The 288,358-nt window shown below is 41.2% G+C and overlaps 1 protein-coding gene across 12 annotated transcripts; it reads right to left on the reverse strand.

The window, feature by feature from the left end:
- Nucleotides 1–1,918: 1,918 nt before the first annotated feature.
- On the reverse strand, nt 1,919–191,605 carry PRLR (prolactin receptor). 12 transcript variants are annotated; one of them, XM_086361383.1, is made up of 11 exons: nt 191,341–191,588; nt 64,837–64,897; nt 44,827–44,864; nt 24,512–24,628; nt 21,666–21,798; nt 19,594–19,763; nt 9,272–9,441; nt 7,468–7,609; nt 5,739–5,838; nt 4,974–5,043; nt 1,919–3,894 (listed from the first exon to the last, which is right to left on the reverse strand). In XM_086361383.1, exons 4-11 carry the CDS (start codon nt 24,579–24,581, stop codon nt 3,004–3,006), a joined length of 1,746 nt encoding a protein of 581 aa, XP_086217509.1. In that variant the 5' UTR covers nt 24,582–24,628; nt 44,827–44,864; nt 64,837–64,897; nt 191,341–191,588; the 3' UTR covers nt 1,919–3,003. The 12 variants fall into 12 exon arrangements, with proteins under 12 accessions (XP_086217509.1, XP_086217506.1, XP_086217514.1 ...); XM_086361380.1 differs by lacking the exon at nt 44,827–44,864 and having other exon boundaries at nt 191,341–191,605; XM_086361388.1 differs by lacking the exon at nt 44,827–44,864 and having other exon boundaries at nt 1,919–3,933; nt 191,341–191,605.
- Nucleotides 191,606–288,358: the final 96,753 nt, after the last annotated feature.

Raw genomic sequence — 288,358 nt, forward strand, 5'->3', positions numbered from 1 at the left:
TTTGCACATCACTTTAGACTATGATTCTATACCTATGTAATTTGTAAAATGCATGTACAATATGTTAAGATTAGTTGGCATTGATTTAAACCTGTGGCCGACTCATGTTGATGTGTGGCAGAGGCCAACACAATATTGTAGAGCAACTGTCCTCCAACTAAAAAAAAAGAAAAAGTGAAACAAAATGAGCACATCACTGAAGAGGACGTGTGTCTATGATGAAGGGCAATTATTTGTTAGCTTAATTATGATACAAGGCATCGGTTAATCATCTTTGCTGGACACTATTGAGTGAATCATGGAATTAAGGATTCACAGTTTAAAAGGACATTATAGATTATTTGGCCTAGCATTTCATTCAGAGCAAACTGAGACCCAGAGAAGGCAGTTGAGCTAAGCTAACATAATTAGCACTAGAAGCTGGGTCTCCTGACCCTTAATCTGCATACTTCCACTTGACTCGAGGACTTCTTGATAGAAAATAGACTAGACTATGAAAAAAAAACCCCGCAATTCATTAAAGAGTGCTAAGTGACCAAGAATTATAGCCCTGGCTTTAGTTAGTGATTGACAGTAATCTACTTACTAATTGATGTTTTTTTAAGAATTCAGTTTGAGTCTTCAGCCATGAAAGTTTTTTTTATACATGCCAAATCATACATCAAAATACTATTTTTGAATCCTCATACTATCAGAGTGGTTCATACACACCTTGGAGGAGATGGGACTATTCTGAGAAAGATTTGGTCTGTGCTGGCTTTGAAGGGCCGAGTCTTTGGTCAGTGCTTCTCAAGGTGGGGTATATTCCTTGACCCTCTTAGAAGTTGTATGTGCTTTTGCAGATCATTCTCTTCCATTATGTGAATCCCAAACCACTAATAGATTTTAAAAGTGATACCTTTTTATGACAGTACTGTTCACTGCAAGTCAAACAGACTCAACCTGTACTTTCCAGGAAAGAACTACTCCAGGCACTACAATCAGCTTTAGTGGAAATGATCTGCTAGGGCAATGCTTCTCAAACTTCACTGTGAACTTGAATCATCTGGGGATCTTAGCAAAATGCAGATTCAGGTGGATGGGGGTGGCGAGGGCAGAGATTCTGCATTTCCAAGCAGCGCCCATAGATGCAGGTGTGGCTGGTCCTCAGACTGTATTTTGAGTAGCAAGGATCTAGGGGACTGAATAAACTTGGACAATCTTCCCCAACAGCTCCCTCACTCTTAACCAGTTGTGTGTGTATTGGGTGAACAGAGCCTCAGATATGTTACCTTTGCATTTCTGGGAGCTCTGGCAGTGTGTTCACTTTCACACATCAGCCAACCTCTGAGTCCCGTTCCTGTCAACATGGACTTATTGGGCTGGAATATTTAACTCACAGAGGGAGCTCAGATTCTTTGTGTTCCAGCTGAAGAAGTGAGCACACAAGTGGATTTGCCCAAGATTGCTCAGAAAAACAAAACAAAAACCCTCTCTCTAAGGCAGTATGTTAAATGTTTCCACTCTCCTTCTTCATCTGTATAAATTTTCACCCAGAGAAGTGAAAATTTCATCTTTATGAATTTTTACCCAGAGAAGTGAAAATTTCACAGAGAAGTGAAAATTTTCACCCCAAGAGCAGAACCCCCAGAGTGGCCCTAAATTACAAAAGAAGTAATTTTCAGTTTGTGGAGAGTCCTAAAACTCTAGTTTCTTGATTGCTATTTAAAGTATCCGGGAGATAAAAAGAATCAGAAAAACTGTACTACACTGTGCTGGAAATTGAATTTTGTCATCCACTTCCTATTCCTCAGTGGGCTTTGGCTTGGTATGGCATTTTATTCCACAAACAGGGACTGTATATATCGCCGAGTACTGAAAATACTCATTATAACCTCATATAAACACTGTACCTGCTGAATACGTAAACAAGCTGTACTGGGAAGATAGAAAATAGTCTTTTATTTTACTTAAGTGATAGAAAAATAGTCTTCAAAAATACATTGTTAAACTTATGGGTTTATATTAAAGTAGAATTTGTATATACAGTAAGGCAGTACTTCCGTGAGCATCCTGCTATGATTATATTTTAAATTAAAGTTAATCTTTTGGGACTTTTTTTTTCACTAACAGAAGACAAGGGTGTGTAATAAATTATCTATCATGCTCAAATGAAAGAGGAAAACATTTTAGAAGGATTCACCACATGAAACTCATTTGCCTCCTGTGTAAGAAAATTTCACTTTCTAAAACCCTATTTTCTAGAAGTTTCAGAATGAAATACAATTTAGGGGTAAAATCCATGCTTAATAAACTCAAACTACTAAAAAAAAATGGAGGCATCCTGTTTACTTGCATATTGGCCATGTGTCATTTTAAGGTAATAGGAACGGATGGAAACAATTTGTCAGGTGTTCTAGAATGAATCTTTTTAAGTGCATTGTATTTGGTTAATCCTAATAAAATGAAAGAGGAGTGCAAAGGTTAAGCAACTGGTCTTCAAAGTGGTTTTCATGGCATTTCTCTCCTATCTACCATCTTCCCATGGTAAACAATTTTGACTGACTTATACCCCTCTGTCACATACGAAACCATGAAGGCCTTTTCCAGATTATATACCTATTGGCACTGTCTCTTAAGAATACTAGGCAATGTGCTTTTATATCTTTGAACATATAATCTGACAACTAATAGCAAAAAAGTAAATCTACAAATCACACAAGATGGAACGATTTGTTCTGGAATCAGCTGTTGGACAGAGAGGCAACTGGTTGAAAATAGAGAATTAAGAGTGAACTGGGAGTTGGGTAGTGTCATTCTAACCCTGTTCTTGAGCCCTCTCTGGTAGAGTGCATTTCACGTACTCTGTAGTGTTCCCTGAAGGAAAATCACAATTGAACCCATCCTTCCATAACTCTCACTGCAAGAGTGCATAAAACCTGGGGGACCCAGTCCCCAGCCCAACTGGAGTCTGCAGTTGCCTGGGGGTGTGGGGGAGATAGCCAGGTCGGCCTTGGCTGGATTCTATGGCAGGGCTGGCGGGGCCTTCTTGGCTGGTTCTTCTAACAGAGTCAGGTTTTGCGCTTGCGGATCCGGCACCAACACCAGGATGTTGCTATCTGTCACCCGGGACACCTTTGAGTACTCCTTGCTGGCTTCAGGGGCGCCAAACTTCTCGTTTTGTTTTGGGAACAGAGCCAGCACTCCATCTTGGCTGACCTTGTGGATCTCCACATATTCCAAGGGTTTAGCAGAGATCAAGGGGGTTTTGTCTTGGGGTAGTGGCCACACCGTGTCTTGGTCAGGCTTGGAACTGCAGCCTTCTGACTCCCTCTGCTTGGTTGCCTTTCCTTCCCTGCCAGTTTCAATGGTTTTTGAGGCTTTTAAAGCATGTTGGTCTGTTTGGTCCAGCGAAGTGGCTGTGGTGCCTGCCATGCCCAGGGCCAGCTCACACACGTCAGCAATGTTGTGGTAAGAATATCTGGGGCTGTGTAGGCTGGGGGGCTGCGGGAAAGGCCATGTGGAAGATTTGGGTCCATTGGCCAGAAAATAGGGGATTTTGCCTTCCCCGCTTGTGCTCTGAGGGGCCTGGAGACATGTAAGGTTTGTTTCGGGATTCTCCAGCTTCTCAGGGCCCTCGGGAGTATGGAACTTGGAGGGATGGGCCTGAGGTTCATCACACTTTTCAGACAAGAGCGAAGGGCTGTCGAAGCTGCCCCGGCCAGAGTCACTGTCAAGATCCAGGTGCATGGGCTTCACGCCTTGCTCCGTGTGTTCTTTGGAGGGGCGTGGCATCAGCTGCTGGTCCTCACAGTCATCTACCTCTATGAACTCCATCAGCAAGTCCTCGCAGTCAGAAGTCGGGGGGAAGTCTTGGCTTTCCAGAGCTCTCAGAAGTTCTTCGGACTTGCCCTTCTATTAAAACATAGACACAAGGCGAGAAGGCTGTGATATCTGCAATCAAAGTGAACGCCATCAGAATAAATTCCCTGGGGCTGACTTTTCACAATCTTGTGCTTTTGGCCTCACAGTGGCTGATGTCAAGTGACATAATGAGTAGGTAACTGCTTTTATATACCTCCATGTTAAGCTGAAGGTCAAATCGAAACTATTAATATGTACTTCAACCTGCAGAGAAATGTAAAATGTTCTAACCCCTCTTTTCATTCAGAACACTTAAATTTAATTCCCACTTGAATCTGTCTAAATGGGCTCTGGCAAATACCAGCTCCCTTGTACTGAGCCAGTGTTAGCTGAGCACTCAAACTGAGCAAAAATTGCAGTAAGATATTCTGTTACTATGGCCTTATGTAGAGAATATTCAAGTGAGAGCTTACAAAGTCTGATGGAGGAGGGGCTGGTGGAAGGTCACGCTTTTGTATTCATCAAATATTCACCCACTTTCTCAACTGATTATTTGTATAAAATGTTTATGACAGGGCTTATGAACAGATTTGATAAACCTAACAAGCATTGCTGGAGAAGGCAATGGCACTCCACTCCAGTACTCTTGCCTGGAGAATCCCATAGATGGAGGAGCCTGGTAGGCTTCAGTCCATGGGGTCGCTAAGAGTCGGACACAACTAAGCGACTTCACTTTCACTTTTCACTTTCATGCATTGGAGAAGGCAATGGCAACCCACTCCAGTGTTCTTGCCTGGAGAATCCCAGGGACGGGGGAGCCTGGTGGGCTGCCGTCTATGGGGTAGCACAGAGTCGGACACGACTGAAGCGACTTAGCAGCAGCAGCAACAAGCATTGCTATGTGTGCTGATGTTTTCTTGGCTTTCTTTCATTGCCCTCTGACACTTCCTGACAGTAATTACCCTCATGCCTCTCACATCTTTCTGTGAGCACCCCTGCTGAAGGGGAGGGACAACAAGCCATGGATGGCCAAGCTAGCCAGACTGCACTAATGGGGATGGTGTGCGCATGTGTAAAGATGACAGTTACACAGGGGCAAGTCACAATACAGTTTCCACCCTGGCACTTACCTCCAGCAGATGAACATCAAATCCTTTTATTTTTGGCCCTGGAACTGGTGGGAGGATGCAGGTCACCATGCTATAAAATGATTCGTGAGATAAGATAAATGGTACATGTTATCACTTTGTAACTTTTGAAAGATTAGCCTTATCTCCAAATGGCTGCTACATGGACTATGGTAGGTAGAAGTTAGGAGTTCTGAGGCTACTAAATGAAACCACTAAATCAGTGGTGACAACAATGAATAAACTATAGAGTGTTAAGTGTTCAACAAAGAGTAGTGTCTGACTCTTTGCGACCCTATGGACTGTAGCCTGCCAGGCTCTTCTGTTCATGGAATTCTCCAGGGAAGAAGACTGGAATGGGTAGCCACTTCCTTCTCCAGGGGATCTTCCCAATTGTGGGACTGAAGCTGGGTCTCCTGTATTGCAGGCAGATTCTTTACCATCTGAGCCATAAAGGCCAACGTTAAAATGAACTCTGGCTAGTTAACTCTGACTGATTCTGAAATGACTAGTGGATTGTTTGCTACTCTTGCCAGATTTTTACTATTTCACAACTGTCAGCCTCCATTTGATGGAAAGAACATCAGCTTAAAATGAGTCTATTCTACTTTTGCTAGCACTGATAAAAGCTTTTTCATGGTGAACACACTGCCACTAATGGCTAAAACGAGGTGCTTGAATTATCTGTAGGTTTTCATCATTTCTGTATTGTCTTTTTTGGCCATTATCCCTGACAACCATGACTGAGAGAAGGGTAGAGTGAAATACCTATAGCCCTTCAAAGCCACTGCCCAGACCATAATCAAACAGATGACAGCAGAAAGGATGGCCACAAAGATCCACATGCTTGTGTCCTTCACTGGGAAGTCTAAAAACAAACAGCCAGAAAGCTTTGATCACACACAGCATTGTTTAAAACAAACAAAGAAATGAGACTTTTGAACATAAGTCCCCTGCCCCTCTATACCTTTTTTGATTTGAACAGCAATCCAAACAGAGTAGCGTTAATGATGGATTTACTTTTTTCCCAATATTATTAAATTTTAATATGCAGCATATGTTTTACAGTACTCTAAACATTTCAAAGTGCTTTAAAATATCATTTTAGGTGATACTTACAGAGGAAATCCATGAGGACATGGTCAGTTACAGTAAAAATAACAACAAGCTAACGTTTATTAAGTTCCTAGTAAAAGCCATATGATGTTAAGCTCTTTACATACATTGCTTTACATACATTGCTGTATGTAAAGATGAGGAACTGAGACTCAAGGAGTGGTGTATTCAGAGGCAGGTAGCCATAAAGTTGCCATCTGGGATTTGAACCCAGGCCGTCTGCTTCTAGACCCTGTGCTTTTATTTAGTAAGAGCTAGGACTGGATGCACAGTCTTATGGCCTGTAGTTTAGTGCTATGTTCCCTATGCCAGCGCAAACCCTGATATTTTGGTCAGGCCAGTAGTCACAAGAGCTAGGCTTTGCCATGTGGTTCTGGGCAAGACTTCTAATTCCACTGAGCTCCAGTTTCCTCTCTTTCAGTTGCTAATGGAAATTCTATTCTTTCTGAATACCTGAGATGGTTGGGAGGACCAAACAAGGTAAAGACTTTGTAAAGTACTGTAGAAATGCAAGATGAATCATTCCTTTGTAGAAAACCAGCCACTATGTTTAATGGCACTTGAAGAACTGGATGCCTTCTACATACTGTTCCTTGAATGAGATCAACATGTAATTGTCATCAAGGACTGAAAATCAGTACATGCCTTTCAGGTGGGATCAGTTCAGTTCAGTTCAGTCCAGTCACTCAGTCGTGTCCAACTCTTTGCGACCCCATGAATTGCAGCACGCCAGGCTCCCTGTCCATCACCAATTCCCGGAGTTCAGTCAAACTCAAGTCCATCGAGTCAGTGATGCCATCCAGCCATCTCATCCTCTGTCGTCCCCTTCTCCTCCTGCCCCCAATCCCTCCCAGCATCAGAGTCTTTTCCAGTAAGTCAACTCTTCGCATGAGGTGGCCAAAGTACTGGAGTTTCAGCTTTAGCATCATTCCTTCCAAAGAACACCCAGGGCTGATCTCCTTCAGAATGGACTGGTTGGATCTCCTTGCAGTCAGGTGGGATAGCACCTTGCAAATTCTAGGTGATAACCTTGAATGATAGGGATTGGGCAGATGTGGAGGGCAGAATAATTGACCATCAAGCCCTTGGAGACGCTCCAAGCTCATGTCTGCAGATATATCCTATCCTATTAATAGAAACTGATCCTCACTCACAGTGGCCTAGGGAAAGATGCTATACTTTCAGACGTCTCTGTATTGAGTGGAGAGATGATAAATCCACCTCCACTCATTCTTCTGCTTAAGACTCAAAATAGTTTTTCTGTTAGTAGTTACAACATACAAGTTTACTAAACCCATTCTGTTTAAAAATATTTAGCAATAAAACAATGGCAGATTTCAGGCAGAATCCCCTCTTCCTTGGGGAATTTCAAGACACTTACCATTAGGTATCTGGATGGAGCTCTCTGGGCTCCACTCACTCCAGTATCCATGGTCTGGCTTGCAGCGAATCTGCACAAGGTATTTTTGTCCTGGATATAAGTTGAAAATCTTAAGCTGAGTCTGCTTCGGAGTAAAATGAGTCTAGGGAGGGCCAAGGAAAACAGAAGTCACTCTGACTTGTGTTATAAGGAAACTTTTCCTTTAGGAGATACACTAGCAGAGAAGCCAGTATGTAGGTCACACTACATACCCTGTTCACACCATTTCACCCTCTCCGCCCATCCCTTCCTCCTGTTAAACACTGCTCACACAAAAAACAACAGGTTTTCTACTTCTCCATTTGGAACACTATTTCAGAAAGACAAATATACTGCTCCCTACATCTTACCTTCTGAATTCTACATTATAGAAGGTGACTACTTAACAAAATTGGAAATTTGTTATTTTCCAAACCTAATAAAATAAGTGACTTAAGGATTATTCATGGGTGTGAAGCCCCTAGGTGAAAGAGAACTGGGTATTTACGAACACTGAAGCAGTTGTGCATAAATCAAACATGACTTTACAATCAAGGGATCAGGATGTGATCTCCCCAGTCCAGCAGCCAGTTTTAGCATCATTTATGGTAGGTTGACCAGAATGGGTTTGTCTCCTGATACGATGCAATATGAAACATATAACATCACCTCTGAAATCTCCTCGCCAAAAATTGTTCAACTGGAATCTAATCAAGTCTTTTAATGTCTGGTTACAGGAAATGTGGGGACAGAGAAACTGGCTAAATGACCTTGACCTTATAAAGAACTAATCAGACAGATGCAGAAGGTGGGACATTCTTTGAGACAAGTGGCTTGGTCTCCTTAGCACGTTGAGATTGAAGGGGTACATGAGTCAGCCAGTATGTGATCTTGAAGTGGATTCTGGTTAAGACAAACTAGCTACTGAAATATTTTTGAAGCAGTTGGGGGAATTAAAATATGGACTAGCCATTAAATGATATTAAAGAATTACAAAAGATGCTATTAAGGAATTTCAATTAATTTTCTACATGTGATCATATTATTTTGGCTATACTTTGGAAATATATATTTGGAAATACTCCTTCTTTAAAAGAGACATATAATAAAGTCTTTAGGGCTTCACTGGTGGCTTAGTGGTAAAGAATCTGCCTGCCAATGCAGGAGATGTGGGTTCAATCCCTAGGTTGGGAAGATCTCCTGGAGAAAGAAATGGCAACACACTCCAGTATTCTTGCCTGGAAAATACCATGGACAGAGGAGCCTGGTAGGTTACAGTCCATGGGGTTGCAAAAGAGTCAGACACAACTTAGTGACTAAATAACAACAACAACTAAAATATTTAAGAATAGATTATTATAATGTCTATAATTTATTGTACTATTTCTTTACAATGAAGAATTTAAAAGTAAATAAAAAAGCCATTAACCATGGACTGATTACATTGAGATTTTTTTCCTCCAACTTAGTGCCACTTAAGAACTCTCATAGACATTTCGATCTAAGATATCCTGAGGGGGGTGGGTTGGAAACCTGGCAGAAAAGGCTGTTCAGTTGCAAGGATCTAGTCCTGGGAGAGCTGTGATGATGAGTCCCCATCCATCCCAGGAGATGCAGGGAGATGGATGGATGTAGGGAGAAAGCCTTTCCACATGTGCGAGGGTTACATCAGTATCAGGAAGAAAACATGGCGGCCTAATAATTAGGAGGCACGACCGATTCTCAGTTGGGGTCTTCATCTTTGCCAAAGGACACAGTTCCTTCCAAAAGTTTCCAACTGACTCACCTCCCAATCAGTTGCTTTCTCAGGTTTTAATCGAATTTCATACTGGATAATGAACCAACCAGATTTTACATCAGTCATGGTGGGTGGAGACCATTTTATCCATAGATATGGTTTTCTATCTTCTGGATGTTTTAATTCCAAAGTCAGGTTTGCAGGAGGCTCTGGTTCAACTGCAGATATGAAAGAAACTCCATCTTTAGTCAAATAGAGATGTTTGAATGCAGAATTCTAAGACTTAGAGGCAGATCTCGCCAGCTTTCCCTCCATGTTTAGGGGCCACTTTGTATTGATGTCAGGCACTGATCAGCAGAGTTGGGACTAGGCTGAAGCAAGTGGGTCACATGAGGTGCAACGTTTAAGGTGGCAAAAACAGCCAAGAAGCCCCTGTTGGTGCTCAAAGTCATTAGTCATTCAGGAAATGCAAATCGAAACCACAGTGGCATATCACTTCGTACCCACTAGAATGGCTAGGATTGAAAAAATGAAAATTAACAAGTGTTGGCAAGAATGTTGGAGACTTTGGAACCTTCATGCATAGCTGGTGGGAATGTACCATGGCGTAGCCACTGTGGAAAAGTCTGACAGGTGCTCAAAAAGTTAAACATGAAATTATCATGTCACCCAGCAATGTCACTCCTAAATACATACCCAGAAAAACTGATAGCAGGTGTTAGAACAAGAACTCATTTATGAATGTTCATAACAGCACTATTCACAAGAGCCAATAGGTGAAACAACCCAAATGTCCATCAACTGATGAATGGACAAATGATATCCTTATAATGGAACATTATTCAGCTGAAAGGAGACAGTCTTGATACAGCTACAACACAGATGAACCTTGAGAACATAATGCTTAGTGAAAGACGCCAGACACGAAGGGCCAAATAGTATATGATTCCAGGTATATGAAGCATTCAGAAGAGACAAATCGACAGAGACATAACGCAGATTAGTAGTTGCTCTGGAGCTGGGGCCATGGAGGGGAATCCAGAAAAACTGCTGAATGGGTAGGAAGCTTTTACTTTGAGTGACGAAAGAGTTCTGGAACTAGACTGTGGGGATTGTTGCATAACATTGTGAATGAACTAATACCACTGAATGGCAGCCTTTAAAATGGTTAAAATACGGAGTCCTATGTTATAGGTATTTTACCACAATAAAATAAAAAATGAAGGAGGCACTTACTCTCCGGTTTCTTCAAGTAAAGGTCTGTGAGTTCCTCCTTAAGAGTGCGGTACCTAGGCCATACTACCCAAAGCAATCTACAGATTTAATGTCATCCCTATCAAATTACCCATGAGACTTTTCACATAAGTAGAACAAATACTCCTAAAATTTATATAGAACTATAAAAGCCCAAAGAACTATAAAATTGCTCAAGCAATTCTGAGGAAAAGGAAAAAAGGTGGAGGCGTGACCCTCCCGGACTTCAGACAATACTACAGAGCTACAGTAATCAAACCAGCATTGTCTTGGCACAAAAACAGACATATGTATCAATGAAACAGAAGAGAGAGCCCAGAAATAAATCCACACACCCATGATCAATTAATATCTGACAAGGGAGGGAGGCAAGAATGAACAATGGAGAAAAAACAATTTTTGCAGCAAGTGGTGTTGGAAAAGCTGGACAGCTGCGTGTAAATCAATGAAGTTAGAACACTCCCTTGCACCATACACAAAAATAAACTCAAAATGGCTTAAAGACTTAAATATAAGACAGACACTATAAAACTCTTAGAAGAGAACATAGGCAAAACATTCTCTGATGTAAATCATATCAATGTTTTCTTAGGTCAGTCTACATGCATGCATGCTAAGTTGCTTTAGTTGTGTCCAACTCTGTGAGACCCTATGGACTACAGCCCTCCAGGCTTCTCTGTCCATTGAATTCTTCTGGTATGAATACTGGAGTGGGTTGCCATGCCCTCCTTTACGGGATCTTCCTGACCCAGGGATTGAACCCGAGTCTCTTACGTCTAAGCTGCATTGGCAGGAGGGTTCTTTACCACTAGTGTGTACCAAGAAAATAAAAATAAAAGCAAAACTAAACACATGGGGCCTAATCAAACTTACAAGCTTTTGCACAGCAAAGGGAACCATAAACAAAATGAAAAGACAACCTACAGAATGGGAGAAAATATTTGTAAATGGTGTAACCAACAAGGGCTTAATTTCTATAATATACAAACAACTAATACAACTTAATAAGAAAACACAAAAACAACCAATTGAAAAATGGGCAAAAGAGCTAAATAGACATTTCTCCAAAGAAGACATACAGGTGACCAAGAGGCACATGAAAAGATGCTCAACATCACTAACTATTAGAGAAATGCAAATCAAACTACAGTGAGGTATCACCTCACACTAGTCAGAATGGCTGTAATTAAAAAAATCTATAAATAACAAATGCTGGAGAGAGTGTGGAAAAAAGGGAACCCTCCTACACTGTTGGTGGGAACGTAAGTTGGTGCAAGTCACCATTGAAAACAGCATGGAGGTACCTCAAAAATCTAAAAACAGAATTGTCATATGATTCAGCAATTCCACTCTGGGCATATATCCAGATAAAACTATAATTCAAAAAGACACATACACTTCTGTGTTCATAGCAGCAGTATTCACAATAGCCAAGACATAAAAACAACCTAAATGTCCATTGACAGATAAATGGGTAAAGAAGATGTGATTCTATACATATAAATTTATATACATATATATTAAAGATATGAAATTATATAAAATATAAACACAAAATAAATATGTATAAATTTATATAAATATATATATATATATAGAGAGAGAGAGAGAGAGAGAGACAGAGAGAGAGAGAGAAGGAAATGGTAACTCACTCCAGCATCCTTGCCTGGAGAATCCCATGGACAGAGGAGCTGGTGGGTACAGTCCATGGGGTCACAAAGAGTTGGACATGACTGAGCAACTAAGCACAGCATACACACACACACACACACACACACACATATTCAATGGAATACTGCTCACCCATTAAAAAGAATGAAATAATGCCATTTGTAGCAACATGAATGGACCTAAAGATAACGCATATATATGGAATTTAGAAAGATGGTAACGACAACCCTGTATGCGAGACAGCAAAAGAGACACAGATGTATAGAACAGTCTTTTGGACTCTGTGGGAGAGGGAGGGGGGGATGATTTGGGAGAATGGCATTAAAAAATGTATAATATCATATAAGAAATGAATCGCCAGTCCAGTTCGATGCAGGATACATGAAGCTTGGGGCTGGTGCACTGGGATAACCCAGAGGGATGGTATGGGGAGGGAGGTGGGAGGGGGGTTCAGGATGGGGAACACATGTACACCCGTGGCGAATGCATGTTGATGTATGACAAAACCAATACGATATTGTAAAGTAAAAAAAAAATAATAATAATAATTAAAAAAAGAAAAAAAAAAGATTATCATACTAACTGAAGTAAGTTAGAAAGAAAAAGACAAACACCATTCGGTATCACTTGTATGTGGAATCTAAAATATGACACAGGTGAACTTATCTACGAAACAGAATCATAGACATGAGAACAGACTTGTGGTTGGCAAGGTGAAAGGAGAATGAGGGATGGATGCACTGGGAGTTTGGGGTGAGCAGATGCAAATTCATATTGAATGGATAGGCAGCAAGGTCCTAGCATATAGCACAGGGAACTACATTCAATATCCTGTGACAAACTATAATGGAAAAGAATATTAGAAAACAGTGTGTGTGTGTGTGTGTGTGTATAATGGAATTGCTTTGCTGTACAGCAGAAATGAATACAACACTCTAAATCAACTATACTTGACCAAGATTAATTTAAAAGAGTGACGGGCCTAGGGTGCTGGTTTGCCTTACCCTAATTTCAGTCTTGCTGGCTAGTCACATTTTCTCCATTCATTTCTTACCTCCTCAAATCAATCTCAATTCCAGGTGAGAGAAGAGTGAGTGTAACTCTAGTGGACTTGGCATTATAACCTGTCTAAAAAATGAACTTGAGGAAATTTGCCACTAATCCTAATCCTTGTAGATTACTAGGTAAATACCTAAGAAAGATGGTTTTATATGGATTTACTAAATAAACATCAGTTATCAGTTATTATAAGTTTTAAGCTGAACACAAGACTGAGAAATGCCTCTGATCAAAACATCTTTGTATAAAAGTGTAAGTAAAAAGTTCAAGATGAATCCTTGAAAGCAAACTTTCTCAACCTCAGCATTATGTGTATTTTGGACAAGAAAATTCTTTGTCGTGGGGGCTGTTCTGAACACTGTAGGATGTTAGCATCATCCCTGGGTTCTCCCTCATTAGATATCTTCCCTCTCTGTGTTGCAACAATCAAAAATATTTCCTGCCATTGCCAAAAATCCTGTGGGAGGCAAAAGAGCACCCAGTTGAGAATCATTGCTTTCAAGTGTTTTCAGCAGACTTAAATATTTCTGGGATATGTACCAATATTATGTACTGCAGGTTATCACTTGATGAGGTTCAAGCTTATAGACTTTACTGTGGTTAAACGTAAGTTGTCAATGAACTTCTGTGGCCCCTCACCAATACTGTAACCTGCAGGGTTAATGAGAATTCTAAGAACACTTCTTTAATGATTTTGAAAAGATCTACTTCTGCTTCACTGACTATGCTAAAGCCTTTGACCATGTGAATTGCAACAAATTGTGGAAAATTCTTAAAGAAATGGGAATACGAGAAAACTTTATCTGCCTCCTGAGAAACCTGTATGCAGGTCAAGAAGCAACAGTTAGAACTAGACATGGAACAACATACTGGTTCCAAATTAGGAAAGGAGTACGTCAAGGCTGTATATTGTCACCCTGCTTATTTAACTTAAATGTAGAGTTCAGTTCAGTTCAGTCACTCAGTTGTGTCTGACTCTTTGCAACCCCATGAGCAGCAGCATGCCAGGCCTCCCTGTCCATCACCAATTCCCAGAGTTTACCCAAACTCATGTCCATTGAGTCAGTGATGCCATCCAACCATCTCATCCTCTGTCGTCCCCTTCTCCTCCTGCCCTCAATCTTTCCCAGCATCAGGGTCTTTTCAAATGAACACATTATGTGAAATGCTGGGCTGGATCAAGCTTAAGCTGGAATCAAGATTGCTGGGAGAAATATCAATAACCTCAAATATGTAGATGACACTATCCTAATGGCAGAAAGTGAAGAGGAACTACAGAGCCTCTTGATGAAGGTGAAAGAGGAGAGTAAAAAAGCTAGCTTAAAACTCAACATTCAAAAAACAAAGATCAAGGCATCTGGTCCCATCACTTCATGGCAAGTAGATGGGGAACAATGGAAACAGTGAGAGACTTTATTTTCTTGGGCTCCAAAATCACTGCAGATGGTGACTTCAGCCATGAAATTAAAAGACACTTGCTCCTTGGAAGACAAGCTATGCCAAATTAGACAGCATATTTAAAAGCAGAGGCATTACTTTACCAACAAAGGTCCTTACAGTCAAAGCTATGGTTTTTCTTGTAGTCATGTGTGGATGTGAGAAGAAGGCTGAGTGCTGAAGAATTGATGCTTTTGAACTGTGGTTCTGAAGAAGACTCTTGAGATTCCCTTGGATAGTACAGAGATCAAGTCAGTCAATCCTAAGGGAAATCAACCCTTACTATTCCCATGAACAGTGTGACAAGGCAAAAAGACATGACACTGAAAGACAAACTCCCCAGGTTGGCAGGTGCCTAATATGCTACTGGAGAAGAGCAGAGAAATAGCTCCAGAAGGAATGAAAAGGCTGAGCCAAAGTGGAAACAATGACTAGATGTGGATGTGTCTGGTGATGAAAGTAAAGTTTGATGCTGTGAAGAGCAATATTGCATAGGAACCTGGAATGTTAGGTCCATGAATCAAAGTAAATTGGAACTGGTCAAACAGAAGATGGCAAGCGTGAACATCAACATTTTAAGAATCAGTGAACTAAAATGGATTGGAATGGGTGAATTTAACTCAGATGACCATTATATCTACTACTGTGGGTAAGAATCTCTTAGAAGAAATGGAGTAACCCTCATAGTCAACAAAAGAGTCTGAAATGCAGTACTTGGGTGCAATCTCAAAAATGACAGAATGATCTCTGTTTGTTTCTGAGGCAAACCATTCAATATCACAGTAATCCAAGTCTATGCCCCCAATACTAATACCAAAGAAGTTGAAGTTGAATGGCTCTATGAAGACCTACAAGAGCTTCCAGAACTAATATCCCCAAAAGATGTCCTTTTCATCATAGGAGCTTGGAATGCAAAAGTAGGAAGTCAAGAAATACCTGGAATAACAGGCAAGTTTGGCCTTGGAGTACAAAATGAAGCAGGGCAAAGGCTAACAGAGTTTTGTCAAGAGAACACACTCATCATAGCAAACATCCTCTTCCAACAACACAGGAGAAGACTCTACACATGGACATCACCAGATGGTCAACACCAAAATCAGATTGATTATATTCTTTGCAGCTGAAGATGGATGAGCTCTATACAGTCAGCAAAAACAAGACTGGGAGCTGACTGTGGCTCAGATCATGAACTCCTTATTATAAAATTCAGACTTAAATTGAAGAAAGTGGGGAAAACCACTAGGCCATTCAGGTATGTCCTAAATAAAATCCTTTACAATTTAACAGTGGAAGTGAGAAATAGATTCAAGGATTAGCTCTGATAGACGAAGAGCCTGAAGAACTATGGACAGAGATTTGTAACACTGTACAGGAGGCAGTGATCAAAACCATCCCCAAGAAAAAGAAAGGTAAAAAGGCAAAATGATTGTCTGAGGAGGCCTTACAAATAGTTGAGAAAAGAAGAGAAGAGAAGTGAAAGGCAAAGGAGAAAAGGAAAGATATACCCATCTGACCCTGATGCTGGGAAAGACTGAAGGCAGGAGGAGAAGGGGACAACAGAGGATGAGATGGTTGGATGGCATCACGGACTCAACGGACATGAGTTTGAGTAAACTTTGGGAGTTGGTGATGGACAGGGAGGTCTGGCGTGTTGCAGTCCATGGGGTCACAAAGAATCAGACACAACTGAGTGACTGAACTGAACTGAACCCATCTGAATACAGAGTTCCAAAGAATATCAAGGAGAGATGTGAAAGATCTTAATGACCCAGATAACCATGATGGTGTGAACATTCACCTAGAGCCAGACATCATGGAATGTGAGGTCATTAAAAGTGGGCCTTAGGAAGCATCCCTACAAACAAAGTTAGTGGAGGTGATGGAATTCCAGCTGAGCTATTTCAAATCCTAAAAAAATGATACTGTGAAAGTGCTTCACTCAATATGCCAGCAAATTGGGAAAACTCAGCAGAGGCCACAGCACTGGAAAAAGTTTTTCTAGTAGTCATGTGTGGATGTGAGTGCTGGTCCATAAAAAGGCTGAGTGCCTAAGAACTGATGCTTTTGAACTGTGGTGTTGGAGAAGATTATTGAGAGTCCCTTGGACTGCAAGGAGATCAAACCAGTCAATTCTAAAGGAAATCAATCCTGACTATTCATTGGGAGGATGATGTTGAAGCTGAAGCTCTAATTCTTTGGCTATGTGATGAGAAGAACTGACTCACTGGAAAAGACTCTAATGCTGGGAAAGATTGAAGGCAGGAGGAGAAGGGGATGACAGAGGATGAGATGGTTAGATAGCATCATGGACTCAATGGAGAAGAGTTTGATCAAGCTCCAGCAGATGGTGAAGGACAGAGAAGCCAGGCAGGCTACAGTTCATGGGGTTGCAAAGAGTTGGACACTACTGAGCAACTGAACAACAACAGATTTATTGGAAGACTGATGCTAAGCTGAATCTCCAATACTGTAGCCACCTGATATGAAGAGCAGACTAATTGGAAGACCTTGATGCTGGGAAAGATTGAGGACAGGAGGAGAAGCAGGTAACAGAGAATGAGATGGTTGAATGGCATCACCTACTCAATGGATATGAGTTTGAGCAAACTCTGGGAGATAGTGAAGGGAGATAGTGAAGGAAACCTGATGTTTTGCAGTTCACGGAGTCACAAAGAGTCAGACATGACTGAGCATGCACGCAAATTTCCTTATAGCAGTTGCCTCAGTACATTACAGAACTTCTCTTGCTCACTGTTTTGACCTCAAATATTAAATATTTTAGGGCAGATTATTTGGTGGTAAGGCAATTTTAAAAAGAGCCTGTGAAAAAAAAACAAAAATAGAGCTAGTGTATGACTGAGCAATTCCACTACCAGTCATATACCCTGAGAAAACCATAATTCAAAAAGGTACATGTGCCCCAAGTTTCACTGCAGCCAGGACATGGAAGCAACATAAATGTTCATCAACAGATGAATGGATAAAGAGGTTATACATATTTACAATGGGATATTACTCAGCCATGAAAATGAATGCAATTGCATCATTCGTAGTGATGTGGGTGAATCTAGAATCTGTAGAGAAAAGAAAAGCAAATACTGAACATTAATGCAAATATATGGAATCTAGAAAAATGGTGCTGGTGAACCTCTTTTCAGGGCAGGAATAGGGATGCAGACATAGAGAATGGACTTGTGAACACAGTGGGGTAAGGAGAGGGTGGAACAAACTGAGGGAGTTGCACTGACATACACACCACCCTGTGTAAAACAGCCAGTGGGAGAGCTCGGCTCGGTGATGATGCAGAGAGGTGGGGTGGGGTGGGAGGAGGCTCAAGATGCGGGAGATACATGTATAATTATTGCTGATTCACTCTGTAGTACAGCAGAAGCTAGCACACCACTGTAAAGCAATTATACTCCAGTAAAAAATAAGAAAGAGCCTATGAAAATGGAATTATTTGGTGTTTAGCATTTTAAAGGCTTCATGTCTTAAGTCTATTTATATGAATGGAATTAAATTTATTCCTATTTGTAAGTGGTGTTACTTTTTGATTTTCTTAAGCTGAGATTAAATTCTATTTCCACCCCCAGGCTCACTGTAATCACTTGCTGGGTGGGGGGAAGAGATAGTATTGAAATGCATACTAGCTGATGTTAGAAGCTTTTCTAGTTTTTAAGGATCAACCACTGGTAATATGCCAATGGGATGATATATAGCCCAATACTTGAGAGCCTTTTCCGTTGGTGCTAGGTAAGTCAGGAAGACTTTGGTAACCTTGAACCTAATTAGCTACTCCTTAGGCAACCTAATAGGAAGGCTGAATCCAGTCCTGGCCAAGCCATCTCTTGTCCTAAGATTCCCTTTGTCATCGCTACTCAACCAAAAGCCGAAGAATTGATGCCTTTGAACTTTGGTGCTAGAGAAGACTGTTGAGAGTCCCTTGGACTGCCAGGAGATCAAATCAGTCAATCCTAAAGGAAATCAACCCTGAATATTCACTGGAAGGACTGATGCTGAAGCTGAAGCTCCAGTGCTTTGGCCACCTGATGTGAAGAGCCAACTCATTGGAAAAGATCCCGATGTGGGAAAGACTGAGGGCAGGAGCAGAAGCGGGCGACAGATGATGAGATGATTGGATGGCATCACCGACTCAATGGACATGAGTTTGAGCAAACTCCAGGAGATAGTAAAGGACAGGGAAGCCTGGTGTGATACAGTCCATGGGGTCACAAAGAGTCGGACATGACTGAGAGACTCAACAACAACAACCAAACCACAGAGGCCACTGCAGTTATGCCTCATCGCCCTGAAGCTCAGTGTTGATCATGCAAAGCAAGAAGCAGCTCTTAGACAGATTTTTGTTTTAATTCACTCATGAGTTTTCCAAACCTCATGGTTGTGATCTTGCACTTCAGCCTTCTGTTCAAGTAGCACTATTTACTCCCCAAGTAGTTTATTTTGAGAAGAATAGCTCCAGTTGCTGAGGAACATAAGCATATTGAGAACTGAATTTGGGGCAAAGCAGCTGGAGAAATTCCTGTGGGTGGAGAAGCAGATGAGTGTCTTCTAAGAGTTGCTACTCCACGAAGCAGCGTGTTTCAGGGAAAGAAATCTCAGAAAGGAAACCCCAGCTTGCCAAGGGGGAAGGGGACATTGGTTGCAGGGGATGGGCTGGAGAGAAGGACTGACAAGGGAAGCTAAATAGAGCATTGCTTCTGGGTGCAAGGGAGTGGGAAGAAGGGTCAAGGGAAGGCACAATGATCTTTACTGTCTTACTGTCAGGAATACAAATGGGTTTAAAACACTCAGTTGGTGAGGATATTGTGAATTTTTTCATCTTTCCTTTCGGGGATCTATCCCTAAGACAAGGAGATTCAAACTGAGTTTAACTCTCGGTAGATTCATATCAAATTAACACATTCTTCACCTGTCACGCTTCCCCTTACCTATGTAAGTCACGTCCACATAAAGTGGATCCGAGGAACTGATTCCCATCTGGTTGATGGCGTTTACTGTGATGACGTACATCTTCCATATGGAGGTGTGCTTCTTGCTAAAGTAGCAGGAGTTGGGGCCCCCGGTTTTGTAGTCTGGACATTCATGGATGAGTGTTTCTCTGCAACAAGTAACATATTAGGAGTCAGTAAGAAAGTGGTATGGAGCTTCCTTGCTGGCTCAATGGTAAAGAATCTGCCTGCAATACAGGAGACATGGGTTTGATCCCTGGGTCAGGAAGATCCCCTGGAAAAGGAAATGGCAACCCACTCCAGTAGTCTTGCCTGGAGAATCCCATGGACAGAGGAGCCTGAAGGGTTATAGTCTATGGGGTCGCAAGAGTCGGACATGACTTAGCAACTAAACTACCACCACCAAGAAGGTGGTATAAAGAGTCTAGTTTTTTTTAAGTGGTATAAAGAGCCCCACTCCAGTACTCTTGCCTGGAAAATCCCATGGACGGAGGAGCCTGGTAGGCTCCAGTCCATGGGGTTGCTAAGAGTCGGGAACGACTAAGCGACTTCACTTTGACTTTTCACTTTCATGCACTGGAGAAGGAAATGGCAACCCGCTCCTGTGTTCTTGCCTGGAGAATCCCAGGGATGGTGGAGCCTCATGGGCTGCCGTCTGTGGGGTTGCACAGAGTCGGACACGACTGAAGCGACTTAGCAGCAGCAGCAGCAGCAAAGAGCCTAGTACGTCAGTATCACTGAATTTGGAGGGACAAGAAAAAACAGAGCTGGAGAAGGGCTCCCAAAGCTTCTCGACCCTGTCCATGTCAGCGAGGGGTGACTCAGGGAAGAAGTGCTGGAGAAGCAGTGGAGGAGTCACGTCAGAGCCCCAGTGACTGTGTTTCTCACCAACCCTTCCTGTCTACAGGTTGTTGTGGACTTTGTGCTATACGCCCCCTGCCAACATACACTTGAGTTTTCCATGGCCAAGGCACCGCCATCCTCAGCAAATTACCATTGGGTCATCTCAGGAGTTTCTCTTGCATCATACAAACCAGGGTGGGGTGGAGGCGGGCATGCCCAAGGCAGCAGTTATTGCACAAATGTGTTGAATTACATGTCACTAAAAAAGCTGAAAGGGGATACAAACTGCAGTATATTTCCAATTACACTCAGGTAGCCACAGAGGAGAGTGACTCTGAAAGGAGGTACTTCAGGTCCCAGAGGCTCCTCAGGCTGCTCACATGTAGACACGGGGGCTCCACGCAAGACTTGTCACACAGGTGAGCAGGCTTGTTTCACCATGCTGCTGCTTTGAGCTCCTGAGGGCTGTGTGTCTGACACCCCTTTGGGTCTCACAGGGGATGTCAGCTTTGTGTACCACTAAGTGCAGTCACTGGGAGGCAGGCCAGCTGTTCCTCCAGTAAATGTTTTCTTCACTGGGAAGGATATACAGCCATCCCTGGATTTCCAGGAGGGTCTCACTGTAACTGTGATGAACTCCTTGCCCAGAGATGGCCCTGTTGAGTTTGCACTGCAATTTTTTAGCTCCCAATACCCAATCTGGGAGATCATGGGTCCATGGATTTCCTAAGGAAAAACCTCATCTTCCTTTCCTTCTAGGGCTTGTTATTTTCTTGCATGTGAAACAAGTTCAAACAGCTAATGTACCAGAGTTGTCAAGGATTACATAATAATACTCTTAGATTGAAAAAGCAATGATTATTAAAAAAATGACAATTGGCAGAAGCTTGATAGATAAGCATCCAAAATTAACTTTGGAAACACTTATACATGACTTTGGGGTACAACTCAAGCTTATGACAGGCAACGGTAACACGGATGGATTGGTGTCACCTCATTGGTGGTGGAGTTTATGGACACGTGGGAGCTTGGCTGGGACATTAGGAGGAGGATGTGGACCTGGGCATTAGAGTCCCTTCCCCCAGTAGTGGGAGGTTATCAGTGTCCATTCAGGGAAGCACAGAAATTAACGCAGGGTCAGTGGTCCTATGGTCTGGAGGGCAAGGACACCCATGTGGAATTTGCTAGGACAGAAGAGAACATTTTACCCTTCCTTGTGGTAAGTCAGCGTGTAATTGGTAGGAAGTCCTCCATCTGCCCCAGGCTCCCACCAGCAGGTGAATGTTTCCTTTCCAGGAGACCGACATTTAACGAGCTTGGGTTTTTCAGGAGGTGACTGTCCTAGAAAAAGAAGGCACCGGAGTCTATATTAAGGTCCGTTCAACTCTTTGGCCATTCTATTGGTGACAGAAGCAGGTAGATGGGGCCAGGCCAGTGATGAGGTCTCAGGGAGAGTAGGCCTAGGGGTGGGAGGTGGGACTCAGAAGTGCCAAGATGTCAGCATCCTGCAGCATTCTTCTGTGGGCTGCCCTGAAGTTGGCAGGATTCAGAGAGAGAGAGCTTTGTGATGGGGTGTGTGTGTATGTGAGTGTGTGTGCGTGTACTGTGAGATGGAGATACCAGCAACCTAGGATCAGTGACTAACTGTAACATTTCACCAATGGTGAGCAGCAAGGGTGCGAGGGGTACACGTGGATTGAGCAGGATCTGGCCCTTCCAGAATCCCACGGTGTCTGTGGAGCGGATATGTGCCCACAGCACCAGGGTGATCATTTAAAAAGAGATTGCCTTCAGACACAAGCATCCTGTGATCATTTGCTGATCCAATGCTCATTGGACCTCTCCCCTCTGCTCACTGACCCCCATCTTTCTGCCACTCCCACATAATGAATCCAATTCTCTGCTCTTTTGCTCTTTCACTATGTTACCCGGGCTGCCCCTCTAGCTGCTTCTCCCCCCATCGTCTCCATCCCGTCCTTTCCTGCTTCACTCTTCCTTGATTCTGTTCAGCTTTGACCTATGATTCAGTCTCACAGTGTGGCTCCCATCCTCCCTGTCTCCACTTCTGAAGCTGGGTTTTCAGTCCCCTTTTTGTATGTGCTTTCCCCTCTCTCCCTGGGTCTTTATGTGGTGAGATGGCAAAGGGTTCTTTTGTAATTCTTGGCTCTTTTGGTGGGTAGGAGGCATGGGGGCTCCTAGAGGCGGCTGAGTGGGTAGCTGTTCTCCCGGTTAGGAGCTACCATCTTTATCTAGTCCCAGCTGGAAGCTAGTGGGGCTGAAAGAGGTGATGTGGAAAACCCAATGTGGATGAAGTTTTCGAGTTGCCTAGCCCCTGAAGCTTTTGGTGAGCTGGCACCCTCTTCTGTTCCTTATCTGTCAGGTCCGGGGAGGGAAAGAGTCCCTCTATCCCCAGCCATGTAACTGCAGGTGGTGTTTCGTTCAGGAAATCGGGAGCAGAGAGGGGCGCTTCCAGGAGGCGATCCTTGAACCTTGGGGGCTTGTCTGTTTTCTGCCACCCTTGTCCTTCATCCCTCAGGCTGGCTCCTGAGCTAGAACTGCTAGCAAAGCAGCATCAGGACGAACAAGTTCAGAGGAGGACACCGGTGGGAAGGAGGGCACTAGGCAAAACCGGCCAGAAAGAAGAACTGACTGGAATGGGATGATGGGATACAAGGCTGGGCCAAGGTCCCCAGGCTGAGTCAGCTGGAGCCCAGCCAGCTCTTAGATCCCCTGAACACCGTCCACGCCAGCCAGTCTGGGCTTAACTCTGCCCATTTTGGAATGTTGCTTGACCTCTAGGGAATATTTCTTCAGGACAGTTTCACAGGGTGAAGTGATTTTTTGTTTTTTTTTTTCTTGTGGCTAGGGAGGAGTGTGTGAGGTGGAAGGAAAAGCTTATATTTTAAAAAACACACAAGTTTACAGCTCAATAATGAGCGTATTTAGAAGCCAATTAAGGCAACCGTTGATTATTTGGGGCTTATTTGAATACTCAAAGTTTCCATATGGATTGTACCAATCTCCACGTTCCTTTTTCTCTTCCTGAAAGCTTCTCTCTCTCACATTTCACTGGTTATTAACAGTACCTCAAGAAAACTCGAGAGGAGGGTAAAGCTGTGAAACTGTAATTAGTCAAATGTTTCTTTCACCCACTTTAGAAGAGATGGTTACAATGAACGGATGGTCTCACTTTCCCTGTAAAATGCACACAAACACAGGGACAACCACAGAAGTACTCCCCACCCCCAACACACACATGCTCAAACAGAAGAGCTCATATCAGAAACACACCCACAGATCACAGAGGAACAATATACATAGCTGCATGCTTATAGAAGTAGATACTGGTCCGCACATAGGTACATATGCAGAAATATGCACCCACAAATGGGTATGCATATAGGTACACACAGAGAAGCATTTTCAATCAGGTATGTACAGGGAAGCTAATAGATACAGAGATATACACAAGTATTCACACTTACAAATAGACATGGGTAGACACACTGAAATGTACACACACAGGCTCACACATGCTAGTCTAGTTGTAAATTTCATTTCCTGCATAACAGAGTTGGGTGTTCCTGTTTTCCACCATGTAACAGCAATCCCCTTAGATCTCTTAACTGGTTTTCAAAGATTTTTCTCACACAACTTTTCATCTGAGGTGGAGGAAACATCATTATCCTCACTTTGAAAGTGTCTAAATCCAGAGAACTAAGTTAACTGGCTCAAGGCTGCACAGCCAATAAGGGACAGAACCTGGACTGAAATTGTGATATGTCCCTGGCAGAATTGTTTCTCTGCACTCCCAGAATGAGGATGGAAGTCAGAGCATGGTGACAGGATGCGGCATTAACTGCATTCAGTCTTTTGCATTAATTTTTGCCTTCATTTTAATCCCTATAATATTGTAAATAATTGAAGAGAAGCAAATGCCATGGACATTTTCATTTCCTGTAACTGTGCTGCAAAAGGGACTGTGATGGATTCTCCCCTCCTCTCGTACAAATACCCCAGGGAGTGAAAAAGAACAGGACAGTCTCTTACTTACCATTCAGAAGGCTGACGTTGAGAAAAAGTAGCAAAATGAAAACCACTCTAGATGCTGCATTTTCCTTCATGTTGGCTCCTTCCTCTTTCCACAGGAAATAAATATATCAGAGGTTCACTGAAAGAGAAGGCACAGGCAACTTTTTGAAATGGCAAAAGTCTGATGAGGCACATGCACCACTTTATTCTGAGTGTTTGCAACTGATTCTTGCTCCTTGCTGAATGTGAATAACAAAACAGGAGAAAAGGAATGTAGGAAAATGTACCAAGGATAGCTTGGCTCAGAAGCATCGCTGTGCATACGCTGGGAAAAATTCCACCACCAGAGGTCATCCGAAGACAATGCTCAAGGTTAGCTGAGCACAAAGGGCTCCTTTGCACACACCCTAAGGAAAAATTGTTCTCTTTGCACCTCACAGTGTGAGTTGCTCAGTCGTATCTGACTCTTTGAAACCCCATGGACTGTAGCTTGCCAGGCTCCTCTGTTCACGGGATTTCTCAGGCAAGAATACTGGAGTGGGTAGCCATTCCCTTCTCCAGGGGATTTTCCTGACCCACGGTTGGAACTTGGTCTCCTGCATTGCAGGTAGATTTTTTACTGTCTGAGCCACCAGTGAAGCCACCCAATAATAGATCACCGGTTTTATGTGATACAGATTGTATGCCCTACAATAGAATTGTTCTGGGAGGGCTCTGATCTACTAGCCAAAAATAAGGCAGGCTGAAAAGTCGATGCTTTCAGTTTAACTCCCACCTGGCCCCATGGATGCCACCAAGAAAGAGGGGGAAGGCTGTCTTGAAGGTTCTGCTTCGGAAGACTCTGGAAGTGTCCTGGGTCATGGGCAAGGCTGTGAGCCATGTAGTGAACTCTAGTGGACTCCACGTGATGACTCTTACCCCTTTGGAAAAGCCTCATAAGCAAGAAATGACAAATCCCAGCAATAATTCAAAGTCCCTTGCATTTGAAGAATTAAGCAAATTTTGAACCTGCAGGGGTTGAGAGTTTTGAGAAATTTATTATTAATATTATTTTTACCCCTGGAACAATTTTCAAAGCCTCTAAATGTCCTTCTTAGAAGAAAGGATTTTGAAAGACATTTGGAAAAGACTAATTAGCCTTTTTGCACTCCAAACAACTCTTGGAAAATAATAGATTTGATGAAGTAAGTATAAACTCTTGGAAGCCCATGACTTACATTTTCCCTTTAAATTTTACATTTTTTTTTTTTTTAAATCGGGGGAAGGGCATGCAGGAGCAAGGCTGCCCATCCAGGGATGTTGGAAAATACTGAATGCTGTTTGATGAGCCCTGAAAAGACCAGGCTTTGCCAACTCCTCCTGGTCGGAGGGTGGATCTCCATCTGCCAGCCAGACACCACCTAACAAACAACTTCTTGAAGTTCTTTCCACCTGCTATCATGCCCCTTGAGACATACTCAGAAATAGAATTCTCAGTGACAATACAGGTTCAGGGTTTTACGTTGGGGATTGGAACTGGAAAATGGAACAGGAAAAAGAAAGCAGCAGAAAGGGTAGAAGTTGAGAAATTATGAAGCAGAGAGACAGCAGAGTGGCCATGCCTGCCCCCGAGGATCTTAAACACTGTTGTTCTCCTAATCCAGCTTCACTGGGTCCACTGAGACCTGGAAGAGTTCTTTGTCCTGCATATCTGGTGATCTCAGCTTGGCTTGGGGATGGGTGTGCTACCCACTGACTGAAAAAGTTCTAAAATAAACTTGAAACTCTCCTAAATAACATTTTCCAATAAAAGTGCTTTCAGGAAGCATTTTATTCCGACGATATCCTGGAATCTGGTGAGTAGCCATGTGCACTTTCTGCTTTCTTGAAACCCCTGTGTCTGGGAACTGGACGCTCTCATTGTGGTCCCATTACTGTGTTTCAATAATGATTCCCAATTTACTCTGCATCTTACTCTCCAGCAGGGCAAACACAGTGCTGGGGTAAGTAAACCTTCAGAGAGAAAATAATCCCAACTGCCCACTTCTAAGGGTGCTGTGCTGAATGTTAACCTGATGACCTCCTGTGGTCTCTTCCTGCACTAGGCACATCTCCCACTGTGCACGGACCATTTTTTTATGACTGGTGAACACCAGGCTGGGGATAAATTTTGTCTCATACTAAAAATAGAGTTACCATATGATTCAGCAATCTCACTCCTTGGCATTTATCTAAGATACATATACCCGAATGTCACTGTAACACTATATTCAATAGACAAGACATGCAAGCAATCTAAGTGTCCATGGACAGATGAATAGATAAAGAAGATCTGGTATGTATACACAATGGAATATTACTCAGCCATAAAAATGACTGAAATAATGCCATTTGCAATAACATGGATGGACCTAGAGATTATCATACTAAGTGAAGTAAGTTAGAGAAAGAAAATCAAATAGTATATGATATCATTTACATGTGGAATCAAAAAACGGACACAAATGAACATATTTACAGAACAGAAATAGGCTCACAGACATAGAAAACAAACTTACGGTTACCGAAGGGGAAAGTGAGTGGGGAAGGGATAAATTAGCAGTTTGGGATAAACAGATATACACTCCTATATGTAAAATAAACAACAAGGTCCTATTATACAGTACAGGGAACTATATTCAATATCTTATAATAACCTATAATGGAAGAGAACCCCCCCCCCCCCAAATATTTGAATGTTTGGATCAGATATTATATTCGGATCTAAAATCTGGATCACTTTGCTGTACACCAGAAACTAACACATTTGTAAACCAACTATACTTCAATGAAAAAGTGTAGGTAACTTAAAACTTTTTTGTTTGAGTTCACTTCCCCATTGCAAGCAGGATCTTGATCAAGATTATTCATTCCAACTTGGGCTGGAACATCCAGAGTGTCCACAGACTGCTTGCTGTGATGGTTATAGTGGTAAATGGCTCCAAATGTTGGCAGTTCAACTAGGAAAAAGTGAACCTCACACCGCCACCAGAGGACAACGATCTTGGCTTCATTCCTCAATAGCTCTCTGAGTCTGACTGTGGTTTAAAAATTCAAGAATGAAAACTGAAAAGCAGGTCTGTAGCAAGTCAGCACCCTCATGCCTTGCCCATGACAAACTGCTTTGGCTTCCTTGCTTCCAAATCCTCAAAGATTCTACTATCTTTATGTTCCACCCATTATCTAATATCCCTTGTCACAGTGCTATGTCCCACTGTGGTAGAACCTCACCCTCCCCCTTCTTCCTCATTCTGTGCATCAATGCTAAGCCTGGAAAACTTCCCTTCTTCACCTTTCCCATTAAGCCAAGTCTCATCTACACAGGGCAAAACTTGAGAAAGCAGTCTGGCAGTTTTTTGTTCCTTAATGTTTATTTATTTGGGTGCATGGGCCTAGTTGCCCTGCAGCACAGGGGATCTTAGTTATCTACCCAGGGATGGAAACTTCATCCTCTGCACTGGAAGGCAGATTCTTAACCACTGGACCAACTGGGAAGTTCCGAGTCTGGCAATTTTTGCCCTGGCCACTTGCTCTTCTAAGAAACAAGACCTACTCTCCCTCATGCAAAATCAGAGCCACAGTCCCATAGCCTGGGCAGATTCCACTGTCCACAGCAGGGAGAGCATGTTGTAGGAGAGAAGGCTGGGGGAGGAGGGTCTCCTGAGAGTTAAAAATAACAGACCTGAGCTTTCACTCTCTACCCTAGGTAGACTCTATCTGCATATTCTAGCTCATCCAGCCCCTGAACCAACCCAAACACCAGAAATCTCAGTGCTACACTTTTGTGGGACTTGTTCCCAAGACCTGGAGTCAGGTGGTTCCGAGGCAAACACAATTCTCACCTTGTCTTGCCTCATTTGTCACTGTTGTTCTGATGTTCTACTCAGATTTTTGGCTGAGCTCCCCTGACTCTAGAAATGGGCCTAGCATGGAGGGCAGGGGTTCGGAGGACCTCTTGCAAGCCTAATTACCACAGACAAGCAGGGCCCCATCCAAGATTTGAATTTCTTGAAGGACTGTCACAAATGTGAAATGCACAAATCACAAGTATTCTGCTCGATGAATTATCACAAGACGGACACGTCTATGTTACAACCGGTCAAGAAACAGATCACTAATAGCATCTTAGAAATTCCCCCAGTGCCTCCTCCCCATCTCTACCCAGCCCTTTCCAAGAGCAGCCAGTTTTCTGACTTCTAACACTGAAGATTAGTTCTGCTTACTTTTGGACTTCATAGAAACATAATCATACAACATGCGTATTTTGACTGTGCGTGTCTGGCTTCTTTCATTTCACATTGTTGTATGATTCATCCTTGTTGTTACATGCAGTTTTACTAAAAATTCATTTTTAGTTCACATCATTCATCTTCACATTACACTGGAAAAAAGACCATAGTTTATTTCCTCATTCTACTCCTGATGGATATTTGAGGTTTCCAGTTTTTGATAAACTTTAAATTTTGCTAAGACTTACCAAGATTCTGATGGCAGAGGAGACCCACATACCTTATACCTGCTTTATGTTCCTTCCCAACTTTCTGTTCTCTGCCTTTAATGGTTAGGATACAAGATTTATAATCAAGATGCCATACATCTTGATTATAAATGCAAATTAAGTTTCAAATGCCTGTCTTGTCCTAAAAAAGCAAATCATCTCATTTCTTGCAACAAATTTTAAATACATCCATTCATGGTCTGAAATGTTAGGAACTGTGTTTGTTGCTTCCTTTGGGGTCTGCTGGGTCAGGTCCTTTACACTCTGGGTCTCCTTACCTGCCTGCAGCTCTACCTGTTTGATGGCCTGAGGCTAACAGAACATGGTGAGAACCCCACAGTACTTTTTGATTTCTAGAAATCTGGCTTTTGTTTCTAATACAGAATGCCAACATTTAGTTTGGAAAACAGAGGAGATAATCTGCTCAGGGTTGGGGGAGCAAGCAGCAGGAGGGATTGATTAGCTATTTCACACCAGGCTCAAGATTAGGGCCATTATACAAGCTCTGTTGTTGCTGCTGTTGTTGCTAAGTTGTATCCAACTCTTTGCAATCCCATGGATTGACAGCAGTACACCAGGCTACCCTGTCCTTCACTATCTCCCAGACTTTGTTCCAATTCATATCCATTGAGTCAGTGATGCTATCTAACCATCTCATTCTCTGTTGCCCCCTTCTCCTCCTGCCTTCAATCTTTCCCAGCATCAGGGTTTTTTCCAATGAGTCATCTCTTTGCATCAGGCAGCCAAAATATTGGAGCTTCAGCTTCAAAAACAGTCCTTCTAATGAATATACAGGGTTGATTTTCTTTAGGATTGACAGGTTTGATCTCCTTGCTGTCCAAGGGACTCTCAAGAGTCTTCTCCAGTCCTACAACTTGAAAGCATCAATTTTTTGGTGCTAAGACCATGCCAAAGCCTTTGACTGTATAGATCACAATAAACTGTGGAAAAACCTGAAAGAGATGGGAATACCAGAGCACCTGACCTGCCTCTTGAGAAACCTATATGCAGGTCAGGAAGCAACAGTTAGAAATGGACATGGAACAACAGACTGGTTCCAAATAGGAAAAGGAGTATGTCAAGGCTGTATATTATCACCCTGCTTATTTAACTTATATGCGAGTACATCATGAGAAACGCTGGGCTGGAAGAAGCACAAGCTGGAATCAAGATTGCTGGGAGAAATATCAATAACCTCAGATATGCAGATGACACCACCCTGATAAAAGCCTCTTGAGGAAAGTGAAAGAAGAGAGTGAAAAAGTTGGCTTAAAGCTCAACATTCAGAAAATGAAGATCATGGCATCCGGTCCCACCACTCCATGGGAAATAGATGGGGAAACAGTGAAAACAGTGTCAGACTTTATTTTTTTGGGCTCCAAAATCACTGCAGATGGTGACTGCAGCCATGAAATTAAAAGACGCTTACTCCTTGGAAGGAAAGTTATGACCAACCTAGATAGCATATTCAAAAGCAGAGACATTACTTTGCCAACAAAGGTCCATCTAGTCAAGGCTATGGTTTTTCCAGTGGTCAGGTGTGGATGTGAGAGTTGGACTGTGAAGAAAGCTGAGCACCAAAGAATTGTTGCTTTTGAACTGTGGTGTTGGAGAAGACTCTTGCGAGTCCCTTGGACTGCAAGGAGATCCAATCAGTCCATCCTAAAGGAGATCAGTCCTGGGTGTTCATTGAAAGGACTGATGATAAAGCTGAAACTCCAATACTTTGTCCACCTCATGCGAAGAGTTGACTCATTGGAAAAGACCCTGATGCTGGGAGGGATTGGGGGCAGGAGGAAAAGGGGACAACAGAGGATGAGATGGCTGGATGGCATCACCAACTCAATGGACATGATTTTGAGTAGACTCTGGGAATTGGTGATGGACAGGGAGGCCTGGTGTGCTGCGATTCATGGGGTCGCAAAGAGTCGGACATGACTGAGTGACTGAACTGAACTGAAGCCTTTTTTATGGTCCAACTCTCACATCCATACATGACTACTGGAAAAACCATAGCTTTGGCTATATGGACCTTCATCAGCAAAGTGATGTCTTTGCTTTTTAATATGTCGTCTAGGTTCCTCATAGTTTTCCTTCCAAGGAGCAAGTATCTTTTAATTTCATGGGTGCAGTCACTGTCAGCAGTAATTTTGGAACTAAAGAAAGTAAAATGTGTCCAAATCAATAGTCAATATCTGTAGAATAAGTGAATCACTTATTATTATGAAGCCTTAAAATTGGAAAAGCAGAACAAGAATCTAAGATAGAGGAGGAAATTCTGCAGACAGAGGAACTGGTTCTGTGGTAGTACTAACAAACTCTGGACTTGGAGTGAATTTAGTGTCCTGTCATTGACAGGGGAACCTGAAGAGGTTTTCAGGATCACATAGCAGCTTCTCTTAAATGCAGACATTGAGTGTTAGAGATGCAGTCCTGGCCCAAGGGTGTGAGGATATGAAGGTTCCAGGTCTTCCTGGGTTCAATGCAAACGTGTGCCAACAGCAACAAAGTTTATCAGTCCATAGCCCAGAAATCAGAGTTACACATTAGTCTGTGAACTTTCCAAGCCAGACTCTTGCTCATATGTCACCCATTATTGTTATTATTTTTTAATCTCTGCAGTGATCAAGTTTCCATTTTATTGCTTCTCAAACAGGTGGCCATCTCATCCCTTGTCCTGAGATACCCTTTGGTGGGGAACATCTGGCACCTTCCATAAGGGAATCACTTCTATATAAAATGACCATCCCAGTTGAACTCAGCAGTTTAGTCTGAATATCATAGCAGTGTAGACATTACTAGAAACAGTAGAGAAACTAGTAAAAAATGACCACCTCTGATTCCAGCCACCCTCTCCCTCCTCTCTTGTGAATCTCAGAACATCTTGAAGACTCTGTCTGTAAAGAGACATCTAAGCAGAGGGGATGTGTGGGGCATGGCCATGGCCATGTGCTGAAAGAGGTAGTCAATGGACAGACATTGCAACTGTGCCAACTGGAGCCAAGTTAAGGGTTGGAATCACATCTGGGGACTCATATAGAAAGACCTTCTGGCCCTTAACCTGATCGGGTCAATGGCCACAGGGTGATGCACATGCCTTTGCACAGCAGTCACTTTAATAAAACAGAATACTGAATGCTTCCCCATGGCTGGAGGCATGGCTTCCAAATCCAATTAAGCCAACACCACTCACTGGCCCCAACATCCCAGTAGGATCTTTGATCTGAGAGAGGCTTGTTTTCATTTAGCCTCCTTGGCTTGAAGGCAAGAACATGAACTGCGTGAGTTTCAATTCTCCCCAGTCAGTGCAGTCTTCAGACAGATGGTGGAAAATGCCCTTTGGCCTGACTTTCAGAGGAACTAGTTCCCCACAAGATCATCAACTAACAATAAAAAAAATCCACAAATTATACATTATGTTTTACAGTTTACAGAGCTGTTCCACAGATTTCAGTGGTTTTCAATCCAGGACTCACATTAGAACCATATAGGGAGCCATTAGATCCACATTAGAACCATGAAGCCATTTATGGATGTGAGAGTTGGACCATAAAGAAGACTGAGCGCCGAAGAATTGATGCTTTCAAACTGTGGTGCTGCAGAAGACTCTTGAGAGTCCCTTGGACTGCAAGGGGGTCAAACCCGTCAATCCTAAAGGAAATCAACCTTGAATACTCATTGGAAGGACTGATGCTGAAGCTGAAGCTCTGATACTTTGGCTACCTGATGCAAAGAGCTGACTCATTGGAAAAGACCCTGATGCTGGGAGAGACTGAGGGCAGAAGGAGAAGCAGACAACAGAGGATGAGATGGTTGGATGGCATCATTGACTCAATGGACGTGAGTTTGAGCAAACTCCAGCAGATGGTGAAGGATAGGGAAGCCTGGTGTGCTGCAGTCCATGAAGTCACAGAGTTGGACATGACTTAGCAACTGAACAACAAAGGGAGCTTATTAAAAGGACCAACTTCTACATCTTGTGCCAAGAAATTCTGATCCATTCAGAATTGGATCCATAAGCACGCGGACATTTTAACAAAGCCCTCCAGATGATTTTAATATAAAGTCAGGGCCAGGAACCACTAATGCTACCTAACACATATTATGCCTCTGCTGGGAGGCTCCCCTGGATGGGAGAGGAAACCAACTCTCAGAGAGGCTCTGCTCACCATTGCATAGCGCAGGCAGCACAGCAGAAGTGGGAACCCAGTCTGTAGACTGGGAGTCCTGCCTCAAATTAACAGCCTCAAAGACAAAATGACAAAAAATTTACATGGTGATCTATAGATTTTAAAGCACTTTCACCTCACAGTCTTAGTTTCTTCTTATAATAATCCTGTGCAGTGGGCAGGAAAGCTATTATTGTTCCCATCACTACTTCACTGCTCTCAAGTTAAAGGTGAGGAAACAGAAGCTCATAGGGGTAAGTGGTTTAAACCACCAACCTTATCTTAAAAGCCCCCAGTGTGCTCAGAACTGCATGGTGATAAAATTGACAAACCCTCATGTAGGATGCACTACATGCCAGGCACTGAGGTGTAAGTACTATGAATACATCCATTTCACAGATGAGGACCTGGGGCGCAGAGAGGCTCCATGAGTTGTCTAAGGTCATGCAGCCAGCAAGCAGTGGATGGAGGGAAAGGAACTCTGCAGTTGGGCTCCACGATCTGTGGTTGTTAAGCTTTTCACTTCTGATGGCTGCAAAGGAGCAGTGGACCCTACCTTCAAGAGGCTCCAGTGCACAGAACCCAACCGGCCATGGCTTGGTGGATAGGTCAGAGAACTTTGGGACCACAGGTTCTGAGCCATCTAAGGCATCTCTCTTTCTAGTAAATGGTTCTTTCAGCAACTCCCCCTTCCCAATCCCTGCTCTGATTCAGGGTGCTGCTGAAATCTAGGGCTGGTCCTTCAAGAGCAGTGGATGTTCTTTGGCACTGCTTCCAGAGTCTCTCCTGGGAACCACTGCTCATCCCAGGTATAATGGGTCAACATTTTTGGAGGGTGAGACCTAGGAAGTGGTACTTTTGTAAATTAAAAACTTGTATTGGAATACAATTGTGTAGCAGGCTTCCTAGATGGCACGAGTGGTAAAGAACCTGCCTGCCAAGGCAGAAGAAGTAAGAGATGTGGGTTCGATTCCTGAGTTGGGAAGATTCTCTACAGAAGGGCACAGGAACCCACTCTAGTACTCTTGCCTGGAGAATCCCAAGGTCAGAGGAGCCTGGCAGGTTGCAGTCCATGGGCTCACAGAGTTGGAAATGACTGAAGTGACTTAGCAAGGCATGACATAATTGTGCAGCATTAGCTAAAACCTCTATCAAGTCACAAACCAATCATTTCTTTCCTGTGATGGGAACAATTAAAATCTAGTCTCTTAGGAACTCTGAACTTTATAATACATGGTTGTCTATAATCATTATTCGGTGCACGTGATCTTCAGGGATTATTTATCTGATTGCCAGTTGGTACCAGAACTGGCATTTAAACAAACATTTAGATGATTCTTACGAAGCCTCAGTTCTAGCATAAAGGACTAGGGAAGGCAGATACTGGTTAGGAGATAGGATTGCATCTTCCTCCATCCTCTGGGCCCGGAAAGGGCACTTTCCTAAAAGGACTGCATTGAACTGGGTGTTTCTTATGAGAAGGGCTATGAGGTCTAAGGGACTATCCCTCAGGGGTGGAGGTTCACACCAGGGAGCAACTGTTACATTTTCAGGAATGCTGTAAGCCAGTGGGCTTCAGGTTGGTAGCTTGAAATCAGTCAGAGCAGCCATTGTATAAATTCCCACACTTATATGATGGGAATTGGCAAAATCAGAATTTTTTTTCTTCTTCTTTTTACCTTCTCTTGGGAGAACACTTGTTAAGCATTGAAGCAGCACACCCCTAACTCCACCTCCCCAGGCTCAGAGTCCCCACAGGTAAGAGGAGGGCTTAAAAGTGAGTGAAATTGCTCAGTCATGTCCGACTCTTTGTGACTCCATGGACTGTCTCCTACCAGGCTCCTCAGGCGACAGTCCATGGAGATTTTCAGTCAAGAGGACTGGAGTGGGTTGCCATTTCCTTCTCCAGGGGATCTTCCTGACCCAGGGATCAAATCTGGGTGTCCCACATTGCACACAGACGCTTTACCATCTCAGCCACAGGGAAGCGTCAAAACTTTCAGGCCAGCTTAATGCAGGTTTGCAGACACCTTTTTGTATGGGGGAGACGTCATGGATCCCAGCTCCCTTCCTTCTTCTCTTTCCTCTCATCTGCCTTCCTGTCTGTGCTGACTGAACCCTGCGCTCCTCAGAACCTGGTCAGACTGCCCTTATTGCTGCCTCTGACAGTTGAGGCTGTGAGGTTATTATTTTCCTACTTCCTGTTGACGTCTACAATCTAAGGTTAGCAAGACCTCCAGTTGCTTAACAGGTTAGCTTTCTTATTATGGTACAGAAACCAAAATCAAATCAAACAAAAAACCAACCATACAAAAAACCCCAGTAACCATAACCTAAGAACTCAGCTCACGTTGACCCTTGTTTTTGTGCCTCCCATGGTCGCCTGGGGTTCTCTGATAGAACCTTTTCAGCCTGGGTCTATTCACTCAGCCTGGAGCATGCCCTGACCTGCCCGGCCACCTTGCCCACGGCTCTCCACAGCGGGGAGCCACTTGAGCTCTACCAGGAAGTTCTTGGGTGAATGTCCATCCGTGAGAGAAGCCCAGGGAAGGCTTGCATTGGGTTCCATTCCTGGTGCTGGGATCCTGCCTGGTCAGTGGTCAAGACCCTAGTTCTCCACAAACCAGGCCCTTCAGACTGATTCTCTGCTCAATGCCCAGATCAGTGGGCATGGAGAGTCACAGATAATGGACCAGTGACTCCTAGGGCTGGCCTGCATCCCACATTCTGCCGGCCCCAGTTTCCACGGTGTGTGACCAGACCATCTTTCTGGCAGAATTCCCACATACTGCCTCCTCGCAGCTCAGTTGGTCACCTATCTGCCTTCTGGCTGTCCTTCTCACTGTCCGTCCACTCTCCTGTTCTTCTTGGAGGACTGATTGGTTTCAAGGTCCTGGTTCCTCTTGGTCTGATTGCTTTCATTCCTAGAGAGCGGGAAAACACCTCTCTGCATTCTTGATATCAGTTAGAATTAATCTCTGCACATTTGCAAAAGCTTCACACTTTCCCATTTCCTCCATTCCCTCATTTCTCAGTAAATCTATTAGCTGTTTTCACATCTGGCTCACTTCCCCTTCAAAATATGCTCAGCCCTGTGTAATGTGCACGTGCAAGCACATAGACCAGTGTGTGTGTGTGTGCTCAGTCAGTCATGTCTGCAGAGTCGTGTCTGACTCTTTGTGACCTTATGGATTGTAGCCCAGAAGGCTCCTCTGTCTTCGGGATCCCCCAGGCAAGAATATTGGAGTGGGTTACCATGCCCGCATCCAGGGGATCTTCCTGACTCAGGGATTGAACTGGTGTCTCCTGCATTGCAGGCAGATTCATTACCCACTGAGCCACCTGGGAAGGCCCACACAGATTAGTAATAACAGCTCAAATCGGCCCCCTTCCTCCCACTCCCAGCCCAGAACAGGTGAGCATTTATTACCACATGATCCCTGCATATTCCCAGAAAAAACCCCTAAACCCCTCAGTCATTTAAAGAGAAAATCATGGTTGTATCCTCTTCCACACTGAAGGAGAGTCATTGGTGGAGCCGGAAGTGGCGCAACCACATGACAGGAAGAGGAGTGGGATTCAACCGGAAGATCAGTTTGGATTATGTCAGGGAGACAAGCAGCCTGGCTAAGGCCGAGTAATAAGATAACTTATTTGATATCTCACTGGGAAGACTGAATATGCTTGAATATTCATTCATTCATTCACTCATCAAATATTTATCTCCCTCACCTCCTTCAGGCCACTGCTTGCTGACACCTTATCAGCAAGACCTTTGTTGACTAGTCTTCAAACTATCTTCAGCACTGCTCCACTTTCCTCATCCCCTGCCTTGCTTCACTGTTCTCTACAGCATATACCATCATCTGACCTATGATATTTTTCCTTATTATTATTATTTGTTGTTGTTGTTGATGGTGTGTCTCTCTCCACTAGGCTGTAAGATCTGCGAGAGAAGAAATCATGCAGGATAGTGCTTAGGACAGTGGCTTAAACCCCAGTGATCTCAGAATGTTCAGTTCTGTGTATGTTCCAGAAAACACATCACGTCTTACTGAAACTACATCTGTCCATTCCAGAGGGAACTGGTTTCCTTGCTCCCCTAAAATCAGCATATCAGCAACCAATTAATCCATGGTGCTAGAATTCTCCCATCCCTATTTCTTTCAGAATATTTAAGAAGAGAGATTTTGGAACCAATTATCTGAGTTGGAATCTTGTTGTCAGTTGCTAGATGTGTGATCACAGTTTACTTGCTTAAATTCTCTGTGCTATAGTCTCTCTAAAATGGGAATACAGAAAGGATCAACCTTCCTTAGAGCTATGATGAAGATTCAATGAGTTAGTATTTGTAATGGGCTTAAATAGTGCCCAGTCTACAGTGAGGACTATATAAATATTTGTTAAATTTTCTCCATTCCCCCACTGTTGACCACTTCTCCCTCCTAACTCTCTCCCACCCAAAAACTTCCCACAGCAGAAGAACTAAGATAGAGTGGCTTCCTCTCCATTAGAACTGTTACAGTTAGTATTTCAGTGGAGGCGATGGGGATGTGAGCTAACTGGACTATAGTCCCTACCTCTGTGCTCCCTCCCAGTCAGAGGGTTCTATACTCCTATCCATTGGCACTGGACACACTCTTGTGTGAATGAAGAACAAAGAGCCTGCTCAGCACTCAACTCTACAAAGATGAAGTTGCCAGCCACTTCAATGAATGATTGACAGTGTACCCTGAGAAGAATTCAGGATGGAAAACAGGATGAGGCACTCAGATTTGGAAAAACAGCCCCTTGGACAGTTAGATGTATAGCTCACATGTGCATGCACGCTAAGTCCCTTCAGTCATGTCTGACTATTTGCAACCCTATGGACCGTAGCCCGCCAAGTTCGTCTGTCCAGAGATTCTCCAGGCAAGGGTCCTGGAATGGGTTGCCATGCCCTCCTCCAGGAGATCGTCCCAACACAGGGGATCAAACCCACATCTCTTATGTCTCTTGCACTGGCAGATAGCTACTTTTCCACTAGTGTATAGCTCAGGGTGGGTTTTAATGAATACAGGTTCTTGCATCTTCCCACACATAGAAGAGCAATAAAATTACACTTGAGATATCCATTCTTTATGACCAGCAGTAATTTTTTTCAATTATTATTGAAATATAGTTGATTTACAATGCTGTATTAGTTTCAGGTGTATAGCAAGGTGATTATATATATATATATAATATTATTATATAATTATTTATTTTATATATAATTTTAAAAATTATATATTTGTGTATATCATATATATATAAAAGATAAAGAAATGTAATAACCTCAGATATACAGATGACACCACCCTTATGGCAGAAAGCAAAGAGGAACTAAAGAGCCTCTTGATGAAAGTGAAAGAGGAGAGTGAAAAAGCTGGCTTAAAACTCAACATTCAAAAAACGAAGATCATGGCATCTAGTCCCATCACTTCATGGCAAATAGATGGAGAAACAGTGGAAACAGTGACAGCCTAGACAGCATATTGGAAAGTAGAGACGTTACTTTGCCAACAAAGTTCCATATAGTCAAAGCTATGGTTTTTCCAGTGGTCATGTATGGATGTGAGAGTTGGACTATAAAGAAAGCTGAGCGCCTAAGAATTGATGCTTTTTAACTGTGGTGTTGGAGAAGACTCTTAAGAGTCCCTTGGACTGCAAGGAGATCAAACCAATCAATCCAAAAGGAAATCAGTCCTGAATATTCATTGGAATGACTGATGCTGAAGCTGAAACTCCAAAACTCTGGCCACCTGATGCAAAGAGCTGACTCACTAGGAAAGACACTGGTGCTGGGAAAGATTGAAGGCAGGAGGAGAAGGGGACGACAGAGGGTGAGATGGTTGGATGGCATCACCGACTCAAAGGACATGAGTTTGAGCAAGCTCCGAGAGATGGTGAAGGACAGGGAAGCCTGGCGTGCTGCAGTCTATGGGGTCACAAAGAGTCAGACATGACTAAGCGACTGAACAACATATATATTCTTATTTAGATTCTTTTTCATTATAGGTAATTACAAGATGTTGAGTAGAGTTCCCTGTGCTATACCGTAGGTCCTTGTTACTTATACATACTTACTGTTTTATACATAGCAGTGTATGTATTTCAGCAGCAATATTTTGCAAGCTGTATGCTGAATTGCACGTATTTTTCCCAGCCAAAATTCATATATAAACTTTCTCCTCCTTTACGTCTTCAGAAGAGTTCTCTCCCCGAGAGGCTGTCTCCTGGGTTATAGTCCGCAGCAACGTCCTTGAAGAAAATCTAAACTCACAACTCTTCCATTGTGAGTCATTCTTTAAGGCATCACCTGCACCCTGTGTGTGTGGGTGGAGTTGCACTTCTCATCTCTATGACTTTGGACTTGACCACGTGAAAAGCTCTAGTCAACGGAGAGGGAAGGGTTGTGATTGTTTTTGTTGTATCCGAACAGAAGCCTTAAATACAACTGCAAACTACTGTATTTATTGACTGAGGCCTTCCTGCTCTTGTTCTCAGGTTTTCCACATGGTGCCTCCTTCCTCCATCTGGGTTTCAGAATGAGAAAACAGGTGGAACCCAGATAAGCCAGCTCAGTCCAGCCCATCCCAGCAGAGCCATGGCCAACCTGCAGCTAAGCCATAGTCCTTACGTAAGGTGAGCAAAAAGGAAACGTGTTGTAAGCTACTGAGGGAACACCGTTTTGTTATCATCGCAGAACTGGCTAATCAAGGGCAAGAGCAGTAGAAGGAGAACATATGTTTTGCAAGACTGTTCAAGCAAGATTATTTTTTCATAGAGGGGTCTCTGTATGTGTTACATATGTGTCTATGAGTATACTGTTCATCCAGACACAAAACAACTTTGCCATAAAAATAATCACTCATATTGGTAATAACCTTGTCTACTATGTATATTTTAACTTCTAGAAAGGTGGGCTTGGGGAGTGAGAAGTTAAAATAAAATAAAAAATACACTGTTGATCAACTAGCATTACCTCTCTGGCACCCTGTTTATTTGTCTCAGGAGGAAACGAACAGCAGGAGTTCTAGAAGCATGGCATTTTGGATACAAAAGAGGCCAAAAGACTTGAAAGGATTCTGATCCAATATCTCCCTTTTACACGGTTGGCAACTAAGGCCTGGAGAGATGAAGTGTTTTTGCCTAGTGCCTGACGGGAGACTCTTTAGAGCACAGACAGCAGGCTGTGTACACATCTGAGGAAGTTACAATGTCTAAGAAGAAATTGAGAATGTGGCAGAAGCATTTTTCCTCTCTAATTCCTGCTTTTTCCTGTACCTCAGTTAGTTAGAATGCTGGGAGCCCACAGGAGTAGCAAAAGCTTCTAATGTTCACCAGAATTTGGTTCTCCTTTTCCTTTGGGCAGAGAGTTAAAGTTTGCTTCATTGACTCCCCTGTAGTTAGAATCAAGTGAAGGAGTTGGGGCCTCTGAAATGGGCAGATGTACTTCTCGTCTAGTCCTGGTCTTTTAAGATATTCACGTATTCTCTCTCTCTGATCCATTACTGCCCAGAGGAAAATGAAATTGGAGACTTCAGTCTTAAGGGCTTAGTACAGCCCACAGATAGAGGAATCCTGCATCTTCTGCTGATGCCTATTGCACTGGGACTTGGGTGTGAAACAAACTTCTGGTCATTAAGCTTCTGAGACAAAGAGAGGTTGGGTGTTATAACGACTACTCTTATATAGCATAACTTATCCAGGGATAATCCAAAGACAGTAAGCGCAACTTAGTTTAAATGGTAATTACCATATTTAACTGAGGAGAAGAGCTGTAAATAGGAAAGAAGCCTTTGACCTCTGGCCCATGGTCACTGCTGTATCTTGACCATCATCATCAAAGTCTCAGACTAACCTCTGCCTTGCTTCCTCTGCATTTTCAACCCCCACCCACTATACTGTCACATTAATATGTGTCCACAGGTGTTCTCCATCACTTGTTGGATGGCTGACTGACTGCTTTTACAAAGCCATATACAATTTATTATTTTGATTCACAGATCCACTGAAAGAGCACTTGACCTTGAGCTCTATAACACATTCTTCCCATTAATCAACAGGCGTTCCCTATCATTGAGGGATATGTTCTGATACCTTATGGATTCCTCCAAAAAAGCTGTTCAGATACATCAATTTGAAATGTAGGAGAGATGGGTGACAAAGTCAATGGAGAGGTAGTTGCTGGATAAGTGAGCTTAAATAGTGATACACTTCTGTAGTGCAAAGTAAGACAATTGCACTTAGAAAAAACAGATAAAATATGCTTAATATCTTGAAAGGAAAGTGCTATTGTCAATCATAAAAGAATCCCTCCATAGATTTCTTAATAAGTCCACCACCCCATTAGTGTGCATTGACAAACAGTAGGCCTAACTCCCAATTGGTTGCTAGGTTTCCGTGCAATGTATTTGCATTTGGAAATAGAGTGGGCTTATGCAAATATGACAGAAGGTGAAGAAGAACTAAAAAGCTTCTTGATGAAAGTGAAAGAGGAGAGTGAAAATGTTGGCTTAAAACTCCACATTCAGAAAACTAAGGTCAAGGTATCTGGTCCCACCACTTCATAGCAAATAGATGGGGAAACAAAGGAAACAGTGTCAGACTTTATTTTGGGAGGCTCTAAAATCACTGCAGATGGTGACTGCAGCCATGATATTAAAAGATGCTTGCTCCTTGGAAGAAAAGCTATGATCAACCTAGACAGCATACTAAAAAGCAGAGACATTACTTTGCCAACAAAGGTCTGTCTAGTCAAAGCTATGGTTTTTCCAGTAGTCATGTATGGGTGTGAGAGTTGGACTGTAAAGAAAGCTGAGGGCTGAAGAATTGATGCTTTTGTACTGTGGTGTTGGAGAAGACTCTTGGAATCCCTTGGACTTCAAGGAGATCAAACTAGTCTATCCTAAAGGAAATTAGTCCTGAATATTCATTGGAGGACTAATGCTGAAGCTGAAGCTCCAATACTTTGGCCACCTGATGTGAAGAATTGACTCATTGGAAAAGACCCTGATGCTGGTAAAGATTGAAGGCATTAGGAGAAGGGGATGACAGAGGATGAGATGGTTGGATGGCATCACCAACTCAATGGACGTGAGTTTGAGCAAGCTCTGGGAGTTGGTGATGGACAGGGAAGTCTGGCGTGCTGCAGTCCATGGGGTTGCAAAGAGTTGGACATGACTGAGTGACTGAACAGAATTGATGCAAATATCTGCATATTTGGCTGCCATGACATTGGCCTGGCAGAAGCCAGTATATCACTGTTGACTCACCATTTTACAATAATAACATCACCTTTTTTGTACAACATGTAATTGGTGTGTCTTCCAGACAACTCTCTCTGAGACTTCCAAGGGGAAAAAAAGATTAGGAAGTCAGCATCTAAAAACTTAATTTCTCCTTATCTTTGTAAACACTCTTCTTGGAATATTATCCATAATGATCTTTTTTTTTTTTTTTTTTCCCATCCCTGGTCAGGTAGATGTCCCATCCTAAGCTTCTCAACTCAGCTTCAGAGACAGAGATTAATTTTAATACTACAACAAGAACAATATAATCTGGAAGGGAAGTTTGTTGGTTTGCTGATGCCTCCAGTTTTGTCAATTACCAACTTATTTAAGTCAAAATATAAACAGTGATGGATGCTTTTCATGGGAGTGCCTCAACAGAGGGTCTGATCTGCACCTAGATGTCTGGAATGCCTTTCTGAATGTCCTTGATTGCTCAGAAACCCATTATAATCCCCGCCTTTGCCTTCAAGTTCTGTGCCGATGCCAGGCACACGGAGCTCAAGTGGGGCCAGTGAGTCAGTCTGGGAATAGCAGCAGCTCATGTTCATTTTAATACCTGGTGGAGTTCAGAAGATGAGTTTCCTGCTTAGGAGCAGTCTTCGGGAGCACTTATATGCTGAGCAACTATCACGCCATCCTCCTTCTCCCTCTTTACCCTCTGGACATCACACTTAGCTGCATGTCACTTCACGGGTTAACAGGAGCAAGGGTTCTATGGGTAGACAGGAACCACATTCCATGGTCCAGACAATTGGCCAAATCTCTTAGGAAGCATTTCTGTCTTTCTCTCCAGAGTTCCTCTTCCTGCCAGCTGCCTTGACTTGCCCCTTTATTTTCCTTCTACTCTGCTCTAAACCCCAAGCCATCTTGTTCTTCCTCAGCTTGTATGTCTCTGACTAAAATACCAGGATGATTTCTAGAGAAATTATAAATATTGCGTGTTCCTCAAAGTATGCCTCGTGGGAGTGGGGGTTCTCAGCCTTTCTATTATGTGGCTTGTTAGAGTCTTCCCCCCACTGAAGTGGCTCCCATTCTATGTAGGCATGGGGCTGCGGGGAAAATGTGATTTCTCCATGCTGTTTCAGAAGCAATAAAGATTGATACATGGCTGCCCACTTGAAAGCCCAGCTGCCTCCTCATCTTCAATTTCAGCTTTCCTGTCTTGAGGCAGAGACTTCCTTGGGTCTCCCCAAAGTGGGGGATGCACAGTCCACAGAGCACCAGGACTGGATCCCATCAAGAACTGATTATGAATCTTGATTTATCATTCTTCCTGAACCCACCCAGACCAGTATTTCATGGGTATCAAGAACTGTGTTTATGTTTTTTTTCTTCTATATTCCTCATACTTAATACAAAGCTCAATGCATAAAAGGTACTCAGTAAATGGTTTTGAATGAACGAAACGTACTTGGTGTTGGTTGCATTTAGAGGGAAGTTGGGAAGGATTTTACTCTCTAATGGGCTACAAGTCATTGGCATACATTGTTGAGAGAGGTAATGCTTTGTCTATCTTGGGTGGTCTAAAAAATTGATAATAATAACAATGTGTGTTTTAATTGGATTTAAAATTTTCAAAGTATTTTCTTATAAAATATTTTATCTTTTTCCCCAACCCCATGGGATTTCAAGATGGATCACTGAGTTTGCAAGTGCTTCTGGCTGTTCAACAGTAGAGGCAGAACTGGTGCCTTGCCTTTTTAGAGTAAACTGGTGTAATTTTTCTGGTAATATGTGTTAAAAGCCTTAAGAGTGTAGATACACTTTGACTTACAAAATATACTTCTAGAAATTCATCACAAATGAACAGAGATATGAAAAAACAATTTTGTATACACACACACACACACACAAATCCTCCCATGCTATTTATAAAAAAGAATATTGGGAAATCTAAATATCAAATCATAAAGGCTTATTTAACTAGATCATGTGTGGTGTTAGTTGCTCAGTCGTGTCTGACTCTTCTGCGACACTGTAGACTGTAACCCACCAGCTTCCTTTATCCCTGGGATTCTCCAGGCAAGAATACTGGAGTGGCTTGCCATTTCCTCCTGCAGGGGATTTTCCTGACCAAGTGATCGAACCCAGGTTCTCCTGCATTGCAGGCAGATTCTTTATCATCTGAGCCACCAGGAAAAATCATGGTATAGATATACAGCAAAATATTATTTAATCTTTAAAATAATGTGACTGAACTTTAATCATATGCAAATAAGTGGAAGAAATAAGATAACTGGGTACAGAAATTGGATGTGCTTGAGCTTAATCCTAACAATATGTGTTTCTACATGTGCACAGAAGAAAAACTGGGAATATACTTAACTATACGCACCCAGTATATCTGCAGGGGTTATCTCTGGGAGGATGATTCTGAAATTATAAAATATTATTTCAGTAATAAAATATTACTAGAATACTTAAATAAAATAAAAAGTTACTACTTTCATAATTGAGGGAGAACACCTCAATAAAACTGTTAACACCATAAAAACAATCTCTTCATGAAAACCTGGCATTTTAGGGTGTAAATACATGGATGAAGTCCCATTGACGGTGGGGTACAGAAACTGCTTCTCTGTGTTGCAGCAAAATTTTCAGCTGTTGACAGCCAGCTTCCTAGTGTTAATCAGTGTGTGAGTCTGAGGACATGGCCCATCTCTTGGGCAATAAAGATGGGATAGTCTTGCTCACATTGTTTTTAAGAACTTGCTCTGTTTTTCAGAACTCCATAACTACGTCCATCTTAGAGTTATTTAAAATCCCCAGGGGCAACTAGCCATTATTTGCCATTAAACTTCTAACAAGTGGATGAGAGGCAGTTTCATGGAAAAACTCCTTTTGTAGAGCCTCAAAGAAGGGTGGGGTCATCTTATTAAAATACAGTTCAAGAAGTTCATTTGGGTTCTCTATGGAGAACTGGGTACTTGTTTTACCCTGGCCCTTCAGTTTCTGGGCATCCTTGGTATGAAAAGCAAGAGGAACTGGAACGTTGAAGTACAGAAAAGAGGGAAAGAAGGTGAAAAAAATGGGAGCATCTGAAAGTCCAAAGGGTGGTTAGGAAGAAGGGCAGCTGAAGGGTTCATGGGTTAAGCCTACAGCCAGAAATCTGAGCATCTCAGCATATCCTGAAACTATTTCTGGTGCCAGTCTCTCGCTCCCCTCACTTTGCTCCATCTTGTACCAGCACATCTTGTCTCTACATGATTTAATCACACATTCTCACTCTTGTACAATATGTTCTTTCAAACTTCTTCATTCAGAGCATCAAGGATACTTACCCAGCAGGATAATTACTTGTCTCTCTTACTGGCTCATATTTACTCTGTTTTATTCTTTTCTTTTTACTCATCTTCCCTCAGGAGACCTCTCTCGACAAAAAAGCCACCTGTCCAATCAAAGATGTAACAGCTAGAGACCTGAGCTGGCTAGATCTGCAGGGACAGCAAAAAGTACTCCCAGAGAAGACTCATTGAGAGAAAAAGGGAGGAGAATGGGAACCAAGATTCACCCTCTTCTAATGCATTTTCAGAAAACCTCAAGGTGAACCTAGTTTAGTGACTGGAACAACAATCCATTCACCCATTGAACCATCAGTCCATCCATCTATCCATTCATCCACCCATCCATCCACCTTCAAATGTCCACTGAGCATCTCTGAAGCACCAGGCATGAGCAGGGTCCTGAGAATATAGCCTTTTGTTAAAGCAATCCTCTTAGTACTCAGGCTGGTAGAGAAGAGAAAAGCTAGTAAAACATTTTAGTGTAAATGACACAAGTATTAACAAGGACTCCACAGGGGCCACGAGAGCCAACAGTGAGCAGATTTAACCTTCTCAAGAAGGTTGGGGCTTCCTTGGGGTGGTGCCTGAGGGATGATGAGGAGAAAGCCCCATTTGCTTCTCTATTCACAGCCCTGCATATAACTGGGCATGGCGGATGCTCCTGGTTGCTTCTCCAGCAACCATTTCCCCTTTGTTTTCACACACAGAGCTCAGTTTTGTCATCTATGAGCCGTCCAGTTCCAGAGAAAGAAGAGGTTATCAGTCTACAGGAACCATGGTAATCTAACTTTTCATTTGTCTGTGATTGGTTTAGGAATGGTTATCCCACCCAGTTCTGGCCACTGAGACATGGCAGAAATCTTCTGGGATCTACTGGTGAAGATGTTCTTCCTCCTTGGTCAAAAGAGAGAGTGAGGAGGAAAAGTCTCCCCAAATGGAAAGAGTCTGGGTCCTTGATGTTACTGTGAGTTGCTGAAGCAAAGCTGGGACTGGTTTTCTCAGGACTACTTTAGTGAGTGTTATATGCTCATTATTTAGCCCGGTTTTAGCCAGGCATCTGGCCTTGGGGGGAAAATTTCATCAAATGTTGGCATGGAAAGCTCAGTGGTCTAATTATATATGGGTATGTTTTCAACACTAGTGGCTTACAGTTGGAAAAGGTTGACATTGGCTGGGAACTATTAGGATGATGCTATGAAGAGAAGAGACAAAGTAGCATGTGGCCAGGAGTATTGTGTTATTTGGGCACATTTAAAGTAATCCTTTCTTCACTACTGCTTTATATGTTTGATTATCATTTTGATTTTTTCTTTTCAGTTCTCTGGACAATGGCATATTTAGTGCTGGGACTCATTAGAAGTAAAAATCCAGTAATTACTCTGTCTTTTGATCTGTTGTTTGAGTGTGCATGCTCTGACAAAGGAAATATGGAATCTCACTGGTCATTTAGCCAGGTATATAAATGATTCCCACATCATGAGACATTTTCTCAAATTTGAGAAAAATCATAAATATTTGGTACCAGCTATTAGATGTCCTATAAATAAACTCATCTGGTTCAGTTTTCTGGATTCTTCTCTAGCAAACAAAATCCACCTGCATGTTTCAGGGTCTCGAACCATGGACTCAAAGTCTCAGGAGCCAAAAGAACTGTATCTTCCTGTGTCTCAGGCACAGGAAAACACAGTCAACAGCTCTGCTGCCTGGGCTGCCTTGAGCACCACTTCCTCTGATATTGTCTGGGAGGGTCTTCCGGGAAAAGTTCCTTCAGTGTTCTCAGTCTAGCCCCTTGTTTGGCTGTTCTCAGGGATCAGTTGATAAAGAATCTGTCTGCCAATGCAGGAGATGGGGGTTTGATTCCTGGGTCAGGAAAATTCCCCTGTGATAGGAAATGGCAACACACTCCAGTATTCTTACCTGGAGAATCCCCATGGACAGAGGAGCCTGGCAGGGTACAGACTATGGGGTCACAAAGAGTCAGACATGATGGAACACACCTCATGCATGGAAGGTTATTTGGTAACAAAGAGTCCATAAGATAGTTGGGGCTTGGGACTAGATGTGAACTGAGGCTGCTGCATGATCCAGGTGGAGACCACGTCCTTTGGAGCTGACACACTTATGGATCTGGACAGGTACAAAGTGACCCTAATCACCTGAGATGTGATGCAAGCAGCAGAAAGTGGTGTCTAGAGCTGGTTCTGCTCTTTCTCAGTCAGATTGATTTTGGCCCATCTCTTCCCCTTTCTGAGAGAAATTTCTACTAATAGAGAGGGTTCAGAGGCTCCCATCTGTCTGTCTTTCCTCAGTCCATTATTGTGAGGATGAGATGATTGGAGATTATGAAGGTACTCCATGGGACTGCCAGTGCTATTTATATACAGGTGAAACAACCAATCAGATTCCATATTTCCTTTGCCAGTTCGTGCACATGTCCAAAGACAGCTATGCAGAGTAATTACTGGATTTTCACTTTTAATGAGTCCCAGTAGTCAATAAGGAGTGGATGCTCCCCAGATCCTCCATGTCCCTCAGAGTTTGTGAGCAGAGCTCTAAGTCTGGATGGAGAAGGTGCTCCTTTCTCCCTGAATGTCTTGATTTAGGAACTCTCAAACATCCTTGCTTTAGGACTCTTGGATACTGAGGGGCTGCTGTGTGCTACCTGGTGATGATCTCCCTTTGGCTGGGAGCCCGGTGACTCCTGTGACCCTCTCAGTTCAGGATTCAGGACAGGGTCTCTTGGTTCACAAGGAACCACAGACCCCAGGGGCCCATAGAGTAGAGGCAATAGGGCCCAAAGCCCATTCCAGTCACTCCATTATTTGCTGGTGTCAACACCAAGAGCTTTGTGGTAGGGTGGATGAACATTTGCTCAAGGCTGGACCCTTGGCAAAGCAAACACAGTTGGCCTTTGGTGAATTTTTGCTTTCTCCTTGACCTTCTGTTCTCTCTCTGACTCTTTTTTGTCCTTCCCTACACAGCTGGTGATTTCAGGCTCCTCTGGTTCCCAGAACTCTGCACTGGCAGTACTAGCAAATTTAGAGGAAAGTGGCACAAGACTTTCTACAATGATGGAAAAGATCTATGTATTCTCTTTCCAATATGGCAGCCACAGCCATATGTGACTGTCGAACGTTTGAAAGGTGGCCAGTGTGACTAAGGAACTGAATTTTTAATATGATTTAATTTTAATGAACTTACATTAAAATGGCCGCATGAAGCCAGTGGCTAGTGTATTGAACTGTGCAGGAGTGGAGTTCAGTACCTCAGTCATTTCAGTCCTTCCACTCTCATCACAATTAATCTGTTCTATTGACAATGGATAAAGAAGCCATAGTACAGGACTTCCCTGGTGGTCCAGTAGTAAAGAATCTGCCTGCCGAGGCTGGGGATCAATCCCTAGTCCAGGAAGATCCCACAATGCCCACGGGGCAACTACTAAGCCTATGTGCCACAACTCCTGAGTCTGAGCTCTAGAGCCTGTGCTCCATGGCAAGAGAAGCCATTGCAATGAGAAGCCTGCACACTGCAACAAAGAGTAGTCCCCGCTCGTCGCAACTAGAGAAAGCCTGCACGTAGCAACAAAGACCCAGCACAGCCAAAAATAAGTAAATAAATAAATAAAAATAAAAAATTTAAAAAACATGTAACACAAATGTACAATGGACTGATACTCAGTCACTAAAAAGAATGAAATAATGCCATTTGCAGTAACATGGATGCAACTAGAGATGATCATACTAAATGGAGTAAGTCAGAAAGAGAAAGACAAATATCGTATGATATCATTTACATGTGGAATCTAAAATATGACACAAATGAACCTATCAACAAATCAGAAACAGCCTCCTGGACACAGAAAACAGACTTGTGGTTGCCAAGGGAGAGGGGGTTGGGGGAAGGATGGAGTGGAAGGTTGGGGTTAGTGGATGTAAGCTATTATATATAGAATGGATAAACAACAAGGTTCTACTGTATAGCACATGGAAGTATATTCAACATCCTATGATAATCCCTAGTGAAAAAGAATATAAAAAGAATATATATATATATATATATATATAATCACTTTGCTAAACAGCAGAAATTAACACAACATTGTACATCAAAATTCCTACCAGTAAATTAAAATCTTACTCCTATTAGGTAAATGTGTAGGTTTTCCACAATGCCATACTTTAGTCAACACAGAGGCTCAAATGACAGGCATTTGAAGGACTCTGGCATGCAAGTCCAGTAGGTGAAAAGATTATAGGTTTAGAGCTTTAGATTCACTTCAAAGTATCCTATGGACAGACACATCCTCCCCGGTGCCCTGGGCTGCTCTGAAGTTCCTGCTAGTCTCGTAAAGCCTGGAGAGAGTTAAGGTTAAAGCTGTGTAGATGGGAGCCTGGGAAAGAACTGGAGGTGGAAGGGTTGAAATGGGCAGAGCCCAAAGAATGCCAAGATCTTGCAAAAGAACCTGGCATGCCCTTCAGAGTGGCATTCTGTTCCACCCTGGGTGGGGAGGTGTCAGAGAAAGGTTGTTAGGGAGAGACCACTGCCATGGGGACAGGATTGAAGGGTTAATAGTTTGAAAAGACCAGAAACCATACTAAAGGCCACAAAATGGACTGTGGCTTTGCAGTGGGGTCACAGATGGGAATTGGAATTCTACTCTTAATTCCAATCCCCCCTTTTATTTTCTTCTGAATTCTTTTCTGAACATTGCTTTTTAAGATGTTCCTTTCACCCTGAAACTGAGCAGCATTTCTGTTTCTCTTGGACAACCATGGGACAGCTCTCAAGTTCTTGCCTGTGTTTTCAGATACCTACTGCATCAGAAGCCAACACTTTCATGTCAAATACTAGGTTGGGTAAAGGGTAAGGATAATGAGGGGTGGATGCGCTTTATATTTATAAACGGGCTTCCCAGGTGGCTCAGTGGTAAAGAACTTGTATACCAATTCAGGAGATGTAAGAGACTTGTGTTTGATCCCTGGGTTAGGAAGATCCCCTGGAGGAGGGCATGGCAACCCTCTCCAGTATTCTTGTCTGCAGAATCCCGTGGACAAAGGAGCCTGCTGAGCTACAGTCCATACAGTCGCAAAGAGTCAGATGTGACTGAAGTGACTTAGCATGCATGCACATACATATAAACAAAACCAGTCACCATTCCCCCTACCCACTGCGCCCCACCTCAGATCACGCTGTGCTTTTCTGGACCTCCAGAAATATGGAAGATAAGGGTTGCTCAAATGTTCAGTGTTACCCTTCCCTCTCTCATTTGTCTTTTACTCAACCAAATCTCACGAGGCATTTGGCATCAAGGAGCAGAAGCCTTGGAAGAAGAAACTCTGAGAAGCCCACAGTCTGGCTGGGTTGCAATGTTACCAAGTATTCCTGGACTTTCAGCCACAGGGTCTTGTTGTGCGGAAGCATTTTGACAACTCATGGCATCTCCTTCTCCAAGTCCTTGCTGATGTCTATTCTCTGAACACTATTGATTTCAATCTACTTGCATGAAAAATATAAGTTCTTGCTGGGCCAAGGTAACTAAGAGCAGGGCTTTTCCACTGGTGGGCACAGGTTGGGGGGGTAGTGTGGATTTTGCTTCCTCCAACCCAGGGGACATTTCACAATGTCTGGAAATATGATTTTATTGTCACTGCTTGAGGGGGGGAATTTGTCCTCTCTGGAACCTTAGTCAACATCTGAAGACATGGTTGATCATTACAAGTGGGGTGAGGGGAAGAATATTGCCATTTGTTGGGTGGAATCTAGGGGTGCTGCCAAGCATGCTACAACACACAAAAGAGCCCCACAACAAAGAATTATCCGTTCTAGAGTGTCAACAGTGTTAAAAGTAAGAAACTCTGGCCCGGAGGGAAAGTCCAGGCTGGATTTCTGACACTGAAGCATCAGAAGGTGAGAGTCACTCAGTTGTGTCTGACTCTTTGCAACCCCATGGCCTGATTCTCCAGGCCAGAATTCTGGAGTGGGTAGCCTTTCCCTTCTCCAGGAGATCTTCCTAACCCAGGGATTGAACCCAGGTATCCCAATTTGCAGGCGGATTCTTTACCAGCTGACCCATAAGGGAAGCCCAAGAATACTGGAGTGGGTAGCCTGTCCCTTCTCCCAGTGGATCTTCCCAACCCAGGAATCGAACCAGGGTCTCCTACATTGCAGGAAGATTCTTTACCAACTGAGCTGTCAGGGAAGCATCAGATGGTCCTCAAAAGATCATCATTCTGAATGTTGGAAGACTAGTTAAGTATCCTGGGGTAGATTTAGGATATTGTAGGATAATTTTTGCCAGAATTCTCATCTATTCATGACTTCAGTTCAGTTCAGTCACTCAGTCGTGTCCGACTCTTTGCGACCCCATGAATCGCAGCACTCCAGGCCTCCCTGTCCATCACCAACTCCTGGGGTTCACCCAAATTCATGTCCATCAAGTCAGCGATGCCATCCAGCCATCTCATCCTCTGTCGTCCCCTTCTCCTCCTGCCCCCAATCCCTCCCAGCATCAGAATCTTTCCAAATGAGTCAACGCTTTGCATGAGGTGGACAAAGTATTGGAGTTTCAGCTTCAGCATCAGTCCTTTCAATGAACACCCAGGACTGATCTCCTTTAGGACGGACTGCTTGGATCTCCTTGCAGTCCAAGGGATTCGCAAGAGTCTTCTCCAACACCACAGTTCAAAAGCATCAATTCTTTGGTGCTCAGCTTTCTTCACAGTCCGACTCTCACATCCATACATGACCACAGGAAAAACCATAGCCTTGACTAGACAGACCTTTGCTGGCAAAGTAATGTCTCTGCTTTTCAACATGCTATCTAGGTTGGTCATAATTTTCCTTCCAAGGAGTAAGCGTCTTTTAATTTCATACCTGCAGTCACCATCTGCAGTGATTTTGGAGCCCCCCAAAATAAAGTCTGACACTGTTTCCACTGTTTCCCCATCTATTTGCCATGAAGTGATGGGACCAGATGCCATGATCTTCGTTTTCTGAATGTTGAGCTTTAAGCCAACTTTTCCAGTCTCCTCTTTCACTTTCATCAAGAGGCTTTTTAGTTCCTCTTCTCTTTCTGTCATCAGGGTGGTGTCATCTGCATATCTGAGGTTATTGATATTTCTCCCGGCAATCTTGATTCCAGCTTGTGCTTCTTCCAGCCCAGCATTTCTCATGATATACTCTGCATATAAGTTAAATAAACAGGGTGTCAATATACAGCCTTGACGTACTCCTTTTCCTATTTGGAACCAGTCTGTTGTTCCATGTCCAGTTCTAACTCTTGTTTCCTGACCTGCATATAGGTTTCTCAAGAGGCAGGTCAGGTGGTCTGGTATTCCCATCTCTTTCAGAATTTTCCAGTTTATTTTGATCCACACAGTCAAAGGCTTTGGCATAGTCAATAAAGCAGAAATAGATGTTTTTCTGGAACTCTCTTGCTTTTTCTATGATCCAGTGGATATTGGAAATTTGATCTCTGGTTCCTCTGCCTTTCTAAAACCAGCTTGAACATCTGGAAGTTCACGGTTCATGTATTGCTGAAGCCTGGCTTGGAGAATTTTGAGCATTACTTTACTAGTGTGTGAGATGAGTGCAATTGTGCGGTAGTTTGAGCATTCTTTGGCATTGCCTTTCTTTGGGATTGGAATTAAAACTGACCTTTTCCAGTCCTGTGGCCACTTCTGAGGTTTCCAAATTTGCTGGCATATTGAGTGCAGCACTTTCACAGCATCATCTTTCAGGATTTGTAATAGCTCACCTGGAATCCCATCACCTCCACTAGCTTTGTTCGTAGTGATGCTTTCTAAGGCCCACTTGACTTCACATTCCAGGATGTCTGGCTTTACGTCAGTCATCACACCATCGTGATTATCTGGTTCATGAAGATCTTTTTTGTACAGTTCTTCTGTGTATTCTTGTCACCTCTTCTTAATATCTTCTGCTTCTGTCAGGTCCATACCATTTCTGTCCTTTATCAAGCCCATCTTTGCATGAAATGTTCCCTTGGTATCTCTAATTTTCTTGAAGAGATCTCTAGTCTTTCCCCTTCTGTTGTTTTCCTCTATTTCTTTGCACTGATTGCTGAGGAAGGCTTTCTTATCTCTTCTTGCTATTCTTTGGAACTCTGCATTCAGATGTTTATATCTTTCCTTTTCTCCTTTGCTTTTCGCTTCTCTTCTTTTCACAGCTATTTGTAAGGCCTCCCCAGACAGCCATTTTGCTTTTTTGCATTTCTTTTCCATGGGGATGGTCTTGATCCCTGTCTCCTGTACAATGTCACAAACCTCATTCCATAGTTCATCAGGCACTCTATCTATCAAATCTAGTCCCTTAAATCTATTTCTCACTTCCACTGTATAATCATAAGGGATTTGATTTAGGTCATACCTGAATGGTCTAGTGGTTTCCCCTACATTCTTCAATTTAAGTCTGAATTTGGCAATAAGGAGTTCAAGATCTGAGCCACAGTCAGCTCCTGGTCTTGTTTTTGCTGACTGTATAGAGCTTCTCCATCTTTGGATGCAAAGAATATAATCAATCTGATTTTGGTGTTGACCATCTGGTGATGTCCATGTGTAGAGTCTTCTCTTGTGTTGTTGGAAGAGGGTTTTGCTATGACCAGTGTGTTCTCTTGGCAAAACTCTATTAGCCTTTGCCCTGCTTCATTCCATATTCCAAGGCCAAATTTGCCTGTTAACCAAAGTGTTTCTTGACTTCCTACTTTTGCATTCCAGTCCCCTATAATGAAAAGGACACCTTTTTTGGGTGTTAGTTCTAAAAGGTCTTGTAGATCTTCATAGAACCGTTCAACTTCAGCTTCTTCAGCATTACTGGTTGGGGCATAGGCTTGTATTACTGTGATATTGAATGGTTTGCCTTGGAAATGAACAGAGATCATTCTGTCTTTTTTGAGATTGCATCCAAGTACTGCATTTCGGACTCTTTTGTTGACCATGATGGCTACTCCATTTCTTCTAAGGGAATCCTGCCCACAGTACTAGATATAATGGCCATCTGAGTTAAATTCACCCATTCCAGTCCATTTTAGTTCACTGATTCCTAGAATGTCGACGTTCACTCTTGCCATCTCCTGTTTGACCACTTCCAATTTGCCTTGATTCATGGACCTAACATTCCAGGCTCCTATGCAATATTGGTCTTTACAGCATTGGACCTTGCTTCTATCACCAGTCACATAAACAACTGGGTATTGTTTTTGCTTTAGCTCCATCCCTTTATTCTTTCTGGAGTTATTTCTCCACTGATCTCCAGTAGCATATTGGGCACCTACCGACTTGGGGAGTTCCTCTTTCAGTATCCTATCATTTTGCCTTTTCATACTGTTCATGGGGTTCTCAAGGCAAGAATGCTGAAGTGGTTTGCCATTCCCTTCTCCAATGGACCATATTCTGTCAGACCTCTCCACCATGACCCACCTGTCTTGGGTGGCCCCACACAGCATGGCTGAGTTTCATTGAGTTAGACAAGGTTGTGGTCCATGTGATCAGATTGACTAGTTTTCTGTGATTATGGTTTCAGTGTGTCTGCCCTCTGATGCCCTCTCGCAACACCTACTGTCAGTTTCATATTTTCATGAGTCCTTAATTTCCTCTGAAAGAGAGAGTGCATCCTCAGGGTGACATGTGTCAAACTGGTCTCCAAGGGTAGGTTCCATTTTACTGTAGTGTATACAGAGGGAGATTTGGTTCCTCCATTTGTCAAATGGACTCAATACTTCATGACCTATTTATCAGGTCATGAAGCATTATCAGATACCAGTTGGGCCTGGTATCTTAGGGAGATGGAACTGGAGCATGGTATGTGAGTTGGTATGAAGAGGGAACATGTGAGTTAAGTACTTCTATCTGACTCCAATTCCAAAATGGCAATAGGATATTGTAGGTGGGGAGAGGGAACCAGTAACTTGTGAGATCCAAGTTAGCAGATTGTGCCTGGTGCTCAGTGGGTCATGGGGCCATGAAGTGACTTTCCTTGTTGGTAGTGGATGGGGGAGTTGCAGAGCCCAGCATGTATCAGTCTTTCCGTAAGTACTGTCAGTGGGTTGGGAGGATATGCAGCCGTTACAATATTCAGGGGCTGAAAGGGGGACAGAAAGCCACGGCAAGAATTTATGCAAAGGGAATTCCCTGGTGGTCCAGAAGCTAAGACTCTGTGCTTCCAACAAAGGATGCCCGGGTTTGATCCCTGGCAGGAGAACTAGATCCCACATGCTGCAACTAAGAATTCACATGCTGCAACAAGAACTAGGTGAAGCTAAATAAATAAATAAATATTTAAAAAAATTTATGCAGAGCTTCTTGGGAAAATAAAAGCAAACATGATACTTCTTTTTTTTCTGATTTTATAAGAATAAAACAGTCGTGGGCATTCCTAAGATGGTGGAGGAATAGGACAGGGAGATCACTTTCTCCCCCACAAATTCATCAAAAGAACATTTGAAAGTTGAGTAAATTCCACAAAACAACTTCTGAATGCAGGCAGAGGACATCAGGCACCCAGAAAAGCAGCCCATTGTCTTTGAAAGGAGGTAGGAAAAAATATAAAAGATAAAAAGAGAGACAAAAAAGGTAGGGACGGAGCTCTGTCCCAGGAAGGGAGTCTTAAAAAAGAGAGTAGTTTCCAAACACCAGGAAACACTCTTGCTGCCGAGTCTGTGGCAAGCCTTGGAACCACAGGGAGCAACATAATCGGGAGGAAAAATAAATAAATAATTAAAACCCACAGATTATGTGCCCAATGGTAACTCCTCTAGCAGAGAAGCAGCACAGACGCTTGCACCCACCACTACTAAGTAGGGGCTGGGCAGGGAGGCGCAGGCTGCATTGCTTAGAGTAAGGACCGGCCTGAATGCCCCAAGGGAGATCTGAGGGAACTAACGTGGGCTAGCAAACCAGACTGTGGGATAGCTACCACATGAAAAGCCCTAAACCTAAGACACTGCCAGGGCTGCTCACAGAACAAAGGACTGACAAGAGCTACACTAAAAGCCCTAACCTAAGACATGGGGTTGCACAGAGTTGGACACGACTGAAGGGAGTTAGCAGGAGCAGCAGCAGCAAGACACCGTCAGGCCCCCTCACAAAACAAAGGACTGAGCAGAGCTAGCCGGCTGCAGGCCGGCCCATTCCCCTCTGATGACAGGCAGGCGAGGGCAGCCAGAGCCAGAAGGGGGCAATCATGACCCCAGAGAGGCATTATCTACCAAACTGCAAGCAGGCTTCGTTGCAAACCAAGACTTCTTGGAATTCTGGATGGTCAACATCTGCAAGAGAAGGTGCACTGGTTGTATACCCATAAAACTGAGCGGCAGGGACAGGGGGAGGTGATAAGTCGCAGCGACCGTGCTCGCCAAACACCTGGTCACCTGAGCTGCTCAGACCTGGGAAGGGCACAAAACTCAGGCCCAATCGAGTCTGTGCCTTTGAGGACTACCCGAGTGCCTGAACCTGAGCGGCTTAGACCTGGGAAGTGCACGCAACCCAGGGCCGGCCTCAGACAGTTCCTGGCAGAGCAACCTAGAGCCTAAGCAGTGTAGACAGGGGAAGCACACACGCTGTGAGTGGGGGCAAACCCAGGGTGGCTGAGACACTGAGAGTACACACTAGTGTTATTTGTTTGCAGAGTCCCTCCCTTCCTACAGCACGACTGAACAAGTGAACCTAAAAAAGCGTCCACCACCACCCTCTTGTGTCAGGGCGGAAATTAGACACTGAATAGACCAGCAAACAGAAGATGCTAAAACAGAGGGAACCTCCTTGGAAGTGACAGGTGCAATAGATTAAAACCCTGTAGTTAGTACTGACTACATAGGACGGGGCCTATAGATCTTGAGAAATATAAGCCAGGTCAAGGAACTATCCAAAAATGAACTGATGCCACACTGCCCACAACAACACCAGAGAGAGTCCTAGATATATTTTTATTATTTTTACTATCATTCTTTAATTAAATTTTTTTTAATTTTTAAGTCCTCTATTACTCTTTTAATTTTCATTTTTATAACCTATTACTTTGCAAAAAAAAAAAAAGAAGAAGAAGAGAGGGACCCTATTTTTTAAAGCAAATGTCATATACACATATTTTATAATTTTTGTGACTTTTTTTTCTTTAATAATGAATTTTTAAAAATCCAACCTCTACTCTAGATTTTTAATCTTTGCTTTTTGGTATTTGCTATCAATTTTGTACCTTTAAGAGCCCAGTCTTCAGTACCCATTTTTACTTGGGAGTGAGATTACTGGCTTGACTGCTCTCTCCCCCTTTGGACTCTCCTTTTTCTCCACCAGGTCGCCTATATCTCCTCCCTCCCGCTTCTCTTCTCTACCCAACTATGTGAATCTGTGTGTTCTGGACAGTGGAGAACACTTAGGGAACTGATTACTGGCTGGATCTGTCTCTCTCCTTTTGATTCCCCCCTTTATTCTCCTGGCCACCTCTGTCTCCTTCCTCCCTCTTCTTTTTTCTGTATACTCCGTGAATATCTGTGAGTGGTCCAGACTGTGGAGAGTACATAAGGAAGTGATTACTGGCTAACTTGCTCTCTCCTCTTTTGATTCCACCTCATCTCATCCTGGTCACCTCTATCTCCCTCTTCCCTCTTCTCATCTCCATGTAACTCTGTGAACCTCTCTGAGTGTCCCTCTCTGTGGAGAAACTTTTCATCTTTAACCTAGATGTTTTATCAATGGTGCTGTATAGATGGAGAAGTCTTGAGGCTACTGTAAAAATAAGACTGAAAACCAGAAGCAGGAGGCTTAAGTTCAAATCCTGAGAACATCAGAGAACTCCTGACTCCAGAAAACATTACTCAACAGGAGCTCATCAAACGCCTCCATACCTGCACTGAAACCAAGCACCACCCAAGGGCCAACAAATTCCAGAGCAAGACATACCACACAAATTCTCCAGCAGCACAGGAACATAGCCCTGAGCTTCAATATGCAGGCTGCCCAAAGTCACTCCAAACTCATTGACATCTCATAACTCATTACTGGACACTTCATTGCACTCCAGAGAGAAAAAATCCAGCTCTATCCACCAGAACACCGACACAAGCTTCCCTAACCAGGAAACCTTGACAAGCCACCTGTACAACCCCACCCACAGCGAGGAAACTCCACAATAAAGAGAACTCCACAAACTGCCAGAATACAGAAAGGCCACCCCAAACACAGCAATATAAACAAGATGAAGAGACAGAGGAATACCCAGCAGGTAAAGGAACAGGATAAATGCCCACCAAACCAAACAAAAGAGGAAGAGATAGGGAATCTACCCGATAAAGAATCCCAAATAATGATAGTGAAAATGATCCAAAATCTTGAAAACAAGATGTAATCACAGATAAATAGCCTGGAGACAAGGATTGAGAAGATGCAAGAAAGGTTTAGCAAAGACTTAGAAGAAATAAAAAAGAGTCAATATATAATGGATAATGCAATAAATGATATCAAAAACACTCTGGAGGGACCAAATAGTAGAATAACGGAGGCAGAAGATAGGATTAGTGAGGTAGAAGGTAGAATGGTAGAAATAAATGAATCAGAGAGGAAAAAAGAAAAACTAATTAAAAGAAATGAGGACAATCTCAGAGACCTCTGGAGCAATGTTAAACACCCCAACATTCGAATCATAGGAGTCCCAGAAGAAGACAAAAAGAAAGACCATGAGAAAATACTTGAGATAATAGTTGAAAACTTCCCTAAAATGGGGAAGGAAATAATCACCCAAGTCCAAGAAACCCAGAGAGTCCCAAACAGGATAAACTCAAGGCGAAACATCCCAACACACATATTAATCAAATTAACAAAGATCAAACACAAAGAACAAATATTAAAAGCAGCAAGGGAAAAACAACAAATAACACACAAAGGGATTCCCATAAGGATAACAGCTGATCTTTCAATAGAAACTCTTCAGGCCAGAAGGGAATGGCAGGACATATTTAAAGTGATGAAAGAAAACAACCTATAGCCCAGATTACTGTACCCAGCAAGGATCTCATTCAAATATGAAGGAGAAATCAAAAGCTTTACAGACAAGCAGAAGCTGAGAGAATTCAGCACCACCAAACCAGCTCTCCAACAAATGCTAAAGGTTCTTCTCTAGATAGGAAACACAGAAAGGGTGTATAAACTCAAACCCAAAACAATAAAGTAAATGGCAATGGGATCATACTTATCAATAATTACCTTAAACGTAAATGGGTTGAATGCCCCAACCAAACGACAAAGACTGGCTGAATGGATACAAAAACAAGACCCTTATATATGTTGTCTACAAGAGACTCACCTCAAAACAAAGGACACATACAGACTGAAAGTCAAGGGCTGGAAAAAGATATTCCACAGAAATAGAGACCAAAAGGAAGCAGGAGTAGCAATACTCATATCAGATAAAATAGACTTTAAAACAAAGGCTGTGAAAAGAGACAAATAAGGACACTGCATAATGATCAAAGGATCAATTTAAGAAGAAGATATAACAATTATAAATATATATGCACCAAACATAGGAGCACCACTATATGTAAGACAAATGCTAACAAGTATGAAAGGGGAAATTAACAATAACACAGTAATAGTGGGAGACTTTAATACCCCACTCACACCTATGGATAGATCAACTAAACAGGATCAACTAAACAGAAAATTAACAAGGAAACACAAACTTTAAATGATACAATAGACCAGTTAGACCTAATTGATATCTATAGGACATTTCACCCCAAAACAATGAATTTCACCTTTTTCTCAAGTGCACATGGAACCTTCTCCAGGATAAGTCACATCCTGAGCCACAAATCTAGCCTTGGTAAATTAAAAAAAAAATGAAATCATTCCAAGCATCCTTTCTGACCACAATGCAGGAAGATTAGATCTCAATTACAGGAGAAAAACTATTAAAAATGCCAACATATGGAGGCTGAACAACACGCTGCTGAATAACCAACAAATCACAGAAGAAATCAAAATAAAAAAACCCAACAAATCAAAAAAGAAATCAAAATATGCATAGAAACGAATGAAAATGAAAACACAACAACCCAAAACCTGTGGGACACTGTAAAAGCAGTGCTAAGGGGAAGGTTCATAGCAATACAGGTATACCTCAAGAAACAAGAAAAAAGTCAAATAAATAACCTAACTCTACACCTAAAGCAACTAGAAAAGGAAGAAATGAAGAACCCCAGGGTTAGTAGAAGGAAAGAAATCTTAAAAATTAGGGCAGAAATAAATGCAAAAGAAACAAAAGAGACCATAGCAAAAATCAAAGCCAAAAGCTGGTTCTTTGAGAGGATAAATAAAATTGACAAACCATTAGCCAGACTCATTAAGAAACAAAGGGAGAAAAATCAAATCAATAAAATTAGAAATGAAAATGGAGAGATCACAACAGACAACACAGAAATACAAAGGATCATAAGAGACTACTATCAGCAATTATATGCCAATAAAATGGACAACTTGGAAGAAATGGATAAATTCTTAGAAAAGTACAACTTTCCAAAACTGAACCAAGAAGAAATAGGAAATCTTAACAGACCCATCACAAGCATGGAAATTGAAACTGTAATCAGAAATCTTCCAGCAAACAAAAGCCCAGGTCCAGGTGGCTTCACAGCTGAATTCTACCAAAATTTAGAGAAGAGCTAACACCTATCCTACTCAAACTCTTCCAGAAAATTGCAGAGGAAGGTAAACTTCCAAACTCATTCTATGAGGCCACCATCACCCTAATACCAAAACCTAACAAAGATGCCTCAATAAAAGAAAACTACAGGCCAATATCACTGATGAACATAGATGCAAAAATCCTTAACAAAGTTCCAGCAATCGGAATCCAACAACACATTAAAAAGATCATACATCATGACCGAGTGGGCTTTATCCCAGGGATGCAGGATTTTTCAATATCCACAAATCAATCAATGTAATACACTACATTAGCAAATGGAAAAATAAAAGCCATATGATTATCTCAATAGATGCAGAGAAAGCCTTTGACAAAATTCAACATCCATGTATGAAAAAACTCTCCAGAAAGCAGGAATAGAAGGAACATACCTCAACATAATAAAAGCTATATATGATATATGACAAACCCACAGCAAACATTATTCTCAATGGTGAAAAATCGAAAGCATTTCCCCTAAAGTCAGGAACAAGACAAGGGTGCCCACTTTCACCACTACTATTCAACATAGTTTTGGAAGTTTTGGCCATGGCAATCAGAGCAGTAAAAGAAATAAAAGGAAAAAAAAAGGAAAAAAAAAAAAGAAATAAAAGGAATACGAATTGGAAAAGAAGAAGTAAAACTCTCACTGTTTGCAGATGACATGATCCTCTACATAGAAAGCCCTAAAGACTCCACCAGAAAATTACGAGAGCTAATCAATGAATATAATAAAGTTGCAGGATATAAAATCAACACACAGAAACCCCTTGCATTCCTATACACTAATAATGAGAAAACAGAAAGAGAAATTAAGGAAACAATTCCATTCACCATTGCAACGAAAAGAATAAAATACTTAGAAATATATCTACCTAAAGAAACAAAAGACCTATATATAGAAAACTATAAAAGACTGGTGAAAGAAATCAAAGAGGACACTAATAGATGGAGAAATATACCGTGTTCATGGATCAGAAGAATCAATATAGTGAAAATGAGTATGCTACCCAAAGCAATCTATAGATTCAATGAAATCCCTATCAAGCTACCAATGGTTCACAGAGCTAGAACAAATAATTTCACAATTTGTATGGAAATACAAAAAACCTCGAATAGCCAAAGCAATCTTGAGAAAGAAGAATGGAACTGGAGGAATCAACCTGCCTGACTTCAGGCTCTACTACAAGGCCACAGTCATCAAGACAGTATGATACTGGCACAAAGACAGAAATATAGATCAATGGAACAAAATAAAAAGCCTAGAGATAAATCCACTCACCTATGGACACCTTATCTTTGACAAAGGAGGCAAGAATATACAATGGAGAAAAGACAATCTCTTTAACAAGTGGTGCTGGGAAAACTGGTCAACCACTTGCAAAAGAATGAAACTGAAACACTTTCTAACACCATACACAAAAATAAACTCAAAATGGATTAAAGGAGGAGAACATAGGCAAAACACTCTCTGACATAAATCACAGCAGGATCCTCTATGACCCACCTCCCAGGATATTGGAAATAAAAGCAAAAATAAACAAATGGGACCTGATTAAACTTAAAAGCTTCTTCACAACAAAGGAAACTATAAGCAAGATGAAAAGACAGCCTTCAGAATGGGAGAAAATAATAGCAAATGAAGCAACTGACAAATAATTAATCTAAAAAATATACAACCAACTCCTGCAGCTCAATTCCAGAAAAATAAATGACCCGATCAAAAAAATGGGCCAAAGAACTAAACAGACATTTCTCCAAAGAAGACATGCATATGGCTAACAAATACATGAAAAGATGCTCAACATCACTCATTATCAGAGAAATGCAAATCAAAACCACAATGAAGTACCATTTCACGCCAGTCAAAATGGCTGCTATCCAAAAGTCTACAAGCAGTAAATGCTGGAGAGGGTGTGGAGAAAAGGGAACCCTCTTACACTGTTGGTGGAAATGCAAACTAGTACAGGCACTATGGAGAACATTGTGGAGATTCCTTAAAAAACTGGAAATAGAACTGCCATGAAAGTGAAAGTAAGTAAAGTCACTCAGTCGTGTCTGACTCTTTGCGACCCCATGGACTGTAGCCTACCAGGCTCCTCTGTCCATGGGATTTTCCAGGCAAGAATACTGGAAAGGGTGGCCATTTCCTTCTCCAGGAGATCTTTGCAACCCAGGCATTGAACCTGGGTCTCCCTCATTGTTTGCAGATGCTTTAGTGTCGGATCCACTTAAAAGCACATTTCTTTGAAATTAGTGTTGCAAGGAAATTGAAGACATCCACAAATCCATAGTATCAGTTAGCCTCTTTCAGTTAATGGAAAAGAATCTCGGTACTACCATCTATGTTTTTGGCAAAGGAACTCCCACTCAAAAAAGTCAACATTCTTTTCAATGTATATAGTTACTGATACGACCCAGCAATCCCACTGCTGGGCATACACACCAAGGGAACCAGAATTGAAAGAGACAAGTGTACCCCAATGTTCATCGCAGCACTGTTTATAATAGCCAGGACATGGAAGCAACCTTGATGTCCATCAGCAAGATGAATGGATAAGAAAGCTATGGTACATATACACAATGGAGTATTACTCAGCCATTAAAAAGAATACATTTGAATCAGTTCTAATGAGGTGGATGAAACTGGAGCCTATTATACAGAGTGAAGTAAGCCAGAAAGAAAAACACCAATACAATATACTAATGCATATATATGGAATTTAGAAAGATGATAATGATAACCCTGTATGCGAGACAGCAAAAGAGACACAGATGTATAGACCACTCTTGGACTCTGTGGGAGAGGGTGAGGGTGGGATGATTTGGGTGGGATGATTTGGCATTGAAACATGTATAATATCATATGTGAAATGAATCACCAGTCCAGGTTCAATGCATGATACAGGATGCTAGGGGCTGGTGCACCGGGATGACCCAGAGGGATGGTATGGGGAGGGAGGTGGAAGGGGGGTTCAGGATGGGGAACACATGTACACCCGTGGCAGATGCATGTTTATGTATGGCAAAACCAATACAATGTTGTAAAGTAATTAGCCCCCAACTTAAATAAATAAATTTATATTAAAAAAAGAATAAAACAGTCATTGTTGAAATTCTCTCAAGTACAGAAAACTATACAGAGAAAATTAAAATCTCCCATAACTGCACCCCAACTGCATCATGTGTTAACAGGTAGGGAGATGAAAATGTCTGAGAACAGCAGAATGCAACAACGTGGATATTGACAGCTTTGGAATTATTCTGTCTGTGAGCCCAGAGAGAAGAGTCCCTGCTTGAGCTTGGATGAAGCGACAGCAGGACAGATGGGTGGTGTGACCGAGGGGCACATGTCAAGTTCCCCTTACCTCAGGGTTCACTTGGAAAGTATCCTCAGCATTTGCCTCCATGAACAGAAGCGTTCTTTAGCTGAAAGAGGAAATGACTCATTTTAGCTCAAAGATGATGAAACAGGAGATGCCATTTCTGACTCACTTTGCAGCAATAGCAAGACTGAAATTACTGCACTTAAGTGATGGCATAAGCCAATTCTAGCTTTTTTTTTTTTTTTTAATTAGTTTTCTAGCAACCTTAGTCGCTCAGTCGTGTCCAAGTCTTTTCAACCACCAGGCAAGAACACTGGAGTGGGTGGTCATTTCCTTTTCCAGGGGATCTTCCAGACCCAGGTATCGAACCCAGGTCTCCTGCATTGCAGGCAGATTCTTTACTATCTGAGGCTCTGTGGAAGCCCTCTAGCAACCTTCGTGGTGATGGTTTAGTCACTAAGTCATGTCCGATTCTTGCAACCCCATGGACTGTAGCTAGCCAGGCTCCTCTGCCCATGGGATTCTCCAGGCAAGAATACTGGAGTGGGTTGCCATTTCCTTCTCCTTATTATGAAGTAATTTTAAAACTTATAGATAACTTGCAAAAATATTAAAAATTTTTTATATACCCTTTACCAAGATCCCCTAATTGTTAATATTTTGCCACATTTGGTTTATTCTTTTCTTTATACATAGGTGATTATTTTTACTGAATCACTTGAGAATAAGTCATGATGTCTCTTTACCCTTCAATATTTCAGTATGTTTTTCTAAGAGCAGGGGCATTCTCTTACATAACTGTAATGTAGTTAATTAAAATCAGAAAATTAATACTGATATTAACAGTACATGCATGCTCAGTTGTGTTTGACTCTTTGTGACCCCATGGACTGTAGCCTGCCGAACTCCTCTGTCCATGGAATTTTCCAGGCAAGAATACGGGAGTGTGTCGCCATTTCCTCCTCCAGGGGATCTTCCCGATCCAGAGATTGAATCTGCATCTCCTCTGTCTCCTGCATTGGCAGGCATATTCTCTACCAAATAGTAAAAATCACTGATATAGTACCATTACCTAATCTACAGATCTTTGTTACATGTTGTCAGTTATCCTAATTGGGATTCAATTTTGCAAATCTGGCCCTGGAGATCCTAAATGAAATTTATTGACATATCCTGTCATAGACATGACTAAACTGGGAACCTGGCCACTTCAACTCAAAGCTTAAGTTGGATTCTATCTTATGGGTTCATATGAGCATTGGCAAAAGCCTGCTTTTCGAAATGTGAATAATTTTTGGTTGTAACCATGTCGTTCCCCGGGCTATTGGGTGTGGGCTTCTATCAGCTGGGCTGTGGCCATCCGGAATCGTGATTTCTATCTCATTTCTTCCAGTTTATCTGGCTCTAGATTTTGTCTAAGATGTTTTAAACTCTGGAGACTAATTGGCCAGGCTCTGTGAGGCATAAGGTGACAATTGCTAATAGAGCGGACCTGAGGGACTTCCCTGGTGGTCCAGTGGCTAAGACTCTGTGTTCCACAAATCAGGGGGCCTTGGTTCAATCCCTGGTTGTAGAACTAGATCTCACATGTTGCAATTAAGACCCAGTGTGGTCAAACAGATAAATAAAAATAAATATTAAAAATAGTATAGATCTGATTTAGGAAAAAAAAAAAGGATTTCAGGACTTGAATACAAAATAGGCTGCTAAATGCATATAGATAACAATGCCCTTCCCAGGTGGTTCAGTGGTAAAGAATCCATCTGCCAATGCAGGAGACGCAAGAGACTCAGGTTCGATCCCCAGGATTGGGAAGATCCCCTACTCCAGTATTCTTGCCTGGAGAATTCCATGGACAGAGGAGCCTAGTGGGCTACAGTCCATGCAGTCACAAAGAGTCAGACATAACTGAGCGCATGTGTGTACCTGTGCTCACACACACCCACATGAAAAATTCCTAATTTAGTGCTCAATTTTCTCTTGCACACTCTATGCAAAAACAATCTAACCAGAGTAGCAGAATAAATAATACTTAAAAATAATTTCTATGTCTTCAAAATTCAGACTTCTGGGGATTATGGTTTGAAGAATCCAGTGCTGAGTATTCTCCATGTTGACTCAAGCCCTGGAGGAGGAAGTGGACAGTCGGCAGCTGTGGATTCCTACCAGCAGCTTTATGCATCTTGAATCTCTCTCAGATACCCTACTCTCTCAACATCATCGCTACTGGCCTAATGAATGGACAGACCAGACAACCTTTTTTTAAACATTGATACTGAAGTGTAGTTGATTTATAATGTTATTCAGTTTCATGTGTACAGCAAAGTGAATCAGTTATACACACATGGTTGTTTAGTCACTGAGTCGTGTCTAACTCTTCAGCAACCCCATGGACTGTAGCCTGCCAAGTTCTTCTGTCCATGGGATTTCCCAGGCAAGAATACTGGAGTGGGTAGCCATTCCCTACTCATAGGATTTTCCCGACCCAGGGATAGACTTCACGTCTCCTGCATTGGCAGGCAGGTTCTTTATCACTGAGCCACCAGGGAAGCCCTATACATATATTACATCCAGTCTTTTTTTACTTTCTTTTTCCATATAGGCCTTTACAGAGTATTGAGTAGCATTCTGTCTGCTATACAGTAGGTCCTTATTAGTTATCTGTTTTACATATATTATTAGTGTATATATGTCAATCCCAATCTTCCAATTTATCCCTCACTCCTGTTTACCCTCTGGTAACCGTAAACTGAAGCACATCAGACAAAGGCAGATATCATATGATATCACTTATATGTGGAATATAAATAGATACAAATGAACTTATCTATAAAACAGAAATAGAGGAACAGACAGAGAATCCAGACATCTTTGCAATAAAAGCCTATGATGTGATGAGGCCATCTGAGCATAAAATGGCCAGTCCCAAGGCATCTGGAAATGAGTGCTCATCATGCAACTGTCCAGGACAGCTTTCTCAGAAGCAGTCCATTTTTCTCCATAGCATACAGCGATACTGAATTTTTCATTTATTTTAAAATTATGAACATTCTAGAGTGTATTTTAGATTTGGGGAATGATTCCAGTACTTAAAGCCCTCTCCTTGATAATGTTGTAACTCTGTTTATAACAACTGCTGCTCTGCTCTGTTACCTCCCAAATTGAATCCAAACTCTTTTTACCCTTTGGCGGGAAGCCCTGAGGGGTCAGCAGGGGCTGGGGAGGGTGCGGGAGTGGAGCCCAGGAGGGGTGCAGTAGGGGTGGAAATTCAGTCAAGATTCTGGGGCAAGAGAATATAAAGGACATTGTAGTCTTTTCACTCGTTTTTGCAGTTCAACAATCACTGATTGAGTACTAGGTCTTGGACTCACTTCATTCATTCATCTATTTATTCATTCAGAATGAAAAAATGCCTGGCACACCATTTCCTGGAGAAGGGCATGGCAACCCACTCCAGTATTCTTGCCTGGAAAATCTCATGGACAGAGGAGCTTAGCGGGCTACAGTCCATAGAGTTGCACAGAGTCAGACATGACTGAAGCGACTTAGCATGCATGCACACACACCATTTAGCCCTTGTCACTCTTCACCCTCATGCCCACAACTCCTCCTGCTTCTGCTCTGTGCCCTGTGGGCTGGATCCTCTCTTATGACTCTTGTCATTCAGCTCTGTTTGGTCCCACCCACAGCAGGCAGAGAATGGGAGAAGAACACATGAGGGAACCTATCTCCCAACACCCCTGCCTTCTTCCTAGCCTGGTTCCAGCAGTGTCTCTGTCTCCATGGCCACAGTTCCAGGTGGACATCCCCTTTCCATGGTTCCATATCTCTGGGTTCTGGAAAGACCTCTCCCTGGCCATTCCCCTCGAGGCAGAGGCTGGTGACAAATTCCCTTATTAGTTTTCTCAACTCTGCCCACCAGTATGTAAATTATAACATTTTATTAAAAATCTTAGCAGAGCATGTCATCTTTTTCCTTTCTGACCCTGACTGCTACAGCCCTTGAATATATGCTGAATTGTTTTCTGATTATTTTGGACAGACTGGAAAGGTTGAAGTTTGGTGAACAGTGTTCAACACTAGGCTTCACCAGTGCAGGAGGGGAGGCGTGACTTAACAGAAGCTCCTGGGGTGGAAATTGCAGAGATTTAGTCCTTTATAGACTCCAGTATTGTGTGTCAAAGACTGACCTGATCTCTGATCACATAATTGGAAGTATGATGACCAGAAGAAAGGTGATAGTACCACTTAATTCTGTCTCCATTTATAGTTCTAGGCTCAGTTCTGGGCTTCCCACTTTAAGAGGAGACACGTTAGTTGTCTCTAAGTGCTTGAAGTCTGTCATATAGAGCAGTAGTTGAACATTTTTTCTTTAAGGACCAAATAGTAAGTATTTTTGGCCAAGATGGCCATACATTCTCTGTTGTGACTGCTTTATTGTGCAAAAGCAGTTGTGGACAATATGTGAGTGAATAGGCTTGACTGTGTTATAATAAAACTTTATTTACAAAAATAAATGGTGGGCCGAATTTGGCCTGTAGGCATTATTCTGCTGACTTCTGATATGAAGGGAACTATTAGATTTATTCTGGTTGTTTCCAGAAGTCAGGAGTTAGATCAGTGTGTAAAAATTGTAGGGGGTAGATTTGTGCCATGAAATAAAAAGATGCTTGCTCCTTTGAAGGAAAGCTATGACAAACCTAGACAGCGTATTAAAAAGCAAAGATATCACATTGCCAACAAAGGTCTGTCTAGTCAAAGCTATGGTTTTTCCAGTAGTCATGTACAGGTGTGAGAGTTGAACCATAAAGAAGGCAGATCATCAAAGAATTGATGCTTTCAAATTATGGTGCTTTAAAAGACTCTCAAGAGTCCCTTGGACTGCAAGGAGATCAAACCAGTTAGTCCTAAAGGAATCAATCCTGAATATTCATTGGAAGGATTGATGCTAAAGCTGAAGCTCCAATACTTTGGCACCTGATGCGAAGAGCTAAGTCATTGGAAAAGACCCTGATGCTGGGAAAAATTGAAAGCAAAGGAGAAGAGGGCAGAGGAGGATTAGATGGTTAGAAAGCAACACCGACTCAATGGACATGAGTTTGAGTAAACTCTGGGAGAAAGTGAAGGACAGGGAAGCCTAGCATGCTGCAGTCCATGGGGTTGCAAAGAGTCAGACATGACTGAGCGACTGAACAACAACAGATTTGTGCTAGTTTTCAGGAAGCTCTTTCTAAAGGTGATGACTATTCCCAAATAGGATGAGCTGGCTCGAGGTGGTAGGTTTCTTGTCACTGAAAGTATTCAAAGGAGAAGCTGAGTGTCACAGAATAATTTTCTGCAAAGCACCGAGAGTAACTCAGAGGATGTGGGTGGTAGAAATACCTCATATATATGTATACTCAGTATAGTACCACACACAGTAAATGTTCTAGATTTTATATTCTTGAGAAGAGAGGCTGTGCCATATATATCTCCACATCCTTCCCACTCCTGAAAGCCTAGGATACTACTTTAAAACACGGTGGGTGTGACCAATACATGTTTTGTCAACCTGGCTCTTTAAATAAAATCTGGCTGACAGATGAATTAAACTAATTTGTCTTTAGCACAGTCATCAGTACTAGTCATGTCAAATTAGTTCAATTACCTCTAATAAGCTTCAATATTCAGAATTTTCACCGAAAAGAGCAGACATAACAGTCAACATTTATCAAGTTCTGAAAATATGCCAGCTACTGAGCTAAGAGCTTTATATACATTATCTTGTTTAATTCTCCCCAAACCAATGAGGTAGACATATCATCATCCCATTTTATTGATGAAGAAACTGAAATTCAGAAAGGTCTCAAAGATGGTAAGTGGCATAACCAAAAATCGAGCTGAGATGATGTCAAAGGCTGTGGTCCAACCACAAGGCTATCCTGCTTCTCATTCATTCTTTCAGTATTCAGCAAACACTGATTGGCTGCCTGCTGTTTGCCAAACACTTTAGATGCTGAAGACAGAGCTGTGATTATAAACAGATCAAATCCAGGTGACAAAGGAACTTATATTCTGGAGTATAAAGGGGATGGATGTATCATTGACAAAGGAGAAGATGTTAAATGATATTTCATCATAAGACACAGAGATTAAACAGATAATATTTCTGTCCATATCAGAGCTTCAGGTATAGCCCTAACTGATGAATTTATACAAGCTTTTTTTTTGTACTGACATTGGCTGAAGTTTAGTCTTTTTGTCAAATTCTCAGATACATTCAGATTTTTAGAAAGAAGTTTCAAGCATTTTGGCAACTTGATAGAGATCACTATGACAATTTGTAGATCTGTGAATGAAGCCCTGGAAGGGAAAATAACCCCATAAAGCACTTAGGAATCACTCTTCCAGGGTAGGTTGAATCTGAGCATCATCAATCTGGGAGACCAGAGACAACTGATGAAAAGAGGTGGAAAAAGCCAGTTTGGTTAACATAAAAATAAATTAAAAAAAAATAACCCTTGGCAACATTTTTTCCCTTTCCTGAAACACAGAAATGTAAAGAGCCTAAAATTCTCTCAGTTCTCAGTATAAAAAAAAAAAAATCAGTATTAATAACAAATGCTACAATGTGGAGAGAAGCTGATCCCATACAGCAGTCCCCAATGTTTTTGGCATCAGGAGTGGAAGATAAATTTTTGATGGACAGCGGTGTTGCGGAGGGATGGTTTTGGAATGACTCAAGGACATTACATTTATTGTGCACTTTATTTCTTTTATTATTACATCAGCTCCACCTCCAATCATCAGGCATTAGATCCTGGAGGTTGGGGAGTCCAGCATATGGAGAGGAAAACACACCATTTTGGGTCAAGGGGATGGGCCTTGTTCAGAAGGAGGAGAACTACTGGGATGCTCAGGAGTGGACCGTACCAAAGGGAAATTCCAAAACCTTGACTTAGGTTGATAATGGAAAGAGAGAGAGAGCAAGAGTGCTAAGGTCCACACAGTGCAAAGCCAAATTGTCAGGTCCAGCTGGCAAGTGCTGGCTGCAATGGGAGACAGAGCCTGAAGGCCAGGGGCTAAATAAACACAAGCTCAGAGGCGGAAGTGAAAGAATGCAGCACTTTGTGTCTTTTTGGGTGCTAAACACAAGGGGTGGGCATGGATAGCCTAGTTAGAATAGGATAAGAAGTGACAAACAGTAGTAATACTTTTGCAATTACAAAATTCCTTTTGTAGGTAGACTGCAGTGATTTTCAGATTGGTGAGTCCTTACAGTGTCAGCATAATCTTACTTAGAAAATGGCTAGAAAGCAGAGGACGATAATAATGACTTAACATTTATTGACTGTCAGACACAGCTTTTCAGCACTTTAATGCATTGTCTCATTTCTTTCACAAGCGCATTTTGATAACCACGGTCCTTAATAGACACCTACTTAAAAACTGATTAAAAACATAAACACGTTTGGAGGAAATGGTAAAATGTCCTTAGAAACAAGTACTAGTCATTTATTCATTCATTCGTTTCCTGGACTACTTCTTCAGCCACCAGCAATCAAGTACCTAATACATGCTGGGTACTGTTTAGGGTCTGTGCATGAGTGATTTCACTGATTTCCCTCATTGTTCAACAGAGGGGCAGTAGAGGGAGCAAGGGACTATGAGTGACAAAACCTGGGTTCTGTTTTAGCCCTGCCTCTAATGGTTCCTGTGGTCCGTGGATAGATCAGTTTTCTTCTCTGTTTAATGTATTCTAGTGTAAAACGAGGAGCTGGGACTACATGATGCTTGAGGTCTTTTTGAATTTAATGTTAAAGTCTTCAGGGCCTTTATAATACATTGCAATTTATAATGAACATTCATTTATATTCTATCATAATACCCTTCCCACTCCATCAGCTAAATAATAATATTTATAGCTTTAGAGAAATTTGCCAGGGCTCAAAGCAAGTTCCTTTGCTCGTTCCACTAGAAGTCTCTGTCTTCTGCTTTGAGTTCATGCTTAGATTCCAAAAGAATCATAAGAGAGTTGGGTGCAGATATCAGAGGAAAGGAAGAGATACAGGAGACACAGAAGATGAGGAGAAGTTGTGAGTAGGAAGATGTGCCAACACTCAGGGGCTTTGTGTGTTGTTTGGGAAACCATTTAGGGCTGCTATGATCATTGAGGAAGTGTATTCAAAGGCACAAGAAGAGAAATCCTCCAACTGGAGGAAATTACATAGCGGTAGATTCAAATTCCCAAATCACTGCTCTCTGTGGATGGTGACTGCAGCCATGAAATTAAAAGATGCTTTTCTTTGGAAGGGAAGTTATGACAAATCTAGATAGTGCATTAAAAAGCAAAGAAATCACTTTGCCTACAAAGGTCTGTCTAGTCCAAGCTATGGTTTTTCCAGAAGTCATGTATGGATGTGAGAGTTGGATCATAAAGGTTGAGCGATGAAGAATTAATGCTTTTGAACTTTGATATTGAAGAAGACTCTTCAGAGTCCCTTGGAAAGCAAGGAGATCAAACAAATCAATCCTAAAGGAAATCAGTCCTGAATATTCATTGGAAGGACTGATGCTGAAGCTCCAATACTTTGACTAGCAGATGTGAAGAGCCAACTCATTAGAAAAGACCCTGATGCTGGGAAAGGTTGAAGGCAAAAGGAGAAAAGGGTGGCAGAAGATGAGATGGTTAAATGTCATCATTGACTCAAGGGCATGAGTTTGAGCAAACTCCGGGAGATAGTAGAGGACAGAGGAGCCTGGCATGCTGTAGTCCATGGGCATACCCATGGGGTCACAAAGTCTGATATGGCTTAGCAACTGAACAACAGATTCAAGTTCAAAAATAGCATAGTGAAGTGTCTCCCTGGATATTCCACTTGTCCATTACAGAGCAGAACTACAATAAATAGGCCATATTATAAGGCAGGAGCCCTGGACTAAAAAGAATGCATACTAAATGGTGATTATTATGCTCCAAAGATGAAATGAGCCCCTGTGATAGGAGACCAACTCCTCATCACTGTGGATGCTTAAGCAGAGACCATATGAAACTCTAGATGGGTTAATGGCTTGGACCAGGCCCAGAAGATGAGTAAAGGAACTTCCAACTATGCTATGGTTCTAGAGACTGAAGTCTTACCATTTAAGCCATAGTCTATTATCCCTGGGCTTCCCTGGTGGCTCAGCTGGTAAAGAATCTGACTGCAATGTGGGAGACCTGGGTTTGACCTCTGGGTTGGGAAGATCCCCTGGAGAAGGGAATGGCTATCTACTCCAGTATCTGGCCTAGAGAATTCCATGGACTGTATCTGCAAAGCATTAGATACAACTGAGCAACTTTCACTTCACTGTCATCCCTTCTCCAGATTTTAGATATTCCTGCAATCATCTTTTGGGAATATTCAAAGACCTTTCCCAGCTACTCATATTTAGGACAAGTCCCTCAATTCATTTCTTTCCAAGAAGTTCCCTGTATGGATCCTTGGCAGGATATCTACCCTGACCTCCTTGTCTTGATGTTTTCAACCTCCTATTCTTGAAAAATATCCAGGATGAGGGCTTCTCTGGAGGTCAGAGTTAAAACCAAACCCCACTGTGTTGAACCAACACATTGAAACTCTCAGTTCAGTTCAGTTGAGTCACTCAGTCATGTCTGACTCTTTGTGACCCCATGGACTGCAGCACGCCAGGCCTCCCTGTCCATCATCGACTCTCAGAGCTTACTCAAACTCAGTCCATTGAGTCAGTGATGCCATCCAACCATCATCCTCTGTTATCCCTTTCTCCTCCTGCCTTCAATCTTTACCAGCATCAGGGTCTTTTCTAATGAGTTAGTTCTTTGCATCAGGTCATCAAAGTATTGGAGTTTCAGCTTCAGCATCAGTCCTTCAGTGAATATTCAGGACTGATTCCCTTTAGGATGGACTGGCTGGATCTCCTTGCAGTCCAAGGGACTCTCAAGAATCTTTCCAAGACCACAATTCAAAAGTGTCAATTCTTTTTATAGTCCAACTCTCACATACATATATGACTACTGGAAAAACCATAGCTTTAACTAGACAGACATTTGTTGGCAAAGTAAGGTTTCTGCTTTTTAATATGCTGTCTGCTGCTGCTGCTAAGTCGCTTCAGTTGTGTCTGATTCTGCACGACCCCATAGACGGCAGCCCAACAGGCTCCTCCGTCCCTGGGATTCTCCAGGCAAGAACACTGGAGTGGGTTGCCATTTCCTTCTCCAATGCATGAAAGTGAAAAGTGAAAGTGAAGTCGCTCAGTTGTGTCCGACTCTGTGCGACCCCATGGACTGCAGCCTATCAGGCTCTTCCATCCATGGGATTTTCCAGGCAAGAGTACTGGAGTGGGGTGCCATTGCCTTCTCCAATATGCTGTCTAGGTTGGTAATAGATGTTCTTCCAAGGAGCAAGTGTCTGCAGTCACATTTTGCAGTGATTTTGGAGTCCAAGAACATAAAGTCTGCCACTGTTGCCATTGTTTCCCTATCTATTTGCCATGAAGTGATGGGACTGGATACCAAGATCTTAGTTTTCTGAATGTTGAGTTTTAAGCCAACTTCTTCATTCTCTTCTTTTACTTTCATCAAGAGTTTCTTTAGTTCTTTGCTTTCTGCCATAAGTGTGGTGTCATCTGCATATCTGAAGTTATTGATATTTCTCCTGGAAATCTTAGTTCCACCTTGTGCTTCATCCAGCCTGGCATTTTGCATGATGTGCTCTGCATTTAAATTAAATAAGCAGGTGACAATATGCAGCCTTGACATACTCCTGTCCCAATTTGGAATCAGTCTGTTGTTCCATGTCCAGTTCTAATTGTTGCTTCCTGACCTGCATACAGATTTCTCAGGAGGCAGGTCAGGTGGTCTGGTATTCCCATCTCTTGAAGAATTTTCCACAGTTTGTTCTGATTCACACAGTCAAAGGCTTTGGTGTAGTCAATAAAGCAGAAATAGATGTTTTCTGGAACTCTTTTGCTTTTTTGATGATCCGATGGATGTTGGCAATTTGATCTCCGGTTCCTCTGCTTTTCCTAAATCCAGCTTGAACATCTGGAAGTTCACGGTTCACATACTGTTGAAGCCTGTCTTGCAGAATTTTGAGCATTACTTTGCTAGCATGTGAGATGAGTGCAACTGGGTGGTAGTTTGAACATTCTTTGGCATTGCCTTTCTTCGAGATTGAAATGAAAACTGACCTTTTCCAGTCCTGTGGTCATTGCTGAGTTTTCCAAATTTGCTGGCATATTGAGTGCAGCACTTTAACAGAATCATCTTTTAGGATTTGAAACAGCTCAACTGGAATTCCATCACCTCCACTAGCTTTGTTCATAGTGATGCTTCCTAAGGCCTTTGACTTTGCATTCCAGGATGTCTGGCTCTAGGTGAGTGATCATACCATCATGATTATCTGGTCATGAAGATCTTTTTTGTATAGTTCTTCTGTGTATTCTTGTCACCTCTTAATATCTTCTGCTTCTGTTAGGTTCATATCATTTTTGTCCTTTATTGTGCCCATCTGTGCATGAAATGTTCCCTTGGTACTCTAATTTTCTTGAGGAGATCTCTAGTCTTTCCTATTCTATTGTTTTCCTCTATTTCTTTGCATTGATCACTGAGGAAGGCTTTCTTATCTCTCCCTGCTATTCTTTGGAACTCTGCATTAAAACTCTAGTCCATTGACTAACAGGGTGACCCTTGCATTTGTCCAGTGCCCTTGTTTCCCAAGCTATTTTCCATCTGCCAGTTTTATCAGAAGCAGAAATTCAGTTTGTATCCTGAGGGTAATTACTTCCTCAAGATAAGGTTCATGAAGTCCCTGCAACACTGTGAAAGGTGAGAACTTTTATAATTGTTATAACGTGCCCCAGGTCACAGGACAGCAGAGCCATATCTAACCAAGGTTCTTTTAAATCCTTTTGGGAATAAGTGTAGAGTAAATAAAGAGACCCTGATGCTGGGAAGGATAGAAAGAAAAAGAAGAGGGCTGCTGCTGATGAGATGGATAGATGGCATCACCAACTTAACAAACATGAACACAGGCAAACTGAGAGATAGTGGAGGACAGGGAAGCCTGGCATGGTGCTTCAGTCCATGGGGTCACAAAGAGTTGGACACGACTTAGCAACTGAACAACAACAAATAAAGAGAACTATAGATAGTTTACAAAGAACCAAAGTCCAGATCGGCTTGATAGACTAGCAGGGAAGGGCAGAGTTTAGAGCTGGATTTTATAAGCCTGACAGCACCAAATTACAATCACCAAAAAACAGGCTGATTGTTCTAGTCCGATGAATAGCCATGGCCCGAATGTGAGTCTGCTTAAATCAGCCAGTGGCCATCTTGACTGGGGCAACCATGGGTTGAATGAGGTAGCCACCAGCAGTGGACCTGAAGCAAAGGACTTTCTGCTTTTTTTTTAGCTCAGAGACCACATGTGTAAATCCACCCTCCCAGAAAAGCTTGTAGCATCTACAAGCCAGGGTTACACTCCTAATTAAAAGGACAATTTAAAAAAAAAACCTTCCAATGATGAAAAGGCCTTAGCCAGAATTCTCAAGAAATTGGTTTAGAAAATAATCCCCAAATGATTGCAACATAAGAACATTCTTAAAATGTTACCTTTGTCCTGATGTCTAAACTCTCATGAATTGGTTTACAAAAAGGTTCTTTATGCATTTGAAGCCACTAATACTATAAGTGGGGAAAGAACACACTCTTTTAATTAAAAGAGCAGATTGCTATAGTTGTGGTAATCTGAATTGAGAACATCTTTTTAAACAGAAATATGAGAGAATAAATATTTCCTAAAGTTAGAATCCAAAACTTAGGATTATTTAGGATTAGTATCCAAAACTGTTCTTATTTCACACTGTGTAATCAGGAAGGCTGTTCAGAAGGGCATGTTAGAAGGAAAGTCTGTTTTAGGTTTCCAGCTAGTTGGGGACCATCTAAATACCATTTGTCTCTAACCCTTGAACTGTCTTCTTCTGGACTCCTGGGGCAACACAGTTAATAACCCTCATGGAGCTGTAAATGCGTCAATGCTGTGTCAATGCTGACACTTGTGGTTTGCAGTCTAGTTGTTTGCTTGACTATCAGATATTGCCCTTTTTAGGTAGTTGAACTTGACAGAATGATAAACTGTGCTTCTGTTTACTCTTTAGCTCTCAAGGCTAATTTAAAAGTGCTGCTGGTGATGGCAATGGAAACACCTTAAACCATTAAGTTGACAAATGGAATATTAACACAGGCACTAATTCCCTAGCTAATGGAAATGAGTCAGTTACCTTCTTTAACCCAAGTACCACGTGCAATGTTCTTTTAATTCCCATAAACCACAGGGTCTGGTTCCCCTGAGTTGAGAGGATGCAGATCTCACCAGATGACATGTCTTACTTTGAGGTCCTTTAAGCCCCATGTTTGTTCTAACAGCTTCGTCTTAGTCTTTTACTGCTGTTTTCTCCCCAGGGTTTTGGTCACATTATTTTCCAAAGTGGCCCAATTGCATTCATTATTCATTTTTATCAACACAAATGTGTATGTTGTTATAGCTATATTCCAGTTGGCAGCATACTGACTAGCCCGATTCATTGCATATAAGCACCCTGCTGTAATGGACATGTAAAGAATCTGAATCAGACCGAAAGGTATATAAAAGTGACTCGTGCCATTTTTAAACCAACTGACCTTGAGGAGGATATATTTACACTTCCTTAAATCTCAATTTCTTCATCTGCAAAGTGGGAATACCTTTCACTACCTTTTTAGATTGCTGTGAAGATTCCATGCACGGTGTCTAGGAAATAGCAAGTAGTGAATACATGCTAGCAATATTCATGGTTACCAGTTTCCTATGTGCCAGGAATCATGGGAATCCTCAACGCATCTGGAGAACTAAGAACCATTATTATCTTCATTTTTCTGATGAGAACAAGAAAGACAGATTAAGTACCTGCCCAACATCACAAAGATATGAAATGGCCATGCCTAGATTCCAGAGCCTGCAGTCTGGCCACTACTCCCCATGTAAGAAGAGTTTTGACACCTTGAGAAGGAACTGCTTGAATATGAATCCTAGGCAACCTTCCAGATCTGTAGAACCTTATTTGCTCCCTCTTGCTCCTCTTTCCCATGCTTCCTCATTCACACCTGAGTCAGAAGCAGAGAAAAGACAAAAACTAGTACAATAGGACAGTACAACCAGTAGATTCCTGGCAGACCAGCTATGGAGCTTGGCCTCAAACTCAGCTGTGCACTTGTTGGCTGAACACAAAGGCAGGTGCTGTATTTCACGTGGATGTAGTAAAGAGATTTCAAGCATTCTAACATTATTTCATTAGAAGGGATGAGTGAACACTTCTCTATATAGATCCACTCTACTGAGATAACTGAAAAGCACAAATACAAATATCATGACCTTATTACACTAATATCATTAGGTTATCTTGCAAACATCTACTTGCCACAAACCTGAATAAAAATCTTTTTTTTTTTTTGCTATAAAAACTAAATCTTAAATCCCTTAGTAATCTTATCTCTTAAATCTAACGTATTAAGATCAGGAGCTGTTTTATTAACTCCTACCTTCAGCAAAAAGCTATTCAATTCAGATTGTTGAAACTGTGGCAATTCGCTGTTTTAAGTAAAACACAAGTGTGTTGTCCATCAACTGATAAGTGGACAAGTAAAATGTGGTATATCTCCAATGGAATCTTATTCAACAACAAAAAGGAATGAAGTACTTGTCATATTCTACAACTTGGACAAACCTCAAAATCAATATTATGAGTGAGAGAAGCCAGTCTCGAAAGGCCACATATAGCATGATTCCATTTATATGAACTCTCCAGAAAAAGCCAATCCACAGCAACTGAAGATAGATTAGTGGTTGCCAGGGGCAGGGGTAGGGCAAAAAGGGAAAAGGGAATGACTGCTAATGTGTACTACATTCCTTCTGTGGTTGATGAAAGGTTTTAAAACTAGGTTGTAGTGAGGGTTGCGTGACTCTGTAAATATACTGAAAACCACTAAGTTGTAGGCTTTAAAGGGATAAACTTGATGGTATGTAAATATATGGTATATATGGTATATAAAATATGGTATATAATAAAAATATTTAAAAGAAATGTTAGTGTGTAATTTCCCCTACTTACTTGCAAAACTAATAGCTATCCTTTCACGTTCATCAACCTTCATTATTAGTGACACTCTTTTTGAGTAAACAGTGACGAACATGAAAGCATTTATCCCCTTCCTCCTCTCCCCACTCCCCACCAAGAGCCTTGATAATTAATCTTGTCCTTACTTTCAACTTGTCTGTCAAGTATCTGATGGCTAGGAAGTTGGAGTTCTAGATATAACTGGCTCTCTAAATATAACTTTCAGGCTAAACCTTCAAATCTGGTTCTACCTTTGGTTCCTTCCCCATGTTCTCTTTCTTTTTCTTAACTTCATTGCCAAGGACCCAGTGTTCCAAATCACAGGTGACCTGGAACAGGGCCTCCAGACTGCAAAGGGAACAGAGCCAATTGTTAATGAATACAAAGCCCTATAGACAGAAACTGGTAGGGGAAAAAATAGATGGTGCCTCATCTTTTTGGGGAGAAGGCAATGGCACCGCACTCCAGTACTCTTGCCTGGAAAATCCCATGGATGGAGGAGCCGGGAAGGCTGGAGTCCATGGGGTTGCTGAGGGTCGGACACGACTGAAGTGACTTAGCAGCAGCAGCAGCAGCAGCATCTTTTGGGATGTTGGTGGTGAAAATGTAAGCAGCTTTTATGTCAATACATGTGTGTTACAACAATAGTTAGATGAGACCTGGGATGCCAATTAAGAGAACTCCAAACAATTGTGATTGGCACTTAGGCATCAAGAGAAAAAGTTCTTTCCTTAGTGTTCTTGGTTTGCTCTACTGGCCATACAAACTGGCTTCCCAGGTGGTGGTAGTGGTAAAGAACTTGCCTGCCAATGCAGATGTTAAGAGGTGCACGTTCATACCCTGGGTCAGGAAGATCCCCTGGAGGAGGGCATGGCAACTCACTCCAGTACTCTTGCCTGGAGAATCCCCATGGACAGAGGAGCCTGGTGGGCTACAGTCCATTGGACTGCAAAGAATCGGACATGAGCAAAACTACTAATGCATGCACCATACAAACCACAAAGGCAATGGCAAATTGTATCCTCTGGATAGGAATCCTAGTCCAGTTTCTAAACAGTGAGAGTCCTGTTCTCCACTGAGCTTTCCTGTCAGGAGATGAGCCATGTGGATTCATGCAGCTCTGACAAAGCCCTTCCTTTCCATTCCAGGCCTCTAGTCCAGTGACGTCAGGGAGGATTTCCACAAAGGTCAAGGGATTAACCATGCCAAATGTGGAGCTGGGGCTCAAGACAGGAGGAGGCCCTGAAATCTGGAAATATTCCAGTATTTGGGCCAAATCCACTCCCTTTATCATTCAGAGATTATTACATCATAAAATGATGTCTTTGTCATTTTATCCACTGCTAATTTTTTTCCCCTTTGGAACATATTTCCCTTTGCTTTTCTTCCTGTTCCCTCACCTTCTGTCCTCTGTCAGTAACAGATATGGTTTACCTCCTTGACCTACCTCAGAGGCAGGTACAAGCAGTAGGGTGAGAGTGAGGGACAGATTCTGCAAACACATTTTCACTTTCCCATCGCTCCCAGAGAAACTGATCCTCACCCAGGGAGAGAGAGAAGAGAGCCTGTGGCACCAGAAATCTGCCAAGAAGTCCAGTGACTTACCCTAGGCAGGCTACAAGTCAGGTGAAGGTTGGACCTTTGCTTCAGCATGCAGAAGGCAGGGAACTTGCTAGATTCACCAGGAGTTTCTGGTAGGGTTTATTCCTGGCTCTGACCTCCTCAGAGACCAGTCTGTGCAGCTCTGATGAGCACCAACCCGTTTGCTGATTACCCTTTGGCAAGCTGATTCAGGCAAATTAGTATTTGCCTTATGATATATAAGGCCCTTAACTGCCTTTTACCCTCACTGCAAAAAAAGCAATAATTGGACAACTTGCTTGCGACAGTCATTGGATTTGCTTCTTTTGGCTTAATCTGGTTTACAGTTCACTTGCCACCAAATCAAAATGGCTAGATTCAAATCAGCTTTTGTTTCCCAGCAAAGCAGGGAGGATGAGCAAGGCGGAGGGGGAAGAACTGAGAGGATAAGTGCGAGGGCGGCAAGGGCAAGCTACAGGAGGTGAGTCATGAATTCTGAGCGACCCTGCCCACTGCAAGCTCCAGTCTACCCTTTGATCATTGCCTTGTTGACATCCCAGCACTTGAGAGCATGTCATACAGGAGGGGACACATGCTCCTGAAGGGGCAAGCACTGGCCATGGAGTCTGGGCTGTTCTCTCAACCTTTCTTGCCAAACATCACTTTTCAGACAGAAGTGGATTTTTAGCTCTAATATCATGTAAAGTCAGGAGCCTGGTCACACATGCGTGTGTGCATGCTAAGTTGCTTCAGTCATGTCTAACTCTTTGTCACCCCTTGGACAATAGCCCACCAGGCCCCTCTGTCCATGGGGTTCTCCAGGCAAGAACACTGGAGTGAGTTGCCATGCCCTCTTCCAGGGGATCTTTCCGACCCAGGGATCAAACCTGAATCTCTTACGTCTCCTGCATTGGCAGGTGGGTTCTTTACCTCTAAGGCCACCTGGGAAGCCCAGTCACAACATTAGATGCAAATGGAACCTTCTCACAATGTCATTTGTTTGGATAGTGTACTGGGTTGAATCATGTCCCCTTGAAAGAGATATTAAAGTCCCCCAATACCTCAAAATGTGAACTGATTTGAAAACTGGGTCATGGGTGATGTGATTAATTACTTCTCACATGGGCAAGAAGCAGAGACATACAAGGAAAATGACCTATGATGACTGAGGCAGAGACAGAAGGGATGCAGCTATAAGCTAAGGACACCATGGCCTGCCGGTCACCACTGGAAGTCAGGAAGAAACAAGGTAAGCATCTCCCCAGAGTCTCAGAGGGAGCAAGGCTCCAAGGAAATCTTTGTCCCCAACTTACAGCCTCCATAACTTGTGAGAAAATACATTTCTATTCTTTTAAGCCAGCTGGTTGTGACACTTTGTCACAGAAGCCCGGAGAAAATAATCCAGGTGGCTTGTATCCACATGATCTGGTGTGCTCATTTAAACACCTTTTCTGTGACCAGTTCATACTTCTTTCCTGCACCCATATAAAGTCTGATTGTACTTTTGATCAGTGAAAATACTTGAAATGGACAGGATTTGTCCCCCTGGACTGATGTGGACCCAGCATATGTCCTGTTCTAGGTCAGCATCTCTGCCCCTTCCAGTGGGAAAGTTGCTATGTCCCGTAAGAAGCCAGTGATGCTTTTCTGAGTTCACTGCTATGAGGTCTTGTTAATTTTTATTTAAAGGAGAGTTCTAGCCACTCGGTTCAATTCAGTTGCTCAGTCATGTCCGACTCTTTGCAACCCCATGAATTGTAGCACACCAGGCTTCCCTGTCCAACACCAACTCTCGGAGCTTGCTTAAACTCATGTCCCTTGAGTCAGTGATGCCATCCAACCATCTCATCCTCTGTCATCCCCTTCTCCTCCTGCCCTCAATCTTTCCCAGCATCAGGGTCTTTTCAAATGAGTCAGCTCTTTGCATCACGTGGCCAAAGTATTGGAGTTTCAGCTTCAACATCAGTCCTTCCAATGAACACCCAGGACTAATCTCCTTTAAGATGGGCTGGTTGTATCTCCTTGCAGTCCAAGGAACTCTCAAGAGTCTTCTCCAGCACCATAGTTCAAAAGCATCAATTCTTTGGTGCTCAGCTTTCTTTATAGTCCAACTCTCACATCCATACACGACCACTGGAAAAACCATAGCCTTGACTAGATGGACCTTTGTTGGCAAAGTAATGTCTCTGCTTTTGAATATGCTATCTAGGTTGGTCATAACTTTTCCTTCCAAGGAGTAAGCGTCTTTTAATTTCATGGCTGCAGTCACCATCTGCAGTGATTTTGGAGCCCATAAAAATAAAATCAGTATCTTTATGAAGGTGAAAAGACCTGGGCCAAGCAAAGTTCAGCTTGGATTTTGTCCAAAACCCCACAGTTGTTTATTAGCAAAGTGAGACTGGATTGATTCTTTTGACATATTGAAACACAATAGCATCAATGAAACACTGCATAGGGTGTGTGAATCTAAAGGGATGACTATTGATTTTGGAAGCGTGTAGAAATACATACTGAGAGAAGGCTAATAATTCAACAAAATGCTGGTGATAAAACCAGATGTCACTCATGACTCCTTAATTTCCAGTACTCTCCCTTCTACATTCAATTCCGACAAATTTTACCTTCTAAATTTTATCTTTTAGGGAGCCTTCCTTGACCATGCCTTCTGCCCTCAACTCCTTGTTGGGTACCATGACTTTGAACTGCACTATCACCCTGTACTTTGTCTACCACAACACTCACTACATTGTCTATTGATTTTATCTTTACTGGACCTATCTCCACCATTCCATAAGGATGAAAATCATGGCATCTATGTGACAAGGTACTGTTCAGCACTATGTGTTACTCGGTAACTCACAGCCCAGACTCGGACTTGGAGAAAATGTCAATTTGCTAAGTAAGTAAGTAAGTAAGTAAGTGTTAGTCACTCAGTCGTGCCCGACCCTTTGCGACCCCATGGACTGCAGCCCACCAGGCTCCTCTGTCCATGAGATTTTCCAGGCAAGGATACTGGAGTGGGTTGCCATTTCCTTCTCCAACTGAGCTACAAGGGAAGCCCCTATCAAGTCGCTAAAGTTTAGTGTTTTCATTGGGTGCGTATGTGTTTCAGTTTAAGCAAATTTTGGAAGCTTATACCAACTTATGGGGAATCTCTTCAGAAGTAAGTAGGCTGTCAACAAAATCATACAGAGACACAGACATCTTTCATGGAGATTAGCACATAGAGATTCAGGGGTATGGCTGCTAGCCTAGGTTGAACTGAACATCACAAAATTTGGGCTTTCTGATATAGCTTTCCAGATGAGTTCACACATGGCTGTACAAAGGATGTCCAGGAATTTAGTGGAAGTCCCCAGAAATCCAGGGAGCGGATACTTACATTACATTGGATTCCTAGGAGATGGGGAGAAAAGGAAAGTGACAATAGATCTAATGGTGCCTCTTACAGTCAAATCGAGAGAGAAAATTGCAGAATTACCTGCTACATTGAGTCAAGAGCATAATTGAGTAATTAGAGAAATTACTGGATTTCCAGTATAGGCATTCCTAAAAGAATTATTTACTCAATGCTTCTCAGTGAAGCTTGAAAGGAAATCACTTAGAAACCTTCTTTACATTCTGAATGCTAAGCAAGGAACAGCTGTAAAATTTGGCTCTAAAGCAAGTTCTAAATTCTTTGGAGCAAGATGTTGGCTTACTTGTGCAAATTAGGGATAGACAGTTTTAAGCCATGGGGTTTGTTATGGTGGTGCAGCTGTAGGATGTGAAGTCACAAAGGTGGGTTAGGACAGGGTTTATGACCCAGGCTGTCTGGTTTTGAATCTTGATGCCACTGCTTAACTGCTGTGTGATATCAAGTGAGTCACTTAATTTCTCTGTGTCTCAGTTGCCTTTCCTATAACCTGGAGTGATAATCATACCCACCATGTAGGGCTGTAGTGAGCATTAAGTGTAATGCAATTCACATAGAGAGCTTAAAACAATGCCTGGGATGTAGTTTCACTCAATAAATGTCAACTGTCCTCACTAGGTGCATTTTAACAGGGTTTCTGGAAACTGTTGGTTTGATCTCATAGAGTTAAAGACAATAGAATTTTTAAAAGATCACAAATGTAATGATTATTCAAACTGGTGTATAAGATCAGGGGTTGGCAAACTTCTTCTCTAAAGAGGCAGATAAATATTTTTGGCTTTGTGGGCCATGGGGTCTTTTCTGCAATGATAAAGCTCCTCTGTTGTATGAAAAGGACCATAGACAATACATAAAAGAGTAGGCACGACCGTGTTCTCAAAACACCTTATTTACGAAAACAAGACTAAATTATTTTTTAAAGAAACAGATGGGTGGAGGAGGAGCCAAGATGGCGGAGGAGTAGGACAGGGAGAACACTTTCTCCCCCACAAATTCATCAAAAGAGCATTTAAACGTCGAGTAAATTCCACAAAACAACTTCTGAATGCCGGCAGAGGACATCAGGCACCCAGAAAAGCAATCCAACTCTTCGAAAGGAGGTAGGAAAAAATATAAAAGACAAAAAAAGAGACAAAAGAGGGAGGGACGGAGCTCCGTCCCGGGAAGGGAGTCTTAAAAAGAGAGAAGTTTCCAAATACCAGGAAACCTTCTCACTGCCGAATCTGTGCCGAGCTTTGGAAGCACAGAGGGCAACATAACAGGAAGAAAAAATAAATAAACAATTAAAACTCGAAGATTGCGAGTCCTACGGTAACTCCCCCAGTGGAGAAGCAGCGCAGACGCCTGCAGGCGCCATTAACAAGCGGGGGCTGGGCAGGGAGGCGCAGCGCGGGCTGCATCGCTTAGAGTAAGAATCTGGCCTGAATACCCTGAGCACTATCTGAGCGAAATAATTTGGGCTAACAAACCAGACTGTGGGATATCTACTACGCGAAAAGCCAGCCCCAACCTAAGACCGCCAGGCCCGTGCACGGAACAAAGAATTGAACTGAGATAGCCGGCTGCAGACCTTCCCCCTCCGGTGATAGGCAGCCAGAGCCGGAAGGGGGCAATCGCAGCCCCAGAGAGACATTATCTATAAAACTGTAAGCAGGCTTCTTTGCTAACTAAAACTTCTTGGGGGTCTGGACGGTTAACATCTGCCTAAGAAGGTGCGCCGGTTTTGCGCCCAGATAACCGAGTGGCGGGGAGGCGATAAGTCGCAGCATTGGCGCTCGCCAAACACCTCATCACTTGAGCTGCTCGGACCTGGGAAGAGCACAATACTCAGGCCCAACTGAGTCTGCGCCTCTGAGGACTATCCGAGTGCCTGAACCTGAGCGGCTTGGACCTGGGAGGTACATGCAACCCAGGGCCAGCCTTGGATTGTTCCCGGCGGAACAACCTAGAGCCCGAGCAGTGTGGGCAGGGAGGCTACACGTGCAGTGAGCGGGGGCAGACCCAGTGTGGCTGAGGCACTGCGAGCGCACGCCAGTGTTATTTGTTTGCAGCATCCCTCCCTCCCTCCCCACAGCGCGACTGAACAAAGAGAAGAAATACAGTTCCACCCATCAGAACACTGACACAAGCTTCCCTAACCAGGAAACCTTGACAAGCCACCTGTACAAACCCACACACAGCGAGGAATAGCCACAATAAAGAGAACTCCACAAACTGCCAGAATACAGAAAGGACACCCCATACTCAGCAATTTAAACAAGATGAAGAGACAGAGGAATAGCCAGCAGATAAAGGAACAGGATAAATGCCCACCAAACCAAACAAAAGAGGAAGAGATAGGGAATCTACCTGATAAAGAATTCCGAATAATGATAGTGAAATTGATCCAAAATCTAGAAATTAAAATGGAATCACAGATAAATAGCTTGGAGACAAGGATTGAGAAGATGCAAGAAAGGTTTAACAAGGACCTAGAAGAAATAAAAAAGAGTCAATATACAATGAATAATGCAATAAATGAAATTAAAAACACTCTGGAGGCAACAAATAGTAGAATAACAGAGGCAGAAGATAGGATTAGTGAATTAGAAGATAGAATGGTAGAAATAAATGAATCAGAGAGAATAAAAGAAAAACGAATTAAAAGAAATGAGGACAATCTCAGAGACCTCCAGGACAATATTAAACGCTACAACATTCGAATCATAGGGGTTCCAGAAGAAGAAGACAAAAAGAAAGACCATGAGAAAATACTTGAGGAGATAATAGTTGAAAACTTCCCTAAACTGGGGAAGGAAATAATCACCCAAGTCCAAGAAACCCAGAGAATCCCAAACAGGATAAACCCAAGGCGAAACACCCCAAGACACATATTACTCAAATTAACAAAGATCAAACACAAAGAACAAATATTAAAAGCAGCAAGGGAAAAACAACAAATAACACACAAGGGAATTCCCATAAGGATAACAGCTGATCTTTCAATAGAAACTCTTCAAGCCAGGAGGGAATGGCAAGACATACTTAAAATGATGAAAGAAAATAACCTACAGCCCAGATTATTGTACCCAGCAAGGATTTCATTCAAGTATGAAGGAGAAATCAAAAGCTTCTCAGATAAGCAAAAGCTGAGAGAATTCTGCACCACCAAACCAGCTCTACAACAAATACTAAAGGATATTCTCTAGACAGGAAACACAAAAATGGTGTATAAATTCGAACCCCAAACAATAAAGTAAATGGCAACGGGATCATACTTATCAGTAATTACCTTAAACGTAAATGGGTTGAATGCCCCAACCAAAAGACAAAGACTGGCTGAATGGATACAAAAACAAGACCCCTACATATGTTGTCTACAGGAGACCCACCTCAAAACAGGGGACACATACAGACTGAAAGTGAAGGGCTGGAAAAAGATTTTCCATGCAAATAGGGACCAAAAGAAAGCAGGAGTAGCAATACTCATATCAGATAAAATAGACTTTAAAACAAAGGCTGTGAAAAGAGACAAAGAAGGTCACTACATAATGATCAAAGGATCAATCCAAGAAGAAGATATAACAATTATAAATATATATGCACCCAACACGGGAGCACCGCAGTATGTAAGACAAATGCTAACAAGTATGAAAGGAGAAATTAACAATAACACAATAATAGTGGGAGACTTTAATACCCCACTCACACCTATGGATAGATCAACTAAACAGAAAATTAATAAGGAAACACAAACTTTAAACGATACAATAGACCAGTTAGACCTAATTGATATCTATAGGACATTTCATCCCAAAACAATGAATTTCACCTTTTTCTCAAGCGCACATGGAACCTTCTCCAGGATAGATCACATCCTGGGCCATAAAGCTAGCCTTGGTAAATTCAAAAAAATACAAATCATTCCAAGCATCTTTTCTGACCACAATGCAGTAAGATTAGATCTCAATTACAGGAGAAAAACTATTAAAAATTCCAACATATGGAGGCTGAACAACACGCTGCTGAATAACCAACAAATCACAGAAGAAATCAAAAAAGAAATCAAAATTTGCATAGAAACGAATGAAAATGAAAACACAACAACCCAAAACCTGTGGGACACAGTAAAAGCAGTCCTAAGGGGAAAGTTCATAGCAATACAGGCACACCTCAAGAAACAAGAAAAAAGTCAAATAAATAACCTAACTCTACACCTCAAACAACTAGAAAAGGAAGAAATGAAGAACCCCAGGGTTAGTAGAAGGAAAGAAATCTTAAAAATTAGAGCAGAAATAAATGCAAAAGAAACAAAAGAGACCATAGCAAAAATCAACAAAGCCAAAAGCTGGTTCTTTGAAAGGATAAATAAAATTGACAAACCATTAGCCAGACTCATCAAGAAACAAAGGGAGAAAAATCAAATCAATAAAATTAGAAATGACAGTGGAGAGATCACAACAGACAACATAGAAATACAAAGGATCATAAGAGACTATTATCAACAATTATATGCCAATAAAATGGACAACGAGGAAGAAATGGACAAATTCTTAGAAAAGTACAACTTTCCAAAACTCGACCAGGAAGAAATAGAAAACCTTAACAGACCCATCACAAGCATGGAAATTGAAACTGTAATCAAAAATCTTCCAGCAAACAAAAGCCCAGGTCCAGATGGCTTCACAGCTGAATTCTACCAAAAATTTAGAGAAGAGCTAACACCTATCCTGCTCAAACTCTTCCAGAAAATTGCAGAGGAAGGTAAACTTCCAGACTCATTCTATGAGGCCACCATCACCCTAATACCAAAACCTGACAAAGATGCCACAAAAAAAGAAAACTATAGGCCAATATCACCGATGAACATAGATGCAAAAATCCTAAACAAAATTCTAGCAATCAGAATCCAACAACACATTAAAAAGATCATACACCATGACCAAGTGGGCTTTATCCCAGGGATGCAAGGATTCTTCAATATCCGCAAATCAATCAATGTAATACACCACATTAACAAATTGAAAAACAAAAACCATATGATTATCTCAATAGATGCAGAGAAAGCCTTTGACAAAATTCAACACCCATTTATGATAAAAACTCTCCAGAAAGCAGGAATAGAAGGAACATACCTCAACATAATAAAAGCTATATATGACAAACCCACAGCAAACATTATCCTCAATGGTGAAAAATTGAAAGCATTTCCTCTAAAGTCAGGAACAAAACAAGGGTGCCCACTTTCACCATTACTATTCAACATAGTTTTGGAAGTTTTGGCTACAGCAATCAGAGCAGAAAAAGAAATAAAAGGAATCCAAATTGGAAAAGAAGAAGTAAAACTCTCACTATTTGCAGATGACATGATCCTCTACATAGAAAACCCTAAAGACTCCACCAGAAAATTACTAGAACTAATCAATGATTATAGTAAAGTTGCAGGATATAAAATCAACACACAGAAATCCCTTGCATTCCTATACACTAATAATGAGAAAACAGAAAGAGAAATTAAGGAAACAATTCCATTCACCATTGCAACGAAGAGAATAAAATACTTAGGAATATATCTACCTAAAGAAACTAAAGACCTATATATAGAAAACTATAAAAGACTGGTGAAAGAAATCAAAGAGGACACTAATAGATGGAGAAATATACCATGTTCATGGATTGGAAGAATCAATATAGTGAAAATGAGTATACTACCCAAAGCAATTTATAGATTCAATGCAATCCCTATCAAGCTACCAACAGTATTCTTCACAGAGCTAGAACAAATAATTTCACAATTTGTATGGAAATACAAAAAACCTCGAATAGCCAAAGCGATCTTGAGAAAGAAAAATGGAACTGGAGGAATCAACCTACCTGACTTCAGGCTCTACTACAAAGCCACAGTTATCAAGAGAGTATGGTACTGGCACAAAGACAGAAATATAGATCAATGGAACAAAATAGAAAGCCCAGAGATAAATCCACGCACATATGGACACCTTATCTTTGACAAAGGAGGCAAGAATATACAGTGGATTAAAGACAATCTCTTTAACAAGTGGTGCTGGGAAATCTGGTCAACAACTTGTAAAAGAATGAAACTAGAACACTTTCTAACACCATATACAAAAATAAACTCAAAATGGATTAAAGATCTCAACATAAGACCAGAAACTATAAAACTCCTAGAGGAGAACATAGGCAAAACACTCTCTGACATACATCACAGCAGGATCCTCTATGACCCACCTCCCAGAATATTGGAAATAAAAGCAAAAATAAACAAATGGGACCTAATTAATCTTAAAAGCTTCTGCACATCAAAGGAAACTATTAGCAAGGTGAAAAGACAGCCTTCAGAATGGGAGAAAATAATAGCAAATGAAGCAACCGACAAACAACTAATCTCAAAAATATACAAGCAACTCCTACAGCTCAACTCCAGAAAAATAAATGACCCAATCAAAAAATGGGCCAAAGATCTAAATAGACATTTCTCCAAAGAAGACATACAGATGGCTAACAAACACTTGAAAAGATGTTCAACATCACTCTTTATCAGAGAAATGCAAATCAAAACCACTATGAGGTACCATTTCACACCAGTCAGAATGGCTGCGATCCAAAAGTCTACAAATAATAAATGCTGGAGAGGGTGTGGAGAAAAGGGAACCCTCTTACACTGTTGGTGGGAATGCAAATTAGTACAGCCACTATGGAGAACAGTGTGGAGATTCCTTAAAAAACTGGAAATAGAACTGCCTTATGATCCAGCAATCCCACTGCTGGGCATACACACTGAGGAAACCAGAAGGGAAAGAGACACGTGTACCCCAATGTTCATCGCAGCACTGTTTATAATAGCCAGGACATGGAAGCAACCTAGATGTCCATCAGCAGATGAATGGATAAGAAAGCTGTGGTACATATACACAATGGAGTATTACTCAGCCATTAAAAAGAATACATTTGAATCAGTTCTAATGAGGTGGATGAAACTGGAGACTATTATACAGAGTGAAGTAAGCCAGAAGGAAAAACATAAATACAGTATACTAACGCATGTATATGGAATTTAGAAAGATGGTAACGATAACCCTGTGTACGAGACAGCAAAAGAGACACTGATGTATAGAACAGTCTTATGGACTCTGTGGGAGAGGGTGGGAAGATTTGGGAGAATGTCATTAAAAAAAAAAAAAATAAAGAAAGAAACAGATGACAGGTGAGATTTGCCAATCCTTGATTTAGATAATTGTATACTGCTTTTGTCCAGACAGCGTCTTTTTTGTAAACAGCAGGTAAATATTCTGTTTTCTGCTTGAAATTCTTTTCCTTCCGTTTACATGATTGGCTTAAACACTTTATGTAAAGTACCTTTCTATGGGCTTCCCTGGTGGTTCAGAGGGTAACGTGTCTGCCTGCAATGTAAGAGACCTGGGTTCGATTCCTGGGTTGGGAAGAATCCCCTGGAGAAGGAAATGGTAACCCACTCCAGTACTCTTGCCTGGAAAATCCCATGGATGGAGAAACCTGGTAGGCTACAGTCCATGGGGTAGCAAAGAGTCGGACACAACTGAGCGACTTCACTTTCACTTTCACCCTTGTAAACACACTCACATTAACATACCATTTGTTTTCTTCATAGCACATGCTGTAAGTTTCTAATATCTGGCATATTTTTTAGTCTATTTTTTTTTCTTTTTTTTTTCATCCAATACAAACTTGAGGATGAAAGTGAGTGAAAGACAAAGTGTTAGTTGTGTATGACTCTTTGTGACTCCATGGACTATAGCCCCTCCAGGCTCCTCCGTCCATGGAATTCTCTAGGTAAGAATACTGGAGTGGGTTGCCATTCCCTTCTCCAGAGGATCTTCCTGACCGAGGGATCAAACCTGGGTCTTCTGCACTGCAGGCATATTCTTTACTGTCCGAGCCACCAGGGAAGCCCACAGGGCCCTTTATTCCTAGTGCTTAGAACAACTAATTTATCCACAATAGCAAATCAATATTTGTTAAGTAAATAAATAAGAGAATTAGTGACCATAAAGAACTAAAACATTTTGACAGTTTAAATACACATAAATTAAGTGCTACTCTCAGTAAAACACCCTTATTATTCACTTCTCTCCAAGTAAACTGATCTATGTATCTACTTTCAATATTCCAGGTTTATAAATGGGGCTTTCTTCCCCAAATCCGTGGGCCCAATGATGATCTGATTCCAGCTTATCAGTTTACTCAAGGCTGTTGATTGAAACATGTGTTCTGGAGAGCTTTTGAGTTAGCTCATTCATTATTAATCCACTTCTATTTAAGGCATCTATTTCACGTTCGCTTTTGTCTTGATGACACAGTTTTGGAAAAGCTTGAAAAAAGATAAAAACAGCCCCTGAATCAGATGCTTCCATCTTTTTTATTGTTCTTTGTTTAAGACCTAGTATAGTGTCAGGCACACAGTGGACACTTAACATGTGTGTTGGTCGCTCTGCTGCTGCTAAGTCACTTCAGTCGTGTCCGACTCTGTGTGACCCCATAGACGGCAGCCCACCAGGCTCCCCTGTCCCTGGGATTCTCTAGGCAAGAACACTGGAGTGGGTTGCCATTGCCTTCTCCAATGCATGAAAGTAAAAAGTGAAAGTGAAGTCACTCAGTCATGTCCGACTCTTCGCAACCCCATGGACTGCAGCCTACCAGGCTCCTCCGTCCATGGGATTTTCCTGGCAAGAGTACTGGAGTGGGGTGCCATCGCCTTCTCCCCGAAACATTCTACAGTAAGACTATTAGCAGAAGAGGTTGCACAGTCTAAAACCACTGGTCAAAACAGAAAAGAATGTACTCTACATGTTGTGTGGGCACCAGAAAGTGAGAAGAGGAGGAATGTGAAATTCAATTTTGAAATAATCTTGCCTTTGATTTTTTTTGAGTATTTGCAAAAGACAGAGAAATTTCTGAGAATAAAAATGAGCAATGGGAACACTGTGTTTCTTAAATTACCATATGCATATTATTTACCAGCATGATGAAGCAAGTAATGAATATATTAGGAGAACAGCACTCAATCTCTTTGTATTTCTGATAAAATATCAGCCCTATAAAACCGCCCAGGAACAAATAGGATAGGTTATGAAGAGCTAGTTCTCACATTAACATGATCCAGCAGGTAGAGAAAATTGATTTCGTAAACATTAAGCTGATATCAGAGCACAGACTCTGACTGGAACAAAATACCTATCTGGTTGTTTCTTTTTTTTTTTTCTCTGACATCTATTGCTGGAGCATCCAGTTGCCTGGAGGATTACAATGAAAAAAGCAAAGACTAGGAATATTACTCTTCCGTGTCTGCCCCTCTGATAGATTCATGCCAAGAAAAAGTGGACAATACGTAATTTATGTCACCTGCACACTAAATAGCTGCCTTCCTTTCTGATTCAGAGAAGAAGTCCCCACTTTACAAAGCTCTTAGAACCTCAGGGTTGGACACATCTTTGGTGGTTGCCTGTTCCTAACAAATGCACCCCGTAAGTGCCTTTTTGTGGTACACCATATAATAGAGGGTTTTCTTAACTCTGCTTGAGTATTTCCATCACTTCATCTATGCATCTACTCTACTTTGTATATACCATTATTACTGCATTATTGCAACTCAAAACAAGTTTGCCTTGACAATTATGAAGTTTGAGAGACAGAGGTCTCACTTCACTTTTGTGTCTCCAAAATTTTGCTGAGTGCCTGGCTTATGGCAGGCTCACAACAAATATTTCCTGACTGAATAAAGCAATAAGTAAAAGCTTAATATGTCAAACAAAATTAATTTCTCTGCTTAGAAACTTCTACTTTCCAAAACAGTATAGAAAATACAAGAAACAGCCTGTAGTATCACCACAGCATGTGTGTGTGTATGGGCTTAGTCGCTCAGTTGTGTCCGATTCTTTGCGACCCTATAGACTGTAGCCCACCAGGCTCCTCTCTGTCCATGGGGATTTTCCAGGCAAGAATACTGGAGTGGGTTGTGATATCCTCCTCCAGAGGATCTTCCTAACCCAGGGATTGAAACCACATCTCCCACAGCGTGTCTATTCAAATCATTAGCCCATTTTTAATTATTAGTTTTTTGTTGTTTGTCTTGTTTTTTGCTACTGAATTGTAGGAGTTACTTACAAATTTTAGATATTAATTCCTTATCAGATATGAGAGTATTTTCCTCCAATCCATAGGCTCCTTTTTCATTGTGCTGTTTCCTTTGCTGTGCAGAAGCGTTTAGTTTGATATACAGTATCATTTATTTATTTTATTTTTGGTGTCTGTGCTTCTGGTGTCACATTCATGAAATTATTGAAAAGATCAATGTCATAAAGCTGTCCCTCTATATGTTCTTCTAGGAGTTTTACAGTTTCAGGTCTTAAAGTTTTTAATCCATTTTAAATTGATTTTTGTGTATGCTGTAAGATAAGGGCTCAATTTCATTCTTTGGCATTTGAATATCCAGATATCCCAGAACTATATTTGTTGAAGAGAATATCCTTTCCCCATTGTGTATTCTTGGAAGCCTTGTTAAAGACCAGCTGACCACATATGTGTGAATTTATTTCTGGGCTTTCTATTCAGTTTCACTGGTATATGCCTATCTTTATGTTTGATCACTGTAGTTTTGTAATATAATTTGAAGTCAACAAGTGTGGTGCCTTCAGATTTTTTCTTCTTTCTCAAGATTTATCTGGATATTCATGGTCTTTTTGTGGTTCCATGTGAATCACATAACTTTTTTTTTTTCTATTTTTCTAAAAAATGCTATTGGGGTTTTGATAGGGATTGCATTGATTTGGGTAATATGGACACTAACAATATTAAATCTTCCAGCCCACCATAAACATGGGCTATCTTTCCATTTGTTTGTGGGTTCTTTAATTTATTTCATCAGTGTTTTGTAGTTTTCTGTATACAAGTCTTTCACCTTCTTGCTTAAGTTTATTCCTAAGTATTTTATTCTTTTTAGTGCTAGTGGGAATGGGACTGTTTCCCTGATGTCCTTTTTAGGTAGTTTGTTGTTTTTCTTGCCTAACTGCTCCACCTAGAATCTCCAATATTAGGTTGAATAGAAGTGGTGAGAAATGGGCATTCCTGCCTTCTCTCCTGATCTTAAAAGAAAAGCTTTCAGTTTTTCACCTCTGACTATAATGTTAGCTATGGACTTTTCATACATGGATTGTTTTATGCTGATGTACTTTCCTCCTTTTCTTGTTTGTTGAGGGTATTTATCATGAAGAGAGTTAAATTTTGTCAGATGTGTTTATGACATTTATTGAGACAATCATGATTTTCATCCTTTATTCTGTTACTGTGATGTATCACATTAAATAATTTACATATATTGAACCATTACTGCATCCCAGTGATCAATTCTATTTGATCATGGTGGATGATCCTTTTAATGTGTTGTTGGATTCCTGGGCCACACTGGCGTGATAAGTCTGAGCTTTCTTCCATCTCTACCTTATTAGTTTAAGATTTATTCACTTGTAATTCATGAATGAAAGAGAAAAGGCATAAACGAGGACTGACTTCATGGTCTTCACAATGTTTTTGAGCATAACTATTTTATTCACAATATACATCTCTGCAATGTGCACACTGTTTTAATATATTGGAGATTAAGTTTCTCCCATAAAGGTCTTTCCATTCTTAAAGCTATGTCAATTTTGAAAGCCAAGTTGGTTATATTCCATGTCTACTGAGGTTAATCAGTAATGCATCTAGAGAGCCCAGATACTGTAAGTTTTATATTGAATAGCTAAGGCTATGGGGGAGTTCTAAATCACTTTGGAATCTGATTGGCACTTTTGCTGGTTGGGGAAAATGCTCACAGTGAAATAGAAAAACTAGAATGGAGAAGGACACAGTAGTTGCCCTGGGATGGTTACTTCATCATTCACTTTCCCCAACTTTAATTAGTCCTAAGTACTACACATGTTGACCAAACATCTTATAGTGATAATTATCAGAAAGAGGAGCCCCAAGGAGAAATCATGTAGAAACTAGCAAGCTCAGTGAGAGTTAGAAAGGCTGGATTCCATTCTGAAATGTTTTTCAAAATATAGCCAATGCAGGTGGTATTTGAAGGCTGTTGAGTGGAGAAAGATTTTCCTCCCAATTAGTTAGGTGTTAGTAATTGCTTCAAGAATGGCTGTTCATAATAGACTTCATAAAATTTCCTTTAGTCATTGGTAGTACGAACAAGTTAACAGAGAACCTCCACAAACCCTTCATCATGATCTTCAAACCTAAGATTATGGAATTCTTACAAAGCTAGACTCACCAAGTCACTGCCAGAGTCTGGTTCTATCAACAAACTAATTAGTGAACTGATATGACCTGCTGGTTGGGGAATACAAGAAGATATAATACATTTTATTACATGTATAGATGTGATATCACAAGCTAGAATCAGGATTGCTGAGAGAAACATCAATAACCTAAGATACGCAGATGACATCACCCTAATGGCCAGAAAGCAAAGACAAAATAAAGAGCCTCTTGATGAAGGTGAAAGGGGAGAGTGAAAAAGCTGGCTTAAAACTCAACATTCAAAAAATGAAGATCATGGCATCCGGTCCCATCACTTCACAGCAAATAGATGGGGAAAAAATGGAAACGGTGACAAGCTTTATTATCTTGGGCTCCAAAAATCACGGCAGAAGGTGACTGCAGCCATGAAATTAAAAGATGCTTGCTTCTTGGAAGAAAAGCTATGACAAACCTAGACAGTGTATTAAAAAGCAGAGACATCACTTTGCCGACAAAGGTCTGTAGAGTCAAAGCTGAGGTTTCTCTAGTAGTCTTGTATGTATGGATGTGAGAGTTGGACCATAAAGAAGTCTGAGTGCCAAAAATTAATGCTTTTGAATTGCAGTGCTGAAGAAAACTCTGGAGAGATCTTTGGACAGCAAGGAGATCAAAACAATTAATCCTAAAAGAAATCAACCCTGAACATTCATTAGAAAGACTGATGCTGAAGCTGAAGCTCCAATACTTTGGCTATATGATGTGAAGAGCTGACTCATTGGAAAAGACCTTGGTACTGGGAAAGATTGAGGGCAGGAGGAGAAGGAGGTGACAGAGAATGAGATGGTTTGATGGCATCATCGACTCAATGGACATGAGTCTGAGCAAACTCTGGGAGATAGTGAATGACAGGGAAGCCTGGCATGCTGCAGTCCATAGGGTTGCAAAGAGTTGGACACGAATGAGCAACTGAACAACAACAATACATCTTATCACATATACAGATATAGTAAGTGTGATGCTGGCCTTTAAGAAACCTGTAGTGTAGTGGTTTGTAGTGTAGTGGGAAACAGACATGCAAAGAAATAATTTGCAATACAGGTTTTAACTGTGTTTTTGAGTATAGTTACTTTCTTCATAACATACATCCCCTTGCCGTGCGCACACTGTTTTACTACACTGGAAATTAAGTTCCTCCCACAAAGGCCTTTGCATTCCCAAGAAGACACACACTTTAACACAGCCCTTTCTTAAACACTGTTGTAATCAGAATGTGAGTGGCAACCTTATTTCCTAATTGAGGTTTAGGAAACACCTCGATGTCGTCCCCATGAGTTGGGGATTATAACACCTCCTGAGGCCATAAAGTCAAGTACATATTTCCAGGGTGGGGCATCACACATGCTGTCAGTAGTTTAGAAAGGTGGAAATTTAATTCCTGTCTCTGTAGGGAAGGATGGGGGTCTCAAAATATAAAGGTTGAGAGCAAGGAAGGGCAATCCCAGTGCTTCTCTGAGAGCAGTGCTCCGGCCAGAGCAACTATTAGATTAACCAGGGAAATCAAGGTAGGTTTAAAAAAGGCAGATCCAGATTCTGCACTAGACGTTTCTGAAGCAAGATTTCTTTTGCTCTTTTGGAAAAGAGTTGGAGAAGAAGAGGGAAGGGGAGTTATCCAACTGGCTTATGAACAGAAAAGGATCTCCAATCAAGTCACCACTCCCACCTCCCACCTCCTGCATTTGTCCCTAGTTTCTTACATCAACCCAGATAGAAAGTATGGTAAGGATTTAATACAGTAATGGAGGGGGGCAGCCACAGCTGGGAAAATGACCAGAAGGGTTTGTGATTGGACCTGCTCCCACGAGACCCACATTTCTGCTGCCAGTTGCTGTTTTGCTCAGCTCTCCGAGACTTACTGCTCACACTTAGTTGCACTGCTTCTGGCTGTGCCTAAGGAGCAGTGTTGCTTCATTTCTGCCCTCATTTCTGGAAGATGAAATGCTTCCTCAGCTTCACATGAATCTGCTGTCTTTCCCATTTCTGAAATTATTAAGCCATGGCTTTAAAAAGCAGATTTCTTTCCTGTGATGAAATGAAATGCAGAGATAGTGCAACCATTTTTCACTCAGAGTAGATGTTGACAATCAGAATGTATGTCTTGGGAGGCAGAGTTTAACCAAGGCTGAATGGTAATGGCATTCGATGGTAGCTAAAAGCTATGATTGTCTGACATGTGTACTCAGGGTTTGTTGAGAAAAATGCTTTTGTAAAAATCAGAGCCAAAATAAAAGACAAGTTCCAAACCAGAAGAGGCAAACTTAGAACAACCACAATTGTAAAAGAATCAAAATATAGACAAAATTCAAAGCACTACTGACTTTGTGAAAAGAAATCTTGGTTTGTACTTAGACAAATATATTTTAATGCTCAAAAAAAAATGACAATAAAATGTGGTAAAAAAAATGACTTCTCAGATATAAACAGTGCTTCTTTTGGAACAAATTAGATAAAAAGATTTTCATTGGTGGCATATGTCGATACATTTACTGTGGTAGAACTGGAAGAAAACTGATTTTTAAAACTTTATGAAAGTATGTTAAATATATCTATGTTTATAATGCAGATAGGGAAACAATAGAGAATTCATCACAGGTTTAATTCTTTCATCTTTAAAGGAATGAACTTGGAAAGGTGTTCATTCTCTAAATATTCTTTATATATTTGGAGAATTTAGCTAAAATTTTCCAAATATATAGGATGAACATAAGGTGGACAATTTTACAACCCACTTTTTGAAATATTTCAAATTGCTGTTTCCTTAATACAGTTACTTTGACCTTAAGTTATCTGGAAAATTATTTCAATCTCCAATTCACTCTGTGGAATCAATCTTTAGACATGGATCACCTACCCTCTGGGGCTTCCCAAGTGGTCCAGTGGTAAAGAATCTGCCTGCCGATCCCGGAGCCACAGGGGACACGGGTTCGATCTCTGGCTTGGGAAGATCCTTGGAGGAGGACATGGCAATCCACTCTAGCATTTCTGCCTGGAAAACTCCATAGACAGAGGAACCTAGCAGGCTACAGTCCATGGGGTCACAGAGTCAGACAAGACTGAGTGACTGAGCATGTATGCACTACTACTTTCTACAAATTAATACTAACGATATTCCACCTATCCCATTTAAGCTGAACTTCCAGAGCATGGGCCTTTTGAGAATTAGTGATACTTTTTGTGATGCTAATAAAGGGAGCCCCTCTAAAGAAAAAAAAAAAGACAACATTTTGGGTATGAGTAGTCACTGCTTACTGCAAATTCCCATGTGAGCCAAGGAGGAGTAAGGAGGTAGAGAGTGGGCTTTGATGCTGGATAGATTTGGCGTGGAATCCTATCTAGGTTTACAGGAACACTAATAAGCTTTTTTTTTTTTTTTTTACTTCGAGGCTTGCAGGATCCACCCTGACCAGGGATTGAACCCTGGCCATCGCAGTGAAAGTACCAGTCCTAACCAATGGACCAACCAGGGAATTCCCTGAACAAGCTTTAATTTTTAGGAGGTCTGGGTTTTTCACTAGTAAGAGAAGAATATCTACATTTACCTTATGGGGTTGCTGTGAGCACAGGGTACATAGTATATGCCCAGTAAATACTAGTTTCTTTCCTTTCAGAGAAGGGAGAAATCCTAGAAGCCAAACCTTGATTTTAAAAGAGACAATTTTTTAAATTAACATTTTACAGGACTTTGATATTGCCAACAAAAGAGATCCAAGCTTCAGATTTTAAAATACCCATTACTTGCACTTAAGTAGGGAAAATAAGTAAATTATAGGTAGTGTCTATGTTTGGGAATTTTTAAAAGTATACATACATGTAGAGTTTTAAAGATGTAAGACATATACATCAAATAAATACATACATACAGAGTTTCTTTAATTTTTTGAGAACTAGTAAGCCTTCACACGTTTTAGAAGAGTGCAGGAAGGTGACTTTTAAAAGTATAGCTTTGGGTTGTAAAACAGTGTTTCAGACTCCAATGCACTAAATAAGTGAAATTAGCAATTTTTATCTGCCAATCTTTATCCAATGTAACTAAAATTCTTAGAATTCAAAATGTTGAGCTGCTTGGTAATTTCCTTTTAGTATAATCATCTTCATTGAGCTCAGTTTACATTTGACTGATCTTAAAAGACCTGAGGTTTCATTAAAAGGTAAAGTCATCATCCGAATACCCATTGTCAGTTTTGTTTGTGGTTTTGATAATATCTCTGTTTATTCCTTTTGGTTTAATCGAATATTATATGTTAAATCTGGGAGCTAAATGGTTGACCTAGTTTGGAAGACCTAAGGAAGCCATGTAGTTTTAGCAAATTAAAACCTATGTTAATTAATTAGTAACCCTGTAAATGACCAGCTTTCACCCAGCTCACATGTAAAATACTAGCAAACAACTAAGTTTCTCACACAATTTCTACCAAGGATGAATTGTGGGTGCACTTCAAAAGTTAGGTATCTCTGCTGAAGACTTTTAGCAATCATAATTTTAATTTTACCATCTACACATTTATATGGGCTTCCCTGGTGGCTCAGATGGTAAACAGTCTGCCTGCAATGTGGAAGACCCAGGTTTGATCCCTGTGTTGGGAAGGTCCCCTGGAGGAGGGTGTAGCAACCCACTCCAGTATTTTTACCTGGAGAATCCCCATGGATAGAGGAGCTTGGTGGGCTACAGTCCAACGGGTTGTGAAGAGTTGGACACGACTGAGCGACTAAGCACACACATTTATATAAACAGATCTTGAAAGTATTTTTAACCTGCATCTCTAATCATTTTCATTGTTTGTAATTCATATTATTTGCTTTTAAATAAGACCTTTCCTAAGTTCTCAAAAAATTAGAAAATTTCAGTGTGAAATTTCACAGTATGCTTTGCTATATGGATCAACCAAGTTTCAGAGTATTTCCCACCAACCCAAAGTCACACAGGAAGACAGTCATTGAGGCAAAAACACAATATTCTTGTTTCAGTCTATCACAGAGCTCATTTCTTCCTCTTCAGTTTTTCTTACCAGAGTGGGAGGACTATTCTAGAGTTTTCCATTAAAAACACACACTTTCTAACTGAGGACAAGCTGGCCCCAAACAGAGCTCCTGCTGTTTTTTGTTCTTTTCATTGTTGAAATGTAGCTTATGATCTCTGCGTTTGGAATGCAGGGGACTTCTGGCCAGACTTATCCACTGTTTATAGCCCTGAAATGTAAATCTCCTTTAAAACAACAACAAATGGAATCATGCTGTCTGACTAATGATGTGTGATAACTCCAAACTGGATTTAAGCCATTTATCATACAGTTTATTGCCATGGCAGGGTCTGATTAATAGTCACCATCTGCATTTTCTGGAAATACAGTTACACCCTCAGTAGTGTGTTATGAAATTAAAGCCTGCAAAGGGGGAAATACAGGATGAATATTGAAAAGGGCTCTGACTACAATAGTATGAAAATGATCAAATCACCAGTGTGGGCGGTAAGGAGAAAGAAGTTTTATTTTCATATGCCTTTGAGAGGAAAGGATAGTGTAGGATCTGAAAGAGACATCCCTTTACCTCCATAGGAGTCAATGACAAAGCAACGGATATTTCTGTTGGTTTGCTGAAGTAAAATTACATGCTTTCAGGGGGGCAGTTGACTTCCCTCCAGGAACTAGCTACTGATGTATTGTGCGTAGTAGGTATCTAAAACATATTTGTTAGATGGATGAAGGGATGAATGAAATGATGTAACAAAAACCTGCACAGAATAGAATCACAAGGTTTCACCAGTCAGGCAACATCTTTGAGGCTGTAATAAACACTTCTGTCACTTACAATATTTTTAGCTCTCTTTTCTTTCTGGGCACACAGGAAGGCCCCACTTGCTTGCTCCCCTGAATTTAGGCATGGCCATGAGGGCCATGAAATGAGAGTAGAAGTGACTTCTGTCCCTTCCAGGCGGTTGTATGGTTGTATCTAAGAGCTGGTGTGTGATGCTTCATGCACCTTGCAGCAGTGAAATCATGAGCTGATATGAAGAGGCTGCAAGAATTGAAGCAGCAGGTTGGAAGGCTAAGTCAACAGGAAGACATCTGCTCTGGAGAACTGCCTGGATCCACAGCAGACTTTGTTGGAGTAAGAAGTAAACCCTTGTTTTTATAAGCCAATGCATAGCAGCTGGGATATTCCAAAGATGATCAAGATGGCCCATAATATCTCCCATCCAACATGATCTTCCAAAATCACTGCAGATGGTTACTGTGGCCATGAAATGAAAAGAAGCTTGCTCCTTGGAAGAAAACTTATGACAAACCTAGACAGCATATTAAAAAGCAAAGACATTACTTCACCGACAAAGGTCCGTAGAGTCAAAACTAGGGTTTTTCCGGTAGTCGTGTATGGATGTGAGAGTTGGACCATAAAGAAGGCTGAGCACTGAGGAATTGATGCTTTTGAATTGTGTTGGAGAAGATTCTTGAGAGTCTCTTGGACTGCAAGGAGATCATACCAGTCAATCCTAAAGGAAATCAGTCCTCAGTATTCACTGGAAGGACTGATGCTGATGCTGAAGCTTCGATACTCTGGCTACCTGATGAGAAGAGCTGACTCATTAGAAAAGACCCCGATGCTTGGAAAGATTAAAGGAAGGAGGAGAAGGGAACAACAGAGGACAAGATGGTTGGATGGCATCACTGACTCAACAGACATGAGTTTGGGCAAACTCCAGGAGATGGGGAAAGAGAGGGAAGCCTGCGTGCTGCAGTCCATGGGGTTGCAAGGAGTTGGACATGCCTTAGAGACTGAACAACAACAAAGATCTGTTCCATAGTTTCTTAATTAAACTTCATGGGCTGATTTTCATTATTCATAACATGTTGGGAGCTATGTGTCCCAGAGAAAATATAAAATGTACATTGGTAGTTTGTAGAGAAGGCAAAATAAATCTTCCAACAAAGGAGCAAACCAATACAGAGCAAGGAACCAACTATACATAGATGACATTGACACATGTGACAACTTCATATCATTCATGTCTCACTCAGAGCAACAGGATGGGCAGAATGGAGAGAGGATGTAGGGCCATGTACACATTCACAAAGTTTCACCCAGTTTAACAGAGGCAAGCTAGGGGACTGGAAAGGCTTGCCATTCACAAGACCTGGAATTAAATTGCAGCTCCTCTGTAACTTGCTGTTTGAACTTGAGCAGATAACTTTTCCATGTCTTAATTTCTGTATTTTATTTTGGGGATAATAATTTCCATCATGCAGGGTTATTTTGAGGACAGAAAATCATGTATATAAAATAAAATGCCTGGTATGTTGTGATCATTTAATAAAGGGTAGTTATAATTGTCATATTTTAGTAAGAAAGATAATTAGTAGCAATCTCTCCAACAAAAAAGTGTTTTGTAAACCCTTGGATTACAAAATCCAGCAGTCAGTTTGCTTCTTGATGGTGTGCTGAGAGAGCTGCCATTTGGATTTAGGCCAAGGTGTAGACTGTCCTCTTGTTCTGCCCTTTCATTTCAAAGCAAATTCTTCTGGGACCTCCTCTCTCAAAAAGCTATTGTAGTGACCAGTCTCAAATCTGCCTGGTTCAGGTCTATGGGCCAGAAATATAAGTCTCCACGTGTGAGGACTTATTCCACACAAAAGCCGTATGCAAAAGTAGCCAGTTAGCCATGGTCCCTTCTGTGTTTTCAGCAATAACACTAAAATGACTGTTATTATATAACAAAAAGAGGGAGGAAGTGATTCGCAACCCAATTATTCACACACAGCCAGTGTTGCATTCTAAGAAATTCTTTGATTTGCTCAAGGTGGGTTGCCATTTTTACAATTGTATTTCTTTTCCCTATTTTTTCCTCGTCTCTCTGTCAGCTGCCCCATCCCTCTACCCCATCACACACACACATTCACAAACATACAGATTATTGTTTCTCCAGTACTATGGGAAGCCAGCCGCCTTGCCCCTGTGTCATCATCTGGACCCAAGGACAATGGTTACACATTTGGCTACATCTGCAATAGTATCCAAATCCCTGGTGCCAGCGTAGGTTGCTTTATTTACTGCTAAGTCTGCTGATCATGAGGTTCCTTGCCTCCAGAGAGAGCCCTGCTGATAGATTTCAAAATCAATCACACGGACTTGATGACTCCTTTCACTAGGCTTGGTAATTTTCTCAGATCCCTGAGGATTTGTTGACAAATTACTGTAGTTTGCCAACACTGGATTCTAACATTTGGGATCAAATAAAATATATATGTGAGGATATTTCTATATCAAATGTAATGAATAGCTTCCAGATAGAAGGCTCATAGAATTATGGATCTCTTATGCTGGAAGACCCCTTCCATCTAAAGGAGTCCAAATTCTTGGGGGAAGCAAAGACTCTGACAGCCAGCACTGAAAGCTCAAATAATTTAATGTGTAGAAACTCTTGGAGGTCATGAAAAGAGTGTCACAACCATTTCCTTGCCTAAATACTTCATGACATGTTTTCAGTTTTATACAGTTATTCAGTCTCACACTGTCCTTTCTCTAACTCATTTTTAAAATGTTTTTTCTCTATCCACTGTCATCATTGCAAAGCATTTAAGGTTGTGTTCTTCCAATATGAAGAAATAGTACTCTCAGCAGGGACACTTTTTTTTTTTAAACTGTTTTCTCAATGGTTGTGATGGATTTACACTCTCTTGTCTGATTCATGTTGTAATCGATTTCACTCATTTGTGAAACTGAGTAAGGTGTGTGACCAGGAAACAGAATAAAGCTGATTTGTGAGACAATAACCAATTGAGCTGGTGCCACTAGTGGTAAAGAACTCTCCTGCCAATGCAGGAGACATAAGAGATGAGGGTTCAGTCCCTGGGTTGGGAAGATCCCCTGGAGAAGACGCTAGCAACCCATTCCAGTATTCTTGCCTGGAGAACCCTATGGACAGAGTAGCCTGGAAGGACACAGTCCATGGGGTCACAAAGAGTCAGACATGACTGAAGTGACATTCAAAAGCAGTCAATGGCTTCCCATCTCACACAAAGTAGAAATCGAAGCTACTATAATGACCCATAAGACTCCTTAGGATCTGGTCTCTGGTATGAAACCACCTCTTTCTATTCACGCTCCTCCACTTGTGCCACTCCAGTCACTCTGGTCTCCTTGATGCTCCTGGAGCATACCAAACACGCACCTACTTCAGGGTTCTTGCACTTGCCATTTCTGCTGACTCCAGCACTCCTTCTTCAAATATATCTTCATGGTTTGCTCTCTCCATTTGTTTTGGGGGGGGTGTCTTTGTCCTAAATTACTGTCTGTCAGTGACTTCCTCACTGGTTTTGTCCTTTGACCTGGGTAAGAAGGGCAACTGTCTGGGCTTTCCCACTTTAGAGTGCCCAGCTCTGATTTACCCCTCCCCAGGGGGCAGAGGGTATGTGGGGCTGTTGTGTTGCCTGATTAGAGCCCACTCCTCTCTTCCCACTTCTGGACAACATTCCAAGTACCCACAATTCCCTGACCCAAAGGCCCTGAGCCCATATCCAAGGCAGTGCTGTCAGTGGGCACACTCCGGGCCTGAGAAGAGGGCCAAGAAGCAGCTGTTTATGGAGTATGTGATTAGAACTGACACCTATGGGCTGAAACATCCACATGTTTGAGAGCCCTCATGGTGCATGGCCTTGCAGCGTGCAGGGTCTTGCTGTAGGCAGGGAAAGAGCAAGTGAACTCTTTACTTTCTAGCGCAGCACTCAGAGGGGACTGAGAAAGTCAAATTTGAATATGACCTTCTAAGATGTAATGAATGAATATTTATGGTTAAGGTAGAGGATGGCCCATATTTGATTTCAGAGATTATCAAATATTTGGACATTTGACATGAAGACCTTCATTTGTACTTTCCCCCAAACCCTGCAAATATTAGGGGCATTTCTGATTCTCCATGACTACTTTTTCTGTAGTCATGGAGAATTAGAAATGATTTTGCTTCCCCTCCCATGGACACTCCACATCACTCCACTCTTCTTAGTGCTTATCACCATCTGACATACTATTTATTCAGTTCATCTCCTACACAAAGCATGTAAGCCTCATTGAGGGCAGGAGTTATTTTCTGTTTTGGTCATTGCTATTTCCCTAGTACCAAGAATAACCCTTGGCATATGGTGAAAAGTGAAAGTGTTAGTTGCTCAGTCCTGTCCAACTCTTTGAAACTGTAGTCCACCAGGCTCCTCTGCCCATGGAATTTCTCAGGGAAGAATACTGGAGTGGTTGCCAATCCCTTCTCCAGGGGATAGACACTCTCAAACATTCATTGAATGAATGAATGAATGGTTGATGGCTATCCTCTATTAAGCACATACCATTTACATGAATTATGTCATTTAAATCTAACTAATCCTGTGGGTCTACTATAATAATCCCACTTATTATCTCCATTTTACAGTACAGTCTTAGAGGGTTGAAATAGCTTCCCTGAAGTCACACAGCTTCTGAATAGGAGAGCTAGAATTTAATCACAGGTCTCTCCACCTCCAAAGCCCCTGTTCTCTCCAGCATATTGCCTTTGGATAGGCCAAAATCCAAACAAATTTAGAAGATGTGTGATACAAGGATTTCTATCCCATTTGCCTGGCTGGCTGCCTCTTCAAACCTAAGACAGCACTGAATTGACAGGAGAACTTGAAAATGGTAAGCACTTTTCTTTTAGAAATTTGAGTTTATTTATTTCCTTTGTTTAGCCAGGCCAAGGTAGTGATAATATATATTTGTTGAGGAAAATTCATGTAAACAAGGTGCTTGGACTGAAAACATTGGAAGAAGAATCAGTATTTTCCATTAGTCAGATGTGTTCAAGATGGATGACTTACACAGTGATCTAGGGTCGGAGTAGACAATTAGGACAGAGGAGCCTGACATGCTGTGGTTCGTGGGGTCGCAAAGAGTCAGATGTGACTGAGCAAGTGAACAACAACAAGAGCAATTATCAGTTGTCCATAAAACAGCCTGCACTTCACAACAAAGGCAGAAATTGGAGGAGAAAGAGGACTTCAGCACTATTTTTCTCAGTGTTAGGTTTATTCATATCTGTTTTCATTTAGTTAGGACTATGAACATTTTGGTGATAGCATCGCCACTCAATGGACATGAGTTTGAGCAAACTCTGGGAGATAGAGAAGGATGGGGTTGCAAAGTCAGACATGACTTAGCAACTGAGCAACAAAAACATGAGCATTTCATTCTCATGTGGACTGTGGGTTGAGATATCATGGAAAAATCACAGATGCCTCAGTGGGGCTGCTTCTCACTCAAGCTTCCTCAGGGTCTTCTGGTTTGCTTACTGTTGACGAAAACCACACTCTTACTAAATATAGAGTAATTGACTAGCATAGTGTACAGCTTTCAGTTTTGTGTCTCTCCCACATTCTTTCATTTTCAGAACTTCCTCCTGCTCACTCCACATCATTCTAGTAAGACTGAACAGATGCGCATGTAGTCCATGCAAGCCAGTCACCTGCCTCTTCAACTCATGGATAAGTTCAAAGGTTAGCATATGACTCAAGCAGGGACACTGGGGTCTCTTCACAGAGACAGGAAGAGAAGCAGAGAGAGATGCTCTCTCATTGGAGACTGTGAGCTGCAAGGACCTAAGAGTCTGGTGAGGCTGATGCCTATCTTCCCTTTCACATGGAGAAAGTTTGTTGGAGCACAAAACCAACACAGATGGAAGCAGAGAGGAGAGAAAGAAAGGGAAGGAGAGATGATGTTTGCTCTTTGGATATTGGTACAATTGTCTGAAGGTCAACCTATAGTTTTTTTCAGACTTTGGAGCTGATGGTATTAATTTATTTTTTAAATGGATTTAATTTTGTTTGGGTCAGTGTGAGTTAGGCTCTATCACTTGCAACCAAAAAAGTCTTGATAACTATAAATATTATGATAGGCAACACTGTACCAAAACAAGTGATTGTAGTCAGGCAGCACTTGTGACAACATCACAGGAGCAATGTGAGTTAGTGGTCCTCAGTGCCTGGTACCCAAGGGAAGGAGAGGTGTTGTCTGCAGATTGGGTCTGTTGTTTTTTAGTCCTTAAGTAGTACTTGACTCTTTTGCAACCCCATGGATTATAGCCCACCAGGCTCCTCTGTCCATGAGATTTCCCAGGTAAGAATACTGGAGTGGGTTGCCATTTCCTCCTCCAGGGTATCTTCCTGACCCAGGGATCGAACTTGCATCTCCTGCATTGGCAGGAGGGTTCTTTACCACTGAGCCACTTGAGAAGCCTGTAGCCAGGATTAGAGTCCCATTGACAGCCTGCTTCCTCCCAGCTTGGCCAGAGAGCCCAAGTTACTAAGGTGCCTCAACTAAGCATTTTTCCAGCCTCTGCCCAGGCACATTCACTCTTAAGCTTTCATCCTGTCAGCTCCAGCTTCCTGTTCTGTGGGGCTGGGAACCATGAGGCTAGAAAGACTTCCTGGGGAGATGGCAAAAGCCCTGATTCTGAAAGCAGAATGTTGACAGATCTCTCAAGCAGACCCTGGAGGACCCAGGGGGAGCAGCGAAGTGAGTCTAGACCAGTGAGTTCCACTGGGCACGTTCAGAAGTCATTGGTGAATGGGAAAGGCCTCCTGAGAGCCATGGTGGTTCTCCGAAGGCAGAGCAGAGAAGGCTGCAAATGGGGCCGACTTGGGTAGATGCAATCATGTCTGAAGATCGGCCTGTAGTACTCATCTCTAGTCCCTTCACTCGCTGGTGGCTCTAGCCAGAAGTTACTACTATGGCAACCAAGTGATTTGGCATCTTTCAGCCTTCTCTTGGCTTCTAGAACACCTTCATGGCCTGCTCTTTTCCTCTGAGGGCAATCCAGTCAAGAAAGGAAAAAGAGCACAAAGGTTTCTTCCCTGAGTTCAGATCTAGTGCCCACATCCAAGTCAGAAAGGCCACAGACCAGCAACTAGTTCTTCTCAACCCAGAAAAACACTAGAACCTGTTCCCAGAGGGCAGTCCATCCTACTGATACAAATAAACAGTGTCAGCAGGACAGACAGAAGCCCTTGGGTTTCAAGAGGATGTTTGGCTGTTATGTTGAGTGAGTAAACAAATAAGCCCTGTCTAGGGACTGGGCCACCAGGGCTCTTATCCGAGGAATGTGGCAAATTTCTGAGACTGTTATTTACTTATAAACTCAAGTATTTCCTTTCATGGTAAACAGGTAGTTAGCATCTTAGCAAGGAGTGTGGAACGTTTTCTGTATTTCTCACTAAAGTCATATTAGCAAGCAAGATTCAAATTCTCTTTTGCTTTGTGTTATTTAGTGCAACCCAAGTCACCAATGCCCACTGAGGATGTATCTGGCATTTGTGGCCGGGTCTGGGTCAGAAGGAATTCTTCCCCTCGGTCCTGCTTCTAAGTCAGCCCTGTGACATTGATCTTACCTACAATGGCTTTTATTAAATAGGGCACTTGAGAGACAAAACGCAAAAGTGGCCTCACTTCAGTGTCTAAAGTGACAGCACCCAAACAGAGGGAAAATGAGTGCGATCTGAGATTCTGGGGTGTCGGGGGGAGACAGAGAGGATGACTACTATGCAGGATGTAGGTTCTCTCCTGGGCTGGCGTGTATTACTGTGCAATACATGACACTGCCCTTGGGCCAGTTTCAACCCACCATGATCTAAGAATGCTTTTACATCTTTAAATAGGTGAAAAAACTCCAAAATGAAATCATGAATCATATTTTGGGATATGTGAAGAGGATATCGAGGTCATATCTCAGCGTTCATTAGTAAAGTTTTCTGAGAACACAGCCATGCCTGTTTTGTTACATACTGTCCATGGCTGCCCTTATGCCACAATGACAGAATTCTGTCATTGCAAAAGAGCCCATGTGACATGCAAAACCCCAAAGTTTACTTTCTGGCCCATTACGAAAATTGTTTGCCTACCCATCTCTAGAAAGCTCTTACTTTCAAGGCTATGGGTTATATTGCTCTCCTTTGCCAGCAGAAGACAGACACAATGACACAGCAAAAGAGCAACCAGAATTCCCCTCCTGGCTTCATGACCATCTACCTGTGTAATCCTGAACTCATGGAGGGCCTGTTTCTCCCATCTCATCCCTTATGACTGAGCTGATCCCAGCTCTAAACTTATTTGTTCCCATGAAGGCCTGATGATGGTTGCAAAGAGCGGGACGGGACTGCTTAGATGCCCATTCATCATGGCCACAGATCAGCGCTCGGGAAGGGACCTCTGCATGACCATCATTCTACAAAAGAAGGCAGTACTGCATCCTTAAGAGGCATTCTGAGGCGTAAACTTCACAATTCTACCCACAGGACTTTATTTTCAAAACCGTGGCTGTTATCATGGAAGCAAAGTGAAGGAGAAAATTGAAGGAACTAGCTGAATGGTTTCCAGATTGCCAAATGCTTTGTCCTGAAAATATCTGCTTGTACTGTGAGTCATAGAAGATGCATTAAATCTCTCATCAGGGAAGCTCCTTGCTGCAACAGGCACACTCCTTTTAGTTTCTGAAACAAGTAGCTGATGTGGGATTATCTGGATAAAATGCCTGACTGTCCTTTCGAATTGGCTAAAGAAGATCTCACTAGAACCTGTGTCCCTGCCAGCCCAGATCCATGCTGGAAAATCCAGCTGGCACAGAGGGTAATTTTGTGAGTGATAGATTCTTTTCCTTGGAAGTCTTTAAACACTGTTGACCCTGGTTCTGCTCCAAAAGTCTTGTGAGAAAGGGAAAGCCTGATGTTTGCCAGATAATACTTTCTAAAGCCAATTTTCCAAGGCTTTATAGCCCTTGAGCCACTGCGGTTAGCACCGAATCATATTCTTCTGTGGATGAGATGAATGGTCACAATAAATGGCTGTCACTCACCCAGTGAGTCTTCTGCATAAAGAAAAATTCTGGGTATCTAATTCTAACACTGATCCAACCTTTTAAATTTCCCCAAGACAAAGGCTTGTTAGTGATTGTCGTTAAAAAAACAAAAAGCTTCAGTTACAACTTAAATGCAGTACAAAATAAAATCTATCACAGCATCAGTGGTTCATAAACTTCAATCTCATTTGACATGTCTGGTAGATCACAAGAGATCTCAAATTCAAGCTTAGGCCCTCAATCCCCAAACCAACCACAAAGCTTAAATTGCTCACATTCATTGGCCCCAACCGTGTCTTCAACCAAAGGAGCCTGGTTGGCTTCTAGGTTCATTTTTGCTCCTATTTTCCTCCATGTATTGAGCAAGTGTATACAGGGTTTTTCCACTCAAAATAAGCAAGAATATGAAAGCAGCATAAAAATGGACTTCACTGGATGCCTGTCTTAGAATACTAAGTATGTAATGATATATTCAACCTTTTGAGGAGATTCTTGATTGGGACTGAAGTTTCAGAAGACAACGTTTCTCAAATCAAAGCTGCTCAGAGTTGAGAGGGATCTCAGAGGTGCATGGTCCAGATGCTGTATATTCCAGATCTTGAAGAGGAGAGGAGAGAGGGGAGTGATGTGCCTAGGGTGAGCAGCACACTGACACTGATGGTAAGATAGGATTCGGGTCCCACTTCTCTGTGCCTCGTCTGTGGGTACACCGGATCACTTCTTCTAGCCCACTTCCAGTTTGACAGCTGGGAACTGACATGACTATTTCTAAGACTTATGTGTGAAGGTGAAGAGGGTGCATGGTATTATTTCAATGGACACTTTAAGTGGCCATGTTTATATTTTCTACCAGTGGGTCTTGTTGGATTAGACTTTCCTCTGCAGCTAGGAGTCCCCTGGACGTATTTGCACCACCCAGGCAGGAAAGTCTTGAGCCTTCTGGAAAGCCTGCCAGAGTGATGTGGAACCTGCTTTGCCCAAAGATGGGAACTCCACAGATCCAGACGGATACTACTTCCTAAGGAGGAGCCAGGATGTGAGATGAAGATGAAGTGAACTGTGCTTGAGGCCACATAAGAGAAAGGCTTCTGTGCACATGAATATGAGCTGAAGGAATGAAGCTGTGCCTCCTTTTAGTTCTGTTCAAGGTTTCACTATCAGAGTGGAATTTGCAAGGCAAATGATCAGAAACACGGTAAATGCAACCTGGGGATGTATTTGCCTACACGAAACACATGTATTCCTGAAATCTTACATGTACATTGAATCACAGATATCCATTATAATGTCAAAGCAGGATTATATTAATTTCTTAATACTTTTCAAATACCAAAGTTTCCGACAACTCCATCTACTGTGGTTCTGAACAGTCTCCTGCACCATCGAGCTCTCCTCAAACTTCCCTGTTCCTACAGGGGCCCTGTCCGTGGGGACCACTCCACTCTCCCTACAGTTCCCTCAGCAGCAAGGGGTCTCTTCTCACACCAGGTAGATCCTGCTGGCCCCAACCCACAGTGGAGGCTGGTGTCTGCCTGAAGCTCTTCACTGTTTCCCGCAGTGGCTGCACCAACTTACATTCGACTTGGCTGCTTTTGTTCATTGTTGCCATTGTTCTTAAAATGGTCTCAGAAAAATGAGCCTTGACAAAACTTGACTGGTGGTGAAGCACACCTTATTCCCGCTCTTTGCCCACACACTTGTTGCCCTTTTTGTCTTTATTCTATTTCCTATCCTTCTCCCATCCCCACCCTCCTTCCCATCTGTGATTTATTTATCAAGGTCTTGATCTCTAGGGACGTCCACATAGATGGTAGCTGATAAAATTTAGTATCTTCCAGGGGTGGTTTCATCTTTATGAGGGCCTCTTACAATCTAGAAATCCTTCACTGTGATGGTGGGGTGGCAGGCAGACAAACACAATTATTATTTTAGCCACAGGATCCATTCATCACCTGCCTTTTCTCTTCCTTAGCTTTGATGTGGTTTCCTAGGGAGAGTCATTCCAGCAAAGGAGAAACAGCCCAGGCAGGTCTGCTGGACCCTGCACAATGCAATTCTAAGGGATCTGCAGAATCATTTAAGAACTCAGAGGGCAAGACTGACCTGAAGCCCATGACCATTTATTTAAGGGAAAAAAAACTGGAAAACAAAATGCAGAACCTTGCCTTCCTCAAAGGTCACTGCTAGCAAGAGTGACCTTCTAGTTCAGAAGTTAAATTGTTCCCAGTTTCTCTTTTATTTTTGGCAACTGAAACTTTTCTGCCTCTTATGTCTACAAAAAGAAGTGTCACATTCAACTGAAAGACATATCAACTGGTGTATCAGCAAACAAATAATGAAAGAAATGGGAAAGAAAGGAATGATTGTTACTATGCGTTTCTTTTGAGGGCAGTTTTTTGCTGTTCTTCTTTATTTCTTATGTTGATACACGCTGCTCTGGTTTTATTAATTATCCATGATAATTTAAATCCCCCTCCCTCCTTCACCCCAGTTAACTTGTTCATTCCTGTTGATGGGTGTTTCCCTCATTTTTTTCTTACAATGCTGTAGTGAACCTTCTCTAGCTCAAAGCCAGGCACAAATGCAGAGATGTGGCCATTTTTCCCCAACCACTGTCACTCTGTCTTCCACATCCTTTTCCAGGGAGCCCTATTCCTCCACCCCATATTCAAGCCCCTCTGTTTGGGCTCCATCTCTTTGCTCCTACTGTCTGACCAGGCCCTTGTTTCCACAACCTGTTTTGGGATTTGCCAACTTGACTTTACCCTTGGGAACTCCTCCAGGACGAGGCTTTTGTTTCTGCCTTCCAGCTTAAGACTGGAGAGAATAGGTAAGAGCTCCACCCTAAGCTCCACAAAGCCTGTGGGACTTGCCATACCTGGACCAGCTCTTTCCTGGCCCCTGCCTGACTAGACTGAAAGCCCAGAGGTGCAAGAAGGGGCCTGGCTTAGTCAGATCCCTGATAGATGTTCAGCTCAGGCACAAGGCCTGGCATATGTATAATCTCAAGGATGATTGTAAAGTTATTTTATGACTTAGTAGGTTAATTTCCATTACTTTTAGGTGTCAACTGCCTTGTAGAAATAATAAAGATTAAAGATAGATAGATAAATAGATAGATCTGTCATAAGCCCAATATCTAGTGATTGATGTAGAATACACACGTAAGTGCCTCAATCCAAGGGAGAATCTGTGAATCAAGATGAAAAAGCCTTTTGTATGCTTTGCCTCCAGAGTTTCTAAGAACAAGCCTTTTAAGCATCAACATTTCAGATGCCATACCATGCCAAAATTTTCTGCAGTGTTGCACGCCTTGCTCTTTTTTCTCCCAACACAAAGACATGTCTTCTCAATGAGAACATTATTTGTCAGTAAGACTTCAAAGACTGCCCCTAATTTCCTGGTCTGATCAGAGAGTACACTTTCTCAAACAACGTTCTTCCACACTCACTTTTTTGTCCTTCCTATTTAACTATTTCTCTATGATCATGTACACAAAGTAAGAGAATGCTGAGAAGCAAAAGGAAGAAAAGGATTTAAATCACCTAAAATCCCACTAAACAGGGGCAACTCCTGTTTACATTTGGTGGTATATTATTTGAGAATTTCTCCCATGTGAATACATATATAAATTATCTATGGCATAATATTATATATGTGCATATATATTACAAATACACACACATACACCCTCTTCATGTGATCTGCCTGATTGTTTTCATAAACCTCAACTTAGTCTCCCTGTGTACCATCTCTTGTTATCAAAAAATTCTTTCTCAGTCTTCTTTGATGAAACCATCTCTTTGTTAACAACTTCTCCCAGTTACATCTTTTTGTGGCTTTCCCCCAAACCAAGAATTTCACTAAATGCTCATCTGCTTCAAAAACCATCACTTCCAAATTTCATCTTTTTCAACCCTCTTTTTTGATTTTTTAAATGAAGAAGTAATTCAAATATCACAAAATTCACCTTTTTAAAGTACACAAGCCAGTGTTTTTTATGGTATGGTCTCAAGGTTCAGCATTCATCACTATAGTTAATTTCAGGGCATTTTTGTCACAACCAAAAGAAACCCTGAAATATCAATAGTCACTCCCCATTACCCTCACCCACCAGCTCCTGGCAACTAGTAATCTACTTTTGGTCTCTATTTATCTGTTCTGGACATTTTATACAAATAGAATCAGTAAATATATGGTATTTTGTGATTGGATCCTTTCACTTTGCATAATATCTTTGACGTTCACTGATGTCATAGCATGTGCATGCATGCATGCTAAGTTGCTTTAGTCATGTCCAACTCTTTGTGACCCTATAGACTATAGTCCACCAGGCTCTTCTATCCATGGGATTCTCCAGGCAATAATATTGGGATGGGTTGCCATGCCCTCCTCCAGGGGATCTTCCCAACCCTGGGATTGAAACCACGTCTCCTGTAGCTCCTGTATTGCAGGGAGATTCTTGACCACTGAGCCACCGGGGAAGCCCCTATGTCATAGTATATATTATTTCATTCCTTTCTATGGCTGAATATTATTTCATTGTTTGGATCACTACATTTTGTTAACCCTTTTATCCACTGTTATGTGGTGGATATTTGAGTTGTTTTCCCCTTTTGGATACTGTGAATTGTGCTTCTATTAACATTCATGTACAAACATTTATGTGTCTGTTTTCAATTTTGGGGGTAGATATTTAGTAGTGGAATTGCTGGATCATATAACTTTATGCTTAACTTTTTGAGGAAATACCAAATTCTTTTCTGAAGTTGCTGCACCATTTTGTACATCCATCAGCAGAATATGAGGGTTCTATTCTCTACACAGCCTCACCAACACTTGCTATAATCTGTCATTTTGATCACAGCAAGCCTAGTAAGTACAAAGTAGAATCATATTATGGTTCTGATTTATACCTCTCAAGTGAATAATAATGCTGAACATCTTTTAATTTGCTTATGGGCCATCTGGATACCTTTTTTGAAGAAATACCTATTCAGATTTTTGCCTGTTTTTAAAATTGGGTTATTTGTCTTTGTATTGCTCTAAATTTAACCTTAAATTTTTTTTAATTTTTTAAATTATGAAAGTATGACACCACATTTACAGGGGACTTGGAAAATACAGAACAATGTTACATATAGTTCCACTATGTATTATAATTATTTTTTAAGCAGATAAATTAAGATTTTTCATTGGAGTTTCAATATCAAACTGTCAAAAATTATTATGATGAATAGACAGAAAAGCAGAAAGCTACAGTAGACCTGAAAAGGACTATGAACCAATTCAACATATTTAAGATTTATGCAATTTTCACACAAGAGCAGGGTACAAATCCTAATCAAGTTCTCATAGACTATAAACCAGGAGACACTATAACATATCCACGGACATAAAACAGGGCATAAAACAAAACAAAAAAAATTCATGGTCTAAAAGTATAGAAATCATACAGAGTCTGTTCTCTTATTACTATGGAATTATAGTAGAAATCAACATTAAAAGATATTTGAAAATAACCCACATATTTTCAAGTGTAATGTGACATTTACCCAGAGAGATCTTTGACTTAGCCATTGAAAGCCTCAAGAAGGTTAAAAGACTGAAAAAGCACAGAGGGTGATTGCAGAGAAGGAAGTATTTAAATGAGAAGTGAAGTGTCAGTTGCTCAGTCTTGTCCGACTCTTTGTGACCCTGTGAACTGTGGCTCACCAGGCTCCTCTGTCCATGGAATTTGGCCCCAGTCAAGAATACTGGAGTAGGTAGCCATTCCCTTCCCCAGGGGATCTTTGTGACCGAGGGATTGAACTCGAGTCTCCTGCATTGCAGGCAGATTCTTTACCATTTAAATGAGAAATTAATGTGAAGGATACTTTAAAAACTCCATGTATTTGGAAATTAAATGTCCACTTTTAAATGAAGAGTGTATCTAAGAAGCTTATGAAAATATGATAATTAGAAAATATTTGTAATAATAAAAATGAAAAGAGAATTTATCAGAATTTGTTGCATGCAGCTGAAGCTTCTCAATACAAGTAAATACAATGTGGAATCTTGAATAAGGTATGAAAACAAATAATGGACTAGCATAAAATTTTGTGAAATTTGAACAAATCTGTACTTTAGTTAATAATACTGTATCACATGTTAATTTCCTGTTTTTTTTTTAACATAATATTTCTTTATATTTTCAGAATTGGATTAGAAATTTCACGCCTCATTCAAATTTTTTTAAAAAGATCACTAAAATAATAAGCTTTCTAGACTTTCAGCAGTAATATTAGATGTAAACTTATTTGAAACCAGATATTTGCTGCTCAGTTGCAAACTAAGCCTTCAGGAAAGATGATATGAAGGAACATTTCTACATTAGATCTTCATCTTACCACTTGCCAATAGAAACCAAATATGCTTGGCTCTTACACACCATAGACACCAAGAGTCGGCCATCTGTGCCATCATCTACAGTTTTCATGATTTATGGGGGTTGAAGATAGTTATGTGGCTTGTGAAGGAACTAGCTTGCAATCAGGATATACATTGTTAAAATCTGGTTGCCTATACAAAATGCAAAATGTTCATTGTATGTTCCATAGAAAACAGCATAGGGAAGAGATGGTTTAGTTACTGATGTTAGTTGTTACAATGGCTAACTTTACTTAGACATAAATGCAAAGGAGCAGATGAATCCTAGCAAAGTTTGCTCTATGATGAAAGTTTCATTATCCCATTGAATTATATTATGAAAGTATGGTCTGTTGGAAAAGACTTTTGTCTATGAATATAGTAAAACCACATCTTAACAATGTACCAAATCTTCTTAGAAAAATTGTATTTAAAGAAACAAGCATATTCAGTTAAATTCTAAAATGTTTAATTCTTGAGGTTCCATAAATATGACAATTTGTCCTAATATTTGTACTGGTATATGTAGTTGAAGGTCAATGACCAGCCAGCTAACGTCTGTTAACAAGTTTTACATTGGAATGCCACTGGCCAAGAGGGATCTCTTTAGGGACTAGGATTTATCAAAGTCATGATTAATAATTCTGGCATTAACTAATCAGGCATTTGCTGTTGTTTAGTCACTCAGTTGTGTCTGACTCTGTGACTCCATGCACTGCAGCACACCAGGCTTCCCTGTCTTTCACTATCTCCTGGAGTTTACTCAAAGTCATCTCCAGTGAGTTGATGGTGTCATCCAACCATCTCATCCTCTGTCGTCCTCTTCTCCTCATGCCCTCAATATTTCCCAGTATCAAGGTCTTTTCCAATGAGTCAGCTCTTCGCATCAGGTGGCCGATGTATTGGAGCTTCAATTTCAGCATCAGCTCTTCCAATGAATATTCAGGGTTGATCTCCTTTAGAATTGACTAGTTTGATCTTCTTACCGTCCAAGGGACTATCAAGCGTCTTTTCCAGCACCACAATTTGAAAGCATCAATTCTTTGGCAATCAGCCTTCTCTATGGTCCAACTCTCACATCCATACATGACTACTGGAAAAACCATAGCTTCAACTAGACGGGCCTTTGTTGGCAAAAGTGATGTCTTTGCTTTTTAACACACTCTCTAGGTTGGTCATAGCCTTTCTTCTAAGGAGCAAGCACCTTTTAAAAATTTCATGGCTGCAGTCACTGTCTGCTGCCAAGAAAATAGTCTGTCACTGTTTACATTTCTTTTGTCTCTATTTGCTATGAAGTGATGGGACTGAACGCCATGATCTTCATTTCTTGAATGTTGAGTTTAAGCCAGCTTTTTTCACTCTCCTCTTTTACCTTCATCAAGAGGCTTTTTTGTTCCTCTTTACTTTCTGCCATTAGGGGGGTATCATCTGTATATCTGAGTCAGGCATTAGGTCTACCTATTAGTTTAACACAAGTTAAGCTGATCTAACACAAGGGTGAGATATACCCTTTAATACAAGTCAAGTTGGTCTAATACAAGGGTGAGATATACCTTCCAGCTGGCGAAGTAATAACAAGGATGATTTGGCACACTTAATTTTAGTAAGGTTGTGGGGGAGAGATGCTGTATGCTTATATTAATTTTGAATTGTTTAATGGAACCATTAAATTCAGAAACATTTCTAAGCAGAAAATTTCTTAATGGGTATCTCTATGCCTATAAGCAAGAGATGCTGCTCAGATTATATTATTCTTCTAAAAGAGAATCCTTCCCTCTCTCTTAATATGTTTAATACTACCAATCTACAATATTCAGTTTTTGTAACATCAGAACTCATTTATAGATTAAGTGCAATTCTCTGTGAAGTAAGGAACAAAATGGAGGCTAAAATAACTTGACCCGGTAAATTTCTTTTTTATGATTAAGGGGAATAGATCCTAAAAGCTTCCTAAGTGGGAAAGGCTCTTAGGAGAGAGCGAGCACCATGGCAACCCCAGGTTCTGTGTGCGCAAGACCTTGGCTCTGATGCTATCTTCCTCTGCCCACACTCACTGAAATGTTTCTGTAGGTTCTTCTCTCTGGGTCTCTTCCATGGAGTCCTGACAGCTGTTTTAAGGTCTTCAACTCTTGTCAGGTTGAATTAACAAGTGATCATATGTGGTTGAGATGGGGGGCACTCCGAGGATGTCACATGACATCCGACCCATGTTCACTGAATGTTTTCATGATATATTTTCTACCTTGGAGAGCATTACATGCTGGTTCACAGTCTCATGCCAACAGGCTTTGTGGGCATTCTTTACACAGAGTATGTAGAATCTTCCAGACAAATAAAACCTTTGTGAACAAAAATCTGCCAGGTTTAACCATCATCTGTTTACATGCTAGGTCAAATAAAGAACTAAGTGAAGTAAGCCACAGCAAAAGGCAAATACTGCATGATATATCACTTATATATTGTATTAAAAAATACAACAAACTAGTGAATATAACAAAAAAGGAGCAGACTCACAGATACAGAGAAAAAACTAGTGGTTACCAGTGAGGAGAGGGAGGGGCAGGGGCAGTATAGCGATAGGGGAGTAAGGTACAAACTATTAGGTGTAAGACAAGCTACAAGGGTAGTGTAAAGAGATCAGATCAGTCAATCCTAAAGGAAGTCAACCCTGAACATTCATTGGAAGGAGTGATGCTGAAGCTGAAGCTCAATACTCTGGCCACTGGATGTGAAGAACTGACTCACTGGAGAAGAGCCTGATGCTGGGAAAGGTTGAAGGCAAAAGGAGAGGGGGGTGGCAGAGGATGAAAAGGTTGGATGGCATCACCAACTCAAAGGACATGAACTTGAACAAATTCCAGGAGATAGTGAAGGACAGAGGAACCTGGCATGCTGCAGTCCATGGGGTCTCAAGGACTCAGATATGACTTAGCGATTGAAGAATAACAACAACAAGAAGGATATACTGTACAACACAAGGAATATATCCAATATTGTATAATAACTATACATGGAGTATAACCTTTAAAAATTGTGACTCACTATATTGTACATCTGTAACATATAATATTGTACATCAGCTATACTTCAATTAAAAATAAGAAAACAAACAAACAAAAACCAACAAACAGACAAAAAGAACAAACAATAATTGTTGACCTAAAGAAACCAATTCTACCTAAGGCAATAAGTTAGCAGGCCCAAAACAATGCCTTCTTCAAGTGAAAGGTCACTATTGCCAGAATACTTTTTCCATCTGTGAATTAAGTGATTGCATGTTCTATACAGTAGATAGATTTCCAGGCAGATAGATTTTAACAGTCATAAGCAGTAAAAGAAATAATGAAGGAAAAGAACAAAGTGATCATGAGAAACAACTTTCATCTTCATTTGATTCTCACTCGCATTTCATCCCCACTCAAAATTTGAGGATAGGAAGGAATCGACAAGTTGAAAGAGTCCTAGGAGATGCACATATGTGGAAAAATGTTGTCATCTTACATAATCACTGAATTGTGATTCAGGAGCACACTAATGAAGCATAATAGTTCTCAACATTTTGTAATAATGTTGGTTTTATAGACAACCTAAGGAGAAAGGAAACAATTTACACGGTCATTCTAGACACCATCCAGATTCCAAAGAGACTCTCCGGAGTTGTCTGTGGTCTCCCTGTCATATTTACTGGGAGTGTGAAAAATAAGCTTGTCCTACAATATGTGATGGGTCATTTAAAGTTAAGAGAGAGCTGCCTTAATTCACAGAGAAACGATGTAACTCTCAGGACTGGAAAACATTTGCTGTTTCCCCAGAGATCCATTTCATTTGGATAAATGAGCCAGCAGAATCTCAAGAGCTGCCTGATATGTCCTGAGAGGGATGTTTGAAATCTTTCTCCCCTTCCTTTCATTAGCTGCCAGTCTAATAAAGTTGAGAGTGTGAGAAATTCATCTAATAAAGATGTATAATAAAATTCACCTAATAAAGATGAGAGTGTGAGAAATTCAAAGGATCAAAGGAGGAATGAATGGCTCCTAGACCTCAACAAGCCCTCTCAGCGTAAAACACGAGGTAATTATCAAGAGAAGAAATTAAACCCTCTTTCCTGTTTTTCTCCTCTTTTCCCGTGGTGATGTAGGTGCTCTTAGGATAAGAGCAAAATTTAGGGTAGATATAATTAGGTTGTCAACCAGATGTTACTGCACTTTCAACATGGGAGCAGATGAACAATCTGGATGAAGCCTTGATTTTTATTTCTCTTGGGGAACCGCAGAGCCAAAATACAGCCACAGGAAACAGTGGAAATCCCAGGGACTTGGCTACACTTCCATTCTCTTTGGACTCCACTACTTAAAAAAAGTCACTGGACTCTGTTCCATTGCTTCATGGGACTCAGCTGTCATTCACTCCACTTACAGGATTCATCACCCCTGAATGGGCCCCTAAAATGTTCATTATTACCAAAGACACAGCCATGTTTGACTTCTCCTTTTCACGATATCACAAATCAAAAAAAGCATACACATTTGTTGTAGGCTGATACCGTGTTTAAATTCTTTCATGCCCTTAAGAAATAATAATGATTACTCCTTGTCTAACAAGCACCAACCTTTACTGCATGCTCACTATGTACCTGGCACAGTTCTCATGTTTCAGGTACATTCACAGACTTTAGGCTCACAATGGGAGTGGAAGGCAAGGGTTAAACTTTTTACCTTACAGCTGTAGGAGTGAAGGCATAAGTCAAGGTAGCCCATCCAAGTTCATGGAGTATAATGAGGGCGAAGTCAGGGTTTGAACCCTTGTGGGCTCTGCTTCCATAGCCCAGGCCTTCACCCATACTGGGCACTGACTTTTGTGATCTGATGGCCTTTGAGAGAGTATTTTTAAATTACCTTTCAAACCTCTGAGCTTTCCTGTTTCTCAGACTTTCCAGGCATGAAATAGTTCACATAAGAAAGTGAATTATTTACTTTGTGGAATTCAGAGATCATAAACCCACCTTTATTGCTCATCCACTTAAAAACATCAAATAACTATTCTCTTTATAATTAGCAACAACCTGGGCTTCCCAAGTGGTGCTAGTAGTAAAGAATCCACCTACTAATGCAGGAGACATAAGGAATGTGGGTTCGATCCGTGGGTTGGGAAGATCCCCTGGAGGAGGGCATTGAAATCAGTATTCTTGACTGGAGAATTCCATGGACAGAGGAGCCTGGTGGGCTACAGTCCACAGGGTTGCAAAGAGTAGGACATGATTGAAATAACTTAGCGTAAGTAAATCTCTAGTCCAATCTCCCATTGAAGGGAAATCATCCCACTTCAGCCTCCGCTACTCGTGTCTCCTCCTTCAGCCACTGAATCAGCACGTGAAGCACCAAGAATGGCACCAACCTGCAGGATTTGCACACTGAAGACAGCTCCAATTGCTAGAAAAACCTGGGTATCCTATAGTCTCCTTCCACTGGTACTACTTTTCACATTTGAAACAAAGAAGAATGCCTCTTCTTCCTCTTCTATATGAGCACTTTAAAGAGCAGATAGCCACCCCATTCCTCTGGGGCTTTCTCTTTTACAGAAAACAAAATCTCAATTTTTTCCCCTCGCATTTCTCTGGCTCACCAATCTGCTTCCTTGTTGCCTCCTACTGGACACACTATGAGTTGCTAATGCCCCTAGTCAAAGGTTCATCACAGAATTAGGTACAGGGACCTCAGTGTGTCCTAGCTTTAAGCCTTGGGTCCTACATTAAAGCTGGCAGGTCTGTGGCATGCCTTCCACGGCCAGAAAGCGTGGCCTGATCCCAGATCCTGTGTCTGTCTCCCATGGAGCCCGTTGCATTTGCTTCATTTAGGCCAAGAGTCTTCAGGACACAGAAAAGACTTCAGACTCCTAACTCTTAGACTCCATGCATTTTCCCTTTCATTTTACACATGGAAAAGGACAATGAGCTCAAATGAAATCCTGGCCCTGAGTTAGTCCATTTGAAGTTAACTGTAGACACACATGTGGGCATGTGACCGTTTCATTTTAGAGAGCCCGGAACTGACTGGAGTGTTGAAATCTCAGGGTTATAGACTGATAAGTCTCTGAGAAAAACAAAACAAGTGTGCTATTTGGAGGACCCTGACATCTGCTTTTACCAAGTCATTCATTCAGGGTTACATAAGAGTTTTCAAAATATTTTTCCATCTGAAAGAAGGCAACCCAAGAAGACTTGAATTTATTCTCAGAGAAAAAGTCACTCTGGAGTACGTTAAGCTAATGTCATACAATCATCTCTTACAGTCTGAATTCTCAGGCATCAAGGGCTTGGCCTCTTCTTGTGCCTTTAGTTATATAATCTTGTTCTTTCAGATTTCAGGGAAGATGGAAAAGAAGTTCTGATGATGGTTGACTGATTCAAAGCTTACTTCTCAGAAGAGTATTTGCTTTTAAGAGAGGCACTCTTAAATGATCAGATGGGAAAAAAAAAGTAGAACCTGGAGGACTAGAATCAATTAGACATGGACTTGGGGGCCATCACACCACAGAGCCCCTCACCCACAGGAGTCCGTGGGTGAGACCTCCTTCCCTTCCTCACAGGACATGGTTATACTTGGCCAAAGCAGGGACACACTGAGGCTGTAGGTGAGATGTGGTGATGGAGTTCTAAGCACTTTGTATGTATTTATTCAATCTTCCAAATAACACAAGTATCTGTGAGGCACCTGTGGGGTAAGTCACCCAGCTATAATTGCTCAGTTTAGCACAGTGCTACACATATAGTAAGTGCTCAGCCATATAATTGCTACTATGAGTTCAGAATGATAATATTTTGGTATATGTTAAGCCAAGGACCACTTCTGTATTTTATCAACAAAGGAAAGTTTTATTTTGTATAAAAAAGTTCAAGGGACTGCTTGAAGGACTTTAGAGAAACAACTATTATATAAGTCATTATAAAGCTCCCTTGGCTTTCAGATCCCCTTGGACAGGAAGCAAACTGACCTATGAGCCATTAGTCTTATTCTCTAGACTTGAACTTCCTTTTATTTCAGACATCTCATCCATGTACTGAGAAAAGACAAAATGAGTTCCCACATCCCTTCCAACCAAAATTCCAGGATATGTTCATTTCACGATGAGTATAGTAACCAAGGAATCTCCTGAGGGCTTACCACTGTTTAGAATTACCTTGACCTATGAATGAAGTTCTCGTTAGGTACTCCCCAAATCAGGCCAGACTACCACAGTTCCTTCTAAGGTAGTATGATTTTATTCTCCCAACACAGCCCGGGTGACTCAAGTGGTAAAGAATCCACCTGCCAATGCAGGAGACACAGGAGACATGGGTTTGATCCCTAGGTCAGAAAGGTACCCTGGAGAAGAAAATGGAAACCCACTCCAATATTCTTGCCTGGAGAATTCCATGGACAGAGGAGCCTGGCGGGCTATAGTCCATGGGGTGGCAAAGAGTTGGACATGACTGAAGTGACTGAGCATGCAGCATATTCTCCCAAAACACCTGTTTCATTGAGATGTCAAATCAAAAAGTCTGCTTTCCTAGAAAAATCTTCCAAGTGAGTTCCCCGAGGTTTTAGGCTTGGGCCTCTTCTAACTAAACTGATAAGGCCCAATGTTTTTCTATCTGTCTGTTCTGGAGCCTGAGGAGGAATCCTATAGGGGCAAAATCTTCATGAAATGTGCTTCTACAAAACACATTAGTCCTGGCTCATTGTGAATCTCTTTGGCTGTCAATAATTAACTCTGGGACTCCTAACTGCAGCAGTCACACCGGTGGAGGGCAGAAATTCTGTTTATACATACACAATGCTGACAACTAGAGGTGAAGGCTTATCACGGGCAAAAAACAACTGTCTCCACTTAGATCAGGTGTCTTTGCAGATCTAAGACCTGCCTGTCGACCCTGCTGGGAGCCTAGGCAGGGAAGTTGAAAACATGCTGCAGCATGTTTTGCAGCATCTGTTTCTGTTCGGAATACGGGGAACACGAGGAATGTTTTCCCAACCAGATCAGTGCATTATATGATGACCAGGTGGTGCTGGTGTAATGGGTTCAAATAACTCACAAAGAGTCAGAAACGACTTAGCGACCGAACAACAACAAGCTGCTAAACATCAAGACTAAACTTCATCTAGACTCACCAGGGAGAGATCTTAGAGATCTTAACGATCTCAGAGGGTGTCTCTTCTCTACCCAGAGGAAGTGCTGATACTCCATGGAGGCCGAAGTTTACTCAGAGGGAGTGGCTCTCCCCAAGACTCCAAGGGGTGCTGGCACTACTTGGAACACCTGTTCTGGTGCACCTGGCCCTTTAGGTCAGGGACGATAGGGTGACGTCAAGACAATCAGTATAAAACCTCACTGAATCAGATAGGGAGCATAGGGTGGACCTGGCTAATTCCTTTTGCTCCATTTTGATCAAACAGCTTATTTCTAATGTCACACGGAATATTTTCATAAAATCTCATCTATCCATTGCAAGCTACTTCACACTGGGAAAATGGCTATGACTTCTCTGCTGCTTTGAGAATAAGTATTCTTACTTGCTTGGTCCCATTCCTGGGACTGACCTGGCAGCTCTCAAGAATCAGGCCCCTGCTCTTGCTGGGGTTGGTGCCAGGGCACACAAGGTGGCCCGTGGCTGGGATGTTCTGAGGGTAATCAGAGGCAGCTGGTGTGCAGCAGGAAGGGCACCAAACCAGCAGAGTCCCAGCTTTCCTCCTCAGTAGCTAGGGATCTTGGTCAAGTCAGTTTCCTTATCTATAAAATGGGTATAAGAATCTCTATCTCAGAAGGTTGTTCTGCAGGGTAAATGTAAGCAGTCTGACACATTATAGACAGAGGATGGATGACTGTCATTAATGGGATGGGCCCCAGGTGGGGGTCATGATACCAGAGTCCTAGGTTCCTCCCCTTGTTAATTCAATGACCATGAGCCACTCACTTCTCAGCCTTCTCTACCTTCTCTAGGGGATTTCCAAGATCTTTTTTTTTCACCTGAAGAGTCCATACTTCATGACTCCAAGCCCCTCAAATAACAGAAAAGGAAACTCAGCCCAGAAAGGTGAAATTCCTTGTCCAGGGTCACAGAGCCTGGGGGGCAACAGAACCGGCAGGTGTCCTCCCCTCCCATTCTAGGGTTTTCCTACTGGAGGGCAGAAGTTTCCTGTTTACCTAGTGAAAAGAGACAGGAATTTGAAGGGCAAGAAGGAGAGAGGGACCTTGCCTTGGCCTTGGAAGTCAGTGTACATGTTTCTAAGATGAGGGTTGTAGGACATCAATCAACAGCAAGGTCCATCCTCTCAAAACCACTCTGTGGACACCACCCTTCTGGTATCTCCCGCCACTGCAACTCCATATCCCCAGTCTTTTTTCTTAGCAGCTACATTTGACTTTGGTCTGTGTCAGCTATCCTGTCTCCCAGGCCTATGCCATCTCCTTAATCCCTGGCTGGTGCCGTCATGGGGCAGCTGCCCACAGAGGCCAAGGGGCCTGCTAAGAAGAAGAACCTGGCAATGCCCAGAAAGCTCTACGGAGAAGCCACTGGGTTCTTTTAGGCCCAGCTCTGGCAGATTTCAGCAGCTTCTTTACCTGGAATTACTTGGGGCCACCAGATTTGTTTAACCATCCACACAAAAGATCAACACACCTTATTTATTTTTTAAAGGGCCGATTCTAAGGTGAACTCAGGTGAGCAAACACTTTATTCAGGTCAGCAGCTCCCTTAGGTGGCTTGGGGTCGGACCATGTGGATCACCCTTCAGTAATCTCCATCTCCAAGGCTGGCAAGCTGGCCCTGTCCCAGCCCCCAGGGCTGAGTCACTGACAACGGGAAATTTCCTTCCATGGATTCATCAGGAAGACAGTACCTTCCCTGGTTCCTTTTTAAAAGAAATGGGAATCGTTTTGTTCCCCCTCTGGGCTAGTTGCATCGTCCAGTATGCACAGCTTGGAGAACAGGGAAGAAAAAGCACAGACCTCATTGAGCCACCACATTCTCATCTTGTACCTACCTGTTAGCCAGGAGGATTATCCAAAATCCTCACTTGGTGGGTTATAAGCCCTGACTGACAAAAAAGACACAAGCTGTGAATCACTGGTAAGGCCATGCTGAATTTCAACTCTGCCATCCACTCACCTGGGAGTTTTTAATTTATACCTGGCATAATTTAGCATTATTGAGAACTTCTAGGTGCCAGGCACTGTTCTACAGGCACTAATTCATTTAATTTTCATTGAAGAATCTATTTATGTGGGGTTATGGGTTAAGTTTCTCCAAGCCAGGGTTCAGCAATATGTGAACCATGAACTTCCAGGTGTTCAAGCTGGTTTTAGAAAAGGCAGTGATTTTACATAACAAGAGACTGTAAAAGAAAGCAACAGAGTCACTGACAGCACCAGAACAATTAACAAGCGAGCTATTTTTCTGAAAGCCTGCTGTGCCAGCTTGCCTTCCCCTGACAGGAAGCCCGAGGTGGACAGTGTGGAGAAGGACTTCCGAGGAACACCATTTCCAGGTGATTTTATTGCAACAGCCTCCTAAGTGTTCCCTGGGCCTCTGGGCTTGCTCCTTCCAAACTGATCACCACATTTTAGCCAGGACTGCCCTTCTGTAAATGGGATTCTGATCGCACATCTCTCCTGTGCACAGTCCTTCTGTAATCTTCTGTAGCCTCAGCCTTCTTGCCGGCCTCAAAGTCCATCCTGAGCTGCTCTGCCTTCTGGCCTCAGGTCTCCCCCAGTCTCCAGGCCACACACTCAGGGTTCTGGCCACTTCACATCCTAGGTTCCTTGATGCCACCCGCTCTCTAGGGGCCTCTGCTCCCGCACAGGGATCCTCTGGCCAGGAACGTGCTATCCGGGGCCCTTCTCCTCCAAACCTCACCCTCAAGACTCAGGTCAGGCATTGCTGCTGCTGCTGCTAAGTTGCTTCAGTCATGTCTGACTCTGTGTGACCCCATAGACGGCAGCCCACCAGGCTCCCCCGTCCCTGGGATTCTCAAGGCAAGAACACTGGAGTGGGTTGCCATTTCCTTCTCCAGTGCATGATAGTGAAAGTCAAGTCGCTCAGTCGTGTCTGACTCTTAGCGACCCCATGGACTGCAGCCCACCAGGCTCTTCCGTCCATGGGATTTTCCAGGCAAGAGTACTGGAGTGGGGTGCCACTGAGGTCAGGCATTAAGTCCTAACAAATTCTTCCCAGAGCAGCTCAGTTGGGTCCCAGGCCATCTCATGCATACCCACTGCCCTGGGGTCTTTCAGGACTACAGACTCCTTCACACTTGTTATCCCCATTACTGGTCCATGTGCCTGTGTCACCAACTAGCTTCTCAGGGACAAGGACTTTCATTTATCTCTATATCATTAAGACCTAACCTGTTATATAACTGGTGCTCAATAAACATTTATGGAGAGAATAAATGATTTGTTGCAAAATGAATAAATGAATGAGTCATAGTTTAATATTATAGCCAGGGCAAGGATCTGGACTCTGTTGTGGGTACCTCTCCTGTCATGTTCCCAGATATTCAGGGTCTCTTGTGAAGGAGCTAGTGCCTCTCTCAGCTCTGTGTCTTGCTCTTCCCGGCTCTGTTTTCTGGGAAGCCCAGACCTCTTGCTGAAGTTTTACCTTTGTTGTGGGTGGGTATTTAAATGTGCTTCAATGCGGGTGGCTGAGAAATACAAGGTAAATGGGAAGAAAGGGCCTAGACTAAGATAGAAGGAAGTTAAGTCTTAAGAGTGTTCTGGAAAGCTGGGGAGAAAAAGTTTGAGTGGGAGGAGGAAAGCAGGGAGTCCCAGTTCCAGGACAGAGTAACGAGCCTCTTAACATTTCCATGCATAGTCCCTCTGATGAAGACAAACACATAGAAACAAGAAAATGAAATGAAAATGTCATGCTGGCGAGCACCCAAATGGTAGATGCCCTCAAAGAAGAGATGGATTGTGGTGTGACACAGGCACTATCTTTCTCTTAGAAATATTTGGAATCAGAGAACTAACTTGGTGGTAGTTCTCTGGGAGCCTGTGTGTGTGTGTTAGTTGCTCAGTTGTGTCTGACTCTTTGTGATCCCATGGGCTGTAGCCCACCGGTCTCCTCTATCATGGAATTTTCCAGGCAAGAATACTAGAGTGGGCAGCCATTCCCTTCTCCAGGGGATCTTCCTGACCCAGGGATTGAACCCAGGTCTCCTGCACTGCAGGCAAATTCTTTACTGTCTGAGTCACCAAGCAAGCCCCTATGTGTAAGAAATGCCCCGGAGACCAGCCAGGCTCAGCAGAAAGGGCCAGCTGCCCCAACACTGACAGACGCCTAGCTCTTCCCTGCCTGCTGTGTTTCTGGCTACGTGGAGGTCCTGGGGCCCCTTCTGCTGCCCTATGGTCAAAGGAGCTTCAAGGCTGGCACCTTGGAAACACAGAATCAACACTGGGCCACCCTCTCCATGGGTATGTCCCCTTTCTTCAGGGGCTGTCATTTAGGGGGCCTCAAGGTGGGAAGGCAGTTACTCCTCACCCCACTCACTGACCCTACCTCAACCCTCTGAATCTGATTAACTGTCCACCTTCACCCTCAGCTCCCCAAGAGACGGGGAGCAAAATGTATGTCTCTGGATAAGCCCCACTGTTCAAAACAGGCTTCAGGCCAAGCAGCCCACATTCCTTCCCCCAAATAAGAAATTCTCTGGATTTCCAGTGGTTATGACTCCATGCTTCCACTGCAGGGGCATGGGTTTGGTCCCTGGTTGGGGAACTAAGAGCCCACATGCCACACAGTGCAGCATAAATAAGTAAACAAAACAACTGGTTCTCAAACATTAAAAAAGAAAGAAAGAAGGAAGGAAGAAGAGAAATTCTCAAGCATTCTCTACCCTGGTCCTGACTTTCTGAGTCAGGTGACTATGAACGGGGTATGGACAAATCCCAAGAAAAATACACTCATTGTCTTACTGGATTCATTCACCCCTTTCTTCACAAGGAGAGAAAGTGATACAGGTATCAAGGAATGCAAGTATCACACTCTGCAGAGGATCTTATCTTAAGCAGTGATCTTGCCCAAGACTAAGGTCTGCTTGGTGAACTCTTTTGCCTGGGGAGCACTACCCATGTGATGAATTTTGATTGGTGAATAGCTATTGACCCTGCAGTTTCTGAGCTGACTTTTCAGCTCACCTGGAGGACCATCCCTTCCACCCAGACTCTAAGCTGCACTCCAACAGCTCCCACACATGAGCTGTTACTGTGTGGCACGGATCTTCTCTCCCCTCAAATATGAACATCTGGAGGGTTTGGCTCATCTCCTCTCACAGCTGTTTCCTAGCACCTGAATCCCCTGCTTGCTCTTCCTGTTTCCATAGTGATTATTTGGGCTAATTCTGCTGCATTGTGATTGGGCTGAAAAATGAACGCTTGGAAAGTTGGATTCTGATCCCTTGGTGAGACCTTTTTTTAACCTGGGATGTGAGGTTAGCTTGAAGCTCCCTTGGTTTTCCTGGTTCCCTACAGCTTGCCTCTGGTTCTGTCCATGGAACATCTCACAAGAGAGATGGATTCTTGGTTGAGGAGGGGAACATCCCAGGCAAGTTTTGCCCCACTGCAATTAAAAAAAAAAAAAAAAGGCTCAGCAGAGCGAGCAGTGAAGACCTGCCTGAGATGACCTCAGGAACTTCAGATCTCCTGGTGTCTGGGCAAATTTGCTCTTTAAGAAAGATCTTGGAAGGTTGAAAGGGTTCAACAAATATTTATTGGATGTCTGCATTATACTGGGCTGATGGATGATGTGGTCATTGTTCCTGCCCTCATGAAGTTTCTGTCTATAAGAACAGGAAAGGCATAGTGGGGGTCAGTGGGGAGCTGGCTTCTCCTACCGAGCATTGGTCTCAAGAACCTGGCTTAGGTCGATTCAGGCCTCTGCACTAATGTTTATTTTTCCACTTCAAACCTTCCTCCTTCTTCCTTCTATGACATCCCTTGGACCTTGCTGCTTTCTTGTCATCCACCCTTTCCATTGTTTCTGTCTTTTATCTCCCCAAATGGATAAAAGTCCTGTGGTACATCCATACAATGTGAGATTACTCAGCACTAAATAAAAAGGCTTCCCTGGTGGCTCAGCAGTAAAGAATCTACCTGCCAATGGAGGAAACGTGGGTTCAATCCTTATGTTGGGAAGATCCCCTGGAGAAGGAAATGGCAACCCACTCCAGGATTCTTGCCTGGAGAATTCCATGGACAGAGGAGCCTGGCAGACTACAGTCCATGGGGTCGCAAAGAGTCAGAAACAATTTAGCAACTAAACAACAAAACAACAAAAAGAAATGAGCTATTGAGCTATGAAAAGACATGCAGGAAATAAGACATGCAGCATATAACTAGTTGAAAGAAGCCAGTCTGAAAACACTACAGCCTGTAGGGTTCCAACTATATGAGGAAATTCTATGTGGAAAGGCAAAACTACAGAGAGAATAAAAAGGGCCATTGGTTGCCAGGGGCTTGGGGGAAAGGAGGCAGGATGATGTGGTGAAGCACAGGGGACTATTAGGGGAGTAAAACTATTCTCTATGACATTGTACCAGGGGATACATGACATTATGCATTTGTCAAAACCATGGACCTTCGCAACACAAAGAGTGAACCCTAATGTAAACTATGGACCTTAGTTGATACTCATGTATCTATACTGGTTCATCACTGTAATAACTGTACCATACTAATGAAGTTCAGTTCAGTTCAGTCGCTCAGTTGTGTCCGACTCTTTGCGACCCCATGAATCACAGCGCCAGGCCTCCCTGTCCATCACCAACTCCTGGGGTTCACTCAAACTCATGTCCTTCGAGTCGATGATGCCATCCAGCCATCTCATCCTTTGTTGTCCCCTTCTCCTCCTGCCTCCAATCCCTCCCAGCATCAGGGTCTTTTCCAATGAGTCAACTCTTTGCATGAGGTGGCCAAAGTATTGGGTTTCAGCTTTAGCATCAGTCCTTCCAGTGAACACTCAGGATTGATCTCCTTTAGAATGGACTGGTTGGATCTCCTTGCAGTCCAAGGGACTCTCAAGAGTCTTTCCCAACACTACAGTTCAAAAGCATAAATTCTTCGGTGCTCAGCTTTCTTCACAGTCCAACTCTCATATCCATACATGACCACTGGAAAAACCATTGCCTTGACTAGACGGACCTTTGTTGGCAAAGTAATGTCTCTGCTTTTGAATATGCTATCTAGGTTGGTCATAACTTTTCTTCCAATGAGTAAGCGTCTTTTAATTTCATGGCTGCAATTTTAGAACTAACACCCAAAAAAGATGTCCTTTTCATTATAGGGGACTGGAATGCAAAAGTAGGAAATCAAGAAACACCTGGGGTAACAGGCAAACTTGGCCTTGGAGTACGGAATTAAGCAGGGCAAAGGCTAATAGAGTTTTGACAAAAGAAACATAGCAAGAGGGTCATAGCAAACACCCTCTTCCAACAACACAAGAGAAGACTCTACACATGGACATCACCAGATGGTCAACAGCGAAATCAGATTGATTATATTCTTTGCAGCCAAAGATGGAGGAGTCAGCAAAAACAAGACTGGGAGCTGACTGTGGCTCAGATCATGAACTCCTTATTGCCAAATTCAGACTTAAATTGAAGAAAGTGGGGAAAACCACTAGACCATTCAGGTATGACCTAAATCAAATCCCTTATGATTATACAGTGGAAGTGAGAAATAGGTTTAAGGGACTAGATCTGATAGATAGAGTGCCTGATGAACTATGGATGGAGGTTCGTGACATTGTACATGAGACAGGGATCAAGACCATCCCCAAGAAAAAGAAATGCAAAAAAGCAAAATGGCTGCCTGGGGAGACCTTACAAATAGCTGTGAAAAAAGAGAAGCAAAAAGGAAAGGAGAAAAGGAAAGATATAAGCATCTGAATGCAGAGTTCCAAAGAATAGCAAGGAGAGATAAGAAAGCCTTCCTCAGCGATCAGTGCAAAGAAATAGAGGAAAACAACAGAAGGGGAAAGACTAGAGATCTCTACAAGAAAATTAGAGATACCAAGGGAACATTTCATACTAATTCAAGATGTTAATAATAGAGGAATCCATGTGTCAGGGGAGGAGGGATGTGAGAATTCACTGTATTTTCTGTGCAATTTTTTCCTGTAAACCTAAGATTGCTCTAAAAATGAAGTCTGTTAAAAACAAGTAAAACCCAAAAACTTCAGCCCAAATCACCCAGATTTCTCTTGATTCACTCGTATGGGCTCCACTGGGTCTTCACAGTTCACTGCCTGGCCTCCCTCTGCCTCCAGATGTCTGGTGATGTTTCCAACTTGCCATCAATGCAATGCATCCTGACTTCATCATCTTTTGCCCCCCCCTTCCCACATCCCCAGGCCTGATTTGTCAAGTGACCAAGCAGCTGTGTCCCCATGCTGTGCCCCCATGCCAACCCACACTCTCTCCCTGGAACAGCCAAGGTCTAGAGGGGGCCTTCGTGTTGGTCTTTACATTCACTTGCCGCTTTCTTGGTCATCTCTCCTCAAAACAAGGACTTTTCCCTAAGAACTTTGTGCAGTCATTGACACCCTAATCCTACTGCATGCCTCCCGCCCATTCCCAAATGCAGAAGACAAAAATGAAAGAGAAGACTCAAAACTGACAAAGAGAGCTGAAAGCCTCTCACCTGGGCCTTCCTGTTGTTTATCGCCTGGCTCCTACTCTGGGCTGGAGCCTGCCGCATCTTTGTTTTGTATCTCAGAGGCCAGTGGCCTCAGATGACATTCCCTCTACATTTCCTCCCCCAACAAGGAGAACGCTGGGAGTCTAACCAGTTATCTTTTTACAACCTGGGGAAAGGCACAGCCCACTGTTAATAATTTATCTGTGTATTAAAGTACGCAGGGTTGTTAATCATTGTTCAATTATGGGGACAGGGCAGGCAAGACAATCTCTTACTGAAAAACACAAAGGCACACTTGGTCTCTGCAGGTTCCAAGGGTCAAGAGCCTGGGGTCAGGGGAAGGCTTGCTTATGTGTGTCTATTGAGTTTAGATGGGGGTGGGGAGTGGGAGAGAGGACCTCAGTCTTTAACAGATTCTAAGCAAAAAGACAAAGTTGATTTTGAAGGAAAATACCATCCTCAGGTTTCCAGAAAAAGCAGTTCATCAATTCCTGTGAAACAAAGGCAAAAGAATGGCTCATTCTCATACCACATTCAGTGGTCTCATACTGAGCCTGCACCCCACAGAAGGCCACCTTGAGGAGTTGGGGCTCAATCCTACAGGCAGCAAAAAGCCTATATGTATCCCAGGAGGTGATGAGAATGTGGCAGAATGATGAAAGGGTGGGAAGTGAAGAGAGGAAACTCAACGGAGGAAAAATAAAGGGAATGAGAGAATAGTTTTACTTTCTTAAAAGTTCTCTTTCACATACTGTCTGCCTGCCCAGAAACTTAACATGCATAGACAAAGAGGACAAACACATTTTGGGATGTCTAAGGCCAACTGAGATCCTTGAAGGGATTCTCCAAAGACTGCCCCCCTCCCCCACCGCTGCCCTGGAGAGGAATATCTCCTCATACCCTCATTCCCAATACCTTATCTCTTCCTCCCACCAGGGGAAGCCAGCAAGGGGAGAAGTCCCCCAATTTTGGGGGGGTGTGGAGCTAGCTAAGGCTAGGGGACACCTACCCTGTGCATGTTTGCAAAAAGACTAACTGACCACCTGTCAAGAATAGGTCATGGGGTCCAAGGGTTGGGTGTTTAAGTCCTTGTGAACCACTTCCCTCTGAACTCAATGTTTTTTTGTCCAAGATGGATGCATTTGAAGAACTTTAGCCATGATGAGACAGAAAATGTCACAAGAGGGAAAGGAAGAGGGTGAGGCTGGTTCTACTTGTGAGCTTTGCTATATGACCTGGTGGGATTCACAGGCTCAATGGGAGTGTTTGAAGCTACAGTCATTTTTAGTTTTATTTTTTCTTTCTTTGAATTCAATCAGCCACAGGGCCAACGCCTCCCCTTCTGCCTGTGTTCTCAGGAAAATCAACTGCTGGGCTTCCCCTTGGGAGGGTTCCCTCATGGATCCAAACTGGAAGCAACCGACTCAGGTGAATGACTAGGGCCCTGGTGAATGATTATGACTCTTCCCAATTCTGCCCTTGCTGAGTCTGCACAGGTGCCATGGCTCAGCAGCTTGGCTTCTTCTGGCACTCATGACCACAACTGCTCGGCCTCTTATCATGCCCTTCAGTCTCTGAGGCTGGAGAGATGGACCTATGGGGTCTAAGTGTGGGTGGAGGCTGACGGTAAGCCAGTCAACTAACCTGGCACCATCTCTGAGCACTCCTGGGCCGTTGGCAGAGATCCACCTGCTTCGGGAGGCCTCTGTCATCAGCGAGCACTGATCAGAGCATGCGGCCTTAGCCCATTTGTGAACTGGAGCAAAGCTCCCTGAAGGGAAGATTCAGGGTTCCTTCCCACTCGGGTTTGCTGACTGACATCTGTGTCTGGCCCTGCGGATGCTTCTTGGACAGGCCAGGGCATGAGGACAGAGGCTGGTGAGCCAAAGGAGTGCTGACTGCCTTGGTGAGAGGGAAAACCAGCTTCAGAGACCTGTCTTGATGATAGTGGAGCAGAGTCCAGGGTGCTGCACTGCAGATGACGTTGGGACCACTTCTCTAGCCAGCCCTTCAATCCTTCTTTCAACAATCTTCACTCTCCCCTCAGATCCCCCAGTGACAGAGCAGTATTTTAGGTAGCTCAGCTCTACTTCAGGTATTGACCAAGGATGCTGACAAATTTTACATTCCTGCTGTGGACATTTCTGCCTCTGAGAGCAGAAAGGTTGTGAAAACATTGTCTGAGAGAAAGACTACATTTTCCTGCTCTAAGGGTGCTGGCCCCAGGCCCTAACAGGGTATGACTTAGTAAAGTTGTCTTACACCTGCCACAGTAAGCAAACAGAACACTATTATACCATGTCCTGGACTTTATGGAGTATTCCTCCGGGCTGTAGGGAGTTGCAAAGCTGATAACCTTCACAAAGTTTTTGGCATTAGACAAAAGGCATGTTTCTGAGGGATGCTTACAGAAGTCTGTTTTTATTTCATTAAATGAACACTGACATTTTCAACTTCTCTTCACCTCTTTCCTTTCTCAAGAGCCTGAATTTCTGACTCTGATTCCTTTGCCCCTGTTAGCCTTTTAATCTTATTTAATTTTATTTTTTGGTATTTGTGGTTAAGTAGGAGACACTCGTTCTCTAAACGGGAAAATATTTTGACTGCTGAAAAAAATATCCTTTGGGTTTCCTGCTTTGTTTTTATTCTTAAATTCTACCCCATGGCCCTTTTTCTCTCTTCCCCCGCTGTCCCTTCTTTGCCACTGAATAGTATGTACTACATACCTGGTTTAGATTATAAGATGGGTCAACGGATTCCCAGGTAGCTCAGTGGTAAAGAATTTGCCTGCCAATTCAGGAGATGCAGGAGACGTGGGTTCGATCTTTGGGTTGGGAAGATCCCCTGGAGGAGGAAATGGCAATCTACTCCAGTATTCTTGCCTGGAAAATCCCATGGGCAGAGAAGCCTGGCAGGCTACAGGTCACAAAGAATTGGACACGATTTTGCAACTAAACAACAGATGAACTCTGACTGTGGTGTCCTCAGCGAACTGTAGACACTCTATAGGTAAACTGTTAGCGAGGTGATTAGCTTATGCCAAGAAGCCTGAAACCATCCCTGCAGCCAGATGATCTGTCTCCCTTGAAGTCTTTGCTCCTAAATCACATTTACCATCACATTAACAGCAGCAGAGTTCAAATGAACTGAGTATGTGTTGTCTGCCCATGCCTTGGGTTGTTCCCTCCAGGCTGGGTTTCCGGTCCTCCCCAGAGCTGGCTGCAAAGCTCCAGCATAGGAATAGAGCTTCTTTTACTCAGAAGCAGGAAAAGTAAGAGAAAATGCACAGAAATGTGACCCTAAGCCTCCCAACTTCACTAAAAAGTTCAGAAGGTTCATACAATTCACAGGTCAACGAGCTTTTTCTTCAGCGTAAAGACATTCTACAGGAGAAACACACAATCAGCCAAGGGTCAGAATTTGATGCAGACCCTCTTTCTTTCCTGCCCCTAAGCCAGGCTGTGACATTTGTGGACTTTTTCAATTTAAGATATGCCAGATATGAAAGTGATTATGAAGGTGAGACAGACAACAGCAGCTGGTTGAAAAATGTCACTTTCTGAAAGGAAGAGCTGTGATCTATTTTGTAGTAACAAATGGTTAGGAAAAATAATAATCCCCAATAATCTCCTGTGATTAGGATTATGATAGAAAAGTTTTCATAGTGTCAATTTTTAGAGCTATAAATCTACCCTTAAAGGAGATGAAATTTTAAGAAATAATAAAAAAGTTTTCTAAAATCTTTTTTTTTTTCAAAAAAAAAAAAAAAAACTCATTTAAAATATGTTCTCCCTCTTTACATTTTACCTTTATCATTCTCGAAATAAAATCTGGTTATTTACATGAGCAATGCATGTAACCTACCTTGATGGTCTAAAATCAGGTGACTATAAACCTGTAAATGAGACTGAAAATTAAGATTTTGTGCATTTTCAATTCCCACTATATTTTGCAGCTGCTGTATCCTCCATAAGTTCCAAATTTGTACTCTAAGGCAGCAGAATTTCCAAAAAATCTATCATAACTAAACATGAGAAATCCAGGACTAATGCAAATGAGTAAAGCAAAGACTCTGATAAATTGTCGACAACAACGACAAAGCAGGGTAGGAGTTGGTCACAGTCCCTACCCCGCCCGAATCGTGAGTGTGAAGTTTGGAAAATGCAGGCTTTCTTTCCTGCCAGCATGGTTCTCCAAGCCCTGAGTAGATCAGCAAGAAAGGAATGGTAGCATTGGATGAGGAAAGGAGGGAACTTTGAGGATGGCTGGTTGTTTAGGTGATATGGAACAGAAGACACAGGAGGAAGACAGGTGGGGAACTGACAAGCTCTGAGGTTCTGGGTAGTTTCCGAAGAGTCTTCGCCTCTATAAAATGGGAATAAGAGAACTTCATGTGGCTATGGTGAGGTTCAGAAATAATATGTTTAGGGCATGTGTCCAACTGGAAGCACTTGGTAAGTGGTAGCTCTCATGAGAGTCAATGACCCTAAACACAAGAACAAATCAATTCTGTCTTGGCCACAAGTTGCGCCAGGACCTTCCCTCTGAAACTCCTGTTTACTCTAGGGCAGAGGAGGTTGCAGATCATTCTCAGAAAATAAAATCTCTCAGGGCAGTGATTCTGCCCACTTAGTTTATTAACAGTCGCTTTTCCCAGCAGCCAATGAGAGGGTGATCAAAAATATACTCTTTGTAAATGGCAGCTAAATTTCACTTAATGAGTTTTTATACTATAAGGAAAGGGACTAACTCTTATGGACACATTCTATATGAACAAAACTTGTTTTTTTTTTTTTTAAATAACCAAACTAGTTTGGCAGCTATGGAGAGAATATGGGACTGAAGGAAGAGCCCAGATTTTCTGGGCATTGCCATCAGCTGCTAAGATACTAGGGTGGTAGTTTCCATTCTAACACAAAGACTGATGCTTTGCCTTTGTATCATTCTCTTTACTTTAGTCGGATCCTGAGTATGTCTGACCTGATGGAGCCTCCTATGTGATATATTAGGTCAAATAATACTGATAGGGACAGAGTAGGATAATCAAATAGTCCATTTAGAAATCCCAGTAAGGGATTTAGGACAGAAAGGGAATTTTAAGGGAATTTGGGAGACTGTTTCATGTTAATGATCACTCAAAAAAGAATCCAGTAACCAAGCAATAATTTATACTACCTTGAAGGAAGATGGGGTGCATTTAAGTACCAGACATACTCAAGCCACAAACCCTGATAGTTAAAACACAAGACAGTAAGTATGGGGTCTGACTCTTGTTACAGGAATTCAGAGTGTTAACAGTCCTTGAAGAGTAGCATTTCTGCATGTAGCCAAGAAAGAAATAAGAATTTGTGTATTTCAATTCCTACTACATTTTGCAGCTGCCTTATCCCCATAAATTCCAAATTTGTACTTCAAGGCATCAACATTTCCAAAAATATATCTATTGCCATAATTAAATGTGAGAAACCCAGGACTGACGCAATAAGAAAAGCAAATGCCTTGATAAAACATCAAAAAAAAAAAAAAAAAAAAAAAAGAGAAAAAGGAATAAAAAAGGTGAAAGGGGAAAGAAACTAGGTGAAAGGGGGACATTATCCCCAAATCCCAAAAGGGGTAATAATCCCAAGATAAATTACCACATTTTAGTACCTATTACCACACTTTTGCTGATACACATATGATTTAAATAGCACCATAACAGTTTCAGTTAAATGATATAGGGCTACCGCTAAGTCATTGCAGTCGTGTCTGACTCTGTGCGACCCCATAGATGGCAGCCCACCAGGCTGCCCGGTCCCTGGGATTCTCCAGGCAAGAACACTTGAGTGGGTTGCCATTTCCTTCTCCAATGCATGAAAGTGAAAAGTGAAAGTGAAGTCGCTCAGTCGTGTCCGATTCTTAGCAACCCCATGGACTGCAGCCTTCCAGGCTCCTCCATCCATGGGATTTTCCAGGCAAAAGTACTGGAGTGGGGTGCCATTGCCTTCTCCGATATAGGGCTAAAGGAGAGACTAATGATGTAAGCCTTGACATCTGCCCAAGAATGGGAAAGAAGGTGGTCTTCTCCCTTCCCCACCACCCTGCCAGCCAGCTTGTATCTCTCACAAGCGTCCTAAGCTAACAAACTCACTCTTTGCTTGCCACTTTGCCTCACCTGAATTCTTTATGCAAAGAGACAAAAGAACCCAAGGTTCAGTAACAGGTAAGCAGTGTGGATGGGTTCAAGTCCTAGCCTGTGGATTCAAAATTGAGTCTGAGTTTTGGCTGCATTTGAGTCCTACCCAGGGAGGAGTGTGGTTTCAGGACCAACCCCATTTTATACTAAGAAGCCAAGAGTCCAAAGGATTAACAGAATTCCCCAGGATCATACTGTAAACAGAAGCAGAGTTAGAACTCAAATTCACATCTTTATCCTTCACAAGACCCTGCTCTTTTTCTCAGATTTTAGCTATATGGTACTAGTTAATTCTACAGCTCAACACCCAGATCTAGAGATAGATTCAGTCTCTACCAATCTGTATCTTTATGCAAATCACTTTATGTTCTCTGAAACCCAGTTTATCCTTTCAGTGGGGATAAATATAGCCTCAAAAATTATGAAGAGTAGAAACAATAATGCATATGAAGTAATTAGTGCAATATCTAACACACATGCATTCTCAGTAGCTCAGTTTTGTCCAACTCTTTTTGATCCCATGGACTGTAGCCTGCCAGGCTCCTCTGTCCATGGGATTTCCCAGACAAGAATACTGGAGTTGTTGTTGTTCGGTCACTCACGCCTGTCCAACTCTTTGCAACCCCATGGACTGCAGCATGCCAGGCTTTCCGGTCCTTCACTATCTCCCGGAGCTTGCTCAAACTCATATCCATTAAGTTGGTGATGTCATTTCATCCTCCAGGAGATATTACTGACCCAGGGATAGAACCTGTCTCCTGCATTGGCAGGCAGATTCTTTACCACTGCACCACCTGGGAAACCCTATCTAGCACAGACCCAATGCTAAAAATTCAGTTATTAATTTTACTATTATTCTTGCTCCAGGCTTTGATTCCCTTCCCAGAACTACAAAGGCAGCATGGAGTAGAAGACAGAGCACAGGACATGGCATGTATCAGAAGACCAGAGTCTGAGTCCTGGCATGCCTGCTTCTCAGCCACGTGGTCATGGACATGCCATTTACTGTTGTGGCTTAGTCTCTTCATTTCTGAAAGATGAAGCTATTAATATATACCTCCTGGAGTCGCTATGGGAATGGAATGAAAAATAGCAATATAATCTTCAGAAGAACTCTGCAAAGGAAAGGCTGTGCATAGCAGTTAACAATGAAAAATGTTGCTGAAGAGTAGCTAAGAACTTGGATCCATCTTATGTGATTCAAGAAAACAGCATAAAACAAAAGATGTTGAGTTCAATCATTCACTCGCCTGGTACCATCTTGAAAATCTATAAGGAGAGCAGCATAAGTACACAAAGCATTGGTTTGGAGCAATAGAGTAAGATGAAGGAGAAGAAGTGATAATTACCTGAAACAAAAAAAGGCAGAATTTCTAGCAGAGTTGGCACAGGCTAATTTTGAGGGGGTCACCTCAGCAGTTAAAGAGAAGAGCAGCTGCTGCTGCTGCTGCATCATTTCAGTCGTGTCCAACTCTGTGCAGCCCCATAGACAGCAGCCCACTAGGCTCCTCTGTCCCTGGGATTCCCCAGGCAAGAACACTGGAGTGGGTTGCCATTTCCTTCTCCAATGCACGAAAGTGAAAAGTGAAAGTGAAGTCGCTCAGTCGTGCCTGACTCTTAGTGACCCCATGGACTGGAGCCTACCAGGCTCCTCCGTCTATGGGATTTTCCAGGCAAGAGTACTGGAGTGGGGTGCCATTGCCTTCTCCGGAAGGACAGCTAGCACTGATGTATGCTTGCCTAAGTTATTAATTATAGCTAGAGAATGATTGACAAGTATTACAAATGAATCTTTATGGCAAGAGATAAGACTGCTTAGAACACAGAAAGACCCTAGGGAGTGGGCTTATTTGATTTAGTTTCTGTCAAGATGCCTGGGAACTCTGGTAGTTTTAAGAAGACACTCAGTTCTCTCTTTGGGAGAACATGGCCCATTCTTTTGCAAAACTGTGACCCCCCCTCAAAAAATATGTAGCCAATCCTTGAGTGAGATTTCTCATATAAGAAAAGCCAAAGCAAAAAGAAATTGATTCTTCATTTGAGTTCATTTCCAAGTAGACGACTTCATATTTTGTTTTTGATTTTGGCTCTCCAGCAGGATGAGGCAAACAATTATTATTTTTGAACATTGTGAAAAGAAAACAAACTCTTTTCCATCGGGCAGTTATCTGGGCTTTAAACAGCTTCCCTAAAGCAACAAGCACTGGATCCAGTTTGGCAAATGCTTCTGATAAATATTTCATGTGACTGAGACAAGAATTGATTTATGGAGGGAAATTTGGTTTAGTCACCTGTTCACATTTATCTTGTTACTTCTCTCATGCTAATATTAGTAGTATCAGATTTGTCTTGTTATCAGGACACTTTGACTTGCAGCAGCTTCATCAAATGTAAATTGTGTGTCTCCTTTTGCTCTCATCCAAGAGATTGGGGAAGTCCTTGTAAACCAACTCAGTCTAACCTGAGCTTCTTAAATATTAGCTATGTTGAACTGTAGCACACCAGGCTTCCCTATCCTACACCATCTCCTTCAGTTTGCCCAACTCACATCCAATGAGTTGGTGATGCCTTCTAAATACCTTATCCTCTGTCATCCCCTCTTCCTCCCGCCATCAATCCTTCCCAGCATCAGGGTCTTTTCCAATTAAGACTGCCCTTCACATCAGGAGGCCAAAGTAATGGAGCTTCAGCTTCAGTATCAGTCCATCCAATGAATATTTAGGGTTGATTTCCTTTATGATTGACTGGTTTGATCTCCTTGCTGTTCAAGTGACTCTCAAGAGTCTTTTCCAGCACCACAGTTTGAAAGCATCAATTCTTCAGTGCTCAGCCTTCTTTATGATCCAACTCTCACCTCCATACATGACTACTAGAAAAACCATAGCTTTGACTAGATGAACCTTTGTCAGCAAAGTAACGTCTCTACTTTTAAATCTGCTGTCTAGGTTTCTCATAGTTTTCTTCCAAAGAGCAAACATCTTTTAATTGCATGACTATAGATATAGATATATCTATCAGTACAGTTCAGTTCAGTCACTCAGTCATATTCGATTCTTTGCGACCCCATGAATCACAGCACGGCAGGCCTCCCTGTCCATCACCAATTCCTGGAGTTCACTCACACTAGTGTCCAACGAGTCAGTGATGCCATCCAGCCATCTCATCCTCTGTTGTCCCTTTCTCCTCCTGCCCCCAATCCCTTCCAGCATCAGGGTCTTTACCAATGAGTCAACTCTTTGCATGAGGTGGACAAAGTATTGGAGTTTCAGCTTCAGCATCGGTCCTTCCAATGAACACCCAGGACTGATTTCCTTTAGGATGGACTGGTTGGATCTCCTTGCAGTCCAAGGGATTCTCAGAGTCTTCTCCAACACCACAGTTCAAAAGTATCAATTCTTCGGTGCTTAGCTTTCTTCACAGTCCAACTCTCACATCCATACATGACCCCTGGAAAAACCATCACCTTGACTAGACGGACCTTTGTTGGCAAAGTAATGTCTCTGCTTTTCAATATGCTATCTAGGTTGGTCATAACTTTCCTTCCAAAGAGTAAGCATCTTTTAATTTCATGGCTGCAGTCACCATCTGCAGTGATTTTGGAGCCCAAAAAAATAAAGTCTGACACTGTTTCCACTGTTTCCCCATCTATTTCCCATGAAGTGGTGGGACCAGATGCCATGATCTTCATTTTCTGAATGTTGAGCTTTAAGCCAACTTTTCCAGTCTCCTCTTTCACTTTCATCAAGAGGCTTTTTAGTTCCTCTTCACTTTCTGCCATCAGGGTGGTGTCATCTGCACATCTGAGGTTGTTGATATTTCTCCCGGCAATCTTAATTCCAACTTGTGCTTCTTCCAGCCTAGCGTTTCTCATGATGTACTCTGCATATAAGTTAAATAAGCAGGGTGACAATATACAGCCTTGATGTACTCCTTTTCCTATTTGGAACCAGTCTGATGTTCCATGTCCAGTTCTAACTGTTGCTTCCTGGCCTGCATATAGGTTTCTCAAGAGGCAGGTCAGGTGGTCTGGTATTCCCATCTCTTTCAGAATTTTCCACAGTTCATTGAGATCCACACAGTCAAAGGCTTTGGCATAGTCAATAAAGCAGAAATAGATGTTTTTCTGGGACTCTTTTGCTTTTTTGATGATCCAGTGGATGTTGGCAACTTGATCTCTGGCTCCTCTGCCTTTTCTAAAACCAGCTTGAACATCAGGAAGTTCATGGTCCACGTATTGCTGAAGCCTGGCTTGGAGAATTTTGAGCATTACTTTACTAGCGTGTGAGATGAGTGCAATTGTGCGGTAGTTTGAACATTCTTTGGCATTGCCTTTCTTTGGGATCGGAATGAAAACTGACCTCTTCCAGTCCTGTGGCCACTTCTGAGGTTTCCAAATTTGCTGGCATATTGAGTGCAGCACTTTCACAGCATCATTTTCAGGATTTGAAATAGCTCAACTGGAATTCCATCACCTCCACTGGCTTTGTTTGTAGTGATGCTTTCTAAGGCCCACTTGACTTCACATTCCAGGATGTCTGGCTCTAGGTCAGTGACCACACCATCGTGATTATCTGGGTCGTGAAGATCTTTTTTGTACAGTTCTTCTGTGTATTCTTGCCATCTCTTCTTAATATCTTCTGCTTCTGTTAGGTCCATACCATTTCTGTCCTTTATCGAGCCCATCTTTGCACGAAATGTTCCCTTGGTATCTCTAATTTTCTTGAAGAGATCTCTAGTCTTTCCCCTTCTGTTGTTTTCCTCTATTTCTTTGCATTAATCGCTGAGGAAGGCTTTCTTATCTCTTCTTGCTATTCTTTGGAACTCTGCATTCAGATGCTTATATCTTTCCTTTTCTCCTTTGCTTTTCACTTCTATTCCTTTCACAGCTATTTGTAAGGCCTCCCCAGACAGCCATTTTGCTTTTTTGCATTTCTTTTCCATGGGGATGGTCTTGATCCCTGTCTCCTGTACAATGTCACAAACCTCCGTCCACAGTTCATCAGGCACTCTATCAGATCTAGTCCCTTAAATCTATTTCTCACTTCCACTGTATAATTATAAGGGATTTGATTTAGGTCATACCTGAATGGTCTAGTGGTTTTCCCCACTTTCTTCAATTTAAGTCTGAATTTGGCAATAAGGAGTTCATGATCTGAGCCACAGTCAGCTCCCAGTCTTGTTTTTGCTGACTGTATAGAGCTCCTCCATCTTTGGCTGCAAAGAATATAATCAATCTGATTTCAGTGTTGACCATCTGGTGATGTCCATGTGTAGAGTCTTCTCTTGTGTTGTTGGAAGAGGGTGTTTGCTATGACCAGTGCATTCTTTTGTCAAAACTCTATTAGCCTTTGCCCTGCTTCATTCTGTATTCCAAGGCCAAATTTGCCTGTTACCCCAGGTGTTTCTTGACTTCCTACTTTTGCATTCCAGTCCCCTATAATGAAAAGGACATCTTTTTTGGGTGTTAGTTCTAAAAGGTCTTGTAGGTCTTCATAGAACCATTCAACCTCAGCTTCTTCAGCGTTACTAGTTGGGGCATAGGCTTGGATTACTGTAATATTGAATGGTTTGCCTTGGAAACGAACAGAGATCATTCTGTCATTTTTGAGATTGCATCCAAGTACTGCATTTCAGACTCTTTTGTTGACCATGATGGCTACTCCATTTCTTCTAAGGGATTCCTGCCCACAGTGGTAGATATAATGGTCATCTGAGTTAAATTCACCTATTCCAGTCCATTTTATATCTATATCTACATATAGTTAAAAGTATACGAAAATGTTGGAGATATAAAAATGAACATGAAGATGATAACCCTCCAAAAGGTGGACTAAATATCATTTTCCAAGTAGGATGGGTGAGCATGATAAAATAGAATACTGAGGTCTTGGTACAGGCCAGTGCTTGTAGATTATTTCACAGTTTCAAGCTATAGAAACCTTCTAAGACCAGTCTTGTACAGCCTCAGACATTATGCTCTTACTCTTCCCTAGCACCAACCTTTGTTATTCAGTGTCTGCTAAAACATTTCAGGGGAAAAGGAAGTGAATACTGCACATAGGAGATGTAGTGTATCACAGTCCTAGTTAACTGGAAAGCTTTCCTTTATAATGCTAGATATGTCCTGCTGTAACAATTATCATTGTTCTGGTTTTAACTCTAAAGGAACTCTACCTTCTCCCACACAATAGATCTTTGATGTTGAACTTCCAGAAAATACTGATTCCTAGTAAGGTATTAAAGAAGCACAAGCTGGAATCAAGATTGCTGGGAGAAATATCAATAAACTCAGATATGCAGATGACGCCACCCTGATGGCAGAAAGTGAAGAGGAACTAAAAAGCCTCTTGATGAAAGTGAAAGAGGAGACTGGAAAAGTTGGCTTAAAGCTCAACATTCAGAAAACGAAGATCATGGCATCTGGTCCCACCACGTCATGGGAAATAGATGGGGAAACAGTGTCAGACTTTATTTTTGGGGGGCTTCAAAATCACTGCAGATGGTGACTGCAGCCATGAAATTAAAAGACACTTACTCCTTGGAAGAAAAGTTATGACCAACCTAGATAGAATATTCAAAAGCAGAGACATTACTTTGCCAACAAAGGTCCGTCTAGTCAAGGTTATGGTTTTTTCAGTGGTCATGTATGGATGCGAGAGTTGGACTGTGAAGAAAGCTGAGGGCCAAAGAATTGATGCTTTTAAACTGTGGTGTTGGAGAAGACTCTGAGAATCCCTTGGATTGCAAGGAGATCCAACCAGTCCATCCTAAAGGAAATCGTCCTGGGTGTTCTTTGGAAGGAATGATGCTGAAACTAAAACTCCAATACTTTGTCCACCTCATGCGAAGAGTTGACTCATTGGAAAAGACTCTGATGCTGGGAGGGATTGGGGGCAGGAGGAGAAGGGGACGACAGAGGATGAGATGGCTGAATAGCATCACCAACTCAATGGACATGAGTTTGAGTGAACTCCGGGAGTTGGTGATGGACAGGGAGGCCTGGCATGCTGTGATTCATGGGGTCGCAAAGAGTCTGACACGACTGAGTGACTGAGGTGAGCTGAGCTGAGTAAGATATTGAGAAGCTGGAGAAATTTGAAACACAGTAGCTGATTTGTAAAAATCACAAAATTTGAATCATGCTGTAAGGATATATTTAACTCTTGGGCTTCCAAGGAAAATAATACGCTACTCTTCTGGTAATAGCAAAGTAAGAAGACAGCCCTAAGGGCTGTTTGGATGTTATTAATATCAACGCAAAAAAAGAAGCACTTGCAGGACCTGTCTGTCCGGTTTTGACTTCAGCTTATAGTCCAATGTCTTTTTTATTCTTAAAACCAAACAACCATTATTTATCATGCACATGATATTCCTATTCGATTTTTAGTTTTTACCTTTCAGTGTCTTGGACAGTGAATGCAATTGCAGTGTTTGTAGCATCTCACAGATCTCATCAAATCTGTTAATATTCCCTTGAGAGCTTTCTAGTACTTCTGTGCCCTTAACAGGACAAGGATGCCCAGTTCCACATATCTGGTTTCCTATAGCCACAAAAAGGTAAAGAAAAAGATATCTGGAGACATGACTAGGGATTAGCCTTCATTCTTTGACCCTGATACCTGTATTATTACATACATTAATCTTTTCAGTTAAAATTGACCAATTATCAAAACTGATATAGAAGGCTGCCTTTACTTGTCAATGCAAGTATTAGCAGAACACAGATAAATGCATAAAGATCTCTAGATCAAGAGAAGATACAGTATGGTTAAAACTACAGACTCTGTAGTCAGATTGTCTGGGATCACCTAATAAGCTGTGTGACCTTGGACACATTACATAACTTCTTTATGCTTTAGTTTCCTAATCAGTAAGAGGGAGATAATAGTAAGAGTAGTCACCTGTTGCTTCTAATAGGTAATTTATATATTTCCATTAGGGAAGTGAGTGAGTCACTCAGTTGTGTCCAACTCTTTGAGGCCCCATGGATTGTAGCTTGCCAGGCTCCTTTGTTTGTGGGATTCTCCAGGCAAGAATACTGGAATGGGTAGCTTTTCCCTTCTTCAAGGAATCTTCCTGACCCAGAGATTGAACTTGAGTCTCCTGCAATGCAGGCAGATTCTTTACTATCTGAATCACCAGGGAGACCCCTTGCACTGGGTGATCGATCATTAGTCAAATCCAGTGTGGTGGCCACTAGTGTTTGGAGGCATAAGTGCAATCCAGCAGAGAAAACCACGCCTTTGAATCAAGAGACCTGACCCCAAATCTGCTACTAACTGTGGCTCCCTTAAAGCACAGATCAAACCACTTAGTGCAGTATTCAAAGCCCTTTACCATCTGACCCCAACCTACTTGTTTAGCGATACTTACTGTCATTTTCTACTTCTTTGTATGTTCTGCCCATCAGACTATTTGCAATTGCCCAAAATATTAGGGAAATAAGAATCACTATAAGTTTGTGCATGCCATTTCCTCTGTAAATCTCCTCCTTACTCTCTTCCTGCTTCTTCAGTAACTGCCCCACTTCCACCTGTGACTGTATTCAGCTCTCTCCTTCACTAGACTATGAGCTTCTGGAAGGTAGAGAGTGGTCACCTTTTCATCTTGGTGCCTAGCATAGCATCCAACATGGCAGGCAGACAAGAGCTGACTGCAAGTGTTTGAAAGAATGAATGAGTATATTTTATGTTAGTCTTTTAAGAATGGTCATCATAATATGGCTCCTTTCTTCATTAGAAAAATACACAAGGACATCTGTTTGAACATAAACTAATAATACAAGCTATATTGACAAGGCAACTTTGACTAATGACATGAATGCAATACAGCCTCAGGTCATTCCTACACTCCTTTGAAAGCCTGAAAAAAACATTCAAGTGGCAATTATTCTATGGGTCCCTGGAAATGTCAGTGGAAATTCCTCTGTTAATGGAGCATCTGTCCTCTGACAATCAAATGGGGGATGTTGCATAACAACCCCATTCTTGGTTTTGTTCTTAAACCCATTATAAATCCCCTAATGACTTCTCATTGTTAGCTGTGTCCTGGATAGATCCTGCCTTAAAGGGACAACTGAGTCAACTGCATCTTCCATCTGGCTCTGGAAGGAGCACATCACCAGGCCACCTTGTTGACATGTTGTCTTATATGCCCCTTGTTTGAGAACAATCCTTTTAGAAAGACTGAGATGTCCTTTTCTACAGGCAATAGAAAACTAACACAAAATAGATTCTTGTGGGAATAGAGGTTGGGCTTTTGGCAAAATATGGTTTAAAAATATCTTTGGGCACCATCAAATAACTGATTATGCCAGGGGTGATTATGGCCACAGAAGATGCCCTGCTCAGCAGAACATGCTGAGGGTGTCACCAGAAAAACCCAACCAAGATTTCTTGAGCTCCTACCATGGCAAAGAGTCATTAGGTTATATATGAAATCATCACAAGGAGTAGGCAGCATTCCATTGGCCCAGAACTTTGGGTCATTCTGCCCATTTGTGGTCTGAGGTACTGACTACCACTCATGGTGTAGAGGGAAACAGATGCCTACTAAATGACGGGTCAGTGGCTGGAGGTGTTAATGTAGATCTGATGGGGGCTTTGTGCTAACTTAACAGCTTTACTAATAACTTGTCAAACATTTGAGTCAATAGAGCAATAACTTATACGGAGTATTAGAGGTGAAGGAGGAAACAGACAGAACAGGCTCCATCTTGAAAGCAGGACTCCATCTTGGGCCGGACTATGGACTTTGAGCTATATGCCCAGTATCTATGGAAACGACACACCAACTGGAAAACCAGATCTCCCTAATGGAAGAGCCCCAGGGCTTGTACCTAGACTCTCCATCGCCTAAAAAAATACCCTAATTATCTGTGTAACTGAATAGGATCATAGATTTTATTATGCTTATTGGGATATGACCACAGGCTTATTGATAACTGTCCACTCTTAACTACCTAGGCTTAAGGCATACGAATCACGGGTTAACTTTGATTGTATCTTTCTTTTCCTTCGTTCAGACTAGTTTCAGAGAATTTGGGGAGGTAGGTTTGAGCACGTACACTTAGGGAATATAAGGTTTTCACAAAAACTGGTTGGGGTCCTTGGCTAAAAGAGGAGACTCTGCCTTGGGCCCACTGGTGTAATAAACGACACTCCACTATCTGCATTGTCCTTCTGAGTGAGTTTGTTTCCCAGAATGCGTGGCTACAACTTTTGGTGCCTTGACCAGGAAACTCCTCACTTTGAGGATATAAGTCCCATTTGGGACTACTCCAAGGCCTTGAAGCTTGAATCTTCTAGAGAGGGGAAGGCGCCTTGCCCTTCTGGAAGGATTCTGCTTCTCAACGCCTGGACCTTTGACGTTAGCAGGTAGTGGACAGCAGCAGGGGAACTGAGTGCTCAGATGAGGAGGAACCCACCCAGGAGGGTGGAAGAGGGGGCCTGATCACCCCCCCTGGGAGGGATTAGAAGGGGCACAGACCCACAAGAGCCTGGAATAGGCAGGTGGCAGTGATTTCTTGGTACACAGGTTGATGAGCATGTTCGGGCTTAGGAGGGGAAACTTGTGAAGGTCATTTAGGAGGCAATGTCCACACCGTCTTGGGGAAAATTATTACCAAGCAATTGCCAGGGGATTTTTAGGAGAAGAAACTTGGTCTTTTTGTGTTCATATTCTGCCCTCCCCAAGGAGGTGTCCCATCTGCTATGAAATTTCTGACCCCCTTGGAATTGTCAGGCTAGAAGGAGGGGGATACATAAGTGAGTATGAATTGGCTTTTCCAGAGACGGCCTGGGACGTGGGATATTTAACCCATTTGTGTTTTCATCCGCACCTGATCAAACCCACCAAGGCAGAATGGACTTTAAAAGCTAAGGGAGAAACAGTCTTGGACCACCTGGTGTTCTGGTTCAGCCAAACTGACTGGCAGGCGAAGACATGCTGATCCCCCTTCTCCCTCTGGGATCTGGCAGGTAAGGCTCTTCTCACCCCAATTAGGAAGAAGGCAGAATGGCAATTTAAGTGTCATTGAGTGGAAATATCAGAAGTACAGAGGGTACTGAGAACTTCGTAGACAGAACGAAAAGGAAAAGTAGAAGAAGGTCCGAAAAGGTAACCAAGATGGGGGGAAGCGAATCTATGGCAATTGTATTGGAGTGCATGATTAAAAATTTAAAGAAGGGATTAGGAGGAGACTATGGGGTGAAGATGAAGCCTAACTGCTTCCACATACTCTGTGAGGTCGAATGGCACCCTGTGGGAGTAGGATGGCCACCAGAGAACACCATGAACTTAAAAATAGTGGAAGCAGTCTATACAGTAGTCACAGGAGAGCCAGGACACCTGGATCAATATCCATATATTGACTCATGGCTAGGGTTAGCTCAAGACCCTCCTACTTGGACAAGGTTTTGTATCCAGACCTTGATACAAGGGTACAAGGGAAAGGGAAAAATATTAATGGCACAAAAATTGACTGATGATAAAAAAGGAAATTCTACAAGATTTGGACGGGGATGACCTGACCCCTCCCCTATACTGGATAATGATGTTCCTGCCTCCCAGTGCTCCACCAGGACCGGAGGCCGCCTTAATGCCCAATCCAGGGCCAGATGAAGTTCCTGCAGCAGCCACTGCTCTTCTGCCAGCTCTCCCGGAGTTCATAGAGCCACTGTATCGGCAGGCTCTGATCCCAGCAATGGAGACCTCTGGTCAACGCCCCCAGAATTTCACCTCAGCTGGACCTCCTAGATCGTATCCACCTCTCCCGGTGAGTACTGATGGAAAGGGGGAAGAAAACACAGCAATTAGACAGAGGCTGCGCTCTGCCAAGGAACAGGGGGAAAGAACCCCACTACAGATGGCCCTCAGAGAGCTACAACAGCCTCCGGTTCAGGACGCATGTGGGCACTACCATCAGCTCCCTGTAGCCTATTATTACCTGCCATTTTCCTCTACGGATAAATTAAACTGGCAGAGACATACTCTACCGAACTTGGGGGGGGGGGGCACAAGTAGCTCATTAGGCTAATGGAGACTATTTTTTGAACCCATTGCCCTACATGGGATGACACAATCCATCTACTCCCTGTTGAGCACTGAGGAAAGACACAGGATCCTGAGGCCAGAAAATGGTTAAGAGAAATGGCACCTGAGGGTACTGCAAACCCGCAGCGGTGGGCAGAACCAGCCAGCCCTGATGAGAGGCCCAACTGGGACTGTAACACAGAAGAAGAGGGGGCCACCTGGAGAGATATCGGGTGGCTATTTTACAAGGTCTCAAGAGGGGGGCCTGAAAACCTATGAGTATGGCAAAACTCTCTGAAGTGATTCAAAGGGAAAGCAAATCACCCTCAGTTCTATGAAAGACCGTGTGAGGCCTGTAAACTTTATACGCCAATAGATCCAGAGGCTGCTGGGTCTCAGATGGTGATAAATGCAGCCTTTGTGTCTCAAGCCTATCCTGAAAACGTCAGATGGGGGGACATGAAGTGAGTCATTAATTTTTATACATTCCTGAATGCCCAGAACCTTTGTTGGGAAGAGACTTGCTGTCTAAATTGGGGGCACAAGTGACCTTTCCCCCCCACGTAAGACCCACTCTTCAAGAGGGCTCAACACCTATTTACTCTACCTCTTGGTAACCCCTCAAGATGAATGGAGGTTGCACGATCTCCCAGAAGGGAAACTGGACGGGCTAAACAGTAGAGAGAGAGAGAGTTAACCCAACAATTCCCTGAGGTCTGGGAGGAAGACAACCCCACCCCCACAGGCTTGCAAACAGGTCCCACTGGTAATAGAACTCAAACCCAGTACAATTATGTCAGCACCCACTTTGGGCCTGCCTTGCTAAGCCGTTTACTCTTCACGTGACTGAAAAGGACAAAGTGGCTATGGGAGTGTTGCCCCAGACTATGGGGACATGGGACAGACCTGTGGCTTATCTCCTGAAACCGCTGGACAATGTTGCCACTGGGTGGCTGGGATGCTTACCAGCAGTTGCTGCAATTGCCTTACTGGTCTGGGAGGCAACCAAGCTGACTTTGGGCCAAGATTTGTTGGTAAAAGTCCCAAATAAGGTCAACAGTCTTCTGTGAGGGGACCCCCATAAAAGGCTGTCAACATCCCGGATTACTCAATACCAGGGACTATTATGTGAGAACCCCCATCTTACTACTGAACCTTGTCAGGCCCTGAATCCAGCTACTCTCCTTCCTGTGGGAGAAGGTGGGCCCTCACATGATTGCAAGGAAATATGCCAACAGCCCTGACTTGAGAGACCAGCCAATCCTGGACCAAGATTTGGTCCTGTACACCAAGGGCACCAGCCTGGTGAAACAAGGACAGTGATTGTTTGGATATGCAGTAGTCATGGAAGAAACCATCGCTGAGGCTAGCTCTCTGCCATCACACTGGTCCCCTCAACAGGCCAAACTATATGCTCTAATCCAGGCCCTCCAGCTGTCAAAAGGTAAGAAGACAAACATTTACACAGACTCCAGGTATGCTTTTGCCACACTACAGGGCTCTGTACAAGGAGAGAGGCCTTTTGACAGCTAATGAAAAGGATATTAAAAATAAGGAAGAAATTAAGACCCTATTAGATGCTGCCTGGGAACCAGAAAGGGTTGCAGTCATACACTGCTGAGGACATGAAAAAGAGGATAACCCCAGGCTCAGGGAACAGACTGGCAGATAAGACCACTAAACAAGCAGCTGAGGGCTTGGGGGTGACAAGTGAAGCCCCTATTAAAGCTCTCATATTGGCGAAGCTACCTGAGCTAACGCTGCTGCTGCTGCTAAGTCACTTCAGTTGTGTCTGACTCTGTACGACCCCATAGACAGCAGCCCACCAGGCCCCGATGTCCCTGGGATTCTCCAGGCAAGAACACTGGAGTGGGTTGCCATTTCCTTCTCCAATGCATGAAAATGAAAAGTGAAAGTGAAGTCACTCAGTTGTGTCCGACTCTTAGTGACCCCATGGACTGCAGCCTACCAGGCTCCTCCGTCCACGGGATTTTCCAGGCAAGAGTACTGGAGTGGGGCTAGACTCTTCAAAATACACTGAAGCCCAAAACCAATTAGCCAAAGCAGAAGGGGCCATCAGGACTGAAAAAGGATGGTGGGAATTGCCAAGTGGCAAATTATTGGTACCAGAGGAGCTGGCACCCACTCTGGTAAGCCAAACACACCAAGCGACCCATCTAGGCCATGATAAACTGAAATAGCTAATTTGAAAATATTTCTTGGTTCCCCGCCTCTCTTCCCTATGCAGGACAAAATCTCAGAACTGCACTGCCTGCTCACAGGTCAATGCTGCCTCTTGGAACAGACAGAAACCTCCAGGAATTCAGCTAAAAGGCACGCTGCCCTTTGAACACCTGGAAGTGGACTTCACTGAAATGAAACCTCGCCGACACTACCATTACCTGCTGGTCACGGTATGTACGTTCTTAGGATGGGTAGAAGCTTTTCCTACCAGACTGAAAGAGCATCAAAAGTAGCCTGGTGCCTGCTTAGGGAGATAGTTTCCAGATTTGGATTTCCTATCAGCATTGGATTTGACAATGGCCCAGCTTTCATAGCTGATTTAATATAACAAGTAAGGAAAACTTTAAACATCAAGTGCAAATTACATACAGCATATAGGCCCCAGAGTTCTGGGGTGGTGGAAGGAACCAACCGGACACTTAAAAAGACACTCTCCAAGTGGATCTTAGAGACTGACTGTTCCTGGGTGGACTTGTTTCCAATGGCTCTGCTCAGACTCAGGATGACCCCACAGTCCCATGGCTATTCTCCATACGAAATTGTGTATGGGAGACCCCCTCCCATAATAAAACAGGTGTCAACAAATTTGCCTCAGGTAAGGGGAGATGAGATTTCACAGCATATGGAACAACTGGGTAAGGTAATAAATCATGTAACTAAGTTTGTACAAGAAAGGGTGCCATTCCCCCTTGGGGAACAGATTCATGAATTTGTGCCCAGGGATCAGGTGTGGGTCAAGGACTGGAAACACGACTCCTTGGCCCCACATTGGAAGGGTCCATATACTGTTGTTGTAACCACCCCTACAGCAGTTAAAGTTGCAGGTATCACTCCCTGGATCCACCATATGAGGATGAAGAGAACATACCAAGCAGACCCAGAAAACGCTGAATGGATGTGCAGAGGCATCCCACTGACCCTCGAGAGACTAAGATCATCCTTATGAAGAAGAAGGAAAAGAAGATCCCGGATGAGCACCTTCAGGATGAAGCCCCATAATCAACTCCTGCTGCTTGGCCTCATCAATGTGATTTTGAATTTAACTTCCATTTCAACTCAGGACAGTGTTTTAATCTCATGGGCACATTCCTACATGGACTTCCACAACACCTCTAATTGCTGGGTATGTGGGGCTATGCCTCTGTCTGTGATGGATGGACTTCCTTGGTGGGTGTCACTGCTCTGCCAAGGAGATTTTAAACCACTCTGCTCTTTTCTGGGACAACAAAAAGACTTTCTTTTCTCTTGTCAATCATAATCTCTCCCTGCTCTCTTGGTGCAAGCCAGACCTACAGTCAATAGACTCAGGTCATGGGTTTACATTTGAGGTAAACACCAGTTTCTTAAGAGTAACAAAAGCCTATACCTCATATTTAAAGAACAAAAGGAAAAAAGCTCCCTGACCCACAAGAAAGGACAGGCCTCTAGGTATGTTGAACAATTCTACCAAGTCTGGGATGGGTATTTCTGGATGACCCCAGAAAAGGGTCAGTTAATTAGTCCCACTGCTATATACTTGGAACAAAAAGAACTAAGGGTAGGGTTTGGTGACCTCCATTAGACCCAAAAGAACTAAAATGTATGGGGTACCTATCCTCTGAACAGTGTAAATGAACATTCGGGGTCATATACTACCCCAACCAGTCCATCCATTGGCCAGGCTCTGATTGGAAATACAACCCTGGAATCCGTTGGATGGTGCCCAATGGAACCCAGTGGCTTTGTGGGCTTAACCTTTGGCCTTGGTTACCAATCGGCTGGGTAGGTTGCTGCACACTGGGATTCACTTTTGCCCATGGCAGCAGAAGGCAATGGCACCCCACTCCAGTACTCTTGCCTGGAAACTCCAGTGGACAGAGGAGCCTGGTAGGCTGCAGTGCATAGGGTCACTAAGAGTCGGACATGATTGAGCAACTTCGCTTTCACTTTTCACTTTCATGCATTGGAGAAAGAAATGGCAACACACTCCAGTGTTCTTGCCTGGAGAATCCCAGGGATGGGGGAGCCTGGTGGGCTGCTGTCTATGGGGTCGCACAGAGTCGGACATGACTGAAGTGACTTAGCATCAGCAGCAGCAGCAGCAGCATCATAAAGCCTAACCTAAAACAAGCCCTGGTAAATCTACCTTATTTACATGCTAGGTGGACAAGGTCTGTGTTTCAATGGTATGAGTATATTGCTGCCTTATTCATACCTTCTATAGGGACAACAGATATTATGATTAAAGTAGAGGCCTTGATTAATTTCACAAAACTGGCCCTCCTAGATGGTGTTAAAGCCATCCAAGCCTTAAATGAAGAACAAATCCAAATGAGAAAAGTGGTAATTCAAAACAGAATGGCTTTGGACATGCTCAAAGCTGCTCAAGGAGGGACCTATGCTATAATTAAGGTTGAATGTTGTGTTGTTGTGTATATATTCCTGACTTATCTGGCAATGTATCAGCTGCTTTAGATGACATGAAAAACCAGGTAAAAGCAATGTCAAATGAAAACATTCCTTTCTGGACTTCGGTCCTATCTTGGGTGGAGGGTGATTGGTGGAAAACTATATTTACCATTGTCACAGTTGCCTTGATAGTTCTGCTTTGTGGACCCTACACTTTACAATGTACTATGAACTTTGTAACCCAAAGGTTGGTGTCATTCTCCAAAATTGGTGGTCGGAGAGCCAGGGTGCAATATATCCTTATGAGTGATGCTTGTACTATGAGTTAAGAGCATCAGGAGTGGGGAATGAAGGCAGGACTCCATCTTGAAAGCAGGACTCCATCTTGGGCTGGACTGTAGACTTTGAGCTATATGCCCAGTATCTATGGAAATGACATACGAACTGGAAAACCAGATCCCCCTGGATGGAAGAGCCCCAGGTCTCGTACCTGGACTCTCCATCACCTAAAAGAATACCCTAATTATTTGTGTAACTGAATAGAATCATAGATTCTATTATGCTTATTGGGGTATGACCACAGGCCTATTGATAACTGTCCACTGTTAACTACCTAGGCTTAAGGCATATGAATCATGGGTTAACTTTGGTTGTATCTTTCTTTTCCTCTTTTCAGACTAGTTTCAGAGAATTTGGGGAGGTAGATTTGAGCACGTACACTTAGGGTATATAAGGTTTTCACAAAAACTGGTCGGGGTCCTCGGCTAAGAGGAGACTCTGCCTTGGGCCCGCCAGTGTAATAAACTGCATGCCACTATCTGCATTGCCCTTCTGAGTGAGTTGTTTCCCGGAGTGGGTGGCTACAACAGTGGGACTAACATTTTGAATATGGTTTCCTAATAACAAAGATTCTCTTTTCATCTAGTGGACAAACATGGGAATTTTGAACCTTTATCAAGAGCTCAGAATGTTTATAGTAACTATTTTGGGCAGGTAGTTAATGTTTCTCTCCTTGGACCTTTCTCTTTGTTTGGTATTCTTGGGGTTGTAACCCAATATTGAGAAAGCTGAGATTGATTTTTTTGAGGGTCATGAAGAGAACAACACAGCTCTTATTTTTACTAGTTGTGATATGAAAGATCATTAAGATGAGGACATAGGACTTTCCTAGAAACACTTTTATGAAACAAAGTTTTCATGGTACTTTAGGGAATATACATTTCAAAGGCTAATTGTGTGAAACTTCTCTAAAAAAAAGGTTGGAAATCAACCTTTGTTGATTGTTGTCTTACTTCTGGATAAGAAAGTATCCTGGGCTGAGAGTATATAATACATATACTCATAAGCATGATGATGAAACACTTAGCAACACTTTCAATCTTATGACTAGGGTAATCTATTTCCTGTGTGAGCAGGTTTTGGGGATTTTTTATTGTACACAGCGAGGGTACCTACAAAATGCCCATAGAGCTGTGCTAAGTTTTAGTCTTAAGCTTCTGAGCTTTAAACTTCTTAAGTTTCTGAGCAGAAGTGGTAACATCTTGTAACATCCAGTCTTATAACATCCAACTTCATTGTTTCCTGGGTATTGAGACTTTTATACTTCTTTTTTACCCTCAGAGGGTAAAAATCTGCCTGCGATATGGGACACTGGGGTTTGACCCCTGGGTTGGGAAGATCTGGAGAAGGGAATGGCTACCCACTCCAGTATTCTGGCATGAAGAATTCCATGGACAGAGGAGCCTGGTGGGCTACAGTCGATGGGGTTGCAAAGAGTCGGGCATGACTGAGCAACTAAGCACAGCCCAGCACATGTGTATAAAATAGAGAAAACATGAGTTGTTCAGACAAAGTTGGATTTGATTAAACTGAGGAGTTTAGTCACGATTCATGGGGGAAATATATAGAATGATAAACTCTTAAATGGAGAAGGCAATGGCACCCCACTCCAGTACTCTTGCCTGGAAAATCCCATGGACGGAGGAGCCTGGTAGGCTGCAGTCCATGGGGTCGTGAAGAGTCGGACATGACTGAGTGACTTCACTTTCACTTTTCACTTTCATGCATTGGAGAAGGAAATGGTAACCCACTCCAGTGTTCTTGCCTGGAGAATCCCAGGGATGGCGGAGCCTGGTGGGCTGCCGTCTATGGGGTTGCACAGAGTCGGACACGACTGAAGCGACTTAGCAGCAGCAGCAGCAAACTCTTAACACTGGATAGAACTTAAAAGGACACATTATATTTCTGGAAAGATGTCCCTATTTTTGATTACTTATAAAGACATGAAGTGGAGAAGGGGAGAAAAGTAAAACTAAAAAACACCCCAAACCAAAATGTACAGTCAGACTATAGCCAGAAACTTGAAAGAAATATCAGGATTAACATAATCCATGGTACTGAATTGAGAATCATCATTATTAAGCAACATATGATTTACTGCTAGAAACAAAGTCAAACTGTTGGATTCACACCAGGCAGGGAGAGTGTTCATTCCTTTCCTGAAACTGCAGGTGGGTCCTTTTCCATTAGTGCCACCTGGGAAGCCACGGATGGCGCTCTGTGTATTGAATGAGGACCACGGAACTAGATGATGCACAAAAGTGCCTCATCTTTAGAAGGCCCTTCTTCCATTGACTCTTCCTTTCTCCCCACCTAGACTTTTCCTGCTAGATGTGTGTTCCAGGATTCATTGTGCCACTACTCAGTCTTGTAACATCCAACGTCATTGTTTTCTGGGTACTGAGACTTTTATACAGATATGGAAGGGACACCCTACTGGACTGAAGATGGCTCTGTTTAGCAGACGGATAGCTAAATGGTTCTATTTAGCAGAGGGGTTGCACAGAGTTGGACATAATAGAAGTGACTTAGCACATACACCATCAGTGGCATTCTTGTCAGGAGCTGATCTTGAACTAGGACTTGTCATTCAGACTTCCAGCTGTGGGCCAGAAAACTTATAGCTCAGTACACATTGAGCAGGTCCTGGAACACACTGCACATGCTCTGTGTTCACAAATATTGGGTCTAAGGAGATTGATTTTCACTCCTGGATGAGTTAATATGAAAAATAAATAGCCCAGCTAGTGGAAAAAGGCATAACCAGGGAAGTGAAGCATCACCTCAAAGACAGTTTTAGAACTGTTTCTCACCCTCCGTGTATGTGGAAAAAGGACAGTGTGGAAAAGGACAGGCAGCCATTGTGAGATAAAGAGATAGAAGAAAAAAAAGGTGCTGGATGAGATAAGGAGGGATTATAGGGAAGGAAAAAATAGTAATAATATTGGACTGATAACCCTAAGATGTTATGGAAAATTCCAGATGAACTTTATGGCTAACCAAATAGTATTAATAGGTCCACTGAAGGCAATAAGAGGTGAAACTGACACTATAAGAAACAGAATCAGACACTCTAAAGTATAGAAGCTGTACGTTGTACTCCCTCAAAGGAATAAATGAGGTAAGAGATGATAGATCCCTAAAATGGGGAACAAATCAAATTAGTGTTAATTTGTATTCATGAAAAAGAGAAGAGTTATCACAATGAGATACCACTACAAACCTCCTAGGACAACTATAATGAGAGTAACAACACCGTATGCTAAGTGGTATTCAGGATAGCTGAAACTCACATGGCTGGTAGGGATGTTTTACACAACTACTTTGGAAAATTGATAGTAGCTTCTTAACAGTTAAAATTATGGTCATCTTTTGACTTCAAAATTCCAGTCTAGGTAATTAATTATCCAAAAGAAGTGAAAAATATGTCCACAACAACACTTAGAAAAATATTATAGCTGCTTTATTCATAGCAGCCCCAAACTGGGTATCCTTTCCCTTCTCCAGGGGATCGTCCCAATCCAGGGATTGAACCCAGGTCTCCCGCATTGCAGGTGACTTCTTTAACAGCTGAGTCACAAGGGAAGCCCAGAAACAGCTCAGATATCCACAAATAGGAAAATCAATAAGCATATGGTATTGTATTCATAAAATAAAATTCTATTCAGCAATAAGTGAAATGAATTACTGATATAAGCAATAACATGGACAAATCTCAAAAAAAGTCTTATACATAATACTGTAAGATTCCATTTATATGATTTCAGAATAGCAAAACTAATCCAAGTTGATAGAAATCAGATCAACGGTTACTTCTGGTCGTGGGGTTGCCTTGGAAGGAACATGAAGGAATTTTCTGGAATGATGGAAAATTTCTGTATCTTACAAGGATTGGGTTACTTAGATATATGCATTTGGCAAAACCACTAAAATTATACACTTCAGAGTGCTTGTATTTTATCAGATGTAAATTACCTATCTAAAAAAAGCATTAAAATTTTAAAAATATATTTTAAAAAGAGAATATTCTTTTCCATTATAGGTTATTACAAAATATTGATATAGTTCCCTGTGCTATACAGTGGGTCATTGTTCTTTATCTATTTTATATATTGTAGTGTGTATCTGTTAATCCATACTCCTAAGTTATTCCTCACTCCCCTTTCCACTTCGGTAACCATAATTTGTTTTCTGTCTATGAGTTTGTTTGTAAATAAGTTCATTTCCATAATTCTTACACACAATGTAAATCAAATATGCCTCAATTTAACAAAAAGCAAAAAGAGATTAAAGAAAATATAATCAAAGGAATATTCAGAATTATTTAAAAAATTAAAACAATCTCCCCAATACTATGCAAGATCTGACTCTAGATACACTGTGATAAAATATTTGAATTATGATGTAAAAACCATAAAAATCCAGGAAGAAAAACAGATGAGTAAGAAACAATAACATGGAAGAGCTCAGATTTTTCTACTACATGACTAAATATGAAAGGCAAGAAAGGTGGTTAGATAAGAATTTTATACCCAGACAAATCATTATGTTGAAACCTGACAGAATTTGTTCAAGTTAAGCAAAGGATCGATATATATATATATATATATATATATATATATATATATATATATAAAACCAACTTGTCCTGCTTACAATAATTCTTGAAGACATTTCAGCTGCCTGAAAGGTGAATTAAGATAAGTCAAAAGTAAGAAATTAGGGAAAAGGACAAGAGCTATGGACACAGATATCAAATAACCATAGAACTGTCCAATAATATACCATAAATATGATTGCCTGCTGAGTAGGTAAAATAATTCACAAAAGAGAAATCATGTAATATAAAATACTGACAGTAACTTGAATAAAAATGCTAAATTATTCTTATAAATACTGAGAAAAAGGCTGCTGCTGCTAAGTCACGTCGGTCATGCCCGAATCTGTGTGACCCTATAGACGGCAGCCCAACAGGCTCCTCTGTCCCTGGGATTCTCCAGGCAAGAACACTGGACTGGGTTGCCATTTCCTTCTCCAATGCATGAAAGTGAAAAGTGAAAGTGAAGTCCTCAGTCGTGTCTGACTCTTAGCGATCCCATGGACTGCAGCCTACCAGGCTCCTCCGTCCACGGGATTTTCCAGGCAAGAGTACTGGAGTGGGTTGCCATTGCCTTCTCCAAGAAAAAGGCTGGAAGGATGTAAAAATGGATTAAATTTCTCATCTGTGGGGGGGGGGGGGGAGGTTATTCAAACCTGCAATTTCACTCTGAACTTGATTAGAAAAGTAGGTGTTTATATCTTGGCCTTTGGTAAGCATACAGTACAAGTAGAAATGCTGTGAAAAATTTCAAGTGCAATCACTTGTAGAAATAAAGAGGATGACTATTTTCTAAATTATTGAAAAAAATTATTAGCAAAACAAACCATAGTGCCCATGGCAAAAGACAGAGACAAGGATGCACAAAATATTGTGAAAAAATTAAGATCAAATTAATATAATTTTGATTGTTATAACTGATGTAAATTTCCAAATGAGAGAAGAATACTGTGGGTAAATGAATTTAAGAAATGGTCAAACTCAGGGGAATATTTCTTTACTGCAGATCTCAGAATCTTAATACATTAATACAAATTATGAACCCCTGGGGAACAGGATTTCATTTGGAAGAGTAGATAAAACAAGCTTATTTTATTATCTCTCACAGAATATACTTTAAAATATGTTAAACAAAGAAGCAATCTTTTTAAAATTGGTATTAAAACAGAATGCTCACTATTATCTTTTAGTTACCAGAAGTTACAATCAGTATTGTAAGACATCAAATAGAAATTAAAGGCAACTATTGGAAGGAGGGAAATTATCATTATTTACAGGCACTATGATTACAAACTCTTAAAATCAACTAAAAACTCATAATTAATTATAATGAGTTAAATAGATGGAAAAAATATACATATATTTCAGCTGTATCAGACAGAAGATATTTTAAAAAGATCCATTCATAATGAGAAACTAAAATTATAAAACACAAAAGAATAACTCTAATAAGAAATGTGAGGACTTATATAAAAAAAAACTGTAAGGTTTTGAAAAGAAATATAAAAGATAATTCAAATAAGTTAACGCTTCTTGATGGGCTGACTCAATACTAAAATGAATGCCATTTATTCCACAACTGACCTCCAGGTTCATCATGTGCATCTGTGCTAAATTGCTTCAGTCGTGTCCCAGTCTGTGCGAGCCTATGGACTGTAGCCCATCAGGCTCCTCCGTCCATGGGGATTCTGCAGGCAAGAATATTGAAGTGGGTTGCCATGCCCTCCTCCAGGGGATTTTCCTGACCCCAGGATTGAACACACATCTCTTATGTCTCGTGGGTTCTTTACCACTAGCGCCACCTGGGAAGCCCAGGTTTATCATATTCCCAGTCAAATTATCAATGGGATATTTTATGTGTGTGTGTGTGCATGTGCACACATATATACATATGTATTTATACAGATGATATAAATGCATATACTCATAATTTTCAAAATCATATTGGAGTTTATCCAAGAGAACACATTGGCAAGAGTAGATAAAGCAATTTTGAAAGTAAAAAGTGATCAGACGGTACATGCCCTACTGGTTTAAACGTTTCATAAAACTCAAAACCAGCACGATGCTGGCCCAAGAACTGACATGACATAAACCTAAGTAAAACATTCTGTAATAATATGATGTGCATAAGAACTTAATATATATAATTAAAGCACTACTTATTGAATGAAAAGGCATGAATTATACAGTACATTCCCGGCGCATGGTTACCCCTCTCCTGGACCTCAGCAACAACCTCCCCAAGGGTCCTCTGCTCAACCTATTGACAACTGCACCCCTCACTCCATCGCGCATGCGTGTGCCCTCCGGGCACTCTGCGCTGTAGTCAATACCTAGCATTTAGGTGACTGAACCTGCATGTATACTGTTTCCTCTGCCCCATTCCACACTGCCCTTGCCTCTTCATTCTCAGCTAGGAAGCTGCTTTCTTCTAGAAGCCTTCCCATATCCCCAAAGTCCAGACTGATGTCTCATACCATTCTGTACTTCCTCTTGCACAGCTTATAGTAAGGTATATTATAATGGCCTGGGTTTTGTTTGTATGTCTCCCTTATTAGGCTGTAAGTTCTGAGGAGGTGAAGTCATCTCTGTCTTCTTTTCTGTTTTATCCCTAGTATCTTGCTTGGTGGGCTTCCCTAGTGTCTGGGTGGTAAAGAATCTGCCTGCCAACGTATGAGATGCAAGAGATGAAGGTACAGTCCCTGGGTTGGGAAGATCCCTTGGGAAAAGGAAATGGCAACCCACTCCAGTATTCTTGCTTGGGAAATGCCACGGATAGAGAAGCCTGGTGAGCTACAGTCCATGGGGTCGCAAAGAGTTGGACATGACTGAGCAACTGAGCACACACGGATACATCTTGCTCAGGGCCTGAACACATAACGCTATTAGTGATTTGCTGCTGCTGCTGCTAAGTCGCTTCAGTCGTGTCTGACTCTGTGCGACCCCATAGACAGCAGCCCACCAGGCTCCCCCGTCCCTGAGATTCTCCAGGCAAGAACACTGGAGTGGGTTGCCATTTCCTTCTCCAGTGACTTGCTGAGTGAACTGCTAAAAAGTAATCACAAAGGAAACATCTGATAGACTTCAAGCCACAAAACTTTACAAATTTGTTTGTAAAAATATTTTCAACAGAATTAAAAGACAGTCACCAAATTGGAAAATTATTTATAACAAATATTATAGAAAACAGATTGATACCTTCCAAATATAAAGGATTCATTGTTTTAGAGTTAAGAAATACTAAGAAAAATGAAGAAAATATTGAGTCAAATACAAATAATAAATCAACTTGAAAGCATAAGTTCTTTGTAGTAAGAAACATGGAGGGTATTAAATGCATGAAAAATTAGTTATACCTGCTAATTGAAGAAATAGGATTAATATTATTTTAGACTTATTAGATTGGGAAAAAAAATACATTCATATGAGAGAACATTATGTGAGCTTAAAAATCATGCTTTCAAAAACTATTGACATAAGACTATCATAAAATATTGTTTCAAAATGAGATTTTAAAAAGATATGCATACAAAGAATGAAACAGGAAAAAATTTCATCATATATAAACAGTGTATTTTTGGGGGGGGGTGGTTGAATTATGGGTGCTACCAATTTTCTTTATCTTATTTCATAATGCCAGAAAAAAGGTAAAAAATTTTAAGCCTATATAAAAATCCCTGTTTCTAACCCTTTACCAACTTCAGGAACTCACTCTATAGTATGAGAACAGTTTTCATATTCTCATGCAAAATTACTCTCTATCGCCTTGTGCTGTGTGTGCTTAGTCGCTCAGTCGTGTCCGACTCTTTGGGACCCCATGGACTGTATCCCATCAGGCTCCTCTGTCCCTGGGATTCTCTAGGCAAGAATACTGGAGTGGGTCGCCTATCCCTTCTGCAGGGGATCTTCCTGGCCCAGGAGTCAACCCAGGGTCTTCTGCATTGCAAGTAGATTCTTTGCCAGCTGAACTACCAAATAAAATTAAACTTTCTTAGAATCCACTGATGGAGAAAAGAGCTTATCCTTGGGCAAAATGAGTGCTGAGAGGCAGGTCAATAAAAAATAAACAAACCCTCAAACATTAACAGGGTACTTAACATCCATAGTTCAGAATTGACCAGACTTGAGGGGTAAGCCAGTTGGTTTATTGCTGGAAACAATTCACAGAGATGGAAATCCCAAGAAGACATTAAGAAAAATTACATCATGCCTGCAATCCTGAAGAATTAACACTCATGGAGGGTGTCAATCAAGCTGAGTGGTACAACAGTCATTTGCACCTCTTCCCAAAGGAAAACCTCTTAACTGTGTGACTGTACCCAGGCTTGGGCCACCTGCCAGTCTATTATTTAAAAATCATACTAGGCAAGCCAGTATCTTACCAATTGCCTGAACTTTTGAGTAAGTTCACAGGTATTTACTCTTGCCTCCCACAAAAGTCTCCACAGAGTAGCCTGCATGGTTCTTGCTATTTCTCTTATTTTTTAAGTTTATTTTTATTTTAAAATTATTTTAAATTGAAATATGGTTGATTTACAATGTTTCAGGTGTATAGAAAAGTGATTCAGTTATATATATATATATATATATACATGTATGTGTGTGTGTGTGTGTGTGTGTGTGTGTGTGTATTCTTTCTCAGATTCTTTTCCATTATAGGTTATTACAAGATACTGAATATAGTTCCCTGTACTATACGTAGGTCTTTGTTGTTTCTCTATTTTATATATAGTGGTGTGTGTCTGTTGGGGCTTCCCTGGTGGCTCACACGGTAATGAATGCAGGAGACTCAGGTTCGATCCCTGGGTTGGGAAGATCCCCTGGAGAAGGGCATGGCAACCCATTCCAGTATTCTTGCCTGGAGAATTCCATGGACAGAGGAGCCTGGCAGGCTACAGTCTATAGGGTTGCAAAGAGTTGGACACGACTGAGTGACGAACACTGTTACTACTACTACTAGCAGTATGTATTTGTTAATCACAAATTCCTAATTTCTCTCTCCCTACCCTAATTTCTCTCTCCCTACCCCAAAATACCTATTGGGTCATGCTATGCCTTTTCTTCAAACACCCCAAAGACTTCCTATTGCTCCTTGAGATTCTGCATGGTCTGGCTTCTCTCTTTTTTCCCTCCTATTTTGTTTCATCTTGGTTTAGTCACGTGGTGTTTTTCTGTACCCCCCACATTTGGTATGCTCTCACTTACACCTTCGCAGGTGTGGTTCCTTTTACTGATGAAGCTCTTTCTTCCCATTTTGATTTTAGGTGAATCATCACTTTCTCAGGGTTGCTCTCTTAAAGAGTATAAGTCCCCTCCTTTCCTGTCCTTACCATACTCACAAGTGCTCAGGAATTTGTTTGATATCTGCTTCCTTGTCATAAGCTCCATACGAGCAGAGACTATTATGTTCACTATGATTTCTCTGGCATCTAGCACAGTTTTTAAGGGGCTTGATAAATGTTTGTAGGATCACTTCCAATGCTGATTATGATCGATTTTAACCTGAACATTTCCACAGGACTTTGAGAGATGACACAGTCCCTCTACAGTTGATCTTGCTAAATTCAGGTTAATGTCCGCCACTGGATCAGGAGGGTAGAGGTGAGAATTCAATGCCAAGGCAGAACTTTCCAGATTAGCAGTGTAGTCCTGTCTGGGCAAAAGAACTCATTTCATGGTGCTAAGGGAGATCCCAGATTTTCTCATCCCACATCAGAAGTGTGGGTTTGTGAAAACTGCATGATTAGTATCCAAGAGGGACAGATTCTCACCAGAGCTCTTCACTCTAAATTACAACAGGAACACTTCTAGGCAAAGCAGGATGCTGGTTTTGTTGTTACTCTTTTCAACACTCCAGAAAGCTTAACTGTGATCACAGTGACGACTTAAGGAATTATGGAATGCTTTTAGTAGCCAGTTCAGAGTGTTTTGCAAGAGGCAACGATTTCCTTTCATGTAGTCCCTTTTGCTCTTCCCCAAATCCTCTGGGCTTTCTCAATTTCTTCCCTACTCTCACACTTCTTTGTTTATTGCTTGCTGCAGTCAAAAGGTACAGCTGGGCATCATTAGGGAAGAGCTGATGTGACCAACCTGGAACACTGTGTTCCAGTCTAGTCACTAAACTTGAAGGATTCACAAAACCCAAAGAGACTCAATGATGGAGGCATAAAATGATTGAGGAGCCAAGGGAGGGGGTGGTTATCTAAGGAAATATCATGAAGATCAGAACTACTCAGTCTGCGAAGATAAAAGCTATCACAGGACATGGGTAATAGCAAGGAAGCGATAGGATAAATAGACTTTTTCCCAATTCTGTAATTATGTAAAATCCCTTTGTGTCAGAAAAAGCTTAGGGATGAGCAAAGGATTTGCTATATTATCCAACAGATAGTTAACTGAAAATACTCTTTACTTCAAGATGTGTTTATTGTTGACTACAAATATTGATAAACAAAAGGTAAAATAAATTTCCATAGGACAGGACAACAAATTCATGATGTAATAGCATAATGTCTAAATATTAATAGATCAAATCAATGTTTTAGATGAATTCCTACGTGGTATGACAATATATAGGGCTTCCAAGGTGGCTCAGTGGTAAAGAATCCACCTGCAATGTGGGAGACACAGGAAACACAAGTTCAATCTCTGGGTTAGGAAGATCCTTTAAAGGAGAAAATAGCAACCCACTCCAGTATTCTTGCCTGGAGAATTTCATGGACAGAGAAGCCTGGTGGGCTACAGTCCATAGGGTAGCAAAGAGTCAGACATGACTAAGTACAGCATGGTAGCAGCATGACAACAGGTTCAGAAAGTCTTATATAACATGGACTACAATATGACTAGGATAAACAGAATTTAGGATAAATTAAATGGATAAATTAAATCTATGTTAGGGCTTCCCAGGTGGTGTTAGTGGTAAAGAACCCTCCAGCCAATGCAGGAGACATAAGAGATTTGGGTTCAATACCTGGGTTGGGAAGATCCCCTGGAGGAGGGCATGGCAACCCACTCCAGTGTTTTTGACTGGAGAACTCTGTGGACGGAGGAGCCTGGCGGGCTATGGACTATAGGGTTGCAAAGAGTTAGACATGACTGAAGCGACTTAGCCTAGCCTATGTTAAGACAGAGGATGGATACTGTGGCATTAAAAGACTATAGATCAAGGGTTAGCCAAATATAGTCCATGGGCTAAATCTGACTCATTGACTATTTTTGGTGATGAAGGTTTGTTGGAACAATGTCACACATTCATTCGTGTATTGGCTATGGCTGTTTTTGTGTGATAAAAACAAGAGTTGAATAATTGTGACTGACAGTGTGTGACTTGCAAATTCTAAAATACGGACACCCTGTACTTGTACAGAAAAAAAGTTTGCTGATTCCACTCTAGGACATACTAGCAGCATGCTAATATTCTTCATATCTGAGGCCCACATTAAGCAGGATGAAAAGATCTTATAGATAACACCCTCTGGTAGGTGCAGAATATTAGCTAGGGCAGAAATTACTGACAATCATATGAAGAGTCTGAAAAATGCATATTTACCAGTCATTTAATCATCACATCTTTGGGGGTTTGGTAATGAAGTTAAAGAGGCTTTCTGGATTTGAGGAATATGGTGAGAAAATGGGTTTCTGACTATATCTCCCTGTATTCGATGTTTCTCAATTCTGGGCTCCTCATCTACAAAGAATCATGGAACTTTGGGAAAACAAAGCTCAGAAGTATTAAGTAATGTCATAAATTAGCTGGAACTAATATTAGGGCTTCTGATTTTTAGATAAAAATATTGTACTTTCCTATACACCAAATACATTAGCAGCATCTTACCCACAAAAAACCAAAACTCATAGTCTTCAGAATAGTGGCTTCCTTTTTTTCCCAGTGAAGTTCCCTGGTATGAAATCAATTTGTATACATGCATTAGGACATAACTTTGGTAATCCCAGTAGTTCTTTTGCACCAAAATGTTTACATGAGAACAACCTAGGAAAATGATTCTATAGTTCTGGCTCTTTTGTTCCCACTATGCATAATGAAATACATTCTGGGACAGATTTCCATTTATGTATCCCTTTTCTGATAACAGTGCTTAGAATACAGAGACCACTGATAAAGGTGGGGTTCACAGTTGAATCTAATTCATACTTGACAAACTGGTATCAATCAGAAGGCAGGGAGTTGCTATTTTTGGAGTTGGCATGATTAAGATCCTTTTTATTTATTTTTTTTTAGTTTGCATTTTTTAAAAATTTATTTTTAAACTTTAAATAATTGTATTAGTTTTGCCAAACATCAAAATGAATCCACCACAGGTATACATGTGTTCCCCATCCTGAACCCTCCTCCCTCCTCCCTCCCCATACCATCCCTCTGGGTCGTCCCAGTGCACTAGCCCCAAGCATCCAGTATCGTGCATCGAACCTGGACTGGCATCTTGTTTCATACATGATATTAGATCTTTTTTATTGTCTAAAACTTTGAATCCCTTAGAGAATTTAAAATTTCTATCAAAACAGAGGGGAAGAAAGATTCATCAGTCAATAATTAGATCTAAATTTTGAGATACCATGGTTAAGCTCTTCAAGTACAAGGCTCTGATTCAGTTATCCAGTCCAAGTATGAGATTCATTATTTCATTTTCAACCTGTCATCCATAATAATCAGTGTCATTCTCCCACTCCCACTGGAAGTTTGCCATTTGCTAGGCAAAATAAACCACAAAAAGGGAAGTCTTGATCGCAGCCATCTACCTACACAGAAGAAAGATTCCCAGAGAGGCTTAATGCTTTGCCACTGTTTAATGCCCTAGCTGCTCCGATAATCTGAGCTACCAGCAGCATTGTCAATAATCATGTCCTATCTGAAATTCATTATCTGTTTCCAGAGAAGTAGCAGTAAGAAGGTCACAATCACTGGCCACTTGGTAAAGCAGGCCTTCATTACCACTGTAGGGAAAGCTGTTTTACCCTTGAACATGTATTTGTCAAGTTCTTACATAACACAGTCTCCTGATGACTCTGGTGAGAGACCATAAACATTGCTTATGCTCCTGTTGAAGATTTCACTAAGCTACATGTGTTTCTGTTTTAAAAGGAATCCACAACCTTTAAATTATTACATTTTGATCATGCCCGAGATTTCAAAGTATTCCCCATGTACATTGTTGATGCTCACCTTAACAACTTAATACAGGATATTTGGAGCCCACGTTATGCAGTTTCCACATCTGTTTTAGTCTCTTACAAATTTTTTGCTATTGAATTCTCACTACACACCTTGTTCACAAGTGAATGTTTCCTTTTTATACCACTAATTACAATTATGTTTAAGAAATTAGAAATAGGACTTCCTTGGTGGAGCAGTGAATAGGAATCTGCCTGCCAATGCAGGGGACAGGGGTTCAATCCCTGATGTGGGAGGATCCCATATGCCCCGTAGCCACTACGCTCGTGTGCCACGACTATTGAGCCTGTGCTCCAGAGCCCGGGAACCACAACTACTGACCCATGTGCCAGAACTACTGAAGCCCGCACGCCCTAGAGCCTGTGGTCTGTAATAAGAGAAGCCACCATAAGAGAAGCCCTCACACCACAACAAAGGGTCTCCCCACAGGCCACAACCAGAGAAAGCCCACCCACAGCAGTGAAGACCCAGCACAGCCAAGAATAAACAAATACACAACATTTTAAAAAATGAAATTTGAAATACATGGAAAGAACCAAAGTTAAACAGCAAATAATAATAAGCATCTAAACCTGACAGTTCCTGCTGGCACACACACAGCCATCCAAGTCTGAGGCCTCCTCCAGGTGGCCGAGAGAAGCCAAGCACTTTGCTTTTGTAATTGTTTGGCCCTCCAGGTGTGTCAATGAGTCACCAACCCCACGTCATTTCATCGCTTACAAATGGAAATGGGCCTGCTTTGTTAGGCTGATGTTTAATGCTCGGTGCCTAGGGCCCAGATCTTGCAGAGCCCAGCCCTTGACCATCCAGGGCTTTGTCCAGTCTGACAGGTTCTCCAGCATCAGTGGGCAGCAGTGCTTTCCCCAGCAATACGCAATAGGAGTTTTTGCTGCCTCCCTCATTGTGCTTGCCAGTGGTGCTGATATATTTCTGAGCTTTTCCAAAATTTGCCTTTCAGAGGAAGAACAGGTACTTCTGCCTTCTGCCTGTTTCTCAGAATTGCACAGTGCCCAACCAGCTCTGATTTGCCTGTGGCATCAAATGTAGGGCAAATGGAGACAGTATATTCAGCTAATCTTCTAGTTTCATCTCTCTTGAGAAGTTTTCCTAAATGCTTATCAGATCTGGGTTCCATCATAACCTAGCTCCCTGGTTAAATATTTGGCAAAAACAATGGCCTTGAAAGTGTGCCATTTGTGGTTGGGTGTACACAGCACCAAATCAACAAACTGTTTGTTACCATTCCAGAACTTTCCCTCCACATGTGATGCAATGTTAATCAACCACATCCATGGGGTCGGGAGTAGGGAATGACCCACTCCAAAAATGACCTTATTTTGAAGGCAAACTATAGATGAGGTGCTTCTAACCCATTATCTTATGCCATCCTCAAAATAATCCTGGAATAAAGGCATTAACTTCATTTTCATGTTTTTACAAGTAAGGACACAGGCTCAAAAAAGTTAAGCAATCTTTCCACGAGTCACACACCAGCTCCAAGGCACAGCCTTGAAGAAGATTCAGCAGAGAGAAGGAATATGCTACTTCTGTATTCAGAGAAGGTAACTTCTTTGTAAGGGTTACCAACCAGAAGTCGATCTGCTAGAACAAGAAGGAAGGGGAATGGCTGAACTGAGTGGCTCACAGGAGGATTTCTGAGGACCTTACAGGCTTCCGAATTCATACTAAGCTCACACTTAACACTCCCTCCATGTCCTTGGAATTTTGCCTCCTGGACTGTGCGTCTCTTGGTCTCCCAGTAAGCCATGAAGTCTTTGAGGAAGGTGACACTAGCTCCTGTGAACTGAGCGCTTCCTTGCTGCCAAGGAAGTTTTACACACTCGACCTTGTCTTATTCTCCCAGCAGCCCCGGGATGTACGTTTTACTCTCCTCACCTCACAGATGAGAAAGTAAGGTGAAGCCTTGCCCTTGAAGAGGCAGAGTTGAAATCTGTGCTGAGTCTGTCTGATTCCAGTGAATGCTCTCATTGGCAAGACACACACCAGACTAACCAAAAGGGCAAGTTCCGGGTTCTTAAAAGGCCCAAGTTCATTGATGTATTAAGAGTAAGGGCTCTGGCACTTAAGACTTACTTTTTTTTCATAGCTGTACATTCGCTTTTTTTAATTGCAGGATAATTGCTTTACAGTGCTGTGTTAGTTTCTGCTGTACAACAAAGTGAATCAGCTATTTGTATACATATATCCCAAGACTCTTTTGAGAGTCCCTTGGACTGCAAGGAGATCCAACCAGTCCATTCTAAAGGAGATCAGCCCTGGGATTTCTTTGGAAGGAATGATACTAAAGCTGAAACTCCAGTACTTTGGCCACCTCGTGTGAAGAGTTGACTCATTGGAAAAGACTCTGATGCTGGGAGGAATTGGGGGCAGGAGGAGAAGGGGACGACAGAGGATGAGATGGCTGGATGGCATCACTGACTCGATGGACGTGAGTCTGGGTGAACTCTGGGAGTTGGTGATGGACAGGGAGGCCTGGCGTGCTGCGATTCATGGGGTCACAAAGAGTTGGACATGACTGAGCGACTGAACTGAACTGAACTGATCCCCTCCCTCTTGAGCCTTCCTCCCCCCTGTCCCTGCCTCATCCCACTCCTCTAGGCCATCACAGAGCAATAAGTTGAGCTTTCTGTGCTATACAGAAGTTTCCTACTAGCTATCTATTTTACACATGGTAGTGTATATATATATCAATCCTAATCTCTCAATTTGTCCCATCCTCCCCTTCCCACTCTTGTCTACATGTCTGTGTCTCTATTTCTGCCCTGCAAATAAGTTTATCTGTATTATTTATCTAGATTCCACATATATGTGTGTGTGTGTGTGTGTGTGTGTATATACACACACATGGAATATTGAAAGTGAAAGTGTTAGTTGCTCAGTCGTGTTTAACTCAGCCACCCCATGGATTGTAGCCTGCTAGGCTCCTCTGTCCATAGAATTTTTCAGGCAAGAATACTGGAGTGGGTTGCCATTTCCTTCTCCAGGGTCCTGACCCAGGGATTGAATCCAGGTGTCCTGCACTGCAGGCAGATTCTTTACTGTCTGAGCCCCTGGGGAAGCCTGCATATAAGCCTGGCATGCTGCGATTCATGCGGTCGCAAAGAGTTGGACACAACTGAGCGACTGATCTGATCTGATACATATATATATGTATTTATCTATATATACATATATATGCATTTATCTATATATACATATATATTATACACACACACAATGGAATAGTACTCAGCCATAAAAAGGAAAGAAATTAGGTCATGTGTAGAGATGTGGGTGGACCTAGAGTCTGTCAAGCAGAGTGAAGCAAGTCAGAAAGAGAAAAACAAATATCGCTTATTAAGGCATACATGTGGAATCTAGGAAAATGAGGGCTTACTTTTAACTCAGGTGGATACCAACTAGCCTTCTCATAATTGTAATATTACGTGTCAGCAGCAGAGGAAGTTATATGTGACTGGAGGTCTTCATCTGCCCCAAATATGTTTCCCTCACCTAGTTGTTAGTGGTTTCCACCCCTGGGGATGTTGGGTTCAACCATTGCTATTAAAATGCCAATGCTACTATTAAAATGCCCATGCTGGGAGTGTTCATTTCCTGAACTATGGGAGCCTGAACTGTTGACCAAGTTCTTTAACACACTCTTAGGAACATCCAGTTCAGAGGAGGAAGGTGTTTGACAGAGGAAAGCAGACCATAGAGTGGGAGGGGGACAAAAAATTAGCAGATGAGACCTCCTCTGAAACTACTGCTGTCATCCTCTAGTAAAAAAATTTAAGCTGAGATAGGAAGCTGCAGGCCCAATAAGAAATCAATGCTGGAAGAATCGGGAGGTCAATAATACAGTACAAGTTCTGACTTCTCAGAGTCTAGCATCTCAGGTGGGAAACAACTAAGAAAAAACATCGAACCCATATATATATATATATACATAGTGTCTCTTTGTAAAGGTACAGGATATTTTTTATAATAATCTAGTAAAAGTGATTGCCTTTGGGGGCAATGGATGGCTGGGATAGGAGATAGAGAAATAGTCTATTTTTCACTGACGATTCTGTCATATTTTGAATTTTAAAGCATGTACAAAAATAAATAAAAATTTTAAAGTCATAGATATGAACAATGCTATGGTTTCAGTGATGTCCTCTGAAAAGTAAAATCAGAAAGGTTTGCTAAAGAGAAATTAAACTCTTCTGGTCAAACTCTGAGTGAAGCAATGGCGTCACCCCTGTGATCACATAGTTCCCACTGCATTGCTCTGATCTTTGAATGTCTTGGTTGTAGGGTGTACCTACATTTGATACATATCACTCTCACTTTCTACTGAATATTTAATCCAAACCATCCATCAAGAGAGGAATTTACCTTATTAATTTAAAGATATATATTTTTTAAATTAAACTGTTTGTAAGATTCTGATCTATTTGAGGGTTTTAGGGTGTATCTACATTTGATACATATCACTCTCACTTTCTACTGAATATTTAATCCAAACCATCCATCAAGGGAGGAGTTTACCTTATTGATTTAAAGATATATTTTTTAAAATTAAACTGTAAGATTCTGTTTGAGGGATATTCAAAGACCTGAAATGGCTTTCAAGCTTTCTTTAATGAACTGATGTTCCATAGCAATCCTCCTGGAGAAGGCAATGGCACCCCACTCCAGTACTCTTGCCTGGGAAATCCCATGGACGGAGGAGCCTGGTGGGCTGCAGTCCATGGGGTTGCTAAGAGTTGGACACATCTGAGTGACTTCATTTTTCACTTTCATGCATTGGAGAAGGCAATGGCAACCCACTCCAGTGTTCTTGCCTGGAGAATCCCAGGGAAGGGGGAGCCTCGTGGGCTGCCATCTATGGGGTCACACAGAGTCGGACACGACTGAAGTGACTTAGCAGCTTAGCAGCAATCCTCCTAACTTCAATAAGATGATAGTCTACTACAACTGTAACTATATTTGTTTCCTTTGTAGTTTTGAATTTGGGAGTTAATAACCATAGGAAACATCTGTCATGTATAACATTTAAACATAACACTTTTATTGAAAATCAGTTTAATGAGCATACATGCTGTGATTAGATAAATTCAACAATTCCTATGAACGCACACCACTCTTCACAGAAAATTACCCTATGACGATTGGAGCAAAAGAGAAAAAGTGCCTTCTGTTAATTAAAACATATAACAAGTTAAAACTTATAGCACAGAAGATGAATCACCACAGTTACTGCCTTTATCGTCATTGCTAGAGAATTCATTAATGGAATTAAAGAAACAGTAATTAATTTCTTTGTATAAACTTCCATTCTGTTAAATTCATCGTCATTACCTCCACGAGGAAGAGGTGAAGATCTGTTGTTTTCACACTGATTATTGGAAGTCATTTGTGAGAAGACTTTTCTGGAGCAGTTATGTAGTAGAAGGTGCAGAAGACAGAATAATCTACTCTGCTGCCCAGACTCGTTCCACTTCTAATAATACAACTCTGGGGAGACTTTTTTTTAGCAAAGCAAAAATGTTTAAAGCAAAAATGTGATAACTAAATTAAGGACTATTTCTTGATTAGTTTCTGAAGGCCAGTCTCAGATGACTCTGGAGAACAATTTTCTGCACAGCTTTTTGAGTAACTCTAGTATTTTCCAACCTTTGTGAGGGGACAGGTAGGTGGGTACCACTACAGGAACTAAGCAAAGTGGGCAGAAGACAGGGTGAGAAGAGGGAGCATTTCCTTGAACGTCCTCTGGTGTTGACACCTTTGTCCAGTCAGCTCCTTAGGTGTGGATTTATCCTTTCACCTTGGCAGATGGCAGGAGGTTCAGATGCGAGACCCTCCTGGAGGATGCTGGATCATCCAGCTGCAGAATTATGCCATTTCCCCAGCAGTCCCTCTCCTGAAAGCCTTGCTCAGTTGAAGTGCCTCCTAGTGGTACCTTGAGGTTTTTGCATGAGTTGTTCAATAGTCAAGCCATGTCATGACTTTGAGACACCATAAAAGGCAGCACGTTAGGCTTCCCTGCTCTTCCCTATCTCCTGGAATTTGCTCAAACTCACGTCCGTTGCATCTGTGATGCCAACCAACTGACTCATCCTCTGTCACCCCCTTCTTCTCTTGCCCTCAATCTTACCCAGAATCGGGGTCTTTTTCAACAAGTCGACTCTTCATATCAGGTGGACAAAGTATTGGAGCTTCAGCTTTAGCCTCAGTCCCTCCAGTGAATATTCAGGGTTGATTTTTTTTTTTTTTTTGCAGGAAAAATAAATTTAATTTTGAAGTCTCAGCTTCAGTGATACAGGAAAGAGTGAAAAGGAGATCCATGGAAAGTGGTACAACCAAGCTCGGCAACCAGACTCTTCAAAACCTGGCTTTGCTAATTTTATCAGCTATGCTGCTGCTGCTGCTAAGTCACTTCAGTCATGTCTGACTCTGTGCAACCCCATAGATGACAGCCCACCAGGCTCCCCCGTCCTTGGGATTCTCCAGGCAAGAACACTGGAGTGGGTTGCCATTTCCTTCTCCAATGCATGAAAGTGAAAGGTGAAAGTGAAGTTTCTCAGTCATGTCCAACTCTTAGCAACCCCATGGACTGCAGCCTAGCAGGCTCCTCCATTCATGGGAGTTTCCAGGCAAGAGTACTGGAGTGGGTTGCCATTGCCTTCTCCGTTATCAGCTATGTGATCTTGACAAATGACTTACTCTTTTTTTGCCTCAATTTCTTCTTTCATAAAATGATAATAATAAAGATGCTCACTAATCAATGGCTGGGAGGAACAAAGCAATTAAAACATGTAAAATTCTTAATGCCTTGGCATACAGTAAGTGCTCAGTAAATGTTTGCTATTATAATGTTAGCATTTATATGGAGAAATTGACCAACTGCCAAAGGCCATGTATAACTGTCTGGCAGCATGAAGAGCTTAGTTAATACAGCCCAAGTGTCAAAATAAACTAGCAATGTGAATGTCACATTTCTATCACTTATGAAAAGCAGAGTAATCAGAAACATCAACTACCAAGGGGGAAAAAGGGAGGGGTGGGAGCAATTGGGAGATTAGAATTGACGCATATACACTACTGATACTATGTATAAAACAGGTAACTAACGAGTATATATTGTATAGCACAGGGAATTCTACTTAATGTACTGTAGTGACCTGAATGGGAAGGAAGTCCAAAAGGGAGGGGATACATGTATATGTATAGCTGATTCATTTTGCTATACAGTAGATCCTAATACAACACTGTAAACCAACTCTAATAAAAATCAATTAAAAAAAGAAAAGACAACAACAACAAAAACAAAACACCTCATCAGAAGAATCTTATGAGAAAGGATGAAGTTTTTATCATTAGTAGGTAAAAAACAACAAACAGATTTCTCCTTGGACAGGAATTTGTTTTTCTCCCTTTGTAAACAAGTCAGGGTCAAAATCCCCAAAGTTTTCAAATAACGCTAGATGTTTTTCCACTTTGGTTCAAAATCAGTGGCCCAAGTCAAGATAGGGGAGGGGCAATGATCTTAGACAGGACAAGGTCTGGCCTCACTGTCATTGCCCTTATGCATCTAGAAGCCTTGCTGGCCCTCCCTTCACATTCACTCCTGAATCTAAGAATTCTTCTCCCCACTGCTACCCCTCAGCTGACTTATAGTCTCCTCTTGCCAAACTCCTGGTCAACCTCCCATCTTTCCCTCTGCTCTCAGTCTACAATCCACTCTGTACACAGGAGCCAGGAGAGCTCTAAAATGCACATTACATCCTTACTTAAACACTCCCAGTGATTCCCTTAGAGCATTAACCCTAATTCCACTCATGACCTCAGACTCTTTGGGCTATTTTCCTATTTGACTCCACTCCTTCCTTCCTAAGTGTCCAGGCACATTGGTCTTTCTATTTTCAGAATATGCAAAACCTTTTTCAACTCAGAGCTTTTGCTGATCCCTCTGCCAGTTTTTTTTTTTCCCCTGATCTCTGTGTGGGTTTCTCTTTACACATGCTAGCTCAAATGTCACCTCTTCAGAGACAGTGACTCTTGTAAGCCTATTGAAAGCAGCCCTCGTCAGTCTGACCACTTTATCTCACTTCATTTTTCTTCATAGCACCAACTAACTGATTTTATTTATCTTAGTATTATTCTTAGTATGGATATCTGTTTGCTCTCACTGCAATGTAAACTCCACATGAACAAGAACACCATCTCTTCAACTCCAGCTCCTCGAAGGGTCCTTGGCACAAAACAGACGCTACATAAATATTAGTTGAGTGAATAACAATTGTCAGTGCCCACAATGCTTGGACAACAGCAGGCCTTTGTTCATCCTTCTCCTTGCTATCTCCTTGGCAACTTCTTATCTCCTAATCCTGCCATCTCAGCACTCAAGAAAAGTAGAGTGGCCCATCCTTTCAATCCCTGCCAAATCTAATACAAAATCTTGGTTACTTTTTGGTATTTATACAACTTTTTGAGAAGGGCTGCCATCTTAGATTTAACTGGACCCTGGATAATTATTCTCAGACTGATCTTAGAATCCTTTTCCATACTCTAAGTTCTTCTCAATTTGGTATGACTTGCAATTGGTTCTTTCCAAACCCACATTCATGGCTCTCCTAGCCCAGCCTCTTGCTGGTAGCCTCTGCAACCCAAATGATCTCCTGAGCCTGAGAGAGTTTTACACAACCTAGTTAGTTCTTGGCCAATTCACCTCATAAAGTCTACCCAATGACAGAGAACACTGCTATAATTATATTTTTAATAAGGGTGTGGACAGGAACGGAGTTAATTGGCTTTAAAATGGCTGAGACAGGAAAGCAAGGGTTGGCTGACTAAAGATCAACATAGCAAGTGGGAAATTTAATACATGGATGGCAGGAAGGCTTAACCTTTATCTTCCAATCTCATGATTATCAAGCCTCTGGCAACTTGATTTCCAAATTGTACATACAAGAAATTTTAGTCATGAGTTTATACAGGGTCACTCTGAAGATGGAGTTAGTTCATACATAGGTAGAAACCTCAATTTTATGCTAGACTGATGGAGTTGCTACCCAATGAAAATATGATTCGGATGGTTCTCTGGGGTCCATGACACCTAGAACAAGAAAGAACACCTAGAAGAAGAAACAGAAATAAATCATGAAGATTTGTACTTTCTCTGAGAAGTAAAGTCCATTTTAGTGAAGATCAACTGGAGAATTGTAAATAAATGTGATATGGAGCCTCCTCACCCAGAATCTTGATTAATAGGTTTATGGATAGGGCCTGGGCAGCTGTATTTTTTAAAGCTCCTAAGGTGATTTTCATGTACAGTCAGTGTTGAGGACCACTGTTTTAGAGGCTTGCTTTTTCCTATAGTTAAAGATACTAGAAATTGTTTTTTAATAAGTAATGGATTTCAAAACAGAGAAAAAGGAAAGAACCATTTTGGAATGGCACAATACTGACCTGTCCTCATATCCTAAAGAAGCTGTAGTGCTACGACTCTAGCCTTTTTCTATTACCCTTCATAAAGACCTCCCAGCTTCACCACTGGCAATAAACCCAGACATTCTTGAGACATAACAAGGAATTCTTTAAAAATGCAGCTGTAAAAATTGCTCAGCTTTCTTCTTCTTCTTTTTTTTTAGACGTGTAACAAAAACCATTATCTTTTAAGCGAACAGAAGCTTCAGAGAAGAGAAATCAGAACAGCTTGAAAGCTCTGAGACTAAGGAGTCTTTACTTCCCACAGGTAGGAGTGCATAAGCTGTAAGTATGCATGGCCACGCTTTTACTTGAACTCCAAGATGCTAGGGACGGGGCTCCTGGGACCACCCCTGCTGCCTCCGAGCTGCTGACACTTAAAATCACAGTGTTGCCAGTTCGGGCAATCTAGTCACCTTTTACTGATTGATCTGTAACACTAATTCATTCATGCAAGTGGTAACAGGGCTAGGTACAGAATATTGTAACAGCAACAGGAGATGGGGCACCATGTGCTTTAAGAGCCAAATAAATATGAGGAATTCAGTGGCTGAGAATCCTAATTTCATTCTATCACCAGTAAGCCTCAAGGCCCAAGGCCAGTAATTAAACTCCATTTCCTAATTTGTAAAGTTGGAAAGGTGAGGCAAGGTTACAGACTGTTATAAAATAGCTACTATGGCACTAATGGTATGAAGCCCTTAGACAATGAAGCCCTCTGCAATGATCACACAAAGCCTGGTGGACACAAAGAGCCATGAGACACCCAGCACCCTATACTTACCCTATACCAGGGTTGACTACAGGGCACCCCCAAAGCACACAGCGTACAGGGATGGGAAGCTGGCTACACTTTTTAGCCACAACATCCAAGTCAACAGAATGATTACAGACAGCAATTGTGAAGAAAGCAACTGAGCAGAAATATCCATGTCCATAAACCTTCTACACAATAAAGACCATGCCCCTTAACTGTCCATTTCTTTCTCTTGAAAACATTACCCTTTTAATTTTATTGCCCATGATGATAAGACAAAGACTCGGTGTGTTTACTCAATGACTTTTAACTCTGACTTCACATTAGAATGTTCTGGGGAATCACAAACAACAAAGAACAACAACAGCACTGGCACCATGGCCCCATTCTTCAATGAAAAGTCCAGAACAAGGTGGGGGCATCAGTAATTTTTAAAAGCGCCCCTAGTTGTTCTCCATGTTCTTTTTCATACTGCCAAATACTCCGTGCACATTTCCGTATGCAGGCCAACTGCATATGCATCTTTACTCGGAATGCCTTCCTCTCCAGCTCCCACCCCCACGCCCGTGCCTGTTTCCATTGGTCTACAACTCAGCCTGGGAAAGTGCAGCACTCAATATGTCAACTAATTTGGAAAACTCAGCAGTGGCCACAGGACTGGAAAAGGTCAGTTTTCATTCCAATCCCAAAGAAAGGCAATGCCAAAGAATGTTCAAACTACCACACAGTTGCATTCATCACACATTCTAGCAAAGTAATGCTCAAAATTCTCCAAGCAAGGCTTCAACAGTACATGAACCGAGAACTTCCAGATGTTCAAGCTGGAATTAGAAAAGGCAGAGGAACCAGGGATCAAATTGCCAACATCCACTGGATAATCAAAAAAGAAAGAGAGCTCCAAAAAAAATCTACTTCTGCTTCATTGACTATGCTAAAGCTTTTGACTGTGTGGATCACACAAACTGGAAAATTCTTTAAGAGATGGGAATACCAGACCAGCTGAACTGCCTCCTGAGAAATCTGTATGCAGGTCAAGAAGCAACAGTTAGAACTGGACATAATAATTTCAAAATTGGCAAAGGAATAGGTCAAGGCTATATATTGTCACCCTGCTTATTTAACTTTTATGCAGAGTACATCATGTTAAATGTTGGGCTGGATGAAGCACAAACGGGAATCAAGATTGCCGGGAGAAATATCAATAACCTAAGATATGAAGATGACATCATTCTTATGGCAGAAAGTTAAGAGGAACTAAAGAGCCTCTTGATGAAAGTGAAAGAGGAGAGTGAAAAAGCTGACTTAAAACTCAACATTCAAAAATGAAGAGCATGGCATCTGGTCCCATCACTTCTTTGCAAATAGATGGGGAAACAATGGAAATAGTGAGAGACCTTATTTTCTTGGTTTCTAAAATTACTGCATATGGTGACTGCAGCCATGAAATTAAAAGACGCTTGCTCCTTGGAAGAAAAGCTATGACCAACCTAGACAGCATATTAAAAAGCAGAGACATTACTTTGCAAACAAAGTTCTGTCTAGTCAAAGCTATGGTTTTCCCAGTAGTCATGTATGGATGTGAGAGTTGGACCATCAAGAGCTAAGCACCAAAGAACTGATGCTTTTGAACTGTGGTGTTGGAGAAGACTCTTGAAAATCTCTTGAACTGCAAGGAGATCAAACCAGTCAATCCTAAAGGAAATCAGTCCTGAACATTCATTGGAAGGACTGAAGCTAAAGCTGAAGCTCCAGTACTTTGGTCACTTGATGCAAAGAACTGACTCATTAGAAAAGACCCTGATGCTGGGAAAGATTGAAGGCTAAAGGAGAAGGGGATGACAGAGAACGAGATGGTTGGATGGCAGCACTAAGTCGATGGGCATAAGTTTGAACAAGCTCTGGGAGCTGGTGATGGACAGGGAAGCCTGGCGTGCTGCATGCAGCCCATGGGTTGTAAAGAGTCAAACACGACTGAGGAACTGAAGTAATAGCCTGGCCTTACATCCTTCAGTGGCATCTCTTTTTCTTTTTTAAGATTTTTTTTTAAATGTAGACCAGTTTTAAACTATTGAATTTGTTGCAATACTGCTTCTGTTCTAAGTTTTGGTTTTTTGTTTTTTTTTTTGGTCCCAAGGCATGTGGGATCTTAGTTCCCAGACCAGGGATAGAACTGGTATTCCTTGCATTGGAAGACAAAGTCAACCACTGGACTGCCAGGGAAGTCCCTCAATGCCCATCTCTTACCCTGTATTGTCAATGTACTTTAGGGCTATGGGCATAATGCCCTCTGGAATTCCCAACTCTAACTGTCTGTTTCATGGAACACTTAGAGGATGTCATCTTACACTGCTCTTGGTGTTTTATGTTTGTGCCCATCTTCCCTGGTAGATAATATGCTCCTCCAGAGCAAGGACCTTGTTTAAGATTTTTTTTTTTTTTAATTTTTCCCATGGACTCTGGCACAGACTTCTTGGCTTAGAAGATGTTGAAGAATAGGTATTACTGTTCAGGTAGATACACTAAAATTCATTCCTGTCAGCTTCTTACTGACATTTCCCTGGAAGATGGAGATTTTGAGTGGAAATGAACAAATGTTATTTGTATATCTCAAAGAGCATCTGGTACAGGCACACCTCATCTTATTGCTTTTCACTTCATTGTATTTTGCAGGTAGTTTGGTTTTTTCTTTCTTTCTTTTTTACAAACCGTGTTGTCAGCTGGTAGTTAGCATTTTTTAACAATAAAGTATTTTTCAAATTAAGATACATACATTGTGTTTTAGATATAATGCTTTGTTGTTGTTTAGTCAATAAGTTGTGCCTGACCCTTTTTGTGATGCTAGGGAATGTAGCGCACCAGGCTCCTCCGTCCATAGGATTTCCCAGGCAAGAATACTGGAGTGGGTAGTCATTTCCTTCTCCAGGGGATCTTCCTGACTCAGGGGTCAAACCTGCATCTCCTGCATTGCAGGGGGATTCTCTACCTCTGAGCCACCAGGGAAGCCCTATGATGCTACTGCATACTTAGTGGACTATAGTGTAGGGTAATTCACTTTTATATGGACTAGAAAACCAAAAAATTTGTGACTCATTTTATTGCAGTATTTGCTTTATTGCAATAGTCCGGAACTGAACCAACAATATTTCTCAGGTCCGTCTGTATATCCTTTTAAAACTACAGAAAAGAAACTCTTCACTGTAGGCAAATGTCTACTACAGTCCGTGGCCAACCATTTTCTAGAATATTTCTCCATTAGCCTGTTATGTGGCATTGTCTCACCAACACTGACCTTTTCTAGAGGATTTTTGAGGGAAGGAGGGTAAGGGTAACACACAAACCCATAGACAAACTCAAATGCAGGTCTGTGATATTCCAGGCCAGAGACTTCCTCTAACACCACCAGAATCTGAATGTCCTTCCCTTTGGCATATATCAAACCAATTGTATTTGTATTTCATTGACATTGTCAAAAACCACGTTAGCTAGTGGACAACAGAAGCCAAAATGGCCTTCTGTGATGTCCTTGAAACAGCCCTTCTGGAACCTTGGACTGCATCTTATTCAAGTTGTTACAAGCAAAAGGACAGAGAAGGGAAAACATTTATCACCACAATAAGATGATTCATTTCATGATTTTTGCATGCAGGCACAAAACACTGGCTGTCTCCTAGGCTGATTTTACAAAGTCCCAGAATGTCAAAGACACTGTCCTAGGAAATGATTTTATGGTGAAAGCATACCTGAGTTTAAAATAACCCTTTGGTGATAAGGATGCTTGAAAGCTTGAGGTTTGTCTGGGTGAGGGAATGGGTCCTGGTGATGAAAGTAACCACTGAGTCTATTTCATATAATGGCATGATGTAGTGGGCTTTGAATGATCACCCATTCAGCAGAAAAATGAGGGTGGAGGAAGACACAGAGCGACCCCTTTTTTCTTATTTACTGCTTCACTGAGTAACTGAATTAGGAGACACACCTGAGAAGGAGTCTAAGCCAAGAATACAGGAAAAGTTATTAAGAAGAAGGAGGAACAATTCCCTACTCTATCCCTGTCAACTAATTGGTCTACAGAAGTGCTATTTGAAAGAAATACAATTCAAGTCACATATGTGATTTTAAATTTTCTGCTGAACACATGAAAACAAATTTAAAAAGAAACAGAATTAATTTTAATAATGTACTTCAGCTAAACCACTAAGTCTAAAATACTATCATTCTAACATACAGTCAGTATAAAAATTCAAGAGATAGATATGTATTTTTCGGTACTAGGTCTTTGAAATCTGGGGTATACTTTACACTACGGTACACCTCAATTTGCACATTTCTAGTGCTCAGTAGCCACATGGGGCGAGTGCTACCACACTCTGCAGTGCAGGTTTAGACACGCTAACTGGAAATTGGGACATCAGACAGAAATCACTGCCAGCACTGAGCTACCTAATAAACGTTGGATATTTCTTGCTGCTAGCTCTTTCACTATCCCCTAGAAGAGATGATCTCAAAGGCCACATGCTGTGCTAGCAAAAAGTTTTGGATTTTGGTGCGGAACAGACTGTGGGATTCAAATACCAGCTTAATAACCTTGGTTCGTTACCCTCTGCAAGTCTTGGTTTCTTTAACTATCAAATCAAGACAGAAAAGCTAACTCAACAGATTGCTGAGAAGATTAAAAAATAAGATAGGTATAAAGTACACAGAACAAGCTAGACTAGGCATTCAAACAATGATTTCCCCTTTGTAAACCTCAACTTAATACCTTAGGGACCATCTTATTGCATCTGGGGCCATACTGCTTTATGTATTCATTTTCAGAACTTTGCCTTGAGATTTCTTCTGCTAAGGCAATCCTTTCCCCAGATTTTCATGGGGCTGGTTTCTTCTTATTATGCAGATTTAAGTTTAAGGGTGACCTTCTTATGGAGATCTTCTCTGTTGTCTTAAAGTTGCCCCCAAGCCCTGTTACCCTCTAGGCCCCCAGCTTCTCTTTACTTTCTTTCTGATGTGTATGTACAGATATGAGAGTTGGATCATAAAGAAGGCTGCACGCAGAAGAATTGATGCTTTCTAATTGTGGTGCTGGAGAAGACTCTTGAGAGTCCTTTGGGCAGCAAGGAGATCAAAGCAGTCAATCCTAAAGGAAATCAGTCTTGAATATTCACTGGAAGGACTGATGCTGAAGCGGAAGCTCCAATACTTAGGCCACCTGATGTGAAAAGCCGACTCATTGAAAAAGACTCTGATGCTGGGAAAGAGTGAGGGCAATAAGAGAAGGAATGACAGAGGATGAGACAGCTGGATGGCATCACTGACTCAATGGACATGAGTTTCAAAAAACTCCGAGAGACAGTGAAGGACAGGGAAGCCTGTGTCCTGGTGTGCTGCAGTCCATGGGGTCACAAAGAGTAGGACACGACTTAGCAAATGACCAACAATAACAAAACATTTATCAATGTCTGAAATGATCTGATATATATCTGTGTTCACCTGCCTCTTATACATCTCTGTGGCATAGAAGCTTCACAAGGGCCAAGGTCTTGTCTGTTATATTCAGAGCTCAGCAAGTATTCATGAAATGAATGAATGTTTAACACAGGGAGGCAAATGGCAAGGTGTCCTGATTCTAAAGGTAACAAAAAATAAGAATTTCAGAGCTCTTTCCGACATAAACAAATTGCTCAGGAAATCAGTGGCCTAGAGCCAGCCTCACCTGCTGTGGGTAACTATTGACTTTATAGCTGGATTTGGGAAAGGATGGGAAAATCACTCTCCATAGGTGATTTCACTGTTGTTGCCTGTTGGTGTGTTCACACGCAAAGTGTATGTTCATGCCACTGAAATCACCCAGTGGATTTGGTGATTCCTGCCCTTCAAAAGAACTAGTTTGGATCATCCAATTAGCATGATGCAATTTTCTGACCCCAGGGAGCCTGGCAGCTCGGGTTAGTGGAACAAGAGTGGGTATCAAGATCAGACAGATCTGGGCTTATGTCCTGGTTCGGTTCTACCTTTTACTTGCTATGGAGACTGGGCAAGTCATGTAAATTTCCTTAATCCTCAGTTTCCTTATCTGTAAAGTTTTATTTGATAGTGTGTACCCTGCAGTAAGAAAATTAATTGAAGAGAGAATTCACTGAATTACCATGAGAATTAACAGAAGGAACATAGGGAAGTGCTTAGTATATCTTGAAGGCTCAGTGACTAGTAGGTATCAATACTGTCATCTTCGCATTCAAGAATGCTTGGAATGGATACTTAGTGGGAATCCAATTTCTTTTTAAGATTATGCTATTTCTGTCCCTTACTTCTATGTCATTCAATTTCTTGCAACTGAGGGGCCAGGACTGCAGGGGGTGGGGGGTGGTACTAGCTGAGTTGATTAAATCTATTCCAAGCTGTGAAAGATGGAAATGAAGACATTTCTCTTTACAGAGACAGTTCGTGTTGTACCTGGAGATGGATGCAGCCATCAGCCCTCTCCAGTTTCTATACTGAGATTCATGCAGCTACAGGCACAGATCTAGCTGTTTTCTGTTCAAGATTATGGGTCAAAAGGGAACTCAGAGAAAGGGTCAAGACTTCATGCTAGTCTGGACACATTTCACTTGTTGGCAACACAGAAAATTCCTTGACAAAGGTGAAGCAATAAGCCCAACATTGTATTCTGAACCCACCATTCATCTTTTAGAATAACTAGATCAGGACTGACTGTACTCATTGTTTTGCTGACATAAGCCCCATAAGACAGTAAACTGCTCTAAAAAAAGTAGGAGACTATTTAACACTGACTTATAAACTCACATTCATATCAGTAATAGCAGTTTATCATAGACTAGGCATTTCATTTTCCTAATAACCGTGCAAGAAAGCACAAGAGGAAAAGTGAGACTCAGCGAAGTTCAGTGACTTGCCTGAAGCAAGGGAGCCAAGATTTGAAGCCTGGTTTGTTGGGCTTGAAAGCTCCCCGTGTCCTCTGCTACACCTTGCTGGCACTGCCAATGGAAGACCCAGGTCCTCCAAAGCACGGGAACCTAGTGCCTTAAAGGAAAAGTGCAGGGGTGCACAAGGAGACTGTTACTATTCCTACACAGCACTGGGGAGCAAACCGCACTTCATTTCAAAACCAGACCTCGGTCCCAGTGTCTGACATCCAACCGTGGGACCTGAAGAGCTCTCCTTAAGACAGTGACCCTCTGCAGGTGTTCTCCAATGCTGTCTGTAAGACTGAAAACTCCAGGGCTGAGGATGGTCCCCTTAGGAAAGCCATTGCAAGAGCTTGTGAAGAGGGTTTCCCACAAGGCAGAGACCAGTGAAGCTCCTGGGAAACAGTGTCCCGGGAGCTCTCTCATGAAAGCCAGGCTCTCTCCTTTGGCAGGGCTAACTCCAGACCCCCAGAGAAGGCTGCAGATGGCTCCCACAGCCAACCCAGCTGCCACAGAGGTTTGGCTGGATGGTTGATGCAGACCCTAGAGAGGAAGGCAAGGGATGTTCACTAGGGGCTCAGGCAAAGACTTCAGGGCATGTCCACAACCTTCTGGGACTGCTTGAAAAACTTTATGAACATTCCATAAAAATGCTTTCCCCTCTTGGAAGAGGACTCACAGCTCATTCTCAAAAGGACTTAATTAGCACCAATTTTTAAGAATCACTAAAATATACAATTTCATCAGTTTCTTTCTTACATGATTCAGCAGCACTTTTGCTCCATTAGTCTTAAATACATTCATATACCAGTAGTAATCTAAATATATATATATGTATGCGTATATATATGTGTGTGTGTATGTATACACACATATGTACACATTTAGGGCAGAATATATACACACACATATATTCATACATATATATACACACAACATATATATCCTTAAATGTTGCACACACGCATATACACACATGCAAAGTGCAACATGTGCAAAGAAAATCGAGGCCCACAGACCCCAAGGGTCTTGCCCAACTTTGCACAGCAGGGGTGGAATGAGCAGCACTCCACTGACCAAGAAGCATGAGACTCAGGTGGGAAAGCTTAACCAACCAATTTGATGGATGTAAACAAGCGGATCCCTATAGTGTCATAATAATGTTTTGCAATCATTTTCAAGTCCAGTTACCGAAAATTCTAAATGGTTGTTATTAGGGTAAGGTGGGCTGCGTCCGAAGAACAGGGAGAGGCCATTACAAGGATGTTCTCCACCCAAAGAGCTGCAACTCCAGCCCTGGCTCCGGTAGCGCCCTGGCTACCCCCCACCCTCCCTTACCTGTTTGCCCAACTTCCCCCTCCTCTCCTCTGCTCTCTCGTCCTCTCTCCTCCAGCGGTTCCTGAAGCTGCTTCTCCAGCTGGAATTCCTTCGCTGAGGTCAGGCTGCCTCCCTTCGGCTGAGCTACGGGTGACAGCCAGGAGGCTGCTTACCTGTCACTACCCGCACTGTCTCTGAGGGGGCGGGGAGCCACACCTTTCGGGTCGGCACTGCGATCGCTCAACTTTCCGCCGGATACCCCGAGGCGGCCGCGGCTGATGCTGGGAGAATCCTCAAGCCCGCCGTCCGCACATCACCTGTCTGAGCTCCTTCCCCTCCCCGCTCTTTTTTTCTTTTCAATTTGACTTGAATAATGTATCTTCTGAGAATCCCCCAGTCACGCCGAAACTCATCCTCAAGATGCTTTTTATAAAGACTAATGTGTGCCGTCGTAAAAGCGGCGAGGCTGGTGGCGGATACAATCTTTTTAGTTCCTTTGGGAGGGGACCTCCGTGCTGTCAGAGTCCCGGCTCTGCCCTAGGCTGCCCGCTCGGCGGCTCCGGCGGGTTTCTGGCGTCTTCCGGAGCAGCCCAAGCCCAGCCGCCGGTGCGCGTCTGCCTGCACTTGGCCTCGAACCCGCGACTCTGGCGCCGCCCCCGCGCCCTCGGCTTCGCGCGCGGTGGGTACTCACTTTTCCGGGGGAGCGAGGTCTGCCATCTCACTCCGTGAGCACTTCCTGCACGAGGATGTGGACCTCCATCGTGCGTAAAGCTGTTTCAGGAACAGCGGGTAGACTCCAGAAAGAGGGAGAGGAGCGAGTTAGACTTAAAGAGAAAGGGGGCGGGGGCGGGAATGGGGGCGGGGGTGAGAAGCCCAAGACCAGCAGGCTGGTGTCTGGGTGTCCCAACCTGGACTCCAGCAGCCCGGCGGCTCTGGGACAAGAAGCCCAGCAAGTGCACTTGTTCACTCTTTCTTTGCGAGAGGAGGAGTCAAGGTTGCAACATTTGTGTTCCTTGCTCGAGGCGAAACAGTGATTTTCTTAAGCCTGCAAAATGTCCATAGCCGGCCAGCTTCACCAGGTGAAGGAAGAAGCTGGGGAAGCCGGAATGCAGCAAAGAAGTGGAGAAAGAAGAACGGTTTCACCTTTAGATGGATTTTGCACGATAGATGGGGACCACAGATCTTCCGATGAGACTGCATCACAAAACAGATTGGCAAAACAATAATAGTAATAATTTAAAAATAGCTTCATAAATGGAACGACCTCAAAGCTGGTATTTCTCCTGGCAGCCAAGACGTGGAGTGTCTCCGTGTCAGATTTCTTTCCTTATTTTCGAATAACAGCTTGAACAGCAGCTTGACAGCACTGGAGCGAGGCTCCGGGGAATTGAATCTCACCTTCCCTCAGAAGAAGGAGGGGTAGGACTGAAAGGGGCAAAAACAGTCAGTGACCCGAGAAAGCAAAGAGAGCGAGAGAGCTGGTTTTGCTTTCTTTTTAGATACCCCAGTGCCTGTCTATTCTCTGCCGCATGAGTGCAACACAGAAGCATTGGTGGTGCTGAAACAACCCACGCTTTTGTTCTTTTCCACAAATACACAATTCATGTTTTCTATTGTCTTTTCTGTATGGGGGTCTGACTTTTTTTTCTCTTTTTCTGGCAATAACAAAACCATGCATAATCACTACCTTTTCTCTCTGGCAAAAGTACTGAAACAAAAGTAGTAGCTGCCTGAAGGAAATACTTATCCCTCAATTAGTAAGTTGTTAGTGTCTGTTTGCTGCTATTAATTAATATCTTATCTGCTTATTTAATTACCCAGGGGGACACCATGGAGAATATTTTAAACAAAGACAATACATTCTCAACAAAAAATATTTGGAATTCTAGGTGTATTCCCTTTTGAATGATTGACACTCTGGAATTACTGGCAAATGACACTCAGTAGTAGCCACCTGCTGAGTCCCCAGAAGCCACTGAATATTCCAAGATGGTTTGGTGATCTTTTTGGACTGGAAGCCCAGAGGCACCTGTATAGGCGTGACCACCTGTTGCTTCCTGTTCAGTAATGTGACCTTGTACAATTAAACCGTAACCATCTGGTTGTCTTTGTTGCTGTTCAGTTGCACAGTCCTGTCCCACTCTTTGCGACCCAGTGGACTACAGTATGCCAGGCTTTCCTGTCCTTCACCGTCCCCCAGAGTTCTCTTAGCTGATGGGAGAAGCTTCTTTCTTGCACACTTACCTTGTTCATGGGGGCGCCATAAAGGTATGCAACCCCTGTTTATTTTCAAAACCTCTGGGTGACATGGGATTGTCAGTGGCAGAATGTTTCTACATGGCCTTTGCAAAGCAAGGCATCACCAGGTTTTTTTTTTAATGTTGGTGGAAAAAATCTCACCCAAGTAACTCTAGATTGTCAGGTCTTGGAAGGCAGGGCCCTTGTTCTTCCTGTTTGTGGTTCCCAGTTAGCTACAGACAGCTCAGTTCATCAGTGCTCCTGGTTTCCAGATTGACAGATGGGTTGTTGAGTGACTAATCCACATCTCACTGGAAGAGAAGGATGAGGCTTTCCACTCTGTTGTGTAGCACACGGGCACCGTCCACGAACCACCAGCGTTAGCTCTCATGGAATTAATTACTTTGCCCCGGCTCTACTGAGATGATGCAGGAAGTCAACGGTGAATCTCAACCCCACTCCAAACTGTCTCCCTGACCCTTTTCTCTACAGATTCATAAGCCCTACCCCTTTACTTGTGTTCCCTTCTTGCTTGTCTCTGTCTTGTCACTGTTTCAGTGGGTGTGTCCCTCCTTTTTCCTAAGCTTCCCTTCCAACTGAGTCCTAGACTCCAGCCCTACCAGCTGCCTCCAAGATATTACTGTACAGCCAGTACAGAGGAAAGAACCCAGCTTTTTGTCGGCATGGATTTGGATCTTCAGTATTTACTTGGCTTCCCTAAACCTCACTTGCCACATTGCAAATCTGACACAGTAATATAGGCCTCAAAAAATAAAAATAGTGATTATTAATTATCAGCAAAAGGAGCCATAATGGTGATAACATAAGTAAAATGCCTGACAAATAGCATTCAGTTCCCCCCCTCCACTGCACCCTTCCTCTTCTCCCTACCTTCAACTCACAGTTAATGTTTTCTGCCTTATCAGCTTCTTTCTCAGCCTACAATATCCTCGCATCTTCCGTGACCCTGCTAACCCTTTTGGTGGCTTTATGATTTAATTCACTCCTTTCTTCATCTGTCAAGCTTGCTGAAAGAATGAGCTATAGTTCTCAGTTGTCCCTGACTCAGTAAGCTCTCAACGCCTTCTCTCAGTGGTTCTTAACTCTGGCTGTACCCTGGTCATCTGAGGACGGTTTCAAACACACTGTATCTGGGTGTCACTTGCAGAGCTCCTGGTTCAGACGGTTTGGGGGGAGGGCCCCGATTTGTCTGTTTCTATGAAGATGCCCCAGCAGAGTGGACAAAAACTGCCTTAATCCCCCTGCACCCTGGCTTCCACCAGTACTACTCAGCTGCTTTCTTTCTCAGGACTGCACCTTCCCAGGGCTCACGGCACCCCTTCACTCCCTCCTCTTGGGATCCTCATTGTGTTGCTCTCAGGCCCTGCCCTCCTCCCCTGACTGTCCTCGGTCTGTCTATGGCCCTCCTCTGTTGCCTCGTGCCATGGCCCCTCTTTTTTCTCCTCCTCCCTGAATGGGAACAGTTTTATCTTTGGTCCATTACACATGCTCCCTCTTTCATTTGATCCCACCTCCAGAGGTGACCACCTTAACTTATTGGTGTGTAACTAGCCTTGGCTTCCCAAGTGGTGCTAGTGGTGAAGAATCTGCCTGCCAATGCAGGTGACGTAAGAGATGCAGGTTCCATCTCTTGAGTCAGGAAGACCCCCTGGAGGAGGGCATGGCAACCCACTCCAGTATTCTTGTCTGGAGAATCCCATTTGCAGAGAAGCCTAGCAGACCACAGTCCATAGGTTTGCACAGAGTTAGCATGCACAACTGAAGGAACTTAGCATGCACAACTCTCCTCATCCTACATGTATGTAGCCACGTCTCTATATGTACATGCTTCTCTTTTTTTAAACTAAAAACTGAATAATTTCTGTGACTTGTCTTTAGTGTCATGCAATTATATATTCTAGGTTACCAGCTATAGAATTAGCCCATCCTTTTTAATGGCAGCCGCTTCTGTAATTTATTCTACCATTCTTCCATTCTTAGATCTTTGATCATTTCGACTTTTTATTGTAAAAAGTGCTATCATGATTATCTTTGCCTGTACCTTAGGATGCGTGCATGCATATGAAGTTACTTTAGTTGTGTCCAACTCTTTGCAACCCTATGAACTGTAGCCTGCCAGGCTCCTCTGTCCATGGGATTCTCCAGTCAAGAATACTGGAGTAGGTAGCCATTCCCTTCTCCAGGGGGTCTTCCTGACTCAAGAGATGGAACCTGCATCTCTTACGTCACCTGCATTGGCAGGCAGATTCTATACTGCTGAGCCACCAGGGAAGCCTTGTACCTTAGGACAGATACTTAGAAATGGTATTGTTAGGTCAAAGGGAATGAGAACTAAAATTTTGTAAGATCACTGCCAGATTGCTCTCCAAAAAATGTTGTAGAAAAAAGTCCTAGAAATGAGAGCCCTGAGTAGGAACATTAAAAATTCTCATATGTATTGATTACTTTAAATTCTTCCTCAATACTTATCAATACAGATGTGTACCAGTATACACTCCAACCAAGTGTTTGCTCGCATCCTTGCGAGGAACGAATTTTATCAAAATAATTTTTTTCAGTTCAATAAGCAAAATATTATACCTTAGAATTGTTTTAATTCATAGTCCCCCAAATACTTGTGAGGGAAGACATAATTCATATGTTTATTATCCCTTGAGAATTTTTTTCTCTATTTTAAATCTTATGCCTATTTTTTTTCTAGTATATTTGTTTTTCTAAAAAAATGATTTTTCTTTACTATTGTATATACATTTACATTTTGTTAAATATATTGCAAATGTTTAATATTTGTCATGTTTGCTTTGATTTTATTTATGGGCTGTTTTATTGTACAAAAGATTTAGATTTTCACCTAGCCGAATCTGTCAATTATATTCTATTAAGTCTCTGAGTTTTCTCTATTGTTTCTTTGCTTCTAATATTGTTAAAAATACTTTTAAAGACTTTTAATTATCCTAGAAATGGTTTTTAAATACTACATGGGATAGAGGATTAAATCAGTTTTCTTCTGAAAGCATAGTCAATTATCCTATTAGGTTTTATTGAAAAAAAAAAATCCCTAATTTCCCACTGATTTCTAGTGTCAGATATTATACATTTCCATATACTTATATCTGTTCTGGACAATACTCTGCTTTGTTTGGCATGAGTATTTACATGCCAATAATGAACAATTCTGAGGAACTTCCATACTGTTTTCCACAGCAGCTGCACAATTTTACATTCCTACCAGTAGCACTTGAATGTTCCACTTTCTTCACATCTTCACCAACACTTTTTAAAAATAATTACCACCCCAGCAGGTGTGAGGCACTACCTGGTTGTGGTTTTGATTCGTATTTCCCTTATAATTAATGATGTCAGGTAACTTTTCTTTTACTTTTTGGCCATTTGTATGTCTTTTGAGAAATGCAATTTAATCCCTCTGGCCATTTTAAAATCAGATTATTTATGTTGTTATTTTTATTGCTTGCTTTTGAGTTGTAGGAGTTCCTTATATATTTTGGACATTAACTTCTTATTAGATATGTAGTCTGCAAATATTTTCTTGCATTCTATGGATTCTCTTTTCACTCTGTTGATTGTTCCTTCGCACACAGAAGCTTTTTAGTTTGAGGCAATTGCACTTGTTTATTTCGTTGTTTTTGCCTATTTCTTTGTTGTCATATTCAAAATGTCATTTCATGACCGATATTAAGATGTTTTCCCCTCAGTGTCTTCTAGAAGTTTTACAGTTTCAAGTCTTACATTTAAGTCTTTAATTTGTTTTGAGTAGATCTTTGTGTATCTGTATGATAAGGGTCTAGTTTCATTGTTTTTGCATGTGGATATACAATTTCCCCATCACCATTTGTTGAGAGACTCTTCTCTGCCCATTTTGTATTCTTGGCACCCTTCTCAAAGATCAATTGATAGTAAATGTATGAATGTATTTCTGGTCTCTCAATTCTGTTCTGTTGGTCTATATGTCTGTTTTAGTGCCAATACCATACTGTTTTTATTCTTGTAGCTTTGTCATATAGTTTAAAATCTGAAAGTATGTCTCCACCTTTGTTCTTCTTCCTCAAAACTCATTGATTATTCAAACTATTTTGTGGTTCCATATGATTTGTAGAACTGTTTTCTTATTCTGTAAAAATGCCATTGGGATTTTGATAGAGATAGCATCAAATTTGAATATTGTTTTGGTTAGTGTGGACATTTTAACAGTAGTGAGTCTTTCTATCCACAAACATGAGATATGTTTCCATTTATTTGTGTTTTTTTAAACTTCTTTCAGCACTATTTTATAGTTTTCAGTGGACAAGCCTTTCACCTTCTTAGTTAACTTTATTCCTGAATATTTTATTCTCTTGATGCTACTGTAAATAAGATTATCTTAATTTCATTTTGTATAATGTATTGTTAGTATATATAAATGTAACTTTTTGTATGTTGATTTTGTATCTTGTAATTTTACTGAATTTGTTCATTAGTTCTAATAGTTGTTTTATTGTGTGTGTGTGTGGAGTCTTTAAGGTTTTCTGCATGCATGATTATGTCATTTGTAAACATAATTGTGTTTCTTTCTCTCTGATGTAGATGCCTTATATTTCTTTTTCTTGCCTAATGGCTCTATTAAGGACTTCCAGTGCTATGCTCGATAGAAGTGGTGAGAGTGGATGTCCTTGCCTTCATTTTTCATTCTTTAACTTTTTTTTTCATTCATTCACTTGTCAAAAATGCCAGGTTCATTTTTAGGTGCTGGTTTACAGCAGGAAAAATGTAACTAGACTCAGTCTGAGATCCGGTATTATATTCTGCAGTTTGGAGGAGGAAAGATTAAAAACAAACAAAGAAACTATATCAGGTGATGATATATGCTAAGAAGTAAAACAAAGCAGAGAGGAATGTGGATTAAGTCAGAGGGTCAATATTGGGCCTCTTTGATAATATAAGGAGCTGAATCTTGAATAAGGACACTGAAGAACTTTTTTGGAATAAAGCTCCTCCTAGGAAGGAAGAAGGAAGCCATTGGAGTGTTGAGCAGAGTGCCAGGAGCTGACTTTTACTTCAAATGGGTCACCATACCTGATGCCATGGAATGCTATTGACAATTGTCATCCCTGTCTCCATCCTTTGTTTCTTTCTGAGATTTTTGCCGTATGAACTTGTCTTGAGAGCTTACTTTCTTGATGAAATCTTTCAGATTCAGCTTTGTAAGCTGAAGTCATCCCTTCTTCCGAATGCCTCCTCTCAAACCCCTGGGGAAGAAGGAAAATACTATACAAAGAAGCTTTCACTAGTGAGCTTTCACCATCTAAACAGCCTTTGGTGACAAGAACCTGTGGCTGGAGGCTACTGCTTCCTTCCTGGTTCAGAGTTAAGACTTCCTTGAACTTTGTCTTCCCTGATGCCTCAGTTATGAGAACTAGGGCAAGTCTTAGAGTCTTGTCTTAAGCAAGACTGCCTTTCTGTCTTTGCCAAAGTTCATATTCCTGACTCAATTGAGAAATGGGGAAGGTGATTTTCTACTTGTGGTAACATAATTGAAATTTCTATTGTTAAACAGTTCTCCTGGGGATTTGGAATTGGGAATTTTATACTCTAGTTCTCCTTCCTCAAAGTCCCCCTACCTTCTTCTCCAGACATTCCATCCACACTCAGGATAATGTGACATGGTAGAAAGAGCACTGAACTGGGGACCAGAAGGCCTGAATCTTAGTCTGAACTCACACTGAACTGGCCATGAGGTTTTTTAGTGGAAATCTTTGGACTTTAATTCAAAATAATGGAGAACTTTTGATAGAAACAAACATTTCCTGTCTTCCACTCTGGGATGTAATATTTGACAGTCACTACCCTTATGTCAGAAAGTGAAGAGGAACTAAAAAGCCTCTTGATGAAAGTGAAAGTGGAGAGTGAAAAAGTTGGCTTAAAACTCAATATTCAGAAAACTAAGATCATGGCATCTGGTCCCATCACTTCATGGGAAATAGATGGGGAAACAGTGGAAATAGTGTCAGACTTTATTTTTCTGGGCTCCAAAATCACTGCAGATGGTGACTGCAGCCATGAAATTAAAAGACGCTTACTCCTTGGAAGAAAAGTTATGACCAACCCAGATAGCATATTGAAAAGCAGAGACATTACTTTGCGAACAAAGTAATGTCAAGGCTAGTCAAGGCTATGGATTTTCCTGTGGTCATGTATGGATGTGAGAGTTGGACTGTGAAGAAAGCTGAGCGCCAAAGAATTGATGCTTTTGAACTGTGGTGTTGGAGAAGACTCTTGAGAGTCCCTTGGACTGCAAGGAGATCCAACCAGTCCATTCTGAAGGAGATCAGCCCTGGGATTTCTCTGGAAGGAATGATGCTGAAGCTGAAACTCCAGTACTTTGGCCACCTCATGTGAAGAGTTGACTCATTGGAAAAGACTCTAATGCTGGGAGGGATTGGGGGCAGGAGGAGAAGGGGACGACAGAGGATGAGATGGCTGGATGGCATCACTGACTCGATGGACGTGAGTCTGAGTGAACTTCAGGAGTTGGTGATGGACAGGGAGGCCTGGCGTGCTGCGATTCACGGGGTCGCAGAGTCAGACATGACTGAGCGACTGAACTGAATGGATTTTCTTATTTTAAAGACTAGGAGATTAGAGCCCAGAGAAGTAAAGATTTTAGTAAGTTCACAAGATGTGACATATGTGGGTTTGATCCCTGGGTCGGAAAGATCCCCTGGAGAAGGGCCTGGCAACGCACTCCGGTATTCTTGCCTGGATAATCGTATAGACAGAGGAGCCTGGAGGGCTAGAGTCCATAGGGTCACAAAGAGTCAGACACAACTGAAGCGACTTAATATGCATACATGACAGAGCAAAGTGCTATGAATAGTATGATCTCCAGAGTCAGACTTGCTAGGCAGAGTGTCTGGCTCTACTACTTATTGGTTATGTGTCTTGGACAAATTGCTTAAGTTTTATGTTTTCAGTTGTCCTCATCTATAAAATGGGAATAAAAAGTGTACCTATCTTGCCAGACTGCTTGAGTATTAAAAGAGATTACTGAAGTAAAAGAACTTAGAACAGCATCAGGCATGTAGCAAACTTTATGGTTAGTATGATTGTTGACAAGACAATCATAGAAGTTATGTCTAAATGCTAGAAATTGCATCATATGTGGAAAGTCCTATAGACCTGATGATGTTTGGCTAAGTAGAAGGAAGGCAAATCAGTTAGTTTTCTTTAGTCATATAAAGGGTTGTAACCTGAAAGAGGTACTTCTTTGAAGTTTCTTAGAAAGATCTTTGGACTTTAATTCAAAATAATGGAGAATTTTTGATGTAAACAACAGTTTCCTGTCTTCCACTCTGGGTTGTAATATTTGACAGTCACTGATGTAATTTCTTACTTTAAAGACTAGGAGATTAGAGCCCAGAGAAGTAAAGACTTTCCTAAGTTCACAAAATTGGGCCCAGGCAAAGTGGCCTGTGACCTCATGGTACCTCATGAGTCCAGAAATTGTTGTTGTTGTTTAGTAGCTAAGTTGTATCCAACTCTTTTGCGACTCTATGGACTGTGGCCTACCAGGCTCCTCTGTCCATGGGATTTCCCAGACAAGAGTACTGGAGTGGGTTGCTCTTTCCTTCTACAAGGGATCTTCCCAATCCAGGGACTGAACTTGGGTCTCCGGCATTAACAGGCAGATTCTTTACCTATGAGCCACCAGGGAAGCCCTTAAAAACTATTAGATGTTGGTAATTTAGTTTATGGGATCGAGGTTGCCAGCCTCTGGTCTCCTTCTAAGCCAAAAGAAAGCAGATCCTTTGTAAACATCTGGAAAGTCAAGTTGTAAACTCTGAGGACCTGGAGTTCTGTAGGTGGCTGAGAGCCTGGCTGGGCTACCAAATGGCTTCAGAAATGGCAACCATCTGCCAGAGCATGTGCTCTCCATGCAGTAGGATTAGCTGGCTTTGCTGTCTGCTTCTCATCATGAACCAGTCTCCCTAGGATTGCCTGGACTGCCAGCACCCTTCAACACAGTCATAAAAAATATTGACACCAGGAAGTCCTGTTAAAAAGAGATTTTCTTAAACATTATCTTTATTTAATTTCTTTTTTTTTCCATCTTGGAAGTGAGAACTTTCTCTGAGCCTGCCTCTCTCCTTGCCTGTCCTTTCCTCTCTTCTTTTGTACTTCCTACATGGAACGGAATAAATGGAGGGCATCTTTCCAGCATCAGCATTTCAGGGCTGGGGTTCTAAGAGAACAAGCCTTCCAATGGTTGTCATCTAGAAGGTGTTACACAGATTTCCTCCATAACTTTGAGTTCTTTGCCGGAGCCAGAGAAAGAGCTGCTGGCAAAGGGGAACAAAGGACTGGGCTGGCACACCAGGGCTTCGCTCTCTGCTGCCTTCCTTTAATCTCAGGTCACAAAGAAACATTTGGGAATCTGGATTCCCAACCAGGACCATAGGTGGAGTGCCTGCCATGTAGCTGCATCTCAGGGCATAGTGTGGCTATGAGCAGGGTCTGATTTAAGGGGGGAAAAAAGAATCACAAGTTTGCAGGGACCAGAGGGGTCAGGATGGGGCCACTGGGGAGTGAAAACACACTCTTCAAATGCTGTTTTTTTTTTTTTTTTCAGATGTTATAAACCCACTCATCTTCAATGTTCATGAGTGAGGAAAGGAGAGAGAGAGGGAGAGAGAGGTGGAGGGGAGAGAGATGGGGATAGAGAAATTGAAGGAGAGTGACAGGGAAAGAGAGAGAGAGTGAAGTGGCAGGGAGGGGAGGAAAGGAGAAATCCAGGAGAGGAAGAACATAGGTATGTATTTGTCTTGCCTGTTGCCCTTGCTCCTTATACCTTCTCAGCTGGCTTTTTCAGCATGGGAACACAGATCTGCTTTGTCACATATGTGAATGCTCAGTCCCAGCTTATTTACACTATGGCCATCCAACCAGATGGAGTCAGGTCTCCCCTCTGCCAAGGCTTGTCTTCAGGGTGAGAGATGGGGCAGTGGGAGCAGAGTCAGGAAGGGGAATAGAAATGGTTTCAGAGGCTCTGAAATCTTGTCACTCATATGCTGAATTGATCACCAGCCCCACTGGCCACTTAGCTGGAAAGTGAGAGAAGAGCTAGGAAATTATACTGTTACCTTCTGATTACCTTTTTTCCCCCTTTCTTTTTCTTCTTAATTTTAAAGGGAATGTGGATTCTCTGTCCAGAATATGGAGCATGGAACCAGCTGCTTGTGGAGTGAGAAGAGCCACCGGCCAGGCTGAGGCACAGCTGGGACACTTGGCAGAATGGACGCCTCACCAGTTCCTGCCAAAGAAACCACGGCCAATAGTTTCTCCTACCGTTCTGGGTCCCTCTCCCCAATCTGTGGGGTTCCTGTGTTGGCTGAAGGCATGAAACCAACTCTTGCTTCATGTGGGATTCATATCTCAGGATTCATCCCTGGAGAAAGAGACCAGAGGGGCTAGAGTCAGTGTGGCATGCCATGTCCCCTTCATCCTGTCACGTGGTGCCTGTTGACTAATAGTGCAAGGGCAGGTCAGGCAATTCACAGAAATCCTATGTGCTAGTGCTGCTTTCGTGGGCAGGACGTGGCTGCCAAGGCAAACACATCCCACTCTACTAAGGCTGAAAGGCAAACAACATCAGTCATTGTTCACGTGGTAAGGCAGACGTTAGTACCATCCATGGAGATGCATGGCGCCGTCCTAAACTGTGTAAAGTGATTTGTTGTTTTTGTAGTTGGACCACCTGCCCTCCATCAGGCAGTGTTTTAACCAGTATACATTGGTCAGCGCTCAGGCCAAGTGGAAACAGGTCCTTTGCTTGACTCAATTGGCTTATTCTCTTCCAGAGTTAAAAAGCCCACGGGACCTAGATAGCCATGAGATCTTACACTCTTACTGGGAAGTGAGACTGCTCTGAAAATTGTCCTGATGTTTACTCTTCTATAAATATCTCTCTGAAAAGGAGACTACAGACCTTATCATCAACCACACAATGCTTCTGGGAAATAATACATTTTGTAATGTTAAATCTCTAATACTGCCATTGAAATTTTAGCCAACCACGTCCTCAGGTTCCAAAGTCTTACACCATATCATTTCATTCATATATGAAACAGGTCATGCATAGCAGCCTCAGCTTTGAAATTAAATGCAGCTCATCGACTTTTTTCACCAAAAATTGTGAAATAATACCATAAAATCCATACGTGCAGCCTTTCTTGAAAAACGCTGCCTGTGCCCATGGGACACACATTCCCTGCTGTCATTAGCTCATTGTCACTGAGCGTAGCCTCCCTCTTCCATGGGTCCTCCTCTCTGCCTCACCAGACTCCTTGGATTCCTCCATCTCCTATTGACCCTGAAGCCACCTGTCAGTTACTATGTATTATTTCACTTGCATTGTTTTTCTTAGACTAGAAATATAGTCTTTAAATGCCAGATAGTTATTAAAAGTGAGAGAATAAAATTTGAACTGATGGAGGCTCATGTTTCTAGGGAAATGTATGGGAAGATGACAGTTGTTAACTGGAAGAGAAGTTTTTTGTACCTAGGCTTTCTTCACTCATTCCTGCTGCTTCCTGGCTGCTGTGCAAATTCATCTTTGTGACTCCTGTTTCCAACACCATCTCCACACATTTTGAAAAGCTAGCTCATTTACTACAACTTGTCTTTGGTCTTCCCTCCATCCACTACCTCATTCCTTTTAGAGAACCTCCAAGAAATGAATGTCAAATGATTTGAGACAATAAGAGATCAGTGGATCAAAGGTAAGATTAGAATCCCCCATGATCATCAGCAAAGGACGAAAGTAAAATTTGGAGATAATAGGAGATGTGGGTTTTTTCTTTTTGCAGGTTGGTTGGAGAAACAGACTATGTTTTGAAAAATCACTGTTGAGGCTCATAGAGGACTTACGTTTCATCATGCATAGGTATAATTTGCGTTAATTTTCTTCAAGATACCCATAGAAAATTATGCAAAAGTTCCCAACATGGTAACTATAATAACCTTCATTTCTGCAAAAGTTTCTGCTTAGGGATTTTAGGAAAGTGCTGTGAGGCGAAAGACAGTTTTCAAAACAAAGCCACAGTATATCAATTTCCTCCTTTCAGTGACAAACCAATAGAATATGAGTGACCAGAACACAGATGTGGTGTTGAAAAAGGAGGATCTTCATTAAATGTCTACTCAGTGTCTACTGAAGCTCCAGAAGAATGTTATAAATCCCCAAAAAAGTATAGCCCACCCCTTGCGGTGAATCCCAGGGATCTATGATCCCTTCTTACCACTCACCCCAATAAATAGCACCTGAGAGAGTAGGGCCCAGCAAAAGTAGGAAAACCTTTCTGTATCAGAAAGATGTAATTCATCCAGAATGAAATGGAAAAAAAATGCACTTTTTAAGAGAGAGAAGCTGTGAGAAAATGAACTGTGGAGGCAAGGGCTCCAAAAAGGAGGGAGTTTAGAACCTAGAGGAAAGGATTAATCTGTCTGGGATTTAAAAAGAGAGTTATTTTGTAAGAATTTATATACAAGTTGGTGTGTGAGGAAAATAGGGGCCAGGAAAAGATTGAGAGGTAAATAACTGAATGGGGAATGCTTTCTAGATTGCAGAGAAAGAAAGAAACCTCCACACACATACATACACAATTACTTGACATTTGTAATATTTTCTTTATCTCTCATTCTGTGTGTATAAGTATAAAAATTGTCCCCAAATGTCCTGTATAGCTGTACCTGTACATTTTCCTCAGACCAGAATTCATTGATGTTTTGCACCTGATTTTCCTGTCTCTTTAATCTTTATTCTTCACCCATCAGCCTGTCTTCCATAACACTGGTATTTGTGATGAGTTTATGTCAGTAGTCTTGGGTCTTTCTGTATTTTTCAACTTGTGTGTGTGTGTGTGTGTTTGCTTGCATTAATAGGCATATCTCCTTGTTTAAAAGCACAGGCTCAGAAGCCAGGTGGTCTTGGTTTAACCACAGATCCATTAACGAGCTTTGGGATCTTAGGCAAGTTACTTTACCTCTCTGTGCCTCAATAACATCTAGACAATGACTATAATAGTTACATGTGGCTTCCTAAGTGGCTCAGTGGTAAAGAATCTGCCTGCCAATGTAGGAGACGTGGGATCGATCCCTGGGTTGGGAAGATCCCCTAGAGAAGGAAACGGCAACCCACTCCAGTCTTCTTGCCTGGGAAATCCCATGGACAAATAAGCCTGGCAGGTTACAGTCCTTGGGGTCTCAAAAGAGTCGGACATGACTTAGTGACTAAATGGCAACAACGTCTTAATAGTTATATGGATATTTGTCTAGTATTGTTTTTGTTGTTATTATTAGAGAATACACTCCAGTTCAATCTTGTAGCAGATGGGAGAGTTTTGTATGATTCCTGATATTCTTTGGTTGCAAATGACTTGAGAGTAATTTATTCTTAATTTAGAATAATAATGATAATTGTATAATAATAACTGTAGTAACATATACTTACTTCTCAAGATAAAATTATGTGGTCTGTAATTGCTGTATCTAAAAGTCCAGATTTAAGATAATGTCAGCATTATATATCTAATTATGGCACTGGTACACTTCATGGTCCATATCTAAAAATTGCATTTGTTAATACCATGAAGACTTCAAGTTCTGGTGGTGCTGTCAGGCTCATGGTGATGATTTTTCTAAGTTGCTATTTTTTCTCTGGAAAGCTCAGATTTTATCACTGGCAACAAAGCTGTCAGTTGATTTCCTTGATGTGACAGATGTACTTTGTTCATTCCTGAGATGTCTGTCAAATACCTGAGTCTAAATAGCCATAGTTCGTCATTCATTTTTTCTTACAAGTAAAACTGTAAAAAAGAAGAAAAGAAAAAGAAGCATCTGGGCTAGGTTGCAAGTCCATCACCTGATTTCTTTCCCTCTTACAACCCTTACACTTGGGTATGAGGAAAGGCATTTTGGTGAACTTTCCATTATTCCACACAGTATAAAAGATTTGTACTCAAGGTTTATGATCTTATAAAATTAGTACACTTTACTGCTTCATTAAAGAAGCTGTTAGGTGAAACTGGCTTCTTTGAATTTTCCCGGTGAATGTGTGTCTGTTAAAAAATATATATATAATGACTGTTAACACAGTGTGAGCCCCATCCTGATTTATACTTATGCAATTTTACCCACTATGTCTTGTACCAAAGTAAACATCAGCACAATAAAAAAAAAAAAAGAGCAAATAGCTCTCACGATTAACCTAATATTATTATGAAAGTAGTTTCACCTTGTACCCCCAGCTCTGAAAGGGTATTAGGTACCTCCTGGCTATAGTCTGTGAGCTATAATTTGAGAATCATTGTGTTGAAGGATATGGGTCAGTTGAGTTTTGATTCTGCTGGTACTTCTGCTAGTCTTCAGGGAGAAAAGTAAATTATCTGAAACCTAGCCTTGGGGAGCTAAACATCTGGTGGATAAGGTAGACAAAGATACCACTAGGTAAAAACATTGCAAACACTGGGTTTGATGATGATGAGGAGAAAGAAATTCTTGTGGTTTGAAGAGGTTGTGTACGTCTTTGCAAGTAGATCATGCGTCCTGGGATTTGCAAACTTGTCAGATTTCCACGTTCCAAGCACAGGCATTAGCCCATACATGTATGTGTCTGAACACTTAGGGAATGGCACGGGGCCTGGGTTGGCTGGATAATAGGGTGCCTCAGAGTTGTCCTATGAAACTGGAAAGGTAGGGGGACTAGTTGGAGGAGACACTGAAGGCTTTGAGGACACACAGTTTTTCAGGTTACACTGAGCAGCCACATTAATTTGGCCTAGAGTAGCAGTTCACAAGGAGTTGTCCCAGACCCGCATCGTTGGCATCACCTGGGAACCTGTTAGAAATGCATATTCTCAGGCCCCGCCAAGGTCTATTGAACCAGAAACTCAGGGTAGGGCTAGCCATTGATGTTTTAGTAAGTTCTCATTAAGATTCTGATGCCTGCTGAATTTGGAGCACCACGGGCCTACAGCCTAGAGTGTGATTCTTTCCACAGAAATCCTACCTGCATCAGAATCACCTGGGGGCAGGGGGTTTGACACCTGAATGTCCACAGGTCCTACTTCAGGGCTACAGAATCAGAACATCTGAAACAAAACCCAGGAACCTGGATGCTAGCAAGTCTGGTTGAAGCACAAACATCACTGACCTAGCAGAGATAAGGCTGAAGGAAAACTGCTTAATTTTTACCCGAAAAAAAGTCACTGTCTGTGTGCATTCTGCTGGTCATAAGAGAACTGTGAATTCCCTGCAGGATCACCAAGGAGATACGCCAGTTCTCCCTCCAAAGCCTCTTCATACATTACTGATCTTTACAACTTATGGGTGGAGTTGAAGGTAGGAGCAAAGTAGGTGACTAATTGCATAAGTCACAAAGCACAGTAAGTTCTGGCGGAGATCTGCCGGAATGAAGGCACACACGTTATAATTATCTAACAAAAGTCTTATCTCCTTGTGGCTTACTAAAAGCACCTAGATATCAAGTTTTGTTTTTCTTCCAGCTAAGCAACTAATACACATACACATACACACAAGCGTATATTAAGTCTTCTGGACACTCACAACTTAATTCCCTTAAAGTAGTCTAATCAGATGTGTTATTTTCTCAATCTCTACAGAAGACTTGAGTTAAATATAATGTGGCTGGATGTTTAATGGACAGTAATTTGCTAAGCACTTTAAAATTATAGGGTTTCCCACTTAGATCTGTGGGAGAGGAGGGAAAATACATTGAGGGGTTTAGTTGATGTGTGTGAGCCTAGAAAGTGAACACTAGTCCAGGATTTTATCCAGTAAGTGCTCTTAGAGCAACCCCATGTAACCCTGTGTGAATGGGACTGGATGGGGCAGAGGGCAGAACCGGAAGGGTGGAGTTTAAGGAGGAGAGGCTATTTGAATCTTGCAGTTCTCTTTTTGTTTTCTTCTGCCCAAAGGAAGCTATTTAATGTGCTTTTATGTTTAAACCTTATAAATGAAATAAAAAAAGAAAAGATTTTAAAAAATGAATTTGTATAACAATCTTGCTGTATAGTAGAAATTAACACAATACTGTAAATCAACTATATTTCAAACAAACAAACAAACAAACCCCTCAAATGACTAGTTATTCTGCAGTGGTTGGCTGGTGTGTTTACTTTGAAAGTGGCTGGAGTTTTATTTTCTGTGTTTTATAATGTACTCTGAGACAAATATTACCCTGAAATCAGGAAAAAAAAAAAAGATAGGACATACTATATACTCAGTGTGTAAGTCTTTCTCCCCCTTCTATTTGCCAGAGATAATCTACATAAAAAGTTCTTTTGTGATTAGGTGTACTTAAAAGCGCTTCCCAGGTGGCACAGTGGTAAAGAATATACCTGGTGATGCAGGAGGTGCAAGAGATAAGGGTTCAATCCCTGGGTGGGGAAGATCCCTTGGAGGAGGAAATGGCAACCCTCTCCAGTCTTCTTGCCTGGAGAATCCCATGGATAGAGCCTGGTTGGTTACAGTCCACGGGGTTGCAGAGTCATACATGACTGAGTGACTGAGCACACACACGCACATAAACTTAAAAGAAGTCTACTCTGCACTGGAGGGAAATTTCCCACACCCAGAAGGTCTTTTAAAAGTTCCAGTCAGGTGACTTTAATTTAAGAGATAAGGTGTTGTGGGCTTACAGGTAGAGAAAGAGGATTCTCAGATGCCTCCTCAAGGCACTTTGATCAGAAATCTATGTTTCTTACAGATACTCTCTGGTCCCATTTGTGTGGGGACATTAGTTTCTGAGGTGCTTGACAGAAAATGAAACTCCCCCGCCCTGTGCTCTAACTGATCCACAGGTGTGACATGTGTGCAGAGCAGCAGGAGCTGGCCCCAGAGCAAGGGGATGCGACCCAGAGGGACGACAACAGGTCCAAGTGCAGAGCTGAGTCAGAAAACCTAGTTCTTGGCTCTAGTCTAAAAGAAAAGTCTGCCTGTGACCATTTAGAGACACACACCCTTTTAAGGAATCATTTGAGAAGAACTTGCCTGTGTGTTAACTGAGGAAATAAAGTTCCAGTCTGTTGGGTCTCTGGGGTCTTCTTGGCTGTAGAACTGTCCATGTTGATAATATTAGCTGTGTTTCCCAAGTGGGAAGAAAAACTATCTCTGGTGATAGACAATTGCAATCTAACTGATGTTACTGTCTGTTTGGAAGGAGTAGATTAGGGAAGCATATACTTGAGGTATCTTCTTGCCCAAACCTGCAGTGATTGAATATCACCTTAATATTTCATATCATTATGAATGCTTTCTCTCAAATTAATCTAAACTTTATTTTGAGCTTTCCATATGAAAAGCACTCTGCACAATCAATCCAGTGGAAGGCTCCTCTGAAAAGATCTCTGGCTCCCATCTCTTGAGAATCTCTGATTTAGAGGAGGATAAACAAGTCTGTAAACACTGTTAATACAAACCCAGTTCTGATAGGTGCAGTAACAGAAGTAGAGAAACAGTAGATCCCAAAACCTAAACGCATGGAAACTATGCATACACACCCATTCACATGCACACTGAGTGGGTTGTATATTTCTAAAGCAAGTCTTGTTAATTCATATTGTATATCTTCAGTATCTTTATCACTATTTAACCAAATGAGATAGAAGCACATTCTTCTGTGAATAGTTGCTTATGAAGATTAGTTATAACATATTCAAGAGATTTATTTATTATTCAGAGACACTAGAGAAATGCCATTTAAAACCTTGAACAAATTTTATCATACAAGCTTACAATCATTTAGAAATATTATTCCCCCAATCCAGATGTGAACTCTTTTTGTCTGCACAGAGGAGAAAAATACATAGCACAAATGGAATTAAATAATGTGAAGCAGTCAATGAAATGTAAAGTTCTGATGAAACCTAATGAGGTCAGCCTTGAAGTGGGAATGAGATGAACAGGGAAGATGTGCCACGAGACGGAGACATTCTCAATGACAACACGTAGCATCACTATCTACTCACAGACGCACCCCCCCCATTATTGTTGTTCAGTCACTAAGTTGTGTCTAATTCTTTGTGGCCCCATGGACTATAGCACACCAGGCTCCTCTGTCTTCCACTATCTCCCAGTTTGCTCAAATTCACATCCATTGACTCAGTGATGCCTAACCATCTCATCCTCTGCTGCCCCCTTCTCCTTTTGGCTTCAGTCATTCCCAACATTGAGGACTTTTCCAATGAGTTGGTTCTTCACATCAGGTGACCAAATTATTGGAGCTTCAGCTTCAGCATCATTACTTCCAATGAATATTTAAGGCTGATTTCCTTTAGGATTGACTGGTTTGATCTCCTTGCAATCCAAAGGATTCTCAAGTGTCTTCTCCACACCACAATTTGAAAGCATCAGTTCTTCAACATTCAGCCTTCTTTCTTTGTGGTCCAACTCTCACATCCATACATGACTACTGGAAAAACCACAGCTTTGACCATACGGACGTTTGTCAGCAAAGTGATGCCTTTCTTTTTCATATGTAGTCTCAATTTGTCATAGCTTTCCTTCCAAGGACAAATGTCCTTTAATTTCATGCCAGGAAACTGGGACATTCTCAGTGACAACGCACAGCATCACCGTCTACTTATGGAAGGCCTCCCATTACAGTCTATATATTGGGAATACAAAGGCAACAAGATATGAAGGACACATTCTTTCCTGGATTTCCCAATGTATTGGGAAAGCATTGAAATGTGACAAAGGACAGATGAATGATGCAGATAAGAAAAGCCTAAGGAGTCCAAAGTAGGAGAACTTCCCAAGAGGAGGGAGAGGTGAGAGATATGGTGACTGTGATACTGTTTCTAGAAGAAGGTGGGATTTGAGTTGAGCTTTCAGGGCCAGGTGGGAGACAGGAGGCCCACTTTCCAGGCAAATAAATACTCCAAGTACTTCTCTTCATGCATGAACATTAGGGCCATATTTTGCCTAACACTTCAGGGGAGGTTATCACCCCCATAATGTCCCATGGACCTTACGGGAGTCCGCAGACCTGAAGCGAAGATATCCTGCTCTAATGCTTATGAAATCGTAATATAGTGTGCTGCTGCTAAGTCGCTTCAGTCGTGTCCAACTCTGTGCGACCCGAGAGACGGCAGCCCACCAGGCTTCCCCGTCCCTGGGATTCTCCAGGCAAGAACACTGGAGTGGGTTGCCATTTCCTTCTCCAATGCATGAAAGTGAAAAGTGAAAGTGAAGTCGCTCAGTCATTCCTGACTCTTAGCGACCCCATGGACTGCAGCCTACCAGGCTCCTCTGTCTATGGATTTTCCAGGCAAGAGTACTGGAGTGGGGTGCCATTGCCTTCTCCGAATATAGTGTGCTAGTTGTGCCAAATAACATTCCTTTTTTTTTTTTTCCACAGTTATAGTAGGAAGCAGCACACAATATTTGGTGATTGGGAGAAATCACAAACAATACTTGGAAATCGGGTGGCACTCCTGTGACACAAATTCCTCAGTTGTAAAAAATGATTACTCAAAAGCAAACAAAAAATCCTGTGTATGTACCCTGTTTCTGTTCAGTACTCTTTGCTTCTGAATATTCAATTTTGTGTATTTAAAAGCAATAATTGTGATTTGCAAAGCAAAGGTAGAGAGGTGTTCTCTACACACAGGTGTAGAGAACAAACATAGAGACACCAAGGGGGGAAGGTGGGAGCGGGATGGATTGGGAGATTGAGACTGATGTATGTATAATATTGATACTATGGATAAAATAGATAACTAATGAAAACCTATTATAAATCACAAGGAACTCAACTCAATATTCTGTGGTGACCTAAATGGAAAGGAAATCCAAAAAAAGAGGGGATATATGCACAGGTACCGCTGATTCACTTTGCTGTACAGAAGAAATTAACACAACATTGTAAAGCTACTACACTCCAATAAAACTTAATTAAAAAGTAAAATAAAGCAACGATTGTGGTTCCACTTCTTGTTATCAGACATCTCTATGTGTCTTTCTTTCTACTCCTCAACAAATGAAATTACAGGCATTCATAATTTTTTTTTTTTTTTTTTTTTCTAATTTTATTTTATTTTTAAACTTTACATAATTGTATTAGTTTTGCCAAATATCAAAATGAATCCGCCACAGGTATACATGTTTTCCCCATCCCGAACCCTCCTCCCTCCTCCCTCCCCATACCATCCCTCTGGGCCGTCCAGTGCACCAGCCCCAAGCATCCAGCATCGTGCATCGAACCTGGACTGGCAACTCGTTTCCTACATGATATTTTACATGTTTCAATGCCATTCTCCCAAATCTTCCCACCCTCTCCCTCTCCCACAGAGTCCATAAGACTGTTCTATACATCAGTGTCTCTTTTGCTGTCTCGTATACAGAGTTATTGTTACCATCTTTCTAAATTCCATACAACCTAGATGCCCATCAGCAGATGAATGGATAAGAAAGCTGTGGTACATATACACAATGGAGTATTACTCAGCCATTAAAAAGAATACATTTGAATCAGTTCTAATGAGGTGGATGAAACTGGAGCCTATTATACAGAGTGAAGTAAGCCAGAAGGCATTCATAATTAAATTGCAGTATTTTAAAATAAGATATGGTTCAAAGTGAAAGTGAAAGTTGCTCAGTCATGTCCAGATTCTGTGTGACTCCTTGGACTGTAGACTGCCAGGCTCTGCTATCCGTGGGATGTTCCAGGCAAGAATACTGGAGTGGGTTACCATGCCATCCTCCAGGGGATCTTCCTGACACAGAGATTGAACCCAGGTCTCCCACATTGCAGGCAGATTCTTCACTGTCTAAGCCAGCAGGGAATTTATTTTTTATAAAATTATAGTGTTTTAAACACCTCTGCCTAATACTCACTGAGTATTAATAAAAGTATGAAATGAAATTAAGAGATTCATATCCATATAGAACTATTGTTCTTATAGGTTTAATGTTGGAGTGTTTTTCAAGAGCAAGTATCTGTATTCTACTTCTCCAAGGTGGCGCTAGTGGTAAAGAACCTGCCGGCCAATGCAGTAGACATAAAAGATGAGGGTTGGATCCCTGGGTTGGGAGGATCCCCTGGAGGAGGCCATAGCAACTCACTTCAGTATTCTTGCCCGGAAAATTCCATGGACACAGGAGCCTGGTGGACTACAGTCTATGGGGTCACAAAGAGTTGGACACAATCGAGCATGCATGCACAACATACTCTTTTGCCTCCTAATGGAGGACCACTTTTTTTTTTTTTTTTTTGCTTACTAGTTTTTCTTCAGTGATATTCTGAAACACATATTTAGCTTAGCTATCGTGAACTTGAATTCACTGAGGTAAAGAAGGCGTCATATCTTCATCATTTGTCCAAGGTTATATCAGTCTCGTGTTTGCAATGTGAGTTGATTTAGGACATACCATACAATATCATGCAATATTACAATTAGCAGATACAGGATTCACCAATATGACACTTCTCCACAATGGGACCCCAAATCTCCACTGAAGGAGAATCTGCGTTTGATAATCAGGGACAGCACTTGCTTGGAATCAAAAGGAAATCTGTGTCTTAGACACATAACCATCACCTAGAGAAGGGCAGATTCTAGGAACACATTAACATGACAGCAAATGATGTAGTGCAGTAAGAACCAAAGCATTCTCCCCCACCCCTAAATCTTTGAATTATATAAGAGACAGATAATTACACATTCATCATATAAATCTTTCAAAACAGAGAAAGTTTGGAGTATACACAAGACTAGCTACTTAATTTGCCAACCTAGTAAAAAGTGAAAATGCAGGGCCTCTTGTTCAAAAATTATTGAGAATTTCAAGAGGACAGGAGCCAAGCATTAACCCAAGAGGCCTGGAGCCCTTTTAAGCACAGAGTCTTGTGTGACTGCCTTGTCTCTATCTGTAAAATGGTGCAATTGCTAACTAACCAATCTCTAGGGGCTTCCCAGATGGTGCTAGTGGTAAAGAGTCCTTTTGCCAATGCAAGAGACATAAGAGGCGTGGGTTTGATCCCTGGGTTGGGAAGATCTCCTGGAGAAGGAAATGGAAAGCTACTCCAGTATTCTTGCCTGGAGAATCCCGTGGACAGAGGAGCCTGGAGGGCTACAGTTCATGTGGTTACAAAGAGGTGGACACAACTTAGCAACTAAACAACAGATTTATGTATTTATTTGGCTGTACCTTGCAGCATGTGAGATCGTAATTTCCCCACTGGGGATCGAACTTGCACCCGTTGCATTGGAAGGCAAGAGTCTTAACCACTGGACCACCAGGGAAGTCCCAGGATGTGTTTTCTGGATGGCTCATTCATGTGGCTGGCACGTGGATGCTGATTTTAAGTGAGAGCTCGCATTGTCTTCCCCACATAGGCCTCTCCGTAGAGCAGTTGGAACATCAACAAGACATTAAGCTTATTTCTCCAAAATGAAGGATTCAGTCTTCAGGCTGAAACTACACTTAACTTCAGAAGTCACACACTATTCTTTTTACCATATTTTATTTGTTTGAAGTGAGTCATTTAATTTGACCCACATTTAAGGAAGGCAGGATTCGGCTCCACATTAAAGGAAGGAGTGATGAAAATTTTACAGACATATTTGCAAACCATCACATCATCCTTTTCTCTAACTGCTGTAAGCCACCTTATATGTTCCTTCCATATCTACCTTCCTAAATCAAGGCTTTAGCTGATTCTGTTCCCTGATCGGAAAATATAAATGCCTTTAAAGTATCAAAGACCAAGTAAGAACATCCCTTATTGTTCTCCTCAACGCATCTGTCATCCATTATACTTCTGGACCTTGTCATTCTTTCCAGTCACACCTACTCACTCACCAACCTCAAACACAGCTGGATCCTTCCAGCTGTGGACATCTCACCCCTCCTCCCAGTTCCAATGGCTTCTGCTTCAGCATTTTCTAGTTTCAGAACAAAACCCATTCCAATTTTCTCTGGAAAGCCTTCCAGAACTAAGAAACACACAGTGGTTTTTCATTTACTTTCCTTTTTTAAGCCATTCACTGGTGGTTTATTGGACATCTAAAATAAAATGTGCTAAGAGGTGAGGATATAAAGGTGGAATTGTTCTAAAGTATTCCTATCTAGTGCTCATAAAATTTCCTTTTGGAAGAGGTCTTAAGAGTCCTTATCAGTGAGCCTAGCTTGGTGCTAGGGATCTTCTGGTTGTTCATTAAATATTCAGTGATTGAAGAAGCAAATGTAGGTTATAATAGGTAAGGCTCTATCAATAGGTGAGGCTAATTCTCTCTATCAAGAAGTAGTATTTTGCTTTTTTTCCCTTAAAAAAGAGAGCTTTTTGAAGGTTTTGAGAGAATTGAACCTATTTTCGCCTTAGACTGGAATTACAATGTGAATGTATGTGCATGTGTGATGCTTAGTGGCTCAGTCATGTGCCCAACTCTTTGCAACCCTATGGATTACAGCCTTCCAGGCTTCTCTGTCCATGAAATGTTCCAGGCAAGAATACTGGTGTGTGTGTGTGTGTGTGTGTGTATGTGTTAGACTCTTTGCTGATTCTTTACCATTTGAGCTACCTGGGAAGCCCCAAGAATACTGGAATTTGGGTTGCCAGTTCATACTCCAGGGCTTCTTCCCATCCCAGGGATCAAACCCTTGTCCCTTGTAGTCTCCTGCATTGGCAGGCACATTCTGTACCGCTGAGCCACTTGGGAAACCCAAGATTGAGTAAGAGGTTTCCTTGGTGTCTCAGTGGTAAGGTATCCACTTGTCCATGCCGAACACATGGGTTCAATCCCTGATATGGGAGGATCCCACATGTGGAGCAACTAAACCCATGCACCACAACTATTGAGCCTACTCAAATGTTAATCTAGTTATTATAGCTATGTATATATAACATTATATAATGTATATATATATTATTTGCTATAATTTGATTATAGCAAAAAAAGATAACAGCTGCTTGGTGTTCTGCTACCTTCTTCAGCCCATCCTCTAATCATATATCTGGTTAGAATACTGTCATCCTGATGATCTATTTTTGATGTTTAAATCAGTTCTTTGTGAATTCTGAATTGTCACACAATACAGCCAATATGCCAGTATTCTTGGGCTTCCCCAGTGGCTCAGATGGTAAAAGAATCCACCTGAAATGTAGGAGACCTGGGTTCGATCCCTGGTTGGGAAGATCCCCTGGAGGAGGGCATGGGAACCCATTCTAGTATTCTTTGCTGGAGAATCCCCATGGAGAGAGGAGCCTGGCGGCTACAGTCCATAGGGTCGCAAAGAGTCAGACACAGCTGAGCCACTAAACACAGTATATACACACACGAAGCACAGTCAATATGACAAGCTTTCAGAAGGGGCCTCTGAAAAGCTTTGTGGGACCCTACCACAACCCTCGATCCAAACACTCCTACAGTCAGATGCCCTAAATGCCTCTTGTTTTGATTTTTTGTAGATACCTGGTGAGACAAAGGAGCAAATCTTTAGAGTGAAACATATTAGCTACCAGAGCTCTGCCTGCGTAAATGTTCCCTAAAAGCTTAGAAGCCTGTCATCAGTCTGACTCCAGGAAAACCTTCATCCACATGGGTCTGAATCACTTCTCCTAAGAGACAAAACAAAGTCCCAAACAAAAATGGCCTGGGGCGGAGGGAATGTGATCTGTGACGTCATGCCTCACAAACACAAGGGATCTGCTGTTGGGCAGACTTGGATCTTACTGTTTAAAATCATACCTAAGATGAGCATCAATAAGTGGGGGAACTTGACCTTATTTGACCTAAAGGGAAGAAATAAAACTAGAATCAGGGCTAGATTTCCAGGCAACTGTAGAAGGAATCCTGTTTGACTCACTAGATGAGCGGCTAGATTAACTATTTGAGTCCTTATTACTAAGAGAGAGAAATGTAGAGATCAGGATCATAGATACTTCTGAAATTAAAGTTTGTCCACCAGAACCAAAGACAACTGCTGTGTTGTTGTATTTCCTTGCTGGGAAGTGTTGTGTGGCTAGCTGATCCATACAAAGCTTTATCTTGTTAAGAAATCAACCATCTAAGAAATGACTTATTATTCTCTTCATATTCTGCCTCCACAAAGACAGTGTGGAGTTGAGTTTCTTGGTTTTCAAATGCATAGTTTCAAGCTTAAGCAGCCTTAGAGTTGGGTACAGAGTAAACTTCTTGATTGCATATGAGCTGAATATTGGAAAAATTGGAAAATTGGGTTTTAAAGATCTTAAAACTAATAAACTGTAATGGAAAAGTTTAAGAAAAAAAGAATATAGATAGATATCTATGTATGTATAGCCATGTGTATATACAACCAAATCACTTTGCTGTACATCTGAAACTAACATGATATTGTAAATCAACTATACTATGAAGATAAAAATCTTAAAAATGAAACAATATAGGGTAGCATTTCATTAAAAAAAAAGAAAGGAAAAAAAAATCTTAAAAATGAAACAATATAGGGTAGCATTTCATTAAATGGGGAAGGTTACCAGATGGTTCTTTCTGGAGGTTGTGGGAAGCACTCAAAACTTCTTTCGAAATATGCAGAGCATCTGAAAAGTAACCAGCCTTGCTCCATTTGTAAAAATATATATTAATCCCCATGAATTTTCTTTTTATCCAAAGATGGATTGTCACATGCTGGTTATTTTCTGAATTGTCTAAATGTCCCAATGACCAGATGACCACCTTTAGATCATGCTACAGAACTACAGCAAGCACCCTTGCAGCTGTTATATAACCAATCTTGTAACCCAAGGACAGCAGGACATTCTGGGCAGCCCTTCCACTCACAGCTGGAGGGGCAGGAGCTGGGCCTCTTGGAAGGGCATTGCCCACAGTGCCTCTGGGGGACTAGGAAGCTCTGACTTCTTATCTCAGGCTCCAGCCATGGCTTCCTCCTCCCCCCACAACGTTTGACCAGAGAGACAATATTCCCTGTGGACACAAGGTGAAGTTCTCAAAACTTTTTCAAACTTTTTTGAACTAGTGGATGAGGGGAAAGTCACCTGAGGATTCACAGTTAGAATAGATCTATTTTTAGTTGGTGGTAGCCCAGATACAGCTTGTGAGAAATCAGAGATGTGGTGTAGCTATTCATTCTTCGTCCTCCCACTGATCTGTGTCACAATCACCTTCTTGAGAATCCTCACTATGGAATACATCAAGATTTATGTCAAGATCCCAGAGACCTGGGGTGACCTGGGGTGATGCAATGAATGGGGTTCTGTAGTTCCCTTGACACTAATAATCATTACTCATGCACTATAATAATCTTTAAAGGAGTAGTAAAAGAATATTGCAAGAGAAACACACCATGGCCTGCACGTCTTGGGGAGGAGATGTCTACTCCCAATGCTGGCATCCACTGTTTGACACTGGGTCTAATTTAATCTGTGGCTCATTTTCCTCCTTCTTAAAATTAGAGAATGGGCAAGATGACCTTAAAAATCCCTCCCTTATAATCTTGTAAATTTTTAAATTCACATAAAGAGTTTTTACTTTTATAGCCTTTGTTTTTCATGATTATTAAAATAATTTTTCAATAAAGAAACTTCCCAACCTTAAATTTTAAATCTCTTAATTTTACCATAAAGCATTCTAACCATTACTTTTCAGAAAGGCTAAAGTAAAAATAAAATGAATCCCATCCTGGTGGAATAAAAAAGGATTAAGTAAGGGAATACACATAAAGTGCTTCACACAGTCTCAAGTGCTTAGTAAGTTCTCAATAAGTGGAAACAATTCTTATTGTTAGTATCATATAAGCATTCTTTCATTCATAAATCTTAGCGTGTGTACCAGCTCGTGGTGATAGATAAATGTTGAACAAGACAGACAAGTTTATAGTCTTCACTTTCACTATTTGCTGAGCCTTATTGATTCTTCCGTTCAGTTCAGTTGCTCAGTCGTGTCCGACTCTTCGCAACCCCATGAGTCGCAGCACGCCAGGCAAGTTGACCCAAACCATTTTAGAACTTGATGAACAAAATGTTCATGCCAGGAATTTGGTCCTACCCTGTTAATGACTAGGGATGGGGTAGGTCTGGGGGACTACATCAAGAGAAAGAACCCTTTCTTGCTCTGATCTGCCAACTCACAGATAGTTTCCCATGTTTCTTACTTCACGAAGTCCACTCCAAGCTTACGTCTTTTTCCCATTACAAGGTACAACAGCACAGTACTGCCTAAAGTCATGTGGCTACCTTCCCATCAAATCATTTACTTGTGTTTTTAAATTCTCTGTAAGAGCTAAGGAATAATCAAGAATGCAGCAAATATTGCTGGGAAGTCTTGTGGATTCATCCTGGTTAATTATTCTGTAATTCCTGGATGCAAGTTATACACAAAGTGATCCCTCCACCACCCCCCCCCATTAAAAAAAACCTTTAATTTGGTTACCTCAGGAACTGAACATTTCACAGGGGCCAATCATTAATGCTCTTAGTGACAAAGTTGCCTAGGTTAATCTGGTTCTCTTGTCTTTGTTCAGTTTTTTCACGTAGGTATTTGAAAGTTCAAAGCCGCAAATTTATCCTTTCTTTCCTGGTGAGATATTCATTAAAATTTTTCTTATCATTTAAAATGTATTGACTAATATGCAATAAAATGTTATTTTTCAACTTTCCTCTCTTCAACATAGACACATATTTGGCCACATATGATGAAATTTGGTTCCTGTGTGGATGCTAAGTCACTCAGTCGTGTCCGACTCTTGCGACCCCATGAACCACAGCCTGCAAAGCTCCTCTGTTCACTGAATTCTCCTGTCAAGAATACTGGAGTGGGTTGCCGTGCCCTCCTCCAGGGGATCTTCCCGTCACAGGGATCGAACCGAAGTGTCCTGTGGCTCCTACAATGCAGGCAGGTTCTTTACCTCTGAGCTATTAGGGAAGCCCATTCAGTTCCTAAGAGCAGCCTAATTCAGTTAGAAGGCTTTGTGGCTGCATACATGGGCTCCAAGTCATATTGAACATGGTTGTTTTTCTGTTCTTTCAAGTTACAAACCTGGGAAGAATGGGAAGCTGGCAAGGGAGAGGAAGAATTTTTTCCCTCTTTTGCGGCAAATAATGCCAGTGTGAGGTAAGAAAGCCTCTGTGAATGACATTAAGTGATTTTATTAACAGAAAGAAAACAGGAAAAGTTTCTTTTTGTTGTACACAGATACCCACTGGGATTTTAAATACCTTTCTTTAAAAAGGACAAACATATTAGGTGAATTATGACCATTCTAGAAAAAGTATAAAAGTCAGACTTTTTTATTAACATGTCCTGCCTCCCATCAAAGTATCCTCAGTTACTCAGTCAAAGCTGCATCACACATCACACATCTTACTACAATTGAGTCAAGCCATTCTCATGATTTAGGCTCTGCCCATCTCCCAGACCCCAATATTAATTAACTCTGCTGTTTACTAGACTTACTTCTTAATAATTTTTCATATAGATTAGTCTTACTAATTTCAAGGAGCAAAGAGGAGTTATGCTCTTGGGGGAATGATAGGAAAAAAAAAATGAATTCAAAAGATGCAGAGACAAAGGTCCTTGAACCTGGGCAAATGGTGCTTCTTTTCATGAGGCACCACTTCACTACTATTTTGCCATTGATCATTCATTTATTGAACTTATGGTTTTCCATAAGCTGTGAAGGATGATGAAATTAATCAAGGAGGGTAGATAAAAATGTAAATAATAATATAACATTATTTCAATCACATATTTACTTACAAACTTCTACTGAATTCTTACTATACCCTATTTTCTCTGCTAAGTGCTGGCAATATAAAGATTAAAGACATTGTCTTAATTTTCTATCATTAAGAGTACTAAAAATAATAAAGACAAAGTGCCGTGGAATCTTAGGAAGGAAAAAGAGTATACATATCAGGGACAAAAAAAATTAAAGGCAGGCTACATGCTGATAAGGGAAATAAAATTGTAAAGAGGCCAGTGCAAAGATTATATCCAAGCCATGCTAGACATAAAATAAATATTTACTGAAAATAAAATCAAGAATCATCTTTTTTATAGAAAAATAATTTTGCTTGTATTTTTTCCTCAGACGAAGATGTATTTATTTTAAAAATTTACCAGCTATAGAGCAGCTATGGATAATAGCTAAGTGTCTCAACCTAAGTAAACAAAGGACATAATATGTAGAAATGAGAAGGCAACAGAAATACTTGCAAATCTTAACAAATCTCTGTGAAGTAAGACAAAACATTAAAATAAGTTTACATCATGGTTACAAACAGGGGCTTAGTGATGGGGGAAGAAAAAGCAATAACTATATTTGCCTATAATTACGGAGAAGGCAATGGCACCCCGCTCCAGTACTCTTGCCTGGAAAATCCCATGGACGGAGGAGCTTGGTGGGCTGCAGTCCATGGGGTCGCTACAAGTCAGGCAGGACTCAGCGACTTCACTTTCACTTTTCACCTTCCTGCATTGGAGAAGACAATGGCAACCCACTCCAGTGTTCTTGCCTGGAGAATCCCAGGGACGGGGGAGCCTCGTGGGCTGCCGTCTATGGGGTCGAATAGAGTCGGACACGACTGAAGAGACTTAGCAGCAGCAGCAGCAGCCTATAATTAAGTCAAATAAAAGAGAAGGAAATGGCACCCTACTCCAGTACTCTTGCCTGGAAAATCCCATGGACGGAGGAGCCTGGTAGGCTGCAGTCCATGGGGTTGTGAAGAGTCGGACATGACTGAACGACTTAGCAGCAGCAGCAAGTCAAACAAACATCCCTTTCTTTTAAACAAATTGTTAATTTAAATGATTAAACCTTTTCTAAAGGGGGTTGGATATAAAGAAAACCAAGTAATACACTCAAAGAATACCTGAGAGAAGAGACTGTTAAAACTCTCTCCCAAGTTCCCCATCCCATCTTCCCTGCATGCAACAGCCAGCTCCATTGGACCTATCACAATCCGACCTACTCAATACTAGAAAAAGTCTAATCCTGATACTTTTAGAAAAGATAATTACTTTCTGGTACAATAGTAGTTTTGTTTCTGACTGTCCAAACATGGACAGCAGTCCCACAGGCCTGGTCTTGCCCAGCAGATTGCATGCTACATCTCTGTAAATCCCTTGTCCTCTGTAAATGGGAAACTATGAGACCCAGCAGACCTCGTGGCAATTGGCCTCTCACTGTCTGGACAATAGGATTTGTTGGCATCAGCAGTGGGAAAAGCTAATTAAGTCATTATCCAACTCTCAGGTAAGAATGGACTTACTCTTTTTGATTATAGCATTGTTACATGGATTATTACCTTTTTGCACTAGAGAAATAACATTACAATTATTTTGTTTTAAATCCAGGGTCTCTGTCTTTCTCAAGCATAGGGTATATATGTAGGACACATATGTATAACTTATGTAACTTGTATAAGTTATATGTAATTTATATGTAATTTATACGTATGATTTAAAAGCATGCTTATAAGCTCTCTTGCTCCTGGTTTCCTTTTTTTTCTTCTCTTGATGAGGGAGAAATGGTTCAAGTGACCACAGGAAGTAAAAAGGAGAGGGAATGAAGAAAAGTTGATGGACAAATTGGTATCTGGCCCCAGAAATTGTACTTTGACTTTGAAAAATGAATGTAACAATATTCCATCCAATTGGTTTGCATCTCCTAGGCTTAAAGTGGAATTTAAAGCACACAGAAGATGGTCTTCCTACCATACACCCAGGTATTTTGGTCACTATGACATTTATAGATTTATATTTGGAAAGATCTTAACTGACCTTTAACAGTGTATTAGTATGGTCTTTGGAATTGACTTTAAATGGAAATTAAGGAAGATCATACTTTTTTGTTAAAATTTAATCTTAAAAATATTCAAACTTAAATATGGGCCCCACTCTCTACCTGCTGTGATAATTTTTTCTATTAAGGTAATGCATCTAAGAGTGTTCCAGAAAACTCTTGAAGCTAACCAATTTAGTAGTTATTCTGTTGCTGCTGCTAAGTCACTTCAGTCGTGTCCGACTCTGTGTGACACCATAGACGGCAGCCCACCAGGCTCCTCTGTCCCTGGGATTCTCCAGGCAAGAATACTGGAGTGGGTTGCCATTTCCTTCTCCAATGCATGAAAGTGAAAAGTGAAAGGGAAGTCGCTCAGTCGTGTCCGCCTCTTCACGACCCCATGGGCTGCAGGCTCCTCTGTCCATGGGATTTTCCAGGCGAGAGTACTGGAGTGGGGTGCCATCACCTTCTCCGAGTTATTCTGATATATCTCATTTAAAGCAGGTGCTATTTCTGGATTGAAAAACCATAAATAAAAAGATAATACATTTTGCAGATGTTTCCATTAAATTATCTTGTTAAATACACAAACTCCTCTTATGTGTTATGAAGACTATTCAGACTTTTAGAATAAATCTCAGTTTAAAACAAGTCTGAAACCAATTAATTAAAACTTCAATTAAATTGTTTATTTTTTCTCTATGGTCTACTTTTATAACAAAGAGTCAAATCACAAGAAAAAACCCTCACTGATTTCAGGGCTTTATTTTTGCACACAGTCATTCACATTTACACATTTATTTACCAAAGCAGATGGTATACAGTCAATATTCTTCCTTCTTCTGCTTTCCTTCTTCCCTTCCTCTTCTGAGCTCACAAATATTTACTGAATACCAACTGTGTCCCAACCTTTGCCAACTGCCAGAAAAACAATGATGAGCAACAATAATGGGCCAGGTTCCAGGCCTGATGGAAGTTACAGTCAGCTGATAGCATAAAAAAGCAAGCAAGGAATTCCAGTACAAGCCTGTGACGGGAAAGCCCTGAGTGCTTGGGGACCATAAAGGACAGATGCTTTAATCCAATTTGGAGGTTAGAGCAGTGACATCCAAACTGAGATCTGAGGGGTCAGTAGCAGTTGCCAGTCAAGGAAGGTAGAGCAGTCTTCTACCTGGAGGGTACAGCATGTGTGGAGGCTCAGGTATAAGGGAGAGAACAGTCAAGGGCCTCCCCGGTGGCTCAGTGGTAAAGGACCCACCTGCCAATGCAGGGGGTGCAGATTCAATCTCTGGGTCAGGAGGATCCCCTGCAGAAAAAGATGGCAAGCCACTCCAGTATTCTTGCTTGGAAAAGTCCCATGGACAGAGGAGCCTGGCAGGCTATAGTCCATGGGGTTGCAAAGAGTGGGTATGGCTTAGTGACTTAAAACCACAACCAGTGGCAGTGGGGATGGAGCATAGTAGATAATTTCCAAAGCTGTTTTAAAGGTAGGGTCAATAGGTGGCTTTGAAGAGTTGTGTGTGTGTGTGGCGGGGGTGGGGGGGGGGAGTGGGGGGAGGGGGCGGTTGGTGCTGTGCAGGAAGAAGAAGAGGAAGTAAAGGATGGCCACAGAATTTCTGGTTTTGGCAATTGCAACAGTATGATGATACCTCAGATACAGAACACAAAGAAGAGAGAGAGAGTGTGAATTTAATTTAGTGAGAAATTAGAGTCAAAGTGGGGTTTCCCTGGTGGCTCAGATGGTAAAGAATTGGCCGGCAATGCAAGTGACCCAGGTTTGATCCCTGGGTTGGGAAGATTCCCTGGAGAAGGAAATGGCAACCCACTCTAGTATTCTTGTCTGGAGAATTCCAGGGACAGAGGAGTCTGGCAGACTGCAGTCCATGGGATAGCAAAGAGTCGGACACGACTGAGCAACTAACACTAGAGTCAGGATGACTTACAGACAGCTGGCTATAGCATTCTGAGAATAAGAAGAGATCTCACAGTTGCGGATGCAGAACTAGCAATGTAAACATGATTATTAAAGCCATGAGAGTGAGCGAGGCCACACATGAAACATACCAGAGAATAAGACTAGAGTTTAGATGGATATCTGTCTATTCTGCTTGTAACTGAATAACAATTTCAGATACTATGAACAGTTAATGTTTTCTTGCAATGGGGGTTGGAGGGTCTCTTCTCATCTGTAGAGATTTCAGATTATGACTCCCCTCAGGACCTCCTATGACATATGGTAGGAAGAGTTGCTTGGAAGAACCAGTTTCTGAGTGCCACAGAGGAGAAGATAGTTGTGGGAGAAGTCAAACTATTTGGATTCAAACTGTTTTAAAAGCTGCCACTTTTCCTATGCATGGTTATACCAGTCACTTTTAGGTATCTGGTTTTAAACTAGGTAGAGAAGGGAGGATTACATCTGCCTCCAATCCATGTAGAACAGTCCATCCTTTTCTATTTCCCACTCATAGTGTGAGAACCTTTAGTACAGAGTGCCAGACTTTTCATCTGAAAGTAGACATTGAATTGCTCTTGACAAAAACACCAATGGCAAAGTTGTATGTGTGTGATGGTGGGTCTCTGTGTTTAAGAAGACACAAAAAGGGAATGGCACTTGCTAAGTATAAAATCAAGCAAGTTATACAGAATAATAAGTAAGATTCAATTCAGTTCAGTTGCTCAGTTGTGTCCGACTCTTTGTGACTGCATGGACTGCAGCATGCCAGGCTTCCCTGTCCATCACCAACTCCCAGAGCTTACTCAAACTCATGTCCATTGACTTGGTGATGCCATCCAACCATCTCATCCTCTGTCGTTCTCTTCTCCTTCCGTCTTCAACCTTTCCCAGCATCAGGGTCTTTTCCAGTGAGTCAGTTCTTCACATCAGGTGACCAAAGTATTGGAGTTTCAGCTTTAGCATCAGTCTCTCCAATGAATATTCAGGACTGATTTCCTTTAGGATTAACTGGTTTGATCTTGCAGTCCAAGGGACTCTTAAGAGTCTTCTCCAACACCACAGTTCAAAAGCATCAATTCTTTGGCACTCAGCTTTCTTTATAGTCCAACTCTCACATCCATACATGACTGCTGGAAAAACCATAGCTTTGACTAGACAGAACTTTGTTTGCAAAGTAATGTCTCTGCTTTTTAATATGCTGTCCAGGTTTGTCATAGCTTTTCTTCCAAGGAGCAATCGTCTTTGAATTTCATGGCTGCAGTCACCATCTGCAGTGATTTTGGAGCCTAAGAAAATAAAGTCTGTCACTGTTTCCATTGCTTCCCCATATATTTGCCATGCAGTGATGGGACCAGATGCCATGATCTTAGTTTTCTGTTAGTTTTAAGCCAACTTTTTCACTCTTCTCTTTCACTATCAAGAAGCTCTTTAGTTCTTCTTTGCTTTCTGCCAAAGGTTGATGTTATTTGCATATCTGAGGTTATTGATATTTCTCCCAGCAATCTTGATTCCAACTTGTGCTTCATCTAGCCTGGCATTTCACATGATGTACTCTGCATATAAGTTATATAAACCGCGTGACAATATACAGCCTTGATGTACTCCTTTCCTGATTTGGAACCCCACCTTTATTTCTTGAAAAACCTATGTGCCTTTGGAGAACACTCAGCACTATTGAAAGAAAGATTAAGTTTCATTAGAAACACAGCTGAAAATGTCAATCAAAAGAAAATGTGGTCATCGACTAGTTTCTAGTCATAAACTTTCTAGACAAATCCCAGGTGAATGTTTCCCTTGGGACTTTTGTCCAAACTAGAGTTTAGAAATTCATTTTGGCAGAAATTGCTTGAAAATAATGTGTGTACTCGGAGAAGACAATGGCAACCCCCTCCAGTACTCTTGCCTGGGAAATCCCATGAACAGAGGAGCCTGGTAGGCTACAGTCCATGGGGTCGCTAAGAGTCAGACACGACTGAGTGACTTCACTTTCACTTTCACTTTTCACTTTCATGAACTGGAGAAGGAAATGGCAACCCACTCCAGTATTCTTGCCTGGATTATCCCAGGGACAGGAGCCTGGTGGGCTGCTGTCTATGGGGTCGCACAGAGTCAGACATGACTGATGTGACTTAGCAGCAGTGTGAGCACTACAGCAAAACTGTATAATTCAGGTTGGTAAAATAAGTACTCAGAAAGGTACACAGTTAAATAAGTTGAAAGTACATGCATGTGATGAAATTCTCTAGGGGCAACTAAAAGCAAAGAGAAAAAAAAAAAAAAAAAAAACCCAGAAAAACTGGTTGTGTCAGAAAATGGCCAGAAAACTGGGATTCTGCTTGCATGATAATGAACATCAATATTTGCATTACCTTGCCTATTGACTTCCTGTCTAAAGAGGAAAGAAGTTCACACATACAATAAAACTCTGTGAGGATTAATGACTGTGCGTTTAAAGCCTTGCAAAGAATCCAGATAAAAGACATTGTACACAAACAAACCATTTTTATCATTCAATCTAACCATGGCTAAAAGCCCAGCAATACCATAAAAAAGCATCTTTCCATGTGAAGGAACTTGAACTTCACAGAAACGGAGAAAAGTGCTCAGCATCACTGACATATCCTAAATTTTCCTCCCCCAGATTTTCTTGATGGTTGTGATTTTTCCCTTTTATAATTCCTCAAATTCCAAACAATTAAAGAATGTGCTTTTTTCTTACTACACTGGTTCCTTCTAAAGTCAGAACAGGGTTCAACTTTCCCCTTCACATCTATATGATGCAACAGGATGCTCATTAGGAACAATGGAGGGAGTTCAGAGTGTTGCCCAGACCATCCTCAGGCATATCTAAAGCACTCAGATTCTTATGTGGGGATAATTAATAGAAGAATACAAAACAGAAGAGTTAAGGGCATCTTAGCATAGACATAGCACATTAGTGTTGTAATAACCAAAAGTTTCAGCATTTTAATTTATAATTTGTCCAAGGTAGGATTTTTTTCCATTGTTTAAAAATTCCAACATGTGGAGGCTGAACAACACCCTGCTGAATAACCAACAAATCACAGAAGAAATCAAAAAAGAAATAAAAATTTGCATAGAAACTAATGAAAATGAAAACACAACAACCCAAAACCTGTGGGACACTTTAAAAGCAGTCCTAAGGGGAAAGTTCATAGCAATACAGGCATTCCTAAAGAAACAAGAAAAAAGTCAAATAAATAACCTAACCCTACACCTAAAGCAACTAGAAAAGGAAGAAATGAGGAACCCCAGGATTAGTAGAAGGAAAGAAATCTTAAAAATTAGGGCAGAAATAAATGCAAAAGAAACAAAAGAGACCATAGCAAAAATCAACAAAACCAAAAGCTGGTTCTTTGAAAGGATAAATAAAATTGACAAACCATTAGCCAGACTCATCAAGAAACAAAGGGAGAAAAATCAAATCAATAAAATTAGAAATGAAAATGGAGAGATCACAACAGACAACACAGAAATACAAAGGATCATAAGAGACTACTATCAACAATTATATGCCAATAAAATGGACAACGTGGAAGAAATGGACAAATTCTTAGAAAAGTACAACTTTCCAAAACTCGACCAGGAAGAAATAGAAAATCTTAACAGACCCATCACAAGCACGGAAATTGAAACTGTAATCAGAAATCTTCCAGCAAACAAAAGCCCAGGTCCAGACGGCTTCACAGCTGAATTCTACCAAAAATTTAGAGAAGAGCTAACACCTATCCTGCTCAAACTCTTCCAGAAAATTGCAGAGGAAGGTAAGCTTCCAAACTCATTCTATGAGGCCACCATCACCCTAATACCAAAACCTGACAAAGATCCCACAAAAAAAGAAAACTACAGGCCAATATTACTGATGAACATAGATGCAAAAATCCTTAACAAAATTCTAGCAATCAGAATCCAACAACACATTAAAAAGATCATACACCATGACCAAGTGGGCTTTATCCCAGGGATGCAAGGATTCTTCAATATCCGCAAATCAATCAATGTTATACACCACATTAACAAATTGAAAAACAAAAACCATATGATTATCTCAATAGATGCAGAGAAAGCCTTTGACAAAATTCAACATCCATTTATGATAAGAACTCTCCAGAAAGCAGGAATAGAAGGAACATATCTCAACATAATAAAAGCTATATATGACAAACCCACAGCAAACATTATCCTCAATGGTGAAAAATTGAAAGCATTTCCTCTAAAGTCAGGAACAAGACAAGGGTGCCCACTTTCACCACTACTATTCAACATAGTTTTGGAAGTTTTGGCCACAGCAATCAGAGCAGAAAAAGAGATAAAAGGAATCCATATTGGAAAAGAAGAAGTAAAACTCTCACTGTTTGCAGATGACATGATCCTTTACATAGAAAACCCTAAGGACTCCACCAGAAAATTACTAGAACTAATCAATGATTATAGTAAAGTTGCAGGATATAAAATCAACACACAAAAATCCCTTGCATTCCTATACGCTAATAATGAGAAAACTGAAAGAGAAATTAAGGAAACAATTCCATTCACCATTGCAACGGAAAGAATAAAATACTTAGGAATATATCTACCTAGAGAAACTAAAGACCTATATATAGAAAACTATAAAACACTGGTGAAAGAAATCAAAGAGGACACTAATAGATGGAGAAATATACCATGTTCATGGATCGGAAGAATAAATATAGTGAAAATGAGTATACTACCCAAAGCAGTTTATAGATTCAATGCAATCCCTATCAAGCTACCAACGGTATTCTTCACAGAGCTAGAACAAATAATTTCACAATTTGTATGGAAATACAAAAAACCTCGAATAGCCAAAGCTATCTTGAGAAAGAAGAATGGAACTGGAGGAATCAACCTACCTGACTTCAGGCTCTATTACAAAAAATCTGTTTGTTTTTAATTGGAGGATCATCATTTTAAAATATTGTGTTGGTTTCTGCCATATATCAACATGAATTAGCATGATCATACATATGTTCCCTTGCTCTTAACTTCCTTCCCAGCTCCCACACCATCCCACCCCTCTAGGTAGTCACAGAGCACCAAGGTAGGATTATAATGTGGGACTGATTCCACATTACAATTCCATCCACCTGTTACTTGGGCACAGAGTGATTTATCAGTAATAACACTGACCATTACTGGCTGGCTAATGTTCTCAGTTCAGGTTCCAAATAGGAAGGGACTCCTTCTAAATGTAGTTTACCCAGACTAGTGGAGAAATCAAAGATAATATACTGCCAAAAAGAACATGCTTCCAGAGAGGACGTAGGTAGAAAGCATTTAGGCTAGAGAGAGACACAGAACTGAAGAATTATGGATGACTTTAAGATCTCTGAATCAAGAAGAGTATGTACCCACAAGATGGCCTGGTAAAACTTGAGGGAGTTTGAGAATGTCCAAAGGACAGATAAGAACAGTCATACCGAGAAGAGGCATTACTAAATTCTTGCGGGAAAGAAGAAAAAACTGATACAAAACTCCCCTTAGCCAATCCAGGTTCGATGCACAACGATACTTGATGCTTGGGGCTGGTGCACTGGGACGACCCAGAGGGATGGTACAGGGAGGGAGGATGGAGGAGGGTTCAGGATGGGGATCAAGTGTATACCTGTGGCGGATTCATGTTGATATATGGCAAAACCAATACAATACTGTAAAGTTAAAAAATAAAAAAAAAATTAAAAAATGATTATTTTTAAGTTTAGATCTTGACAGAGAGTGTGGTCCAGATATTCTCATACATCTATTAAGATACTTTTTAAATACAAGGACACATGAACTAGGTGGTCACTCCTCAGTTATTTAAAGATTGTGGTGGCCAGTGGAAAGATGTTCAGGTGAGAAACACCCTTATGATATACTGGTTAGCGAGGTATTGTTGTTGTTTCGTCGCTAAGTTGTGTTCAACTGTTTGTGATCCCATGGACTGCAGCACAACAGGCTCCTCTGTCTTTCACTGTCTCCCGGAGTTTGTTCAAATTCATCTCCATTGATTCAGTGATGCTGTCTAACATCTCATCCTCTGCTACCCCCTTCTCTTGCCCTTATCTTTCTTAGTATCAGGGTCTTTTCCAAGGAGTTGACTCTTCATAGCAGGTGGCTAAAGTATTCATATTGGAGCTTCAGCTTCAGCATCAGTCCTTCCAATGAATATTCAGGGTTGATTTCCTTTAGGATTGACTGGCTTGATCCCCTTGCAGTCCAAGGGACTCTCAAGAGTCTTCCAGCACCACAATTCGAAAGCATCAGTTCTTCTGTGCTCAGTCTTCTTTATGGTCCAACACTCACATCCAAACATGACTACTAGAAAAAGCAGAGCTTTGACTGTAAAGACCTTTGTTGGCAAAGTAATGTCTCTGCTTTTTAATATGCTGTCTAGGTTTGGCATAGGTTGTCTTCCAAGGAACAAGTGTCTTTTAATTTCATGGTTGCAGTCACCATCTGCAGTGATTTTGGAGCCCAAGAAAATAAAGTCTGTCACTGTTTCCACTTATTCCCCTTCTATTTGGCATGAAGTGATGGGACTGGATGCCATGATCTTAGTAGTCTGAATGTTGAGTTTCAAGCCAGCTTTCACTCTAGTTTTTTAACCTTCATGAAGAGGCTCTTTAGTTCCTCTTCCCTTTCTACCATTAGAGTGGTATTATCAGCATATTTGAGATTGTTAATATTTCTCCTCACAATATTGATTCTAGCTTGTAATTCATCCAGCCTGGAATTTCACATGATTTGCTCTGCATAGAAGTTAAGTAGGCTGACATTATACAGCTTTGTTGTACTCCTTTCCAAATCTTGAACCAGGAAGTTGTTCCATATTCTTCTAATTGATGCTTCTTTACTTATATACAAGTTTCTCAGGACACAGGTAAGGTGGTCTGATATTCCCATCTCTTTAAGAATTTTCTACAGTTTGTTGTGATCCACACAGTCAAAGGCTTTAGCATAGTCAATGAAGCAGAAGTAGATGTTTTTCTGGAATTCCCTTGCTTTCTCTATCATCCAACAAATGTTGGCAATTTGATCTCTGATTCCTCTGCCTTTTCTAAATCCAGCTTGTACATCTGGTTCACATACTACTGAGGCCTAGCTTGAAGCATTTTGAGCATAAGTTTACTAGCATGTGAAATAAGTGCATCGACAGGAGTTTGAACATTTTTTGGCATTGTCCTTTTTGGAATTGGACTGAAAACCTACCTCTTCCAGTCCTGTGTCCACTGCTGAGTTTTCCAAATTTGCTGACATATTGAGTGGAGTACTTTAGCAGCAACATCTTTTAGGATTTGAAATAGCTCAGCTGGAATTCCATCACCTCTTCTGGCTTTGTTTGTAGTAATGCTTCCTAAGACCCACTTGACTTCACACTCCAGGATGTCTGGCTCTAGGTTAGTGACCACACCATTGTGATCATCCAGGTCATTAAGGCCATTTTTATATACTTCTTCTGTGTATTCAACCACCTCTTCTTAATATCTTCTATTTCTGTTAGGTCCATATCATTTCTGTCCTTTATTGTGCCCATCCTTGCATGAAATATTCCTTCGATAGCTCCAATTTTCTTGAAGAAATCTCTGGTCTTTCCCATTCTATTGTTTTCTTCTTATTTATTTATTTTCTTTTTTTTTGCATTGTTCATTTAAGAAGGCCTTCTTACCTCTCCTTGCTATTCTCTGGGACTCTGAATTCAGTTGAGTATATCTTTCCTTTTCTCCCTTGCCTTTCACTTCTCTTCTTTCCCCAGCTATTTGTAAAGCCTCTTCAGACAACCACTTTGCCATCTTGCATTTCTTTTTCTTTGGGATGGTTTTGAATCAATAGGGAAGGGGGCAGGGCACAACTTTTAAAAGAACGGCATAGCCTAAGGACACAGCCTAAACCTATTAGAATCAAATGGGTCCAAGATGGTAGACAAATCAACTTTGACTAGATCTTGATCTTCAATCAGCAAGCTAAATGACACACTCAGAAGTGCTGTGACAGCTCCAAGGCAATATCAAAGTGGTGGTGGCCCAATTGCTGAAAATCTGCACCCCTTCCCCAAAATAGTTAGAATAATCCTCCCACTCATTAGCCTATAAAAGTACCCAGTCCATAAAAACTAACCATGCCACATTTTGAGGCTACACTCGCCCTCTGTGATGGCCCACAGTCTGCCTGTGAAGTGTGTTTCTCTCTGAATAAATTCATTTTTCACCTATCACTTTATCTCACTGGATTCTTTCTGAGATGAGACATCAAGAACCGAAGCTCCATTAGGTCCTGAAGCCAGGTCTGTGATAATCATTTGGAAGACTGTGGGTTTTGACTGGGACTGAGTCCCAGCACATAGGTTCAAGTCTCAATCTAAGATAAATGGTTTCTGTTTGGGTCACTGCCTAGAAGGCAATGGCACCCCACTCCAGTACTCTTGCCTGGAAAATCCCATGGATGGAGGAGCCTGGAAGGCTGCAGTCCATGGGGTTGCTGAGGGTCAGACACGACTGAGTGACCTCACTTTCACTTTTCACTTTCATGCATTGGAGAAGGAAATGGCAACCCACTCCAGTGTTCTTGCCTGGAGAATCCCAGGGACGGGGGAGCCTGGTGGGCTGCCGTCTCTCGGGTCGCACAGAGTTGAACACGACTGAAGTGACTTAGCAGTATGACCAAAAGACCTAATGTTTCAGAAAGGCTCCACTTCACTTATCTTTTCTCATTTGTAAAATAGTCCTCACATTGTATAAGGATCGTGAAGATCAAAAGAGAAAATACACAATAAGCCTAGCAAAAGGTGAATGCTTAATATATCATCATTCACTGTCACCTCTCACACACAGGAGTGTCTGTGTGCACCCCTCTTCAGAGATGCACAAACTCTCACCTAGTTTTTAAAAACAAGAGTCCTGAAAAAGAAAATAGAGATAAAAATGAAGGTATAATTTTTTTGAAAGAAGAGAACATTTTTATTCTCCCAGCATACAACATATTGCATTCAACAAAAAAAGCAATACTTCAGAAATATTGTGGACCTGTTCTAGAGTGAATGTCACAAAAAATTGAGTCACATGAAGTTTTGGTTTCCCAATGCATATAAATGTTATATTTATACTATACTATAGTCTGTTAAATATGCAATAACACTATGCCTAAAATAATTATGTACATACCTTAATTAAGGGCTTCCCTGGTGGCTCAGTGGTAAAGAATCTGCTTGCAATGCGGGAGAGCTGGGTTAGATGCCTGAGTTGGGAAGATCCCCTGGAGAAGGGCATGGCAACCCAGTCCGGTATTCTTGCCTGGAGAATCCCCATGGACATAGTTGCCTGATGGCCTACAGTCCATGGGGTCACAAAGAGTCAGACACAAATGAGTGACTAAGCACAGCACACATTAGTTAAATATAATTTGTTGCTAAAAAGTGTTATCTCTCATCTGAGCCTTTAATTAATTGTCATCTTTTTGTTGTTGGAGAGTCTTGTCTGGATGTTGATGTCTGTTGACTGATGAGGGTGATGGTTGCTGAAGATTAGAGTGTTGTTGTTCAGTTGCTCAGTCGTGTCTGACTCTTTGGGACCCCATGGACTGTAGCACACCAGGCTTCCATATCCTCGCTATTTCCCAGAGTTTGCTCAAATTCATGTTCATTGAGTTGATGTTGCCATCCATCTGTCTCATCCTCTGTCACCCCCTTTTCCTGCTGCCTTCAATCTTTCCCAGCATCAGGGTCTTTTCCAGTGAGTCAACTCTTTGCATCAGATGGCCAAAGTATTGGAACTTCAGCTTCAGCATCAGTCCCTCCAATAAATATTCAGGGTTGATTTCCTTTAGGATTGTCTGGTTTGATCTCCATGCAGTCCAAGGGACTCTCAGGAGTCTTCTCCAACACCACAGTTCAAAAGCATCAATTCTTTGGTGCTCAGCCTTCTTTATGGTCCAACTCTCACATCTATACATGACTACTGGAAAAACCATAGCTTTAGACTAGATGGACCTTTGCTGGCAAAGTAATGTCTCTGCTTTTTACTATGCTGTCTTTTTAAATCTAGCTTTTTCACTCTTCTCTTCACTTTCATCAAGAGGCACTTTAGGTCCTCTTAGCTTTCTGCCATTAAGGTGGTATCATCTGCACTGGGTTTGTTTGTTTGTTTTTTTTAACTTTGAAGAAAAATTTCTGCCTTTGAATGATCTCTGACTAATTTGTGAATAAAAGCATTATTATTTATGTATTTTTCATTTATAGTGAGTCTATTTCTTGGCAAACCTTATAAAGAAGTTAGTAAACATTCCTACAAGACAAATCAACTCTAAGATTTATATGCTGGTGATGTTAGCAGTAATAAAACATTTTCCGGATAATGTTACTCACATCAGACATAACTCTTAAAAGCCTGTGCCCAGCTGTAGTGAGAAAACACTGTAGCAATACAAGTCAGAATTAGAATGGAAATGTTTTGTATTCATCAGGCTGTCTCCTGTCTTTCTATTGATGCTAATGACTGCTGGTAAAATCTTTACTTTGTCTTATTTATTAAATATGATTCAGTCTTACTTTACCAGTTTTCACTAAGGCTACATCTATATTATCAAATCTTTCATCTTCTCTGATATTCTGCTAAATATAAAGTCAGGTACAATAGAGACTTAGAAACAATTACAGTCCTCATCAGTTCAGTCGATCAGAGGTGTCTGACTCTTCACGACCCCATGAACCACAGCACGCCAGGCTTCCCTGTCCATCACCAACTCCCTGAGTTCACCCAAACCTATGTCCATTGTGTCAGTGATGCCATCCAACCATCTCATCCTCTGTCGTCCTTTTCTCCTCCTGCCCTCAATCTTTCCCAGCATCAGGGTCTTTTCAAATGAGTCAGCTCTCTGCATCAGGTGGCCAAAGTATTGGAGTTTCAGCTTCAACATCAGTCCCTCCAATGAACACCCAGGACTGATCTCCTTTAGGATGGACTGGTTGGATCTCCTTGCAGTCCAAGGGACTCTCAAGAGTCTTCTCCAACACCACAGTTCAAAAGCATCAATTCTTTGGCGCTCAGCTTTCTTCACAATCCAACTCTCACATCCATACATGACCACTGGAAAAACCACAGCCTTGACTAGATGGAATTTTGTTGGCAAAGTAATGTCTCTGCTTTTTAATATGCTGTCTAGGTTTGTCATAGCTTTCTTCCAAGGAGCAAGCGTCTTTTAACTTCATGGCTGCAGTCACCATCCGCACTGATTTTGGAGCCCCCCAAAATAAAATCAGCCACTGTTTCCACTGTTTCCCCATCTATTTGCCATGAAGTGATGGGACCGGATGCCATGATCTTAGTTTTCTGAATGCTCCCTACTAACGTGGCTGGGGAAAATGGTTAGGAGTAGGAGGTGCTTTGTTCTACAAATTGCTTCCTTATTCATTCCTTTCTTAGCAAGAATTAGCTAGTGGGTTGCTCAGGGCATAGTAAGTTAACAGTATTAGGACTATTCTTGAAAGCAGAATATATCTACCCAGCATATTCCATCTGTCTTATTCAAATACCCACTGGAATTGAAGAGTTTGAAAGGGTTGCTGGCTGCCATTCTCAGGTATGAATCAAAAGAACATTTCCAAACTGGTATTAATGGACAATGATTCAAAGTGGATTTTGGTAAAATGCTGAAGCAGTTTCATGTGTACATTTGTGAATGGTCAATAAATAACCCAAACATTCAACTTGTTTTGAAGACAACAGATGTCTGAGTTTGAGCTTATAGTGTTTAACCGGTTTTTCAGCTAGGAAGGAATCTGGTCAGCTGACTTAATTAAAGGGAAGAAAGTGGTAAAAAGAAGTTGTGTGGAACTTAACAAAATCAGCATCACCAGGAGTGATCATTTATTCAGCCTACGGTCAACCTGTTTGTTGTTTCTCCCTGTGAAATTATGTGTTAAACTTAATTTTCTGCATTTCTTGCAAGGGTTCTGCAGATTTTTATAATGTTCAGTTAAAAGAGCATGGTGTATGCACTCATAGGTACCCAGGTATAAAGAGAATTTTATTAATAATCATTTTAGTGGAAAAAAATTATTTGATTTCACAGAGCCTTGCTGCTGCTGCTAAGTTGCTTCAGTCGTGTCTGACTCTGTGCGCCCCCATAGACGGCAGCCCACCAGGCTCCCCCGTCCCTGGGATTCTCCAGGCAAGAACACTGGAGTAGGTTGCCATTTCCTTCTCCAATGCTTGAAAGCGAAAAGTGAAAGTGAAGTCGCTCAGTTGTGTCTGACTCTTAGCGACCCCATGGACTGCAGCCCACCAGGCTCCTCTGTCCATGGGATTTTCCAGGCAAGAGTACTGGAGTGGGGTGCCATTGCCTTCTCTGTCACAGAGACTTGCTTAAGCCAAATTAAATGGAGGTACACAATAATTGGAAGTTTTTGGCTCTCAAGGGAAGACTACTGTCAGCTTCTATTGTTATAAACAAAGATGTTCTAGAAACATAACAAAATAATGCAAACAATGAACATTTATTATTTTCTTGCTAAGATTCAGAATAAATGCTAAGCACTTCAATGCACTGAATCATTCAGATTTATGACACATTCACCATGAGGGTATTTTTATTGTCCTCATTGTATAAATGAGGAAACAGGCTAGCAAGAAGTAGAGAGGGAAACAATGTTAAGTCAGTCTAGCCTAGAACCCGTGTACATTCAACCACTGGCTACTGTCCATATACCCCAAAGAAAGCTCTGGAGGGCCATAGAGATGACACAGATACTCATTCCAGTGTCCTGGGTTGAGTTCCTCTTGGGAGCCAGGACAACTGTTAACAACAATTCAATATCAGTATTTTATCAGCACCCAGTTGAATCATCATCTGCTTGATCTTATGACTGAGGGAACAGCGATTTATTATTGCTCAGTTTTATAAGTGATAGATAAATACACAGAGGGGGAATAATGAAGAAAAAACAGTGACAACTGAGAGTCGTGACAGCTGGATTTTAGACTCACTTTTTCTACTAATTAACTGAGTGCATTTTGCGAAGTCATGCTGCTGTTTTCCACCTCAGTTTATGTTACATTTGTCTGCAAAACAAGGCAAGACTGCCAGCAATTGCCTTTTTCTTGGTAGCAGAAATTACATAAACTTTCTACTTCTAAAAAGGAGTAAATCTGGGGATTTGGGAATTTAGCCAGCTTAACCTGTGGAGTTTGTTCAATTCTGGCCACATTAGATGTAAAATTCTCCAGGGTGGGGTCTATTCCTGATCAATTATTTTTTTGAAACATATACAAGACAGTCTCTCCTGTAATGTTATTGGATAATAAAGTCAAGTGGGCCTTAGAAAGCATCACTATGAACAAAGCTAGTGGAGGTGATGGAATTCCAGTTGAGCTTTTTCAAATCCTGAAAGACGATGCTGTGAAAGTGCTGCACTCAATAGGCCAGCAAATTTGGAAAACTCAGCAGTGGCCACAGCACTGGAAAAGGTCAGTTTTCATTCCAATCCCAAAGAAAGGCAATGCCAAAGAATGCTGAAACTACTGCACAATTGCACTCATCTCACACGCTAGTAAAGTAATGCTCAAAATTCTCCAAGCCAGGCTTCAGCAATACATGAACTGTGAACTTCCAGATGTTCAACCTGGTTTTAGAAAAGGCAGAGGAACCAGAGATCCCATTGCCAACATCCACTGGATCATCAAAAAAGCAAAAGAGTTCCAGAAAAACATCTATTTCTGCTTTATTGACTATGCCAAAGCCTTTGACTGTGTAGATCACAATAAACTGTGGAAACTTCTGAAAGAGAAGGGAATACCAGAGCACCTGACCTGCCTCTTGAGAAACCTATATGCAGGTCAGGAAGCAACAGGAAGCAACTGGACATGGAACAACAGACTGGTTCCAAATAGGAAAAGGCATACATCAAGGATGTATATTGTCACCCTGCTTATTTAACTTGTATGCAGAATACATCATGAGAAATGCTGGGCTGGAAGAATCACAAGCTGGAATCAAGATTGCCGGGAGAAATATCAATAACCTCAGATATGCAGATGGCACCACCCTTATGGCAGAAAGTGAAGAGGAACTAAAAAGCCTCTTGATGAAAGTGAAAGTGGAGAGTGAAAACGTTGGCTTAAAGCTCAACATTTAGAAAACTAACATCATGGCATCTGGTCCCATCACTTCTTGGGAAATAGATTGGCAAACAGTGGAAACAGTGTCAGACTTTATTTTTCTGGGCTCCAAAATCACTGCAGATGGTGACTGCAGCCATGAAATTAAAAGACACTTACTCCTTGGAAGAAAAGTTATGACCAACCTAGATAGCATATTGAAAAGCAGAGACATTACTTTGCCAACAAAGGTCCATCTAGTCAAGGCTATGGATTTTCCAGTCGTCATGTATGGATGTGAGAGTTGGACTGTGAAGAAAGCTGAGCGCCAAAGAATTGATGCTTTTGAACTGTGGTGTTGGAGAAGACTCTTGAGAGTCCCTTGGACTGCAAGGAGATCCAACCAGTCCATTCTGAAGGAGATCAGCCCTGGATTTCTTTGGAAGGAATGACGCTAAAGCTGAAACTCCAGTCCTTTGGCCACCTCATGCGAAGAGTTGACTCATTGGAAAAGACTGTGATGTTGGGAGGGATTGGGGGCAGGAGGAGAAGGGGACGACAGAGGATGAGGTGGCTGGATGGCATCACTGACTCGATGGACGTGAGTCTGAGTGAACTCCGGGAGTTGGTGATGGACAGGGAGGCCTGGTGTTCTGCGATTCATGGGGTCGCAAAGAGTCGGACACGACTGAGCTACTGAACTGAACTGAACTGAGTGACAGTAGTAAGTTGTAGAGGGGTAGAGGGCAATAGAGTATATGTGAAACAATAGTTTTAGATGTTGGACAGTAGGCAGTGCATGACAGTAATTCCCAAGTAAAAGGGAAACCAAAGAGGTGAACCCTGTGATTGCTTCAGCTTACTTCCTACACAGAATTTCCAGGCTATAATATAGCGTTCAAAGATGGCCCAGCTATCTCCCCAAGTTGAGGAGAAAAAGTGTGAATTCAGGGAGATCAAGTTAGTTAGGATTTGCATGCAAGGTACCAGAGAGGAAACTTTAAGAAGAGGAGCAAGTGGGAGGAGTGGAGAGAGAGAGAACAAACCACTCTGGAGGTGGGGGTCCCACTCAAGTCTTTGATTGAGTATTGATCAATGCATGCACATAAAGAAACTAAGAATTGAAACAATTACAGAAAAGAAACAAGGAGAGAATAATTGAAATAATTTCACATACAAGTCTGAGAATTGTTTTTGTTCCCAGCAGCCGAAGTGAAATGCCTCCTGGTGTGCAAGGCAACAAGTCCTGTCCTGGGAAAGGTATGTGTTGCTTCAGTAATGAGATCAAATTAGCTCTAGGCTAAAAGTTCTTTTTGCCACATCTAGCAAAGCTTAAAAGTAAGCATTGGAAGGATAAAACTGTTGCCATGTAAATAAACTAAATGTAAGAGCAAAATATCAAAATCACTTCAGTTCTGTCACTCAGTCATGTCTGACTCTTTATGACCTATGGACTGCAGCATGCCAGGCTTCCCTGTCCTTCACCAACTCCTGGAGCTTGCTCAAACTCATGTCCATCGAGTTGGTGATGCCATCCAACCATCTCCTCCTCTGTTGTCCCCTTCTCCTCCTGCCTTCGATCTTATCCAGCGTCAGGGTCTTTTCCAATGAGTCAGTTCTCCACATCAGGTGGCCAAAGTATTGTAGTTTCAGCTTCAACATCAGTCCTTCCAATGAATATTTAGGACTGATTTTCCTTAATAAAAATATTAAAAAAAATTTTTTTTGAATAATCAAATATTTTAAGCAAAATATGGCACCAAAAAGTTTAAAAGTCACAATGTCTGATATCTGATGTCAAATCAAAAGTTACTCAGCAAATAAGCAGTTGAATATGACCCATAAATATGAGAAAAATTTATCAGTATAGTATAACCAGAAATGACACAGATGATAGAATTAGTAAGCAAGGACAGACGTTGGTCTTAGCAAATTTTTTTCTGGATGTGTCTCTTTAGGCAAGGGAAACAAAAGCAAAAGTAAAAAAATGGGACTACATCAAACTAAAAAGTTTTTGCATAGTGAAAGAAACAATCAGTGAAACAAAAAGGCTGCCTACTGAATGGGAGAAGAATTGATATCCAAAATAATATCCAAAATATGCGAAGAACTCATACAACTCAACATCAAAAAAATCAAATAATCCAATTAAAACATGAATAGACATTTTCCCAAAGAAAAAATACAGATGGCCAACAGACATGTGAAAAGATGCTCATTATCACTAATCGTCAGGGATGCACACATCAGAACCATGATGTCATATCATCTCATAGCTCTCAGAATGGCTATTATCAAAAAGACAACAGGTAAGAAGTGCTGGAGAGGTTGTGGAGAAAAGGAAACCCTTGTGCACTGTTGATGGGAATGTAAATAAATGCAGACACCATGAAAAATAGCTATGGAGATTTCTAAAAATGAATTAAAAATAGAGCTAACATTTGATCCAGTAATTCCACTTCTGGGTATTTATCTGAAGAAGACAAAAGCGCTCATTCAAAAAGATGTATGCACCCTTTTGTCCACTGCAGCATTATTTACAATAGCCAAGGTATGGACACAACCTAAATGTTCATCCATAGATGAATGGATTAAATAAGATGTAGAATATATGTACAATGGAATACTACCCAGCCATAACAAAGAATAAAGTCTTGCTATTTGCTACAACATGGATGACCTAGAGGATATTATGCTAAGTGGAATATGTTAGACAGAGAAAGACAAATACTCTGTTTTACAATTTGTATATGGAATTAAAAAAAATCATAAACATAACAAGACAGAAACAGAATCATTGATACTGAGAACAAACGTGGTTGCCAGAGGGAAGTGGGTCAAGGGAGGAAAGAAATAGGCAAGGGAGATTAAGAGGCATAGACTTTCAGCTACAAAATAAATGAGTCATGGGGATAGAATATACCAGGAGAGGAATACAGTAAATAGTAACTTAATATCTTTGTAAGGTGACAGATGGTAACTACTACTCACAGTGATCATTTTGGAAAGTATAGAAATATCAAATCACTATGGTGTGCACCAGAACTAACATAGTTTTGTATATCAATTATGCTTAAAAACAAACAAACTCGTAGAAAAAGAAATCAGATTTGTGGTTACCAGAGGTGAGGAGTGGTGGGAGGCTGTACTTAATGAAAGTGGCCAAAAGATATAAACTTACAGTTACAAGGTAAATAAATGCTAGGGATGTGAGGTACTCATAGAATTAGTACTGGTCTATGTTATGAAACATGAAAATTGTTAGGAGAGTAAATTCTGAGTTCTCATTATAAGGAAAATATATTTTTTCTTTTACCTTCATTTTGTGTCTCTATAAGATGATGGATGTTCACTTAACTTACTGTAGTAAACATTTTATGGTGTATGTAAGTAAATCATTATGCTATATACCGGAAACTTATGCAGTGCTCTATGTCAATCACATCTCAATAAAAATGGAAGATAAAACAGCTATTTTAAACTATAGTTCATATATCTACTACAGCTATAGTTCATATATCAAGAAGGTAAAATAAGATAGGAAAATTATGAAGGAAAAGGCAATACAGAAAATATCTGCACTAGACTTGCAGAGATACATGTAGTGCCTGCTCTATCCACATGCTGCATGACTGAGAAATAAACCTGCATTTATTTCAAGCTACTGAGATTTTGAATTATTTACTTTTTCATTTTAACTTAGCCATATCCTAAGTGATACAGAACATAAGAGAGACCTAGGAACAATTCCAATAAAAGCATAGAGGCTTGGGGGATTAAGGAGTATTAAGAAGGTCAGTGTGATTGGAGTGTAGAAGCATGGAGCAGAGTGACATGGAGACAAACTTTAACAGTGAATGCCAAGTTAAGGCATCTCAGCAATTTTTCTTTTTGACAATGGGAAACCATTCAAAATTTTAATAGGGGGAACAAAATTAAAATAAAAGTTTACTAGTGGTAGTGTTCCTAATGGACCCAAGGGGAAAAGAATGGTGGAATATTGTTCTATAAAGTAAGTTGAAAGAAATGAATGGGTTGTGTGTTTGTTTGTTATAATTTCCAAGTTCACAAGAATTTACATGAACATATGCCTTTCAGCCCTGGGATTTCTTTGGAAGGAATGATGCTAAAGCTGAAACTCCAGTACTTTGGCCACCTCATGCGAAGAGTTGACTCATTGGAAAAGACTTTGATGCTGGGAGGGACTGGGGGCAGGAGGAGAAGGGGACGACAGAGGATGAGATGGCTGGATGGCATCACTGACTCGATGGACGTGAGTCTGAGTGAACTCCGGGAGTTGGTGATGGACAGGGAGGCCTGGCGTGCTGTGATTCATGGGGTCGCAAAGAGTCGGACACGACTGAGTGACTGAACTGAACTGATGCCTTTAATATTCTATAGATTTTCTATTCATGCATATTTGATAATGCATACATGTTTTCTATTTTTACATCTTTTGTGTGTATGTGATGATGATAAAGTTGAGCTTTAAAGCCGATTTCTCTCATGTTTCAGAACTGCAGCAAAATTTAATACTTCTGTCTGGTATTATCAGCTCAATTCAGTTCAGTTTATCAGTCACGTCCAACTCTTTGTGACCCCATGGACTGCAGCACACCAGGCTTCCCTGTCCATCACCAACTCCTGGAGCTTGCTCAGACTCATGTCCATCAAGTTGGTGATGCCATCCAACCACCTCATCCTCTATGGTCCCCTTCTCCTCTTGCCTTCAATCTTTCCCAGCATTAGGGTCTATTCCTCTAAAAAAACAAGTAAATCACTCCAAAGTATTGTTAATGGCTGAAAGTATTACTTGCTACCAATTATAAATGTCAAAAGATATGTGATATACATATTTCTGTATGTATCTACATATTACATATATATCTAGATAGATAAATGATAGATGTACAATGTTCATTTATAGTTTCTTCTGAGCAACTCAGCTCTAGATGATTCCTCAGAGATTTGCTGTTGTTCAATAACTAAGTCGTGTCCAACTCTTTGTGACCCAATGGACTGTAGGACTCTAGGTTCCCTGTCCTTCATTGTCTCCTGGAGTTTGCTCAAATTCATGTCCATTGAGTCAGTGATGCTATCTAACCGTCTCAGCGTCTGTCAACCCCTTCTTCTGCCCTCAATCTTTTCCAGCATCAGGGTCTTTTCCAATGAGTTGGTTCTTTGTATCAGGTGGCCAAAGTACTGGAGCTTCAGCTCCAGCATCAGTCCTTCCAATGAATATTCAGGGTTGATTTCCTTTAGGATTGACTGGTTTGATTTCCTTGCTGTCCAAGGGACTCTCAAGAGTTTTCTCCAGCAATGCATTTAAAATGATACTTCTAATTTCTCAGTGTCTTAGTTGTTTCCTTCAAGAGAGTCACTCAGGGTATCTAGTGTGTTGTATTACTGGAACTCGGAACACTTTGGGATAAACCCTGGACACCCGCGCTGGAGAGAGGGCTGAAAGCCCCAGAGAAAATCACATATGCTTCCTGCTTGGCCACAGCTGACCTCGGTACGCTCTGGCCCACGCCTCCCGCGGTACCCACACTGTCGCCACTGCTCTCTTCCAGGAGAGATATGTATTCTTATAGTTTCATTATTTTCTTTTGATTGAAATGACACTATATAAATTTTCATTCGAGAGTTTCTCAGTTGTATCTAGTTACATAGCACAGTTTAGAAACTTGTCTGAGACGGACTTTATCAGTAATCTAACCGGCAAAGATCATATCCGTGTGTGTGTGGTTATACACTTTTATTTCATTGGACTTAACCCAGGACCATTTCAGTGATGCAAATTGTGTGCCCTCTGGTTTAGCTGAAACAGTCCTGGCCTTGATGAAACCTTGATGAAGTCTCCCACAGTGGTATAAATTGGACAACTTAGGAATTTTAAACTTTAACCGATCATTTGGTTCCTTTTCTATTTTATTTTTTTGTTAATGCAGCAGGATTTAAATGAACTTTGATCTTTGTTTTAAAGATTAGTAAACAAATTGTGTGTATATAATACAACTCTTGAGGACACACCGCTCTCACTACACTACAGGATATGGTCTCCATGTAGCACATATACAACTGCAGATTGATCTTCCTTGAGTGCTTTATACTGTTGATTACATCTCCATGAGGGCTGGAAAGAATAGCCCATGTTTCTCTCTCTAACTGTTGCTTCTGAAGTCGTGTTGCTGTGCACAGAGATGTGTGCGGCGAGGTCCCGCATAACAGCCCAGATGACAAGCACGGTAGCCTGGCGAGTTAAGTACTGCTTGGATTCGTTGTTTATGCTGGAATTTTTTCTCCCCATGGAATGTAAGTAAAACTTAGTGTTTGTCACCAATAAATGGTAATACTAAAAAAAAAAAAAAAAAAAAAAAAATTTTAAATTATTTAGTATATTCTTAGCCATATACTACTTAATTCATATCTACAATGGCCCATTAAGTGAAGTCAGGAAGGATTAGGTGTAATCAAGTTAAAATAAAACTTAATGAAGAATATAAAACTGATTATATATCTGCAACTTTACTTCAAGATGCCTTTTAATAGCTCTATCAGTTGTATTCATTTGGTCAATTAGTATATTGACCAAATATTTCTCTAATGTTTCAAAAATCTACATTGAAGAAAGTATGATAAATAAATGTGATTTGGCTTTTAATTCAATGGTAGCAAATGTTATTTATATCTTTAATGCACTGTCTACAGAAAAGTGGTTGAAATTTTTAAGTCTCATCTTGTCATTTGTAATAGATGTACAAAAATAATGCAGTTGATTTTTTTTTTTGTAAAACAAAATGAAATAATTCAAGGTTAAGGTAGAATTTTTTCTTCATTTCAGTGCAATTTGTTGCTGTTCAGTCCAGTCGCTAAGTTGTGTTCAAGTCTTTGTGACCCCATAGACAGCAGTATGCCAGGCTTCACTGTCCTTCATTATCTCCTGGAGTTTGAGCAAATTCATGTCCATTGAACTGATGATGCTATCTCACCATCTCATCCTCTGCTGTCCTCTTCTCTTTTTGCCTTCAATCTTTCCCAGTAGCAGTCTTTTCAGTGCAATTACGACTTACATTTTCATCTTTATACTCCATACCAAAACCTAATATAATACAACATCCTTTAAAATAAATTTGTTGATAAATCATACATTTCTCTTAAGCAGTTTAAATCACATAAAACCATAAGCATCTCTAATCATCTCTGAGAAAAGTCATGTTTAATATCCTTACATATCATAAGACTCATTCTTGAGTCCTTACTTTTAGAATCTAGAATACCTTTATTTAATCACACTTAATCTTATTGAAAACAGACATATGATTAAAACAGTTCTTAATGTGGTTTGCAGGATTATGAATAACAATGAGAAGAGTCTGGCAACAAAAACTGGATGGAAAAATTGTCGTGCTTGAGAGCCCCCACCAGCACCAATGAGAAGAAATCTTTTTTTTCTGACAGAGTCAGAAATTGAGCCACAAGGAAGTTGAATGGATCTGGTGAGGAGCAGCAAGGAAGCAGGGAGCAGGCTGCTGAGTCGTCTGAAAAGGAGGAAGTGAAACTGTCTTCACATCCACAGGGACAAAGTTATAAGGCTAGAACAGCATTGACTACCCTGGATCTTGATCTACTCTCTTTCCCACCTGGACTTTAGCTCTATACTGGGAGAGGTGGGAACTAGTCAAGCATCTGACATGACTGTCCTCCTTATTTCTACTCTTTGTAGTGGACCCCCATGACTTTATTTTTCCTTTCAGCTTTATTGAGATATGACTGACATAAACACTGTGTAAGTTTCAAAGCGTGGGACGTGATGTGTTGATACACTTACGTATTACAAAATGATTACCACCATTGCATTAGCTAACACCTTATCATGTCATATAATTATCTTTTTTTTTTTTTTTGGTGAGACCATTTAAATTCTACTGTCTTAGCAAGTATCTGACACAGTATTAGTAACTATAATCAAAATGCAGGACATTGGATCCTGAGAGCTTATTCATCTTCTAACAGCCCCCAATTCTTCTATCCCTGATCCCCTGTAACCACCATTCTATTCTTTAAGTAGGCAAGTTTCTACAAAGTTTGAATTCCACCCATGAGGTCATACAGCACTAGTCTTTCTCTGCCTGACTTATTTAACTTGGCATAATGCCCTCAAGGTCCATCCATATTAGACCCCATGACCTTAAATTAATTTGGAGAAGACTCTTGAGAGTCCCTTGGACTGAAAGGAGATCCAACCAGTTAATCCTAAAGGAAATCAGTCCTGAATGTTCATTGGAAGGACTGATGCTAAAGCTGAAACTTCAATACTTTGGCCACCTGATGCGAAGAACTGATTCACTGGAAAAGACCCTGATACTAGGTAAGATTTAAGGCAGGAGGAGAAGGGGATGACAGAGGATGAGATGGTTGGATGGCATCACCAATTCCATGGACATGAGTTTGATCAAGCTCCAGGAGTTGGTGATGGATAGGGAAGCCTGGTGTGCTGCAGTCAATGGGTCACAAAGAGTCGGGCATAACTGAATGACTGAACTGAACTGACTTTAATTTAACCCAAATGTGACTGACTTTTAAAAATAAATCTAAGAAAAGCTTAGCAGAAGTTAAAGGAATAAGATCTAGGTAGAAAATTTAACACGAGACCAGAAAATAGAAAAACCATGAGACAACCAGCCTGCTTGCATCACGCATTGACCAATAGTTTAGTCAAAAGTGGGATTCCAGGATGATAGCACCTAGCCTGGAAATGCATAACCATGGACAACAGAGTTCTTTTCTTAAGCCAAAATGGTGTTTCAATGAGACCCCCCAAAAGAAGAGTAAGGCTTATTAAGTCTTCCATCTCAAGAGCATAGCGCAGTAACAATTGTTTATTAATTGTGTAAATAATGGGCTTCCCTGGTGGCTCAGTGGGAAAAGAATCTGCCTGCAATGCAGGAGATGCAGTTTGATCCTTGGGTCAGGAAGATCCCCTGGGGGAGGGCATGGCAATCCACCTCAGTATTCCTACCTGGAGAATCCCATAGACAGAGGAACCTGGCAAGCTAAAGTCCATAGGGTCGCAGAGAGTAGGACATGACTATAGTGACTGACGCATGCCTGCACAAGTAAATAATACAAATTTACTGAAACTTATCAACTCCATCATGTACACAGAGTCTGGTAAGGGTGCCCACCTGAACTTTGTTTCCCTGTTTACCAATTTTCTACCAAATGTTAAGTTGTGCCAATCTGGAGATAAGCCATGGCTCATTGGGAGATCCCATTACACTTTTTAAAGGCCTAATTTGTTCTTTTAGGATAGTCAGGGAAAAGAAAGAAGAGAATTTCCCATTTTAAAAATATACTGGTGTTTAAATATTTTCCTATATTCCTTACATTGTCACATTGAAACAGGAGGGAAGGGGGCAAGGCACGACCTTAAAAGAAGGATATAGCCATTGAGGCTACAACATAACTGGTTAGAATCAATTAGGACCAAGATACAAAAGAATCGATTTTAAGTGGATCTTGGGACTTATCACACTCTCATTGCAATATATTAGCATGTTAAATGACACACCCACAGACACCATGACAGTTCCGAGGCCAACCTTAAAAGGCCAAAATGTACATGGTGACCCAATTACTGGAAATCTCCACCCCTTCTCCAAAACGGTTGGAATACCTCTCCCATTCATTGACCTATGAAGTTACCCAGCCCATAAAAACTAACCAGCTCATATTTCGGGCGCCTTTCACCTTCTGAGATGCCCACGCTCCTGTTATTTTTCCAGTGTCTCTAAATAGATTTTTAAATTTTTAATAGGTGGAACTGCTTCTTAACAATTGCAGTAGATCAACAATTTGGTCAGCAAAGATGTCCCCATGGGTACAGTACACAAAATTCCATTGCCAAGATTGGATGTCTATGTTAACACAAAATATTTGGGCTTATCAAACAAGAATAAGAAGAACATGTCTGAAGCCAAATTGGCTATATGCTACTTTTGTGTTGGGTGAGACTCAGGAATCAGGTGTCTGAGCCTTCTCTTGAAATGGAGTCTCCCTAAAACTGAATTCCTCTGATGAGATTATAATTAGCCTTTCTATTAAAAAACTTCATTCCCTCTCTTGTCCTACCCTTGTTCCCCTGAGGACTGAACAGTATCAAAGAAAAGAGAGGATGAAACTGAGCGGGACCCTGCAGGGTCCTCCTGGGTACAGAAGCCCTTTCATTTGCCCCATTTCTTATTTGTAGAAAAAAGCTTTAGTCTCCTAGGCATTCCGAGTTCCAAAGAGCAGACAGAGGTAGTTACTAATTAGGGAAGAGAGGAATACAGAAACAAGGAAAAGCAGTTAAATAAGAAAAGTAATGATGATAGTTCAGCCATAAAAGAGTCCCCATTCTTCTTCAAGGGGTATGGGTACAATATAATGGATATCTTTGACTTGTTCTTCAGGAACTAGGATCTGTCCCCACCCCATGTCCCCTGCCTGCCCCTTGCTTATGCTAGAAGTTTGTCATCTCTGACTTCATACTGTATCTGCCTCTTCTGCTATTTAACCTCTAAGTCATAAGCCTCTGCTTAACCCTGCATGAATGCATTAATCACAAAGAGATTCTGCTTACAGTTTATGATTTATGCAAACAGTTCCTGACCAAAACTTGCCTCCTTCAGGCATTAAAATATATGAACAAAAGTAATGATTATTTTGTCAAGATTTACAGGAACGCTGTGACCAGACTCACACCAACTGAAGTCAACTGACCAAGAACAAAGAGTTTTCACAACCTTCCTCAGACCTTTGCTGGTGCCCAGATAACTATGGTTGTCCGTCACTTCCTGATCTTAACCCCATCCTGCTCCCCCATTCCCTAGCATAAAAGCAGCTTGAATTTAACCTGAATTAAAATGTTTCTTAAAGGCATGCTTCACCATCTTCTTGGTTTGCTGGCTTTGAGAATAAAGTCACTTTTCTTTGCCCCAACACTTTGTCCCTTGACTTATTGGGCTGTCCTATGGCGAGTAGTACAAGCTTAAGTCAGTAACACTCTCACCTGGGGAAACAAAAGTTTCTTCTAGGTATTCAAAACCCAGAGTCTAGGCCACTGCTGTTCAATAGAAATATAATGTGAATTACATACATAATTTTACATTTCCTAGAATCCTCACATAAAATAAAAAGAAATAGAAATTGATTGTAATATTATATTGATTTTACTCTACTATATCTAAACATCATTTCAACATGTAATTAATATAAAAATGTTAATGAGATATTGTACACTCCATTGTGTGCCTTATGTACCTTACATTTACAGCCCATCTCAGTTCTAACTAGCTCATTTCAGGTGTTCAGTAGACACATGTGGCTGATGGCAACCATATTAAACAATACAGTCTAAACCCTGAACTCAAGATTTCTCTCCCACAAGTTCCAGGGAACTCCTGATGGTCCTGATTTCCTTTCATCAATGAGACTTCCAGTTCACTGCAGGGAACACCTTGCCCCTCTGAAGTAAGCAGTGAGTTTCCTGCTCAGATGGAGGAACAGAGCTTTTAAGACAGAGAACCATGAGATGTGGCTGAACCAGTAAGCCTGCACCACTTCAGTATGAAAGGAATCAAAAGCCCATAGTCAGAGGATGCAATGAACATTCACATTTTTCACTTTGGAGCTGTGGTCGTTGAAGCTTTAAGAATTCCCCTGCCCAGCCTCCTGTCTCTACCTGTCTGTACCACCATGCTAGATTTCCTATATGACTGTGCCTTCCTTGGGGCTCTCTAATTTGTGTGACTGTCAGATTCAGCCTGCCTCACCTTGATTCCTTACTTTTGGGGGACTGCAACCCAGCTGTCTTGTGTTACAACCTCAACTCTTGCTAATTCTTGGCTTTTGGGGTCAGATTTCTAGCATCCGGAGGCCATCTCTGAATAATTCCCAAAGAAACTACATTGGGGTTGACCATTGAGCTTTTCTGTCTAGGTTGGTATAACACAAGAGATAAATGTAGATAATCATGTTTATTAGATTTGGCAGCCTGAAAGCCTTTAAGCCAAAATGTCCACCAGTGGCTTAAATAAGATAGAAGTTCATTTCCTTCTTGTGTAACTTTTTTTAAAAAATTTATTTATTTTAATTGGAGGCTAATTACTTTATAATATTGTATTGGTTTTGCCATACATACATCAACATGAATCTGCCACAGGTGTACACGTGTTCCCCATGCTGAACCCCCCTTCCCACTCCCTCCCCGTACCATCCCTCTGGGTCATTCCAGTGCACCAGCTCCAAGCATCATGTATCCTGCATCGAACCTGGACTGGCGATTCATTTCTTATATGATATTATACATGTTTTAATGCCATTCTCCCAAATCATCCCACCCTTTCGCTCTCCCACAGAGTCCAAAAGACTGTTCTATACATCTGTGTCTCTTTTGCTGTCTCACATACAAGGTTATCGTTACCATCTTTCTAAATTCCATATGCATTAGTATACTGTATTGGTGTTTTTCTTTCTGGCTTACTTCACTCTGTATAATAGGCTCCAGTTTCATCCACCTCATTAGAACTGATTCAAATGTATTCTTTTTAATGGCTGAGTAACACTCCATTGTGTATATGTACCACAGCTTTCTTATCCATTCATCTGCTGATGGACATCTAGGTTGCTTCCATGTCCTGGCTATTATAAACAGTGCTGCGATGAACATTGGGGTATACGTGTCTCTTTCAATTCCGGTTTCCTCGGTGTGTATGCCCAGCAGTGGTTGTGTAACTTTTTCACTTCACTTTCACTGTGTAACATTCAGAAGTAGGTGGTTCAGGGTGGGTATAGAGGCTTTAATCTATGAGAGTGTAAGAAACGTTTTTGCTGTTCTGCCATCTCTAGGGTACTGACTTTACCTGATGGCCTAACATGGCTTAGCACCAGGATTATTTTCAAGAGCATCACGAAAACAGGGAGAGGAAATAAGAATGGCTTATCCTTCAAAGACACAAGTTGGAAGTTGCTTCCATAATTGCTTCTCACATTCTTCTGGCCAGATTTTTGTAGGAGAGCTATACCTAGCTACACTGGAAGATGGGATATGTGATCTTCATCCCAAGTGGCCTTGTACCCAACTGGAAATAGGAAATTCCATTATTTCTCAGAGAGAAGAAAGGTTGTTAAGGGACAACTAGTAGGCTCTGCCTTACATAAGGAGATGTATTCTGTCATAGGTTAGCTGCTAATATAGCACACATAGCACTTTTCAAAATTATAGGTCAGCAATATTCTCAGATGATGGGGAAATCCAGGAAGAGATGCAAGATAGTAATGAAAACAGTGTGCTTCCTTATGATCACTGGAGTTTGAATGAGTGGGATAGAGAAAGACCGATATGAAGGCCAAAGAGATTTAATTTGATATAAGAAAATTCTCATTGACCATGAAGTGTGACACTGCAGTGGATTAAGAAAGAGTCCAGTCAATCATGTGTCCTTGGCCTTCTGAGGTAAATTCCTTTTCGTGGTATCCTCCAAAATTCTGTTCTAGTACATTCAGCGGTACTTATGTATTGTTTTTACCACCATAATCTTGGTGAAGAGAGCTAGTTTATAATAGAAAGAGGCAATTGATGGTGATAGAAAAGAGATGAGAGAGGAAGTTGGTGGTTGTGAACAGCTGAGAGAAAACATAAAATTTTCATCTTAAGAAAAAAAAAAGCTGAAACAGACTGTTGAATCAGAGTACTAATATTTTATGGATCAAGTACTCCAGTTGAACTTTCCTAAATAACAGCCCTGTATTGTGTTACTGTCTGTCTCACAGGAGCTTTGCTAGTCACTCCGTTTCCAGCTTCTCAGAGTGAATGAGGGGACAGAAATGAGAGTTGCCCATCCATGAAAAAGAGACCACGGATGCATGCTCTGGTCTGCTCTAGATTCTATAGTCCTTATGATTCTAAATATGATTTGTTTTCCTAATGGAAGAGATGCCTGTCTTCTTTAAGGAAGTTGCTGCCTTAAAGAAGTGTCTTCCTGGAGAAGGAAATGGCAACCCACTCCAGTATTCTTGTCTGTAGAATCCGATGGATGGAGGAGCCTGGTGGGCTACAGTCCACGGGGTCGCAAAGAGTCAGACATGACTGAGCGACTTCAAAAAAAAAAAAAAAAAGAAGTGTCTTCCTTGCGGATTAGGGTCAGAAACAGGTCTCAAGGGCTCTCTTCTCCAGAGCGGGCTCTCCTTGTGGGTCCCCTCTCAGCCCGCCTGAGTGGTTCTCCTTGCTCCCCTTGCAGCTACTGTGGTTGCCATGGCGCTGCTGGACCCTCTCCACTCCTGGTTAGATTAATTCCACAGCAGTGGCAGAGCTAACAGCTTCTATGGCCATCTTGCTGAGGCTGAAACCCTTTAAAAAAGGCTCTTCTCTTTTTCTAGATGTAATGAGTTGGAATGATGCCCTAAATCCTCTTTCCTTGGTGCTTAGGGTTTTTGTTGTTTTCTTTTTTCCCTAAATTGCATTTAGTGGACTTGGAGCCTTTAATATGTTACTCTGCCCTTCTGCTGATCATCTCGTCTTTCACCAATTTGGCCCTCTGATAATGAAAGGAGCCAAAAATAGCAGTTGTGAGGCATGGGCTTTTTGATGTTTACTTGTACACTGCAGCAGATTGCAGATTGAATGGAGTCCAACATAAAATGACTGTCTTCTCTATATTGCTTAACCACATACTCAGAAAGCAAAATCTACTGTTACGTTGCACCTCTGTTCTTGGGGTGTGTTGCACCTGTGGAACTCAGAACAGTTCAACACATACTTCATCATAAAAATACATTTTGGATATCAGTCTCCCCCAAATGTATCTGAAAGTTTCCTGCGTTTTATCTATTAACTTGCAGAAAAGCTTTAATATTTACTCTCTTGAGCCTGTACTCACCATTTAGCAAGATGATGTCAGTTATTAGCTTAACTCAATTCCATTTAGATATTCCTAAGGAATACATTTGGAGGGTTTTTTTTTTTTTTTTTTTGGTTTAGGCTGTATATTATCCCAGTCTGAATATTATGATTCTGTTTAGCACAATTCCATAAAAACAGAGACTTAAAGGTTCAAGGCAGTGCTCCTGAAATCAATTCTACTGTGAATGTGGCTTGTCAGTTTAGGTTGAAGACCATGCATCCTCCAGACTGGCAAATTCAAATATCCCCAGAGAGAGTGGAAGACTGTTTGGATAATCTTACCTCTCCAAGACATGTAAGTCATCAGGTTTGGCCCAATCTTAAAGAACAGGTTGTCCTGGGATGTCAAAGCTAAAATACATCATTTAAGTTAATAATAATTCCAATGATTCAGTTGGATGACATTGTTTATTGTCAGGTGGAAAGTTACTCAGTTACCACATCTCTTTCTCTTAAATCATTAGATCGTCAGAAGTCAAACTGAAGCTCTTTTATTAGTCATAAAAGTATTTTATGTTGTTAGCAATGTTTGGCATCACCTCTCTGTATAACAATCTTATTACTTAATAAAAGCATAAATCAATGTAGAGGTTTTGTTAAAAACAAGAAACTATACATCAAAACTGATTTTTCATTATGTTTGCATTATTAGGGGGATCCCAGGTTAATAGTTTTCTACTTTTTTCACATATTTTATTTTGCTCAGCTGAAGATACTGCAGGAAGATAGAGCTTTAGGCTGCCGATCAGGAGAATGGGGCTTCCCACTGTTGGTACAGAGTCAGTACCCGGCCTTTCCAGGTTTCAGGGGCAGAAAGCATGGTGGGAGGTAGCTGAATTCGGAAACCCCATTACTGCCCTTTACCAGCTGTGTGACCTTGGGGAAATCACTGCATCTCTCTGAGTCTCAGTTTGCTTTTGCATTGACTGTTTCTAAATCAAGTCCAGAAAACAACTGCAAATAAGGCAGGAGATAATGTCAAAACACAAATCAAAGGGCCCAAAGAGTCACATTCATGAACTTCAAATTAGGCAGGAGCGAACAGATAGAAAAACTAATGCAGGTGGGATAAGAGTTACGTCTGAGAAGACCATGTGCCAGAACTGAGGGATCTAAAAAGTGGTGGGAAGCCAGACTGAGGATCTCAGATAGAAGTGAAGTCAACCAAAGAGTGAGAGAAACAAAGGGCAGTGTCTGGGCATAGGTCCAGGTATCAGGTAGAAGACACCAGCAACCTGAACAAACATCAGGCTATCATAAGACTTGGGCTCTGTATTTGCTTGAAGGAATCTTGGCGAGCTTGTGGGTCTGATTCTACAAAAGATTAAGAAAAGACCAGAGAAGGTTGGCGTGACCTTCTGATGAGGCAGTTCCTAACAGCTGTGGAAGAAAAAAATACCTTTCAGATGCTCTCTTCTCAGAAACAAACTCACTTTTAAAGTGGAAGCCAAAGTGGGTATTCCCCATAAAAAATGAATAATAAAATAGCAATAAATTAATATGTATTGAAAATACAACCCTCTAGCTAAATATTTGGTAATATCAAGGGTTTGTCACTTTAAATAAAGTTACATTTCTATAAAGTTGTGTGAATATCTATGACTTTGATCAGGATTTTTTTCATCAGTATATTATAATTTGGGGATAACTTTGTGTCCTTTTGGATTGTTCTTAGTAGGCAGATGAGACAAATAAGTTCTAAGTTGTTCACTCAGTGGTCATGAGTTTGGGCAAACTCCAGGAGATAGTAAAGGATAGGGAAGCCTGGCATGCTGCAGCCCATGGGGTCGCAGAGTCACACATGAGTTAGCTACTGAAGAACAACAAAGTTGCTCAGAACCATTGAGCATAGAACAAGCAAATTAGATTTGGTAAACATTTTATATGTACTTTTACTGTTAACCACTGTTTAAAGAAGGGAATATGAATTACTCCAAAAGACTTTTTTGAATTAAAGGCAAAAATAAACAAATGGGATCTAATCAAGTATAAAAGCTTTTGCACAACAAAGGAAACCATAAATAAAACGAAAGGACAACCTACACACAATGAGAGAAAATATTTGCAAACTATGTGACCAAAGGGCTTAATTTCCAAAATACACAAATGGCTCATACAACTCAATATCAGAAAAACAGACTCAATCAAAGAAATGGGCTGAAGACCTAAATAGACACTTCTCCAAAGAAGACATGACAGATGGCCAACAGGTACATGAAAAGATGCTCAATATTGCTAATTATTACAGAAATGCAAATCAAAATTATAATGAGGTATAATGGCCAGTCAAAATGGCCATCATCAAAAAAGTCTACAGACAATAAACGCTGGAAAGGGTGTGGAGAAAAGAGAACCCTCCCACACTGTTGATGGGAGCATAAATTGGTGCAGTCACTACGTAAAACAGCTTGGAGTTTCCTTAAAAAGCTAAAAATAAAATTGCCAAATGATTTAGCAATCCCACTCCTGGGCATATATCCAGAAAAGATGGAAGCTAATTTGAAAATGTTTGTAACAGCACTATGTACAGTAGCTAAAGACATGGAAGCAACCTAAGCATCCATCAACAGATGAATGAATAAAAGATGAATTGTATATATAGTCAACCGAATATTACTTGACCATAAAAAGAATGAAGTAGTGCTATTTGTTGCAACATGTATGGACCTAGAGTTAATCATACTAAGTGAAGTAAGTCAGAGAAGGACAAAAATTATACAATATCATCCATTATGTGAAATCTAAAAAAATTATAGATGAACTTATTTGCAAAACTGAAACAGACCCACAGACATAGAAAACAAACTTATGGTTACCAAAGATGAAGTGGGGGGAGGGGATAAATTAGGAATATGGGATTAACAGATACATACTTCTTTATACTTTATATAAAGTAAGCAATTAGGATTTACTAGATAACACAGAGAGCTATATTCGATATCTTATAATGACCTACAACGGAAAAGAAGAAAAAATTATATATATATATATAAACTGAATCACTTTGCTATAAACCTGAAACTAACACAGTATTGTAAACCAAATATTCTTCAATAAAAAATACTTCTGGAAAGGAAATGACACCCCACAAAAATCTGATTTGTAAATTTGTACACTCACATACCTGGTGAAGGATTACTTGTGAATGCATTCTCACTCAGAACATTTAGTTCTACAGGCAGGGTTATAATATTAAACTGTGCAAATTATCAGAGTATTGAAATAGGAAGACACATGTCTCTAGTTTTTACAATAAATGTCTTATCTTTTTGGAACATTCAAAAACTGTTTGTTTTATGTTAACTATGTTGTTGCTGTTTTTATCACTAAGTGCCTGAGGGACCCCATGGACTGTAGCCAGGCAGGCTCCTCTTCATGGGATTTCCCAGGCAAGACTACTGGAGTGGGTTGCCATTTCCTCTGTAGGGGATCTTCCTGACCCAGAGATTGAAAGTGCTATGGCTGATTCTTATTGATGTTTGACAGAAAACAACAAAATTCTATACAGCAATTATCATTCAATTAAAAAATAAAATTATTAAAATTAAAAAAAAATTTATTTATAATATTGTGTTAATTTCAAGTATATAGCAAAGTGATATATATGCACATATCTATATCTTTTAAAAACTTCTTTTTCATTATAGTTTGTTACAAGATGTTGAATATAGTTGCCTGTGCTATATAGTCAGCCCTTGCTGTTTATCTGTTGTATACATGCTGGTGTGTATCTGTTAACCTGCTAATCCATACTCCCAATTTAACCTCCCACTCACCTCTCCTCTGGTAACCATAAATTTGTTTTCTACATCTGTGAGGCTGTTTATGTTTTGTCAATAATTTGTACTATTTTTTAGATTCCACGTATAAGTGATAATCATATGATACTTGTCTTTCTCTAAGTTACTACACTTATGATAATCTTTAGGTACATCCATGTTGCTACAGGTGGCATTATTTTATTCTTTTTTCATGGTTGAATGATGTCCCATTGTATATATGTAACACATCTTCATTATCCATTCATCTGTCAATGGATTCTTCGGTTGCTTCCATGTCTTGGCAACTGTAAACAGTGCAAACACTAGCTACATTTCAAATGCTCAAAGGTCACATATGGTTAGTGGCTACTGTACTGCACAGCACAGATATAGAATTTTTCTATCACTGAAGATAATTCTATTGGACAGTGATAGTTTTCTGATTCTAGTTTTATGGCCGTATGACATCTGAGCACATTTTAGACCTGGAGTCTCATCATTAATATGTCTGCACTTTTGGTGGGCTTTTTCTATTAACAATGCATTTTTGAAGAATGAATCCATTGGGCTCATTGGTTGGGGGTTAGTGAGACTTTGAGGGTAGTTAACTCTTTGAGGTCTTCATAGAACCGTTCAACTTCAGCTTCTTCAGCGTTGCTGGTTGGGGCATAGACTTGGATTACTGTGATATTGAATGGTTTGTCTTGGAAATGAAGAGAGATCATTCTGTCATTTTTGAGATTGCATCCAAGTATTGCATTTCGGACTCTTTTGTTGACCATGATGGCTACTCCATTTATTCTAAGGGATTCCTGCCCACAGTAGTAGACATAATGGTCATCTGAGTTAAATTCACCCATTCCAGTCCATTTTAGTTCGCTGTGAAGAAAGCTGAGCACCGAAGAATTGATGCTTTTGAACTGTGTTGTTGGAGGAGACTCTTGAGAGTCCCTTGAACTGCAAGGAGATCCAACCAGTCCATCCTAAAGGAGACCAGTCCTGGGTGTTCATTGGAAGGACTGAGGCTGAGGCTGAAACTCCAATACTTTGGCCTCCTCATGCGAAGAGTTGACTCATTGGAAAGAACCCTGATGCTGGGAGGGATTGGGGGCAGGAGGAGAAGGGGACAACAGAGGATGAGATGGCTGGATGGCATCACCAACTCGATGCACATGAGTTTGAGTGAACTCCGGGAGTTGGTGATGTACAGGGGGGCCTGGTGTGCTGCAATTCATGGGGTCACAAAGAGTTGGACACTACTGAGCAACTGAACTGAACTGAACTCTTTGAGGAACAATATATCAAAAATTTAAGATGACTGATGTTCATAAAGTAGATACAAAGTGAAAAATAAGTTTCAGGGAAAAAGTTGTAGAGAGAACCTAAACTTTTATTTGGATTAAAAAGCAACCTAAATTTTAAATAATTGAAACTCTGTAGGCTAAACCCACTGGGGTCATTACCCCGAGTTAGCGCTTCCCAGGTGGTACTAGTGGTAAAGAACCCACCTGCCAGTGTAGACCTAAGAGACTCTGGCTTGGTCCCTGGGTTGGGAAGATCCTCTGGAGGAGGGCATAGCAACCCACTCCAGTATTCTTACCTAGAGAATCCCATGGCAGGCTACAGTTCATAGGGTCACAAAGAGTTGGACATGACTGAAGTGACTTAGCACACATGTATGACCTGAGTTAGAGACTTGAAATATTGTGCTCTTTCCTCTTTTTTTCCTTTGCTCACAGTGTATACTGACAAAGCATATGGAGGTCATTAATCCATACCGGACATGCATCTCTTCATCTTAGATGCAAATAGATCAGCTCAAATCTGTGGCCTTTCTCCATCACTGACTATTTCACTTGACAAGAAAATGTTGAATAAAGAAGTATTATGGAGCACAAAATGTCTAACTTATTATAGTTACTGGAATTTTTAATTAACAAAAACAGAATCATGGGAATAAGCTGCATTTTTCTTATTTTCTTATTAGTGATGGTCATATATTTTCATTAGAGAATTATTTCACAAAGTCACAAGGAAGTTTAGCAATGATCATTTATGTATAAAAAGGAATATAAATTTTCTTTTCAGTAAACAACCTGAAGTCACAGAGATCCCACTAGGAGACTCCTTAAATCATTAGCCTCTAGTTAAGAGCTGCTTTGACTGTAGAGGTGGTAATTTGATTTGCTTGAGTAGAGGATTAAAAATTAGAGGTCCGGGGCCACACTTCCTGTCTTAGGATATCTTAAGTCTTTGGGAATTTAGTGTTGTCAGCATGTTTGGAAAATATTGCAAGATTTAGCAGCAGATTTTCCATCACAAAACCTTTTCTGAGAGTCAGTTTATTTATCTGTAATGAGGATTTACCGGGGAGACATGTCAATGAATAAGCAATGCTTAGTGTTTGTCTCTTAGATGAGGAGAAAACTGGCACTGAAAGATGCTTAAACACTTCGTTTTCAGGTGCTAATAATTTGTGGATGAGAAAATACAGTGGTTTTTCTACTTCAGATAGTTAAAACATTAAGATGAGTTGCTTTCTCAGTCCCAGCTTAGCATCTTGGTAAGATTTATGTTAGCAAAATCGATGAATTAGGCATATAATTACATGTCTGTGTCTAACTCAATACTTAGAGAAAACCCTTGTGGGACAACCTCTGTAGATAAAAAACTAGTGTTTTCCAGTGTGTATCCTTGGAATAGATCTTATATTTTATTTGAGTTGGTTAAAAAACTTTTGAAGTTGTACTTTTAGAAAACATAGGAAGTTACTTTGGAGTATATAGGTTTAGGGAAATAAATGATAAAGCAACAACCTTAAATCATTTAAGATCAGAAAGGAGAGTTGTTTAGTTTATCTGTTATGTATAACAAGTTTCCCCCAAACCTCCTCACTAAAAACAACACATACTTATTATCTTATAGGTTTTTATGAGTCAGACATTAGGGAGAAGCTCAGCTGGTTGGTTCTGGTTCAAGATCTCTCATGTTAATATGATTGAGATACTGACTGTGATTGCAGTCATCCAAGGCTTAACTGGATGAAAGGATTTGTTTTCAAGCTCATTCCTGCAGATGCTGGTAGGACTCCTCAATTCCTCACTGGCTGTTGGCCTCAGTTGCTCTTCACAAATAGGTCTTTACATAAGGAAGTTTGAGTGTTTTCAGGAAAGGGCAAATACCTTCTTCCAGAGCAAGCAATCAGAGTCTTTTATAACTGACCTCAGAAGTAACAGTCCATCATTCTTTCCATGTCCTATTGGTCATGTAGACCAACCCAGCTAAAACATAGAAGGAAAAAAAATACACAAAAGTGTAAGTTCCAGGATTTGAGGACCACGGGGGCCATGTTGAAGCCTGGTTACCAAAGAGTGATCTAAAGAAACCAACTTTATTTTAATAGATGTAGGATAATCTAAAATATTTGGCTATAGAACAATGATTTAAGAAATTGAGTCAAATTCTCATTTCATTTTCATATCCCAAAGAACATATTCATGTATTGAAAATTTCCTTGTACCTAAACCAATACATGTGAAAATGTTATCTTTCTGTTCCCCTACTTCACAGGAATTATGTAAGAAATAATCATTCGAGCAATTGGTGGTGCTATATAGCAGGGAGATATAACACAGTTTTCCTTTTTAAATCTTTGTGTATAACAAGTTCAGGTACCCCTCATGACTTTGTACATTCTGGCTATCAGCAATACCCTAACCCGGGTTTGGTTATTTGCTTCATTTTGAATGACTAGGTCTTTCTAGGTCCCTTGAGGATTGAGCACTTGAGTACTGCAGTAGCCTCAAGGATTGAGAATATTGACTTTACATAGCCCTTAGGTTTTTTTTTTTTCTGAAAATTCACACAATATGGGGATGACAGTGAATGTTCTAAACCAGAGGATGTGGTCTTGCTCTAAGTGAAGAGTTATGTGAATTGGTTTCTAAGTGTCTGGCACTGTTTTCATAATTTCCAAAGCTGGAAAATTAGATGGATATAAATTCCAAACAACATATTATTAAAACAAAAATAAATAGAAATACAAACACAGGCATCAACGACTAACCCAGGGCAGTTTACCTTGTTTTGTCACTCATCACTAGCTCGTGGGAACACACTTACTGATCTTCAGCCTTATTCCATGGAATAAGCATCTAGAAGAAACATCTTCTTGGAAGCATCTAGTGAGATGCCTGGAGTCCACATCCACTTCTCTTCAGGGACGCTTTCTGTCTCAACATGGTAGAGTTTTCAAGGCAGAGTCTGGATATGATCCAGAGGTGATCACAAGCTATCAAACCAGCTCCGAGTCTTACCCTAGACCTCAGAGCACCCTTCTTTTCTCTGTGTTTAGGTCAGATTTGCTGAGAATTTGCATGGGCTCCTCTACTTTCTTTAGCTTTCATATACTTTCTGAGGATACTCCCCTGTACTTGGCAGTGGCAGCTGCTGAATGAAAGACTTTCATTGGAAATCTATTCAATATGTCAAGTCTAATGCCTCTGTCCATTTGGGGGTCAAAGAGATGTTTCTATCTTCAAGTGAGAAATGAAGGCAAAAGAAGTTGGAAGAGCCAGGCTTTCTTGATTCTATGGAGGCACCAGAAGGACAGAGAGTTAAACCACTGAATTGCTTTTTGGAGGAGGGCAGGTTACCCACCACTTTGCCTCAAGAACAGTGATTTTCACTTTCTTATTTACTACAGAATTAGCTTCAAGTTGAAACTTTTATAACTACAGCTCAAAACAACAAACACCTTCAGAAAACTCACCGAGGGCCAGAGAGTTATCAGCAAGCCTAAGAGGAGGAACTAAGAATTCCCCTGACAGTTTCTCTAGACTGTTCTTGGAAAGCCCCAGGCTGGTGCTCGTCATATTGCTATATATTCAGAATCTTAAGTGCTGAACCATGAAGGGGACAATTTTGAATTTTTCAGGAGCACTAAAGCACCAGAAATTACTAGGGTCAGTAAGTTTGTAAATGGGAAAACCCCACCAAATACCTAAAACTAAGAAGTCCTATAGAATTGAAAGAAGTATTTGGGAAAATTTGGGTTATATTGTAATTATGTGATTTGGATATTTTCTATACATCCTTCAGCTGCTGTGTTGAACAAAAAGTTTTGCCTTTATTCTTTTTTTGACTGCTCCCAAGGAGAGCTCCTTGGGAGCTCCTGCACCCAGGAGATCAGCCCTGGGTGATCTTTGGAAAGAATGATGCTAAAACTAAAAATCCAGTACTTGGGCCACCTCATGCGAAGAGTTGACTCATTGGAAAAGACTCTGATGCTGGGAGGGATTGGGGGCAGGAGGAAAAGGGGACAACAGAGGATGAGATGGCTGGATGGCATCACCAATTCGATGGACGTGAGTCTGAGTGAACTCCGGGAGTTGGTGATGGACAGGGAGGCCTGGTGTGCTGCGATTCATGGGGTCACAAAGAGTCGGACATGACTGAGCAACTGAACTGAACTGAACTGAACTGTGGGAAAAAAATCTGACAGCAGATGTTCCTCAAAGCTTCATTGAGAGGAGAGCTTTCTCATCAAAGTCCCTCAGCAAGATGTTATTTTAAATGAGAACATTAGCTCTATCCGAAGGCAACACACACTTGAGGAAAAGATTGCCCATACTTTGTAAGGCCAGCTTATTAAAAGGTTCTACAATGACAAGATGGTATTGTGGAATGACTTTTTAAATTGTTTTTCCAAGTAATTGGCAATGTTTAATTAGGCTTCGGCTAACAGACGTTAAGTTAATTAAGACAAATGGCTCTGCTGTGGCTAATTGTTAGAATATGCTGATCTGGGAACATCTGATGATGATGGGAATCTGTCCTGTGTAGGTATCCTGAACATCACTGAGATGACCCAGACAGGCCTGTCTGTCCCTGCTTGGAAATCATTTGTTTGGGGTGAGTCGTCTCATCACACTCCTGGAGTTGACCAGAGTTGATCACACTCCAGAGGTTGAGCTAACCTGCTACTGATTGAGAATTTAGAATTTCATTATCAAATGAATCTGTGATAGCAACTTGTATTTATTAGTGGTAAAGAACCTGCCTGCCAATGTAGGAGATGTAACAGGTATAGGTTGGATCCCTGGGTCGGGAAGATTCCCTTGGAGGACATGGCAAGCCACTCCAGTATTCTTGCCTGGAGAATCCCATGGACAGAGGAGCCTTGTGGGCTACAGTCCATGGAGTCAGAAAGAATCCATATGACTAAAGCGACTTAGCATGCACAGGCTTACATCCCTTGTATCAAACTCCTTCCCAAACTCACATTAGGGCTGGAGCGGACCTCAGAGAATAGCTGTGCCAGTGCCTACAGTCTGATAGAAGCAAAGGACCAGAAAGGAGGAAAGATTCGCCTAAGGCCACCCAGACTTTAGAACTGGGATCTTCTGCTTGTTTCCCTTTTCTGCCCTCTTCCTACTCAATAAGTTGTATTCAATTTACCAGTTAACTCTAGCTCTTTCAGGACAGAGGTCAGAAAGGATTTGCGGCTGGAAGGTGGGAATGAGCATTTCTAACTGGCTGCCATGTCCAGCTTCTGAACCCCTGATAGCACTGGCTATTGATGGCCTGTCTCCTGTCCTGCTCCCAAGGTTCAGTGCCTCAGAGAGCAGGGCCTGCAGACTGGCAACAAGGGCCATTTACCATTGGCATCCTGTGGACTAAGAACGACACCTGCCATGATGAGAGGACAGGGAAAGACTTTGTAATACAATTTAATGAAATAAAGCACAACGCCTGAAAGTTGTGCTTCTAACTGCCAGTCTTCTTGAGGTTTCCGTCTCCATTTTCGAAGGATGAATTCTTTGACTTTCTTATTTTCAGTCATTTCCTGTCACTCAGTACCTTCCTGTCATCCTCCTCCTTCCCTCCCCTTGTCTCTGCTTATTTCATGTTCATTTACCTTTGCTTCGTGGTGGTGACTCTCTTGAAGTTCTCACTTCCTTCCTGATGTTTCAACATCTTCTCCATTTGCAGCTTAAACTGAACAGTTTTCTGATTTTCCTAAGTTGGTATTTGATTGAGTTGAAATATACAAACATCCCAAAACAATGGCTGATATATAATAAGCACTCGCCAAGGTGTTGGGGGCAAGAGGAGAAGGGGACGACAGAGGATGAGATGGCTGGATGGCATCACTGACTCGATGGACGTGAGTCTGAGTGAACTCCGGGAGTTGGTGATGGACAGGGAGGCCTGGCGTGCTGCGATTCATGGGGTCGCAAAGAGTCGGACACGACTGAGCAACTGATCTGATCTAATCTGAAGGTGTAGCTATTTTTTCCTTATTATCAATCCATTTGTTTTCTTATCTTTCTGTCATTCTGCCAACAGTTCTATTTTTATACTATGCTTATGCTCTTTTAATAAAGTCTTACTATCTCCTGTCACTCAGCTCTTCATTTGACTTTGAATGTTCCCTCCATGCTTACCCTCTAGACCTGACATAATTAAGGACAAGTTGTTCTACCAAGAGGATTTTCACCTCCTTGATGAAAAAGTGAAAGCATATGACTTTAAGTTGTTATTTCAAAAATTCACATTATATACCCCAATTATAAACTATTTTAGGATAGCTGTTTTGTTGGAACTATGTACTTTATTCAGTACTGATAACTATTGTAAAAATTAATCTTAGTCTTCTGAAATTTTTAGTTTGTAGAATATTTATAGAGTTCTTAAAAGTATAAATCTTGAAAAAATTGCAAATTTTTTTGGGAAAAAACAACAACAACAAAAAAAATGAGCAAAAGTTGATCTGAAGGCAATAATCAAAGTGAGTAATGACCTTGTCAGTGTAAAAATTTTGTATGGAGAGTAATAATAGTCACTTCAGATATTTGCCATAATGGGAAGCTAGGCTGTTTGTCAGTTATCCTAACAACTGACGAGGTAACAAACATTAAAAAAAAGTCTACATGAAGATTAAGTTTCTCTTTAACAGATTAGATAGACATTAAAAGAATAAATATGTGATTTGGAGTGTATGTAAGAAAAAAGAAGGCAAACAGCTAGAACACATGTTGAATATATTTAATTAAATAAAGTGTTATAATTCACAGTAATTTCATTGTCCTAGTTTTCCATCCTATACATTGTTGGAATGGGATAAATATTCTACGTAGATTGAGGCTTATTAAAGACAGGACTTTGTGTGAGTTGACTGCCACAGACAGTTTCAACTGAAGCCCAGAATAGAAATGCCGTGGTTTAGAATTTCACAATTATTTTCAAAAGCAATGCAGTTTCTTTTTTCAAACTGTAAAGCAAAACAAAACAAAATGGGGCCACATTTGTTGAAACACTTTTGCCACTTGTCTTTAACTCTTGATTGCTAGCAATATTTTAGATTCATAATTAATATCCAGAAAAGAAATATAGGCCACCAAATCAAAGAAAACATGGTTTTACCTGATATAAAAGCATACCAGTGAGAATGGGAAACTTAAGTGTGCCTGGATGGATGTTTAAAAAAATCGTGAAAAATGAAATTCAAGAGAGGCTGGGGGGAAAAATGAGAAAATATATCATTCCATGTACCATGACAAGCTTGACCCTGGACCTGTCTTCTAGAGGGTTGAAGTTTAGATGCTTTTCCAGCAACTAAACTCAAAGGCTATGTCAATTAAGTACTCTGTGGTCATACTGATACCATTGGTAATTTCTGTCTTCCTGATTGGTTTACAAAAGATAAAAGCCCTGATTTCTATATAGCAGAGATGAACATGGTAGCCAAATCCTTTGATTCAACTGTGGATCAATTGGAACATGAAAAGAATTTCTATGCTCTGGCCATACAAACTTAACTTTATTGGTTTCTCAGTCCTTTCTGCCTCACTAGACAAAACTCTGGGTTACTTTGCTAGCCAAAATATCCTAATCTTTTCCTCAGGAAGATTATAATTGGTGGTAAAAGTGGAGGTCTATGTGTGTGGACTTGGATCAGACTTTCTGGTGGAATTTGGGCTCTACCTTTCTCTGTGACTTAAGTAGGTTAGATCACCTCTCCATGTCTCACTTTTCTCATCTATCAAGCTGGGGTGAATATTAAGAAAGATAATACCTGTAAAGTGATGACACAGTGCCAGGCATGCAATAAGAGCTCTCTATAGTTCACTTGAGATGGTGGTGATATGGGGCCTTTCACAACCTCTCAGCAGTACCCTTGGCCTCACTTAGGACAGTACTCATCACGCAGTGTTGCTATTGCTCACTTAACTGTCTCCCTTCACAGACCATAGGCTCTAAGAGAGTGGGGACCATGTACATCTTATTTCTTGATTGATTGCCAATCAATTCCAGCACCTACCATATTGCCTGGTCCTTAGTAGGTTCTCATCAATAGTCTTCAGTGAAGGAATAATTGATATATGGCACTTTAAGAAGATTTACTTACCGTGGGATTCTGGGAAAGTCACACCATCTCTTTGAAGCATATGTCCCTCAGCTATAAAATGGGGATGAGAGATTTGAGATAACTACTGTGAAATGCTTTTTAAAGTTTTGTTTTATTTGATTTCCATTTTACAAAGGTACGAAATAGAGGGCTCAGGATGGGGAACACATGTATACCTGTGGCGGATTCATTTTGATATACGGCAAAACCAATACAATATTGTAAAGTTAAAAAAAAAAAAAGTACGAAATAGTTAACAAGCACAAGTACAGCAAAGGGAAAGTAGTCATGATTCACTTCCTGAAAGGTAGTATGATCTAGTAGTAAACAAACCTTGCTTAGTCCTAAAGCCTAGTCTTGTTGTGGCCCAACATACTTATCTGTCCAAAGACCTGCACATCTAAAAATAAAGCCTTTCTAAAGCTTAAAAGCCTTCAGATACTCCCCACTGAGGGAGATCCAGATTCAGACTACTCTGAAAGAGAATTCAAGGTCCTCTGCAGTGTACACTGACCAATAACGAGGACCTGGAGCTTGTGCACAGGCTGCTTGGGACTCTCAGGTGATGGACACTTGCCAGGCTTATCAGTGGAGGTGTCTGCATGGTGGGTCTGCTCAGTAGATGTCATCTTACTGATCGCTTATGGTGAACGATGTTGGATCTGTGATCTCTGAAGAAGAAGATTTAGCTTCAGGACCAGGGTCCAGGCTTGATCACTCAAGAGCTTTTGTGTGGCAGAGTTTTATTCAAGTGAAAAAGGGACAGAGGACATAGACATCAGAAGTGGGATGGAGAGTAACCCCCTCGCTAGTCTTAGCAAGGGAATTATACACTTTTTCAATTGGTTATTACAATAAATCAAAAGAATGTCTCAAGGTTGTAAAAATTTTATCAGACCCACTCCCGCAATATACATTTTAAGATAACAGGTTTAGTCAGAAGGTTTTCAAGAAGGAGAAACTGTCCTCAACCAGGATACATTGTTATTATATAATTCTTACTAAGGAGTGTAGAAAAAACCATTCGTCCTTTACCCCTTCTTGAGAACTGCAGACCCCTGTCTCCTCCCTGAGAGCCCCAGACCCCTTTCTCCTCCTCAGGGACCCCAAACTTCTTATCAATCTGCCTAGGAATTGACTTTCTCATTTCCTTGTCATTTTTTCTTCTGGGAAGCTCTACTCCCATGGTGAGATAGCCAGAATGGTACAGACTCGTTTATTCTTACTCCCAAATCCTTTCAGCAAGATGAACAGGCTGATTCCCCATCTCTTTAGCTGTACTCCTCTCTAACGATGTGACCTGACCCTTCGGGTGTGTGTGGGGGGGGATCACTGGTTATCATAAAGTCACTGACTACCATAAAAGACTAGTGTCTCGAGGCCATGTTCTAAATTAAACATAAAATTAAAGAGGAAAATATTACTTACAAGTTAAAGTCCCTGTAAAAGCAAGAGGTGTTTACTCTAGGCAACATAAATATTTTAACCCTGTTCTCCTTGGCAGTTTCACAGAATTTATTCTTTGCCCAGTCTACAAGTATACCTACAAGAGGTGTAGACCATGCCTGTTGTTCTTAGTATACAGTGGTCTTGCAGGAAGCAGAAGATCATTGTAAAATAAAAGATTTCATGAAAACAACAACAAAAAAATCAATTGCTTTAACACTTGACAGTAACACACTTATATGCCCAATTGAAGTAATGACACTACATTGTTGCCCTTATGTAGTATATATTAACAGGAGTACATCTGAGAAAAATAGAATGGTAAATACCTTGAAATGTTACATAGGTTGCAGCAATCTACTGTAATGAAACTTCATTGCAATACTAAATTTCATACTGAAAATTAATTCTTACTTTATGATGCTTTTCATAAACTCTGATAAGAGTACTTTGCTTCAAACAGGTAAAGAAAAATCGTTTACCTACTGGTAAAAAAAAAAAAAAAATCCCTTGGAGACAAAATTTAAAATACAAACCACAATCTCCTCACTGGATAAAGCATATAATTTTCCTTCTTAGGTGCATGGATTTAAAACAGCTGCCAAGCCTACTTAATTATGGGCCCTTAGAGTCAATACAGAAATGATGGATTTTCATTTTGATAGCAACCACATTGGGTGTTTATTTAGTCAGTGTGGGTAATTATTCCAGTTCTTATTTGAAAATTTTCTCCAGAATTGGTTGCATAGTGTTCATGAAAGGCTGTGATCTCAATACTCAGCATTTCAGGGCCTCTCTTTTCTCCTCCTTTTTTTTTTTTTAATGAGATTTTTCTCTGAATTTAAAAAGTGACTTTTTGCCTATAGGTATATAAACATTAATTCCTTCTCCAGAAAATGAGAGGTACTAAAGTGTTGTATGGAAGTACATTTTTATGTTTCAGGGCAGAGGTCTGAAAGTAAAATGGACTGGTCAACAACTCAGGGGGCCACTTTTATGGCCAACATTTTTCATTCCAATTCTTAATCCTTTACTGTAAAGTACTGAAGCCAGGGCAATGGTTCAAGGAGGCCCTTAATTTATGAAAGGTAAGATGTGGAGGTGCCCACGCTCTATCTGCTGATTTTATTTGGTTTTCTAAGTAAGAAATAAGGCAGAACTTCAAGGTCCTAAATCCGAAGCTATAAAAACAACTTTCTACTATGATAGCGCTTATGTATTTGGGAAGTATCTTTGCTTCATTTGTCTTGTTTTAGCATCACAGCAATAATAAAAGGTCAGTAGGAAAGATATTCTTATATCTATTTTTAACTGATAATGAAACTGAGTCTTAGAGTTAAGTGCTTTGATTAAGTCAAACGCCTATATATAACATGGACACATATATACTACCATATGTAAAATTGATAGCCAGCGGGAATTTGCTGTATGTCTCAGAGAACTCAAACCAGGGCTCTGTGACAACCTAGAGGGGTGGGATGGAGTGGGAGGTGGGAGGGAAGTTCAAGAATTTCAAGAGGGAGGGGACATATGTATCTTATCTATCACTGATTCATGTTGCTGTATGGCAGAAACCAACACAATATTGTAAAGCAATTATCCTTCAATTAAAAATGAATAAATTAGAAAATAACAAAAAACACCTATATAGTACATTGGGTGCTCAGAACTCAAGGCTCAGAGCTCCTAGTGCAGGTTCTTTGCATGTATAGCCATTTCTTCTTGTATCTTGATGGGGTAGACGAGAGGAACCTAGAAGCTATCAGAAGAGGGGCTCACAAGGGCCTATTTTAGGATTACCAGATAAAACAAAGGAACCCAGTTAAAGATGCTGGGTGCAGTCAGCATTCTGTGTCTGCTCAGACACAAAATGATACAAGAACCACAGCATGCCAGGTTTCCCTGTCCTTCATTGTCTTCTGGAGTTTGCTCAGATTCATGTCCATTGAGTTGGTGACACTATCTAACCATCTCGTCATCTGATTCCTCTTCTCCTTTTGCCTTCAATCTTTCCCAGCATCAGGGTCTTTTCCAATGAGTGATCTCTTCACATCTGGTGGCCGAAGTATTAGAGTTTCAACTTTAGCATCAGTCCTTCTAATGAATATTCAGGGTTAGTTTCCTTTAGGGTTGACGGGCTTGATCTCCTGGCAGTCCAAGGGACTCTCAAGAGCCTTTTCCAGAATCATAATTTGAAAGCATCAATTCTTCAGCACTCAGTTCTTCATTATGGTCCAACTCTCACATCCGTACATGACTACTGGAAAACCCATAGCTTTGACTATATGGGACCTTTGTTGACAAAGTAATGTCTCTGCTCTTTAATATGCTGTCTAGGTTTGTCATAGCTTTTCTTCCAAAGAGTAAGTGTCTTTTAATTTCATGGCTCCAGTCACTGTCTGCAGTGATTTTGGAACCAAAGAAAATAAAATCTGTCACTAAGTTTCATATAAACAACCAATACATTTTTAACATAAGTATGTCTCATAAAACGTTGGTGGGAATGCAAACTAGTACAGACACTATGGAGAACAGTGTGGAGATTCCTTAAAAAACTGGAAATAGAACTGCCTTATGATCCAGCAATCCCACTGCTGGGCATACACACTGAGGAAACCAGAAGGGAAAGAGACACATGTACCCCAATGTTCATCGCAGCACTGTTTATAATAGCCAGGACATGGAAGCAACGTAGATGTCCATCAGCAGATGAATGGATAAGAAAGCTGTGGTACATATACACAATGGAGTATTACTCAGCCATTAAAAAGAATACATTTGAATCAGTTCTAATGAGGTGGATGAAACTGGAGCCTATTATACAGAGTGAAGTAAGCCAGAAGGGAAAACACCAATACAGTATACTAACGCATATATATGGAATTTAGAAAGATGATAACAATAACCCTGTGTATGAGACAGCAAAAGTGACGCTGATGTATGGAACAGTCTTATGGACTCTGTGGGAGAGGGAGAGGGTGGGAAGATTTGGGAGAATGGCATTGAAACATGTAAAATATCATGTATGAAATGAGATGCCAGTCCAGGTTCAATGCATGATACTGGATGCTTGGGGCTAGGGCACTGGGATGACCCAGAGGGATGGTATGGGGAGGGAGGAGGGAGGAGGGTTCAGGATGGGGAACACATGTATACCTGTGGCGGATTCATTTTGATATTTGGCAAAACTAATACAATTATGTAAAGTTTAAAAATTAAATTAAATTAAAAAATAAAAAAGAAAAATAAAAAAGAAAAAAAAATATTTGGGACATACTCCTACTAAAAAATTATGCATCATTGATCTACAATTCACATTTACCCAAACATCTTTTTTCTTCTAAATCTGGCAGTCCTATCCTATCCCTCTCCAGGTAACCCAGGTTACAGCTTTCAGTGTCAACAACCTGTAGTCTAACCTAGTGTTATGGGTTGAACTATGTCCTCTGAAGAGGACATTCTAAACCCTGGGACCTCAGAATATGACTTTGTGTATAAATAGGATCTTTATAGAGGTCATCAAGTTAACATGAAGTCATTAGGAAGGGTCCTAATCAGTATGTCTGGTGTCCCTATAAAAAGGAGAATTTTTTAATTTTTAATTTTTATTATATATTGGAATATGGCTAATTACAATGTTATGTTAATTTCAGGTGTACAGCAAAATAATTCAGTTAAATATATACATGTAGTCTATTCTTTTTCTTTTTTTCTTTTTTTTTTTTTAATTTTACTGTGCTTTGCTTTAGTGAACTTTATAGATACATGTTTTTTTTTTTTCCTTGTTAATTTTCTGTTTAGTTGATCTATCCATAGGTGTGAGTGGGGTATTAAAGTCTCCCACTATTATTGTGTTATTGTTAATTTCTCCTTTCATACTTGTTAGCATTTGTCTTACATACTGCGGTGCTCCCATGTTGGGTGGATATATATTTATAATTGTTATATCTTCTTCTTGGATTGATCCTTTGATCATTGTGTAGTGACCTTCTTTGTCTCTTTTCACAGCCTTTGTTTTAAAGTCTATTTTATCTGATACGAGTATTGTGACTCCTGCTTTCTTTTGGTCCCTATTTGCATAGAAAATCTTTTTCCAGCCCTTCACTTTCAGTCTGTATGTGTTCCCTGTTTTGAGGTGGGTCTCTTGTAGACAACATATGTAGGGGTCTTGTTTTTGTATCCATTCAGCCAGTCTTTGTCTTTTGGTTGGGGGATTCAACCCATTTACGTTTAAGGTAATTACTGATAAGTATGATCCCGTTGCCATTTACTTTATTGTTTTGGGTTCGAGTTTATACACCGTTTTTGTGTTTCCTGTCTAGAGAATATCCTTTAGTATTTGTTGGAGAGCTGGTTTGGTGGTGCAGAATTCTCTCAGCTTTTGCTTGTCTGAAAAGCTTTTGATTTCTCCTTCATACTTGAATGAGATCCTTGCTGGGTACAATAATCTGGGCTGTAGGTTATTTTCTTTCATCATTTTAAGTATGTCTTGCCATTCCCTCCTGGCTTGAAGAGTTTCTATTGAAAGATCAGCTGTTATCCTTATGGGAATTCCCTTGTGTGTTATTTGTTGTTTTTCCCTTGCTGCTTTTAATATTTGTTCTTTGTGTTTGATCTTTGTTAATTTGATTAATATGTGTCTTGGGGTGTTTCTCCTTAGAAAGCATCACTATGAACAAAGCTAGTGGAGGTGATGGAATTCCAGTTGAGCTATTCCAAATCCTGAAAGATGATGCTGTGAAAGTGCTGCACTCAATATGCCAGCAAATTTGGAAAACTCAGCAGTGGCCACAGGACTGGAAAGGTCAGTTTTCATTCCAATCCCAAAGAAAGGCAATGCCAAAGAATGCTCAAACTACCGCACAATTGCACTCATCTCACACGCTAGTAAAGTAATGCTCAAAATTCTCCAAGCAAGTCTTCAGCAATATGTGAACCGTGAACTTCCTGATGTTCAAGCTGGTTTTAGAAAGGGCAGAGGAACCAGAGATCAAATTGCCAACATCTGCTGGATCATGGAAAAAGCAAGAGAGTTCCAGAAAAACATCTATTTCTGCTTTATTGACTATGCCAAAGCCTTTGACTGTGTGGATCACAATAAACTGTGGAAAATTCTGAAAGAGATGGGAATACCAGACCACCTGATCTGCCTCTTGAGAAATTTGTATGGCAGATCAGGAAGCAACAGTTAGAACTGGACATGGAACAACAGACTGGTTCCAAATAGGAAAAGGAGTACGTCAAGGCTGTATATTGTCACCCTGCTTATTTAACTTATATGCAGAGTACATCATGAGAAACACTGGACTGGAAGAAACACAAGCTGGAATCAAGATTGCAGGGAGAAATATCAATAACCTCAGATATGCAGATGACACCACCCTTATGGCAGAAAGTGAAGAGGAACTAAAAAGCCTCTTGATGAAAGTGAAAGTGGAGAGTGAAAAAGTTGGCTTAAAGCTCAACATTCAGAAAACAAAGATCATGGCATCTGGTCCCATCACTTCATGGGAAATAGATGGGGAAACAGTGTCAGACTTTATTTTTCTGGGCTCCAAAATCACTACAGATGATTTTAAATTCAGCCATGAAATTAAAAGACGCTTACTCCTTGGAAGGAAAGTTATGACCAACCTAGATAGCATATTCAAAAGCAGAGACATTCCTTTGCCAACAAAGGTTCGTCTAGTCAAGGCTATGGTTTTTCCTGTGGTCATGTATGGATGTGAGAGTTGGACTGTGAAGAAGGCTGAGCACTGAAGAATTGATGGTTTTAAACTGTGGTGTTGGAGAAGACTCTTGAGAGTCCCTTGGACTGCAAGGAGATCCAACCAGTCAGTTCTGAAGGAGATCAGCCCTGGGATTTCTTTGGAAGGAATGACACTAAAGCTGAAACTCCAGTACTTTGGCCACCTCATGTGAAGAGTTGACTCATTGGAAAAGACTGTGATGCTGGGAGGGATTGGGGGCAGGAGGAGAAGGGGACGACAGAGGATGAGATGGCTGGATGGCATCACTGGCTCGATGGACATGAGTCTCAGTGAACTCCGGGAGTTGGTGATGGATAGGGAGGCCTGGCGTGCTGTGATTCATGGGGTTGCAAAGAGTCGGACACGAGTGAGCGACTGATCTGATCTGATCTGAAACAGAAAAAAATCAAACAAAATGAGAAGACAGAGGAGAGTGTTCCTAATTAAAGAAAAGATAAAACACCAGAAAAACCCCAACTGAAACAGATGAATAATTTATGTAATGAAGAGTTCATGCAATAGGATTAAAAATGCTCACTGAACTGGAGAAAAGAATAGACAAAGTGAAAGTTCAACAAAGAATAGAAAATACATAAAGGGACAAGTCAGAACTGAAGAATACAATAACTGAAATGAAAAAAATAAACTAGAAGTAATTAACAGCAAATAGGTGATACAGAAGAAAGCATAACTATCAGAAAGACAAATCAAGAAAACAATCCCATGTATAATTGAATGAAAAGGAATAAAATACTTAGGAATAAATTTAACCGAGAAGGTGAAAGCCCTGTACTATGAAAACTGTGACACTGATGAAGATGATAGAAACATAAATGAAAAGATATATCATGTTCATGAGTTTAAAGAGTTAATATATCCATACTGCCCAAAGCGATCTACTTATTTAATATATATCCTATCAAAATATGGAGCTTCCCAGGTGGTGCAAGTGAAAAAGAATCCATTTACCAATGCAGGAAACACAAGAGACATGAGTTCAATCACTGGGTCAAGAAAATCTCCTGGAGAAGGAAATGGCAATCCTCTCCAGTATTTCCTGCCTGGAAAATTCCATGGACAGAGGAGTTTGGTGGGCTATAGTCTACGGGATCACAAAAAGAGTCTGACATGACTGAGCACACATATACACACTATGAAAATATTCATGGTGTTTTTCACAGAACTAGAACAAATAATCCTAAACTTTGTATGGAATCACAATTCCAAATAGCCAAAGCAATCTTAAGAGAGATGATTAAACCTGGAGGTATCACATGCCCTGACTTCAGACTATACTGCAAAGCTACAGTACTCAAAAGAGTATGATACCAGCACAAAAACAGACACATAGATCAATGGACTAGAATGGAGAGTCCAGAAATAAACCCATACATCTGTGGTCAATTAACTGATAACAAAGCAGACAAGAATATACAAAGGGAAAAGACAGTCTCTTCAAAAGTTCTATTGGGAAAACTGGACAGCTACAAGTAGAAATATCAAACTAGAACATTTTCTTTTACCAAATACAAAAATAAACTCAAAATAGATTTAAGATCTAAATGTTAGATCTGAAGCCATAAACTCCAGTATGCTCTTTGACATTGGTGTTAACTATTTTTTTTTATGGATATGTCTCTTCAAGCAAGGGAAACAAAAGCAAAAATAAACAAATGGGACTCAATCAAACTTAAAAGATTTTGAATAGTGAAGGAAACAATCAACAAGATGAAAAAGACAGCCTACTGACTGGGAGAAAATATTCTCAACAGATTTATCTGAGAGGCGTACAGTTCAGGCATTCAGTAGTGTCCAGCTCTTTGTGACCCCATGGACTGCAGCATGCTAGGCTTCCCTGTCCATCATCAACTCCCAGAGCATGCTCAAACTCATGTCCATAGAGTCAGTGATGCCATCCAACCATCTCATTCTCTCATTCCCTTCTGTCTTCGATCTTTCCCAGCATCAGGGTCTTTTCTAATGAGTCAGTTTTCCCCATCATGTTGCCAAATATTGGAGCCTTGGCTTTAGCATCAGTCCTTCCAATTAACATTCATGACTGATCTCCTCTAGGATTAACTGGTTTGATCTCCTTGCAGTCAAAGGGACTCTCAAGAGTCTTCTCCAGCACCACAGTTCAAAAGCATCAGTTCTTCAGCACTCAGCTTTCTTCATGGTCCAACTCTCAAATCCATAGATGACTACTGGAAAAACCATAGCTTTGACTATATGTACCTTTGTTGGCAAAGTAATGAGAGGGGTTAATAATCACAGTTGATAGTCAAACACCATGGACTCGGTGTGTGTGTTAGTAACTCAGTCATGTCTGACTCTTTGTGACCCCATGGACTACAGCCTGCCAGGCTCTTCTGGCCATGGAATTCTCCAAGCAAGAATACTGGAGTGGGTAGCCTTTCCCTTCTCCAGGGGATCTTCCAGACCCAGGGATCAAACCCAGGTCTCCTGCATTGCAGGCAGATTCTTTACCACCTGTGCCACCTGAGTTCATGGACTTGGTAACTTATTGATAATTTAAAGTCTTTTGCAAGTTGCCACATTGGTGATAACAAAGCTCTCAAGTACTTTGCCCTTCTTGATTTCATACTAATCATTGGTATCCTATTATTAATCAGGATAGATTCATCATGGGGAAAAAGAGATACTTGGATTGTGTGGCCCAGTCAACCTCGAGGGAATTAAGATTCAGGTGCCCAGAATGGGCAAGAATATACTGACTATTCCAGAACTATTTCCTTAGCAGCCCCAGTTGTCAACTATTTTTATTATTTTTTTTGTGAAGAGGGACTAAAGATTCATGTAACATTCTTTGAAGATTCATAATTTTATGTATTTTAGGGTCTTGACTAACATGTACTTCATATTATGTGATAATTTAGTAAGAAATTTAAGTAAAGAGCTTGCCATCATGACTAGCCCTTCTTGTTGATACTATCCTATTAACTACATTTCCTTCTCATCCTCCCTTACAGAAATTTGTCCTTATGAGTTTTTTCTTTGAGTGCATCCTGTACTACACAAGTGAGGAACAAATTCATGATTTATGTTGAAAGGGGAAGATTTTGAAACACTTGCCATTAATTAGTTTTATAACTTTCCACCAGTGTCAGTGTGTTACGTAAAATCTCTCCAGCCCACTGTGTAGAGAAGTCCCTAGGAGGATTAAATCCTGATCTTAGGGCATGGAGCCAAATACTAGGCTAACTTAGAATCTGTTACAAAGTTCAAATAACTTATCAGACATATGTTAAAATGGTATTTTAGGTCTGACTTATATTGTTTTATAATAAATCATGTGCACAAATATATGCCTTTTAGAAATGTTATAGAGGTGGTGAAGAAGCCCTAAACCCTATGTCCTGCTGTAGCATAGACACTTCAGGGTGTAATAAGAAAAAAGAAGTAAAATATTCAGCTTTAAATATGTATATATATATATATATATATAGTATACTACATATATATTTTAAAACATAATACATATATATTTATCTCAAACACCTTCTCAGATCAAGGCTTTGAAATGTCTGCACTACTCTTGAAACCAGAGTTGTGAATACATGACTGTGTCTTTTGGTTAAAATCATTGATTTGAATGAAGTCTGAACTGGAAGGCAGATGGCAAACTTCATGTGGCAGAAAGTCCCAGGGGCTTTTATAACCCAGTAGTAATGCCCAATCATGTTAGGCTTGGGTATCTACTTATTAAATAGCTCTCAGTTCAGTTCAGTTCAGTTCAGTCGCTCAGTCATGTCCAACTCTTTGTGACCCCATGAACCACAGCACGCCAGGCCTCCCTATCCATCACCAACTCCTGGAGTTCGCTCAGACTCATGTCCATCGAGCCAGTGATGCCATCCAGCCATCTCATCCTCTGTCGTCCCCTTCTCCTCCTGCCCCCAATCCCTCCCAGCATCACAGTCTTTTCCAGTGAGTCAACTCTTCGCATGAGGTGGCCAAAGTACTGGAGTTTCAGCTTTAACATCATTCCTTCCAAAGAAATCCCAGGGCTGATCTCCTTCAGAACTGACTGGTTGGATCTCCTTGCAGTCCAAGGGACTCTCAAGAGTCTTCTCCAACACCACAGTTCAAAAGCATCAATTCTTCAGTGCTCAGCCTTCTTCACAGTCCAACTCTCACATCCATACATGACCACAGGAAAAACCATAGCCTTGACTAGACGGACCTTTGTTGCTCTCAGCATCCAGTTTCAACAAACCAGACTCAGCCACCACAGCTGTCAATTGTTTTGTATACTTTGAGGGATAACTCTAGAAACATTGCTGAGATGAACATCTGCCGCTTCAGAAGCTGGCAACCTGAACAAGGTGCTGTGTAGGGACATGAAAAGGTAGTGAGATGATCTGTTGACAAGTAATGGCAAGGATGGTGCAGAGTGCCTGGCATCTTAACTGAAGTAATGAGGTCAGAATGTCTTCCAGCAGGAAAAGAAGAAAGCAGGCCATGTTTATGCAAGTTTTCTCCTGCCTGGAGAATCAGAAACCTGGTCAGAGTGTCATTGATTAAATATAAATTTCTATCTCCAACTTTGAACATGTATCTAATTCTACCCTGTGAGCAACTTGAAACATAGTGCTACAGATTCTATTGTAAATTCACCTGGTAGTAACAGTAGCCAACGTTTACTCAACAGCTCACTTCTTCAACAAACCCCTCAATAATCCCATGAAATAAGCACTACTTTCAATTTATGCCTGAGGTTACTGATGTTTTCAGAGCTTAACTAATTTGTCCAAGGTAGTCAAAACACTTAGGAAATACAGAACTGGGATTCAGATCCAAGCAGCCCAATTCCAGACTCCATGGCTTGATCACTATTCTCTAATTCCACTGGCCTTAGGGGAAAATTTAACGACCAGATGTCATAAAATTAAGTCAAATGTTTAAAAACAATACTCAGAGGGATAAATCACATGTTGTAAGTAAAAGAGAAAGAACTCATAATCTGTCCTCTAAAATCTTTTTAGTCAATTCATTTAAAGCCTGTATTTTAATGGAAAGTGCATAGCAAAAAGGAAACTAGACTGCATGTGTCAACAAAAATAACCCTAGTAAATGCTCAGAATTCTCAGTAGTAGTGTCTAGAGATAGTAGTTTGACATTAATAATTAACTCAGTGAACATACACTGTGAGTAAGTCATTCCTCCAAGCACTGTACATATGTTAACACATAATTTGTAAAATCTTCCTGAATTGAGAGTTATTATCCCTATTTTACAACTAAGGACCTTGAGACACACAGCTCATACAAGCCATTAGAGGCATAGCTTGGACGGGAGCCCCATGGTTTGGCTTTAGTGTCTATGTGCCAGACCACTAAGCTATGCTCCCTTGTAAGAATCTTGAGTGATGTCTATTTTCTCCTGAAAGCACCATTAACAACAATTTTTCACAGCCTGATCATGAGCTCAGTATTTACATTTGTATACTTATTTCTACCCAGTGGATGCAGACAAGTTTCACATACCATATGCTACTTATTTCATGCAACATCACTGTAAGGAAGCAGAGCTGTTGCTACCTACTCTCTCTGTTTTACAGATAAGGGAAACACAAAGCCAGAAAGAGTAAGTCATTTGCCTGAGGTTAGACCACTGAAAAAAGTCAAGAATGAGACTCAGGTACCAAGTTGACTGGCTCCTGGGCCCTGTTACCATGTTACTTGAGCATGGCTGACAGCAAAATAGCGGTCATTTAGACTTCACATACGTCTAGTTTTGAGAACAACCATATCCTAACTCAGGGGAACTGTCTCACTGCTAAAAGTTGGGGCAGGAAATCTGTACACAGGCTGGTTGCAGAGACTCATTAGCAAACATGAACAAATGCCTTGGGTCTTAAGGGCATACCCTATGACTGATTTACAGATAGATGAAGAAAGAGTGGGTTCATTTACTGGGTTAGTTCCTCATTTTTTCTAACTAGTGGAGTGTTTCCCAAATTTTAGTCATTCACCTGCCCACCATTATGACTTTTTCCTTATCAATATATCACCTAGGCTAATTTGCACAGTAGGCTCATGACTTTTATTTACCCAAGAAATACAATCTGAAATTACAGGTTTGATATGTGAGTTACATTTTTTCAGGCATGCACTGAAATAAGTGCATGATTATTAAGAATATTCATCTGTAAAGCCCTAACATCATCTTGCATAAAAATAAATATTTATTGAGTACTTACTAGGTGCCAGATAGCCTTTAAAATACTTTTTATATGGTAACCACTTAATTCTCATAACTATAAATAGGTATATGTATTATACCCATCTTACAGATGCAGAAACTAGGGCAAAAAAATTTTGGTAATCTGCATTAAAAACATAGAATTGGTCAATGGCAGAACTAGAGTTACAAATGCAGATGGTCTATCTTCAGAATCTGGGATTTTAAGAACTAGTGGCCTCCATGTTGGATAAACTTGAATTGTGTGAAAACAAAACAAACAAAACTCAAACTCCTGTAGGATCCTTGGACAACACCATGACTGTAAAAACCCAAGTTTCTACTTGACAACACTTCTATGATGAACTGCATAAGGAAAAACATATTTTCCAACCATGCAAGTCCAAATTGACTGATGCTTACAATTTATTGTGGGAAAGGATGGAGAAGTGCTAGTGTAAGTCCATTACCCAAGAATTTACCACTAACTTGAAGCCAAGAAATAAGGAGAATTTTGAGGTGGAGCAGGTGAAGGAGAGGAATGGAGCATAGGAACTCAAGGTTTCTGATGTCCTGTCACACTCTTAACATTTATTTGCCCAGATATTAAGAAACAAAGCTTCCTTTCTTCTTGATAAAGGTCATTGAGCTGGAAGGAAAGCTTGAATTGTGCAAGACAATATAGAACTGTTTGGAATTCATTACAACAATCAGGATCAGATGAGGAGTATCAGAGGTGGCAAAATGCTCCATAAACATAAAATTGAACCTTAGCTAAAGGCCACGGGATTATAAGATTTTGCCAATCCTTTTGTCTTGTAGTGGGAGTAACCAGGAGGCATTGGCTGCTGAATTTTCAGAGTGGTACTGGGATGCTCCACAGTCATTTTAGAGCTAAAATGTAAACCTCTGCCACATCTCCCTCCCAGAGTTCATCTCGTCGTAAACTAAGCATAATCCTCATTTGAATTCTAGACATAGAAACTGCAACAGACATACAAGTAGAGGATTCCCAAAATATCACCTTTGAAACTAACATTCTGTTTCATCTAGCTAATGTCTTGATAGTTATCCCTATATTTCCCATTTATATGTATTCCCGTTATTTATATGTGCAGCCATGAACATCATGTAACTTTCAAGGACTGAAACAACATTATTTAATTTAGTTTAATTATTATAATAACCTCTATCAATGACTTCATCTCTATTTTGTGAAAGGGAAACTAGGCTGAGAGGTTTGGAAACATGCTCTCAGGTAGAAAATGATAGACCTGTGCTTTGAACCTAGGTCTATGGAACTGATGAAAAACAACAACAAAATCTTTTTAACTCCTTCCATTGAGAGGTGGAGTCTAATTTCCCTTCCTTGAGTTTGGACTACTCTTAGTGACTTTCCTAATGAATAGAATGCAGTGGAAGTTGGATTCCAGAATCCGAGGTTTGATCATAAAAATGCAGCTTCTGCTTTTGTCTTTGAGAAACCTTACTCTCAGGAAATTTCTTCTAAAGACATTCCCTCTTGGAAGCCAGGTACCATGCTTTGAGGAAGCCCAAGTGGCCCCATGGGGAGGCTCACATATAGACTAATTGCAGCTGCAGCTGACAATCTTGGTTGAACTCACAGCCAACGGCCAGCACCAACTTGCCAGTAATCCCACTGACTCATCCTCAATGACTTCTAGCCTAGTTGAGCCTGCAGATCTTTGCAGTACTAGCTGATATCTGATTACAGTCACAGGGGAGACTGTTCACTTCTTAGGGCTGCTGTTACAGAGTGCCACAAACTAGGTGGTTTAAAACAACAGAAATGTGTTATTTTATAATTCTTGAGGTTAAGGGTAGGAAATCAAGGTGTCAGAGGGGCCATGCATTCTTGGAAGTCTCTAGAGAAGAATCCCTACCTGCTCCCCACTCCTCTTTTAACTTTCAGTGTATTTCTAGGCTTGTGGCAGCATAAGTCCAAACTCTGCCCACCTTTACCTTCATATTATCTTTCTCTCTCCGTGTGTGTGTCTCTCTAGGTCCTCTCCTTTCCTTACAAAGATGTCATTGGATTTAGGGCCCACTCTCAATCCAGGATGATTTCATCTTGAGATCTTTAACTGATTACTCTGTGAATAGTGTGTTAGTTACTCAGTCGTGTCCAGCTCTTTGTGACCCCATGGACTATAGCCCTCCAGGTTCCTCTGTCCATGGGATTCTCCAGGCAAGAACACTGGAGTGGGTTGCCATTTCCTTCTCCAGACATCTGTGAATATGCTATTTCAAATAAGCTTCCATGCTAATATCCTTGGTGGATATGACTTTGAGGAGACACTGTTCAATCCTACAGATGCCAAGCAAGAAATGTACAGTCAAGCTCTTTCTGAAATTCACCCACAAAATGATTGTCCTTATAAAACCATTTTTTAAGCCACTAAGTTTTTTGCAGCAACAGAAAACCATGTCATTCTATCTTACTACACTGCCTGTTTTCATAGAACATTTGTAATGCATATTATAAACAATAGCTATTTTGAAAAATATACTTGAAGTTTGCAAATACTTGTATTCTTTATTCACAGAAAATTTGATTTGTGATCTGCCAAGTACATAAGCTCACACATGATAGGTGTTAGTATATATCAGCAGTTTGTAGTATTAATATTTCTTGAACCACAGAGATTTATTTGAATGCATCTTCTCAGACAGAAAATCTTAATCTTGTCTCTCTGTATGAACTAAGTCTCTAAATATAAAAGATTGTTTTCTTTGTGTTTGTGCTTTATAAGTTCTTGGGACCACTCCAAAAATTTAACCTGGCATGGAGTATGAGAACACATCTTGAACTATAAAAGGATGAGGCTAACTTGGCATCAGTCATGCTACTGGGTTTGCTAAAAGAAAAGCATCTTTAGTGTGTGTCTGTGTGGGTATGAATGTGTGTACACACACCACACTCCCATGCCATTATATCAACAGCTGTGTTATCTATTACAGTTTTCTTAACTGAGGCAGAGGAGGGAAATGAGCCTACTGGATATGTCTTTCTTGGACTCAATATTTAGCAGATTGACCTAAAATTGAATTCAAGGGATAATAATCTCCCATTGCTTTTGGACATATCAAATAATTTTCCAAACCTAATAGTGTCTCATTAAGAACAGAACATCCAAAGGGTTAGGGCTAAAGAGAAGTTCAGTCAGTTCAGTTCAGTTCAGTCGCTCAGTTGTGTCCAACTCTTTGCGACACCATGAATTGCAGCACGCCAGGCCTCCTTGTCCATCACAACTCCTGGAGTCTACTCAAACTCATGTCCATCGAGTCAGTGATGCCATCCAGCCATCTCATCCTCTGTCGTCCCCTTTTCCTCCTGCCCCCAATCCCTCCCAGCATCAGGGTCTTTTCCAATGAGTCAGTTCCTCACATCAGGTGGCCAAAGTATTGGAGTTTCAGCTTTAGCATCAGTCCTTCCAATGAGAACTAAGAACAGTGGTGATGTTGCCAATTTCAAACCACAGAAAGTAAAGAGTAAACATTTTCCAAACCCATGACCCAGGTGAAGAGCAGGGGAAAGATGAAAGTTTAGAAACATCTAAGAAAGTGCTCAATCATGTTCTTCTTGTCCAACTTCTCTTGAATTCTCTCTGTATGTGTCTTCCTTTCCTTCTCAATGCTATGTCTCCTCATTCCATTTTTCTTGCCCTATCCTATCATTGATCTGTTAATTTTTTTCCCAGTGACTTTTGTCCTTTTCATTTTTCATCTTAACCCACTGGCAATTTACAAGCAATTAAAATACTCTTTATATACATACAGAATTTATTGAATGAAAATTTTTCTAATTTTTAGTTCTTGAATGCTTATCTCAAACAACTATAAATTCACTGAACTAAACTACATTATTATTTACTTCTCTGTCAAGTAGTATCAATAATTTATTTTGCCTCTGGCTCACTACTTCTATGATGCTTTTGATTATGTAAAAATAACCTCTCCAATATAAGAGGAGATTAAATACCATATTCTTTCTAGAAGGAGAACAAACTTCATTAATTGCTATTAATTTGGAAAAATTTATTTTGAATTAGTGTGGAACTTCAATTAAAAATGTGTGTAATTTTCTTCCATGAAGTTTAAAATGTTTAGCCTAAGAAAATTGTCGTTAGGCTATACTCTCACTTAGTAGAGGTCTTTAGAGACCTGCTTTGGAGAAGACTCTTGAGAGTCCCTTGGACTGCAAGGAGATCCAACCAGTTAATCCAAACAGAAATCAGTCATGAATATTCATTGGAAGGACTGATGCTGAAGCTGAAACTCCAATACTTTGGCCACCTGATGCGAGCAACTGACTCATTGGAAAAGACCCTGATGCTGGGAAAGATTGAAGGTGGGAGGAGAAGGGGACAACAGAGGATGAGATGATTGGATGGCATCACCGACTCAATGGACATGAGTTTGAGTAAACTCTGGGAGCTGACGATGGACAGGGAGGCCTGGCATGCTGCAGTTCATGGTGTTGCAAAGACATTACTGAAGTGAACTGAATTGAATGTGATGAGGGTATGTAATACAGTATAAAGAATACAAATTTACTCATCAAGACTCTTCTCAAAGACTTCTCAAGAGAAAAGGATTCAGAATGTAGGATGTATGTTTCCCAGTATAGACTTATGCACCAAAGTATCAGGAATAAATGTAAGAAGCATGGAGCTGCTGGGTCCTCCAGCTGTCCTAGAGTGACCCCATATGGCTTTTAAGAGTGAGCAGAGCACACACGAAGGGAGGCAAGACTGGTATAATGAATAGTGTCTACCTCCATGACAAAAACTAAAACTGTTTAAGGAAGTCAAAGCAGATGTAAATGTGAGAAGATAATAGAAATGCCTGATGCCCACCATGTACGAAATACCTGGTTTTATTGGTCCAGCAACCCATATGTAATGATTCGCTTGTAAACTCTCTATGCAGTTGTCCTAAGAGAGAAGACTTTACAATAATCCTGCACACAGATGTCTCTCAGCTCACTATTAAAATGTCTGGTTTAAATGTGAATCCTGTTTTGCATTTGACCTGTTTTATTTGTTTTTAATAAGAATAAATAGACTATTCAGACAAACCTCACTAATTCACACCACAGGTTCAGATTAAGTCTAAATTTAGGCTTGTCTTTTCACTAAGAATAAAGACATTTCAATGAATGATCATCACTAAAACAAAATTAGAAGATTCAACTACAAATGGAAAAACTGATTTTCTTTGTGTTCAAAAGAATTGCTGTGCAACAAACAAAAATAATCCTATTTTATGTATGTATGTACTCAGTCTATATGTGTGCTCAATAAATATTCATTAAATTGAGTTCGCTGAAATTTATGTGTGTGAGCTGCACATTGAATTGTAGAAAAAACTTCAGAGGTTCATTATCACAGCCTGAAAGTAGAGAGTTATTTTATTTGGTGGGAATATTTAGGACTCAGCATCTAAGTAGCTCTGGGAAAACTGCTCCAGGGAGGTACAAGGGGAAGTCAGGTTACATACAAGTTTGCAGCAAAGGGAGCAGACAGTCCGAACATCAAAGATCAGGTATCAAGTTAAGGAATTTAGCATTCTAAGTATGGGAAGGTGTAAGCCTCTGGGCTCACTGAATTCATTCCTTTCACGCATCTCAGCTATCTGGGGCCAATCCTGTTTCTTAGTTCACATCGCTGCTTGCATTCCCCCAGCTCCTCAGCCATCACCGTAGGGGGGTGGTGGGGTGGTGGCAGCATCTGCTGGATCATTTCGAAGTTTTGGAAGCCCTCAATCACACTTGGGCTTCCCTTGTGGCTCAGCTGGTAAAGGATCTGCCTGCAATGTGGGAGACCGGGGTTTGATCCCTGGGTTGGGAAGATCCCATGGAGAAAGGAAAAGCTACCCACTCCAGGATTCCGGCCTGGAGAATTCCAAGGGGATCACAGAGAGTCAGATACGGCTGAGCGACTTTCACTTTCTTTCACTTTCTTTCACATTTGGAGGCCAGAAATCACTGATGGCTGTGACATTTCTTGTTTATTGACATGGCAGGAGATTCATTTCGCACATATGATCAACTCAATTATACCCTGAGAAAGACTGAATATTCAGAAAAAATTCTCAAAATTTTGTTTTCTTTTGTGCGGAATTACAACTTTATTTATAGTACATGAAAGAGATCTCTTTCAACCTCCACAGCTTAAGACTGTGCCCCAGGGAAGCCATCACTAAGTAGTTAAGGAAATAATCATGAGGCTTATAACAAAGAAGTGAATAATAGTAAGCTTCAAACTCAAAATATCTCAAACTGAATCTGTCATGCTCTTCCCAATGCCCTCTTTCAAATCTGGCTTTTATACTGAGTCCACTCTTCTAACTGGTCAGTGTGTTTGAAGTCTCATAATGAGCTTCTTGGTTTATACACAATCAGGCTTATCGTGAAAGCCCCTTTTCTCCTGAGTTTTATCTCTTAATTTCCATTTCCATGATGCAGATCCTCATCTTCTCATGCACATATGCTTCAGATTGATTCCTTAATTCCAGTTTCATCTTCTGTCAATCAAATCTGCCTCTTGCTTTTAACATCTTGTTTTATTTCACTACATCATTCCCTAAACCTTCAGTGGCACCCTATTTCCCAGCCCTTCAAGTTGTAGTTCTCTATATGGTATTCAGGTATCTCCCTTGTATTTACAAGTACAACATCTCTATAGAATATCTATTACAGTTGTCCCATGCTATCCACAGGGGGATTGATTCCAGGGCCCTCTGTGGATCCTGAAATCTGTGGGAGCTCAGGTCTCTTGTATAAAGTGGTGCAGTTCAGTCACCCCTCTGTTTCCGTGGATGCGCAACTTGTGAGTACGGGATAGACAGTACTTCTCACCCTGGAGTCCTATATCCTTGTGAGGTCAGGCATCTTCTTTTTCTATAAACACATCACATTTCCTCCTTATGCTGTATCTTAGATCCTTTTGTTTCAAAAATACCTTTTGGTATGATGACAGATGCTAACCAGACAATGTGATGGTCATTTTGAAATGCATAGAACCCAGGTGGTGTTAATGGTTAAGAACACACCTCCCATTGCAGGAGATGCAAGGGTTCGATCCATGGGTCAGGAAGATCCCCTGGGGGAGGGCATGGCTACCCACTCCAGCATTTTTGCCTGGAGAATCCCAAGGACAAAGAAACCTGACAGGCTACAGTCTATGGTATCGCAAAGAGTCAGATATGACTGAATAAACTGAGCATGCATGCATGTAACACAGTGTTGTAGTTCAATTATACTTCAAAAAATTGATATGAAAAAGAGATCAGAATAGTGGACACCAGAGGTGGAAGGTGGGGAGAAGAAGAATTGAATTAAGGCAGACAAAAGGTACAAAGTTCTGCTTATAAGACAAATAAGTATTAGGGAAGCAATGTATAGCATGAAAAGTATAATTAATACCACTATATGTCATATATGAAAGTTGTAGAGAGAGTAAATCCTAAGAGTTCTCATCAGCAGGGAAAAATTCCTGTTTCTTTGATTTTGTATGTATATGAATTTATGGATGTTCACTAAACTTACTATGATAATCATTTCATAACATGTGTATGTATAATAATTGCATTGTATACTGTAAGCTTATACCATGCTGTACGTCAATTATATCTCAAGAAAACTGGAATAAAAAAAAAATTTTGATTTACTGTTAGTCTAAAGGGAAGAACTGTGTCATAAGTAAAAAAAAAAAAAAAAACTCCTTCATAAACCAGGAAAACAAGCCAGCAAGTCCTGAGAACTTGAATCACCTGAGGTGAGGCCTGAGCTCTCCCAAGTCTGGAAGCATGAAGGCAAATATTGGCCGTTCTTCTCCCCTGTGATGTCCAGAAAAGAACATGTTCTTTGGATCCTTACTGAGCACAGAGTTTTAGGGGAAGGGTGATAACAGGGCATGAACAGTGCAGTGGGGACTTATGACACATCTGGCATCCATAACTCCAACCCAAGGACACTTCTGTGCTTGGAGCCTGCAGTCACTTAAACTATGAGCCCAAGGAGTAGCAGCACCAATTTAGATCCT

Source organism: Bos grunniens, chromosome 20 (assembly GCF_055505025.1).
Source record: "Bos grunniens cultivar Pamir isolate PY7600 chromosome 20, Bosgru_T2T1.0, whole genome shotgun sequence".
In the NCBI taxonomy this organism is placed as follows: Eukaryota; Metazoa; Chordata; class Mammalia; order Artiodactyla; family Bovidae; genus Bos; species Bos grunniens.

Bases quoted from the DNA above. Each gene is read 5' to 3' on its own strand.
- PRLR (XM_086361380.1), bottom strand. From the start codon at position 24,581: ATGAAGGAAAATGCAGCATCTAGAGTGGTTTTCATTTTGCTACTTTTT. The intron at 9,442-19,593 runs GTAAGGGGAAGC...TCATATCTGCAG, and splicing joins TGTGGACGTGACTTACATAG to TTGAACCAGAGCCTCCTGCA. The intron at 7,610-9,271 runs GTGAGTCAGTTG...GGCCCTCCCTAG, and splicing joins AGAAAGCAACTGATTGGGAG to ACTCATTTTACTCCGAAGCA.